Source organism: Cavia porcellus, unplaced genomic scaffold (genome assembly GCF_034190915.1).
Source record: "Cavia porcellus strain 051 isolate PalLab524CR breed Dunkin Hartley unplaced genomic scaffold, mCavPor4.1 scaffold_10, whole genome shotgun sequence".
Lineage (NCBI taxonomy): Eukaryota > Metazoa > Chordata > Mammalia > Rodentia > Caviidae > Cavia > Cavia porcellus.
Genome location: NW_026947493.1, coordinates 84,092,613 through 84,373,864, shown reverse-complemented (window position 1 = coordinate 84,373,864; position 281,252 = coordinate 84,092,613). Strand labels below are relative to the sequence as shown.

General features: G+C 49.5%; 4 protein-coding genes and 3 long non-coding RNA genes across 30 annotated transcripts in view; 3 read left to right on the top strand and 4 right to left on the bottom strand.

Moving 5' to 3' along the window:
• Positions 1-1,968, top strand: part of Klf10 (KLF transcription factor 10) — a 5,952-nt gene extending 3,984 nt beyond the window's left edge. Inside the window, exon 4 of the mRNA XM_003479839.4 lies at positions 612-1,968. Coding sequence (XP_003479887.2) covers positions 612-871 — 260 coding nt within the window. The 3' untranslated portion in view covers positions 872-1,968. The remainder of the gene's footprint in view (positions 1-611) is intronic.
• A 19,596-nt stretch (positions 1,969-21,564) lies between these two features.
• Positions 21,565-25,860, bottom strand: Odf1 (outer dense fiber of sperm tails 1). 2 transcript variants are annotated; one of them, XM_063256872.1, is made up of 2 exons: positions 25,355-25,860; positions 21,565-22,174 (listed from the first exon to the last, which is right to left on the bottom strand). In XM_063256872.1, exons 1-2 carry the CDS (start codon positions 25,672-25,674, stop codon positions 21,706-21,708), a joined length of 789 nt encoding a protein of 262 aa, XP_063112942.1. In that variant the 5' UTR covers positions 25,675-25,860; the 3' UTR covers positions 21,565-21,705. The 2 variants fall into 2 exon arrangements, with proteins under 2 accessions (XP_063112942.1, XP_003480174.1); XM_003480126.3 differs by having other exon boundaries at positions 21,565-22,183; positions 25,355-25,850.
• A 21,788-nt stretch (positions 25,861-47,648) lies between these two features.
• On the bottom strand, positions 47,649-57,874 carry LOC101788721 (uncharacterized). Of its 6 annotated transcripts, none has more exons than XR_002789250.2 (5): positions 57,230-57,874; positions 54,371-55,375; positions 53,953-54,158; positions 52,921-53,238; positions 47,649-52,378 (listed from the first exon to the last, which is right to left on the bottom strand). It is a non-coding gene; the product is annotated as an uncharacterized LOC101788721 (long non-coding RNA). The 6 variants fall into 6 exon arrangements; XR_010050271.1 differs by having other exon boundaries at positions 54,580-55,375; XR_010050270.1 differs by having other exon boundaries at positions 53,953-55,375; positions 57,230-57,405; positions 57,581-57,874.
• Positions 57,875-58,056: 182 nt separating this feature from the next.
• Ubr5 (ubiquitin protein ligase E3 component n-recognin 5) lies at positions 58,057-183,297 on the top strand. 8 transcript variants are annotated; one of them, XM_063257695.1, is made up of 60 exons: positions 58,057-58,268; positions 101,039-101,083; positions 101,714-101,795; positions 102,277-102,353; positions 103,819-103,938; positions 109,039-109,228; positions 109,708-109,867; positions 110,575-110,724; positions 112,596-112,789; positions 124,071-124,187; positions 124,270-124,380; positions 125,164-125,318; positions 126,178-126,295; positions 128,764-128,948; positions 132,584-132,693; positions 133,406-133,518; positions 134,694-134,837; positions 134,925-135,036; positions 135,222-135,376; positions 135,728-135,925; positions 137,668-137,878; positions 138,934-139,060; positions 143,147-143,298; positions 143,860-143,955; positions 144,267-144,390; positions 144,951-145,048; positions 146,429-146,500; positions 147,782-147,930; positions 148,595-148,686; positions 150,320-150,466; positions 150,549-150,667; positions 150,764-150,890; positions 150,995-151,124; positions 152,058-152,218; positions 152,340-152,579; positions 154,389-154,512; positions 154,928-155,039; positions 155,529-155,660; positions 155,922-156,179; positions 156,471-156,739; positions 156,909-157,120; positions 158,883-159,113; positions 159,557-159,630; positions 161,072-161,244; positions 161,338-161,451; positions 162,563-162,783; positions 163,921-164,041; positions 164,126-164,230; positions 166,342-166,585; positions 168,013-168,124; positions 169,159-169,303; positions 170,145-170,275; positions 172,640-172,700; positions 175,254-175,429; positions 175,568-175,652; positions 176,743-176,898; positions 177,174-177,287; positions 178,506-178,650; positions 180,132-180,217; positions 182,681-183,297. In XM_063257695.1, the coding sequence occupies exons 1-60, from the start codon at positions 58,207-58,209 to the stop codon at positions 182,891-182,893; spliced, it is 8,457 nt and encodes a 2,818-aa protein (XP_063113765.1). In that variant the 5' UTR covers positions 58,057-58,206; the 3' UTR covers positions 182,894-183,297. The 8 variants fall into 8 exon arrangements, with proteins under 8 accessions (XP_063113765.1, XP_063113766.1, XP_063113764.1 ...); XM_063257696.1 differs by having other exon boundaries at positions 112,578-112,789; positions 143,911-143,955; XM_063257694.1 differs by having other exon boundaries at positions 112,578-112,789; positions 164,126-164,224.
• LOC134477946 (uncharacterized) lies at positions 90,585-93,032 on the bottom strand. Its single transcript, XR_010050279.1, has 2 exons — positions 91,303-93,032; positions 90,585-90,691 (listed from the first exon to the last, which is right to left on the bottom strand). It is a non-coding gene; the product is annotated as an uncharacterized LOC134477946 (long non-coding RNA).
• Positions 183,298-186,548: 3,251 nt separating the features above from the next.
• LOC134477945 (uncharacterized) lies at positions 186,549-197,640 on the bottom strand. Of its 6 annotated transcripts, none has more exons than XR_010050278.1 (4): positions 197,067-197,640; positions 193,839-194,702; positions 189,656-190,565; positions 186,549-187,634 (listed from the first exon to the last, which is right to left on the bottom strand). It is a non-coding gene; the product is annotated as an uncharacterized LOC134477945 (long non-coding RNA). The 6 variants fall into 6 exon arrangements; XR_010050274.1 differs by having other exon boundaries at positions 189,656-190,795; positions 194,657-194,702; positions 197,067-197,487; XR_010050276.1 differs by having other exon boundaries at positions 194,657-194,702; positions 197,067-197,478.
• Positions 196,470-221,672, top strand: Rrm2b (ribonucleotide reductase regulatory TP53 inducible subunit M2B). 6 transcript variants are annotated; one of them, XM_063257702.1, is made up of 10 exons: positions 198,089-198,225; positions 201,532-201,632; positions 202,940-203,095; positions 208,168-208,284; positions 209,485-209,618; positions 210,721-210,815; positions 212,281-212,414; positions 215,285-215,389; positions 216,669-216,782; positions 219,123-221,672. In XM_063257702.1, exons 3-10 carry the CDS (start codon positions 203,054-203,056, stop codon positions 219,273-219,275), a joined length of 894 nt encoding a protein of 297 aa, XP_063113772.1. In that variant the 5' UTR covers positions 198,089-198,225; positions 201,532-201,632; positions 202,940-203,053; the 3' UTR covers positions 219,276-221,672. The 6 variants fall into 6 exon arrangements, with proteins under 6 accessions (XP_063113771.1, XP_023417407.1, XP_003480193.1 ...); XM_063257701.1 differs by lacking the exons at positions 198,089-198,225; positions 201,532-201,632 and adding an exon at positions 196,470-196,623; XM_023561639.2 differs by lacking the exons at positions 198,089-198,225; positions 201,532-201,632 and adding an exon at positions 197,661-197,840.
• Positions 221,673-281,252: the final 59,580 nt, after the last annotated feature.

The following is a 281,252-nucleotide window of genomic DNA, read 5'->3' as shown; positions in this document are numbered from 1 at the left end:
CACTGCACCAGGGCAAAGCTTCAAGGCGCAGCCAGCAAAACCAACCAGAGCAAAGAGTGGGGGAAGCACAAGCCTCTTCCCTCCCTTGTATTGCACACAGGCCACCCCATCCAGGGCAGGTGTAGCACTCACAAACTGTCCCTGCCTTCCTCCTGCACAAGTGGAGGTTATTTACAAAGTAAGGCCCCCTGCTGAGTCTCTTGGTTAAACTTCATCAACTTCTCAAGTTAATGTAATGTATCAACTATAACACCCGTCATCCCAGCACTCTGGGTGGCTGAGGCAGGAGGATTGCAAGTTGGAGCCCAGCCTGGCAATTAGTGACTTAATGAGACCCAGTCTCAAAGTTTAAAAATGTGGCCATGCACGTAGCTCAGTATGAAGGCTCTGAGTTCAGTCCTCAGTGCCACCAAAACAAATTTTTCATTTGTGTTGTATAGACAGAGCAGACATTTTAGGAAATGACTTTGGCCGTGAGTACAGGGGCGGAGATGGGCTCCTAGGAGAGGAATGCTGGGCCTGGCAGTGGGAAGGCCCAGTCCCCAGGGTGCCCCTGCAGGGTGGGGTGCAGAGGCCAGGCAAGCTGAGTGACGACCGCCCCTCCCTTGCAGGAGAGAAGCCGTTCAGCTGCAGCTGGAAGGGCTGCGAGCGCAGGTTCGCGCGCTCGGACGAACTCTCGAGGCACCGGCGCACGCACACCGGCGAGAAGAAGTTCGCCTGCCCCATGTGCGAGCGGCGCTTCATGCGCAGCGACCACCTGACCAAGCACGCGCGGCGCCACCTGTCTGCCAAGAAGCTCCCGAACTGGCAGATGGAGGTGAGCAAGCTCAGCGACACCCCGCTGCCCCCGACACCCACGCCCGCACAGTGATGCGCCGAGGCGACCCGAAACTCACGACTCACTTTGACTTTGTCACAGCCAGATCGGGACAGGCGCCAAGTCTGCCCTGGTGGGATCCAGAAGCAGGGACCCATCCTGGATATTGTGGCAGGCAGAGCTGTGGCCGCCTGCAGGCCCCAGTGCAGTTGTCACTGCTGTCACACAAAGCACAGCTCCTCTGAGTGATGGGTCCTGTCCAGGTCTCCGGGGGAGGTCTGTCACTCCCGTGCTTAGAGGTGGCACTTGGGGCCAGCCTCTGGAAGCGATCCTCCTGGGCCCGGGTTCTGGAGCGCAGGCGGAGGTGCGGATGAGCCTGGGGCAGTGGCGCCTGATGGTCCGTCCACCACCGTGGGGTCAGGTGCTGACCACGCTGGCGCCGGCACTCAGGCAGAGAGGGCACGGGGCCCTTGGTAACTTGTTGCTTGGACATGGAGCTACGGTTTCCCCACCACTTACTGTTTTGAGAGTTTAACAGATGACTCTGTGTAGGCACTTTACTACGCTTCCCACTTCAGTTTGCCTGCAGTTTCTTGTGTAGATCTGAAAACTGTGTCCCAATGTGTTTGCGGTAGGCTCAGTTACCCGCACTTTGTTTAGGAAACGAACTCTGAAGATAAACACATAAGGTGAAGAAGGGATGTGGAGAATTTTAGGTGACTCCTTGAGAAGGACGGAGCAGAGTGGATGTCATGAGGAAGTGTGGTCGCTGAATTACAAACTCGGTGGCCGTTACTCCTGGGCAGGCAAAGGTCCTGCTGATTCTAATTTCCTAGGAGTTTTTCAGAGACATGGAAGGAGCGAGGCGGAACATTTTTAGAACGTTTGATTTTGTTAGCAGTATTTCTGTTCTGTTTTGTGGTATAGTGGGTGATACAGCAGAAGATACAAGTAAATTCTTTGAAATACATTGTGAAAAATGTCACTATCTGAACATACAAAATTTTGTCTGTATTTTGGGTGTAGATTTTTGACATCAAAACTTGGACCCTTGGAAGAATTTTCTGTTAAAGAAAAAATCCTCATGAGAATTTGCACAGTATTTCTTTTGTTGTACTTGTTGTTTACAATAAAGAATTTCCTTTGCTATACACAGTGGGCTTGTTGCTTTTTTGTTGTTGGGTTTTTGGCTCTCCCTGTAGCGACTTCGGCCTTGAAGTCGCTGAAGTCCTCCTGCCTCAGCCTCCAGAGAGCTGGGGTTACAGGTGGGTGCCATGGTGCAGAAGCAACGCAGTCCTGTTCCTGTCGAAACGTTCTTGGGTACATTTTGATGACTGGAGACTGGACTGACTGGAGCTCTGACTGTTGGCAAAACCTGGTTCAGTGGTAAAGATGCCACACTGATTAGGTGCCCTCGCCCACGACAGCAGGACCTATGAGGCAGGCAGCCCCTTCCTGGGGAGAGCTGCCACCACAGCTGAACCAGCTCAGTGGGGAAACGAGAGACCACTCCACCTCCCATGGGAAGGGCTGGGGAGCCGGGCACAGGGGTACCCGCGTGTAACCCTGCCTTCTAGAGACTGAGAGGAGACTGGCCTGGTCTTACCTAGTAACTCCTAGGCCGGCCTGAACTACAGAGCGAGACACTGTCTCAAAACACAAAATTCTGTGATTGAAATCCCTTTGTGTTCTGAAAACACCAGCAGTGGTTACACTGCTCTAGGTTGGCTCACCGGTGACACCATGATAAGGGGCAGGCTGGTGCCCACAGCCCCACTGACCCGAGTGTCTGCACCACCCATCCACTGAACTCCACTTCTCTGTAGCGGCTGTCAGGAACCCAGGCCACCCTGATGCCTGAGTCCTCGGGTGGTGGTGCCCAGGTGGAGGGGAGGGACGTGTCTTGGCCAGGCCACAGGGACTCAGGCAGCAGAGGGTGCCACTCGGCCGTGGTCCCCCCTCCCGGCTGACACATCAGTGTCAGAGGGCCTGAGGCAGGCACCACAGGTCTGTTGGTGCCATCTTCAGGTAGGGCCCTCAGCACTGTACTGTTTGCTGTCTGACATTCGATAAAACTGCTGGTATTCAGCTGCCAAAAGTGAATATTTTTTTGGATAATGGAAACTTCCAGAAATTGCAAGAATAAAAGTTCCTAAGTGTGTAGCCTTCATTCTACATTTTTTTCTTTTTTCCAGTAGTATTGAGACTGAGTCTATGTAACCCAGGCAGGCCTTGGACTTGGGGGCTATCCTGCCTCAGCCTCCTGAGTGCCCGATTACACATCTGCTCAGCTGCTGTGTTAATTAGGCAGCTCAGTGAGCAGCAGGGATGCAGTACTATCAGGAGAGCAGGGCTCCCAAATCGCACCAGCTTCCCTGGCCAGGCTGCCAGGTCCACTGGCCCAGGTTCCCAAGGGGCCTGGTCTTGTCCTGGAGACAGGTTTTTCTGTTCTGCTGCAGATGCGCTTTGGCTGTGCCCGACCTGAGTCTCAGCACTAGGGATCCGGGCCGTCAGGATCGAGAGAGCTGCCAGGTGCCAAAGCCCCAGTCCTGTGAAGCTGGCCTCTCATGAGGCCGCAGGTACCCGCATGCTATGGAATTTCCCACTGTGAACTCAGTTTTCTTTATGAATATTGAATATTCAAAGAGCAATTTGAAGACTACGCAAATACCCTGTTTATGCTTAACCCTCCCCTCCTAGGGCAGTTATTTCTGGGACTTGCTAATTCCTTCATTATTTATTCACTGAACCTAGAGTGTTTTGAGAGCAGGTCTCAAGGTCTCCCCATGCAGTCCAGGCTGGCCTTGAACTCATTATGTGGCCCATGCTGAATCCCCTGTGATACTCCTGCCTCAGCCTCCTGAGTCCTGGGGCTACATTCCAGAACCACCACGCCCAGCTTCCATTTACTTAGGATTAAATTTCTGAAATCAGTAAGGACTCTTGGCTCTGTGTGTCATTTCTCCAGGTATAATGAGCCCTGGTTTTTGTTTTGTTTTTGGTTTTCCCATAACAGGGCTCGAACTCACGACCTTGTGTTTGCCAGGCAGGCACTTATGCCACTGAGCTAAACCTCCAGCTCGAGCCCTGGTTTTTGTGCTGGGATTGTTACAGGGAGCTGAGTTAGATAGAAATATTTCAGGCAGTCAAACAGGGCTGGGCCCTGGAGGGAGTCAAAGCAGAGGAGCAGATGCCTTGCAACCTTGGAGACAGACACCTCTGCCTGTAGAGAACCATTGGAGATCGATCACACGTGTGGGGCCAAAGCACGGCCAGGCCAGAAAAAACAGCCCAGAACAAGCCAGGTGAACCAGCTGCTCCAGCTCCAAGAAGGCCAGGGGCCCAGGCCAGCCAGGCAGACAAGGTGCTGGGCAGCGGGGTTGGAACTGAGGGTCTTCTCTGCAGGGGTTAAATAGAGGTGCTGCAGCGGGTGAGCAGCTCCTTTCCTCGCATCAGGAGGACGAGGGCTCCAGCTGACCCCAGCTTTGTCTTTTCTTTATTTTTCTCATCCCCTCACTGGTCCTTAACCCCAAGAACCTCAGGAGCCACATCAGATTGAGGCATATGGTGCCAGGGGGTAAGAGCTGAGGGGTCACTTCTCATGTGCAGGGGACTAGGGGGAGAAGGGCATTGGTACAGGTCAGTAGTCACCACTGGAGGGTACTGATATTGGCTTCATCAGGTGTAGAGAGAGGGGCATTGAAACACCTTTATTCTCTAGGGCCAGTTATTAACAGGCTTGGGAGAAACCCCTTCCCCTGAAAAGAAAAACAAACAAACAAACAAACAAAAAAGTTATATTGATTGTATCAGCTGTCTAACTATGGGACAAACTTACCCAAAAGAATCACAAATGTGAGCCGGGCGTGGTGGCTCACGCCTGTAATCCCAACACTCGGGAGGCTGAGGCAGGAGGATCATTGTGAGTTCGAGACCAGCCTGGGCTAAAAAATGAGCTCAAGTCCAGCCTGAACTGCATAGCGAGACCCTGTCTCAAAAAAGACAAAAAAAAAAAAAAAAAAAAACCATCACAAATGTATAGGAAACTGTTTGTTGTATGCTTGATTCTAGTGTTTACATTCCTTCTGTGGATCTGGATGAGACAGGGTCTTAATAACCTTAAGCTTCTTGAGACAGCCACAATGGACCTGGCTCCAGGACTGTTTCAGAATCAGGTCCGAGCAGGAAAAGGTGGCAGCATGACCCCCGCCCTGATAACCCTAACTGAGCCACTACCTGTCCATCCAGCAAAACCTCCCACTCTCCAAAGTGAAGGGGGTGGCATCACTGGGCCACTGGATGTAACTTCAGGACTTCCCCCGAGCAGGGGGTGACGGCTCCTAATGGTTGGGGGTAACATGGCCCTGATTCCTGTTTGCTGATTCCTGTTTACAAAATGCTTTTACAAAAGACAGTTTCAAATAACCAGTATGACAATAACTAACCTTTAAAACTTCTAAAAATTCATCATTTGGCTTTCACGAGCTGGTAACAGGCTGGCTCCAGCTTATCACTGTCTCACTGTGGCTTTGAGGGCATCTTGGTATCTGGTAAGGTAACTTCTCCACTCCATTGTTTTTCAAAGTTGTTTACTACAAGGGTACTTGTTTCAAATTTGTGACTAATGTAACCATGTTTATTTAGGTCCTTTCCGCTTTAAGTCAGTTTTAGTTTTCAATACACTGACACTACACAGATTGCTAAATTTCTTGAGTTTGTCTCCAGAGGAAGAAACTGTAAATTTACATACTCGGGAGGAAACTGAAAAGCAGTTTAAAAACAAGACTAGGGAAAAACAAACCCAACACAAATCAGCGGGCCTGTACAGATTTTAAAGGGTTATTTAGTAAACCCGCTGCTTCCTGCTACTCTCACCGCTTCTCACAGGCCCCAGGCAGGGAAGGGCACCGAGCCTCCACTGAGCCTGGAGTCTGGCCCAGACAAGGAAGGTAAAGAAACAATGTTGCTGGTTTCAGCTGCAAGGAGAAATCAGGGTTATGGTTCATTCTACTCAAAACAGTTCAAATCTCCCTAGATTATTGTACTGCTCAATTGGTTATTCTTCCCTTGACAGAAATTGGAAAACCTATAAATAAAGGGTACACGATCATTTTGGATCTTCTGATACTTATTAGAGAGAGGTGGGACACGGCTCTGGCCTGCCCAAGCCACCCTGGTTTTTCCATCACCTGTGCACACGCTTTATGCATCAAAAGTTTACCCGCACTGGTGCTCAGACCCCCAGCAACAGCAGGCCTCCCCCCCCAGAGCAGGAGCACCACCTGCATGGCACAGGAGAGCCCGGGGTACCTAAATACAGAATGCAGTTTCCACTTCTCTATACCTTACCACAAAAAGTGTCTGTGATCTTCAGGTCTAAAAGTAAGCGAAATGTGCTCACAATTTAAATTTAAAAAAAAAAAAAAGGGGGAGAGTTCACCTCATAATAGATTTCACTTGACAGTATACACCATTTAAAATATTTAAATTCCATTACTCCACAGCAATCAAATAAAGGCTAAAAAGTCCATTGGAAAGATCTTCATACCAGACAATAAAAACACCCAGCTGTCTTACTATGCAGTGCTAATGTGGGGTCGAGGGTATGCTTGTGTTTTTCCAGGAAAAGCTAAATGACCTATTTCGGTGCCAGTGTGCGCTGTCCAGCTGTATCACGGGCCCAAACCCAGGAAAGGAGTTGATTCCACCTCTCAAGAAGCTGATGCTCAGTCAGTCCTATGACAGTGATGCCTTGGAGACGAGGCCACAGCCCATGGAAAAGGAGGAAGCTACAACCAGCCTTAATTGACTCAAGATGCCCAGGAGATGGTAACCAAAAGTAAAAAAGGTCCAAATAGATGATAGAGTACATGCTAAGTCCTATAACAAAAATATGTTAATCATAGATAAGATTTTGTCTTTTTCAAATTCTTTGATGAAGATCTCTGCTAACTGACCTACAACAAATCTGACTAGCCTATTTAAAATTATAAGATCTACAATTGTAAAAATTTTGTGTAATTTAATTTGGCTAAAATATATTTGAGTGCACTCTGATTGTGAAAGATGTTTGTAAATCTGTCTGTGTAACTGTTTGTCTGTTTGTTCAGTCTGTTAAGCTGTTGCTGGAAGTCACTGAGCTAGTGATCACTCACACGTGTGGAGCCAACAGCACCAATGCCCATACAGGAGTGTCCAAGTGGCACGGGGTGTCTGAGAAACGCCCTGAGGGCATGGGGTGCTGGAGGTGACAGGTGTCCCAACCCCGAGGACACGGGGTGTAAGAAGCAAGCTAGTTCTTGGGAACACTAACAGCTCTGTATCTGTTTCTACATCATGCTTTAATCGGTACAGATCATCTGTCCATGTTTGTCCATTTGTCCGTTTGTGAACAGCTATTCTTTTTATTTTGAGCTCAGCAATTTTTCTTTTTCTTTTGCATTTTTTAAAATTTTGTTTAAGGAGAAAAAAGAAAAAAAAACAGAAAAAGGGTACAAGTTATACATAATTTCAGAAAAAAGCAGTAGGAAATCACTAACTAATAGATTACATATTGTCATCTTAGAAATAGTTGTTCAAGTTACAAAATTAAAGCCTATAGAGTGGACATTCAAACAGTGAGAGTGCAAACAGTTCTGTTCAATGATCCAATAAAACTCAGTAATATGGTTACCTATCTTATACACTTAAATATACATGCAGTTATATCCTTTAAAGCACTTTCTTTTCTCTCTTTTGTACAATGACAATTACACATTTTGGGTTTTGTTACTCCCACAGTTCTTATTACTTTTTCTTTTGCATTTATAGATCATTTAATCAAGATTTATCTGGGTGATACTTACAAAACAGCTTCCATCTGGTCCAAATGATGCAAAGACTGATTATGCAAATGTAATATGTATTGTTATTATTGACTTGAGAGTCTCTCATTGTTTAAAAAAATTAAATGGTTAAATGTTATAATTGGGTTTTTTATAAGTCATCAAAAATTATATTAAGATAATTAAAAGTCCCTTGAGGTTGGGACTATCGGCCAGGGCTTAAATTGATGAATAAGAAAGTGGCCACCTGGTAATGTTTACCAGCTCTTGTTCATTGGTTGGAGGCCCCAGTGATCTCCATAGCCTTAGGGGAGACACGCCAACTAAAGTTATATAAATATCATTGCAATATGTTCACAATGGTCATCATCAAAAGAAATAATACAGTAAGGTTTTGATTTTCAAAATGCCCATACAAAAGTTTCATGTGGTTATGACGAATGTTACATTTATCCTTCCAGATGTACAGGCCTTCAAAAAATGAAAAACAGATTGTTCGTGTGACAAACTTTTGTTTCAGATTCAGAGCTCTGCCTCTAACAAAAGCTTACGAGATGCACATCCCACTAAAGGTCAGCAAGTTAGGTGCAGGCTTTTATGTGTTAGGCAGGAGTGACCGGCCAGGACTGAAGGGGACATATTCTGTTAAAAAATTCGAATTCAAGTTTGTTAAAAAAAAAAAAATGTCATCATGATTGTCATGTTATAACATGAGGTATGGTTTTGATTTCTAATTTTCTGTGTAAAATATGTAACTTTGTTAATATTCTACAAATATTCAAATGTTAAAATATCCATGGTTGGGGCTGGGGATTTAACTCAGCAGTATAAGCGCCTGCCTTGCAAGCACGCAGTTGTGAGTTTGATCCGTGATACTGATAAACAAAAATATCCATGGTTGTTAAAAAATAATGGTTTTATGTTGTAAGATGTTTGATATTTGGATAAGATGATAATGCCTCTACTGCATTGTACTGTTGTCAGTCTTTTCTTCTGGATGTTCAACAACTGAGGTTTGGAGACCCATAATCAGAGACAGATGGGCTAGGCGGACAGCCAGTATTTCGGCCCTGGCCCTCCAAGGTCAGTGAGGACCCAGGACATAAGAGAACCTCTGCTGCGTCATCCTACACTCGGCGAGTCCCTGGTCTCCTGACTAAGAAGACGTGAGATCACTGAGGAACGTGATTACCAGTGTGTGGTGTGCCTAAGTCACCAGGAGCAAAGTCTCCCAAGTTTCACAGAAGGCAACTTGGCCAAGCAATGGCCGTGACTCATCCGAATGGCTGACACTGACAGAAGAACAAAGAGGAGCTATGGCTGGTTCCAAGGTCCCTGAGGAGAACCAACTGACCTTGACAACAAAAACTGACTGTGTTTTAAACAGGTCTCACCTTAACCTGGTCTTGAACATCCTGCAGAAAATGTACAACTACTAGAGTCTATAAAACAATGCTAAAGTTATAAAAGAAACTCAGATCACTAATACCTTTTGGCAATTGCCAGCTGCGCTGGTATCTGAATATTGTCACAGACTAATGGACTGCACGGGGCTTCAGCTGTGGAGTGCAGGGACTTAAAGCCTTTGGACTGCACTTAAAAAGATCTACAGAGCTCTCCAACACAGCTCCCCCAGCTTCAACTGACCTCCGGTCCTGGGCAACAACAAAACAAAAAGGGCTATGTAGGGAGCCCTTGAAGCTGGAGATCGATCACATGTGTGGGGCCAAAGCACGGCCAGCCCAGAAAAAACAGCCCAGAACAAGCCAGGTGAACCAGCCGCTCCAGCTCCTTCAAGAAGGCCAGGAGCCCAGGCCAGCCAGGCAGACAAGGTGCTGGGCAGCGGGGTTGGAACTGAGGGTCTTCTCTGCAGGGGTTAAATAGAGGTGCTGCAGCGGGTGAGCAGCTCCTTTCCTCGCATCAGGAGGACGAGGGCTCCAGCTGACCCCAGCTTTGTCTTTTCTTTATTTTTCTCATCCTTTTCTGGTCCTTAACCCCAAGAACCTCAGGAGCTCATTGGGTCTGGGCATCAGCCTGCAGCCAGATCTCAGGACAAAAGGCAGAACAAATTCAACCACACCCTAAAGATATCAGGGACTGATATTCTGGTAGGTGTGATCACCTCGAGGAAGCCAGGAGTCACCATCTCAACCCTCTACAGGAAGAGTCTGCTCTCTAAGGATGCCGTTTGCTGCCTGATTCGCTGCCCCATTTGTTCCTGGTTTAATCGATTTTACCCCAGCAGTTAATCTTACTGGTTGACCATAGCTCTGCCCCACCTCACGCCCACCTTCGGAGTTCCCGTTTTCCCCCATTTTGGACCGTCTCACTGTGTGGTTTTGCTCTATAAAAGTCCCTAGTAAAGACCGAGTCGTTGGCAACCCGCTTGGGACCCCTTCTGTCTCTCTCAGACAGAAGCTCTCAAGAAATACATTCTGCTCTATTATCTCCATTTTTTCTAAAACTCATTCTCGATTTTTGAGAACCGAACTTGTACTGGACGTGGGAGTTTCGTTCCCCCATATCACAATGAGGACCAGCGAGGGGTGGCTCCTCTGCCACTGCCTCCAGCTTCTGTCCCAGTGTCCCTGACAGCTGTGCCCAGCACATAGCGGGCACCGGGTGACTTCCGCTGAACCCAGACTTGGACAGGAGGCTTCTGTTAAGAGTTTTCTGGCACAAGAGACAAGCAGAAAGTTAAAAAAAGAAAGAATGCCTTTACTGAGGATGTGGAAGAAGCACATAAGCCGTGGAAGCTGGGCCGTCTCCTTGGACGGGATATAGAGGCTGGGGGTACATGTGCCCTCTGACCGGATGTGGTGCTTGAGGGGGTGCTTATGACACTCGAGGAGCTGACTGGAATTTTCTGTGCATGCACGGGAAAGGAAGGAGGAAGTTGTAACGGGAAGAAGGAGGCAGTGGTCTTTGGGGTGAGTGTTTCCGCCTTGGCCTTCCCCATGTTAGGCCACCGCCGTAAAGTCCTGTAATTTATTGTAGGGCACAACTTCCAGCTTCCTCCCTAGAAATCAGGGGAGAAACAAGGTGCTTCCAGGATAAAGAGGAACTAGGGGAATTTGCAACCACCAGTTCAACTTTACAGAGAACACTGCAGGACATTCTAAAAGAGAAAAATACCAAGATTCCAGAAACAGTGGCAGAGAGGCCACAATAAATGGAGCAGAAAGCAAAATGAAGAAGACAAACTGACAACCAATGACAGAAAAAGAGCTCAACAGAAACGAGGCAGAGAAGGTTGGATGGTGTGAACAGCTATTTTGGAGAAAACAAGACATCGATCGTAATAGCTAGTGCTGATTTAATATCATCTTGTTTTAAAGTCCCATCAAGCTTTTGCTCTTCTGTCTCCATCGGTCTTAACATGTTGTATCTTACTGGATTTTATTATATGTGATAATATAAACAAAAACTTTTATAGACTGGGAGATAATACAGAAACCATTGTTCATTTTCTGTTAGTTGGTTCTAAATACTCTGTAATACTGTCATTCTCTTGAATTGGTTTACATTGTCTTGGTATGTTTGATGCTATAGTATACCAAGTTATACTCAAAGATTTCAAGAAAAGAGACACTATGGTAACTACTATTATGTGGGGTTGTCTTGTGGTGAAACACTATGTTGTTTAAATTGTCACATTCTGGGGGCTGGGGATTTAGCTCAGTGGCATAAACACCTGCCTTGTAAGTAGGCTGTCGTGAGTTCAATCCCCAGTACCGATAAAAATGAAAAAGACAAAAAAAAAAATTGTTATGTCTGACCTGTGCTGTTTTGTTGTTATGTCCTCTTTTATCTCAATCTCCTTTTTTTATCATTTACTTTTTTATTTTTATCTTTTTAATTAAGGGAAAAATAAATTTAAAATAGCAGGATATATTAAAGTAACCCACTTTGATTTCCTATGAATTTGATTTGAAACCCTGTATTGTTCTCACCATCTTGTTTTGACTGATTTTCCTCTATTCTGTTTTGTTTGATAGTACCAAGTTTGAGAGTATAGGCAACAACTGTGAAGACAATAAGATTCACTATGATGCCTGTTCTGGTTTGACTATTTGAAAGAATCTTGCCCTGGGCTGGACACTGTAGCTGGAAGGAGGCTGGGGGGCAGAACCAGGGGGCTCTATCTTCCCCGCCCCTAGGAATTTACCTGTGGCATGAAATGAATACCAATGGGCTACCTGGGCATCACTAATGCCCCTCAGGCACGACCCCAAACCTAAGCTACATGTATGGCCCACTCCACAGCCCCCGGAGACAATGCCAGATCCCAGAGGCTCAGGGGGTCTCTCCCCACATTCTTAAAATAAAGGTCATTTATACTTCATACTTATCTTTTCAGCTGTGCCAAAATGTTTTGGTTTTATTGGTTTTGTTCTTTACTGTTTTGTTCAATTTTAGTATAACTGATGATACGGGCAATTCTTTTTGAGATAGCAAGAGGCATTATGGTAACCATTGTTGATCACCTTGTATTGTTTTTACATTATGTACTATGTCCATCCTTTTGATTTGACTGACTGTTTTGTTATGTCACATTTGGTTTTATTCTCTTCAAAAAAAAAAAAGTAATAAGAACTGTGGGAGTAATAAAACCCAAAATGTGTAATTGTCGTTGTAAAAAAGAGAGGAAAAGAAAGTGCTCTAAAAGATATAACTGATGCTCTAAAGTGCTCTAAAGATATAACTGCATGCATATTTATCGTATAAGATAACCGTATTACTGAGTTTTTGTTGGATCATTGAAGAGAACTGTTTGCAGTCTCACTGTTTGAATGTCCACTTTATATGCTTTAATTTTGTAACTTGAACAACTATTTCTAAGATGACAATGTGTAATCAATTAGTGATTTATTTTTTTTTGAAATTCTGTATAACTTGTACCCTTTTTCTGTTTTTTTTTTTTTCCTTTTTCTCCTTAAATAAAATTTAAAAAAGAAAAACATAGCTGAAACAGAAAACGTGAAAAAAAAAAAAACAACTCCCAGCCTCCTGTGTGGTTAGGGGAGCTGTTCTGTGGTTCCTGGGGACAGAGGCCAGGCGACGTCCCAGGCTGCTGCTTCTGTCCCCATCTTTGCACTGGAGAAGGACCCTGCGCCCCACCGTCCAACCCTTTGTTTTCCAGTACCAGGGATTGAACCCAGGGCCTTCACACTGAGCAACATCCACAGCCGTTTTTTTTTTTTTTTTTTTTTTTTTTGAGACAGGGTCTTATTACGTTGCCCTAGCTGTGCTCAAACTTGCAACCTTCCTGCCTCAGTTTCCCAGAGTGCTAGGACTGCAGGTGTGCAGCGCCACACTCAGCGTCTACCTTCCAAATTCCAGGAGTGGCTGCAGGGTGGGTACTCGGGAGTGGAGCCCGCTGGCATCGGAGGCCTTCGATGGGCCTTCTGGAGGTGTCTGGCAGCGTGCAGATTCTCTGGCCTGCATCTCTGGCCAGGCCAGGAGGAAGCTGGACTGGGAGGGGTGCGTGCCAGGCACCCCTGGGCTCTGTGCTGTTGATCCATTGCAGACTGGGCTGGTGAGAAGTGTCACCTCCGCCTTCCTCCCTGCAGGACACTCCACAGTAGGACTGATGTCCCAGCAGTCTTGGAGTTGAGCGGGGTCTCTGGGAGATGACTCGGGAGCCCCTGGGGAGCCCTGCTGCTGGAGCTATCCCCATTTTCTGTTCAGGCAGTGAGGATGAGGCCTGGTGTGTCCTCCCTTCTCTGGGAGAAGAAGCGAGCTGTGCAGGGAACAGCCAAGGTCCTTGCGCCATGGCTGGCGGGAGGAGGGCGATCTTCCCGCTCTAATAGGCCCTAATTGCTGGCTCAGGTCTAAGTAAATAAAAGTGAGGTGAGCTTGATGCCCAGACGCTCTGTCCACCAGCAGCAAGTGCCCCGGCCCTTTCTAAAGTACCTCCCTGTCTTTTTGTCTTTCATCCTTGTCCCCGCCCCCACCCCCGCTGGGCTAAACTCGAAGGCTGGTTTCCTGCAAAAAACACGGCACTGACCTGCCCAGCAGGTGCCACTGCAGACTTTGGCTCCTAACCTCCTAACCGAGTTGACTCGTGGCCACGCCTGGCTGGGCTGTTTTGGTTTAGCTCTATCTAGCATGGCTTCTCAAAGCCTCGTGGGTTCAGAAGTGGGGTTTTCAGAAGGTGATTGGATCACGGGGTGCTGTTCATCCATGGGCCCGTCCACGATGAGGACCCTGCTAAAAGTGTTATTAGGGGGAGGGGTCTGCATCGGGTGCTGGGGTTTGACCGGAAGGTGTGTCTCCCTCTCTGGCTCTTACCTTCTCTCTGCTTCCTGGCTGCCACCATGGGATCCGCTGGGCCCTTCCTCCCCGTCTTGGAGCCAGCTGACCGTACACTGAACCCCCTAACCTGTGAGCCCCCGAACTGCTCCTCCTTTAGCCTGCCCCTGTAGGGAAAGCTGACCCACACACCAGTGCACCCCACACCAGCTTATTGCTTGGGAAAATGACTTCATTATCGTTAGTCTCAGGGTCCTCCTTTAAAAATGGGGCTCAACACAACACACCGGCCTGTGGGCTCACAGAGCCACTGCGAGCCCAAGCAAGGTTATTCACCCCAAGCCTTGGGCAGCAGGAGGCAGCCTGTGTGTGTGAGTGCTGTCCTGGCACCTGGCGGGGAGCCCACGGATGGGGCTGAGCCTGACGGATGCCCACGCAGGTGGCTGCCTGGCAGTGGATGATTAGGGAACTTTGATATCCAGAGTTTCTGTGCTTGTAATTTTTGGGTGACCCGAATATTATAGATTTCACGGCATCAAGGCCAGGGAGGGAAGGAATCACTCAAAGCACAGAGCCAGGGTTATCTGCTAAGCTGTGCCCAACAGGGACTCATCTGACTGAGTCGCCTTGCAGCAGCGCGCTCCAGGCCTGAGTTTGCGGAGCCCCTCTGAGCCCTGCTGAAGTGGACGCTCCGTGTGAGCTCAGCTGGGTCCTGCTTAACTGCCTGACCTTGGCTAAAAATGGTCAGAAGCTACACCCAGAGCTCCAGGAACCCAAATCCCAGGGGAAGAGTGCTGTGGGAGGGACAAGCCTCTTCCCCAGGAAAGCCGAGGGCCAGCCAGGGTGAGGTCCACCATGCCCCCTGACTTCCAGGCCGCACACGCTGAATTCAGGGATGCTCACTGCGCTCCTCTGTGTCCAGTGGGAAGAGCAAGACAGCTGGGTCCCGGCTGCAGCTTCCCACCGAGCTCGGGAAATCCTGGACTGTCTGAGCACAGGGTAGAGAGCCACCGGGACCCCAAGTGGCCAAGCCGGCAGCAGGACTCCCAAATACTTCAACACCCATGCCTCTGGGGTTCCCACCTTCTGGGAAAAACTTAATTTTAACTCCAAGCAGAGTCACTTTTCAGGGGAAGCAAAGGCTGAGTTTGGGGTGGGGTGGGGGATCCCTGTGGAATTCTTTGAGGAAACTGCAAAGTTAAGAAACAATCTGCAGTGAGGGAAGAGACTCTGGTGAGTCTGCGGTTTCTCCGATCAGATTATCGGGCCTGAATACCGACTTGGAAAAGGCAGCCTAGACTCCACAGCCCGCCCCTGAGCATGCAGTGTTCGCTGCCTGGAGTCAGTTACACAGCAGTGGTGGGACCCAGACCTTCCCCTGGGTCCCGGTGTTAGCTCTGCAGTGACTGTGAGCATTTAACTGTGTCACAGCCTCACGCACTGTGTGTAAGATGGGGACTAGAGCCCTCATTCTGAGACAGAACTTAGGGGAAGGCGATGGGCTCGAGGAGGACACCCCGGTACAGCGGTGGGTGTTGTGCAGTCAGATCTCAGATCAGTGATATGGACAGAAAGCGGCCCCAGCCAGGGTGGCAGTCTAATGTCACGCCAGGCATGGCGGCCCATGCCTATCTTCCCAGCACTCAGGAGTCTGAGGCAGGAAGATCACCACGAGTTCCAGAGCAGCACGGGCTGTGTGGCTGGTTCAAGGCCAGCCTGGGCTACCCAGTGAGTCCTCGCCTCAAAAAACCAAACCAAGACCGAAGTAGAAGCTTTTCGGATGGAGCTTTCCGTTCCCCGTGGCCTGTGCGCCCCCTGGTGGCCAGAGGGGGTCTGGCTGAGGCGGCTGCTGCAGGCTGACGGCTGTGGAGCCCAGCAGGGGCTCAGCACCAGCCTGAGTGACGGGGAGACCTCTGCAGTCGCAGACCTGGCACCTGCAGGGTTCTGCGTCTCGGCAGAGAACTGTGACGTCTGAGATGGGTCCTGACGGTGCCTTGTTTACCTTTTCTGGTACTAGGGATCGAACCCAGGGCTTCGGCACAGAGCTGCATCCCCAGCTCCTGCTTTAAATGTCTTATTTACAGGGTCTCAGAAAGTCAGTCAAGTGCCCAGCCTATGCTCATGCTTAGGATCCTCCTGCCTCAGCCTCCAAGTGCTGGGATCACGGGAGCACACACGGCACCTGCTCTGGCTGTGCTGAAGGCAGCGGAGAACGGTGGGCAGGGACCCTGCGGTTCCTATGTGGCCACACGTGCTAAGAGTAGGAAGGAGAGACCACGGGGCCGGTGTTGCTGCTCCCGCCTGGCTCCGGGCATCGGTTACAAGCACGAGCTCTCAGCCGGCACTTAGTGGGCTGAGGCAGGAGGATCACTCCAAGTTGGAGACCAGCCTATGGAACCCCGGCCCAAAGACCAAAACAAAAAGGTTGCCCTGTGGACAGAAGGAGGGTCCAGCACTTTACGGTGGGGGTTTCGGTCAGGGTGGCCCACCTGGAAAACCCTGCTCGGCCAGCCCTGCCCTCCCAGAGACACAGGGCCACAGGTCCCAGGGCCAGCAGTGCCACCCGAGGGGGTGCAGAGGCCCCCAGAGTCTGGTCTGAAACAGCAATGGCTCCTCGAGTCTCCGCTGGGGGCGCCAAAGTCCAAGCCCAGGGCAGTGGCAGGTGGCTTCCCACAGTCGGACTTTGTCTTGGCCCAGTGACTTGGGCAGTCCTTGGCACTCCTTGGCATCTGGCTCCTCTTTTGCTGTCTTTTTCTTTCTTTTCCTTTTCCTTTTTTTTTTTTTTAAGTTTAAAATAGAGTTTCACTGTGGAGCCCAAGCTGGCTTTGAACTTGGGACGGTCCTCCTGCCTCAGCCTCCCGAGTGCTAGGATGACAGGTGTGCTCCACCATACCTGGCTGCTGTGCCTCCTGAAGATACCTGTTTTGAGATTTGTAGCTGGAATTTTGTGTTCCCCAATGGGACCTTTCTCAACTGCTTTGCAGTCTGCACACTGGACCACCTGACTTTATATATTGCCATATAAGATGCCTTTTAAAAAATATGCACCTATTTTTTGTTTGTTTCTTTGAGACCGGGTCTCCTTATGTAGCCCACACTGGCCTTGAACTCATGACGATCCTCCTGCCTCAGCCTCCCAAGTGCTGGGGTTACAGATGCGCCGGTTTATTTTATTTCATTGTATCTTTATGGTGCTGGGGATGGAACCCAGGATGGAAACATGCTAAACAGGTGCTCTACCACTGAGTCCCACTCTCAGGCTTGCAGATGATTTTCCTGGGGTTCTGGGCTGGGCGCCAGGCAGAGAGATGATTAGATTAAGAGACTAGTGCTGGGATCACAGGCTATGCAGGTTTCACAGTAGTTCAGGCAGCCTCGGAGGGCAGCGGGCTTGGTGGGCCTTTCTCCTCATCTGCTGGCCTCCGTGCAGGCCCCACGCCAGGCTCTGCTGAAGGGGGACCGTGAGGACCAAGTCCTGGAGCAGGGGCACCGTCGCCTCTTGCTCTGCCCTCCTGCTGCTGCGTTTGCCTCTGGGCCCCCTGGACACATTGGGCCTGCGTCACTGGGCCGGGCCAGACCTGGCTCTCAGCCCAGTGGGTGGCACTGGGCTCTGTGACTGGGGGCTTGGTTCCGTTTGTTTCCATGCTGCAAAGGCAGGCCGGGAGGGCCCCCCGCTGTGGCCCCAGGATCTCTGGGGACACGCACGCCAGTGCGTCCCTGCTGCTGTCTCCAGAGGGTGCTCCTCTGCCGGTGAGCTTTGTTTCTTTATGTGCTGGGGCTGGGGCTTGAACCCTCAGCCTCGTGCTGACCTCCGTCCGCAGCCCTTCCCTGTTTCTCACAGGGAGACAAGGTCTTGGTAAGTGGCTGTGAGGTCCAGGCTGGAGCTGGGTTTGCAGTGTTCTCGCCTCAGCCTCCCAGAGCTCCAGAAGGACAGGTGTGCACCCCCAGCCCCAGCTGAGTTCGGTGAACTTCGGCAGCCCTTTGGGCTCGGGACGTGAGTGCGTGCTGAGTGGACCCCTGGCCGGCCCGAGGTAACTCCTGCTACCGCCCCTCCCCATCCTCTCCTGGCCCTGGGTCCTCCCAGTGCTGGACACTTAGGACTCAGCTAGACTGAGGAAAGCGTCGCCTGGATGTGGGCGCACACCTGGCCCGCTGGCCTGACAGCCACTGTGGCCATCCTCCTGCCTCAGCCTCCGGGGTGCTGGGATGGTGATCGTATGCCACCATGCCTGGCACAATCTAATTTGAAAGGAATGTGTCGGGGTGGAGCCAGAGGGCACATGGCCCATGTGATCTTGTTAGCTTGATTCCCACGGGTTCATGCAAGGGAGGGGAAGGTCCTGGAGAGAGGCTCAGCCTGGCCTGGGGACACTTGGGGAAGAGTCACCTCCTGGAGCCTATGAGTCCCTCATGGTGGACAGCAGAGCATGCATGTGCATGTGTTGGGGTGGAGCGGTGTGAACTGCAAGGACACATAACCGGTGACCCTGAGAAAGGAGCGGACCTGCGGGTCCTCAGGAGAGAGGCGCTGTGGAGTTTGTGTTTTGGGGTACAAACATCTAAGAAGGGAGGGGCCAGAGGAAAAAGCAAGGCCTGGCCCCCCGCAGGCAGGGAGGTGAAAGCAGGATCAGAGACAGGCACCTCCCAGAGGCCACTGCAGGGATCTGGTGCTCATGGGAAGGAGCAGCAGTGGGCCAGGAGGAAAAGGCGGCTGCGGCAGGCAGCGGGAGAAGCCAGGGCTCAGCCCCAGCCTGGGAAGGGAAGCAGGGAGGCGCGGCTGAAAGCGCCTGCACGGTCTCTGCCCTGCCCCGCCTGCCCTGCCTGCCTGGACCCAGCACTCGGAGGCTGAAGCAGGAAGGCCACTACCACCAGTTCAACGCCAGCCTGGGCTACGTGGTGAGACCCCGTCTCAAGAAATGATAATAACTCAAGGAGCACACATCTATGTTTTGTTTGCTTTTTGAAGTTTTTCCTGGTACTGGGGTCATACCTGATGCCTGCCCACTGAGCTCCCCCTAGGCCCATTTATTTCTAGACAAGTCCTAACATGCCCAGTGGGACTTGAAGTTGCCTCCTCCTGCCTCTGCCTCCTGCAGTGCTGGGGTTACAGTCGAGGGCCACCACCTCTGGCTTCTGTTTGCTTTGTGTCTTATTCACCTGATCTTTGATGATCAGCACCCACTGTGGGGAGAGGGGGAGGAAATTTATCTAAACACTACCAAGGCAGGGAAATAGCTGAGCAGTCCCTGCGGGGCTCTGCCGAGGGGCTCCAGGGCCTTAGTGGAGAGCTCGGGCTCTGTGCAGGTGGTGAGACCTCTGTCCCAGGGAACCCAAGGCCCCCTCTGCAGTGTCCACGCAGGGTCACATGCCCAAGCTGGGTACCAGGTCAACAGAGCTCGGTCCTAGGGTCCCCCAGTCTGGTGCCAGGTTAGCAGAACTTGGGGAGACGCAGGCATCAGGGTCTTCCTTGTGGAGCAGAGCCCACAGGAAGGCAGAGGCGGCCCGGGGCTTTAGCTCAGCAGCCTGAGTACCTGCCTGGCAAGCGTGAGGGCCTGAGTTAGATCCCTGGTACCAAAAAAAGAATCAGCTGCCCAGACTGGAGCCCTTAGGTCTGTCTCTACCTGCTTGGCACTGGGTTCCGTGGAGGAGCAGGGGTGTGTCCCCTGAGACCTCAAGGCCCAGAGGCCTGCTGTCCTGCCAAGACCCCAAGCGCATCCCTGTAACAGGCATCACCCCAGGGTGCCAGTCCAGGGTCTTCGTGCTGTGGCAGGACACGGCCAGCGTGCTGACCTCTGCACGAGCACTCGTCACAGAGATTGGCATCACCTCGGGGTAGGGGACTCAAATGTCATGCTGTGTGCATCCACCCGGGGCCGCTGCCCAGGGTTGGGTGCATTTGGGCTTTGTGTGCTCTCTTTGGGGACAAGGACTTTTCTTTTTGGTACTGGGAGTCGCACTCAGGACCTTGTGCTTGCTGGGCTGGAGCTGTGCCACTGAGCCGTGGCTCTGGCCCGTGACTCTTCCTAGCTGGGAACGTCGCTTCCAGGTTAGCGTCCAGCAGCCGCTGCCTCCGGGTCACTTCCTAGAGGGACCCCGAGGTCTTGCTGGGAACTGCGCCTGCCGAAAGCCCTCTAGGCTCCCTGGGCTCACGGGGCCCAGTGTCCCCTGGTTCAGGATCGAGCTTGCTGCAGCCTCCAGCGTGATGCCCTGAGCCATTCGGGCAAATAGTGCTTGGCCCTGGGGACATCGGGAGTTTCCATGTAGGGATGGAAAGGGTTTTCACTTCCCCTGGGGGTGGGGATGTGTGTCCAGGGACTGACCAGTGCCTTCCCAAGGCTGGGCACACACGAGTGCCTGACTGCAGAACCAGACCCGGCCCTGGAAGGTGAGAGTTTTCTGGGGGTTTTTTGGTACCAGGGATCGAACTCACGACCTCGAGCTTGCCTGGCAGATGCTTATGCCGCTGAGTGAAATCCCTGATCCTTCTGTTTTTATGTTTTTTTGTTGTCTTTTGTTTAGACAGTCTCCATATGTAGCCCACGCTGGCCTTAACTCGCTGTGATCCTCCTGCCTCGGCCTCCTGAGTGCTGGTATCACAGGTATGCTCTACCACTCCTGGCTGAGATAGTTTAGACACTTTTACTTTGTCCCCCACTGGTTCTGGGGACATGAACTATTCACTAAATAAAACTCTGTGTGTGTGTGTGTGTGTGTGTGTGTGTGTGTAATAGGGTCTCACTGTGTAGTTCAGACTGGCCTCCAACTTTCTTTGTAGCTCAGTCTGGCCTCAAACTCATGGTGATCCTGCTGTCTCAGCCTTCCCAGTGCTGAGATTACAGGTGTGCGCCACAACACCCCACCTCCTGAATAATGTTTTATCGAGACTGAAGAATCAACCCATTGATACTACCACTTTGTAAAATAGCTCAGGACACAAGCTTTGAGAGCCAAGAAGTGGATGGCAGCAGCTGGGGACAGACGTCCCCTTGGCCTGCACTGGAGCAGCCGAGTCCTCAATCCAGTTACTCAGGCTGGGAATGTGGGGCTTTTCCACTCCCAGACTTTGGACTCAACTTTGTTCCTGAAGCCTGGTCAGACTTGAGACCCGGGCAGTTGTCAAAAAAGCCTTGCTGGTGATCCAGAGCCACCGAACGCCACACCCGAGAAATGTCTGGCAAGGTGAGCCGTGTGGACGCCTGGCCATGGGTCAGTGTGTGCCCCCACCCCCAACCCCACCTGTAGCACTCTTTTTAATATGTAGGTATTTTGGGGGGTTCTGGAGATTGAACTCAGTACTTTATGCTTGCCAGGCGGGCACTTGTGCCGCTGAGCTGTACCCCCGGCCCCCATAGTACTCTGTGTCATGTTTCCTTTGGTTGTTTTTGAGATGGAGTCTCACCGTGTAGCCCAGGTGGCCTCAAATGTGCTGAGATCCTCCTGCCTCAGCCTCACGAGTGCTGGGATAATGGGCACCACACTGGTCCATTGGCCCAGGAAAATCCCAGCCCCGCCATGCTAAGGAGGCACAGCCCATCCATCCCCCGCTATGGTGGCCTTGGAAAGCACTCTGACCCTGCCGGCTCCAGCCAGGCCACCCCTGAGCCCCCGAGTGTGACGGACTCTGGGTGTCGCCACCCCCCACAGGTACCCACAAAGGCCAGGCAGACACAAGTTGCAAGCGTGTATTCACTGTCCTGCTGTCCTACTGTCCTGCTGTTCTACTGTCCTGCTGTCCTACTGTCCTACTGTCCTACTGTCCTACTGTCCTACTGTCCCACGTTCTGGGTGCCCAGGAAAGTGCTGTGGGGCCTACAGGATCATCTTCCTACAGGAGAAGCGGCTGCCGCAGGGGCCGCAGGGGCTGCAGGGGTCACATGGGCTGCAGGGGCTGCAGGGGCCGCAGGGACCGCAGGGGCCACAGGGGCCGCAGGGGCCGCAGGGACCGCAGGGGCCGCAAGGGCCGCAGGGGCCGCAGGGGCCGCAGGGGGACGTGCAGGGGAAGCAGGGCGACTCGATCTTGACGCAGCTGCCCAGCCCGTAGGAGTAGGTGACGTCCTTCTCGTCCACGCAGGGCGGCAGGCTGAACTCCTTGCAGATGTTCATGTAGCTGTACTTCTTGGAGCCCAGGCAGTCGTACCGGTTCTCCCGCTCGGCTGACACGCACACCTTGCCGTCCTTTACGCGCACCTTCACCTGGTCTGGCTCAAAGCCGCACACGTTCACGGAGCCCAGGATGTTGCTGCTGCAGCAGGAGGAGGCTAGCAGCCTGTTGGTCGTCCTGCGGAGCCTGCACAGGAGAGAGGGCAGGCACAGGACTCAGGGGTGGTTTTCGGTTTCTTTCTGAGCAGGGCCTTACCTGTAGCCCAGCAGGGCCTCAAACTATCAGAGTTCCTCCTGCCTCAGCCTCCCTGGGGCGTGTGCACCGTGCCTGGTTTTAATCTCTCTCTCTCTCAATAGAAAAGTGACCACTAGTTACAGCAGAAATCTAAACTTGAAGTCCTGCCGTGGAAGGGTGTGTGTCCGGCCCGCCCCAGCAGCCACACTGCCGGACAGGTCCGCTTCTGCCCCCAACAGAAATGTGATCTGATCTAGGTGTGAGGCGCAGGTCACAGCCATCGCTGGCCACTGAGCAAGGCCTCATTCCAAACTCACAGAGAGGGCTGGAGCTGGGGCTCCGGGATCCCTGGGTTCAATGCCCCGTACCACAGTAAACCACTGGGAAAACATTGCTTAAACCCAGGCATGGTGGTGTCCGCTCACAATCCAGGAAGCTGAGGCAGGAGGATTGCTGCAGATTCAAGGCCAGTCCGGGCTACGTCATGAGACCTTCTCAAACAAAATGCCTGCCCTGAGTGGCAGTGGAAACCTGGGCAAAGCACGCAGGAAACGCTGCAAAGGGCACCCCCCCGGGCCTGGCACAGCCACTGCTGCTGCTAAATGCCCGGAGGTCTCGCAGGGCTCAGCAGAGGCGCCAGTGAGGAGCTGGGGTCCCCAGGCCCAGGTCTGGGTGGGGGCTGAGGCCATGAGCTTCTATCTCGTCCCACAGGGCCGAGAGCGCATGTCCTCTTCGTGGGCTTTCCACGGAGCCCTGCCCAACATCGAAGTCCCAAGTGACCAGGCCTGAGGCCTGGAGCAGTGAGCTAAGGTCTGCAGGGAGGGTCGCTCGGGAGGCTGAGGCAGGAGGATCACTGTGAGTTTGAGGCCAGCCTGGGTCCCAAAGCGAGCTCTAGGCTGGCCTGGACTGCACAGGGATTCCTGTGCTTTGTCTTGAAAAACAAAGCAAACAGTCTGACAGACAGTGGTGCAGACAGAGACGGGAGCTTTAGCTGTGCTCGGTAAATCCAGCCCGGAGCAGCTGTGGACCAGGAAGCACCCAGGAAGCACCAGGAAGAGCGCGGCCCTGTGCAGCCGCGGCTGGGGTGGCTGACAATTTGCCCCATCCAGGAAGATGGAAAGTTGGGGTTCACGGGCGTCAGCCGGCCTTCCGGAGGGCAACTCAGGAATGGTCCGCAGCCTCAGGTGGGGTGTGTCCTTGGAGCCCGGGAGTCAGCATCGGATGTCAGCGGTGCCACGGGCCGGAGAGCGGCACACCCACCTGTCACCCAGCCACCCGTCACCTCCCCATCATCCTCCCACCGAGCATCTCACCTGGGCCATCTTTTAAACAATACTGTATTAAGCGCAGGTTTTCTGCACCTGACCTCTCTCACTTACATCACTACACAAAACGCCTCACCAAAGCACCTGCGGGTTACACCCATGCGGTTTGTCTCCCCAGGCACAGTGCTTTCCACTACTTTTCACCAGAAGCACTAAATGGCCTGTGTCGGAAAGTCCCAGCTTCAGGAGGCTGAGGCAGGAGGATCAGGAGTCCAAGGACAGCCTGAGCCACAGAGTAGAACGCTGTCTTCAAAAGAAACAAACCCAGCAGAATGTTGACCACCCAGTTCAATGAAGACCCTTCCGGTTTATCTGCCTGGCCCCGCTGGCATGGACAGACAGACACTGAATCCCAGCTTGGTCTTTATCCGGGGTGGGCGTCCACCCCCATACCTGGGGATGCGGTTCCCATGGCTCCTCCTGCAGACACCTCAGGGAATCCGGTTCACTCAGCTGCGCTCCCCACAACCAGAAGGCGCGGCGGAGATGCTTCTTGATGACAGCTTTTCTTTTCTTTTACCTTTCCTTGCCTCTCCCCTCCCCTCCCCTCCCCTCCCTTCCTCTTCTCCCCTCTCCTCTCCTCTCCTCTCCTCTCCTCTCCTCCTCCTCTCCTCCCCTCCCCTCCCCTCCCTTACCCTCCCCTCTTCTCCCCTCTCCTCTCCTCTCCTCTCCTCTCCTCTCCTCTCCTCTCCTCCTCCTCTCCTCCCCTCCCCTCCCCTCCCCTCCCCTCCCTTCCTCTTCTCCCCTCTCCTCTCCTCTCCTCCTCCTCTCCTCTCCTCTCCTCTCCTCCCCTCTCCTCTTCTCTCCTCTTTTCTCCTCTCCTCCCCTCCCCTCCCCTCCCTTACCCTCCCCTCTTCTCTCCTCTCCTCTCCTCTCCTCTTCTCTCCTCTCCTCTCCTCTTTCCCTTCCCTTTCTGTCTGTCTGCCTGTCTCTCTCTCTCTCTCTCTCTCTTTCTGGTTTTCTGAGACAGCATCTCACTATGGACCCAGGCTGGGCTTGAGCTCAGCAATCCTCCAGCCTCTGCCTCCAGAGTACTGGGCTTACAGGAATGTGCCATCACGGCCAGCTCTTTCTACTTTTGATGTTTTTTGGTTTTTTTTTTTTAATTGCTTTGTTTCTTGAGACAGGGTCTTGCTGTATATTTCAGGCTGGCCTCGAACTCATGGTGATCATCCTGCCTCAGCCTCCTGAGTGTTTAGTTACAGATGAGCCCACCACACCAGATCAACACCCCAGCTCCGTCTCTCGTCTCTCGTGAAAGCCTCCTATTTATCCCTGCTGTGAACCAGCACCAGCCCTGCCCACCTGAGGCACTGCCTTGTCTTTGGAGGATCTGGGAGAAAAGGCCCTAGGCCCTTCTCTCTTTCCCTCTTTTCCTCAGACCCCAGAGACAGTATGTTGGACATTTCTCACTTGTTTTTCATCCTTTAGAGACAGGGTCTTACTATTCGTTTCAGGATGGCCTTGAACTCACTTTGTAACCCCAGCTGGCCTCAGATTCGAAGTGATCCTCCTGCCTCAGCCTCCCAAGTATTGGGATTACAGGCTCAAGCCACCATGCTTGGCCTGGTTTTGGTTTTGTAAGACAGTGCCTTGCCATGTAGTTCAGGCTGGCCTTGAACTCACTATGTAGCCCAGGGTGGCCTTGAACTCACAGAGATCCTCCTGCCTCAGCCTCCCCAGCGCTGGGATGGAAAGCGCTTTCCACCCATCAAGGTCCTCCCTCTGCCTCCCCCCTTCCAGGGCCCGGGCTCCCACACCTGCCCGGGCACCGAGGCCCGGTCCGGCCCGGTCCTACCTGGCGATCTCTCTCTTCTCATCCTCGATGGCCCGGATGGCCTTGCGCTCCAGGCTGCGCAGCGATGGCCGCAGGCAGTAGACCTTGTAGTCGCACAGGCAGCAGGGGTAGAGGTCGCACAGGCCGCAGGAGCGAGAGCGCTTAGAGTAGCACAGGCAGTAGGGATAGGGGTGCAGGTCGCAGCAGCAGTAGGGGTGCATGTACAGGTCGCACAGGCAGCGCGAGCTGAACTCATCAATGCAGCGCAGCTGCCGCAGCTCGCGGTCCACCTTCTTGATGTCCCTCCTCACGCTGTCCAGGAGACAACTCAGTGCAGCCATGGCAGTCACACCTCGTCGTTGGTGAGTACCTCACAGGGGGCACCCAGGGGAAAAAAATTGGTCAAGCTCCTCGCAGAGGTTGCTCTTAAAATAAAGCGCACTGGGGCGGCTGCGGACTTTGGACTTGCAGGCTGGTGCTCTGTGACCTCAGGCCCGTGCGTGTCACAGTCTCCTGTTGCCATGAGGACCGCCAGGTCACAAAGGGGCTTTCAGAACTGTCCCAGGCTGCGCTGTCCCCTCCCTCCCTGGGGGTCCTGCCTGAGTGGCCAGGGCTCCTGGTGCCGGACTGGGTGTGTCCAGGCACACTGCGGAGGCGGGAGTGGCCAGGTCCCTTCTCTCCGCGGCTCTGCCATGTGGCAGGTCCCCTTCCTCCCGTGTCTGTCTGGCCCCGGAAGAGTCCCCTGGCCTTCTTCCTCCTTTGTCCCTGGAGCTTCTCAGTGTGCTTTTGGTTTCTTGAGACAGGGTTTTGACATGTAGTTCATGACAACCCTCCTGCCTCAGCCTCCCGAGTGCTGGGAAGACAGGCGCGTGGCCCTGGGCCCTCTGCTCCTGTCACGGAGTAAGGCACGGGGTGCTTGGGGCAGGCGTGGTCCAGTCTCAGGCGCGTAGAGCACACACAGGGTCTGAACCCCACTGAGCCCTGAAACATAGTCGGTTTCCTTTGTCCTGTTGAAGCTGGAGAGTGGCTCAGCTCTGTCCAAGGCGAGGGGACAGCAGAGGAGCCAGGGCCGCAGGGATGGCAGGGGCGGCCATCTGAGCCAGGATCCTCTGGCCAGCGACATTTGTGTGTCACCCTGGTCCCCTGGTCCCCTGGTCCCCCCCACATTGCTGGCCATCAGCTCCTCTCTCTCTGTGTCCCCTGCAAAGGACCCAGATCCGGCGTGGTGGGGTCCAGTGAGCCCAGTACTCAAGAGGCTGAGGCAGGAGGGCTGTGATCCTTTTCACCAAAACTGAAAGACAGAAACCCCACAGGATTTGGAAGACGGACAGGGCTAGGTGACACCCGCGGTGCGCGTGCGCGCGCACACACACACACACACACACACACACACACACACACACACCCCGAGTCTCTGTTGCCAGCACTCTGCTCCCAGGCCTTGTGACCCCGAACCCTGCATGCCACGTGGATGCCACACTGCCCCATACCTGTCTCCCACACCTCTCCATCCTGTCCTGACTCTGCACAGGTCTCCTCCACGGCCCCAGCTGTGCCAGCCCTGAGGGCAGGGACCACACTGCGTCTCCTGCAGGCATCCCACACCGTGCCAGGGCAGCTGGGAGAACGAGTTACACAGAGGGGTCAGGAGTGACTCCCAGGTGCCACTGAGGCAAGAAACAGGAGAGAGGAAGTGTGCAGCACTCAGGAGGCTGAGGCAGGAGCATCTCTGCCAGTTTGAGGCCATTCTGGGCTATATAGTGAATTCAAGGCCATCCTGTCACATGTGGCAAGACTCTGTCTCAAAAAGACAAGGCCCAGGAGGCCGACCCTGGGCCCCCCGACGAGAATCAAACAAAATAAAATAGCGCTGGGGATGAACTCATCGAGACCGTGGGCCCAGCCCCTGGTACTGTGAAGCAGGATAGACAGACGGACAGACCACAGAACATGCAGGCTCCAGGCCACTCCCTCCCTAACAATGGTGCCTGTGTCCTCTGGGGGCTGCCAGGAGGGGGCCCCTGGGCTTCTGGCTGGGGGGACCACGTAGGGCTTATGAGGCAGGGGAGCCTGTGTGTGTGTGTGTGTGTGTGTGTGTGTGTGTGTGTGTGTTCACTGTGCACACGCCTCACGCATGTGGGATCACATAACCTGGAACCACGACACCCTGTGTCCTGCTGTCCGCTGGGCAGTGTCCGCCCCTAAGCTGTGGCCCACAGTGTGCCCCCCCCCCCCCGGGGCTGGCAGGAAAGGTCCCGCCCTTGCTCAGCCACTAGCTGGCTGCAGCCATCCTCACCTCTGCGGGTCACCGCATCCACCAGGGCCCTGAGGCCTCGGGGGCTGGACAGATGTCCCCACCTCCTGGGTCCTCAGGATGGAGCAGCTGCCAGGCGGGCTCCTCACGCCCTGCCCAGTGGGGCCTTGCTTCTCTGAAGACCCCAGCACCAAGTCTGCCGGGGAAGCCGGGGGCACAGCGCCTCCTTCCCTCGGACTCGTCACCCCATGGCACTAAGCAGTCTCTGGCAGAGTTCACAGGGAGTCCCGGAGTCCTTTCTTTGTTTTTTTCTTATCTTCTTTTTCTTTTTCTTTTTCTTTTTGATGCAGAGTCTCACTACGTAGCCCAGGTCGGTTCCAAACTCCCAGGGTTCCTCCTGCCTCGGCTTCCTAAGTGCTGGGATAGCAGGTGTGTGCTGCCACACTCCAACCCTGAAAAATTTGTTTTGAAAACCCGGGAGCCGGCAGCCCCAGCAATGGAACCCTCCTGGCTCCTTCCACAGCATTGCCTGGAAGCTCTTCCTGGTGCTACACGGGCAAAGTTGGTGGGCCCCAGGAAGCCTTTGGGAGGGAGGGCTGCTTCTGTGTCCCCAGAGTGCGGTTGCCTTGGGAGGACTCGGCAAAGCTCCTGCCAGGTGAGACGGCCCTTCCTTCCTTTCCCTTCCAGAGCGGGGCCTGCACCTGGGCCTTCCCACTGAGCTGTGTTCCGGCTGTTTGTACCCTGAGACAGGGTCCTCACCAAGTCACCAATGGCCATCTTCCTGCCTCAGCCTCCCAGAGTGCTGGATGGCAGGTGTGCGGTGGCAGCAGCAGCAGCAGAGTCAGTGCCCGACCAGCAGGGCCTCGGCCTCGCCCTCGGGGCCTCCCGCCTCTGCTACAGGCATGGGGCCCTCCCCCCACGGTTAATGAAAGGGCTCCTGGCTCCTCATCTCTGATCTGTCACATCCAGGTGACGCCCAGGCCCTCGGGTGACTCAACTGCACTGCTGTCCCTGTGCGACCTCCTGGGAGCATGTTAAGGAGCCACTGGGCACCTGGGCTTCTGTTGCAGGGCAGGAGGTTGCGTCTGTCCAGCTCTCCTGGGAGTCCCTGGACATCCAGTGCCTCCCATGGTGTAATCTCCCCGGGGAACTGTTTGGGGAGAGCAGGAGGAGCTGGCTTCCTCCTCGGCTCCTTTTAAAAACACATTCTGAGGGGCTGGGGATTTAGCTCAGGACAAAAGCACCTGCTTTGCAAGTGTACCATCATGAATTCGATCCCCAGTCCCAATTAAAATAAATAAATAAAAATACATACTGTGAAAAACAAATAAATACAGAATAACCGGGCATGGTGGCACACACCTATGATCCCAGCACTTGGGAGGCTGAGGCAGGAGCATCGCTGAGAGTTCCAGGCCAACCTGGCTGCAGAGTGAGTTCAAGGCCAGTCTGGATTACATGTGGGTGCCCTGCTTCAAAAAAAGGGGGAAAAGGAGAGAGGAAGTGGCATCCTGCATTTGGAAGTGAGGACGGTGGGGGCCACCCCGATGGGACGGTGGCCAGAGAGGCTCTGAGCTCTGGGGCTCCGGCCCAGGCTTTCGTCTTGAGCCTTGTGCAGTAGGAGCTGTGGTCACCACAGCTCTGTGGGCCCGATTTCCCCGCTGAGCACAGCTGGAGAACAGCACTGCCTGGTTCTGAGGCCAGAAAGGCTAGAGAGGCCAGGTTAGGGTTAGGTGTTAGGTACCAGGTGGGGTATGGACAGGGGGCAGAGGAGATCAGTGAGGACGGGGACAGACGCTGGCAGATGTGCCATTCCAGCCGGGGGTGGTACCGCACCAAGATGGCAGCACTGTGGGAGGCTGAGGCAGGAGGATCTCAAGTTTGAACCCAAGCTGGGCAGTTAAGAGATTTGTCAAGAACTTGTTTCAAAATAATAATAATAATAAGAAGAAGAAGAAGAATAAACATTTTTAAGAGCCTGGAAATGTAGCTCAGTTCAAAAGCTCTAGGTTCCATCCCCAGCACAAAAGAAAGCTATTCACTTAGCTAAATCGGGCTTCCAGAATGTTCTTCTGTGGTAAACCTACTCCGGGGGGTGAGTTGAGGTTGTCTTCTCTTTGGGGGGACAGAACCCTATCCAGTGACAGTACACCCCTATAATTCCAGTCACTCTGGAGGCTGAGGCAGGAGTGTCTTATGATGGAGGCAAACTGGGTAACAAAATGAGCCCCTGGCCCACGATGAGAAGGCAAAGTCTTTCACTTCTGCTTTCACAGGAGTCCCTGAATCAGTGTGGGGGGACCCGGGGTGGGGTCTGAGCTGGGAAAGAAGCCTGGCTGTTACCCTCGCCAGGGGCCGGGGTGGGCAGAAGTGGGGCAGAAGCCCCAACCTCCTCGACACCAGGACAGCAAACCCACTTTCTGGATGACAGCTGAGACCACAGTCAGGTCCCTCAGCTTCCTGGCCGTGAGCTGGTCACAGCGACACCTGGGTCACAGGGCTTGGTGTGGGGTCCAGGTGATACTCAGGAGGCTGAGGCAGGAGGATCCTAAGCTGGAGCCCAGCCCGGGGGCTATGCAAGACACTGTCTCAAAATAAAAATCACAGGACTGGGGTGAAGCTGAGCCAGAGGCCCCAGATTCAATCCTCAGTGCTGGAAAAAGGGGGTGGGAGGCAGAGGACACACCTCCGGCGCTGGGCAGCAGTTTGGGTTCTTCCCTGAGGCCGCCGCATCCTGGCCCTGACAGGTGGCGTGGGCTATGTCCCTGCAGTGACCACAGGCGGGGGAGAAGCTTCAGCCTAGAGGTGAGCGGTGACGGACTGGACACTCAGTCCTTGCTGGCACCTTGTGACGTGGGGGCTCCCTCACAGATGTGGAAACTGAGGCACAGAGAAGCCAGGCAGTTTGCCCAGCACCACACAGCCAGGAAAGCACAGGGCTGCAGTTCAGCCCCTCGGAATCTGACTTTGAGCTGTGTAGATTGGCCCGCTTGGTTCTGCCATCCTGGGACGGAACTCATGCCTCTCACCGAGCTATAGCTCCTGCTTTTATTTTATTTTACTTTTTAAATTTTGACACAGGGTCTTGTGAAGTTGCTATGTTGCCCAGCCTGGGCTCCAACCTGTGATCCTCCTGCCTCAGCCTCCCAAGTATCACCCGTACCCTTTTGTTACCCCCTCTTCTCTGATCTACTGCCGGCCTCGGGTCAGCGGCTTCTGGTCACAGCCGCAGGGTGCTCAGGGCTCCCCAGGGTGGGAGTCGGACATGGGCTGAGGTTTGGCCTCGGCTCCACTGTTTGGGCTACAGCGAGGCCCTTGGATTAACCCCGGAGCTCCCCGCTGCAGCTGGAGTAACGCCCATCCTGGCCCGGCCCAGTCCCCAGTGGCTCTGAGGTCTGACCCAGGCCTGACATGTGGCCTGATCTCCAGCCGTGATGCACGTCACAGAAGCATAGGCAGAGCGAGGCCTGGGTTCCAGCGCAGTGGCCACCAGGGAAGGACCAGGAGTCACTGAGCAGAACCCTGGGCTCTGCGCCTCCGCCCTGGGCCGGCTTCTCTCTGTGATGGGGGCTCCCCACGACCCTTTAAGACTGGCTCTCTGCAGACAAGGGACAGTGACCAGTACAGATGAAAGTAAGAGCTGGGCGAGTGTGCCTGTCCTCAAAGCTCTCGGAAGGCTGAGGCAGGAGGCTCTTGGATTCAAGTCCAGTCTGGACAACTTAACAAGACTGTCTCAAATCTTTTTTAAAAAATTGCTTTTGGTTGTTGGGGATTTAGCTCAGTGGCATAAGCACCTGCCTTGCAAGCAGGCAGTCATGAGTTTGATCCCTGGTACCGATAAAAACGAAAAAGACAAAAAAAAAATTGCTTTCAAGAGCTGGGAATATGGCTCAAAGTGAAGGCCCTGGTTCAGTCTAAGTACGGGAAGCAGCAGAATCTAAATGCCCAGAATCAACGACTGTCACCTTTGCCATGTGTTTTCTAGAACCTTCTCTGGTAGGGATGAGGTAGTAAATGTAGCTTTATCGGCCAAGAGGGAGAACAGACATGAGAGCGGCAGGCACTCACTGCCACCAAGCTCACGCACTCACAGGGCCACAGTGTAACCAGACGGCAGCCCAGGGCGCTCAGCGTCACACAGGTCCACGGAGAGGAGGAAGGCGGCCCCATCTGTGGGGAGGCAGCATTCTGCTCAGCAGGCGTCATGGTGCATGCCGGCCAGCCCAGCACTCAGGAGGCTGAGGCAGGAGGATCATCACGACTAGCCTGGGCTCTGTAGTAAGATCCTGTCCCAAAACAAAACAAAAAAAATCTACGGCAAGGGTCATCTGTTGATACTGATCTGCGGTGACATTTCATTCTCTTCCTCTTGCGAAATGTCCCCCACGGCGAAGGGACAGTGTCCATCCCGAGAGTGCCCGGCAGGTTCCCCCCTCCCACAGACACACACACACACACGCACACACACACACACACAGGGGCCCGCCAGGGTCGGCCAGCACAGGACCACAAATACCAGAGGGCTGGCAAGCGGCTGGAGCTGGGTTCAGTCCCAGCACAGGAGGGAAGTTCTTTGGTTCTTTCAAAGACTAAATGTGTCCACGCTGAACACCTGCAGGCTTTTGCTCATCCTTGAGCCTGAAACTGTACAGCACAACAGTGATCTACACAGCCTCAGCTGCATTTGCTAAGCTGTCTACAGCTGATTTAAAGCATACGGAGGGGGTGGGGGGCTGGGGGTTTAGCTCAGCGGCATAAGCCATAAGCCTGCCTTGCCAGTGCACAGTCGTGAGTTCCATCTATGGTACTGATAAAAACAAAAACAAACAAACAAACAAAAAACAACCAGGAAAGCATACGGGAGGGTGTGCAGGTTATACACAAGTACTACACTTTTTTTTCCTTTGCAATATTTAGGACCAAACTGACAAAAAATAAATAAAAAAAAATTAGGACCAAACGCCAGGGCTTCATACTAAACTGTATCCTAAGCCCTTCTTATTTAAAAGAAAAAAAATATTTTATTTTAGAGAGAGTTCCTATGTAGCTCAAATTGGCCTCGAACTCACAGCAATCCTCCTGCTCAGCCTCCATGAGGTGTACAGTTTTAATCAAGGCAACCCATTGTGGGGACAGATCTCTTGGCTTCCACCCTGGCTGCTCTCTGCCCTTTGAAATAAACTGGTGAACTCTGGTAAGTCGCCTCCAGAGACCTCTGAGCCGGCCTGGCTGGGTCACTATCGCGGGACAGAGCAGTTCTGCAGGGGTATCGGTACTGAGCAGGGCCTGTGGGATCAGAAGCGGACAGGGGCCAGGGGGAGACCACACAGGCTGCGCAGGAAGAAAGCATGGACTCGGACGCTGGCAGAGCAGGAGGGTGGAGGGGAGGCCTCTAGGTTACTGGGCGGCTTGGGCGTGAAGTCGGGCAGGCAAACCAGACAGAACTCAGGCGGGGGTCTCCACCCCGTAGTCATACTTAACATTATAGTCTACAAATGCATTTAATTTTTAAAAATCTGCTTCACCAGCCTGGGCATGGCAGTGCCTGCCTGTCATCCCAGGACTTCGGGAGGCTGAGGCAGGAGGATCAAGGTGTGAGCAGAGGCTGGGCCCTGGAGTAACTCAGGGAGACCCTGTCTCGGAAGAACGAACGCGCTGGGGACCCGGTCCGTGCAACTGTGCAGTGTCCACTTCGAGTGTCCACTGCGCAGCGCCAAGAAAGTAAAGGGTAAAACGTAACAATGCAGCTTCGCACGGAGGCCACACACACAGCTGTGACAGCACAGCTGGGTGCGCAGCGCCCCACACCACACCCCGAGTCCGCCTAGCACATGCAGGTCCGAGGGCGGGGCCGGGTTGGATGGGCGGGGCCGGGTGTGGGCGTGGCTTGGCGGTGGGCGGAGCCCTCAGGCAGGCCCAACACCTCTGTGCTTCGTGCCTCACTTTACCCATCTGCAACATGAGACCAGCACCACTGGTGCCCGAGGACGCTGATGGCAACTTCAAAGAGCTAAGTCTAGGAGAGTGTACGTGGTGACAGGCACGTGCGTCTCTGCTCAGGACAGTGCTGGGCACAGTAAGCACCTCAAAATGCTAAGTACTCTCCTCTCAGATGGCACCCTACCCTCACCACCCCTGCCCTGCACCTGGTACAATCCCGCCAGGCTGGGGCTGCTTCGGGTTTCCCCTTCCCACTGATCTGCACCCCCTGCACCCTCTTCCCTTTTAATTTGAAACAGGGTCCGGAAGAGTCCCTAGGGAGCTCCACTTTGTGATACTCCTGCCTCAGCCTCTGGATGCAGCCTGGTCTGAGTGGCGTGTGCAGGGTGCCCCTGAGGATGTGAGGACCCTATGGACCCACTGGTGCTTTCGGGTCAGCTGGGCAGGCTGGAGCTGGGCTCACACTTGTGGCCTGAGCCAAGGCCTGGCCGCAACTCCTGTTTTAAGGGAGACACTTGGCAGATCAGGAAGCATGGGTCTGAGAGCCCTGTCCCTCCCCACCCTGTGGGTGGACTGAGTCCCTGAGACCAGGCAGGGCCCTGGAAAGCTGGTAGACTTTGAAAAGGAAGGGCGATTGCCCTGGAGTCTGGAAAAGAAACCCGGGAACCTGCAGCGCAGGGCTGCCCGCCTTCCACCAAGCTAATGGGCCTGAAAACTCCTGCACCTCCCCTGAAGACTCCTCTCAGCCTCAGTGCGGCTGCTGCTGCTCACAGAGCTCAGCTCCATGCACCGTCCTGCCTGGCCCGGGCCTGTGTGAGGCTGTGCTAGGCGGGTCCTGAGCTGTTTCCTGTCCTCAGTGGGACCTGGGACAGGAGCGCCCATGTGTCCTTATTGTCTGGGTCACTCCTGACCCTTTCTCCCGAAGGCACGGGGAGATCTGCAAGCCGTCCTCCTCCCTGAAATGCCTTTGGGGCCACCATGACAGTGTGGTGGTTTCCTGCATCTCCAGTTCATTCTCTCCCAGCTGCAGGGCCTGAATGCGGAAGGAGGCGTCCCCGAGGCTGCGGCCTCCGGCACCCATGAGAACCTGCCCAGCTGTTAGTCCAAGAGGCCACGTTTCTGCTGAGGCTGCTTGGAGGCCCTGTGCAGTTCAATCAAAGTGCACTCACGCTGGCATTCTGCACAAATAGAACAACCCGCTGACCTGATCTTCAAAAAAATCAAGGCTCAGAGCAGGGCACACCTGTGATCATAGCACTTGGGAGGCTGAGGCAGGAGTCTCTCCACAAGTTCAAGGCCATCCCAGACTACACAGGAGACCCTGTCACAAGCAGCAGAAGGAAAAAATATATCAAGGATTAGAGAAATTACAGCCAGATTCCCCAAACAAGCTGGTGGTTGTGGTTGTGGCATCTGCTATACCATAATCCCCTCCCAGCCAGACTGGTTAATTAGCATGATAATCAACTCCCTTCCTCCCTTCCTCCCAATTCCAGATCAAAAATGAAGCAGGTAAGAACTTAAGTTGGGCCTGGGGCGACGGCACACACCTGTAGTCCTACCACTCTGGAGGCTGGAACAGGAGGATGGCTGGAACCCAGAGTTTGAGGCCGGCCTGGGCAACACAGTGAGATACAAGCTCAAAATCAAAAACAAGCTGGGCATGGTCACGCCTGTAATCTCAGCACTCAGGAGGCTGGGAGGGAGGATCGTTGTGAGTTTGAGACCAGCCTGGGCTACAAAGTGAGCTCAAGGCTAGCCTGAACTGCATAGTGAGACCCCGTCTCAAAAAGACAAAACAAAACAAAGCAACAAGACAAACCGCTCTATGTCGTGATTTTGGCAGACTGGTGACACACACCTGTGATCGCAGCACTCAGGAGGCTGAGGCAGGAGGGTCCCAAGTTCAAGGTCCTGCTTTTGTGAGCTGTTCTTATTTTGTTCTAACCCAGCTCTGATGCACCTTGACCCCTTCTGCCTGCAGCTTCACAGGGCTTGGGCCCCTTCTTGCTCTTACAAGTTCACCATCACCCAATTTAGGGCCTGTAGCAATCTGGGTGATCGCACCCCCAAAGCTATCACCTTCACTGTATCTGCAAAAACCTACTCTCTAAAGACGGACAGAGCCACAGCTGCTATCTCTGAACAGACCGTGCTGTCCCAGCTTCTGGCTTCACTAAGTCAAAGAACGAAGTCTCTGAGGAAAAGGAAAAATTCGGAGTTTTTATTGGATGTTAGAATGGAAGCTCAGTGGGTCCCTTAGCACTAAGCAGAGTGTGGGACTGATCACTGATGGGTTACCTGGCAGTCACCTGTCATAGGTGGCCCTGGGCATGTAAAATGACCCAGTGGAACTCCAACCCTGGTCCTTAGCACACGGAGTTTAAAGGAAACTGAGATTGTAAAGAAAAACCAGTTCTTCTGCAGCTTTAAATCCCTGGAGACTTGGGGCTGGGGATTTAGCTCAGCGCCATAAGTGCCTGCCTTGCAAGCAGGTGGTCGGTTGTGAGTTTGATCCCTGGAGACTCAGGCACAGGCAGGAAGCGGTGGCATCCTTTGCATTGGTTGTGGAAGTCCCTAAATGCAGTTCAGGCTGCCTTGAACTCGCTCTATAGCCCAGACTGGTCTGGATCTTGCAAGGATCCTCCTGCCTCAGCCTCCCAAGTGCTGGGATTACAGGAGCAAGACATAAATCCGACTCTTCCTTCAGTTCTGGTTGGCGTGGCCCATCATTCGGCGCTGTCTTGGCCCTGTGTCCAGGTTCCTGGAGCACTGGATCGACTGTAAGATGTGACAAAAGGATTCCCAAAGCAGGCTTGCGATGGCCTCTGCAGAGCTGGGCAGAGGAGTGACCATGCTGGAGACAGGAACTGGTGTGGTCTGAGGCCAGGCTCTCGCTGTGGAATCCGCACACAGCAGGATCAGGAAGCTGGTCCAAAGGCGACCGTGCAGACCAGAGCACCTGTGAAGAAACAGAGAAGTGTGCAGCCCACACCTGTCCTCCCAGCACTGGGGAGGCTGAGGCAGGAGGAGGACGGCGGGTGGTGGGCCAGCCTGGGCTCTAAGCCAGCCCAAACATAGCAAGACTCTGTCTCGAAAGCAAAAACAAAAACAAACATTTGCTGACCCTAATTTAGAAAGATTAGGTAGGATCTTGTTTTAGGAAATCCTCAAGGGTCAAAATATACTGGAGTCCCAGTGAAGTCCCTGATCCAAGAGCCTGGATTTCCTGTTCCTTACTAATTTTGGTCAGAGTCCCAGAGTGGGAAGGGTAGGATTTGGGGGTGTGGGGGTGGTGGCAGGTGGCTGGTCCAGTGACTCCCAGTGCAGCCCAGAGGACTCTGACCGTGTCCAGCCCACATGCAGGTCCTGCTGTCCTGCGTGGCTCTCCCAGTGCCCTCGACACTGTGTCCCCAACGGGCTGAATCCAAGCCAGAGTGGTGTTTCAAGTCCTTGGCTGTCACCTCCTCCAGAGGTAACCCAGGCTGGTCTTAAACTTGCCACGGTCCTCCTGCCTCAGCCTCCCGAGTGCCAGGATTTCAGGAGTGCACCTCTGTGGAAACTCTGTTCTTTTGAAACTACCTGCTCTGTAACTGCTTCTGGGCTCTGTAATTACTCTCATGACTCTGTAACCACAATCGTGTAACCGAAGGTGCAGGATGCTCGACCGTACCGAGCTGTGTGAACGTGAATGCAGCCCTTGAGCTCATCAGAAACTGCAGGCCGTCCTGTCCCGCCTTGGTGACCCCCAATTGCTGGCTCACAGGCACTCGTTGCCTGGCTTCTGTTGGAAATTGTCCCAGGCAGGACCACCAGGTCGCCGCCTCCTGACTTCCTCTGATGTCTTCCTCTTGCGGTCTCAGTTTTACTGCAACACTGCGACTCGGATGTTGGGGAAGGTTTAATTTTTTTATTTTTTGAAGTGGAGTCTTGCTGTGTAGCCCAGGCTGGCCTCAAATACACAGTGATTCTCCTGCCTCAGCCTCCTGGAGTGCTGGGATTACAGCCATGTACCACCACACCTGGCATAAAATGTTTTTAAAGAAACAAAACATAGTCCTCTTTGGAAACACAGAGTAGGACGCTTGTAAAATGCAGTTGTTGGTTTTGTTCTTTACTGTTTTGTTCAATTTTATTATAACTGATGATATAGGCAACTCTATTAGAGATAGCGGGAGGCATTGTGGTAACCATTGTTGATCACCTTGTATTATGCTTTTACATTATCTATTATGTCCACCCTTTTGATTTGACCGACTCTGTTCTGTTATGTCACATTTGGTTCTTCTCTCTTCCAAAAAAAGTAATAAGAACTGTGGGAGCAATAAAACCCAAAATGTGTAATAGTCATTGTAGAAAAGAGAGGAAAAGAAAGTGCTCTAAACAATATAACTGCATGTATATTTAAATGTATAAGATAGACAATGATATTACTGAGTTCTGTTGGATCAATGAACAGAACTGTTTGGTCTCACTGTTTGAATGTCCACTATATAAGCTTTAATTTTGTAACTTGAACAAATATTTCTAAGATGACAATATGTAATCCATTAACTAGTGATTTCCTACTGTTAATTTTTTTTTCTGAAATTCTGTATAATTTGTACCCTTTTTCTGCTTTTTTTTTTCTTTTTCTCCTTAAATAAAATTTAAAAAAAAAATGCAGTTGTTGGATGAAGTAGAAGCTAATGCAGCACTCTGGAGCTCGGTCGTATTTAGGTAGTGAAGCTGAATGTGTCCCAGCCGGTCTCCGGCTGTTTTTACTTCTGTATAGCGCAGCAGAACGTGAATGCAGGCCGGAAAGGTGCCTGCTCACAGGTGTCCCCGCAGGCCTAACCCCGGAGGCTATGTCCCGCTAAGAAGGAAGCTGACTGTCCCCCGCTGTCCAGGACTGATAACACAAGCACCCACACGCCGATTAGTGCAGCAAGGGCAGAGGGTTTTCAGGGCAGAACTCTGAACAGGAGCGGCCAGACCCCAGCGGGGGCAGCTCAGCGGGAGAGCACTTCACACTCACTCACACTCACTCACACACACGGTAAAACATGACAGACAAATGAACTCAATCTACATGATTCCATATAAAGTTCGAAATGGGTAGCGCAGGCCAGGCACCGCCATGAAGCTGGAGGCTGGAGGCTTGAAAGTTCGAACCCGGCCCGGGGAGTAACGCAAGCCCTGGCAGAGAGACTGTGCCCAGTCAGCGTCCCTGTGGGGGTCGGGGCTTCGGGTCCAGGTCCCACAGCCCCCGCGGCCTCTGATCCAGGCGCAGGGTAGGCTGGCTCCTACGCTGAGCTGCCGAGCACTGGGTGTGTGGAGCTGGGTTAATGTGGGTTAGGAGCAAGGCAGGAAGCCCTGTTTCTCAGGGCTGCTTGTCTCTGCCCAGCAGGGTGAGGCGGAGTCCCCCGGGGACAGTGCCCTGGCTGCAAACCATAGCACACAGGGGACTTTCAGATGTCCCAGCCCGGTGGTAGTGGGACACTTTTTAAAGTCTACCTCCACCCTGGGCTGGTGGGGCACAGGCCTGTAATGCAGCTACTTAGGAGGCTGAGGCAGGAGGATCCCAAGTTCAAGCCTATCTTGAGCAACTGAGCCAGATCCTGGGTCAAAACCAGAAGACAGGAAGGCCTGGGAGAGTGGCTGGGGTGAAGGCCCCTGCTCAACCCCCAGGATGCCGGATGTATCTTCCCGGTGATGAAAGAAAGAAAAACTGGATACCACCAGGGGACACAATAAACATCCCCACCCTGCCTTGGTGTGCATAAACGGTCGGTGAGCAGAGTGCGCACCCTTGCCCTTGAGTATTCCCTGAATTCCCCAGGGCGCATGGGGCCATCCCTCCCCGGAAGGTGAGGTCACCTCCCCCTGCTGTGTGGGGTTTCTCCATTCGGCGGGGACGGGAGGGTGCGGAGAGGACCCTGCCCACGAAGGCACCGGTCAAGGTCAGCAGCGGGATGAGGAGCTGGTGGAGCGCACCTGTGGTCCCCCGCCTGGGCTTGAACTTTTGATCCTCTTGCTTCGGCTTCCCAGAGTGCTGGGATGAGGGCCTGTACCCCCACACCTTGTTCCCCGGGACTCTCAGTGAGAAACAGAGTTGGGCGCGGTGGCGCACGTCCCTGACCTCAGCACTGAGGAGGCTGAGGCAGGAGAATTTCAAGTCTGAGCCCAGCCTGGGCTACACGGTTGTCCACGGATGGGAGTTGTAGATCAGAGTGCGTTTCCCATCGGACTTCTTACTCTCTTCTTTACCAGTTGCTGGCGTAAGTGCTTTCCACTTCTAAAGGCCCTTTGTGTTTCCTTTTCTTCTTCGAACTGCTCACTCAGCCTTTGGAGGGATCCCCCAGTCCTCAGAGGGTCACATCTCGTACAGAACGTTGTTGTGCTGGGCACAGTGGCACACGCCTGTGGTCCCAGCACACAGGGTGATGAGGCAGGAGGGTCCCCAGGAGCGCAGGGCCAGGTCTGAGTGACAACAACAAAGAATGCACGGAATTTGTGCAGAACTTAGCACCTTTCTCCGTGGGTGGTGCTGATCTCTGGTCTGGATCCGAACCAGGCAAGTGCCCTGGCCCTCTTCCCACTTAGGAGCTGTGGTGCTTGGGCCTGGACGCCCCGCTGAGGCTCTGAGGTGACCCCTGGACCCAGCGGCTCTCAGACCACAGGCTTCTCTCCCCCAGGGGTGGGGGGTGGGAGGGGACGACTGTCCCTCCACCCACCACCTCTTCTTCCTCCACCGGAGGGCTAGGGTTTGGGGGCCTGCCTGCCTTTGGTCGGTGAATTTCTACCCCAATCTGACTTTCATTTGCTCATCACTCTATAAATAAGGACAAAGCTACAGAGAAATAAAAACAGGAAAAACTTGTCCACAGGGGCTGGGGGATGTTTGGGGTTTTCGAGACAGCGTCTCTATGTACTCTAGGCTGGCTTTGAACTGGTGGTGATCCTCCTGCCTCACCTCCTGGGTGCTGTTTTTTTTTTTTTTTTTTTTTTTTAAAGACAAGTTTGCCCAAAGAGCTGGCTTCCTTTTGAGAATCAAAGATGACAGAAGCATGTGGTCACTGCTTGTGCTGAGGGGACTTTCACAGAAACGAAATAGCCAGTACCAGGGGCAGGCAGCCTCTCTGGGCTGGATCCTTGTTCCACTGTGGGCGGAGGATCAGCTTCAAGGTAGCTAAGCTCAATACCCAAATAAAGACAAGAGACAGAGACGGTGTGGCCCGGCTCTTCTGAGGAAGCGTGGACCACGGGGCTGGAAGCTACTCAGCTGAAACACGGTTTTCCAGTCTGGTCCAGGCTCGAGTTCCAGAGTGTGTGTTTCTGGAATGTTCGCTTTCCTTGAGGAACCAGTGGGGTGTCTCTCAAAGGAATTCTGCTGGGAGGAAGCTGAGTGGTTCACAGCTGGTGACCGTCCTGCAAAACATGGCCTTTGTCTCTGTGACCTGCTGTATCCTCAGACCTGACACCCAGTCCCCAGTGATCAGGGGAGAGGCTGTGGCATGGTCCGTGACCAGCTCGTGTCTTAAAGCCAGGACTAGAGTGCAGGATATGATGTGAGTTTCAGCTTTTCATCAGGATCCAGTTATACAAGTGCTGCAGAGGTGCCCAGGGACGGGGTGTGCCCATCATCCTAGCATGCAGGAGGCTGAGGCAGGAGGGTGGCTGTGAGTTTGAGGCCAGCCTGGCCTACATAGCAAGGCCCTAGGGACTACTTGGACTGCTAAGGAGCTCCAAAACAGACAAACAGAAAAGAGAAGAATCTCGGAGACCTGGGAGGTAACCACGCCAGCCCTTCCTGTGGGCTGATTCTCCGGAAAGAAGTTGCCAGGACCAGTGATCAGGTACTGGAGGCGGAAATGCTGCCCATCAGACACCTCCACTCCGCCTCAGGGACCTGAAGGACCCTGGAGAAGAGACTGGGTGAGAAGGTCTGTCTCTCGGAGAGCAGGGCTGGATGGGCGCGTGGGGCAGGGGCAACTTCTGCTCGCAAACCTCCTGCCTCCTTCTCCTGCTGTCCCCAACTCCCCAACGGACGAGGTTTTCCATGGACTTTTTGTGTTGTTCGGTTTCATTTTTGTTTGTTCTTGTTTTATTTGAGATGGGCTCACTGTGTAGTTCAGGCTAGTCTTGAACTCCCACACTCTTCCTGCCCCAGCCTCTGGAGTGGTTTGAGGCAGGGTCTTGTTGCTTTCCCAGGCTGGCTTTGAACTCATGATCCTCCTGCCTCAGCCTCCCAGAGTGCAGTGGTCACAGGTGTGTGCCACCACACCCAGCTCATTTTTAACTCTATAAAGAAACTCTTATAAATCAGTAAACGGGCGCTCAGCCAAACGGAAAACCTGAATGAGTAGTTCACAGAAAAACGCAAAAGGCTTTCAAGAGTGAAAAATGCTTCCACGAGGCCGTTGTGAAGGGAGAAGAGCAAGTTGCAGAGGAGACAATGTGAGCCCCAAACAGGGTCAGTCACATGTGGAATGGGGAGGCCAAACATCACTGCTTCCCGAGCTACGTGGGCTTGGGGTACTCCGCTGCCTGGGGATGATGAGCAGCTTGGTGCCAGAGCTTCACCAAGCGCTTGGCTTCTTCAGGAACGGGCACTGCATTTATATGTGGCACACTTTGTAGCACAGGCTGCCCTCCACCTCAGGCAATCCTTCTGCCTCAGCATCCTGAGGCATGCACCGAATCTTACTGGGCGTGCAGTTACTTGCTCATCCTGGCTGCCCTAGGCCCAGCACTAGAGGTGGACGTGGAACATTTGGAAACCAGGACGAAGAGCTCCGGGCAGCAGAGTTTTTCACTGGGCTCCTTAGGGCACCAGCGTCACAGGACCGGCCTGCTCACCAAGGGCCCCGCTGACCTGGGACTCACCCTGTGTGAGGTACTTACTGGGGATTGAACCCAGGACCTTCGCACTGAGCTACATCTCAGGCTTATGTATTTATTGATTTATTGAGACAGGGTCTCACTATGTTGTCCAGGGCGGGCTCCAAACTGTGATCCTCCGGCCTCAGCCTCCCAGACTGCTGGGCTCACAGGCCTGTGCCCCACACTGGACTACACTCCCCTCTTGCTGCTGCCCTCGGTATCTGGCTTCTGGGTCTGCTTGGTGTGGGGGTCACTCTGCCCCTCAGGTGGGGAACTGAGCTAGTCAGATCCACGGAAGCCGAGCCTCTGTGTCTCCACTGCAGACGCCCCGCAGCCTTGTCCTTCAGGGCCGAGTCCTCCTGAACTCGGGAACACCTGCCCCTCTCCACAGAGCTCTACTTACTTTGCTTTTTTAGAGACAGGGTCTCGCTATATGTCCAGACTGGCCTCAAACTCAAAGATATCCTCCTGCCTCAGCCTCCTGCATGCTGGGATTACAGGCGTGCACCAGCAGGCCCAGCTGAAGAGCCTCTTGAAACCCCCCTGGCTGGGTCTAAGGTGAGGGGACAAGTTCCCCTGGCCAGCACTGGGAAAGCCCAGCACGGCGACCCTCTCCGGGTTCAGCTCCAGGGAATCCTCAGCCTTCTCTCTTCCAGACTGCAGGAGGCGGAGGCAGGTAGAGCTGCTCGGCGGGACAGCTCACGTTGGTGAGCCCTGCCAGCGACTGGAATCTCTGAGAGTGCGGGGGGGGGGCTTTGGTTCCCTGGCGCTCCTCGGGGTCTTCAATGGATCCTGATGTCTGTACGTCTGTTTCAGCGCCTGTTTCGTGAAGGAGTTGGATACGCAACCGCACCCTGATGCCAACCAGGGGAGTGCGTGTGTGTGCGTGTGTGTGCATGTGTGATACATTCCCATCCATCCTAAGGGGGAGGCCGAGGAGGGCTCACAGCTGATAACTCAAGCAGCAGCCGTAGCCCGGGCCTGCTGGCACAACCACTCAGGAGGCTGAGACAGGAAGGTCACAGGTTCACAGCCAGCAACAAGACTCTGTCTCAAAGTAAAAAAATAAAAAAACTGGGGCTGGGGATTTAGCTCAGCGGCATAAGTGCCTGCCTTGCAAGCAGACAGTCATGAGTTCGATGCCTGGTACCGATAAAAAGGAAAAAGACCATAAAAAAAAAAACAAACCTGGATGTGCCCAGTGTGCAGGCCCTGGAACCAATGCCACTAACACACAGACACGTATACACATGCACACATGCATGCATTTTCTCACCGGGGCTGTTCCCCATCTGTGTGTCCTCTGTTCTCATTTTCCAAGTGGGCTGCCTGGCTTATCTTGTGCCGAGGTGAGTCTGCAAATTCTCCCTCAAGGCCTGTGGTTGTGGTGTCATCTGCTCAGCCCGAGACGTCCGTCAAGGGGAAATGCTGCGTTTGGAGACAGTCTAACGGATGAACTTTTCCTGTTTCCAGTCCAAGTGGTTTCTGCGTTAGTCTGCAGCCCCCCATCTTCCCTGCAGTCAGCCAGTTCCGCCTGTCACAGCTAGCCCTGACCCACGGGAGTTCCTGTTCTGTAGAGAGCGGGACACTCAGGTCGAGGCTCACTGTCACTTCCTGTAGCATTTAATCACCATTGGTGGAAAGTCTTGTTTTGTATCAAATCCCTCTTGGACAGGGATTTAGCTCAGCAGTATGAGCACCTGCCTGGCAATGCAGGGTTGTGAGGTTGATCCCCTGTACCAAAGTAAACAACAAACAAAAAATAAATCCCTCTCACGTCTGTGTCAGTGTCCGCTTACCTCATGCAAGTGACTCTGCACAGTCCCTGTCGCTGTGGCTGTGTCGTCTTGCAGTCCACTTCACTCTTCAAATTACTCAGCTGTTTTTGTAACTTCTTTATTTTTTTGTGTTTTGTTCTGAGACATCTTGCTCTGTAGTCCAGGTTGGCCCTACTCTTACTATGCAGTCCAGGCTGGCCTCAAACTCAAGATCCTCCTGCCTCAGCCTCCCAAGGGCCAGGATGACAGGTGTGCACCACCACGCCGCCCAGTTCTGTTAAGGACTTCTGTGTCTGTGCTCATGGTGGACACTGACCGTGGATTTTTCTCTTCTTGCCCTGCCGTCGGCTCCGTGCTATTATATAAATGCACTCCAAGAGGCCTCTGCATGTTGGCCCCTGGGCTGTTCCTTTTCGGGCAGATGCTGTTGGCCCAGATGTGGTGCCCACAGCTGTCCTGACACTGCCCCTGCGAGTGTGGGTTCTGCCCTGCATCTCCTGCACGGCCCCAGGGGCAGTGTTTGGTCCTGGGTGCCAGCCAGGCCCCGAGGCTGGTAATAGGTGTACGCTTGCTGGGGATTCCTTTCTTTTCCTGGCTTCTTAGCACCTTTGAGTTTTCAGTTTGTTCCACTCCATACCTGGGGAATAGGAAGCAAAGAGAAAACACGGTAACTTGCTGCTATGTCCCTTGGTCTCAGTGTCCCCAGCTGGTTTCCAATCTGCCTCTGGTTTTTTTGTGTTATTGTTGTTTTGTTTTGGGTACTGAAGATTGAACCCAGAGTCTCTGCACTGAGCCACATCTCTGATCCTTTTTATTTTTTGAGACAGGGTCTTGCTAAGTTTCCTAGGCTGCCCTCAAACTAGCAGTCCTCCTGCCTCAGCCTCCCGAGTAGCTGGCATTACAGCGTCTGCCCCCGTGTCCCGGAGGCTTTTGCGTTGTTGTTCTTTTGCAGGGCTGAGAAGGCTGACTCCTGGCTCAGCCCTGCCTCGATTGTTTCTGGACAACATACTGGGAGCCTCTGACCCGGAGGGAGACCAGGCAAAGGGCATCTGATGTTTCCCAGAGCGTAGTGCGCAGGGGGCCCCTTGCTGTGGGCAGCAGGCAGGAACCATGGTGTCGATGAGGCACCCAGGCTGGCATTGCTTAGAGCCGCTGCACCGGCTGGGTGCCCAGGAAACCTGGGGGTTGGGGAGCTCTGAACACCGACTCAGCTGAGTCGCAGTGATGGCAGGGCCCAGGGCCCAAACAGACAAAGGGCCACACACAAAACAAGTCATGCACAGATCCAGCCTGAGATCTGCCTCTGCAACCTCCCTGCGTCCCTGGGTTTGATGTCTTGGCTGACCCTAGCATCTGTATGCGCAAGCATCTCTGGCAGGGGGACTCATCCTCCTGCTGGAGTTTTTTATATGGAGCTGGCTTTTCATATGGAGTTTTCTTTTCTTTTGAGACAGGATCTTGCTGTGTAGCCTGGGCCGGTCTTGAACTCAAGTGGTCCATGTCTTGGGAACATAGGCCAGCAGCCAGTGCCACCACACTCGGCTCCTTCTGCTACAATTTTAGTTCCTGCTTTTTTTTGGGTATGAGAATGTATCATCAACTTTGTATTCGATGGCATTTTAATTGCCGCGCTGGAGGACGCTGCTGCCAGTGGCAGGGAGGGGTGCAGCTGTGAGGCAGAGGGATGTCCCCAGGCGCCCCCACCAGGCTCCCTCCATCCTGCCTGTGGTGCTCATCTTATGCCTGGCCTTGCCAGCTCCGGTGAGACCCAACCACAAGGGACACGGAAGGTCACAGTGGTCTCTGTCATAAACAACCAGGGTGGCGCCTCTGAACTGGGCTGCTCTGGGTCCCCCAGCTTCTGCTCTGCAGGTTCTTGTCCTGACTTCAAGATGTGGTATACCCCAGTTCCCTGGGAGACACGCCCCTCCCCCGCCAGGCTGTCACAGGGCCACAGCCTGCTGCAGGGAATGCTGGGAAAGATGGTATGGGTCCCAGGAGCCCTGGGCTCTGAAACCGTTAGTTCTGTTGGGGAGAAAAAACGGCTGGTCAGAGGGGTCATATGGAGGCCTGGGGTGGAACCCCAGCAGTGAGACACAGAGAGACAGAGAGAGAGAGACAGACAGACAGATGGAGAAAAAGGAAGGAGAAGCAGGAGGAGGAAGAGGAGGAAAGGGAACGAAGGGAAAGGAAGAAAAAGGTCAAACTGGGTGGTACACACTGGCAATACCAGCACAGGAGGCTGAGGCAGGAGAACTGCTCCAAGTCTGAGGCCAGCCTGAGCTACACAGTGAGTTGCACGTCAGCCTAGAGTACACAGCAAGGCCCTATCTCAAAACAAAACAAAACAAAACAATATTTATTAATAATAAAATCAGGGACGACTATAAGCCTGTAATTTAGTAACTCACCTAAAAACAACAAAACAAAAAGGTGCCATGGCTGTTAGCATATTGTTCTTTATTTACTTAGGGTTTTTTAAAAGACAGGGTCTCATCATGCAGTTCAGGGTGACCTTAAACATTTTGTAGCCTAGACTGGCCCCAAATTCCCAGCAATTCTCCTTCCTCAGCCAACTGAGTGCTGGGATTACAAATCTGTGCCACCACGCCTGGCTGTGGTGCTCGGCGTCAGTCAGCAGGAAATAGGCCCGGTGGGACACACTGCCAGCTGTGAGAAGAGATGCAGGAACAGCTGTGCCGGGTTGGAAAATCCAACCGCAGTTAGACTGCCCTGGAAAACAGGAAAACAGCAAGGTTTTGGCCAGCGAAGTCCCCAGAGACAGCTGGGTGTGGTGGCGCACACCTGTCATCCCAGCCCCAGGGAGGCAGAAGGGTTGCTGTGAGTTGAAGGCATGAGCCACATAGTAAGACCTTGTCTCACACCAAACAAAGAAGACAAGACCAGAAGTGGCATTTATACGCAGTGGAGCACTATTTGGCCAGGAAGGATGCACTTGAGTCATCTGTAGAAAAATGGATGCACCTCAGGACCATAATGTTAAGTGAGATAAAACACACAAAACACACAGAGCTTAGATATCGCATGCCTTCTCTCATATGAGAAAGTCAAACTTCAAAGAGCAAAATAAAAGACAGATAGTAGGAGGTCGGGAGACAGAGGGCCCGAGAGATGGAGGGAGCAAGGATGCGACGGGGTCAAAACAGAGCATTAAGATGCTCTGCACAGGCCAGCTGTGGTGGTGCACACCTGCCATCCCAGCATCCAGGAGGCTGAAGCAGGAGGACTGCGGTTTCAGGCTGACCTAGGCTACACAGTGAGTTCAAGACCAACCCTGTACATAGCAAGACCCTGCCTCCAACCCCCCCCCCCCAAAAAAAACAAAACCAACCAAAAAACAGGGACAAAAAGGAATAAAACGTGTAAAAAAAAGTGTCAGTAGTTTTTGGGGTGCTGGAGTCTCCTTCTGCAGGTGATTTCTAGGTTCTTTCCGTCCTGAGCAAAGAACTGGTCAAGATTAGAGCGAGGAGTAGCAAAATTTTATTAAAGGTAGAAAAGGAAACAGGCTTTGCAGAGTGAGCTTGGGGCGAAGTAAAAGTAGGAAAAGCAGCACACCCTTCGGCGTGAGGGTGACCCTCGTGCGGCAGCGCAGGAGGCTCAGGCCCAGCGTGCACTCTTTCCGGGTCCCCGCTCCGCCGACGTCTTTGGACTCCAGCAGCCTATGCAGAGCCTGCTCAGGTTTTCGCCAGAAATCCTTGGGGGGCGGGGCTTAGGCATCATTCGCGCCTGCGTCCTGGGGTCTGTAAGGAGCTGGCTCTGCCACACCCTAATTTCTGGAGAGGCATGGGAAGTAGCGCGGTGGTGTAGAGTCCCTCCTGCCACCTAAGGCTGTGGTGTCCAGCCCCAGCGTTGCGCACGCACTTGCCATACGTTCACATTTTCCTTGCAAACAGAATCATGCTTAGTAGAATTTACAGGTTTCCCCGGAGGGGGTTCCTGGGGATTGGAACCCAGGCATGCTATGTACATGCTATGTACACGTGCTACCCTGGAGCAGCCACAAGGCAGGTGGGCCTCCCGTCTCCACCCAACCTGTTCATTCAGCTCAACTTTGGAACGGGATTGTTGAGACTGGAGCTGGGTTTCTATCAGCCAGAAGCCAGATGTGTGGTGCACATGTGTAATTCCAACACTTGGGAGGCTGAGGCAGGACTGCTCCAAGTCAGAGGCCAGTCGGTGCTACCTCTTGAGTTCAAGACCAGCCTGAACGACGTGGTAAGATTCTGTCTTCAACCAACCAAGCAAGCACAAAAAGGGATTCTATCAGACACTGAGGCTGGCGGCCGGAACGGAATCTGCTGACTCAGACCCGTGGGGCTCTTAGAACATCCGCTGGGCCTCAGCTGTCAGGCACCTGTGGAGCACAGCCAGGCAGCGCCCTGGCTCAGGACACTGCACAGATGGCTCCCGAGTGGGGCGTGGCCTCCTCTAGGGTAGAGAGCACCCTATCAGGACGGCCGTCTTGGTTTTCCTGTTTGGTTCTTTGTAGCTCAGACAAGCTTTGATCTGGGCAGTCCAGGCCGGCCTTGAACCCTCCACGATCCTTCTGCCTCTTTCTCTTGTCCCTTCTTTCGAGTGCACCTTTCCCTTGAACATTTTCTTCTATTTCCCAATATCTAGTATACATTTTGGTCCTTATTTACATTTTTGGTTTCTCGCACCAGAGACAAGGGGTATTTACATGAGCATGTCCAATTCAGTTTGCTTAACAGTGTGGTCTCAAGGTGCATCCATTTAGATGTGGTGATTTTGGCAGAGCAAAAACCTTTATTTTGACTACTTAATTGTTAAAAGTGTTGGGTATAATCCCACACTTGGGAGGCTGAGGCAGGATTGCCAAGCACTGGAGGCTGGCCTTGCCTACACAGCCAGAACCTTTCACCCCAAAAAAGAAAGAAATCAGGAAATAAATGGACTGGCTAACTGCAACTCATCAGGAGCCAGGGGCCAGAGTGGCGCTGCATTCCTGTAACCCCAGCACTCTGGGATACTGAAGCCAGGGATCCAAATTTAAGCCTAGCTTGGGCAAAGTAGTGACATCTTGTAGAAAAAAACGAAAGTTTAAAAGGCCAGGGATGGACCTCACTGTGAAGGCTCAGAGTTCAGTCCCCAAGCACCACGAAAATAAGATACAACTCATTGGAATCAAAGGCCAGAAAGGGCTCTGCTTATAAATCAAGTCAAGGAAGAAGTCAGCCTGCTTTTCCTGTGTGCCAGAAACCCTGCACGCTGGAAAAAAAACAGGAAGGGAGCCTGCCTTTCCCATGAGTCAGCCAGTAGCAGCTGGGAGACAAGAGCTCCCCCAACTCCCAGGCAAGCGGCTGATCCGAAGGAACACAGGCTGGGATGATGGCAACTGAGGTACAAAAACAACTCAATGCTTGTATCAACTGATTGACTCCGTAGACCTAAAGCCAGTAGTCTGAGCATGTTTAGAGGATAAAAATATACCACACGGCAACTATGGGGGGTTTCCTGCTGTCTTGTTTTTGATTTTCAATACTGTTTTGTTGTGTTCCAAAATTCAATATTGTTCTATTTTGTTCCATTTTATTCCCTTCAAATAAGTAAATAAATACACAAGCAAAGGATAACTAAAAATATCTTAAAGTTAGTTCTCTGGTAACACTGTAATTTGGGAAGTTATCAAGGTTGCTGACACACACAGCACTGAAACAACTTGAGTTTGAAGCTGTCTCATGATGCTACATAATCTGAAGCAGGATGTGGTTAGGTGACCATTTTTCACTAAGAGAACACAGGTGCAGGAAGACCTAGGCGGAAGTTAGTCAATGCAAATCCACTGTAACCTTATGATGTACGGGCTATTCACGTTAGAGACAGAAATGCAGCTATGCAGCCCTGGCACCTGGATGGAAGCAAAGAGGAGGCCAAGCAGAGGATTTGCAACAATGTAAAAGGCACTTAAGCCAGAGTCCTCTGCTCTAAGTACCCAGTTTTGGAGGAACTGTTTTAGGCACTATTCCAGGAGGGAAGCGCGGAAGAGAGGCAGCCAAGTGAAATGCAGGGCCCAGGCTTGGAGGGAGGTGCTGGCCCAGGCTGGTCGGGACTGAAGCAGGTGTGCCGGCGGACGTGGGTGGGGGTGGAAACCCCAGCCTCAGGCAGCTGCTGGGATTTGGGGATGCGGTGGAGGCACTCTCCAAACCTTTTCAGTGATTCTGAATACTGGAATTTTGTTACACTTTTATCAGTACGTGTTTGTGTGTACTGATGATTCTATTCATCATGATCCACATGCATGTAATTCTACAGATGATTTGGTGCATGTCGCACGACAGGTCTGCGACACGTCTTTAGTTTCTCGTCCTTTTCCCTCTCCTCCTTCCCCCTCCCTCTGACTCTTGGTCCCCTTCCCATTCCCCAAAACCCGTATCTGCCAGAGATTTAGCTCAGTGACCAAGTGCCTGCCTGGCAAGCACAAGGTCTTGAGTTAAATCCCTGTTACCAAACAAACAAAACAACAGTAACAAAAACCCAAAACCTTGTCTCCTCCCTACTATTACCTCTCTTTTATTTGGTTCTTCATGGGCCACTCACATCAAAGAAACCATGTGATCCGTAAACTTGTGTGTCTGATTTGCTGCACTCAACATCATGGTCTCTTGAGGTGAACCCATACAAACAACTCAAGTTTGCAGGGTGTGGTGGCACAGGCCTACGATTTCAGCACTCGGGAGGCTGAGGGAGGAGGATTGATGCAAGTTCCAGGCTAGCCTGGGTTACAAAATGAGCTCAAGGCCAGCCCGAACTGCAGAGCGAGACCCTGTCTCACAAGGACAAAAAACAAAGCAAAAGGATCCCCGCCATGACTCAAGTTTCTTAATGGCAGACAGTACTCCACTGCACGGGAATATCACGTTTTCTCAGTTCATCGGTCCAAAGTCATATAGGCTACTTTCAAGACTGAGGTTTTTTTTTAATCCAGTAAACAATTCACTATGTGGCGCCAGGTAATGATGCAAAACCTCACGGTTGTACCGCAGGCACTCAGTGAGGTAAGCACAGCCATCTCTGCGGATCAGAGCAAACAGGTTTGCAGAGGTGCGGCGGCGACTGTTGATCACGTCCTTGAGTAGCAAAACATCTATTAAAAAATAAACAAGCCAAGTGATAAATGGGCCACAGTGACCCAGCAGAGCGCTACTGCTTCATTGTAACTGCATGAGTAAGGTCATCTTTTCTTTATTTTTTTTGAGTCAGGGTTTTACTTTGTAGTTCTGGCTGTGCTTGAACTCACTATGCAGCCCAGGCATCTTGACCTCACAGTTCCTCCTGCTCCAGCCTCCTGAGTGCCAGGATTTCAGGTGTGCCCCATCACATCTGGCTAGGTTTACTTTAAATAAAAAACTTAAAAAAAATTCTAACTGCGTATACTAAGGCTATACCTTACCCTAACTTCCTTTTGCTCCTGGTCTGGTGCTGGGCACGGAACCTGGGCCCTCACACATGCTAAGCATGTCCTACCACGAGCTCGCCCCAGGCTGGCTGCCCACAGGTTACAGCCCCTTTTGGGAAGTGTATTTTTTTTTTTTTTTCTGTTGAAACAGGGTCTCTCTATGGCCAGGTGGCCTCAAACCCAGTGCTGCTCCTGCCTCGGCCTCCTGAGTGCTGGGCTGACAGGCATGCCCACCGCACTGGACTGCACTCGGCTGCTTAGCTTTCCTCACTGCGAGAAGTGAATAAAGACGAGGAAAGAGAAGCGCACGGCTGCTGCTCTGGGTGCTGAAATCTGCGGTGGTGGAAGGACGTGTGCCCTTCTTGGTTGCGTCTGTGGCGGGCGCCTGGGCATCCCCGAGTCTGAAGGTGAATCCCGCACGCAGGCACGCACGCACGGCGACCTCCCCGTGCTCCATGTCACACTGCGGCGTTTCCATCTCTTTTCCAGTCTAAGGCCATGGTCCCCCGAGGTGGCATCAGTGACACAGGCGAGTCTGTGCTTGTGACCTATGGCTTCCCTTCTCTCAAATGCAGGGCTCGTTTCTGGCTAGGCCCAGGCAGGCAGCTCCACCCGCACTGCTGCTTCTGAGCTCCTTGCTGCAGCTCGTGCTGTAACACAGGTTCCTGAGACTTCCACTCACACCAACCAGTCAGTCAATACATACTCTGGAGGCTGATGCAGGAGGGTCACTCTGAGTTCAAAGGCAGCCTGCACTGCGCAGAAAGACCCTGTCTCAAAAAGCAAAGTAAAGTAAAACTAGAGTGGGGAAAGGGAACTGAGCGACTTAGTGCACACAGGTGACTGTGGGTCACAGCCGAGAGCTGCGCCTGCCATTCCACAGGGACTAGGCATCTAGGGGGCATGACTGGTCAGCAGGCAGGGATTTCCAGGCCCCAGGACCCTCGCTGTGCTGGGTGCCAGGCAGACTCAGGCCGACCCCTGGAGGTAAGAGTGCTGGACAGGGCACGCCTAGCTCTAGCACTCAGGAGGCTGAGGCAGGAAGAGTCCAGCTTAACTGTAGCGCAAGACCTTGTCTCAAAACACCGCAGGAGGAAAAGCAGCAGCACTAGCGGTAGCTGCTGGGGACCGGTGGCTCATGCCAGGGCTGGACCAGTTTTCTGGGCGCTGCACCTCGGTTTCCTAACCCCACCTGGGGCATAAAGTGCTTGGAGCCTGTCCCTCCTCTTCCTCCCAGGAGGCCCCTGGGGGCAGCTCGTGTGCAGGGCTTTCCTTTGCTTTATAACTCAAGAGCTTTCAGGGCATCTCTTACCAAGCCATAGGCTCGCTGGGTATAGGGCACACTCCTCTGGTCCCAGCACCCAGGGGGCTGAGGCGGGGGATCGCTGTGAGTTTGAGGCCAGCGTGGACTCTACAGCGAAATCACACCTTAAAATATCAAAAACAAAACTCAGTGAAACCAAGATGTAGGCTTATGGAGAGCGGGGAGGCCGAGGCACAGTGCTCTCTCGATGAGGCAGGTCATCTTGCCTGTGCCATGTCCTTCCCGGGTCCCGATCTCAGAGGTGCTGCTCCAGTGAAACCCTTCAGCCTCATTCTGGGTCCTGCGGGAGCCACTTTTCCTTGTGGCCTGCAGAGGAGGAACAGGGTCTTGTTCTAGCTCCTCCCACTTCAGCCCCACACAGAATTACTGCTTTTGTACCTCAAGCAGGGTCAGATACTATTCTGTGGGTTCAACTTCCTCCTCTCTCCTTCCTTCTTTGGCTTCTGGGGACAGAGTCCATTTTGGTGTTGAACTCACTATGCATCCCCAGCTGGCCTCTAACGTACAGCAATCCTCCTGCCAGAGCCTTCTGAGTGCTAGGATTCCAGGTGTGTTCGCACCATGCTCTTTTCTACTGACTTGGTGCTCAACCTTACTTTGCAGTGCTTTCCGTGGATAGAGCCCCTCACCACCGGCCATACGCTGAGTGGCAGGACCAGTGTTTCTCCTTCTGTACCCTGCTTCCAGTGTGCTTGCTGTGTAGTACATGGCAGGTGTGCACTGTTGCTGACTGAGTAACTGAATGTGTTCCCTGGGCTGGGCATTGCATTTGCTGTGTGTGTGTAGTGGGGTAAGTCTCTCCCTGCTTTCTCACTCTGAAAGTCGCGGGGTTTGCTAGGACTATGCTGCCCCAAAGTCTCGCACAGCGTGTTCCAATACGAGTTCCCAGCCCTGGCATCACCATGGCAGGGAGGGCCCTGAACTGTGTACCCAGTGTCAGTTCCCACAGATTTGGGGCCACCCGACCCCAGGACAGGAGGGCAGGGGACAGGAAATCGTCAAGGTGAGACCCACACGTACCCAGGCCCCCATCATGCTCCTGTTGACCGGACACTGTAACCATGTACTAAGGGGAAGGGACCTAGGGCACCGCTGAATTCGACCCCGGGTGAAGGACATCCTGTGAATCACAGCCAGGTGAAGAAACAAGATCCAGTCAGGTGTGGTTGAGACAGGAGGATCACCACGAGTTCACGGCCAGCCTGGGCTATGTAGTGAGAGCTTGTCTTGGGGTGAGAGTGCGGACAAACAAACAGAAATAACAGAAATCAGACAAGGCCAGCAGTCAGAGGCTCCCTGCTCCCCACTGTTCCTCTGAGAGCCTGCTCTCACTCAGGGACGCCTCGCTGGCTTTTCCTACTCAGACTGTCCCAACATGCTTCCCCCACAAGGACTATTTCACTTGTCTGGTTTGGAGGCTCACATAAATGAAAATTACCATTTCTGGCTTTCACTACGCAGGATCCCACCACATAGCCCAGGGTGGCTTCAAACTCATCATTCTCCTGCCTCGGCCTCCTGAGGGCTGGATTAAACTTGTGTAGTATGTACTACCGTCTGGTTCATTTCTCTTTCTTTTAAAAAGTGCCCTAATTATACTTTCATTCTGGAAACCTTTATGTTGTCATTTTTTTGTTTCAAACGTACAAATTAAGAGTTGTACACGTGATCTTCAGACTCTTGGGGCCTCTCTTTGGCTGTGGGAGTATGATCTGCCCCTAAAAGGGGAGGGTTAGAAGGGGTGGGATTCAACACCCCAGGGAAGCCCCAAGTCCTGAGAGAGGCCTCAGGAATAAACACCCCAGCTTCCTGGCCTCAGCTGGCTTGTTGTGAAGTGCATATGGTCTCTAGAGGGCTGGGGGCCGAGTTCCAGTTGCCCACAATGGTAGAACACTCATCAGACACGGTCTCTGGGGCTCCCCTCCGTCTGTATTTCTTCATTCCCAGGTGGTGCTGCCTGCCATCTCAGTCTTTTTTTTTCCTTCTGTTGTTTGGAGATGGGGTCTCCCTCTGGAGCCCTGGCTAGTCATGAACGTGCAGCAGTCCTCTTGCCACAGCCTCCTGGGCGCTGGGATGATAGTACGTGCCAGCCTGCCCTGCTCCCCACATATCATTTTCTAAACTATTCAGTTACAGGTTTGTCTCAAGGTCCAGCTTTGGGGAAAGCAGACCCAGTGTTAGGCGTGGCCTACTTAGGGGTGTAGCCCTTCAGGGTTCCTACACAAGACAGATTCACAGGGGCTCCCCACTGACTGGGGAGTCCTGGACATTGATCTCTGCTCTCCTAGCTCTGAGGCCCGTGGCAGGAATCACTCAGCCTAGGGCTTCTGAGCGGTTCTGTGGCCCTGGTGCCTGGCCTCGTGACAAAGCTTCACTCCTTAGTCTCAGCCAGCCTGTGGGTTCCACCTGGTGACTTGGTGTCACTTCTTTAGCTCTCCAGGGCCTGTGTGAAAATGGAGAATGTTCTCATCATCCTCAAAGGGAGAATTTATCAGATTACAAAGCAAGTGCCCGAGCTTTCTGTTTAAATACATACTGAATATATATATATATATACACAGACACACATGTGTATACTTGATATACATAAAAATATGTATGCATACACACACACACACGCGCGCACACACACACACACACATTGAACCTAAGGCACATGCACTGAGTCATAAATTCATCCCTTTTTGAGACAAGTTTTTGCTACCGTAATTCACCAAATTACCCAGGCTAGGCTGAAATGTGCAATCTTCCTGCCTCAACTTCCCAGAGTGCTGGGTCTACAGGTGTGTGCCACCATGCCTGGCTTGTATATGTATTTATGCATAGTACTTAACATGTATACATAAATTCAAATTTTTTTCTAGTGCTGAGGATCAAACCCAAGGCCTTGGGCATGATATACAAGTCCTTTTACCACTGAGCTAACCCTGTGCATATTTTTATTAAGAGACTGGTTTTTGCTGTGTACCCCATACTGGCCCCAAACACTCAGTGGTCAAAGTGAGGATGGCAGCAGTGGCCTCTCACCAAGTGATCCTCCTGCCTCAGCCTCTTTAAGTAGCTGAGACTAGGCATGTGCCACCTCACTGCTGGCTCAGCTTCCTTTCCTAGGGTATCACCAACTTGACCTTTCCAAGGAGCAGCTGCCTGAGCCCTGGTTAATTCCCTCCTTGGCTCTATTTCTTCCACAGGAACAAATCGTGGTCCCCAGATACTCCTGAGAGCCTTCCTGGAAGCCTAGCCTGAAGGGCTTCTCTTAAATCTGTTCTGGTCTCTTCTTCCTTTGGCTGGGTGGCACTTCTTGTATTTATCATACTTTATTATTGGTTCTAAATAGTCCACTACTTCTGAATTATTAATTGCAGATGACAGATGTGCTACACAGGAAAGAACAGTGCGATGGCAAACGATCTGGGTTTGTCTCAACTGCAGGGCCTGCCTAAGGAATCTGAGCTTTGGTGTCACCATTCATATAATAGGAATAATAGGACTTACATTACTGCATGGTCTGAGTGTTGTTATTATCATTTTTTTTGTGACTGAGACTTGCTATGTAGCACAGGCTGGCCTTGAACTGACTGAGATCCTCCTGCTTCAGCCTCTGTGCACTACTGCACCTGACCTGAGTACTGTAAGACACAGGCATATAAAGTAGAATAAAGGCTGGAGATTTAGGTCAGCAGTGTAAGAGCCTGCCTGGCAAGTGTGAGGTCATAGTTCAATCCCAGGTATCAAAAAAAAAAAAAAAAAAAAAAAAAAGGGCCAGGGGTTTAGCTCAGTGGCACAAGTGCCTGCCTGCTGGCAAGTGCAAGGTCATGAATTTGATCCCTGGTACTAAAAAAAAAAAAAAAAAAAAAAAAAATCGTAGAGACATTTAAAACTTTTGTTTGCTGAGCTTCCTATGTATGAGAACTATTCTAAGTGCTTGACATGTTATCCTTTTGCTTTACAGTACTTTACTCGATATAACTTACTTTAGACCTCCAGTACATCCATTACTAGGGGATATTAACAAACAAGATGGTTAGGACTGCAAATAGCAGGACCACTGGACTTTAACACAAAGTAAAAAGTCAGTTTTTAGCCTGCATGAATCCCAGGCGATGCGGGAGCCGGCGACCTACTAAAGTGTTCCATTATCTGTCTCGTGGGGAACCCAGTCTGTCCTGATTTACCAATCATTTTTCACGTACGTTGCTCACAAGAACTTGCTAAGCAGAAGTGCGTGGCATCCACAGAGGAAAAGCATTTTCCCTTCCTAAGAAACGTGCTCCAGCCAAACTGAAGGCAGACTTACCTGGAAGGTGAGACGCCCAGGTTTCCAGTCCTGGATTCGGAGGACTTGATTTTTGAAGGGGGCAAAAAAGCCTCCCGAGAAAGATGCTATGCACTGGATCCCCAGAAAATCATCACGCCGATGACTCCATTTAAGAATCTGCCCCTTCCATCCGATCGATCAACTGGAGAACCTCTCTGCAGAACAGGAAAAGAATTTTTCATTTAGGAACCATAAGAAAGTCGCAAGCCCTTCAGAGAGGGAATTTTTACACTTGGTCCTCGCGAGGTCTGCACGGGAGCGGGGTTCCAGTGTTCAGCATGCCGTGCGGCCTGGGCTGGGCCTGTTCGGGCAGAGGGTCGCCGTGGTCACCTCAGTCCCCTGTGTCGCCCGCGGAGAGACCCTTATGTAACGAGCTTTTCTCGTATCTCAGATGATCTAGCTTCCCTTTGAGATGCTGTTACAGAGGGAGGCTGGGAACAACGGCGAGCCCTAGGGGCTCGCACCGCGATGGGACAGCCCCGGGGACATCCGGGCGGAAGCGCCCTCACGGGACCGCGCCACCTCGCGCCCGCCAGCCTTGGCGTCCCAGCGACGCGAGCCGGCAGGGTGCCCAAGCCCCGCCCGCGCGAACACGTGCTCCCCGGAACACTCGTTCGCCACGCTACGCCCACCGTGGGGCGGAGCTCGGACCCGGAAGCACCAATCGGCGCGCGCCTTACAGCGCCGTGGCGCGCCGGCGTCGGGCCGTCCAATCGCAGGCGCTGCACCGCCCGTTCCTCGGAGCCCCGCCCCCAGCCGCGCCCCCGCTAGCCGGGCTCGCCGCCGCCCCTCCCCCGCCCCGGCGCCGCCCGCGAGGCGGAGAAACTGGGGCAGAAGTGAAGATGGCGGCGGCGGTCTCTCGCCCGTGACGCGCGGCCCGCGCCCGCTCCGCCTGCCGCCCGCCGCCCTCCGTCTGGACCCGCGCCGGCGCCCGCTCGCCCCCGCGGCCCGGCGCCATGACGTCCATCCACTTCGTGGTGCACCCGCTGCCGGGCACCGAGGACCAGCTCAATGACAGGTACACGGCCGCTGTGGGGCCGGGCCGGGGCGGCGAGGCCGAGGCCCGCGGCGAGGACGAGGTCCGGGGCGGCAAGGCCGGCCAGGCCCGGAGTCCGCGTTCGTCAAAGTTGGGTCGAGGCGGACAATGCGACGCGGGGGAGGGGCGGAGCCGGGTCCACACGGCCGGCTCCGTGCGGGAGGCCGTCGCGGCGGGCCTGATCCGGGGCCTGTGGGGACCCCGCCGCCGGCCTGGCCGAATCGGGACGCGGGTCGGGCTCCCACTCCTCTCGGCCCCGGCCCGGCCCTGCCCGGCCCGACCAGCCCGGCGCGGCTTTTTTTGTTCCTCTCCATCCTAACGCTCGTCTCCGAGTTGAAGTCTGACAGCTGGGCCCCGCGCGTGGGGCGACAGAGCTCGGGGTGCAGCTCGCGGGGCCCCGGTGTCAGGCACGCTGTACGCCTCGGCCTTGGCTATGCTGGGTGGAGGCGGAACCTGGGCGTTTGTTTGTTTGTGTATGTATTTATTTTTGGTTTCTCTTAAAGCTGTGTTGCTTTGACCTCCTCCCTTCCTTCGCCACCCTCCTCCTCTGCCAGTTTAGGAGATTGGATTGCAGGTCCTTGCGCTCCCGGGCACGGCGATGAAGCAGGAAAAGTTCCTTCACTCTTGCAAAACAGACCGCGAGCTGGGCAAGCAAGGCCTGCGAGGAAGCGGGTCGGAATCGGGACTCGACCTCCCGAGGTGCTGAGTGTTTGCAGGGCGGAGAAAGCAGGCATCCCCTAAGCCTCCCTCGCCCAGGAGTCTTCCTCAGCTCCGTTTCTTCAGAGGATACAAGGCCATCTGGCTCCAAGTTGAGCGCGAGGTGTAATTTCTGCTAAGTGATCCGGTGACTTAGTTGCATGACGCCCTATTTGTCATGCGCTTCCCGGGAAGAGGAAGAGGCCTGGCTGGCTGGGGAGACACAGGGCTCCCTCGGAGCTTGGTGTGGGGACAGCTTTTAAAGTCAGAGCCGGCCCCTGCGGTTGCTCACCCTGGGCTCAGATTTGTCTAATTCTGCTGTAACCACATGGTTAAATACATGTTTATGAAACTTCTGAAATACTTTTTTGAGGTTAATTAATCACTTGGAGTTGTGTCCTAGCTCCTTAAATGATGAAGCAACATTTACGTTATTTTTTGTTTGTGATCCGTAGTGGTATTCTTAACGCTGGAGCCTAAGTGTTTTTGTAAGTTTGGTGAGGAGAGTGCCTGTCATTCACAGAAGCACGCCTGTAATGCTTGTGGGTAACTCGGAGCTTAGTCACAGCAGGGAAGAAGTAGGACATATTTTCTATATTAGTCCCCACTTTATGTGCCAGAAGCCCTGGCCAGCTACTCACTTAGGCATCCTGAACCTGGTTTGCAGTCAGTTCAGTTTTTAATACTCCTTTTACTTCAGCTGTTTGAGAAACTTGAAATAGTTGTGTTTTTTTGTTATTGTCTTGTTTTAATTTTCCTGTGCTAGTAATTGAACCCAGGGACTTCGAACTGAGTTACATCTTCAGTCCTTTTTGAGGCAGGGTCTCCCTGACTTGCTCAGCCTCTTAGAGTACTGTAATTACAGGCACACTCCACCACTCCTGTCTACAAATAATACATTTTGAAAGCTTTTTCCATTCTTGGTATTCTTGCCAATATACAATATTAAGAATTTTTTTCTTTTTTTTTTAAGTGTGTTTTTGAGGCAAGGTCTGTCTATGCAGTTCAGCTGGCCTTGAGCTCACTTTGTAACCCAGGCTGGTCTCGAACTCAGCAATAGTCCTCTTGCCTCAGCCTCCTGAGTGTTGGGATTATAGATGTGTACCATCACACCCAGCTCTTAAGGATGTTTAGATGTTTTAAGTGTCAGTATAAAATATTAAGAACATTTATGAATTCTTTCATAAGGAGGATGACAAGCAGATTTGACAAGACAAGCATGTGTTGCATTAAGGTGATACATAGATGATTTCCTTTACACCAAAATGTGGTAGGGAGACTTTTAGGTGTCTGGTTGTATCTGGAAACTCAGATCTGTTCTGAAAGTGGTCTTGAGACTGTCGGGACGCCGTGAGCCTTGAAGCTGATTTGTGATGGAAACTGTTGGGTCTGTTTTTTGAAAGGAAAGCTCCTTTTTACATACTTATTTGTAAAGTAATTCGGCCAAGCTTGTCTCTTTCTTTTTTTTTTCTTTTTTGGTGGTATTGGGATGGAATGCAGAGCTTTCCAATCAGCTACATCCCTAGCTCATTTTACTTACTTAATTTTGAGACAGTCTTGCTATGTTATAGCTTGAGGAAATTCTGTTTCCAAGAAAGATTGGTTTTGTGTGTGTAACTAGCATAAAGATACTAGAGTTTTCTTACCTTCAGATAGAAATGTTAGCAGCCAGACACGGTGGCACGTGCACTCAGGAGGCTGAGGCAAGAGGATTGTTGGAAGTCGAAACTAGCCTCAGCTGGAAAGTAAGCACAGTGTCAGCCTGAACTGCATAGTGACCCTGTCTTGAAAAGACCAAAAAGAAAAATATTTGTTTTAAACCAAGTTTTAGTAAGTTTCAGAATTAGAAAAGTGTGCTATCATCACTTTAATATGAGAAACGTGATGAGAGTCACAGATGAGTAATAAATGATAATTTTGGAGGAAAACATGTATAAGTCAGTAGACTTTTTTTTTTTTAAATTTCCTTTACACCAAAAGCAGTAGGATTAGACACGCTGCATGGTACTGCACATAAGTTGCTCTGTGACAGTTCCAGGAGCTGGGCGGAGTGGCAGACATCTGTGATCTCAGCATTCTGGGAGACTTGATGCTGGAGGATTGTAAGTTCCTGGCATCTTAGGGAGTCCCAAAAAACGATTTTTTTTTTAAACAGAAATTGGAGATGCAGCTTGGTCAAGAAAAGGTCCTGGGTTAAATCTCTAGTGTAGAAAAACAAAGTGTTTGGTGCTTGCTTGGCATATATGAAACCTTGGGGCTGAATATTGACATTGAAAAAAAAAAAATCCAAACAAGTGAAGGCAAAAGAAAACTTTCGGGATCCAAAATAATCAGTATTTTCTTCTCCAAATAGGTTTTCTTTTGTGCCATTTGGACTGTGTTTCCAGGGAGTGTCTTGAATTGGTGCCATGTTTCTGCTTGTTACTGTCTCAGAATCAGCAAGAGATCTGGGGACAAGGGTCTACGACTCGTCCCCAGGGTCTGGGTCAAGGTGGAGGTTGAGCTGGACCTGCCGCTTGGCAGGTGTGGAGGGGTGGGGACCCCGTGTCCTCTCCCCTTCTGGAGGAACAGCTGGGGACTCAGTATCCATGGTGCCCAGCAAACTGCTGGCCTAGTTCCTGTGACCTGTGTTCAAGAGTATTTCTGAGTCTCAGGCATCCCAGTCTTAGAGCAGCCGGCTGCCTTCAGGCCTTGATTCCTCTTTCCCCTGAGCTCCTCCGAGGCTCTAGATTCACATTTTCTTTAGTGCTGCCAAGACTGTGATCTGCTTCCCCAGGCCTTTTGTATTTTATTTTGAGACACAGCGGACCTTGGACTTGAGATCCTCCTGCATCAGCTTCCTGGGTCAATGGGGTGGCAGGTATGCACCACTACACCAGGACAGACTTTGGCTTCTTGTCAAGAGCCCTTTGTAAGGGGAGGTTAATCTCAGGATGTAGGTTGGTTATAACATAAACCAGTTCTCATTGTTTATTTTATTTAATCATTTAAGTTTTTTAGTTACTTAAGTTTATTGGTACGTTTTAGGTATACATAATGATCCCATTAGTCATAAGGAATTTAGATTTTTTTTTTTGAGACAGGCTCTCACTATGTAGTTTAGACTGGCATTAAAGGCATCATGTAGTATAAAGACTGCCAGGGTGGCAGTGTTCCTGCCTCAGCCTGCCTTGCTGGGGTCTGCTGCAGCACCTGGTTTTGCTGATGATTTCAATGTGGAATGTCCCTACATGATTTGTTGCCTTTTGACATTACAGTGTGACTTGCAGTGGTAAAGCCAGCTTGGTTGAGATTGTCTGATTGTTTACTAGTTTTCTCTTCCATGCTGTTAGGCTGCAAGGCAAAACTTGAAACTCCCTCTCTCTTAGAACCCCTGTGATGACCCCTCCTGTCTCTGCTCAGATGCAGTACCCCTGGGGGTAGGAACAGAGCAGGGTGATTCCTCTGGTATTAGGAGGGAGAAGCCTGAGTTAAGAGACCTTGTGCTGGAACATCCTTAGCCTCCAGGGAAGTCTCCTGAGTGTCCTAAATTTGTCATTCTGAGGGAAAAGCAGCAGTGTCTGGAGACTTGCTTTGGTTTTGTTTTTCAATGCTGAGATTGACTGCCAGGCCTTGGGCCTGCTAAGCTTGGTATGTCACTGAGCAGCCTGGGACCGTGAGATTGGCCAGACCTGGGCATTGGTGGGTGTGGTCCAGTGCTATAGACATGGTACCTCTGGCCTAGAGTATGCCAGCTTGCCGAGGCTGAGAAAGCACTCTGGATTAGCTGCAGTGGGAGCAGATGGAAAATTCATTGCAAATGGCCATTAGGAGGAGCAGTTCAAGAGGTGACTTTTGGGAAAAACAATTCAAGGCATGTTAGGTCCATCAATCTGTCTGCCCATCCATTGGTCCATTCTTCTACTTCCCTCCCTTTCCTTCATCTGTCTCTGTTTCTTCTCCTCCCATTTTTCTCCCTCCCTCCCTATCTCTGTCTCTCTCTGTGGTACAGGGGAACTTAGCAATTTAGGGAACTTGTCTCCAGAACAAGTCTGGGGATGTGCCTCAGGGCATAGGCCCTGGGTTCAACCCTCTGTACTGCAAATATCAAAACACAGTAAAACAACTTTAATGGGGTATTTTATACTATTTTGTTGATACTGTCTGTGCAAGAATTGTAAACTGTTTCAAATGAAAAAATATGGCAGGTCTTTAGATAGCTGTGTATTGTAACATTCCTTTTTTTCAGGATAGAAAGTGAAGTCTTAACATTATTTTTTTATTGTCCACATTTGTAGCACAAAATGATTGCATTGCTCTTGGGGAGTTGGTCTATGCACGTAACACATCTCGATTATTTTTTCATTCCTTTCCCTTCCTTCCCTCTGTCTCTCAAACTTGTAAATACATAATTTATTTGCATAGCAAAAATACAGTATTCAGTTTCTGATGGTAATATTTACCTTTTAAAAAATGTTTGTTTCTTTTTTTCCTCCAAATCTATTTTATTTCAAGGAAAATGTTTGTTTCTACTCATATATGTTTGCAGTACATAAAATATTTTCAAGTGGACTTGGTAGTGCACACCTGTGATCCCAGCACTCCACAAGAGTCTGAGGCAGGAGGATCACAGAGTGACCTTGTGAGACCCTGTCTCAAAATAAAAAGGTGAAAGATATAGCTGAGTGCGGAGGTCCTAGGCTCAATCTCTAGTACTGAAAGGAAAAAAAATTATGTTTTACATGTTGTATTTACTTTTGTTTTCCTCGGTACTGAATTATGCTTGACAGTACAGCTCACTCACTTCAGCTGTATAGTTGTTTGGTTTTAACAGATGGGTACAGTTGTGTGGCTGCAGCCACAGTCAAGATACGAAACGTATTGCCTGGCGCTGCTCAGAGTTTCCAGGCCCTTCTCCCTGCCTTCTGTCCCAGAAACTGCCCTTTCTGTCACCGTGCTCTGCTGGGGAGGGTTTTGTGGATGGCGAGTCGGGAGTGTGGTTCCCTTGGCCTAGCACATCCTTTGGGGTGTGTTGTTTCATGGTGTATAGTAGTTTCCTTTTACTCTTCCTGGGTTCCATTTCACTGTGTGGATATAGTACAATTTTATTTATTTTGTATTTTTTTTTTAAGACTACAATTTAAAAATCTGTTTGCTAGTTGGGTTGTTTTTTAGTTCTGGCTGCCTACTAGTGTTTATTATCTTTCAAAAATTTCTTGTTTTTATTTATACATATGTGTCATCCTTCTAGGAAATGTGGAAAACATTGAATCTCGTAAATTTTTGCCAGATATGGTGGTGCATGCCTGTATTCCCCGCACGCGAGAGAGGCTGAGGCAGGAAGATTGCAGCTAGTAGTTCAAGGCCAACCTGGGCACATAGTGAGACCCTTTCTCAAAAAGCCCCCTCTCCTGTGAAAATTCTGTGGCAGGCGTGGTGGAAGAGGCCTGTGATCCAGCGCTCTGGAAGACAAGCTGGAGGCTGGCAGGGGGACTTACGGAGGGAGATTCCTCAGGGGGACATTCACTGCCTGGTTCCATGGAGCCCAGCAAGCGCAGTAGAATCCGGTCCATTATCACTCCTGATGTTGGGGTAACTTTTCAGCCTTTTTTTCCTTTTTTTGGTGGTGCTTGTGAATAATCTCAGGGCCTCAAATATGCTGTGTTCATTTTTTAATTAATTAATTAATTGATTTTTAAAAATCTTGCGACAAGTCTTGGCTGTGTAGCCCAAGCTGATCTTGAACTTGTGATCTTGCCTCCCCACCTGTCCCCATGTTGCGGTTCCATGTGCATGCCATCATTTTTGGTATTGTCTTTGGCCCCCCCCCCCTTTTTTTGTACCAGGAATCAAACTCACAGCCTCACACTTGCCAGGCAGGCACTTAAGCTGCTGAGCTAAATCCGCCATCCCCTTTTTGGTTTTTCTGAGACAGGGTCTTGCTATGTAATTCTATCTGGCCTTGAAGTCACTATGTAGCTCAGGCTGTCCCTGAGCTCATGGCAATCCTCCTGCCTCAGCCTCCCAAGTGTTGGGATCACAGGTGTGCAGCAGCATGCCTGGCTGTCTTTGTTTTTCTATACATGGATATTTTTTGTTTTTATGTAGTTCATCTTGAGCATAACTTCATATAGTTGAACTTCTGTTTTTTACTTTAATTACAGTGGGCACTTATCATAAAATACTTTTTTATTGATAGTAAATTTTCATGTTCATTAAAAATTGTATATGTGGGCATGGTGGTTCATGCCTAGACTTCCAGCATTTGGGAAGCTGAGACAGGAAGATTCCTGCAAGTTTGATCATCTGGCTCCAAAAAAAAAAAAGGAAACTGTATACATAAAGAGGTTGTATTTTAGGATTTCATTAAGTGTAATGATGGTATTTTTGATTGCTAGTTATAAAAATAATAGTGCCGCATTGCCAAGCACTGCGATGAATGAGTGAATGAACGGCTTTTATTTTCTTTCCTTTAGTTCAGGTCCCATTTTTGTGGTGTAGGAGAGGGGGTTGAGGATCTACTACCTCAAAAACTGGCTCTGTGTTGGCCACAGCCTGTGATTTCAGAATTCAGGTGACATGCCAGGCCAGGTGGCATACACCTTTCTTCCCAGCACTGGGGAGATGAGGCAAGAAGATCACTGTGAATAAGAGGCCAGCTAGGGGTACGTAATGAGTTCAGTGGACTGCACAGCAAGACCCTGTCTCTGAAAGTCAAACCGAAACAAACAGAATTCAGGTTTCTAGGTGATTACCGCAACACCCTGGTGCAGGTCTCCTTCGTGGGCAGGTTGGGCCGCTCAGGGCTGTGTTGCGTGTTGTGGGTGGTGGTCTGTGGGAGCTGCTGGCCCTGGAGTGGGTTCTGTAACCCTCAAGAGGAAACTGGAGTTAAGGGCCTGGCAGTGGCCCTCTTAGGGCTTGGCTTCCTGTGCAGTCCTGAGCAGGACCAAGTTCTGGTGATTTGCTTTCCCATTATTTCCTAGGCACTGGGGAGGGAACCACACTCTCAGCCCTTCATAGTGTTTTTGAAATGAAAAGTTTTCTGGCAAGAATATTGGTATATATTTGATTCTTTTTGAGAGCGAGAGTTGCTTTGTCGGTCAGGCTGGCCTCACATGTGCAACAATCCCTCTGCCTCAGCCTCAGCCTCCAGGGTGCTAGGATCATATTTGCACATGGTGCCCAGCTCTGGCAAGAATATTTTAGGAGAGTAGCATAACCTAACCAAGTTGGAATTAAATCATTGACTGCAGTGGATTTTTCCAGTGAAGAGTTTCTTGGTAGAAGGCAGGGCTCCCAGTGGCTGGGGCGGTGGGGAGCCTCCTCCTGTCTCTTCCTCCTTGTCCTCTCTAGCACTCTCCTCTGTGGCCCCTTTTCCCTCCCCATGCTTCCTGCTTTCCTCTCCCCAGCACTGCAGGGGCTCCCTGGTCTGTTTGAAGAAGGTGGTTTTCTACCTCTTAATGATGATGTGCATGTAAGTGCTTGCAATGGTGAAAACCAGAGTTCAAGGAAATCATTTGCTGTCAACTGTTTTTCATCACTTCCTTGTTAGACTGTGAAGTTGAAAAAGTTCAGATCAAGTTACACAGATGCCAGCCCCTCCAGTGCCCTGGTGCTAAAGGAGCCGGTCACAAGCCAGGCAGTGCTAGAGAGCAGCGGTACAGCAGGAGAGGAAAGCTGTCTCAGCCAGCAGTGCTCCGGGAAGTGCCGCAGACAGGTCCTTGGGGCGCTGGTGTCAGTGTCTGGGGTGCTGGTGCCTGCCAAGCTTGACAGCAGTGCTGGGTGCCTGTGTGTCACCAGCCCAGCCATCCCCAGGCCTTGCCCAGAACTTGGGGTTGACCAGCCCCTGGGGCTTTCTCTGGCCCATGGGGGTGTCGGGGGCAGAGGAAGGGTGGTTAGTGGGCTTGTGGAGTGGTTCTGGGTGGCTGGGTCTTGTTCTCTTAAGTTTAGTTTGAAACAAGTAGAAAGTTGCAGATAGTACAGAAGAGTTCCAGTGCCTGTCACCCAGTTCCCTCAGCTGCTTTTGCATCTGTCAGAGTCCTACAGATAGAAAGGAACAGTTCTCAAGTGCCTTCTTGGGAATTATTTCTCCTGAGACAACATAGGTTAGAGGAAATTTAAGGAAAGCTTGGTCTTTTTAGATGGCAGTTTTAAATCAATAGCGTGCGCTTAGTGATTAAGGGTGTAATCAGGTTGGTTTTGATATGGTAGACAGACTACGAATTGGAGTAGAAAGGATTGGGGATTTTGTTCTGGGTCTGGTACTGATTGGCCATGTGACTGTATGTGCTTGAAATGCCATGTGGCCTTGGATAAATGATAAAACTCATCTGTAAAGAGAATTTGGTTAGATGATTCAGGTGGGTTGGTTTTCTTCCTGGGATTGTGATAGGGATTTATTCATTTTTTTAATAGTTTAGAAGGAGAAAGAACTGTGAGTCTTTGGTTTTTGCATGAAGAAAATGGGAAGTGGGAAGGAAATGTTGCTTACTCAGTTCAGTGATTATCTTGCCAACTAAGTTGGCAAGTGGTAGAGAGCCTGCTGCGACGGGCAGGGCGGGTACTCGCCCTCCTGCTCCACTTCTCTCTCGGGAGCCTCAGGCCTTGAGGTCCTGGGCCCTGGAAGCGCTGTCACTGTCAGCGTGAGGGCGTCCTGGCTGACGGTGTGGTAGTGACAAGCTCAGAGTGAGCGACACTGGCACACAGACTGTGGGGGTTTGTTGGTCTGCAGATGCCGATGTCCAGGATGGGACGGGCTGCAGCCCACCGGTATGGAGGCCACTGCCTCGCTGTGCTCTGCCGCCCCTGCTGGGGGAGTGGGAGGAGGGAGTGCCCTGAAACCTGTGCAGTTTGCCCTCTTTCTTTCTTTCTTTTTTTTTTTTTACCAGCACAGGGGATCAAACTCATGACCATGCACTTGCAAGGCAGGCGCTTATGCCGCTTGTCGATGTCGCTCCCGGCCGGCAGGAAGGACACACGACAAAGTCCGGCAGTGGACAACCTTTTCTTTTATTTTTCTTCTCCGTACAGCCTGCCCTGGGATCGCTCCCAGCCGAAGCCTCCTTTGGTCCGCTCCCCGAGGCTCCTTCTGGGCTTCTACTTCCGGGCTTCTTCTTCCCCCCCAGGGGTGGCACCAGTATATATACGGATACAGTGTCCAATCATGTTAAAGTAAGCAAGGCAAGCTGATTGGCTAACATCATCAGTTGCCAGGCAGACTATATTGTTGAGCGGGTTGCTTACGCGGTAAGCAGGAAACTAACGTGCTCGATGGGAGGGGTAATCTACCTCAGGCTTTACTCTTTACTACAGGCCTCACGTCCGCCAAGTGAGGCGACCGGGCTCGGGGCTGCGGCTCCCAACATCTCCCCCTTTTTTATTTTTTATGAATGTGCGCATCGTAGCCCTTCTTGGACTGGGTGCAGAGGCTTATGCCCTATGCGTAGGCCCACCGTAGGTCCTTGGCTTAGACCCTGGTCGGCCGTCCCATGGTCTGCCAAGGCCCTGAGGCCCTCGTCCTTTTTCTAGGGCCAGGCACAAACTGGACGGAACCTGGATGCACACAAGCTTGCACTCATTTCCTCTCCGTAAAGAAATCCCCTCGGAGAGAAATTTAGACCTGGGCAGCATCTAACAGTCCAGCGGCTTATGTGCAGGATGGGGTAGGGCCTGGCTTAGGTTGAGTCGCACCGGGGGAGTACGCTCTTACCCGTCATTGACTCTCCTACCCAGCTATGTCATAATTTTTTAGAGGAGGAGTGTGGGAAGCTCACCACCTCTAGACTCGGTCGTAGGCTAGGCGAGCGAGCCATGCATATGCCTGAGGATCTTCTTGTCCATTTCGGGCTACCGCTATTTTTATTCATCTTGTTGGTTGGTCTGTGATGGATCTCCGGTAGGGCAGGTCTGATCTTCAGTCGAGGGCTTTGTCGCCCGTGTCAGTCTCTCCGGTACCCACAGTGGTTCTCGTCCCGATTCCTGTGGGAAAACACAAACCGCGCCTCGGTTCCAGCTGACCACTGGATCCGGGCCCATCCATTGTCCTGTCAGGACATCTTTCCACTTCACCCACCCTTTATGGTTGGGGGAAGGGTTGCAGTGCTCCACGGCTGGGGAGCAATTATCATTATTTAAATTTAAAAAATTGTGTGTGAATAGTGCCATGGATAATCGTGCCTTTGGGGCCAGGCCTTGGCCTACTCCCTCTTTTTGTTTTTGTAAAATTTCTTTGAGGCTTCTATGAGCCCTCTCAATGATTCCTTGACCTTGGGGATTGTATGGGATACCATGTTTTAATTGAACCTCCATCATTTTGCAGAACTCATTGAAGGCTTTGCCTATATAGGCTGGTCCATTATCAGTTTTTAATATTTTTGGTTTGCCCCATGTGGCCCAAGCCGCCAGGCAATGATTGATCACATTAGACACTTTTTCACCTGTTTCTGCTGTTGCGAATATGACGTGAGAACAGGTGTCTATGGAAACATGAACATATTTAAGAGTCCCAAACTCCTGTATATGTGTGATGTCCATCTGCCAAACATCACCAGGGATCAAACCTCGAGGGTTTACTCCCATCGGTATGGCAGGTTTGTATGTGGCACAGGAGTCACATAGTCGCACGATATCTCGTGCATCTGCTCTGGAAACATGGAAATGGTTTGCTAGTGTCTTGGCATTGACATGAAACTTATCATGGAAGGCACGGGCTCGCTCGATTGGTGTTAGTAAGGTGAAAATCCATAACGGGCGAGTGGCAGTATCAGCAGCCGCATTCCCCTGTGCCATGGGCCCCGGCAGGGATGTATGTGCTCTTATGTGGGTGGTGAAGACCTTATGGTGTTTGTTCTGAAGCAATGTCTGGATAGACAAGAACAGCCCAGCCACTGTGGAAGTGGATCTAATTAAACCGGCAGTCTCAAGCACTTGCATAGCATTGACCACATACCTAGAATCGGAGACAATATTAATAAAAAACTGAGCTCCTATTCTTTTTTTTTTTTTTTTTTTTTGTCTTTTTCATTTTTACTGGTACTGGGGATCAAACTCACGACTGCCTGCTTACAAGGCAGGCACTTATGCCACTGAGCTAAATCTCCAGCCCCCTTTTATCAAGTGTCATATGGAGTCCCTCGAAGACTTCCCCTGAGGAACCGAAACCTTGACTTTCTCTAATTTTCTGCTTTGAGGGAAATCTCTTGTGGAGACTGGGGAGCAGCAAGAGCTGCGCTATCTTGTCTCCTTTATTGATTACCATAGTACCCACAAGAGATTGAACCATAATTTTAATGTGTCCTGTGTAGTCTGAGTCTATGACCCCCGGGACTACTATGAGACCCCGAAGGGCCGTGGAGGATCTCCCGATCACCAAACCCACGGAATTTTCGGGTAACGGTCCCTTAAAGGTGGTTTCAACCACTCAAACACCCATATCAGGCACTAATATAAGTCTGGAGGCGACACTGAGGTCCACACCTGCTGACCCAGGGGTGGCCCTTGTTGAAGGCTGCCATCCTGAGCTGTCCTGTCTCTGGGGCGGGGGCCCGCCTGTGAAGGGGGCCCCCTCTGGCCGTTTTTTGGCCCTCTAGCATCTCGTCCACAAATACGGTTGCCCTGAGCATCAAAGACCGACCTACACTCCTCAGCTTTGTGTGATCCCCTCTTGCATCGCCCACAAACATATGGTTCTTCATTCCTAGGACGAGGCCTAGCATCTGCATTGTTTGGGCAATGACGTTTAATGTGTCCTGGCTCCCCGCAGGCAAAACACCCTTTAGCCTTACATTCCCCTTCTAACCCTCGAGGTCCCCTCTGCTGTACAGCCGCGGCCAGGAGAGCAGCCACTCCCGAGTTGGAGAGCGGCCCCCCTATCTCTCTACATATCCTAATCCAGGCGTTGAGGTCCTTGTTCTTATGAGGAGCTATCGCTGCCTTGCACTCCTTTGTACATTGCTCAAAAATCAGCTGCCTTACCAGCGGTCGAGCCACTCCCGGATCAGAAAATATCTTATCGGCAGCATCTTGCATTCGGGCCACAAAGTCAACAAATGGCTCTGTGGTACCCTGAATTATTTTTGAAAGACACAAGGAGGCTGTTCCGGCACCACTTACCTGCTTCCAGGCGCGGAGCCCTATGGCGTTGATTTGTTCATAGACAGCGCCAGGGAACTGAGCCTGATCATCAGCGTGCCGACCTTCTCCCATAAGCATTTCCTTGTTCCACCCCCGGTTTCCCCGACTGGCGTTTCTCTCAGCCTGCTCTGCAGAGAACTCTGCGTACCAGGCTTGCCAATCCAGGTAACTACCCGAGGGCAGACACGCCTTTGCCAGCTGAATCCAGTCCGCGGGGGTGAGGGGCCCAGAAGACAGGTTCTCCAGCATGGCAATGGTGTAAGGCGCAGTCGGCCCAAAGGTTGTAACTGCATTTTTAAGTTCTCTAATCTGCTTTATCTCAAAAGGCTCCCATGCATTACGTCCCTGGCCCATAGCTACTTGTACAGGAAATATCCCGTAGGGGCCACTATCTATCCCAGGTGGTGGATGTACCTCATGAGACAAACGTCCCCCCTGCCAAAGCCGCCTGTAAAAATACCGACCCGCCGGCGGCGGAGCATAAGACGGCGGCCATGATTGGGCGGAAAATGGGGGCCCGTGCATCACTTCCTGTTCTGGCGAAGGGGAAGGGAGCTCCCGGGCGGCCGCCTCGCGGCGAGGGATCGCCTCCGGGAACAGCCCCCAAGGTGGGGCGGAAGGCTTCGCCTCCCTCTCGCGCCGGGGAGCGCTCAGGAGCTCCCCACTCCTCCGCAGACCAAGTTGAGCGGAGCGCAATTCACGGCGCAACGCTGGGAAGAAACCCTGCGACTCCTTATCGAGCGACTTAGGCTCCTGACAGCTGGTCTCTTTGGCCTCCTTGCCATTCAACTTTCCCTCGTCCTCGGAGTCAGACGACTCCGAGGCTAGAGCCCCGTCCTTCTCCTTAGCATCTTTGTTCCCCTTGACGGGCCCCTCTCGGGAGCTCCCCGACTGGGCCTGCTCAAATACCCTGCGTACTTTTGTAAGCTCTTGAGAGCTTTCTCCACAACCACCCTCGCTCTTAGTGTTGCTACCTAGCATGTTTCCCATCTTTTAATATGTTACTCACCACGTGAGGCCCAAGGAATCCGCCACTTACGCGTGAGCCTGAGGGGAGTCTAAAAGCCCTGTAGGTGCGCGCCACCCAGAGCCCAGGCTTATCCCCAACTCACCTGTCTCGCAGCTCTGTACTGGAGCGTTGTCCGCTGTCACGTCTCGGGGGTGATCAGTCCCCGTGCGGGCCACCAAATGTCGATGTCGCTCCCGGCCGGCAGGAAGGACACACGACAAAGTCTGGCAGTGGACAACCTTTTCTTTTATTTTTCTTCTCCGTACAGCCTGCCCTGGGATCGCTCCCAGCCGAAGCCTCCTTTGGTCCGCTCCCCGCGGCTCCTTCTGGGCTTCTACTTCCGGGCTTCTTCTTCCCCCCCAGGGGTGGCACCAGTATATATACGGATACAGTGTCCAATCATGTTAAAGTAAGCAAGGCAAGCTGATTGGCTAACATCATCAGTTGCCAGGCAGACTATATTGTTGAGCGGGTTGCTTACGCGGTAAGCAGGAAACTAACGTGCTCGATGGGAGGGGTAATCTACCTCAGGCTTTACTCTTTACTACAGGCCTCACGTCCGCCAAGTGAGGCGACCGGGCTCGGGGCTGCGGCTCCCAACATCCGCTGAGCTAAATCCCCAGCCCCAGTTTGCCGTCTTTCCGTGGCCATGTACCCAGTGGCCTCCCCAAGAGTAGTGACATCACGTCAACACTTAAAATGCAGACATCTGACTCTCTCTATTTCTGTCTCTGTGTCTCTTGTCTTTTTGAGATGGGGTCTCAGTATACAGTTCAGGCTGGCCTTGAGCTCATTTTGTAGCTCACCTGGCCTTGACCCCTTGGTGACCCTCCTGCCTCAGCCTCTTGAGTGCCAGGATTATGGGCATGCACCTTTACACATAGCCTTATTTCTGTATTGCCAATGATTATGTATATTGAAGGAGCATAACCATTTTATCTGTTCTGTATGTTTGTTTGTTGGACTGGAAATGGAACTCAGGACCTTGTGCTTGGCAGGTAGGCAGGCGTAGTGCTGCTGAGCTATATCCCCAGCTCCTGGGGTAACCATTTAAGTGGGTGTAGAATTTCATGCCAGGGTCTGAGTGTTTCCTAAGACTTGGGTGAAATAGAAATATACTTCTGAATTAAGATGTATCTATTTAGTCCCTTAGGTTTGATAATAAATGTTTGTTTTTCCTAGGAAGGTTATTTATTTACTTATTTAGCAGTATTTATACTGTTTATCAAGTGTTAACTGTCCTTACAGTCTGGAGAGATACTGTGTGTCCTGCCAGGAATCCCAGGAGGCTGGGAAAGCCCAAGGCAGGGGTGAAGTTAGGAGGCTGGGGGCTCTGGGGCTCAGCTGCTCTTGTCACAGGCCCAGGTCCCTCCAGTGTAAAATGAGGGTTCGGTGCCTTTCCTCGATGCCACAGTTGGCTCTGGGTAGATACTACTTGGTGAGTCTTGTTTGACAGATGGCGATTGGGTCTGCAGGACTTTGTGCTTGCCAGGCAGGCACTTACACCACTGAGCTAAAGCCCCAGCCTTCTTTAGTTTTGGTCTCTTAGTGATTGGATTCCGAGCCTTCACCTGGAATGATGTGCCACCCCTCTTGTGACGTTTTGAGGCATCTTGTGGAATCACTGAGTCACCCAGACTGGGTTGGGGCCTCCAGAGGTGCTGGGATCCTAGGTATGTGCACCCTGCCTCCTCTGAAGGGAGCTTGTGAAGAGCAGCCTTGAGGCTTCCGTATTGTTTTGTTGTTTTATTTTAAACTGTTTGGCGTGTGCATTTAACTTCACATGAGTACGTTTAGTTGAATTACCCTTTAATTGTGCTTCCCATGTGGGTTGTGTGGGGAAGCAGCAGAAACTCACCTGAAAGGGCGAGTGATAAAGTGGTGACACGTTGGCAGTGTGGTCTGGGGGTGCTTACCCTGTGATTTCCTGTGAGGCGGAAGGGCTCTGTGCTCTTTGAGAAGACTGTGTGGGAGGCCCTAGGACTGCCAAGGAACGTTCCTGGAGTACTGGTACCATTCTGTGCTTTTGTTTTCTGTGGTTTAGGTTGGTTGGGAACTCATGTAGCCCAGGCCAGCCTTGAACTAGTGACGATTCTGCTGCCTCAGTTTCCCAAGAGCTGAGATGACAGGCATGTGCCATCACACTTGGCTGAACATTATTTTCATAGGAAAAGAAGAAATTCTTAGGGAAGAATTTCTGTTTAGTTAGCAGTTCACCAAAAATAAGAATGTGAAAAACTCTGAATCTGGAACAGTCATCCCATCCCCCCCGCCCTGCCGTTCCTTCAGGGGATGAAGCTCAGTGGTACGTGCCTGCCACGTGTGCCCAGGGCCTTGGGTTCCATCCCTAGTACTGGAGAAAGAAGACTGAATGTTTTTCTTCTTACGGGAAGTGTAGGTCTTTACATAAGGCACCTTGGTAGATGATGGTTGGTAGATAAAGATGTTGAGCTTGAATTTCTAGCGTCCCTGGAGGTGCCGGTGAATGCAAACTTAAGAGTCTTTGTGTGCACCCTTGCTCCACAGCAGTGGCCAGGAGGAGAAGCCTTTTGGGTTTGGCCATGCATTTGTTTCCATTTTACATTCAACACTCACTGGAGAAGGCAGCTTGTTAAAAGCACTGTGCTAACTTTAAGTGCCTTTTTTTTTTTTTTTTTTTAATAAATTGACCCAACTTTTCATTGTAATTTAAATACAAGTGTTCCTAGAAAGCTTTTTTTTTTTTGGCATGGGGGATAGAACCTAGGGTTTCACACATGCTCAGCTTCCTGCCTCAGCTTCCTCAGTGCTGGGATTACAGGTGACATTTACTTTATATTGAGACAGAGTCTTGCTAAATTGCCCGTGCTGGACTTGAACATGAGAACTTCTACCTGTTTCCCAAAGAAAAAGCATTTTAAAAATTTGATGTTATTAAGTCAATACTTTTTTTTTTTTTTTTTTTTTTGTCTTTTTCCTTTTTATTGGTACCGGGGATTATGCCGCTGAGCTAAATCCCCAGCCCCTAAGTCAATACATTTATTGCATGTTTGCTTTGAGTAGAAAATTGGGCCACACAGTGGCAAAGGAGAGAGGCAGAAATCTTCATCCCTGTGGAACTGACATTCTGGTGATACGCTTTTTTACACAAAATATTTCGATTAAAATATGTGGTGTGTAGTTTTAAAAATTTATTTGAAATGCATGTGTGTGTGTGTGTAACTGAGTATTGAACCCAGAGTGTACACACTAGGCTACTTCCTTGGGCATTTAAAAAGCTTTTTTAAGTGTATTAATAGTTGTTTCCAGTCCATAATGATCATACTCCTTGTACATGTATAGAAGATATCTTAACTCCTTTTTTTAATTTTTTTTATTTTTTGAGGCAGTCTCTCACTGTGCAGTTCAGACTGGCCCCAAACTTGGGGAGATCCTCCTGCCCCAGCCTCCTGAGTGCTGAGACTATAGCCATATACCACCACGCCAGCCATTTTAACTCTTTTTTTTGTTTTCCTTCCCTAACTCCCTCCCTCTGTCTTCCCTCCATCTCTAGATCTTCTCATTTGCAAAGGATCTGTCTCCTTATTTTGTATTATCTTTTATTATACTTTAGCATTTTTATATTTTAATATTCTTATTTTGAGACACGATCTAACTAAGTCACTAAATTGCACAGGCTGCTCAAACTTGTGATACCCCTGCCTCAGCCTCCCATAGTTCTGGGGTTACAGGCATGTGCCACTAAGCCCAGCTAATCACTAACATTTTGATTTTAAAAGAAGTAGAAGCTGGTGATAGTAGTGCATGCCTGTAATCCCAAGACTTGGTCACTCAAGAGGCTGAGTCAGGAGGATTGCTGAGACTTCTAGGCCTGGAATAGTTGAGACCTAGTCTCAAAAAAGAAAAAAGATGTGGAAGGGATCAGCCAGGTGGTACCCTTGGTAAACTTGCAAGGATGTTTGGAAACTGTTTTCTGTGGAGATGAATGAATTTTTTTGAATGAATGAATGACTGAATGTTGATGATGCTTCCTTCTGTGTCTCCTGACAGGTGGGCAGGTGAGGTGACAGAAACCTGTGCTCTCGGTCAGTTCCTGGTGTGACTGGTGAGCTCACCATCAGTGTTAAGTCGTTACTTGTACAGCTGGGCTTTCTTCTTGACGTTGGGTAGGGATTGGCCTTTTTACTTTTTTTTTTTTTTGAGACAGTTTCTTGCTGTGTATCTCAGGCTGGCCTTGAACTTGGAGCAATTCTCCTCGCTCAGACTTCTTAGTGCTGGGACCACACCAAGCTTGCGCCCCTGCATCCAGCCCAGATGGAGCACAGATGCACTGTTACGAGCCTCTGGGTGGACAGATTCATAGATGAGAGTTCTGAGACTCCTCACACACAGCCCCACCCTTGGCAGCCCAGAAGAGAAAGGTGGAAAGGAAGGCGTTCCGGAAATACAGCAGAGTAGAGGCCGGCCTGTGGCGCTCTAGCCTCTGTCCTTATTGCTGTGGCCTGCTGCGGGATAGCAGTCTAGTCTGCACCACGACTCCAGGCCCAGCGTTCCCCCAGGGCTTGGAGGGCAGGTGCGATCAGTGGTGGCTGCAGTAGCCGGAAGTATCCCTTCTGGAGCCAGCACAGCTGGCCCTCGGGTGCCGCAGGTCTCTGGGGTCTCCGGAGGAGAGCCAGGCCTTGTTCTCAGCGCCATTTCAGATCTGGGCCGTGGCTGCACGGAGCTATTCATGGAAAGAGTGGTAAAGTATTTGCACTTTGCTTACTTGAAGCTACCAGGGAGAAACATGCTAAGGCAGTAATGGGGAAGGCTTCTCAGGAAGAGGCTTTGGGACCCATAGGTGTGTTGGAAAGGAAAGGTCAGGAAAGATGCATTTTGGGTCAGGGTAGGTACTAATGAGGCGGGTGTTTCCAGTCCAGACATTGGACTTAATGGTTCAGCAGTTTCACACCCGAACCCCAAGAACATGGTACAGTGCAGATAGTTTCTCTCCAGTGCGGTGTGTGTCCGAGGGGCGCTGACTGGAGCCTGGACCGTGATGCTCTCTGTACCCAGAAATGTGTGGCTTCGGCAGTCACTTGTTCATCAGCCCTAGGACTGTTTTCTATTTTCAAACGTAGGTCTGTCTTGAAGCAACTTGGTTTTCCTGCTACTGTGCATAGTTACTACTGAATCATTTGTGTGCCCACCATGTATTAGTCTGCTTTCTGTTGCTGTTGACAGAATACCTGATGCAGCGGCTTAAGAGCAGGGGTTTGTCTTGGCTTCCAGGTCCGGATGTTTCAGATCTCATAGGCGGATCCATGGTCTCCTGCCTGTGCATGGCTATGGCGGGCAGCTGCTCACCTGGCAGAGAGCAGGGGCCAGGCACCATGCCTGACCAGTGCCCCAGCCCATTCTGACAGCTAGCTGGCCCTGGGCACAGGGGATGGACCCGTCCTTGGCCAAGGTCAGGTTAAGCCCAGGCCTGGCCCTGAGTATTCCTCATGGGAGCAAAGGGAGCCTTGCAGGAGTTCCTGGGCTCACCCAGCGTTTCAACGTGGTGGTCATGGAGTGGCACTCGTGAGAAACCTCCTGCTGTCTGGAAGGAGAGACCTGCAGTGTCTGGGACAGAGGTATTCACTGTGGAGATAAGTGCGTAGCACGGCGTGTGACTGATGTGAAGAAGACATCTGTGGCGTGTGAAGTGGATTAAAGGCAGGCTGAGGTAGCTCTTCGGGAGAACAGTTGCCTAGAACGCGTGAGGCCCTAGGTTTCATCACTAGCAGCACACGCGGAAAAATGTTTATTAGAAAGGGGCTTTACTATTTCACAGCCTTGCATAAGGGGTATTTACACATTATTCACATTCAGTTTTAAAAGGGATATTAGACATATGCAGTTTTTCTTGGTGTTTTGCAGGGTTTTGGTTTTTGGTTTTTGGAGACAGGATCATGAAGACCCTCCTGCTTCAGCCTGTGGGATTACAGGTGTATGTTATGCCTAGCCTGCACCTCTTTATTTAATGAATATGCAGTGAAAATTGGAAGAGCTTCTGTATGAATGTGAAATGACAGGGTATTTATTTTGTATACACAGTGCCTGTTAGCCATATCTCAACCTTCCTGTTGTAGTGGGACCATGAGGGTGCAGAACCGGGTGGCTTCTGAGGCCTACCCAGGGCCACCATTCCAGGAGAGGATGTGAGTCGGGAAGGTGGCAGGAAGTGTCCAGAAAGTGTTAACAGCAGTAGAATCAGTTTTTAGACTTTCTAAGAAGTCACGATTCATGATGCCAAAGTTACCGTGCTTACCTTGTTACTTCACAGGTACTCGTTTTCTCTTTTTCTTAAACATGGCCTTAGACATTTTTAGACAATCTTTTTTATATTAGAGATACTAAGACCCAGCGGAATTGGATATGGTGGTGCATGCCTGTAATCCCAGCTCTTTAGGAGTCTGAGGCAGGAGCCTCAGAAAGCAGAGGTTAGCCTGGGCAATTTAATGAGATTTGTCTCAGAACACAAACATCAGAATGGCTGGGAAGTAGCTCAGCAGTGAGGCGCATGCCTCGAAGGTGAGAGCCCTTGGCTCAGTGCCAGAGCCACAGAGCAGAACCAGAGACAAAAAGCCTGTGCTCAGTGACTTTTATCATAAGTGCAAAGGTTTCTCTGTGTGACCATTGATCCTCAGTAAAATCCGCAATAGTGGAAAGCCATCATTGGGCAGGACCCTCACTGGGGACTGAATGTGTCCCATAGGCCAGACTTGTGTGCTGTGAGGCTGCCGTCTTGAGGGTCAGTTGTGCAGGCACTGTGTCCATGGTACCCAGCCAAGCTCAGCCAGCCTCCCACCAGGCTGCAAGGCCTGGCCGTGTTGGGGGAGGGGATGGGAGGGAAGGGAAGGTTCTGAGCCGCAGTCCTTGTGTGTGGTCGGCTGACCAGAAGCCAGGGCTGCTGTTGGTGTGCTCACTTGGTCCCGGGCTCCTCCATCCTGATGAGTCGGACTGGGGCTCAACCCGATGGCTTCAGCCAGGGCCAGTCCTCCAGAGCTCACTGCGCAGTTGGGAACACAGGGTTAGTGTGGAAGACACTGGTTCAGGGCAGTGGATCGTTTGCTGCCGAGTTGGACAGAACTGTGGAGAAATTGGGCAGAACAGAGGAGCTGTGGTCTGTAGATTTTGTCAGGAGGGAGGGAGGGAGGGAGAGGGAACTCTGCATATGGCTGAGGTTGGCACGGTTGGGTTTCATGTTATTTTTACGTGATTATTAACTGGAGCATGGCTTCTAAAGCCTCCGTCTGACTGCCTGTGTTGCGTGTTGGTAGGAGATGCAGTCCCAGCACATGTGGCTTATTTCTCAGTGTACTGTAGAGACGGGCACTTGGGGGCTCCCTTTCCCCTCACCAGCCAGAGTAGGACTGCCAGTAGAGTGGCATTCTAGGCCCCCAGGTACCTTTTAAAACCAGCTCTTCCCTTTCCTGTTGAGAAAGGTCTCGCTCTGCAATTTAGGATGGCCTTGAATGCACTGCGTAGTTCAGGCTGGGCTCCAGTTTGCAGTGATCCTCCTGCCTCAGTGTCCTGAGTCCTGGGATTATAGGCGTTACCACCACGCCTGGCTTGATTCAGTTTAATGAATGGTCATGCTTTAAAATCCTGCTTGTTGTGGTTAAAGAGTCTTTCTGACCCATCTACTTTATAGAGTCCAGCCACGCTAATGACTGGAGAACCAAGCACATTTAGAGCAGGTTAAGGCTCTTGAGTTTATTGGTTTAAATAGAATTTGATATATTTGATGCTACAGTATACAAAGTTATACTCAAAGATTTCAAGGAAAGAGACAATATGGTAACTACTTTTATGTCGGGATTATCTTGTGGTGAAACACTATTCTGCTTAAATGGTTATGTTTTGATCTGCGCTGATTTGCTGTTATGCCCTCTTTTATCTCAATCTCCATTTTATTATTTACTTTTTTATTTTTATCCTTTTAATTAAGGGAAAAGTAAATAAAAAAACAGCAGGATATATTATAGTAACCCACTTTGACTTTCCATTATCTTGATTTAAAGCCCTGTATAGCTCTCACCATCTTGTTTTGACTGATGTTCCTCTATTCTGTTTTGCTTGATAGTACCAGGTTCGAAAGTTTAGGCAACAGCTGTGAAGATAGTGGGATTCATTATGACGCCCATTCTGGTTGACTATTATCTACTTTTGAAGACCTATAATGTCTCCAATGTTTTGGTTTTGTTGGTTTCGTTCTTTACTGTTTTGTTCGATTTTATTATATCTGATGATATAGGCAATTCTATTAGAGATAGCGGGAGGCATTATGGTAACCATTGTTGATCACCTTGTATTATGCTTTCACATTATATATTATGTCCACCCTTTTGATTTGACTGACTCTGTTCTGTTATGTCACATTTGGTTCTACTCTCTTCCAAAAAAGTAATAAGAACTGTGGGAGCAACAAAACCCAAAATGTGTAATTGTCATTGTACAAAAGAGAGGAAAAGAAAGTGCTCTAAATAATATAACTGCATGTATATTTAAGTGTATAAGATAGATAATGATATTACTGAGTTTTGTTGGATCATTGAACAGAACTGTTTGCAGTCTCACTGTTGGAATGTCCACTTTACAAGCTTTAATTTTGTAACTTGAACAATTATTTCTAAGATGACAATATGTAATCCATTAACTAGTGATTTCCTACTGTTTATTTTTTTTCTGTAAATCTGTATAACTTGTACCCTTTCTCTGCTTTTTTTTCTTTTTCTCCTTAAATAAAATAAAAATAAATAAATAAATAGAATTTGCAAAGTGTTCCCTTGTGCAGTCTCAGCAGAGCGGACCCCAGAAAGGCCTCCGCCCTTCTGAGTCTTTTTTATTTTGAGACAACCTTGATGAGTTGCCCACGTGGGGGTTGAGTTTGAGATTCTCCTGTTTCAGCTTCCTTCCTTGCTGGGATTGCAAGTGTATGCCCTCTTGCTCAGCCTTCCAGGTTTGTTGTTTAATTGATTGTCTTTTAGTGCCTGTGTTGCTGAAGTGAGTACAGATTTTTTTTTTTTGAGACACGGTTGACCTGCGTAGTTCAGGGCTGACCTTGAACTCTGTGTAGCCCAGGTGACTCTGTAGCCTCAGCCACTTGCATGCTGGGATGACAGGTTGTGCACTGATAGGCCCAAACCTTGGAGCTTTTGAGAGCCTGTGTCCCTCCACCTGAGCCGCACCTTCTCCCGTGCTGAGCTGTCCCGCTGTGCTGTGCTCATCTGTGCTCATCGCACCAGTGCTCTGCTGATAGCCAAGGACCCTGTGCCATCTTGTCTCTATGTTCCTTCACCTGCACGGTTTGGCTTTAGGGGGAGGATGCCTGTCTTGGTTGCAACCAGAAACCCTTTAAAGGCACACAGTGAGCAATGGGGTGGGCCACACAGCAGCATGGGTGCTCCATCGGGACCTGAGGCAGGAGCACCTCTGTCCAGGAGCTGCGCTGGCCAAGGATGGGGTGGCAGTGGGAGCAGGGTGGGGGCCAAGGGAGAAGTAGGTGAAAGGAGCAGGGAAGGGAGGGCAGAGTGCAAGGAAGGGCTTGCTGCACAGGCTCCCAGTGTCCCTAGGGTCCCTGCCCGCAGCCCAGGGGAGCCATGGTGCCTGCCCGGTGCTCTTGGCTCCCGGCTCTCCAAGCTCAGCAGGATGGCGTTTGGTTTCCTGAGGAAGGGAGGGAAGGGAAGTGGCCAGTGCAGCTTCCCTGTTTTAGGCTAAGGGGACTAGGGGATCAGAAGGGCCGCATGGCGCTTACAGTTGGATGGAGGGAAGGGTGACTCAGCTCCTTTGCTTCTAACTGCACCACAGCCACGTTTCATTTTTATTTTCGGCAGTGTGGTAACGCAGATTGGCCCTGGGCCTCCCCAGCCTTCTTGTTTTGTTTGGAGACAGGGTCTCACTGAGTTGCCAGACTGGGCTTCCTCTGGTGGCCTTCGTGTTTCAGCCTCCTAGTATGCCACCATGCCACTCACATATCTGTATCTGTATAAAAATAGCATCTTTTTCTGTCACTTTTCTAGATGAGACCGCAGTGAGTGCCAAGAGTTGGTTGGATCAAGTGATTCTGTGATTTCTCCGGAATTCAGGACTGTTGGTGCTGGGGTTTTTGTTTGCTTTGTTTTAATGTAGTTGTTTTGGTGACTTGAAGGACTCTTGGGTTGAGTCTTGGGTCGAGTCTTGATAGTTTAGACAGTTCTGTTCCACTTTGTCCTGTTTCGGTGCTGAGGCTCCAGCCTGTCCCCTGGAGCTTTCTGTCCTCCCATCTCTCAAGGGCGTCCCCTGCGCTAGCTTTCCGGTGCACTTTGTTGCTTGATCTATGTAAGAGGAGCTGCTTTCTTGGTGGCATGCTACTGTTGTCTAGATAGTCTGGCTTATTTGGAAATATTTTTTCCTCCAACCTTTGAAGACCTCATAGCACTGTCTCTTAGCTTCAGTGCTGCTTTTGGGGGTTCAGTGGCTTTCAGACCCCCTGACCTTCTGCTTGGCGCCCCACAGCTCCCCAGTGCACTGGTGCTTTAAGATCCACCTCTGACTGGTGCCAAGAAGCTTCCCGAAGGCGCCGGGATGTGGGGTCTTTTTCACATACTGTCCATGGGTCCCTTTTTCATAACTGGAGCTCGTGTCATTTATCTCTGGGAAATCTTTTCTTTTTCTTCTGGTGATAGTGGGATTGAACCTAGGGTCTTGCCACTGAGCTACGTCTCAGCACTTTTAAAGCATTTTATAGGCCCTTGCTGAAGTGCTCAAGCTGGGCTTGGGCCTGAGGTCTTCCTGCTTCAGCCTCCTTGAGTGCTGGGTTCTAGGCAAGTGCTACTGTGCCCAGCCTTAGGGCATTTTTCTCAAATGCTTTTCCTTTTTTTGTGGAACTCCTGGTAGTTGGATGTTTGACAGGTCCCTTGCTACTCAGATTTTCTTCCTTTCTTCCATTATTGATGTTCTGTTTTGTGTCCCTTTTACCCAGAGAAGGGTAAAGCTCTTGGGGTCCCCAAGCATCTTTGCTTTCTTTCCCTGCTCTCTCCCCTAATACTGGCTGCTCAATGTCTCCTTCCTTGGTGCTGGACACCATATGCCACCGCAGCCTGGGTAGTGTGGGGAGCCTCTCTCTGGGTCTCAGCCCCTCCTGCTGGGCACCCAGGCTCAGAGGTGTCAGGGTGCGGCCTGTGCCTGCCCCTGGCTGCTGGTGTGCGGCTGTGCTCTTCCCACCTTGGCTTCTTTGGCCGCTTTCGCTCCACTGTTAACCAGGTCTGTCTTTTTGTTGCTGAAACTTTAAAATTAACTTGTTTTTTAGGATCTGTCTGTGGTCACTGTAGTGCGTCTGCAGGAGGTGGTGGAGGGAAGCACACTGTTCACTCCAGGTTATGTCTAGGGACTCCAGCCTGCAGCGCCAGGTCCTCACGATGCCCACGCTGTGGCATTGTGGCCACACACTGGCCCCAGCTCTCGTTTCTGCCCGCTCGCTGTCTGTGTGGCTCTTGACCACTACTGCCTGCACTCATTTAATGTTGTGAAGCCTGTGCTTGGCTTCCTGGGAACCTGTGTGTTCTGGAAATGAGCATCCGGGATGCACACTCTTGAAAACTTCATGATTTAATTTTGGAAGGCCTATGTTGGTCTTTAGGCTTAAAAAAAACTCTTCAGAACTGATTACAGTCAAGGCTTGTGTTGTTTACCATCTTGTTTTGAATGCTTCCTTTATTTTTCTTTTTGGGGGGCGGTTTGAGACAGGGTCTTGTCATGCAGTTCAGGCTGTCCTTGAACTCACCATGTAGCCCAGACTGGCTTTGAACTCTCAGCAGTGCTTCTACCTCAGCCTCCTGTGTTGTGGATTACAGGTGTGTGCCACCAGGGTCCGCCCCTCACTTCCTTCTGTATCCAGTAGGGTTGCAGGAGGGAAGGCTTTGCAGCTTTCTCAGGTGCTGTGGGTCTTGTTTTCTGCAGCGCAGTCCTGGAGTGGGGATGTTACTCTCACCACGGGGTGGACAGGGATGGGTTGCTGGTCTCCGCTTTCTTAGGGGTCTGTGCCAAGCACAGGCTTTTGTCCTATAGCTATCCTTAGTCTTTTATGGTCCCTCACAGTCTTGTCCGAGATAGGGTACATCCTCAGGAGAATCACTTGTCCCAAGAGGGCGGTGGTGGAGGTTAGCTCTCTTAGTTTTTTAAGAGTAGGAAAATTTACTGGGGAATAGGAACGGGGGACAGGGGGGATCTTGAATGTGTTGCCCTGTTTTTTTCTCTCTCTCTTTGTAAAAGTTTTTTTTATTTCAGAGACAAGGTCTCACTATATAGCCCGTGCTGGCCTTAAACTCAAGGCTGTGCTGCCTCGGCTCCCCAGTGCTGGGATCACAGGTGTGCACCACCATGCCTGGCTTATTGTGTGTTCATGCAGTCATATTGTGACCAGCAAGCTGTGGCAGCACAGTCCATTGAGAATACTTACAAGAGAAGTAATTGCCGGTCTTGGAATTGCCTCTTGGTGTCCTCAGGTGTTTATGGAGAATTTAACATTGTTGGCTAAAAGCTAGTCGCTTCTTTAACTTGTTGTCAGCAGCAAGGTGACTTACCTCCCTGCCCTGCCCCTCTCCTCTGGTGCTGGGGTCAGCCTGGGGCTGGCTGGGCAGCACCCTGCCCGGAGCCCAGCTGCCCCATATGTGTTTCTCTGTGCTGCTCAGCCCCAGTCTTTTATTTCAATGCAACTGGGGTTGAGTCCAGGGCGGTGCCTTCAGCTGTACCCCCAGCCCTTATCCTTTTTCTCCTGAGAGACCGGGTGGGAGTTGAACTTGTGTTCTTCCCACCTTCTGGAAGTGCTAGGATGGCAGCTGTCCCTGTCTGAATCAAGTCCTTTGGAAGGCCTATTTCAAATCCTGCCTCCTCGGCAGCCCTGGCCCTCATGCCTCTCCTGACCCAAGTGTATCCTGTCTCCTTGTGGTCTTGTGTGGTACTGCTTTGGCACCTGGCACCCTGGCTCCCTGCCCTCACTTCCTGCTCCTGTCCCTCTGCGGTGCCCTGAGACATGTGTGTCCTGCTCCCCAGTTCTGCACCTCCCAACTGGAGGCGGCATTCTGGGGCCTGGAGCGAAAACCTGCACCTCACCACCTGGCCCCTCACCCTATCCGTTTGCTGGGTGACCTGGACTCCACTGGGTACAGGGATGCCTCTATCTCCAGTTACTGAGTATTCCAGGTAACCTCCCTAACTCAGTAACCTCCCTAACTCAGCGGTCCTCTTGTTTTCTCAGTTGGAAAACAGAGACTGTTACATGAAGAAATCAAAGTTAAACTTAACAATTCATTTGTGTTTTGTTTTTCTGAGATGTAAAAGCATTAACACATAAATTGTCTGCTGTTAAGGGTTTTCAGGAATGTTTTCGTAGTTCACCGTTATTGGGAAATACTTTAAATTTTAAATTATGACCTTCCCTGATCTTTTGACTTAAACTCTTTTTAGCAGTATTAGTGGTAGTGGTTGGTTGCTTTCTCTAAACGTTACTGGGCACAATGACAGGTTGTCATCTGTACAAGTGGAAGACAGTTTTACCTGTCTGAGTACAGGATTCAGATATGTGCTTGCAGGAGTGTCTTTGACTCGGCAGTTTATGAGCAGTTTCTTTACTTGGGGGGGGGTGGAGTGTGCTGAGCTCCTGTGCTAGGCTCCAGCTGTGGCGGTTTCACCTGGTCCACCAGGCCCTGACAGCAGCGGCTGAGCTGCCCATTGGAGACGCTCACGCTCCGGGCTGGTTCTTCCTTGGCACACTTTGGAGGCAGTTATGCTAGGGGCATTCACATTCCAGGATGCCGGGTGGCCCTGGTGGATTGGTGTTTATCATTAATGGTGCCGTCTTTTTCTGTGTTCTGATGATCTTTGATTTCTTGTGTGAAGTGAATGCGTTTGTGAATGCATCCCGACATCCTCTGCTGTAGGATGGAGGATGTGTACATGTGCTTTTCTGATAAGAAGTGATGCCCAGGAATTCAAACCTGAAAAAGCAGCAGTTTCTGGGTGGAGGTGCGAAGTGGGCAGCTGTCTCTCATGATTTCTCATGCTGAGCTCACCGTCACATCCCCACCGTGAGGTTTTAGGGCACTGAGGTTTTTCCTTTTTTGCAGTGTCCGGAGACAGTGACTGTGGGAGGTCAAGGGCTGCCTGTAGAGTCCATGATAGCTGAGTAGTCATTGTGTGGTGAAGCACAGAAGCACTTAGTGCAGGATCCTTGAAGGCCGGCATGTGCGCACTGGCCTGCAGCCTTCACTGCTGTGGGAGCTGTGAGAGGGCAAACCTGAGGGGTGTGTTTGCGGGGCGGGGCGGGGCGGGGGTGCTTGCAGCTGTGTGGCTTAGGGTACTTGTCCCCTGCTGTGGTTTCCATGCCTAACTTACTCCTAAAGGAAGACTATGGTGGTAAAGAACTGACAGTGCATATTTCACAGATCCCCTTGACTCACCTTTCACACTGGTCCCGAGGACACAGATGCCCTTGTTTCTGGTTAGCAGTGAACTGTTGGGTGGTTCGCTGGTTTGGCTCCTTTGATTGGTCTGGCATAATGGGAACCAGATGCCCCAGCAAGCTCTGCTTTTACTGGGGAAGGAAAATCATTCTGAAATTCATTGCTGTTTCCTTAAGTAGGGAATTTTCAACTCCTTTATCTTCCCACTTAATGGAATAAAATATTGTTACTGTGTTGTATGGGTTTAAAACATAATCTATAGCTGTTTGTACTTTATAATTTCAGGTAGAGTGAGATTGCTTATGCTGTTTACCTTTTTAATTTGTTCGTCAATCAAACAGTAAGAACTTTGGGTAATTATTTTTGTTTGGAGAGAAAAGACAAGGAAGGCAGCTTTTCACTGTCACACTCCCTTTTAAAGAAGAAGCTTTCTGTATTGTGGTATTGTACTCCAGCTTCTGGTGCAGAGAGAAGAATTTTATCTCAGGGAGCTGAGATCTCAAACCCAGGTCTGATGGTTCTGCAAGATTTTACTAGAAAGCGCTCCATGTGTGGTTTTAGTTTGGGAGACTCAAGATTTAGCAGAGTTCAACAGGTTTTTGCAGGCCGGGGCTGACTGGAAGCTTTAAGGAGGCTGGCGGGTTGTGAATTCTTCAGGGTGTCTGGCAGACGGTCTAAGCTGCAGACAGTGTTGCCCTAAGTGAGTTGCTGATCTTGTGGCTATTCCAGACATCCTCCCGTGTGTTCCTGGTAGGCACAGCAGTGGGTCCTGCATTTGCTGATGCTTAAGATGGCTCAGGATGCTTAGGAACCTTTTTTATTTTTTTATTTTTTTTATTTAAGGAGAAAAGAAAAGAAAAAAAAACAGTGAAGGGGTACAAGTTATACTGATTTACAGAAGAAAAAAATGTGCAGTAGGAGGTCACTAGTTAATGGATTACATATTGCCATCTTAGAAATAATTGTTCAAGTCACAAAATTAAAGCTTGTAGAGTGGACATTCCAACAATGATACTGCAAACAGTTCTGTTCACTGATCCAATAAAACTCTGTGATATCATTTTCTATCTCATACATTTAAATATACATGCAGTTATATAGTTTAGAGCACTTTCTTTTCCTCTCTTTTGTACTGTGACTATTACACATTTTGGGTTTCATTGCTCCCACAGTTCTTATTGCTTTTTTGGAAGAGAGTAAAACCAAATGTGACATAACAGAACCGAATCGGTCAAGTCAAAAGGGTGGATATAATAGATAACATAAAAACATAATACAAGGTGATCAACAATGGTTACCATAATGCCTCCCGCTATTTCTAATAGAATTGTCTATATCATTAGTTGTAATACAATTGAACAAAACAGTATAGAATAAAACCGACAAAACCAAAACATTGGAAATATTGTAGGTCTTCAAAAGTAGATAAATGTCAACGAGAATGGGCGTTATAATGAATCTCATTATCTTCTCAGCTGATGCCTAAACTTTCGAACCTGATACTATCCAGCAAAACAGAATAGAGGAACCTGAGTCAAAAACAAGATGGTGAGAGTAATACAGGGCTTCAAATCGAGATAATAGAAAGTCATAGTGGGTTACTATATTATATCCTGCTATTTTTTCCCTTTAATTAAACGGATAAAAATAAAAAAGTATATAATGGAGTGGAGATTGAGAAAAAAAAAGAGGGCATAACAGCGAAACAGGGCAGATCAAAACATAACCATTTAAGCAGAATAGTGTTTCACCACCAGATATTTCCTACCCAAAAGTAGTTACCATATTGACTCTTTCCTTGAAGTCCTTGAGTACAACTTCGTATACTGTAGCATTAAGTATATCAAAACAATGTAAAACCATTTAAGAGAATGACAGCATTATAGAGTATTTAGAATCGACTAACAGAAAATGAACAATGGTTTCTGTATAGTCTCCTTGTCTTTGCAAGGTTTTTGCTTATACTATCGTACATAATAAAATCCAATAAGATACAACCTGTTTAGACCATTGGAGACAGAAGAACAAAAGCTAGATGAGGCTTCAAAACAAGATGGTACTAAATCGGTATTACCTATTAAGATGTCATTTTCTCCAAAATAGCTGTTCCTATCATCCAATCGTCTCTGTCTCATTTCTGTTGAGCTCTGTTTCTGTCAGTAGCTGTCAGTTTGTCTTCTTCATTTTGTTCTCTGCTCCATTCGTTGTAGCCTCCCCGCCACTATTTCTGGGTTCTTTGTATTTTTCTTTTTTTAGAATATCCTGCAATACTTTCTGTAGGGTTGAATTGGTGGTTGCAAATTCCCCCAGTTCCTCTTTATCCTGGAAGCACCTCGTTTTTCCATCAATTTCCAGGGACAGTTGTGCAGGATATCTCAATCTTGGCTGGAGATTATTATCTTTCAAAGCTTGAATTATTTCCCCCCACGCTCTTCGTGATTTGATGGTTTGTGAAGAGAAATCTGCTGTAATTCTGATGGGTGTTCCCTTGTAAGTAGTCTGTTTCTTGTCTCTTACAGCTTTTAATATTCTGTTCTTGTATTGAATTTCTGGAATTTTTATTATTATATGCCTGGGTGTTTCTCTGTTAGGGTTGTAGGTAGCTGGGGTCCTGTATGCCTCATACATCTGAGTATCTTTACCTTTTGCTAAATTAGGAAAATTCTCCTGGATTATTTCTGTGAGTAGCTTTTGTAGTTCACTTGTTTGTGTCCCTACTTCTTCTTTTATGTTCTTAATCCTTAAGTTATGGCTCCTCTTATCATCTTCTTGTCTTTGTATTATTGCTGTTTGTTTCTTTGTCATTTTTAAGAAGTTTTTCATTTCATTCTCCCATATTACAAGTCTGCCCTCCAGTTCAGATAGTCTGTCCTTAGTTTCTTTCAAGCTGTTATGCCAGTCTTCGATAGACTTCTTAATTTCTTGATAGTCCCTTTGAACCTGCTTCACATACTCAGTGCTTTCTCTGTTTTCTCCATCAAACAATTCTCCCCTCTTTTTCTGTTCTTCCATTCCACCATCTGTTTTTTCCTGGGTGGTGCTTAGCATTTCTTTAACTATTCTGCATACTTCTAGCTTCAGGTCGTTGATAACTTCATTCCTGAATTGGTCTATTGTCGATGTCCGCTCCCGGCCGGCAGGAAAGACACACGACAAGGTCTGGCGGTGGTCAGGCTTTTCTTTATTCTCTCCTTATACAGTCTGCCCTGAAGCCTCTACCGGTCCGCTCTCCGCGGCTCCTTCCGTGCTTCAGTCTGCCCCGAAGCCTCTACCGGTCCGCTCTCCGCGGCTCCTTCCGTGCTTCAGTCTCTCTCTCTCTCGGGGGTGGAGGCACTGGCTATATATAGGATTAATAGCTAGGCAGACTACCCTGTGAGGCGGGAACTTAGTGGGGTGATAAGAAACAGGTGCCACACAGGCGGGCTCGATGAGAGGGGTAATCTAGCCCAGGCTTTTGTACTTTCCCACAGGCCTCGCAATCACCGCGTCTGATGACTTGACAGTGCCATGGCTCCCAACATCTCCCCCTATTTTATTTTAAATGATGGCTACGCGCATCGCAGCCCGTCCTGGATAGAGTGCAGAGGCCTATGCCCCGAACTGAGGCCCACCGTAGGCCCTTAGCGTAGACCCTGGTCGGCCGTCCCAGGGTCCACCAAGGCCCTGAGGCCCTCGTCCTTTTTTCTAGGGCCAGGAATGAACCGGACGGAACCTGGTTGCACATAGGCATGCACTCATTTCTCTCCACGAATCCCCTCGGAGAGAAATTTATCTAACAATCCAGCGGCTTTCGAGCGGAACGGGGTAGGGCCTGGCTTAGGTTGAGTCGTGCTGGGGAGGCACGCTCTTACCCGTCATTGACTCACCCACCCTGCTACATGTTGTTGTCTAGGGAGGAGAATGTGGGAAGCCTGTCACTTTTAAACGCGGTCGTAGGCCATGCGAGCGAGCCATGCGTATACAAGGGTAGCACATAGGGGAGCAAGCCGTTCCAGGCCCCCAAAAAGGGATTGTCCTGCAGTTCTTTTAGGGCTCATCTTGTTGTTGGGTCTGCGGTTGGCCTCTGGTGGAACAGGCCTGATCTTCAGTCGAGGGACTTGTCGCGTCAACCTCTCTGGGACCCACATTGGCTCTCGTCCCGATTCCTGCGGAAAGACACAAACCGCGCCTCGGCTTCCTCTTTTGTATCTCTGCCCTCCTTGACGGACCCTTCTCGGGAGCTTCCTCACTGTGCCTGTTCAAACACCTCGCGTACTTCTACAAGTTCTTGAGAGCTCCCCCCGTAACTACCCTCACTCTTTAGGCACGTGTGTATCATTTCCCACAATGGACGAGCAGAGACTGAAGCTCTACCCTCCCGCTCTGCTAGGGAAAGGTCTCTGCCCAACTTTTCCCAGGAGGGCAGGTTTACATGCCCTGTAGGCAGAAACCAGGGAGCAAAGCTGTCAATCTCTGCAAGGAAATTTTCTAAAGTCTTACGCCCCACCTTGAGGTCCTTGGACTTTAGGAGTCTCCGAAGGACCAACACCAAGGCTGTGTATCTTTACTTGGCATGTTTCCCATTTTTAATATATCTTCTGTTATTTTTACTTCTATGTTTATGTTTTACACTCTTTTATTACCTTAAGTTCTGGTGTTATGTTTCATACTCACCGCGTGAGGCCCAAGAAACCCGCCACTTACGCGTGAGGTTGAGAGGAGTCTACAAACCCTGTAGGTGCGCGCCACCCAGGGCCCAGGCTTATCCTCTACTCACCTGTCCTGCAGCTGCAGCACTGTGTAGGAGAATGCAGTCCACCGCCGCGTCTCGGGGTTGATCAATCCCCGTACGGGCCACCAAATGTCGATGTCCGCTCCCGGCCGGCAGGAAAGACACACGACAAGGTCTGGCGGTGGTCAGGCTTTTCTTTATTCTCTCCTTATACAGTCTGCCCTGAAGCCTCTACCGGTCCGCTCTCCGCGGCTCCTTCCGTGCTTCAGTCTGCCCCGAAGCCTCTACCGGTCCGCTCTCTGCGGCTCCTTCCGTGCTTCAGTCTCTCTCTCTCTCGGGGGTGGAGGCACTGGCTATATATAGGATTAATAGCTAGGCAGACTACCCTGTGAGGCGGGAACTTAGTGGGGTGATAAGAAACAGGTGCCACACAGGCGGGCTCGATGAGAGGGGTAATCTAGCCCAGGCTTTTGTACTTTCCCACAGGCCTCGCAATCACCGCGTCTGATGACTTGACAGTGCCACGGCTCCCAACAGTCTATGAGGCTCTCTAGATGGCGCTTAATGTATATTGGTGCAGTGTCCACTATTGCCTGTTTCTCAGGATTGGGGGCCGAGGAGCCTTTTTTGTTGCTTCCCTTCCCCATATTTTCTCTTCCTTATAAAATGCAAGCTTACAAAGGAAGCCAGGCTTCCCTGCCTGTCAGCCACAGCCTGATCAAATTGCGCTGGCTAGTTGTTCCCGCCCACCGCTGCGCCCCAGGGAGTTGCGGAGGAGGCAGCCTACGCGGGAGTCGGTCGCTCCTCCGGGCCACCGTCAGGCTCTGGGATCTGGGTTAGGCCAGCCTAGGGAGTCCGCCCGCAGCGTCACGCAGGCCAGGCACTTTTCACCAATCCCGTCCGAGAGGGGAATGTGTGGCTGGAGTTGCCACGGCGCCCTGCTGCCGCAGGACTGCCCGAGCCCAGAAAAACCTCCGCTGGAGTCAAACTGTGGTAGGGGCTCAGTTTTCTCGCTCACCTTGCCACCAGTCAGTTTTCGTGTACGCCTTCTTGTCCGTCCTGTTTTCGACTCCGTTCGCAGACTCCCGTTCCCAGAGCTTCTGCGCGTCTCTCCTTGCCGAGCCGCTTGTGGAGGCAGCCAGCCGCCGGGCGGCGGGAAATCCAAACTGCGGCAGGATACCCAAATCGCGGTTTCCAATGGCACGTAGTCGAGCCTCCACACCGAGCCTTTTCTGTTCCTATTTTAGCGCCAGGACTATATTTTAAGTTGGTTTCTCTCAGCCCAGTTCGTTCCTGAGTCAGCAGAGCATATCTCTACCGGTTCGTGTCTCCTTAGTCCGCATCATTCCTGGCCTCTGAGCCGAGCCTTTCAGAGAGCCTCCGGTAGTTGCTGTTGTCTGTCCGCCATGTTCTCCTCCTCCAGGAACCATTTTTAGAAGTTTGCATTGGTACCGTGTTCATGTGGTGTAAAATTTGTAGTTTCAGGCAGTGTGCAGGGCAAATGCTGTCTCCTGGGCTACTTCCCTTCCTTACGGGTACTGAAGTCACTCCTTCCAGTGACCTGTCATTCTTGTACCAGAGTGCATCTAGCTGTAGCAGATTGTGGAGGTCCACCTTTGTTTTGGATTTCTGATTTAGCAGGTGGGCGTTGGGCCTGGGAATACCTATTTTTAAATGCTCCCCAGGAATTTTTGATGACTGGCCAAGTGCACTCAGTAAGGTCACAGAGGGCAGACCTGGGACGTGACCGCCGAGGCTTTCTTTGGTGTCAGTAGGACCGGTCAGCACTAAGTTTTCTTTTGCATGAGAGTTGTGATGCTGATGATCAGTCAAGCCGAGTCAGCTGAGTTTAATATGTGTATTTTTTTTTTTTTTTTGTCTTTTTCCTTTTTATCGGTACTGGGGATTGAACTCACGACTGCCTGCTTGCAGGGCAGGTGCTTACGCTGCTGAGCTAAATCTCCAGCCCCTAATATGTGTATTGTTATCTGACTGTTTTCATTTTGGGTCACTATCAGATACCAGAACACTTGCTTACCTTATTTGTCAACAGAAGACTTGTGACTGGACGCAGTGCTGTTTGCATGCTGAGGCAGGTGACCAGTGCGGCTCAGCAGCTGCATAGGGCCAAGCAGGGCAGCTGGCACCCACAGTGCCCTTCCCACACTTCCGCCTTCTTCTTGGTCCCCTAGGCACGTTTCCCTAGCACCCAGGCAGATGAAGGCAGTTGGGGAGAGGCTGGATTGCCTCAAAGGGCTGTGAGGTGCGGAGCAGATTTCCTGGTCTGGTGACAGGGTTCTTCTCACGGTTGCAGTTCTGCTGGAATTCGTGTCTTGGTGGAGGCTAACGAAGGATTGTTTTGCAGAATAACTTTCCTTTGGTGTGATTGTGTATTTTTATTTATTTACTTTTTGTTTTTGTTTTTCTGAGACTGGGTCTTGCTTTGTGTAGTGCACACTGACCTCCAGTTCACTTTGTACCCAGGCTGGCCCCGAACACATGGCAGTCCTGCCTCAGCCTCCCAAGCATTGGGGTGACAGAGGTGCATTACCGTGCCCAGCTTCCAGTGTGAAGTCTATTCTCTGTAAAAGGAGTTTCAGTTACAGCTTGTATTTCTGTTAAACTAAAGGAGAAAATTCAGATTAGAAAGAAACCCAGGAAAAAACTAAGAGACAATCACATGTCTACAAACAATGTCTTTTTCTATCCTGGACTGTATTATGGTAGAAATTCCTACACAGATATTCCTCACTTAATAACCTACCTGTATAAAGGGCTGTTTGGACGCAGGGGGTGTCTTTTTGGTGTAGTTCTGTCTGCTTTGTTGGCAAAGCCCTGCTGGCTTTGTACACGGCTCACCTCTTTGGCCCGTGATTTTTACTAATGGCGCTGCATAGTATGGTGCTGTTGTCTGTGATGTTCCCCATTATAGTATTGCATAGAAGAGTTACGCAAACAAAAGCAAGAGTCATTGAGATGGAGTTTCCTTTGACCATTTCTTCATTCTGAATGCTGTGCTGTTGTGGTAGTCAGGAGTTGTACACAGAGAACAACTAGGATTAGGACATGGAGTTTATAATATTTTTATAATGGTTACTGGAAGTTAACACAGGAGAATGCAAAGGAAATCTATCTACAACACCAAACACATAGATTATTTAGTCAAGAGCCTAAACCCCACGGCAGTGTCCCACATGAGTGCAGATAAAAACCCAGAGCTCAGGACAACGCCTCCCACGAGTCCAAGTAGAGGTCCAGAGCCCACAAGAAGGACTCACGCCAGTCTCTTTTACGGATCTGTGCCGGGAAGACCCAAGGGTCAGCGGTGGAAGCCAGAAAGTCTATGCCAGCAGGATGAAGGTGTTGTGCTAGTGGGATGAGGGTTCTATGCTGGAGATGAGAAGTCACACTCACAACAAAGACCAGGGCTATCCCGAAAGGCACCACAGCTGTCCTCAGCGACACAGAGGTCCCGAGCTCCTCCGACGACAAGCACAGTCTGGTACGTGTCAGGAAGCAGCGTGACGAGTATCATCCTGGAGACCAGGCAGCACATGTCTTCCCTTCTGAAGCCAGGAAGCAAAGCTCGATGTGAGGACCAAGGCTTCTCCAGGAGAACCAGCAGCTCAGACAGCAACACGTAGGAGAACCCACAATGTCTCCTTAATGCCTCAACCCTCTACACCTCCCTTCTTCTCCACCTATTTATCCTGGCAACTTTCCTCAGGTGGAGCGTCTTCGCTCAATGCCATGCTGATGTAATCCAGCTGGCGTTAAGTTGACCACCAGTTCTCAGTCTAACAGCTGTGCATGCTATGCACCGTTCCTCATTTTTCGACCAGTTCATTTAACAACCTAGTTGCAGGTTCAGAACTGGGTTGTTAAATGAGGGGCACTTATATAGCTGTCACAAATAACGTTTTTCATAATAAAGTGAAAAGGAGATCAAAATCCACACTACCGTGCCATTTGAAAGATAAACACATCTGAGAAAGGAAATGCCAAACACATGCATGCACACGCATCAGTTTCCTTTAAAGTAAGTAAAATGGACAACAGGAAGTTTAGTAGCAAAAGGTAAGAGCCCCTAAGTATGGTGACGACGCACACCTGTAATGCCAGCATTCTGGAAGGCTGAGGCAAGACAATGGCAAGTTCAAACCCAACCTGAGAAGGCAGCACCTTGGTGTGAAACCATGTCTCAAAAAAGGGCTCTGGGTGAAGGTGGATGAAGGCCTTAATTTTTGCCCTAGTACTGTATGAGGCGGGGTTGGAGTGGGAGAACATTAAAGATGGGCTGCTACACATCAGTCTTTTTTTGAGACTGGATCTTGCTGTGTAGTTCAGGATGGTTTTGAACTCACTTTGTTGCTTAGGCTGGCCGGGAACTGACAGCCATCCTCCTGTCTCAGCCTTCCAAGTGCTGGGATTACAGATGCGCACTGTCATGCTCTGCCAGTCTTTCTTAATAACCTCCTAAGTTCCTGTTTCATCTCATTTCATTTTTTAACTGCAAAAGTGTACATAAATATTAAGAATGTAACTGTGCTAACAGAAAAGCTCCAGCTAAAAATGTAGGAACCCAGGCAAATGCTCAAGACCGAACACTTGGCTTTCTTTCCCCAGACCATCTCTGCATTTAGAATCTGAAACTCCTTGCTTCACAGTAGCTGCCAAATGCAGCTGATATATACAAATTATTCTCTTTGGAGAGAAGAAGAGAGGACTGGTGAGCTTGATGGTGGAAGTCCTTCGGCCTCAGGGGGAACGTGAGACTCCCCTAAGGGGCCTGGAGTCTGCTGGGGGGAGGTCCATGTCAGCTCCAAGCCTCATCGCCTTTAGGGTCCCAAGAGCTGATTGACCATGGGCTATTGAGTGGCTCACGCAGCCCTTTTATTAACATCTAAAATAAAAGAGCAGGCTGTGACTGGGCGGCTACGCTTGACCCAGGAACTGTGCCTGTGCTGTGGTGCCACCTGCCACCAGGCCCGGTGGCCTTGGAGTGCCCTGAGCAGTGTGGCCACACTCAGTCTGCATGTGGTGTTGCTTGCACAAGTCCTGGGGCCTGCTCTGTGATGAGCCTTGGAGCGAGCTGGCCACTGTCAGTGACACTGAGCTCCATGCAGCCTCATATTCCCTAAATTGCTGCCAGCCTGCACAGGCCCTGTCAGAACCCTGAAGTCGGGCAGAAATCCGAGGGTCCAGAGGATGACTCCTAAGCCTGAGGATTCTGAGACACAGAAGCCTGCAGATGTACTGTGAACCCTTTGTTCTTTCCCCTTTCGTTTTTGTTGGTACATGGTAGATGTACATAAGGAAGACATTCATCATAGAGAGTTGTACCTGTACATGTACATGATGCATCTTGGGTCTTTTTCCCCATTCCTCTCCCCTTCCTTCAGCCCCTCTTTATGCACAAAGTCTAGTTTTCATTTTTCCCTTCTATTTTGTTTTTTCCTGTCCCTCCTTCCCCACACCAGTTGTTCTCTCATGCGAATGTTTTCTTCCCATTTCCTAGTGACTGTTGTTGTGCATGGGTTTTATCAGAAAGAGAGCTTGCTCTGTGGGAGATGTCTTCTCTCCGAGTCCCTGCTGTCTCTGATCACATCTCCCCGCAGTGAGCAGCTTGTTCCCGCACCTTTCGTGCAGCAACAGCCCCTGCACCCTACAACTTGGCAACTGTGTGCGGGCTTCCAGGAGACCTTAACTCCTCCAGACACCAGACTGCACACGCACTTCCGAGCCCCCACACACCTCTCCCACTGTCCCTGCTCGCTCTTTTTCCTTACCCAGCAGACTTTCTGTGGGCAGGAACTGTGTTTCAGTTCCTGTGTTTCCGGGAGTTTTTAAACTCCCAGCTCCCGACCTGTACACGCACGCTCACTGCACCCCAGTGCATGGACAAGCAACACACAGATTGCCTTGGTTCTAGGCCTGCCTTGCTTCAAAGTGGTAGAGATGAGGCCTCTTGCCATTTTCCTTTGCTTTTTGAGTCAAGGTCTTGCTGTGTAGTGCAGGCTGGCCTTGAACTCAGTTGCCCTGGGTGTACTCAGACTCACAGTAATCCTCCTGCCTCAGCTTCTTAGCTTTGGGAGTCATTTTTCAAAAGACATGCAGCTACATAACCAGTATCAAGTGATGAGGTTTTAAAACCACCCCAAGCATGATGGGGTGACAGTCACCTGTAATCTCAGCACTGGGGAGGCTGAGGCAGAAGGATCTACATAAGTTCAAGGCCACCCTAGGTTACATAGTGAGATTGAAGCCAACCTGAGCTGTGTAGTGAGGCCCTGTCTCAAGAATAAACAACAGCAAAAAAGAACCAGTATGTCAGTGTCTCCTCCTGTGAGCAGTGACCCAGGAGGCTGCCAACAGTCTTTTTCTCCACAAAGGCTAGTGCGTGTGGGTCTTGGGGTGGGAGTCTGCCATCTCTGGATAGACAGGAAGCCGCCAGGAGAGTTAGGCTGCTGGTTTAGAGGCTATCTGCCACCTCTTGATGGGTGCCACGTTACAGGTGAGCACCGCATGCTGGCCATGTGTGTTTGTGTGTGTCTGAGGATTAAACCCAGGACTTCGCACTAGTTGCACCCTCAGCCCTTTCTTTTCTGTGTTTCTTTTTCTCATTGATTCAAGTCCTGAGCTGCCCAGGTGGGCTGGGTCCTCATCCTCCTGCCTTAGCCTCTCCGAGGGCTGGGATTGCAGGCTGCGGCTCGTGCCCTGCTTCATGTGGACACTGCTGCTGTGGTCCAGACACAGTAGTGGGTAAAGTGCTGGCTTTCAAGCTCAAGTGAAAGCGGTGACATGGCTGCAGGAGGTGCCACTGACTGCCTCACCCAGGCTTCACCGGAGCACCCCTGGTGATGCAGGAGAGCCGCCTTCTGGCCTCCCCCTGATTGTGGGTCCTTGGGCGGCGGCGTGTGTACTGTGGCGAGGGAGGGGGGGGGCTCCTGGCGGCAGCTTGGGCTTTCCTGGAGCGGGGGACAGTTTGCGTCACAGTGAGGTCACCTACACTGTGCTTGTCCACCCTGGGTGTGCAACAGGCTTCTCACCTGTGTGTTGTTATTGATGTCTTTCCATTGTGTATGTGCGCGCATGTCTCTGACACAGCTCGGTCCTGTCTCTGTCCTCTTGCCGCCCCCTCCTGCCTTCCACCAGTCCCCCTTCTCATTGCTGTTAAGCGCAGTTTGCACTGGTGGCATGTGTTGCCCATATCATTGAGGTTACCAGGCCCTGTAGCAGTGTCTTTCCATTTCCTGTCAAGTGAAGTGTGACTATTTCCTTACTGAAAGTTTTCCTAGGTATGTTTGCTCTTTTAAGCAAATGTCAGAGTTTTCTGCAAGGTGGGATTTTGAAGCCCTGTGAGTCAGTCTGCCCGAGTTTCCAGTAACCTCATGTGCCATCCAGCTTGAGTTGTGTGTGGCGGCCGGCCAGGCTCATTTGTGGCTGTGGGTGCTGGGTTGCTGCGGGCCTTGAGAAGCTGCAGTTTGTCATGTTGAGGGTAATATTGGAGAAGAAAGTGTCCAGTTCTGTGGGAAGCACTTTAAACCTTTCCAGCCAGCCCGGCACAGTGGTGTGAGACTGGCATTCCAGCTACAGGGGAGGCTGAGGCAGGAAAAGCACCTGAGTTCAGGATTCTAGATCCTTTCTGGACATAATGGGGCCCTGTCTGAAAAAATAAAATACAGCACTCCTTCTCTTTCCAGCACCTTCCTGTGGAGGGCCAGCTCTTCTCCCTATATTCACGCCGCCATTCTTGGTGCCGGGATGGGCCCAGAGCTCTGTTGCCTCCCAGCCTCTGCCGGTACGGAGGGAGCGGCCCGCTCTGTTGCGTCAGTTCGGGCAGTGCTGCTGACCGAGGTTTGCAGAAACAGTGCCTGGGCGCACAGGAGTATGTCTTAGAGGAGTGTTGTTTATGCTTGTGCGTAAGGAGCTTGTTTTCTTTATATGTTAAAGGACAGGGGATTCAACCCAGTGGCACAGCGCCTGTCTAGTAAGGGTTAGGTCCTGAATTCAATTCCCAGTACAAAAAAGAAAAAGAAAAAAAAAAAAAAAAAAAGAAAATACATACTAAAGAAATTCTTTGGTTTTTAACTTCCATGTCAGAAAGATGTGACTCACATAACAGCAGCTTTCGGAAGGCCCTCTGGGTTTCAGAGTTCAGAGTTGGGCTGGGAGAGAGACTTGGAGGGGCCAGCCCCCACTGGGAAGGGGAGAGGTGAGGAACAGGAGCTGGCCAGGCTGGGTGTATGTGCGTCCTTGCGGGGGTGCTTCTGAACTCCAGAGTCTCCTTCCTGTTTTGTGTGCCTGATTCTTGGCTGGCCAGTGCCGGCATGTTGCACTTGGGCTCCTTAATGAACATGCGACGTTTTCTTTCGTTTGGGGTAACGGAAGAACTAAGGAAAGTGGAATTTCCACCTGACTTGATGCTCTGATCTTTCCGCACTGTTTTCTGAATTTCTCAATTTACAGGAATCCTGCAACAGTTTTAAAAGATCAAGCAGTGGTTTGGGTTTCATAACACAATAGACGAACTCTCTACTTTCAAGGGTGTCTTCTGTTGTCAATTGGCTGTAGATTGGTCTGATTTGCTGTGTGCTGGAACCTTTGCATGAATCACGCTGTTTCCTGGAGGCTTGAGCAGGCAGCCCTGAGGAGTTTTCTAGGTGTGGGAAAGATGTGTTTTGGAAATGTGGCAGGCTCATAGGCTTCTTGCTCTATAGACAAGGACGTTGACGTGGTTATAGGTACAGATTCACATCCTAAGTTCCTTCAAGAAATCTGAACTGTGCCATTAGTCAGGCAGTGAGGCTTTTGGGTTTTTTATACCCCTTTATTTTAAATTCTTAACAGAGCTGTGCTTTCACACTTTTCTTTCTTTCTTTCTTTCTTTCTTTCTTTCTTTCTTTCTTTCTCCCTCCCTCCCTCCCTGAGAGGTTCCTGTCATGTAGTCCAGGCTGGCCTTGAACTTGTAATCCTCCTCCTGCCTCAGCCTCCTGAGTGCTGGAATAACAGATGTGCACCAGGCCAGGCTTCTAAAATATTTTCATTTCACCATGTCCCATGTACTTTTTTTTTTTTTTTTTTTTGGTCTTTTTCGTTTTTATCGGTACCAGGGATCGAACTCACGACTGACTGCTTGCAAGCAGGCACTTATGCCGCTGAGCTAAATCCCCAGCCCCGTCCCATGTACATTTAAGTATGTCTAGGCCTGGATAGCAGTTTTTAAATTCCTTTTCTTTGTGGTACCTGGAATTTAGCCCAGGACCTTGTGCTTGCTGGGCAGGTGCTTATGCTGCTGAGCTAACTGGCTCAGGACAGCAGTTTTTTATTTATCTATTTATTTTTGCCTTTTTCCTTTTTATCGGTACCAGGGATCAAACTCACAGCTGCCTGCTTGCAAGGCAGGCGCTTATGCCGCTGAGCTAAATCCCCAGCCCCCAGGACAGCAGTTTTTAAAAATTAGTTTGCATTGGGCATTTGCCTCAAACGGCAGCTCTCCTACCAGTTGTTAGTGAAGTGTTAGGGGGCCCGGTTTGCTTGTCTGAAAGTGAAGTTACTGTTTGGGGTCAGTGTTACTGATGGGGTCGAGTAAGTTGCAGAGCGTGCCCGTGACAGTTTGAAACAGAAGTAAATACTGCACAGAACGTCCGTGCCTTCGCTGTTGGTCAGAGTACCACTTTTGAAAGTCACCAAATAGTGGTACAAGTATCTGTTGGAAGTATTTTACTTACAAAGCACCTTCTATTTAATAGTTGATTAATTTTTTTGTTTGTTTTTTAAGGTTACGAGAAGTTTCAGAGAAACTGAACAAATATAATTTAAATAGGTAAGAATTTCAAGTTATTTTAAATTTAGACATTTTCCATTTCTTTGCAGTGCTGGTGATTGAACTCAGGGCTTCTTACATACTGTGCAACCAAGATACATCCTTAGCCCAAGATATTTTATCTTCTGATAAGGAATAATTTTTCTTTTGGAAAAGGAGTTCATGTTTAGGTGGTAGCTTAGTATAATTAAGATTAACATGATGTGATCAGGTTAAGAATATTTTAAACTGCCAACTCTATGAGTTGGCTTCATTTGAATTATAGTTTAAATTTATACTGATTTTAAATAATTTAGCATACTGAAGACCCGTCGTGGTTATGGGGATAGCGTAGTTACTCTGTGTGTTATATTGGTGTTTTGGAGACAGGGTCACCATGTAGTCCTGGCTGATCTTGAGCTCACTGTGTAGCCCAGGCTGGCCTCCAACTTGTGGCAGTTTTCCTGCTTCAGCCTCAAAAGTGCTGTATTGCAGGATTACTGGATTACACCTCACTCAGCTAGATACTCAGCTTTTAAAAATCGGTTTTGCCAACTAGCTTTTTTGTTAATGGGATTTTTTTCAAATCCTAAGATGTATTTACTATTGGAAAAATAATTTTGCTTACATACATGTTTCTTTTGTTCCTAGTCACCCCCCTTTGAATGTACTGGAGCAGGCTACTATTAAACAGTGTGTGGTGGGACCAAATCACGCCGCCTTTCTTCTCGAGGTAATGTTGACCTTCTACACCCTGGGACACAGCGCCTGGGAAGAGTTGCTTTGAGGCCCACCTGAGCACTTTCTTTCATGGGCCAGTCCTCTGGCTCATAGAAGACCGGAATTGCTCCCCAGGGGTTGGGAGGCTCCCTAGAGCCAGTGCTTCCACTGTGCTTTGTGGATGGCATTATGTGTTGGACTGTCCACTTGGGTGCAGTCATGCCGGGAGGGAGCTCTGTTGCTGTGTTCTGTGTTAACAGTGACCGTAAATGCATGATTTATTTACTTATTTTGGTCTTTTTGAGACAGGGTCTCGCTGTGCAGTTCAGCCTGGCCTTGAGCTCACTTTGTAGCTCAGGCTGGTCTGGAACTTGCAAGAATCCTCCTGCCTCAGCCTCCCGAGTGCTGGGATTACAGACGTGCACTACCACGCCTGGCTCATAAATGCACGTTTTAATGCATATTTTTACTTGGAGAATTTCTTTGTTTTATAGGACGGAAGAGTTTGCAGGATTGGTTTTTCAGTACAGCCAGACAGATTGGAATTGGGTAAACCTGATAATAATGATGGGTAAGGCATCATGTTCTTTGTGTGTGTGTGTGTGTGTGTACATGCATGTGGTTTTGTGGTGCTGGGGGTTGAATTTGTGCCCATGTCACCCAGCCACATCCCAGCCTGCTGTTTGTATTTAATACAGGATGCACTTAGCTTTTAGAAGCTATTAATTGTATTAAACATGCTTTGACACTGGTAATCCTCAAATTTCAAAAAAGAAAGCACTGAGAGAAATCAGGTGTTGCTGGGGATATAGCTCAGTGGCATAAGTGGCAGCCTGGCAAGCACAAGGTCCTGAGTTCAGTTCCAGGTACAAAAACAAACAAACAAACAAAAAGGAGTAAGGAAATCAGGTGCCTAAAATACAGTGAAATAGTTTGCAGTTCGGTTTTAATTTTTAAACAGCTAAACCACTAAGATTGAAAGCAGCAGAGCAGTTAGTTCTTAATAGGAATTAATTTCCAGAAAATACTACATTATTTTGTGAGTCCCAACTCAGATCTCCTCTTGTACTGAAATGATTTTATTTATTTATTTTTTGTTATTTTTGAGCCACCATCTTACTATGTAGTCCAGGCTTGCCTTCAACTCAAAGCAGTCCTCTTGCCTCAGCCTCCGGAGTGCTGGGATAACAGGTGTGCACCACCTCATCTGGCCCTGAAGTGATTTTATGTGTCATGATTTTGTTTTTAATATTTTCAAATCAGCTAACTCAGTTTGAAAACAAAAGAGGTCTTTAACATTTTGGTTTTTCAAAGTTATAGGACATAAAAAGGCTGCTAGATATGTAAGCATAGACAACTGTGATTAATTAAAGAGATCTAAACAGTATGCACGTTAGTATTCAGTTACATTCAAATTGTGCTGGGCATGATGGTGCACACCTATAGACAGAGGCAGGAGGACTGTCACAGCCTGAACTACATAGCAAGACTCTATCTCAAAAAGAAATAAAAAAGGAAGGTTGACACTACACATGGTGGCACATGCCTGTAATCCCGGAATCCTAGCACTCAGGAGGCTGAGGCAGGAGATTTGCCGTGAGTTCAAAGCCAACCTATGCTACATAACAAGACCCTGTTTCTTAAAAAAAAAAAAAAAATGGTGGGTCATTGCAAGGCCATAGGTTAAGATTGTTTTTTTCTTCTTTTCCCCAATACAGAGATGGAACCCAGGGCCTTTTCACTGAGCTGCATCCCTAGCCCTTTAACCTTTGAAATAGGGCCTCACTAAGTCCCTCGATTGTCCAGGCTGGACTCAAGTTGCAACCTCCTGTCTCTGCCTCACAAAGTACAGTATTGGGCTGCCACGCTCAGCTGTTAGGCTTGCTGTTTGTTGTGAAGTACACATTTAAGAGGTGTCATCAGAATTTCAGGCCTTTCCTTGCAGGAATTTCCAGGACACCGAGGCCTAGAATTCCAGTTGTGCCTCTCAGCAGGTGGGATCTACTCAGTGATTCTCCTCTCTTGTTTTTCCCAAGATCAAAGTTGAACAGCAACTCTGGAGCGGGGAGGACCTCGAGGCCAGGCAGGACGAGTGACTCCCCGTGGTTTCTCTCAGGCTCTGAGACTTTGGGCCGGCTGGCAGGCAACACCCTGGGGTGAGTCTTGGGACCAGTGCTCTGGGAGTGAGCCTGCCCACTGTGACTGTCACCTGTGCGAGGAGCTCCTGGCTGCTCGTGGTGAGCCTCGGGGTGAAATCACCCACACTGCAGGCCGCTCACCCAGGCTCCAGGCCCGTTGCAAAGCATCATGGGCTTACAGTGGTCCTTGTCCCACTCGGGCCGTTCACAGTGGTTAAAGATTGTATCTTTGGGTGTCTCTTGTGTCTTATTATTGTCTTTTAAAGAAGAAAATCTTAAGACTTTGCTTTTCCAGTATCCAAGTCTGGTAGTTTTTTCTAGTTTTAAGCTAGACACTGAAGTCTGTGGTTATTTTAGAGTTTACATACTATCAAAGTAAAGAAACTGCATGCAGATTCCAGCCCAGGGCTTTCCTTCTCAGTGTACCTTTATTTCTTTTTTTTTGTTGTTGTTGTTTTTCTTGAGGCATACACATACAAGCTACCTTTGAACTCACTGTGTAGCCCAGGCTGGCCTCAAACTCTCATCAGTCCTCCTCCCTCAGTAGCCTCTTGAGTCCTGGGATTACAGGTGTGCCCCACCACACCTGGCAGTGTACCTGGATTCAGAAATAGTACATTTCCTGAGAATAATGTACCTGGCTTAAGATGATGTGCATGGTGTCAGCTCAATCAAACCCAGCCTTCTCCTTCCCCTTCCCTTCCATTTTGTATTTCATGTCTTTTTCTATTCAATTATATACACCATTGTGGGCTCATGGAGCCAGTGTGTTTTATTCTGTGGATTGTGATCGGTCCTGTTTGTATGTCGCTTCCTTGCTGTCTGGGTTTAAACCCTCCTCTCAGTGGGTGAAGACTGAAGAAGACCAGAGGCTGTGCAGGGGCCGGTGAGTTTGAGCCAGTCTGGAGGTCGCGCTGACTCTAAGACCCACAGGTGCAGGGAGAGTCACCAGCATTTTCAGCCCTGCCCCCAGGCCGGTGGTGCGCTTGCTCCCACCAGATGAGGCTCAGAGCTGTGTGCCCACTGATTCTGTGGGTTTCCAGCTTTTAATCAAATTTAAGTACAAATTCTTTGACTGCTGATGGTGAGACCATGATCAAGTCATTTTGTAAATTGAGAAATGATATAGTCAGAAATATGTTGGGTCTTAAGATAGTTGTGTTTCCTTGATTTGTTCAGTTTTTTCTCTCCTGTTTTTGTATTGATTGCAATAAACTCGAAGGAAGTCTGCAGTTTATCACTTAGATTAGGGAATCTGGGGCAGTTAGAAGCCTTGTCACATCACATACACATAACACACATACATGTAACACACAATGTGCACATAACACATAATAATATATGCATAACATACATAATATACATATAACATGCTCATAACGCATAACATACCTATAACACATAATATATGCATAACATACACATGCACATACATATATAGACACATAACTTGAGAAGATTTTTTCTCTTTCTTCCTTCCTTCCTTTCTTTTCTTTCTTTTCTTCCTTCCTTCCTTCCTTCCTTCCTTCCTTCCTTCCTTCCTTCCTTTTTCTTTCTTTCTTTCTTTCTTTCTTTCTTTCTTTCTTTCTTTCTTTCTTCCTTCCTTCCTTCCTTTCTTCCTTTCTTCCTTTCTTCCTTTTCTCTCTCTCTCTCTCTCTCTCTCTCTCTCTCTCTCTCTCTCTCTCTCTTTTTCTTGTACTGAGGATCAAACTTACAACCTCGTGCTTACCAGGCAGGTGCTTATGCCATTTCCATTGCACTTCTTACACAATTTCTTTTTGTCTTTTTTCCTTTTTACCGGTACCAGGGATCGAACTCATGACTGCCTGCCTGCAAGGCAGGCACTTACGCCACTGAGCTAAATCCCCAGCCCCCACAATTTCATTTTAAAATGTTATTTTTAAATTTAAAGTTATATTTAATTTTGGCTGAAAGGTATTGAATAAAATTCACTCTCCTCACCATTTATACAGCTTAGTAGTGTTGGTGCTGACTTGTTATGAAACGGGCCTTTCCATCTTTTTCATCTTGCAGACAGGAAAGTCATTCAGCAGCTCTGTGTCCTGCTGCCCAGTCTCAGGCCTGATCACATCACATACATGTAACACGCATAACATACATATAACACCCTGGGGAGCTGTACAGCACTTGTCTCTTGTCGCTCACTGCAGTTAGCATGGTGCCCTGAGTCTCTGTGCCGCAACAGGCAGAGGGCTCCCTTCCTTCCTCTCGCCAGGCGGGGGCTGTGCAGACCTCTGGGGACCTGCGCTCTCTAGCCCCTGCCTGATTCTTTCGAGTGTAAACCTGGAAGTGTGATTGCAGGCTCTTGTGGTAGTTCTGTTTCCTGTTTATTTGCTTACTTTTGGTTGTATGGGGGATTGAACACAAGGCCTTCATACTGAGCTGCATCACAAGCCCTTTTTACTTCTAGTTTTAATTTTGAGACAGAGTCTTGCTAAGTACCCTGTACTGTACTTGAACTTCTGGTCCTCCCCCTCAGCCTCTGAAAGTGTTGGGATTCCAGGCATGTATTGTCATTCCTGGTTGAGTTGAAGTTCTTTATATATTGTGCCTGCAAATCTTGAATTACAACCAGCCTTGTATATGAACAGTGGTTCTTAAACTGGGTATTAACTGTTACTGAAGTCATGATCTACCAATCCTTTCCCCCGTTCCCTGGGCAGCTTTGCACTTCGTTGATTGTGTAGTGTCCTATAGAAAAGTTTGAAGGTGAGTGTGACTATGCTTTGAAGGTGTCATGTCCTAGAAGTCACTGCCTGGTCCGGTGTCACTATGCTGTCCTTGGTTTCTCCTAGGAGCTTTATAGTTAACAGCTGTTGTGTTGGAGAGTCTGTGATTGCTTTTGAGTTCTGTATTTCTTACTTATTTGGGGCACTGGAGACTGACCCTAGAGCCTTGTACGTGCCAGCAAAGTGTTCTTTTACCGGTAAAAAACACTGTAGTCCTGGAGTTCGTTTTTGACCCAGGCATGAGGCAGGGGCTGACTTGAGTTGTTTAGGTGTGTGTATCCAGGGTTCTCATTGTCCCTTTTTCTGAAGAGCCTGCAGTTGTGTGGTTTCAGCACCTTGTTATCATTTGTCTCCTTCTGGGCCCCTCTTCTCTGGGTCTGTTTGTCATTATGCTAGCACTGTGTTGCTTTGAGTTTTTCTTTTTGAGACAGTCTTTGCCATGCAGTTCAGGCTGGCCTTAAGCTCACTTTGTAGCTCAAGCTGGTTTTGAATTTGCAAGGATCCTCCTGCCTCAGCCTCCCAAGTGCTGGGATTTCTGGTGTGTGCCACCACGCCTGGCTTGGTTAGATTATTGATGCCATGGTACTGCTTTGAGATCAAAGCAGGAATCTTCCATTTTTGTCCTTTTTTTAAAGATTAGTTTTGGCTTTTTGCAGTTTTGCATGTGGATTTTCAGGGTGAATTTTTCTATTTTTTAAAAATGGTACTGCTCAAATTTTGATAGGGATTATGTTGACTACATTGCTTTGGGTAGCATGGAGCTCCTAATTAGTGGTGTTCCCTCTTTCCGTCCATGAACTTGCAGAGCATCTTTTCTGTCTCCTTGATCTCTTGTATCAGTGCCTTTGTGCTTTACCAGGTGAGTCTTGATTTTGTTAGGTTTATTCCTAAGTATTTTTGATACCACTATAAAAGGAATTGTGTTAATTTTGTTTCTTAAATGTAAGGTGGTTTTAATGAAGTCCCTCTATCTTCCATCTGGCCTCTGGATGGTTATTAAAATGACTGAAACAAGGCCATTTCCCACTGCTGCGCTGGAGATGCGGCCTTAGGGCCATGGATGAAGGCTTCTGCAGTCAGGAGCCGAAAGCGGAGTGCAGCATAGAAGCCTGGGGGGCGGGGAGGTGCTGACTTTTGCTGGGGGATGCTTCCTCCTCCTCCTCCTCCTCCTCCTCTTCCTTTTCCTCTTTATGTGTTTTCCTCTTCCTTTCCTCTTTATCCTCCTTCCTCTTCCTCTGCTTCCACTTCTTCTTCCTCCTCCTTTTCTAGCTAAGTAAAGGCAAACCAGAGAGTTGGATGCGTTCTGATTTGAGAGTCACTGTTTAGTATATTCTAAGTTTTTTAAAGGAGGAAAAGGAAGCTTGGAGAATTTAATTAAAACTGTGGGGTGGGCCATGGAAAGCTTCAGCTGTGGTTGAGGCTGTAGGAGTTGGGGATAAAATGCTCCACGAGTGACACATCCATGGCTCCCTTTAAGGAGAGCCATGTTATCCTGACCTCACTGTGAGCATGGGCTTTGTGGTCGTGTGGATGGCATGCCAGGAAGCTTCTTCATTCGCATCTGGGGTCGTAAGGGAGGCTGTAGCTGTTCTGCCTTTTTTAAGTTCTTTTCACTATACTTGGAAAAAAAATTAATGAATGTATTTTAAATAGTAAATTCCTATTAAAGTGATAATGCTAAAAAAATGAGACACTGTCTTCATAAATATGTGTTTCATGTTAAACAAACTACCTTGAGCTCTACTGTGAGTTTTACTTTCGTGTAGCATAGTTCATACTTCAGTCTTCCTGGGATTTTTTCATATGAAGGTGAGTTACGTTCATTTTAGGGTATGGAAGAAATGAGTATGTGTAGCTTTTAAAAATAATTTTACTTTATTTTATTTTTTTGGTACCCGGGATCGAACTTACAACCTCACGCTTGCCAGGCAGGTGCTTACACCACTGAGCTAAATCCTCTGGCCCTAAAAACCATTTTAAAAGATGTTTGGTACCATCTTTCTAAGAAGTGAATTTATATTTCAGCCTTAAAACTTGGGACTGCTTTTGGCTTTGTGAAACAGGGGCTTGCTGTATAGCCCTGGCTGGCCCCAGAACTCACAGTGCTGCCCCCGCCCAGCCACCTGTACAGCCACTCCAGCGCTGGGGCGGAGATGTGTGTGTGCCACCACAGCCAGGCGAGTGTTTACTTTAAGGCTCAGTCCAATTACATTTTGCTTTTGTCAGAGCATTCCTGTAGAGGAAGGTCAAGGAGAAAAATAAATTTAGCTGAATGAATGAAAACGAGACCCAGAGCAGCCTTTTGGGAATGAAGTGTTCAAATCCAGAGAATTTGTCTCTCTGATTGTCTAAACTCTCTGGTCCGCAGAAGCCGATGGAGCTCCGGAGTGGGTGGAAGTGGAGGAGGGTCCTCTGGCCGGTCATCAGCAGGCACCCGGGACTCCAGGAGACAGACCCGCGTCATCCGGACAGGCCGTGACCGAGGCTCAGGACTCCTGGGCAGCCAGCCGCAGCCGGTCATCCCAGCGTCTGTCATTCCGGAGGAGCTCATATCTCAGGTATGGCTTCAGGCTGTTTTGGTGGAGCTCTGTGGGTACAGGCGTGGCTCAGTATGAATTGCAAGATGGGTTTTTCTGTACTGATTCTATAGAGCTGATTTTTCTCCTGCCCCACCCCTCTGGTATTGGGGATTGAACCAGGGAATGTTGAGTTACAGCCCTTTTTAAAATTCTATTTTGATGAGCCAGGGATATAGCTCAGTGGCCTAAGCATCTGCCTGGAAGTGCAAGGTCATGAGTTTGATTCCCTGTATACTCCCCTAATAATAAATAAAATTTCAGTTTGAGACTAGATCTTGCTATGTTGGGCCTGCTGGCCTCAAATTTGAGATACTCCTGCCTCACCTTCCTGGGTAACTGGTTTTACAGATGTACCTGGATACGCTTATAGCTTATAGCTAGAGAGCTAGCTGTGTTTGATAAATAATTTAATGAGAAAAGTAGCATAGCACTTACTTATTTACTCATTCTTATTTTAGGCCCAGGTTGTTTTACAAGGCAAATCTAGAAGTGTCATTATTCGAGAGCTTCAGCGAACAAATCTTGATGTAAACCTTGCTGTAAATAACTTACTTAGCCGGGATGATGAAGATGGAGACGACGGAGATGACACGGCCAGCGAGTCGTATTTGCCTGGAGGTGAGTGGGTCATGCTACTGCTTTCTCCTGTCTGCTTTGCTATTCCACCAAGGAATGGAACTGTAAAATCCTGCTGTTTTGGGGCTGGGGATTTAGCTCAGCGGCATAAGCGCCTGCCTTGCAAGCAGGCAGTCGTGAGTTCGATCCCTGGTACCGATAAAAACGAAAAAGACAAAAAAAAAAAAAAAAAAAAAAAAAAAAATCCTGCTGTTTTATAACTTTGAAAAGCGGCAGCTGTTTCTCATGGAAGAGCTACTTGATGTGAGTGTAAAGTGCCCATGAGAGGAAACAGGAAGTGTGGTTGTCGTGTGGGTTCACACTCATCCTTCGTGCACGTGCAGCTGTCTGTGCAGAGCTTTTTTTTTGACTGACCAGTGAGAACAGAATTGAGTTTTTAACTTACTACTGAAAGTATATAATACTGAACTGCATTTGAATCTTGATGGTATTACCTCTGATGTGTTCTAGCTTAAGAGTGATCTTTTTTCTTATAATAATTTAGTAAGGACATACAACAATCGTGCATCTCATGTGCCTTAAAATCTATATTAATAACATTAATCTTATTTCCAAGATAGTCCTGGCTGTTTACCTTCAGGTAATACTGGTCACTGAGTTAGATACAATTTAATTTTTGGAGTTCTCTGAGGGATTGATGGTGTACTGTCTGTAGCTGCTCCATTTGTGCTGTCTGTCTCTGTTTGTAGAGGATCTCATGTCCCTTCTTGATGCCGACATTCATTCTGCCCACCCCAGTGTCATTATTGACGCGGACGCCATGTTTTCAGAGGACATTAGCTATTTCGGTTATCCTTCTTTTCGCCGCTCGTCACTTTCCAGGCTAGGCTCTTCTCGAGGTAATTTTGCATTTATTTCTTTTAAAAGGTAGTGCTAGATTCACTGGATTTTAACTTGGAGAGTTAAAGTAAACGAAATCACCACCTGTTGTGTTTTTGTGTAGCCTCACCAATAAACTTGTCATTCTTTATGTTGAAGAACCACGGTAGTATTTCAGAGGTGATCTTGTTTATGTTATATAATATGTACCATAGCTTATGACTTACAAACTGTAATTAGAATATCAGTTTTTGAGCTAAACGCCTTATTGTGACATGCAGCTTTCAGAAATAAAGTCTCACGTTCATTTGATTAAAATATAACAATTCTGCTTCTTTAAGTGTCAGAAGTATGGGAAACTTACTGCATAGGATGAGCGTGGTCAGTGTTAAGTGTATAGAAATGATTACCACCTTATGCTTTTAAAAGCTTGAAATCCTTAAAAAACATAGTACAGAGTGGAAAGTAGGAGATTTTGAAACCATGAAACTAGCTTCCCTGTGGGTTTTTTTGGGGGAGATTGGTATCGGGGATCAAACTCATGATGTTGCGCTTGCCAGGCAGGCACTTATGTAACTGAGCAAAATCCCTGGCTCTTCTTGTGTAATTTTGAATAAGCTTTAGGTTGAATTATAACTTTGCTTTTTTACTTTCTATAATTTCAAACCACTTGATTGAAACAATAGAGAAAAATAACCTGTAGTTAATGATCATTAATGAATTGGGAAAGATGCTGTGTTTTATTAAGGCATTGGTCCAAACATCTGATTCTTATAAACAGACTTAAAAACTAACAGATCTATGGGTGATCTTTTAATATACTGAACGTATGATGTAGTAGCTTCAAAATTGTTTAAGCAAATGCATACTTCACTGACTCGAGTGTAGTAAGTACATTCAGTATCTGAGACAAGTCCTTTTTCCCCTTTTCTTTTCCTAAGTTCAGTACATACAGGCCTAACCTTTAGTTAGAACCATCTGAAATAACTGATACTTGACCAGCACTGACCTCTATGTATGGCAATTTTATGATTCAGTTATAATGCTGTCTCTAATTCTTATTCTACAGATCTTGGAAAATGTATTTTGATTATTGTGGGGTTTTTTTTGCTTTTTGTCTTTTTGAGACAAGGTTTCGATGTATACAGTTGACGATGGCTTTGAGCATATTTTGTAGCCCAGGTTGGTCTCGAACTTGCAATGATCCTCCTGCATTAGCCTTCCAAGTGCTGGGATTACAGGAGTGCACCACCACATCTGGCTATTTTGGTTATCTTATTTTAAAAAGTAATATATCAGCAAGCTGAAAAAAGCGTGGCTTTAGATAATGGTAGGCCAGTTGCAGGGAAGACATTTTGGCTAAACTTAGAAATTAAGACTTTCTCCTCAAAAAGCAAATTCCCCTCCAGTCTTATTCCTCAGATTTTTAAATGAGTTATCCATAAAAATATTGCCTATAAAGTTACTTTACTAAAATCTTTATAATTGTTTACATTAATGTATTTGTAGTTTAATTATGAAATTTCCCCACATGTCTGGATTTTTTAAAAAAACTGGAAAAAATACCTCTTTTGGTTGGCCTGTATGTATCTAACATGTGGAAATCCTAGTTATATGCGTTTTCTAATTTACAAATAAAAATGTTCATAGTATGCATTTGCCTCTGCATAGTTTTAAAAAAATAACCAGTTTATAATTTGTATCCACTCACTGGAAAAAGGTTACTATCTAGAGTGTTGCGGGCCAGCTCTGTTAGGTACACGCTGACATAAGGTTTTGTGAGTAGATGAACTGCTGTTAGTTGCATCCTGAAGGGTCTTTACTAGAGAGTGGCTTACTTTTATCCCACTGGTGTGACCCAATTGCATACCAGTTCTCCTTCTTCCCTTAGAGAGAGACTCTGAGCTGTTGCGTGAACGTGAATCCGTTTTACGTTTACGTGAGAGAAGGTGGCTTGATGGAGCCTCATTTGATAATGAAAGGGGCTCTACCAGCAAAGAAGGAGAGCCCAGCTTGGACAAGAAGAACACCCCCGTGCAGAGCCCAGTGTCACTAGGTGAAGATCTTCAGTGGTGGCCTGACAAGGTAATGGGGAAAATATCTCACACCCTTTTCATTTAAATGAATTCCTGGCAAGGTCCTTTTCCTCCTCCTGGAAAGTTTTAATTTATTCATATTTTTGTACTGCTGTTTAAAAAAAGCTCAAACATAAAATGGTATTTTAATCTCATTTTACAGTAAGATAAGTAGACTACCTTGATTTGACATTGCTTGAGTTACCTGGGTAAGATGAGTGCATTTTTGAGGGAGTCCTGAGCAGCGGGGTGGATTACCAGCAGCACTCAACATTCTGCTCTGGGGGCTTTCCTGGGAGTAGTTACTCCCCGGCTGTGGCAGAGATGGCTTGGCCCAGTCTAGTGTCGGCCCCCGGTTCTTGTGGGACCAGTCTGGGGCAGCACAGGAAGCCGGATCTGCATTCCTCAGATCAGTTAGTTGGCTGTCCCAGACTGACAGTGACTTCTGCTGACCCTTCACTGAGGCTGCAGAGGGAGACAAAGCCTGCATCCTGAGGACCAGTGTGCCCAATGCATCCCAGGCCCGGTGCGCCCAGTGCACCCCAGGGAGCACCTGGGGTTCGCTGGGTTCAGTCCATCTGTCAGCCCCTATGGTATGTGATGCAGAGCTGTGCCCACTGTGGGTTGAGTGGTTGCTGACTCACCTTCTGAGTGTGCTGTGGGAAGTGTGTGTGTGTGTGTGTGTGTCCTGGTTTTTTTTTAAACTGTGCCTGTTTTTCTTTCCAGATAGTTGGGTGGGAAATTTTCTTAAGCAGAAATAGCCTAGAAGATGGGAACTCAGAGGCCAGTCACCAGCGATAAGGAGAGTCTGTCATGGAATTGTTTTCTCTCCAAGTTTGAACTTGAATTGGAGAAGATATTACTGAATTTTCAAGTTTCTGTCTCCATGGTTATTGCAAGTCTTAGTGCAGGGCATTTGTTTTCATTGCATTCAGGTCCTGTGGAAAACTTGAATGCAAGAGAGAGCATGAATTTTAATCACTGTCTTTGGAGGCAAGGGGTTATTCTGTTTCCTTTGGCAACTGCCAGACTTTCCTCAAACTGCATTCTCTTATTTCCATGAAACTGGAAATGTCCCAAGTTCTGCTTTGTGCTTTTTCTTCATATGATAGAGGGTGATTGTCTCTGTGTGTGTGTGTGTGTGTGTGTTAGTTAACTATTTGTTATTTTCCTTGCCTGGATTGTGTTAGAGGTGTGTCTGTTTCCTACTGGCATAGGGTAGCAGCAGCAGACTCATGAACCCTTTTCTAGTGCCAACCCTTACTACTTATTTGGGCTTTTTAACCATGTGTCAGTTTTGTTAATGAAAGTATTGTCGTGTCATGGTGTGTGTGCGTGTGTGCATGTGCACACGTGTGTGTGTGTGTGTGTGTGTGTGTGTGTGGTGCTCGGGATTGAACGCAGGGCCTCCGGCATGCTAGGCCGGTGCTCTGCCCCTGTGCCACAATCCCTAACCCAGCGAAGGTATTTCTGAACAGAACAAAGATAGCAGTCCTCTCTCCTGCTGCTGTGCATTCTGTCATTTTTAACCGCTCTCTGTTGGCCTTTCCTGAATGGCATGTGTCTTAAGGTACAGCTTGTTTTCAGAGATAGCTTCAGATGCTTTATGAAGTCTTTTTTTTTTTTTTTGTCCTTTTGAGGCAGAGTCTCACTATGCAGTTAAGGCTGGCCTTGAGCTCTCTTTGTAGACCAAGCTGGTCTCAAACTTGCAAGGATCCTCCTGCCTTAACCTCCCAAGTGCTGAGATTATAGGTGTGCATCACCACACCCCACTTTTCTTTATGAAGTCTTAATTTCAGATGGAATTTGATCACTAGATACTGAATGAATGGAAGACAAGCAGTATGTGAAATAATTTTCCTCTGTCTGTGGCCTTTTATCTTTGAAATGAATCATTTAAAATAACATCATGGGCACAGTGTCTAAACAGCTATAAGCCCAGCACTTGGGAGGCTGAGCCAGGAGGATCACTGTGAGTTCATAGCCAGCCTGAACTACATACAGTACAGAGACCCTGTCTCAAAAAAACAAAAACAATTACAACAAACAAAGATACAATCAAGGTACAATCAAGATACCATCACTCTCTGCTCTGGGAAACCGCTTTCGCTTAAAGTGTTGTATACCCTCTCAGTCCCCAGCACATCTGTTAGACACTGTCAGTGGGGCCTGGCCCACTCTCCTCACAATCAGGATGTGAAGACCAGCTCAGGGAGGGGGCTGCTTTCAGGCCCTAGAGAGGAACCCCACCACCATGGCAGCATTCGGGACCATATTGCCATGGCTGGGAGTGGTCACCACTGATGAGTGCTGGTTTGGGACAGGGGAGAGTGACAGGTGGGGGAGGGTGGAATGTGGAGCCAGGGAACAGGACCCCAGAATGCAACACACACAGCACCGCTGTGGCCTGGTCTGTAAGAGCGTTTGAAGGTCAAGAGAGTTTCCAAGCAGCACAGGCTGAGTGCTGCAGCTTATGCTGCTGTGGTGTTGTGTTGTTTTGAGACAGGGTCTCTATCTAGTGCAGCCTGGCTTTGAACTCATTAGGTAGCCCACACTGGCCGCCATCTTGTGGCGGCCATCCTTCTAAGGGCCTGTGCTACCACAGCTGGCAAGTTCCACATTTAAGGGGCCTTTTGGAAAGCAGAGCCACAGAAGAGCACTCAGGACATGTTTGCTGCAGGCTAGTGAGCTGTTGGTCACCAAGAGCGGCCTTAGTTATGACTTGAATGGGTTTCTCCTGGGGACCTGGCGCCTAGAGCAGGAGACAGATGACATGTGACTGACTTGAATGTGACTGACCAGTACTTACGCTTAAAATATGTGATTCTCCGTAATCTAGGTTGGGCTCGTCAAACAATCTTGGTAGCTGTTGCATTATTTTCAGAAGATAGTATAAATCTTCCCCTTGGCGGATCAGGGTGCTGAAAGGTAGTCTTCCTTGCGTGTGTAGTGGTGCCCTGGAGAAGGTCTGGTGGGCCTTTCTGAGCCTTCGTTCCTGTGGATGGAGTGCTGCTGTGCCCATCCGCACGCATGCAGCTTGCCAGGCGGATTCGGCAGTGGAGCTGGAGAGCTTGCTCAGTGTTCACTTCCTGCTGGGGCCTATTTCCTCCTAAACACAAGGAAATAGAATCATTCTTCTTCGGGTCAAAATATACACTCCAGCTTCACATAATTTAATTTTTTATTTTAAAGAGAATAAAACAGCAATAAAGTGAAACAAAACAATATAATGAGCAAAACCTTGGATTCTAAAAATAAGACAGTAGAAAATCAACAGTACTTAGTAAACTGCACCTTACTGTACCTTAGTATACTGCACTGTACTCCAATAGTTGTTCAGACTGCTAGATACAGGCATGCAAAGTTAATCAAAAGTATAATCCCTAAATCGTTTCTTTACTTCAGTTGCTATCATTTCAGAAATTTTAGTTGTGTGGCTTCTAATTTCTTCTGTGTATGTGACTTGTTTTGGGTGTGAAATATAAAAAACACTGTAAATACTAAGTTGTTCTTTTACTTCAGTTGCTATCAGCAGCTTAATTTTAGAAATGGGTTAAAGAAACATTCTTAAATGTGAAGTGAGGGTAGTATCCATAGTGTTTTTCGTTTCACCTTATATTAGAACACAAGGGGCGTTCTGTTTTTTGTTTTTTGTTTTTTGTCTTTTTCCTTTTTATCGGTACAGGGGATCGAACTCATGACTGCCTGCTTGCAAGGTAGGCACTTATGCCGCTGAGCTAAACCTCCAGCCCCTGCGTTCTGTTTTTTTTTTTTTTTTTTTTGTCTTTTTCATTTTTATCGGTACTGGGGATCGAACTCACGACTGCCTGCTTGCAAGGCAGGTGCTTATGCCGCTGAGCTAAACCTCCAGCCCCTGCGTTCTGTTTTTTTTTTTTTTTTTTTTTTTGTCTTTTTCATTTTTATCGGTACTGGGGATCGAACTCACGACTGCCTGCTTGCAAGGCAGGCGCTTATGCCGCTGAGCTAAACCTCCAGCCCCTGCGTTCTGTTTTTTTTTTTTTTTTTTTTTTTTGTCTTTTTCATTTTTATCGGTACTGGGGATCGAACTCACGACTGCCTGCTTGCAAGGCAGGTGCTTATGCCGCTGAGCTAAATCTCCAGCCCCCTGCGTTCTGTTTTTTAAATTAAGTGAATTAAAATAGGTTCCTCCCCTCACTTCCAACACACTTACTCCATTGTCCTCACTGCTGTCTGAAGTAGTTCTGAAAGTCTTTTCAGTGAATGTCTGTAGTGGCACTATGGTGGCTGCCTCAGAGTCGGTTGAAAGTATTAGCCTTTTGAGGCCATTTTGATTCTGGGGAGAAGTCGGACGTGGTACAGACCAGGTGCATTGAATAAGGGTGGTGCAGCATCATGTTTTTACAAACCTGCCTGTTTTTGAGTGGCACTTGGCGGCAGCACCCACCAGGTTTTAAATCACACCTCTTAGAGACACTCAGGAAAGAAGGCCAGAACTGCTTCAGCAAGTGGTGAGAGCAGCGGAACATGTTTGAAGGGTGAGGGGGCATTGTATCTTTTACTATAGCAGCTTTTGAAAATTTAAGCATTTACTATATATTTGTATCACCCCTCTTTCCAAAATTACTCTTTTGAGTTAAATATTAAGGTCAGTATAAATATTTCATTGGAAATGACTGTGGGAATATTTAAAGGTTTTTTTTTTGAATATTTAAAGTTTTATGAAGATAGTGACAAACATCAATCAGTACTGATTTAGTAACTTTGACTAAATACTGTGAGCATTAGGTCTGCTAGGTGTTTGTAGTGTTTGCAGGGAGTGGAGGAACAGGGGTCCCCTGCAAAGGCAGCCTCACAGATTGGGCCCAGAGGCACTGGGGAGCGGGTAGAGCCTGCAGACGGACTGGATTAGCAACAGTGGTGCCAGACCGTGGGATCTCATACTGTCGCCATGCCACTTGCTCTGTGACCATAACCGAATGCTTTTCTGTGTGAGGGAGGGCCCAGGCCTGAGAGAGAGAGAGAGAGAGAGAGAGAGAGAGAGAGACACAGACAGACAGAGACCATGTGACAGAGACAGACAGACCATGTAACAGAGAGACAGAAAGAGACAGAGACAGAGAGACACCATGTGACATCCTTAGAAAGAAGGGCTTGGCGAGGTCAGCATGTTTGCTTGATTAAAAACTCTTCTAAGGTTGAGATGTAGAAGGAAAGCCCATCAGCCAAAAAGGGCAGTTAGGAGCAGCCATAGCTGAGATCGTAATCCACGAGCAGCAGCTGGAAGCTTTGCCGCTGCAGTCTGGGGCCCGCTTTCGATACTTGTGCAGTGGTCATACTTGAAGCACCAGCAAGTGTGTCCAGAGAAGAAGAAATAAAGGAAGAAGAAAACTACTTTCCTGTTTTGTAGGCCAAAAGGAGAAAGTAGAATTACTCTATTTGTGATGACATGGTACTGTCTGTAGAAAATCTGAAAGATTCCACAAAAACCTGTTAGAACTAAATAAGTAAAGCTGCAGGGTAAAAAAATCATTATTTAAAAAATTGTTGCATTTATTAATACATGTAATGGCCTGACTGAACAGAAATCAAGGGAATAATCCCATTTTGAAAAACCACCCTCCCAGTCTTAACCAGTAAAGTGAAAAGTTCCTACGCTGGAAGCTATGAAAAAAACGATGAAAGAAATTGAATACAACAGAAAGAAGTAAACAGTATCCTGTGTTCGTGAATTAGAAGTGCTGATGTTGAGCTGAGCATTGTGGTGCATGTTTTTAACCACAGCCCTGGGGAGGCAGAGGCAGGAGGATCAACACAAATTTGAGGTCAGATGAGGCCATATAGTGAATTCAAGGCCAGCCTAAACTACAGACTGTCTCAGAAAATCAAGCAAAAGAAGTGTTGACATTGTTAAAACTCTTCTATTACCTAGAACACTGTATGCAACCTCATCAAATGTCGTTTGTATTTTTCACAAAAATGGAACCACAAAAGCTATGCTGAGAAGGAAAAAAAAGTTGGAGGTATCACAACTACTGACACAAAATTCTATCATAAAGCTGTAGTACTCAGAACCGGAGTTGGCATAAAACAGAAACAGACTAGTGGGCCAGAAGAGAGTGCAGATGTAAACTCAGTGTGTAGGACTGCAGGACCAAGAGAACTCGGGAGAGAGTGGACCACCACTGTAGTCAGGGGTGCTGGGGAAATGGATTTCCACATGCAGAAGAAGAAAATTGGATTTAAATTTTACAGTATGAATAAAAATCAGCTCAGAGTGGATCCCAGATGGCCAGCTATGGTGGTGTACTTGTGAAATCCTATTACTATGGGGTTGCTGAGACAGGAGGACAGCAAGTTTGAACCCAGCCTGGGAAACTTAGCAAGACTCTGTCTCAAAAATAAAAAGGGGTGGAAATGTTCAGTGCAAAGGCCTTGGGCTCAGTCTCCAGCACTGAGAAGAAAAAAAATTATCCAGATGTATGTTCTGAACTTGTAAAAGTAGGTGAGGCTGTAGGAGAAAAGCTGATGACAGCTAGACACTAACGTGGCAACAGCTTTTGGATCTCACATTGAAAGGCTGTAGAAGTGAACATAAGTAAGTGGCACTAATACATCCCTTCTGCACAGCAAAGAAAACATCAAAATGAAAAGGCAGCCTAAAGATTGGGAAAAAATATTTGTGCGCCATATAGCTAATAGGGATTAGTATCCAGAATTAATAAGGACCTCTTACAAGTCTGTGTCGGAAATACAAAACAAGTTCTTTAAAAAAAATGCATGAAAGACGTGAATTACTTACGAGACTTCAAAGGCCGTAAAGTTAGCCCCAGATAGATGAAAAGGTACACAGTGTCACTGATGTGAGGGAAACGTGAACTAATAGCACCATGAGATGAGACGTCATCTCCTGGCTTTCAGCACGGCTGCTGTAAACACAGGAGGTGTGTGACGACTGGGGACGGAGGATGGGGACCTCGGCACCCTGCCCTGGAAGCGAGGCTCAGGAGAGCCGTTGCCGCAGTGTGGGATCCTCAGAGAATGAGAGGAGCATTTCTTCTTCCAAGTGTCTTCCCAAGGGGATGGAGTCCCTGGCACAGCCACCTTGTGCCGAGATGTGCAGACAGCCTCAGTGTCTGTTGATGGATGAATAAAGTGAGTGTGACACATGGAATGTTACTTAGCAGGCGGTCATGCTGTCCACCACCTCGTGATGGACCTGTGCTGAGGGAGATAAGGAAACTGTTACGTGATCTCACTTGTGTGTGGAATCTTTCTTAAAAAATTGAAAGTTAAAACTATAGAGAAAGGTCAGGCATGGTGGCATACACATCTGTCATCCCTGCGCTCCGGAGGCCGAATCAGAAGGGTAGCTGTGGGTTCGATGCCCGTCGGGGCTACGAAGTGAGTTTAGGGTCAGCCTAAACTGCCTAGTGAGGTCCAGGCTCAAACACACTAGAAACAAAAAGTACGGTGAGTGAAACTGGTTACTGGAGATGGGAGAAGAAATTGGTAGACAGAGCCAGAGCAGCATGTATCCTCGTGTAGGGTCAGCATGTCTAAAATAAGACACACAGGAGAGGACTGGCGTTAGTATCCTTGTTTTGGCACTGTGTTTCATGCAGAAGTAACTGTGTGATGCTAGATGCCATTGTGCCACATGTGTGCGTGTGTGCACCCATCATCAGAACGTTTCGTGTGTGGTTTTGTGTACTAGGGCTGAAGCCCACATTGTAGGCAGCCGTGCTACCACTGAGCTACCTCCCCAGCTCTAAGATCTCCTTTGGAGGCAGGGTCTCACGAAGTTACCCTGCCTGGGTTGGAACTTGCCAGGTCATGCTTGCCTTCCCTGGGAAGGTGGGGTGTAGGTGTCACCATCTGTCCGGCCCCCACCTCCCATGTGAGCCTCACACCCGGAAATGCATATATTTTGTGCACTGCCTGCCTGTGCTCCCCACTCTCTCAGAAGGTTGGAAGAGGGAGTGCTGGTTGTTGTGAAGGAGTAACCGAGGTGGAGAACCCGAGGTAATCACAGGCAGGTGCTGTGAAGTGCGCAGGTCCGCATGCCTGTGCAGGGCCTTCACGGAAGGGGTGCTTCATTCCCCTGGCAGGCGGCTTGGTCTGGCGCTGGCTCTATATCGCAGCAGTGCGTGGAGTAGCCCCCAGTGGGGAAGGACATCGTCTCTGCTGGCCCTCCTCCTACTGTGCCTGGCTTGTGGTTTCCATGCTGACAGAGCAGACGGAGGGCTTGGGTGACCTTGGGAGGGACCTTTGGGAGCCCCCAGTCAGCCAGGTGTGTCACAGGTACAGCTGCTTCGTTAGAATGTGATCTCTGTAAGGTGGAAGGAGAGGTGCGGTGTGAGCAGACCCCTGCCGACCCCACCAGCCCTCGCATGAATGTGCAGGGTTGCGCTGAGCCACAAGCGCTTGCAGATAGGAAATGAAGCTTTCATGAAAAAGGACAAGGTTTTACTAGAGAAAGTTTTGGAAAAGAAAGATGGGCATTTTCAAAATACGGATCTCTCGATGGTGGTGTGCTCTGGTACCACTTGCACCTCACCACAGGGCGATTCCTGGCCTTTCAGCCTCTCTGCCCCAAATGCAGTGTTTTCCAGTTTCCAACTGGGCAACTCGCATGTTTTACAGACAGCTCCAAACTTACAGATTAGATTCAGCTTCTCAGGGATTTTGCTTAAAAAAATGGAGCTGCAAAGTATGCATCAGTGCTCACTCCCTTCTTTGTGGTTCCAGTGGGCCCCAGTTTGCTCAGCAGCGCCGGTTCTGTGTCCCGACGGTGAGCAGGCACTGAGCCTCCTGCCGCTGGGGGCCCCACCGCCCATCCTGTCACCTTTGGCTGCCTTTGGCTCCCTTGGGTTTGCCCTTGCTGCAGGATGCTGTTAGCCAGTGCGGGGCTGTACTTGTGCCCCACTCCTGCGCCGCACTATGCCTGGTGTTGGAGTTGAGATCCATGTGTTCCCGTTCCTCGCCATGTGCCAGCAGGACTGGAGGCAGCGTGTCCCACGTCACCAGTGCTCAGCTGAAGTTATGGGAGGCAGCATGCAAAGGTCACAGAGGGAAAGGCTGATCCCGCCTGGCACACTTGGCAGGGGCTTCGTAGCCAGACCCTGAGCTGCTCGGAGGTGATGGTGGTGTTGCCTACGCAGTCGAGGCATCCAGGCAGCAGGTGGTGGATATACTGCGAGTGAGCCGCTTCAGTGTGTCTGGAGGGGGCTCTAGACACCTCGCTGAGGAGGCCGCACCACGCTGCTCAGCAAGAGAGACAGGAACTGCAGAGCTCGGCGCAGCTTTGCCCTGTCAGTCTGACTCCACTGAAGTGAGCAGCTGGCGTTGCCAGGAACAGATGTGAGGCTGTTTCCTCTTGTCCTGTGTACTGTTTCCCCTTTGGAACACCATGTGCTAAATTAACAGTGTGGTGTAAGGAAGCCGAGAGGAGCTAGATCGAGGCCACTGTCCCTGTCTTCCTCCCGACAAGTGGAGTTGAAGGGTAGCCGTGCTGTTGGAGAAGGGCATTACGTGGATCTGAGCCTAGTGGGTCAGTGGAGACAGAAGGCAAGCCTCCCATGGGAGTCCTAGTTAGTGGGTGGTGAGAGGGGAGGAGGGCCTGGGCCTCCTGGGTGTCCAGAATGTCGCCTGTCACACAGTGTGTGGTGGTGTCATGTGGGGTGTGACTGTAGGAGGCAGTGAGCTTACTTTGGAGAAGGTACGTGCTTCCTGAGGCGTCCAGGTGGAGCACTGTGGAGGCCCCATGGGGGACACAGGCTGCATGCTTAGTAGCATAGCACTGCAGAGGGCACATCTCTGAGGCTGAGTGCAGGGTACGAGGGTGGGTGTCGTGAGGGAGGTGGAGAAAGTACTCATGAGGGCAGGAGGAAAACAGGGCGAGGTGACCCGAGGCCAGGCGGTGGGGGACAGAAGATGAGTTGTGAAGCACCCAGCAGTGCGACTGTCCTGGCTGGAGAGGCTGGTGTAGTGCTTCCTGGCACAGTCCTGGGAGAAGGCTGAAGCAGGGCTTGCTCGGGTGGCTGATGGGCCCGAGATGGTACATGCGTGCAGCGGCACTGTCTTTAAATGAGGGAGGTGGCAGGCCATAATGAGGTAGAAGGTGAAAATCTCCTTTGATTGACGGAGGCTTCCTGGGCACTGGGCTCTGTGCTGTGTGCTGGATCTGTTAATTCACTTCTCGTATATTATGGTTCTCCTTCCTGATGGGGTCAGTGGGTGCAGAGAAATTATGTGATTTGCAGTACTTCTGCATATGTGTTGGGCCCAGGTTTTGGGGTCCCATTATCTGATCTCATTACCTTTCATTTGAGCCAAGAAATGGAGAAGAGAGAATAAAGTAGAAAGGGGAATTGGATGCAGAATTCCAGATGTGATCCCACACCCAAATGACTTGAAAATAAGGCTGAATGGCACTGGTAAAGTGAACATCAAATCAAGTATTTTTTTCTGGAAAAGTCCAAGGGATAGTCTGTTGTTGCCATATTACAGATCTTGGTAGGCTTTACAAAGGCTTTACTTGAGCATCGGGCTCTATCTGACCAAATATTAATAGAATTGCATGAAGGGCAGAAAAACGCCATTATTTCCGTGTGTGGCATTCCAGAAGGGAGAGAAGTAGTGCACAGGCCTGAAGGAAACTGGGCAGCCTCAGGTCTGTTACTGGCAGGTTATACTGTGAGATTTTTGAGGTACTTTATGACTCTCATGATTGGGCTTATTTTTTAAAAAGTTACGATTTGTAATAAATCCTTACATTTTTGGCCTAAGATTTTGTAACTTAATTGCACCCTAACTGTTGTATGCATTTCACCGTAAAAGTTAATGAGCTTTTAGCTGTAGATAGCTATTTCATTGGCTTGGAATCAAATCTGATACTTTGAAGGGGTCTTCTTTCCTGCCTGCGCTGCCCTGCTTTGACTGCCACTCCTCATCCCTCCTGGCCCGCCGTCCGCTGGGTACAGAGTTGTGAGGATATGTTACCAGGGAGCCGGTGTGCTGCATGGGGTGCTTTCGTGAACAGTGCGGCTAGAGCAGGTCCCCTTTGGTGTTAGAGGGAATGAGTGAGCAAAGGAAAAATGACACTCGTGGAGAGCACTGCAAGGACAGTGCTGTAGGGCAAGGTCCTGGGGAAGAAGGCTGTGGGAGGGGAGATGGCCTGGGAGGAGGAGCCAGGCTGGAGACTAGGGGCAGCTGTGGCTCCTGTGTCCACCCACTGAACCTGATGTGATGCAGAAAGCCCGTGGGTGGGTCATTCTGCATTCCCAGTATTGTGTTGCTCTGACTTTCAGGACGGAACAAAATTCGTTTGCATTGGGGCCCTGTATTCCGAGCTGCTGGCTGTGAGCAGCAAAGGGGAGCTTTACCAGTGGAAGTGGAGCGAGCTGGAGCCCTACAGGAATGCCCAGGTATGGCCATGTGTGGGGTTTGCCTTGACTGGCGCTGCACACCAGCATACAAATAGTAATCAGTTTTCTTATGCTTTCAAAGAACCCTTCATTACATCATCCAAGAGCAACATTTTTGGGGTTAACCAATGAAAAGATAGTCCTCCTGTCTGCAAATAGCATAAGAGCAACTGTAGCTACAGAAAATAACAAGGTAGGAGTCACTTTACATTATAAACATTTTCATGCTTAAATTCTTGGTCTCCTTTCTCCTCTTGCCCTTTTCATCTTTCCATTTTCTGTCCTTCTGTATAATTAGATCCATAAGTATTAAGCTTGAGGAGAATAATCCAATGTTTTATTTTTATGTTGGCTAGTTTATCACTATTCTAATAACCAGCTTTAAAAGTAGAGTTTTCTTGTAAGGAAAGCGGAAGATATTTACAAAATTGAAAGGGGAAAGGAGGGAATTTTAAGAAAAGGTGGATTGTAACCATATGATGTTCTGCCTCAGGTGGTCAGTTTGGCTTTAAAGTCACTAAATTCTATTACACATTGTTGGAACAGGTGTTTAAGATTAATCCCTTAAAGGATGGCCTTAGACAATGATTTCAGTAGCTGTGTTGATTTACATGCAAAGGACGTATTTGATTTTTTTAGTCTTACTAAGAAGACATTTTAGAATTCCAGTGTGCACACTTGACCTAGGTTTTGTTTGCTTTTTTTGAGGGCGTGGTGATAAAGGAGGTACTGGGTGGGGTTTGAACCTTGGGCAGATCTATCACTGAGTTCAGACCCCTCAGCCCTCTAGATTTGAGACAGGCATCCCTGCTTTCCCTGAGTGGCCTCGAACTGTGATCTTCCTGCCTCAGCCTCCAAGGTGTTTGAGGTTAGAGGGGTATCACACTAGTGGCCCTGGCTTTAATAATTTCCACTGCATCCCTTTTGAAAAAGCTGCTTGCTTTTGTTTAAAACCTCTTAATATGTTATTCTTTAGGTTGCTACATGGGTGGATGAAACTTTAAGTTCTGTGGCTTCTAAACTAGAGCATACTGCACAGACTTACTCTGAACTCCAAGGAGAGCGGATAGTTTCTTTGCATTGCTGTGCCCTTTACACTTGCGCCCAGCTGGAGAACAGTTTATACTGGTGGTAAGTCTACAGCGAGGAGGGAATCTGGGGGAAAGGGCATCAGGAGATTGCGCTGTGAGTGGCGGGGTGGTGGTGGTGGTGGTGCTGGTGGTGCTGTGTGTTGTTTCCGGGGCAGCCAGGTTACACTTACCAGAGGAAAACCTTATGGAGATGAGTTTATAAAAGTAATGTGTCATATTAAATTTTACCAAAGTAGAAAATCACCTACAACCCAAAGAAACCGACTGTTAACATTCAGGATGGTTGTAGACTTTTCTTCCTTCCTATAAACACATACATACATACATATGTACGTACATTAATATGTATCTTGCTTTGCATAATTAGAAGTACAGAGCATGGCCTATAAGTTGTCTCTTTCTTTTTGTGGGGCAGAGATGATACTGGGGCTTGAACCTAGGGCCTCAAGTATGCTAGCCATGTGCTCTGCCACTGAGGTATGTCTCCAGCCTTTTTAGAATGTTTTGTTTGTTTGTTTTTATTTAATTGTGTATTTTCTTATTTAAATACAGCTTTAATGTTAGAAGTAGTAGTTATTGTTTATAGTATTTTAAGGAAGTACAGTAAATTTATATTGGCAAAAATATATATGGGGCATCTCCAATAATATGTAATTATCTGGAAAAAAGTATCAATTGATAAATTTTTTACAAAACTTAATCCTAAAAGTTTAATAAATGCAAATCTAGCTATTAAATGGGTGAACAAATTGTAGTTACAAGTTTATAGACACGTTAATAGTATTCTGAACAAAAGTATCAGAAGGACTGCTTAGCTCTAATATGGAAGTTTCACATTTATATAATGGTTGGTTTTTTTCCCCCCTCTTATTTGGCCAATTTATGATTTTCTTTTTCAGGGGTGTAGTCCCTTTTAGTCAAAGGAAAAAAATGTTAGAGAAAGCGAGAGCTAAAAATAAAAAGCCCAAGTCCAGTGCTGGTATTTCCTCCATGCCAAACATCACGGTTGGTACCCAGGTGAGTGGACAAGCACACTGTCCCCAGGCCCCGGCTTCCTCCCGAGCCCCGCCTCCCGGCACGCGGCCTGTGTCTCTCGTCATTTCTGCCTTACGCAGTGGCCAAGTAACATGTCATGCACTGTGTTTCAGTGTCATTAGTCTCCTGTGGCTGCTTCTGTATTTAGCTGTATTTAAAAACTCCTGTATTTATGTACGCCCTGTAAAATTTCCTGTATTTAAAAACTCACTTGGCACTTTCAAACTGTAAAGCCTGGAGCCACTCCTGTGGGAAAAGGGTTCAGTTCTGGTGGCGGGGTCAGCGTCATTGTGCCAGACAGACAGGTGGCTGCCTGTCCGTGCCCCTCTGTGGGGATGCCATTACTGGGGGCAGTGTTGTTTCCACAAGTGTGGCCTGGAAGGTGATTTTCTCAGCCCAGGGGTTCTTGAGGTGTTGCTCCATCCCTTGCTGGGTCTGTGGACCTCAGGAGAAGCACAGGGCTGTCTGCTTTCTGCCCGACCCAAGGCTGGGTGTGCCACATTACAGCAAGTGGGTGGAGAAACCCACTGGTTTAAGTCTGACGAGAGTGTATAAAAGTGTAATAAATTCCTTTTTTTAAAAATTGGTACCAGGGATTGAACTCAAGACCATGCACTTGCAAAGTGGGCGCTTATGCTGCTGAGCTAAATCCCCAGCCCCTATAAGTGTAATAAATAACACCACTTTCTCACTAACATTTTTGAAAATCTCTTTTTCTTAAGAATTGTTTATATTACTATGGGGTTTCATTACTATAATAATTTTTAAATTCTCAGTTTTAGTTAGTATACATTTAATTTACTACTTAAACTAGATGTAACCCACATAAACAAAAGATATTTTTAATACTCTAATATTTAATAGTGAAAAAGGTCCTGGGAATCAGAAGAATTTCATAACTGTTATACTTTTAATTTTTAGAGTCTGAAGAAGGTTTATCAAGGTAAAAACCTAATGTTTATATTCATTATTGCAAATGCTCTGATGAGTGTTTAGAAACTTTTATAATTCATAAAATTAAGACAAATGGTGTTGTTTTTAAACTACCAAAACATAATAACCTCTATATTCTTTATCTTGTGTTTTAAAAAGCACATAGTTTCAGCTGGATGTTGTGGTAAATATCTGTAATTCCAGCACTTGAGAGGCTGAGGCAGGAGGATTGCTGTGAGTTTGAGGACAGCCTGGCCTATATAGTGTAGGTCAAGGCCAGCCTGAGCTACACTGAGATCCTGTTTCCAAAAAAATAAAGAACAAAAATAAACCCAGAAGTGTCTGGGATGTACCTGAGTGTGAAGGCCGTGGGTTCAGCCCGCGGCACACATCCGGCCGTAAGTGACGTCTGTTATAACATGCCAAGTTTTTCCTTCATTAAACCTTTCTTACTGAGCCTCTTTTAGGCTTTCATCCGTCACCAATCTGCTCTAACACTTTGCTGGTGAGACTTGCTGCCAAATCGTAGCTGAGCAGAGGTGAGATCTTCCCCTCGAAGCTGGGAACTAAATGTTTGTTCATTCCCTGGAATTTCAGTGGCACACAACCGTTCCTTGGTAGAACTGCGACCCTAAACCATTTGCTCCACAGTCCTCTAACTAAAGCCCCCCAGAACAGTGTCTTCATATGTGTCAGTGGTGAAGTAGAGCATGGTGTTTGTTACTGGGTGACTGAACGGAATGTCATTCAGGCTGGCCTGCTGGAGACAGCAGATGAGATCTGCAGAGATGCAGCGTGTGCTGCGGATGGAGCTATCAGGGTATATTTTATGGTCACTGGCTTTCAGAGTATAACCTGACAGGAAGAATCATATAGATTATCGTCTTCTGACACTGGGGTGTAACTAGTATTTTTTAATTTAAAGGAAAAATGACAGTCTACTGAAACTTGTAGCTAGTATTACAAACTCCAGTCTTAGGGGCCAGGGATTTAGCTTAGCGGCATAAGCATCTGCTTGGCAAATGCAAGGTTGTGAGTTCCATCCTCAGTACCAAAAAAAAAAAAAAAAAGAAAAAAAAACTCCAGTCTTCTAGGGCGAATGAACAACCACAGAGATAAAGTGTATGTAGCATTGTGAATTAATGAAGAAAGTAATTTCAAATTAAAGGAAACAGACAAGTACAATTTTTTTCCTCTTCACATCTTTTTTAATAAAAGCCTTTTAAGTTTCTGTTTATTCTTTTTGACAGGATAATTATTTTCTGCATGAATTTTAAAAATCAGTGCTAAGTACTTAGCAGACATGCTGAAATTACTCTTGCTCTGTAGTCTTAGGAATAAATTTTCTTGATGAAGACCTTTAGGTTGACACATTACTGGTGTTACTAATTGTGTAAGGTTGTAATAACAAACCAGGGAAGTGGACCTTCATGTATTGCATTTTCACATATTTGAAATAATTGTTCTACTTTGTTTTAAAATTAGATCTCCTGATAGTGGTTTCTTTTGTTTGCTAGGTGTGCTTAAGAAATAACCCGCTTTACCATGCGGGCGCAGTGGCGTTTTCGGTCAATGCTGGCATCCCAAAAGTGGGCGTCCTGATGGAGTCCGTGTGGAATATGAATGACAGCTGCAGGTTCCAGCTCAGATCTCCTGAGAGCCTGAAGAGCATGGAGAAAGCTGGCAAGACGGCCGAAGCCAAGTGAGTGCTGCCACGCTTGCTGTGTGTGCGTGCGTGCGTGCGTGCGAGGGCGTGTCTGTGGTGCCCTGGACACGCGTGGACACGGAAAGCAAGAAGCGCTTTTCCTGCTGCTTTATCACGTGGTTCACGTTTGCATGGTTCAGGCCGCTGATTGTTCTCGTGGGTTTTTGGCTATAGTGGGCATTGACTCCAGGACCTTGCCCATGCTGGGCTAGTGCTCTACTCCTAAGCTTCACTACCACTTCCCATTCCTGTTCCTCTCCTGTCTCGTCTCGTCTCGTCTCGTCTCGTCTCGTCTCGTCTCCCCTCGTCTCGTCTCCCCTCCCCTCCCCTTCCCTCCTTCCCCTCCCCTCCCCTCCCCTCCCCTCCCCTCCCCTCCCCTCCCCTCTCCTCTTCTTCTTCTCTCTTCTTCTCTAGTTATTTTGAGGCAGGGTCTCACTGAGTTGTGTAGACTGGCCTTGAATTATTGATCCTCTTGCTGCCTCCTGTCAGGCAGCGTGTAGCTGCTCTTGACGGCTGCCAGTTTGGCAGCGTAGTGTTGGCATCTCCAGTGTCCTTGCTTTGGTCCTCACAGTGTGTTCTTTGCCGATGTTGATTACAGCATCAATGTGTTCCACCCTCTTGTTGCTCTAACTTTGTCCTCCTCTCATTTTTTATAATTAATTTTTTTCTTTATTTCTCTTTTTTCTTTCATCTTTTTGGAGACAGGGTTTCACTATGCAGTTCAGGCTGGCCTTGAACTCACTGTACCCCAGACTGGCCTTGAACTCAGGGTGATCCTGCTGCCTCAGCCTCCCAATGTAATGTAATTTCTTTTTATTTATTTATTTATTTTTTATCAGTACTGGGGATCGAACTCATGACTGCATGCGTGCAAGGCAGGCACTTATGCCGCTGAGCTAAATCCCCAGGCCCCTGTAATGTAATTTCTGTCAAACATTTTGCTGCATTTTTATTGTAGGAAGGGTCTTACAGGTTCATGTGTTGGAAGCGAAGTGTTTTTTTTTTTTTTTTTAATGAAAAATAAAAGACAGCGAAATAAAAAATGAATAGAAGAAAATAATAAAGATAAAAAACCACAATGCCTTATCAAACTGTCAGCATCATTTTTCATAGGGATTAATATTTTGATTCTTATATTTCTGTAAAAACAAAGAGACTGAGAATAGTCTAAACAACTTTGATAAAGGAACAAAATTAGAGCTCCAGTCCCACAACTTATCACAAAGTTACACCAATCATGACAAAACGGCACTGATGTCAAGATAGACAAACCACCAAACTACCAATATAAAATCCCAACATAAGATAACCACACAACAGATAATTGATTTCTGGCAAATATGAAAAGCAACTAGGTTTAGAAAGGATTGTACCCTCAATAAATATACTGGAACAACTGGATTTTCACATGCAAAAACCCAAACCTTATAATTGCATCAAAAAGTTCTTAAAAGTCACTTCAAAATGGCTCACAGTGGGTTAAAGTGAAGGCAGGTGTGCCCTGAGTCATTGCTTGGCTGGTCACTCTGTCTGGGACAAAAAACATGTTTTTTCCTTATCATACTAATGAAACAGAGAGTTGATTATGCATGTGTGATATGTTTATTTCACTAATAAGTATGTTCTCTACACATGTCCATTTACGTATGTGTCCAGTTTATCATTCTTTATGGCTGAATAGTATTCCATTTTGTAGAAATACTATATCTTTTTTATCCATTCCTCAGTTGATGGGCATTTAGGTTGTTTCCAAGATCCAGCTATTATAAACTGTACTGCTATAAACACGGGTGCACATATATCACTGTGGTGTGATGTTTTTAGTTCTTGGGATTTGGGAAGATATCCAGAAAAGGAATAGCTGGATCAAATGGGAACTGCAATCCTAGTTTTTTGAGGAATCTCCACACTGATTTCCACAGTAGTTGCACCATTCAGCAGTCCCACCACCAATGGAGAAGGGTTTCTTTTGCCCCACCTTCCCTCCAGCATTTGTTATTGGCTGATTTCTTAGTACTAGCCATTCTTTCTGGGATGAGGTGAAATCTCGGTGTTACTTTAATTTGCATTTTTTGAATGGCCAGTGATGTTTGAATATTTTTTTCACATAATAATTTGCTGTTTGTACTTATTCATCTGATAAGTATGTGTTCATCTCAGATGCTTATTTTTGGATTGAGTCTTTGAATCTGGGAGGAGTGATTTTTTTGAGTTCTTTCTATGTTCTCAATAGTAATGCTTCATTTGGAAAACAACTGGCAAGCATGTCCTCCCACAGAATGGGTTGTCTCTTCACTTGGTGGTTTCTCTTGCTGTGCGACAAAGTTTTACAATTAATTAATTTTTATGATACTGGCAGTTGAACTGAGGGTCCTCACACTGAGCTACCTTCCTGACCTCCCTTCTCTTTAGTTTTAAATTAAAGACAGGCTCTCGCCAAGTTGCTTAGTTTGGGCACAAACTCAGCCTCACAGAGAGTCGTGATTATAGATATTCGCTACCACATCAACTTAGAAAAAGTCTACAGAGGATTTGTAAACATTTTTGGAGTTGGAGAGATATGTGAACAGGAACACCCTAAATTTTATATTGTCCCACACTTTGGGGCTGGCCTAATGTTTGGAGTTAGGTACGAAGATCATAACTCTATATGCATGTTTAAAAAATTACTAATCTCTTAAAACATGTGTATTGTAATTTGATGGTTTTGTACATGAACTAAATACTTAAATTTTAAAATAGTAAGTATATATGACCAGTGTAACTTAGAAGTGTAGTTATATTACATTCTAAAAATAGCACTTTAAACGTTTTGGTTTGGGATCATGCCAACTCAGAAATACAGAAAAGGGCTGGAATGTTAAAGACACAGTCGTTTCATGCTAGTTCTGAAAGCACCTGGGAGGTGCTGTCATTGCGTGGCCGTCTTGCCGGTGCCAGGCTTGTGGAGTGGCCAGCAGCGTGCTGTGAGAGTTGGCCTGCTTTCAGGTTGCTCCCTTCAGGCAGGGGATTTTGGTGAAAAGAGCAGGCGAGAGTGTCAAGGGGACCACAGTATCTCTGTGATGAACAGTGGTGTTATCTGTAGAGACTGGCTCATTGCTGTAGCTAAGTCAAGCACTGATGAACTAGCGTGCTGAGGGGGAGCAGCTTATTAACACTGCCCCCGGTGTTAGGACTGCATTGGTGCAAGCCCCCTGGAGAGGCTGTCCTCCACACTGGGAGATCGGCGGTGGGGCAGGGGCGTATTGGGCCCACTGGCTGCTGTGCGCTGTGGCATCCAAGGGGTGGCGTGGAACCACTTGCTTGAGAGGCTTAGGGTGAGTTACATGCAGCCCTTGTTCTTTCTCCAGCAGGTGTGTTTGAGTCATTCTCCCCAGTTACTTGCCCCTGTGCAGCGGTTCCAAGTCCACTCGCAGAGTTGTTGGAAGTCCTGCCCCGGGTGCAGTCTGTGGCCCCTCGGGGCAAGTGCACAGTGCCCCTGTGTCTTTCCCTGCATGTGGCCTCAGGTCACATTGGTTCCTGGAAGTTGTTTGTGTTTGATTGCTTTGTAAGAATAAATTGAATGCGTTACTCGACAAGTTCCTGCTACTGAGTTTTCCCAGTTCTGAGGAAAATCTTGTTTCTTCCCATAGGCCTGAGAGCAAGCAGGAGCCTGTGAAGACGGAGATGGGCCCCCCTCCGTCCCCGGCATCTACCTGCAGCGACGCGTCGTCGATTGCCAGCAGCGCATCCGTGCCCTACAGTGAGTTTCCTGTGGGCTGGTGTTTGGGCTGGCTCAGTGCCTATCATTATGTAAATGTGATTTTTCATAAAAGTTGTGTGTTCACTATTTTATTTTAGGAAAGCTTTAAGTGAAAGATAGTGTTGACCATTTGTTTTGTTTTGAGCATGACAGTTTTCAAAGATACATGAAGTTTCCTGTAGTACTAGAAGCAGGTAGCTACTACTTAGTAGCAGAAATACATGCCCTCCTCTGTTGAAACACTTACTGTTGTATGAATTTTTTATGGAGTGGTCATACTATTTTCTAGAATTTGTAGAATTCAAATATTTTCACTTAATACTGCATGGTGAATTTGAAGAATTTTTAAGAGCCTTTTGACTGTCATAGATACTTGATGACTTTGAAGATAGCGCAGTGGACCTTGTTTTTTCAATCTTGATAAGGAACTCTCATTTTGAAAGTCCAAAGTACAGTTTTTGGATTCTTACACTGTTTGTAGTAGTGCCAGTACAGTTAGACGTTGATAGGTACAGTTCTTCACTGTGTATTTGTTTTTAAATAGAAGTTGGTTGTTAAGCTCCCACTTGGGAAGGAGTGCCCTTAGAAGTCTTCGTTTGGAAACCTCCACTGGTACCCTGTGAGAAGTGCTCACTCTTCATAGGGTTAGATGCGGTCTGCAAAGCCTCTTCTACATTTGCTTTTGGTGCTTACTGTTTTGTGGTTGTCTCAGAACGCCGTCGGTCCACCCCTGCCCCCAAGGAAGAGGAGAAGGTGAATGAGGAGCAGTGGTCCCTCCGCGAAGTGGTGTTCGTGGAAGATGTTAAGAACGTGCCTGTGGGCAAGGTGCGTGGCAACCAGGCGCGGTTCCCGGGGGCGCTGGGTGGGTGTCTGGGAGCTCTCCTGGTGGGCAGCTCCTCCCGCAGCATCCTGTCTGTGGCCCAGCACTCAGACAGGTGCCACTTTCCTCTATTTTGGGGCCGATTTTAGATTACAGAGAAGTTGCACAGATACATGACTTGTTTGATGCAGTTCATTCTTTCAAGCCACTAGACAGTGAGAATGGAAATGGTTGGTGACACCAAAAAATTCTTCCTCAACGGAAGAATCCTTCTCTCCCTGAAGTGCCTTCTACTTTCTCTTCTCCTACCAAGAGGGTTTGCTTTTGAAGAAATTAGGATGGTGCCCTCTCCCAACAGCTGCAGCACGGTGTGAGTGTCTGGCTGCTGTCTGTGCGGTCGCCTTCCTGAGAGCCACACTCTGTGCCCGCATTCCCCGGGCCTCTGTGTGGCCCCTTGTCCAGATGCCGGCAATTTCTTCAGAGGCACTTGTTCACTCTGGCTTGACCACAGAAGCTTTGAGAGTGCTGGGCACCATGTGGGCCTAAGTCCTAGGGCCATCTTGTCTTCACTGTCTACTCGGTCCCTGGGCTCATCACCCCAGAAACTAATTGTGGGCATCTGTTCACACTTATTTTAAGTTAAATAACATTACAGGTGAGCTCGATCACATTAATTCTACTTCAGGTACACAGTAGCTGTATAGGCTTGCTGATGGTGCCAAGGAGAAGACTGCCATCTTCAAGAAAGTTCTGCCAGGCCGTACTACTTTATAGTAAAGAGAATGGCCAGGTGTGGTAGTGCATGCCTGTCATCCCAGCCATCTGTCGAGAGGCAGAGGCAGGAGGATCACCTTGAGTTTGAGACTAGCCTTAGCTGCGTAGACTCTGTTTCAAAGCACCAAACCAAAAAGCACAGACTGAGAATATGAGACCGTTTCAAGGATCGTACTTCCTTCAGTTAATTGCCATACAGCCACAGGTTGCCTTCACTGTCCGTGTGGGTCCGTTTCTTGAGTCTTGGGTATAGGTATTAACAGCACAGCTTCACACTTCTGTTCAAGTTAGTGTTACCAGCTGGTGAGCATTGAAGAAATGTATTTAGGAGGAGTCCATACTGTACTGGCTATGAATGCCTCTCCCTGAACTCTGTAGACACTCGGTGTTCCTGCTTGTGCTTCAGGTGCTCAAAGTGGACGGGGCCTATGTCGCGGTCAAGTTCCCAGGGACATCCAGCAACAGCAGCTGTCAGAGCAGCTCCGGCCCTGACGCAGACCCGTCCTCCCTGCTGCAGGACTGCAGGCTGCTGAGGATCGATGAGCTACAGGTGAGCAGAGGTGCCCGCGGCAAGACACTGGGCAGCTCCTTGGGTGTTGGCAGGGTTTGAGCACAGAATTCTCCTTGTGTTGTACAGGTTGTCAAAACTGGTGGAACTCCGAAAGTTCCAGACTGTTTTCAGAGGACACCTAAAAAGCTTTGTATCCCTGAGAAAACAGAAATATTAGCAGTGAACGTAGATTCTAAAGGTAAAGATCGGCTGAGTGTTCAAGTCAGCATACCTTGTGTTGTATGGTTACATGTGTGGTTTGGGGCTTGGAGAGTTTGTGTCAGCTGCATGGACTGAGTCTCAGGTGTGGCCAGAAAGGTCCCACGTGGCCGTGCTGTTTATAGATCCTCTAACAGCATCTCTTTTCATTTGTCTGCTCTGAAGGTGTGCACGCTGTCTTGAAGACCGGAAATTGGGTGCGCTACTGTATTTTTGATCTTGCGACAGGGAAAGCTGAACAGGAAAACAATTTTCCCACCAGCAGCATTGCTTTCCTTGGTCAGGATGAAAGGAACGTGGCCATTTTCACTGCTGGGCAGGTGAGCGGCCCCGTCTTGGCTTCAGGCTTGGCCTGGCAGTACCAGTAATGTGGCAAAGCTTAGGGTTTTTGTCTCTGGTTTGCTTACTACTAGTGAAGCATTGAAGAATTTAGAACTTTCAGCATATCGTGCTGTGGGGTTTTTAATTTGACCATTATTACTAACATCTAGTTACATTTGTGGTTTGTTTCTTTGGTACTGGAAATTGAACTCAGGATTTTGCACTTCCCAGGCAGGTGCTTGTGCTGCTGAGCGATGTCCCTGGCCCGAACATCTAGTTTGAAAATAAATACACCTAGTAAAATCACTTTTGACTGGGAGCCAGAGTTTCTTACTTCCTTTCTCTTCCAGGAATCTCCCATCATTCTCCGAGATGGAAATGGTACCATCTATCCCATGGCCAAGGACTGCATGGGAGGAATAAGGGATCCTGACTGGCTGGATCTCCCACCGATCAGTAGTCTTGGGATGGGTGTGCATTCTTTAGTGAATCTTCCTGCTAACTCAACAATCAAAAAGAAAGCTGCTATTATCATCATGGCGGTGGAGGTAATTTGACTTTGGAAATTGTCTGGCACTTTGATTCAGAAGGCCCTGCCACAGTGAGCACGGCAGAGATGAGGGAGTTGGCGATGGCACCGACCAGTCGGGTTGGGTATGAGAGAGGCACAGTCCTGGGGAGACGTGCCTTCTCAGAAAGGTTAAGTCAGATGAGACTTCTGCAAGGTCTCTTTGAGGCGTGCTTCCTAGGCTCACTTTGGGATTATCAGGTAAGGCTGAGGGCAGGAAGTGTCCCCGAGGCTCCAGTTGAGGTCTTTGGGACCTTCCCTGAGATGTCCCCAGAAGGTAGGGATCATGAAGTCAGCCAGTGGCAACCAGGGAGGCTGGGGAGAGGCACAGAGAGGTTTGCGTACCGGGCTGAGGGGCCGAGGTTCCCTGACTGCTAGGAGGAGGAGGATTTAAAGTAGGTAACTAGTAGCTTGAGTTTTGAAGGAAGATTAGTAGTGAAGGATGGACTCTTGGGAAGGAGTCAGAGTTTAGAGATCACATAAAAGGCTAATTCTAGTAGTTTAGGTTAAAAACTCTTGGACATGGAGGGTGGGTAGTTTGAGAAACCCTAGGGCAGTGGGAACTGAAGCTTTGTGAATGGATCAGCAGTAAGTGAAGACGGTGTTGTACAACCTCAGGTGTGGGTGAGAAGAGAACTGGGTGGGATAAAGGAAGAGGAGGAGCTTGGCTTTGAATGGGGGTGGTTGATCTTAGGTGCATTTGTGGGGGCCGCGGCACTGGAAACTGTTGGTGCCGTCCTTGCCGAGGCTGACCTAGAACAGTGATGGCAGATACGTGGCATGCATTGCCCAGCTGGCTGCTTATCACTGAGAGCTCTGCAAGGCTCCCCACCGCTCAGACTCAGACTTCGAAAGGACCCCATATGTGCTGAGTACTGGGGGACAGGGTCAGATGGGAGGCAGGTTACGAAGCCACTATAGCAAGCCCTGGGGCCGTGGCTCTGGCCCAGAGCATGAGTACACAGTGATGTGATTATAGATACAGTAGGTGTCTGTGTAAGTAAATTGGCGACATTTGCTGATGGCCACACGTAGGGCTTACCGTGGAGGAAGAGAGGGCCAAAGGTTTTGGAAGAGGGAGGCTGCCGGGCCAGAGATTCTGCTCAGCTGCACGGCATCTGCTTGGGAAGTATGAGGTCATGAGTTCAATTCCCAGTACCAAAAACAGAGCCAAACAACAGAAGATGAGGCTGCCACTTACAGAGATGAGCCAGGACATTGCAGAGGGCTCCGGAGCAGGGCAGTGGGGCTGTTGGTTTAGAGGAGAGTTGCTAGCTGGGAAGAGCTGTGAGCAGAGGGCTGCATGGAGGGGAGACGGCCAGAGGAGCCCAGAGGAGCGGTGTGTGCTGCAATTAGTGGGGGCTCTGCAGAGCGAGACTGCCAGGGTTATGGGGATGAGATAGTGTCCCAGGCCATGGTGGTAATCCCTGCATTCAGCGCTGGGGTAGTGAAGGGCATGGAAGCCGGGAGGTGGACGGTGGCCCCATGGGCAGCAGACACCACTGGGGTGCGGCGGGCACTGGCAGAGGCGGGCAGTGAGGGGTGCACAACCTGCCCGGCGCAGGTTGGGGTGGGGAGGAGACGGGCACTGCCCTCTCGGCACCGGCGTGTGGTGGTCGCCACTGCCGTCGCTGGGCTCCGTGTGCAGCTGGCCACCGAGCCTGTGCATCCCCGAAGCCTGTGCCGCCCGGCTCACCGCACTCCCTGCTCATCCTCACGCAGAAGCAGACGCTGATGCAGCACATCCTGCGCTGCGACTACGAGGCCTGCCGCCAGTACCTCGTGAACCTCGAGCAGGCGGTGGTGCTGGAGCAGAACCTGCAGGTGCTGCAGACGTTCCTCAGCCACCGCTGCGACGGGAACCGGAACATCCTGCACGCCTGCGTGTCTGTCTGCTTCCCCACCAGCAACAAGGAGACCAAAGAGGAGGAGGGTGAGGGCAGGAGCCTGCGCAGGCTCTGAGGGCACGTGGCGGGCAGAGGAGGGCGGTCTCGGGGCGGGGAGTAGGAGTGTGTGCGTGTGTGTGTCTGTCTGTGTGTCTGTGTGTGTGTACTTTGGTGTTTGTAAGATTTGGGAAGTTTTGACTTTCTCAGAGATGGTGTGCCTGTGCTCTTGTTGGGGTGGGTGTGTTAATGTGTGTGCGGAAATGTGTTCCTCGGTGTGTCTTTATTGTCTTTAATTCTTTCTCGTGGCAGTAACATAAGCTGGCTGTGCAGTAGTAAACAAACTTCACTGATTTTACAGTGACATAGATAACCTGTATTACCATGGGAATTATTTTACACATTAAGGCAAATTGTACTGAGGTAAATTTTATTCCAGATTAATTTATGGTGTTGTTCGGTATTTTCAGAAAGTTTTTTTTTTTTTTTTTTTTTTGTCATTAAGTTTTTAATTGGAAAAATAAAGAGAAAAATTGGAAACCTGAAGTGTAAATATAAATCACCATGTTTTTCTTTATTTTGAATTGTGCTGATTATATTCTGGTTGCTACATTTTTATTATTATTATTTTTTTTTTTTGTCTTTTTCCTTTTTGTCAGTACCAGGGATCGAACTCATTACTGCCTGCTTGCAAGGCCGGTGCTTATGCCGCTGAGCTAAATCCTCAGCCCTGGTTGCTACATTTTTAAGTAATTGTTGGCAAGTTTCTGACCTTTATATCATTGTCTTGGATTACACTAGAGAATTATATATAGCAGTGCAGTGTAAGCTGAGTGGTAGCTCTTTTTTTCTTTAGTTGTGAAACCTAGACTTCAGTATGTTTACAAATGATCTTTTAGGGGTAGAGAAATAGGCAAAAGAAATATGTTGCATGTTAAAGGTCATTCTTCAGTCCATGGTGTGCTGTTTGTGCTAAAGAAGAAAAAATTAAGCCATCTGTTATCTAATATGTAGATAAACACTGAGATGCATAGTAATTTGTGGTAAGTGACCTGTGTATACTTAATATTAATGGTTAATAACAGTTTTTTCCTTCATGTTTCAGAAGCAGAGCGCTCTGAAAGAAATACATTTGCAGAAAGGCTTTCTGCTGTTGAGGCCATTGCAAATGCAATATCAGTTGTCTCAAGCAACGGCCCGGGTAATCGGGCTGGATCGTCAAGTAGTCGAAGGTAATGTGATTTTTATAAGGAAAGTTTAATTGAATGAAAAAAACTCACAAGGCAGTGTATCTTGTACCTGTCATATGCATGAACTGGTGGGCCCTTTTTGTTGTGGTTTTGATTCCTCCCAGTAACTTCTGGGAAAAATACCTGATAAGTAGATTTTAAGTGTAGAACAGTAGTCTCTGACTGTATTTAAGATGATTTAAACAAATAGTTTGAACTTGATTCTTTTGTTTTCTGAAGTTGCATTCTTCCTAGGAAGTTATTTTCTTTATGTGAACAGGTAATACAATGCAGGAATTGAAAGAGCTTCAATCTTTAATTTTCATACTGCCTGTCTAGGTATGTCTTTCATATGTCTTACCATCAGGAAAGAAGTGAAAATTGATGTGTGTTACAGATGTTCAGATTTTAAGGTTTTCTGAGTTATGGGATGGACAAGTCTATTAAAATGTTAAAGTATGTTAAAATTTGCAATGTGTTGAGGTGATACGGCATGTAAAGGTTTCAGAGTATAGTTTTCTTTTTTAAGAAGGAACACATTTCCTCTAGATTGAGCCAGAATTCTTGGTTATTTATATGTCACTAATGGAAGCACTGCTCAGCCTGCACTAATGTGTAGGTTATAGACAGAGGCTACTTCAAACTGCCTGTTTGTGGTTCCATACTCATTTTCCTCTGGAAAAAAGTGGTGATTAAGTTGGCACCAACAGGGCTACCAAGTTGATAGCTTCCCAGTTCAAAAATGTTCAGAAGTGAAAGTAATCAAAAACTATCTGTGGGTGATCAAATGATAATTTAAAACAGTAGAAAAGCATGGCATAGACTACGTAAAGTGGGAATTACCACCGGGTTATTTATCTAGGACTGCTCTAGGCAGACAGAGTGTTTGGTCTAAAATGGAAAGTAACTTAAATTCTTCATGACGAAATTAGTGTCTGAATTATTTCAGGTATTTCATTTCCTCAGGGAAATTACAGGTGCAAATCCAGTTGGACTCTGATATGCTTGGTCCAATACCATTGCTGCCAGCTTTTTTCATGTAAGGATTATTTTGAAGGCAAAGACTAAAAGGAGCTTCAAGAGTGGGCGATGCGTTGCTCACAGAAATAATTTGCAGAGTAAGCTCCTTTGAGGCATTTGCCGAAGATCTCACTGCAGTGCTCTTAACAGTTCGAGCTCAGGGCTGCCGCTGAGCAGCTGGAAGCGCAGGAAGCGTCTGTCCGCGCCGGGCAGTAGGAAGTCCACAGACTGCTTCGCTGGAGGGAAGCCTGCTCCAGCCCACAATGGATCTCTAGGCGATGCCCCTGGTGGGTGCAGGCTGGGATTCCTGAGCGTACGCTCAGCACTATTGAACGGAGTACTGTTAAATGCCGCGCACGGTGCTTTGACTCACACGTGGTTTGTGACTCACTAGCTCCCGAGTCCAGGGCAGAGGTAGTGGCAAGCATGGTTGGTACATCTGATTGCAGGTGTTTGTGCTCTAGAGATTGTTAATCTGGAAGACACATGACCTTCGCTTTTTTGTCACAGTGTTATGTTTGAACATGACTGGATTCTAAGGCTTCTGTAGCATGGATATAACGTGCTTACAAAGAGGAAATTACATCATCCTTGACTTCTTCCATATTGTCAGCAAACACGATGACTGCAGGCAAGCCATTACGAAGAGAGTCAAAACTCTGAATCTTAGCAGCCAAGGTGGTATCTCCTCAGTATTGCCCTCAGCCACTGGGGACCCAGGTGAATCTTCATGAATTGTGTACAACATCTTGAAGAATAATTTTCTTTTTTTGTTTTTTGTTTTTTATTTTTTAAGACTATATGAGGAGCTGGGCATTGTATTTTAAAATGTTTCCAAGACCTAATGAAGAAAAAGGTTAAGGACGATTTTAAAAATGACAAGGAATAACCCCTCATTTAATATTGAATTGACTACATGACAACAACAGAGTTGGGAGTTTTCGAGTTCAAGAGGAGACTGTGATCTCAGTTATCTGCAGTTACTCTTAAGTTAGGGGCTAGAGACCAGCCCTCTTGTTGTGCTTGGCTTGTGCCGTGTTTCCTCTCTCCTGTAACGCAGATGCCACTCCCTGAGCATTGACCGGAGAAGCTGGTGGCTCTAGTTGGGCCTCCTCCCGTTTCTTAGCTCCGACTGCCCTTGTCTGTCTCTGTTCTGACCCGTGGGCTTCGGGTGTGCCATGGGGAAGCGCTCTTCTCAGGACGCCCGCCGGGCCTTTAGCTATAGTTTCCGCCTGCGCTTGAGTGCAGCTGTGAGGGCCCCATGCTTCCGCGTGGAGCAGTATAGCACAGATGCTCACCAGCTGTGTGCCAACCAACACGGGGCAGGAGCCCACCTTCTCCTCTTGGTGACAGCTTTGGGCAGGGAAGTGACCTTGACCGAATCAGTCACTGGATCCTGCTCCCTCCTGTATTAGAAAAGCTCTCACACTCAGATTTCTAAATTGGGAAGAAGGTAATATGAACACAATAAAAGAATGTTCTATATGGGTTTAGTAGCAAATTTTTAATAGCTAATATATTAAGACATTAAGATTTATTTTACAGGATCTACCAAAGAGTACTTCTTTCAAAAAAGTACATCATAGGCTGGTCCAATGGCAGTGGGTTATCAGAACTTATTAACATTAGTTTCACTAAAGTTGGTATACCACCCCCCCCACTGCTAAATTTGACTGGCTTAAAAAAAAAAAGTACATCATAAATAAGACTTATAAAGTAGATTTGTTTGCTGGGCATAGTGATGCACTCCTATAATCCCAGCATGTGGGAGGCTGAGGCAGGAGGATCACTGCTGGTTTGAGGCCAGCCTGGACTACATAGTGAGTCCAGCCTGAGCTATAGAGCAACCTCTCCACCCCTAAAACTCTAATAAGAGCAACGAAACAAAATAGATGTGTTTTGGAAAGAAACTTCTAAAAGACATTTTTGCAAATGTTTATTTTCAAAAATTTTGTTTCTAAAATTGAAAATGTGTTCATATAGAAAAACACATTTAACTTCAGATCAGCTAATTATTAGGATGAAAGGTTCAAGCATGAGCAAAAAAATTTCAGAATTACTTATTTTAGGCACATTGTGCTTATATAGTGGGGTGCCAAGTCTTTCGCATCAGAAATGTCATGCGCTTGGTTTAAGTCTGCGCAGGGAATTGGGGCATGTTTCTGTTACCTCACCCTTAAAGTTGGGGTTTTGACTCTTTCATCTATTTAGAATAAAATTGTGGCCAAGTGTGGGGATTTGTGCTCTTGATTGCTGTTAGTCTTCTTTGTGTTAATTTTGTAGCCTTTCCACGCTTTTTTTTTTTTTTTTAAACCAGAGGTAAATTCTAGGCTTTACATGGGGAGTCACTAATTCCCTGATGAGGTCTGCGTGTGTCATTGTTTCCTTTTCTTTTTAGTGATGTGCATACTTGTACAGGATTTTTTTGTAACAGGAAAAAAAAATCTAGCCCAGACATTAATCCTACAACATACTCTACAGGCTCTAATTTCATCCCATTAATTTATTTTGGATACAAGTTGTACTATTAAAATTTTTTTGTATTAAAAAAATCTAATTGGTTTTTGTTTTTAAAATACTCATTGTGTGGATATTAGTTTAGGTGCTTTTGAAATAACAGAAAGGGATTTAGTGGGCTGACAGTATTGGTTTTATGATAACCAGTATGTTTGCTGATGCTGATTACTAAACTTAGTTCTTACTGGTCATAAACAGGGGACAGGGCATTTTGGTTTAATGTTTAGCTGCTCGTTTTACCTTATTGTTGAGAGATTATTGCTGATCTCTCAGTGCATCTTGGTTCCCTGCACTTCAGTTTGTTGGGGAGCTTAGGGACAAGTTAGTGTTGGCCTGGGGTGGAGGGCCCCTAGTTTCTGTCCCTCACCAACTGCTCTGTGGTTTCCAGACCTGGCAACTCTCTGCCAGGTGTGTGTACCGTAGAGTGTACTTTAACCTCCGAGGAGGAGGCAGAGGAGGAAGAGGAAGAGGAGGAGGGAGGAGGAAGAGGGCTGTGCGCTGTCTTGCTGTGTGACCCTGTGCGGTGAGTGCTGGTTCTGCCATGTTCTTCAGCTTGCGGTTGCGGGAGATGATGAGGCGTTCGTTGAGAGCGGCTGGCTTGGGAAGACACGAGGCTGGTGCTTCATCCAGTGACCACCAGGACCCGGTCTCACCCCCCATCGCGCCCCCTAGCTGGGTTCCCGACCCTCCTGCAATGGACCCTGGTAAGATCTCAGATTCTGCTTAGTGCCTAACCAAAAGACAAGATCTCGATAGGAAAGAAGTGCAACATTTTGGTGGGACAGTTAGAAATTAGAAATATTTGAAAATACCATGATGGGGCTGGAGATTTAGCTCAGTGTCATAAGCGCCTGCCTTGCAAGCAGGCAGTCGTGAGTTCTATCCCTGGTACCAATAAAAAGGAAAAAGACAAAAAAAAAAAAAAAAGAAAGAAAAAAAATACCATGATGAATATTACTTTAGTTATTTAAAACTTGATTTAGGAGGTCTGTAATTTAAAAATTGAAATCGTAAGAACACTTGTCAGGGACCCCTCTTATAAAGTATTGTTTTCTATACTGGAAGAAGCCAGGTAGTCCTCTCGTTGGTATTTCAAGGTAAATGCATCATTTGCCTGGTGGGTTCCTTCTTTATCACTGGGGGAGTAAGTGTCCACTGGCACCCGTGTCCTGCGGCTCACAGAGGAAGCCCTCAGGCCTGTGAAGGGACCGCGGTAGAGCGTGTGCCTATAATGATGTGCATCCTGCTGTTCTGTTTGCTGAAAGATGGTGACATTGATTTTATCCTGGCCCCTGCTGTGGGATCTCTCACCACAGCAGCAACTGGCAGCGGCCAAGGCCCGAGCACCTCCACGGTTCCAGGTAAGACTGTCTCTTCTCCATCTCGTGGGCGGTGGGAAGGACGCGGACAGACTTTAGATGCAGGGTCCCCAGACTTGCACCTTCATTTCAAGGAACCTTTCCTTGCTTGCAAACCATCTGGTTTCGTCTTCTCCTTGTCACGTGTGTCAGTGAAAACACATGGTACGTTAAAGTAGTTGAGATTTATAAAGTGTACATTAATGAAGTTCCTTTATTTCTATTCCTAGAATGTACTCGGTTGTGTTGGAGCATACTTTTACCCTGGCGTGTTTATTCGTGGTTTGGTGTCAGATGAATCTGCTTCATTACAGGTCCTTCCACAGAGCCTTCGGTAGTAGAGTCCAAGGATCGGAAGGCGAATGCCCATTTTATATTAAAATTGCTATGCGATAGTGTGGTTCTGCAGCCCTATCTACGAGAACTGCTGTCCGCAAAGTAAGAAGCCCTGGTTCACTTTGTCTGTGAAGTTCAGCTTAGCAACTCTGTTTAAGTGGCTCTTCTTACAAAATACGGGTGATTGTCTTATGTGACAGTGAAGTGCCTTTCCGTGACCAGCACTGCATTCCTCTGCTACTGTGCTTTTTCTCTGCCATGTCACATTCCCAAAGGAAGACAAACCAATGGCTATTTTTTGTTTGTTTTTGAGGTGCTGGGTACTGAACTAGGGCCTGCACACTTGGCTCTGTCTCTAGCCCGCTGCCCTTCATTTGTTTGCTTGGAAATAGGGGGGTGTCTCTCTGAATTGCCCAGGCCAGGTTTGAACGTGCAGTCCTGCGTCAGCCTCCCAAAGTGTAGGGTTTACAGGCTTGTGCCAGCATTCAAAACTTAGAAGCTGACCTTAATGTTAGCTTAGTCACAGTGTGTATTCTAGTGTCAAGAAGGTCACAGAAGAGTTTCCAGTACCAAAACGCAATGCTGTTTTTACCAGTTTTTACATTTATCTTAGCAGTCACGAAGGAAAATGGTATTTTTCTGTACACTTTATCTCATTTTAGGGATGCTAGAGGGATGACCCCATTCATGTCAGCTGTGAGTGGCCGAGCTTATCCTGCTGCAATCACCATCTTAGAAACAGCCCAGAAAATTGCAAAAGGTAATTGTTGTTTCTCAGGTCCTGAGTAAGGTGCTTAGCTTTCTGTTTGAATGATTTCCTTCTATTTACGTATTTTAGTTCGAGTTCTGCAAGTCCTATTTTTGTATTTATATATGAAACAATTGAGTGGAAATCATCCAGAAAATGCTTACATGTTTGAAAAGTTTATTATGTGTCTATGCTTTTCTGCAGTACATTATTTTCCCACTTTCCATCAGATAGCAGCTGGTATGAAGTTCTTGACTTTGGAAAACATACTCCATAATGGATAGTTTAGACTCTTTGGAAAAATAAAGATGCATTCCTGATAGAAGGCACCATGCTTAGCTGATCATAGTAGTAAAGATTTATAGAAGTAACAGGCAGATCTCTTATTATGGTTACTTCTGATATGGAATTCTTGCTTAATAGTGTTCCTGCTATATAATATTTAAAAAGAATTTGTTTTTGCTTTCCTTTTTTTTTTTTTAAGTGTTTTGAGATAGGGTCTCACTTTGCAGATTGGCCTTGAAGTCACTTATGTAGCCCAGGCTGGCCTGGACCTCCAAGTGATTCTCTTGCCTCAGCCTTCTAAATGCTAGGATTATAGCCACACCCAGCCTTTGGTTTAGTTATCTCCTTTTTTTTTTTTTTAAATTTTATTTAAGGAGAACAGGGGAAAAAAAGCAGAAAAAGGGTACAAGTTATACAGAATTTCAGAAAAAAATAAACAGGAAATCACTAGTTAATAGATTACATATTAGAAATATTTGTTCAAGTTACAAAATTAAAGCATATAAAGTGGACATTCAAATAGTGAGACTGTAACAGTTCTGTTCAGTGATCAACAACACTCAGTGATATGGTTATCTATCTTATACACTTAAATATACATGCAGTTATACTGTTTAGAGCACTTTCTTTTCCTCTTTCTGTACAAGGACAATTATAAATTTTGGGTTTTATTATTCCCACAGTTCTTACTACTTTTTTTTTTGAAGAGAGTAAAACCAAATGTGACATAACAGAATAGAGTCAGTCAAATCAAAAGAATAGACATAATATATAATGTAAAAACATAATACAAGATGATCAACAATGGTTACCATGATGCCTCTTGCTATCTTTTTTTTTTTTTTTTTTGTCTTTTTCATTTTTATCGGTACCAGGGATCGAACTCATGACTGCCTGCTTGCAAGGCAGGCGCTTATGCCGCTGAGCTAAATCCCCAGCCCCCACTATCTTAAAAAGAATTGCCTATATCATCAGTTATAATAAAATTATACAAAACAATAAAGAACAAAACCCATAAAACCAAAACATTGGAGACATTACAGGTCTTCAAAAGAAGATAATAGTCAACCAGAATGGGCATCATAATGAATCTTATTGTCTTCACAGTTGTTGCCTATACTTTCGAACGTGGTACTATCAAGCAAAACAGAATAGAGGAAAATCAGTCAAAACAAGACGGTGAGAGCAATACAGGGTTTCAAATCAAGTTAATAGGAAACCAAAGTGGGTTACTATAATATATCCTATTTTTTATTTATTTTTCCCTTAGTTAAGAGGATAAAAATAAAAAGTAATAAAATGGAGATTGAGATAAAAGGGCATAACATCAAAACAGCGCAGGTCAAAACATAACCATTTAAGCAAAATAGTGTTTCACTACAAGATAATCCCGACATAAAAGTAGTTACCATTGTATCTTTCTTCCTTGAAATCTCTGTATAACTTCGTATACTGTAGCATCAAACATATCAAAACAATGTAAAACCGTTCAAGGGAATGACAGTATTACAGAGTATTTAGAATCAACTAACAGAAAATGAACAATGGCTTCTGTATAATCTCCTTGTCTATAAAAGTTTTTGTTTATATTATCACATATAATAAAATCCAGTAAGATACAACATGTTAAGACCTATGGAGACAGAAGAACAAAAGCTTGATGGGACTTTAAAACAAGATGATATTAAATCAGCACTAGCATTCTGTTCTGGCTAGTCTGCCCAGTCCCAGAATGTCCCCCGTTGGAGCCTCCTAGTCCATGTCCCTGCTCTTGCCACTCACCGCAGGTCGATGCAGGGTCCCCCGCCAGTCCCGCTCTCAACTCCGTCTGTGGATTCCCGCTCTTAGGGCTTTTGCGCTTCTCTCCCTGCTGTGCTGATTGAGACACAGCAGTGGCAGCAGGAAATTCAAATTGCGGCTTCCAGAGGCATGGATTCCAGCTTCCGCGCTGAGATTTTATCTGTTCCAGTTGTAGCACCGGGATTGCATTTCCCGTTGGTTTCTTTCAGTGTAGTTCGTTCTTGGGTCAGCGGGGTATATTTCCCCTTGCTTAGGACTCCCCACTCCACACCATTCCTGGATCCCAAGCTGATAATCTCAGAGAGCCTCCGTAGCTGCTGCTATCTGTCTGTTATGTTCTCCCGAAGTCTTAGTTATCTTCTTAAAAGACGGGTGTTAATAATTTATTTGATGTTCTCTAACTGTTAACTAGAGCTGAGACTGGAGTCTTCACTGTCTGATAGCACTGAGGACTCCAGTGGCTAAGCCTGTCCTGTCGTCACAGATAGTTGTAATGATCTGGGTTTCCGCGCACGTTGACTGTATATATATTCTTGTACCACTGTCTAGTAGTCTACTGTTTGTACTCTATATATGTTAGAGCTTTTTCCATTTAAAGAAAATAGTTCTGGTTTAAGTCCTGTCCTGGTAGATAAACTCCTACATTCTTAATCTTGTTAGCTGAAGTGTCTTCGAGTGAAAAAGAGGAGGATGTGTTCATGGGAATGGTTTGCCCATCGGGTACCAACCCCGATGACTCGCCTTTGTACGTCTTGTGCTGTAATGACACCTGCAGCTTTACCTGGACTGGGGCAGAGCACATTAACCAGGTGAGTTCTGGCCTGTTTCCTATCTATGTGCTATCTTTAGAGTTCTCTTTTTTCCTCTTGGACCAACACTAGAGTTATAGATTTTATTTTACATTTTACATCTGAGCAGTGCTGGGATTACACCCTTGGAGGCTGAGTTAGAAGGATCACTTGAGAGTTCAAGGCCAGCCTGGGCTACATAGTAAGTTCAAGGCCAGCCTGCACAACATAGTGAGACCCTGCCTCAAAAAACTAACACAAAAAACAGCATTTTGAGTCTGACACTTGATTTTACTCTGAGTTATAAAACTCTCTAAAGAAAACTAATGTTGGCTTAATTCCTAAATAAATGAGTCAAAAGTTGAATACTAAATGAAATGTGACAGTATGAGAAATAGAAGTCTTTGTTAGGTTGTATAACATGATCATATTTTGTTATATAGTTCTATAATTCTGCCTTTTTTGGAAGGATTTTTTTTGTCCTATCGGCAGTATTTGAGCTTCCTTTGCACAGTCCTGCAGGTTGTATATTCACTGGATGCTTTTATAACTCCTTATTTTCCGGAGTGCATTAGTGTCACTTTGCTGCTGTTGTGGTTGAACTGTGATGGGAAGCACCACAGTAATTAGTAAGATGAGGTATGTGTACAACTGTTCCTTTAAGAGCACACTCCTGTCATTCTAGGACATTTTTGAGTGTCGGACTTGTGGTTTGCTGGAGTCACTGTGTTGCTGTACAGAATGTGCAAGGGTTTGCCATAAAGGTCATGACTGCAAGTAAGTATAGCTCTAGTAATGCTTTGTCCTGTAAACTCTGTAGACTGACTACTGCTCATGCCGCAGGACCTGCACTGCCCGCTGGTGGTGGTTGCGTGATCAGAAAGTGTGGCTCTTTTTTAAAGCTCATGTGCGGTTCTTGTTGCTCATCCAGCCTAGGCCACTCGTCACACTGGGTGACGTGTGGTGAGTAGTCCGTTCACCTCAGGAGGAACAGGTCCTTATCAGGGCTCTGGAGCCCAGCCGCAGGCACCTCTGAGGTTGCGCTGGGTTTCCTAGCGGAAACTGCTGTGTGTGTGAAGGTTGGGGGGTATTTGGCCTATGCTTTGCCTTTTAAACTCAATGTAGAAACCTTCTATCCTAGCCGTGGAATCACCCAGCTGGTTTGGTTAGTTTCACAGACTGAAGCAACAAAACGTCTTAGCTCTAACATTTGCAGTATCTCAGCCCTCTCACCCACATACCAGCGACCATGTGTGAGCATACATCAGGGAATCGCAGGTGGTAGAGGATCACGGTATGGAAACCGTCCATTATGCCTTAGTATCAGGGACTATCTTTATACTTAACATACTGATGCTTAGTTACAGTTTTTGTCAAAATGCACACGTGCGCGTGCATGCGTGCGCGCGCGCACACACACACACACTCCCTCTACGTCTTGTTGGGAATTGCACCCATGGGGTTGTTAACCACATCCCTAGCCTTCAATTTTTTTTTTTTTTTTTTTAACTTTTTTCTGGTACCAGGGATTGAACTCACGACCGCCTGCTTGCAAGGCAGATGCTTATGCCGCTGAGCTAAATCCCCAGCCCCTAGCCTTCAATTTTTGATTTTTTTTTTTAAATATTTGAGACAGTGTCTTTTCAGATTGCCCAGGGTGACCTCAAAAGTGGGGTTCTTTTGCCATAACCACCCAGGTACCTGAGATAACAGGGGTGTGATACTGCACCCAACTGTTTGTTGTTGTTTCTGCCTTTTTTTTGTTTTGTTTTGTCTTCCCCTCTCCCCAACACACGGTCTTGCTGTGTAGTTCAGGCTGGCTTTGAACTCACTGTATAGCCCAGGCTGACCTCATCCTTCAGTGGTCCTCCTCTCTCAACCTCCCAAGTGTAGGATTATAGGTGTGCACCACTGTGCCCAGCTACACCCAGCTGTTAAAAGAATTTTTCTCATAATTTTGTCTTCAAGCATCTAAAAGTGATAATGTTCTTATCACTGCTCGTTAAGAGCGCCACTGTCCGGGTGCTAAGGTAGGCTGCCCTGGGTTGTCCCTGTGCTGCCAGTGTTTGCAGTCCCCTTGGGCTAGCACACACGAGAGAGAGGCTCATCTGCCCAGGAGGCTTCAGAGGTCATTAGGGACCCAGGCACTGGGGAGGACATGTTGGGAGCGACTGGCCTGCGCCTGTGTGTTCATGAGGTACCCTTTTCAAGGGCGTCCTGTTGCTTCTCAGACTTCCTGCCCCTGAAGAGTCCTTGTCACGCATGATTTTGCAGTTGACTTTGCATTTAAAAGTTAGCAAGGGCTCTGTGTGGTCTAGTGAGTTTTGCCTTCATATACATGTACTGTGGTGTAGATTATTGTGTATTTAAGAATTTCTGTAATTGTACTTTTGTGTGAATTTTTTTGCAGACTCAAACGGACATCACCAACAGCTTATTGTGATTGTTGGGAGAAATGCAAATGTAAAACTCTGATTGCGGGACAGAAGTCTGCTCGTCTTGACTTACTTTATCGCCTGCTCACTGCTACAAATCTGGTCACTCTGCCAAACAGCAGGCAAGTGGGGTTTCGGGGTGATTGAAAGCAGGAGATGTCTGGGGGACTTCCTGACCCGCGTCCTGCTATTGCTGTCACACAGGGGCGAGCATCTGCTGCTGTTCCTGGTGCAGACCGTGGCTCGGCAGACAGTGGAGCACTGCCAGTACCGCCCGCCGCGCATCCGTGAGGACCGCAACCGAAAGACGGCTGGCCCTGAGGGTGAGCAAGCTGGGGGCCGGAGCACACCCCAGGCCACGGACAGGAACGCGGCCTGCCCCCACTCACCTCCCGTCCTCTCTCCTCCTTCTCCTAAAGACTCGGACATGCCTGACCATGACTTAGAGCCTCCCAGGTTTGCCCAGCTTGCCCTGGAGCGTGTGCTGCAGGACTGGAACGCCCTGAAGTCCATGATCATGTTCGGCTCCCAGGAGAACAAGGATCCGTATGTATTTGCTGAAATGGTTTCAGGTTTCTGTGTTTCACACGAGGGTGTGTATGTTCACAGTGCATCCTGTCTGTCTGTCTGTCTGTCTGCCCGCTTTGCAGGCTGAGCGCCAGCAGCAGGATAGGCCATCTCTTGCCGGAAGAGCAAGTGTACCTCAACCAGCAGAGTGGCACCATCCGGCTGGACTGCTTCACCCACTGCCTTATCGTCAAGTGCACGGCGGATATTTTGGTAAGGTCTCTGAGTGGGCGTCATGCTTGTGGCTGTGATCTGTGGTTTTAAAATTCACAGTCCTCAGTCATGAGCTCTGACTGAGCAGTACATGCCAGGGAATGAAGCCTGGGGGCGGACAGGCTTCCATGTACACCACAAGTACTGTTCTAAGTGAAGATCCCACCGTGTGTAAACGTGTGGAGTAGTGCGCAGGATGATTAGTAACTTAGTGCTGGCTATTTTTCCTTCAAAGATGCCTATCCTGAAATGTAAAGCATAGGACCCAGTGCTGGTGACACCCTGGTGATGCGTGCTCGGGCCTCCCGTGGAGCTGGCGGCTGAGGAGCCCCCTCACCACCAGAGCCTGCCTGCCAGCACCGCCTCACTGCTTGAGAGCACCACAGTCAGGCCTCGGAGCCTGTCCAGTGCTTAATGGGTCCGTCACAGTGGGCACTGATCAGAGTGCAGCCCAGGCGTTTACTGAATGTGAGGGAAGTAGTGATTTAAAAACAAGGGTCATCGTAAGTGGCACTGAAGAATCAGATTTTCTCCGACATGAATGTCTTTGTGATGCACGGTGCCTGGAGGAGAAACCACAGCCTAGCGGCTCACTTGTAATGGAAACCTTTGAATTGGCATTGCTGCTTTAGGAGTGCCTTAGAGGATGACGCACCAGTTTCTGATGTGATGCATTCAGTGTTGCTGTTCTAAATACCCATTGATATAATTAGAACACTGAGACAAAATAAGAAATCCTACATTTGGAGCCCACTGTAAGCTAAGTGCAGTAGTAGGTATGTTGTATAAATTAAGTCATTGGCCTTAAATTTATTTTCAGATTTTTGTCATGAAATGTTAATACTGGAAACCTGTGAGTGCTTTTTATGTCAAGTGTATGTAACATCTTAGAAAGTATCTCAACAGTAATAGAACGATTACAATTTTTTAAAGCTTTTAGATACTCTGCTGGGTACCTTAGTGAAAGAACTCCAAAACAAGTACACACCTGGACGTCGAGAGGAAGCTATCGCTGTGACCATGAGGTTTCTACGCTCAGTGGCAAGAGTCTTTGTCATTCTTAGTGTGGAAATGGCCTCATCCAAAAAGAAGAAGTAAGGCATCCTTTTTTATGTTGGCTTCATATCAAATGTCTGTCACACGTTTCTGTGACAGCGAAAACATGGTGTCTGTGCAGAGGCTCACGAAAGATCTTGGCTTTCCTCTCTGCTCCAGCAACTTCATCCCACAGCCCATCGGCAAGTGTAAGCGTGTGTTCCAGGCGCTGCTGCCCTATGCCGTGGAAGAGCTGTGCAACGTAGCCGAGTCGCTCATTGTCCCTGTCAGGATGGGAATTGCGCGGCCCACGGCGCCCTTCACCCTGGCCAGCACTAGCATCGACGCCATGCAGGGCAGCGAGGAGCTGTTCTCGGTGGAGCCGCTGCCACCACGCCCATCCCCTGACCAGTCCAGCAGGTAACACTCCGCAGCCACAGAGGCTGTGCCTGCTTTGTCTGGGAAGGCAGTGCTTGGCTCACCAGGCCTTTGTGTACACACTTCGGTAGTGTGCCTGATGGGAGAGATTTAATTTGAAACATGAAGATATTTTTAAAATTATAAGTGTGTTTACATCTAAAGTTAGTTAGGTGGGTTGCTGGGGTGGTGTTGGAAAGGCAGTTTTTATTATGCAGGTAAAGCAGTTTGGTAAGAAAGTTTACTTTAGACTTTTTCCCTTTAATGTTTTATTGATTCATTTTTGAGACAAAGTTGTGCTGTGTAGTCCAGGCTGACCCTGAACTCGCCATGTATCGCACGCTGGCCTTGAACGCACAGTGAGTTCTCTTGCCTCAGCCTCCGGATTGCTGGAGTTCTAGCTTGTACCCTCCCCAGGTTTTCCTTCCTTTTAGATACAGTGTGCTATAAAACCATATTGAGAAGTGCTGTAACTTTCTCTGTGTCCCCGCTTAGGGCAGGTGCTACTTGTTGTACAGTATGAGAAATGATCAGAGCGATCCGTTTTTGTTGTTTGGTTTTGTGTTTGGCTGTGGCGGTTGTCCTGTTTCAGTGCAGGGCCTTTTGCATGCTGAGCTACACCCCAGCCTTGGGCCGGCTCCGACATCATCCCAGGAGAGCCATCTGTTTAACCACAGGGTGCAGTGCTTCGCACCACTGTCGCTGCGTGGAGTCCTGTCACACTGAAGCCCTGTTAGCTGAAGGGTCTGGAGGTTAGGTCAGTGGTCACACTTTGGGAGGCTGACACATGAGGATTGCAAGTTCAAACTCAGCCAGACTTTTCTAAAACAAAAGAATTTTTAAAAGTTGGGGAATGTAGTTCAGCATGAAGTCCTGGGGTCAGTCCCCAGTGCCGCCAAGAGTAAAAAAGAGGAAAGAAAGCAGTGTCATCTGCTTGGTGCTAGGCAGTGTCCTTTCCAGTCGGGGCTGCTGCTCAGCCTCTCAGCATCCTTTGCCCCCCACATTGCTTCTCCTGGTTAGAAGCCACAGCCCTAAAGCACATGGAAACCACCTATCCGCTCATGGGAATGGCTCCTGTGGGCAGCTGCTTGCCCCTCGGAAATGAGGTAGGGAGGGGATGCCGAGGGTGACCGCCTCTTTACAACCTTACACTTGGCCTTGTAGCCCTTCTCATCATTTCTGAGTGAAGCGTGCTTTAGATCTCTGGCCTGCGATTAAAGTATGTTCTCTGGTTTTCCTTTCCTTTTTGAGAAAAGCGTCTGTCTTTGGCCATTTCCAAATCAGGTTTTGAGGGAAGTAAAACTTTTGTAGTCCTCCCAACCCCACTTTGGTTATTATCCCATTTTAAAATCATACTTTTGAACTGATAGTTTTTTCCCTGCACTTAACAGCAAGTGATTAGTTCCTAAGTTGATGCAAAGTAGAAATGGTGTTGGGTTTCTTAAAGAATAGATCCATCATAAACACTCTGTGAAGGGACGTGCGTTTCCATCAGAGCCTTCGGAAGCCCAGGGTTTCTGTAGGAGAGGAGGAATCCTCCCCCTGGAATTTTCCCATAGGAGACCCGTGCAAATGTCTGTCAACATACACAGTTGTGGATTTACTGACTTACCGAAAGTAATACGATATAAAAGTTAAGTCTCTGATAGAATCGTGTCTTTTAGTTTGTGTTTTCTGGTGAGCCCTGGATCAGTGCTGGTTTCCCCAAAGTTTGGACGGCCCCCAGCCTGTGCCCCGTGTGATCAGGGGCTGACTGCTGCCTTGGAAGGCACGGGGAGGCGGCCGCGTTCTCAGAGCACCACTTCCTCGCAGCTCCAGCCAGTCCCAGTCATCCTACATCATCCGGAACCCACAGCAGCGGCGCATCAGCCAGTCGCAGCCGGTCCGGGGCAGGGACGAGGAGCAGGATGACATTGTCTCAGCAGACGTGGAAGAGGTGACTGCCACAGCTCCTGATGAGCTGGATGTGAGGGTTCTCCCGGGCCGTGGGGTGGGGGCAGCCCACATCTGGCCGCTGAAGCTCAGTGCCCCATTCTCCGTATGGAATGGGTCCTCCTGCTTGAGGTGCTGGGTTAGGAAAGTGGACCTGTTCACGTGGGAGGGGTAGGACCTCAGGTGTTCTCAGCGTTGAGAAAAGCGGTTGGGTCACTCAGCGTATTCGTGATGCTGACGCATAAGGGGCTGGCCTCTGCTCCGCAGCCAGTGTCCACGCTGCCATCGGGGCTCCGAGGCCCATGCTGCTACTGTGAGGGGCGGGTGCTGTGCACTGTTCCTGGCCGTGGGCACAGCACCTGGGAGATGTGGGCCTGCTGTGCCCATTGCCGGCTGGCCGCAGACCCGACTCGCTGCAGGTGGAGGTGGTGGAGGGCGTGGCCGGAGAGGAGGATCACCACGAGGAGCAGGAGGAGCACGGGGAGGAGAACGCCGAGGCGGAGGGCCAGCACGACGAGCACGACGAGGACGGTAGGTCGCCCAGCAGAGCCCTGGCCTGTGGCCTGGCTCCCCTCCTGCCGGTCTCATGGACTGCAGCGGCTCTGTGCCGACTGTGAAACACCAGGCCTTAGAGGGCCCTGACCCGTGTAGCCCACCCCGACGCCGCGGTGTTCTGCTCTGGTCCTTCCCTGCACACTGCAGGGAGGCGTAAGACGTGTCATTGGTGACTTCGCATGTTTCGACACTAATACAGTCCCATGAAACACAGTGGGCATTTTTGACTTCTGTTCCAGAAGCCTCCCATGCAACCGGGCAGCTGGAGCAGGCAGTGGTGACCTGTGCTTCGCCCATTGGTGGTGTCCTCAGCAGACGCCAGGGCTGTGCAGGAGAAGAAAGCTGCACCTGGCCTCGGCTGCTGAGCCCTTCGGACCTTGGGGCACCTCTCCTCCCTGGGGAGCAGCCCCTGCCTGGAGCCGGTGCACGGTGCCTTTGTGCTCACTGTTCATGTCTGCTCTCTAGGGAGTGACATGGAGCTCGATCTTCTAGCAGCTGCAGAAACGGAGAGCGACAGCGAGAGCAACCATAGCAACCAGGACAACGCGAGTGGGCGCAGGAGTGTGGTCACAGCGGCCACCGCGGGCTCCGAGGCAGGTGTGTGGCTTCACTTGGCTGCTACCAGCTTAGTGTGCCACAGACCGGGCATGGGGGCCTTATGTGCCACATGTCTTTCTGTGTACGGAGAGCGTGTTAGAGCCCAAAGTGCGTCTCCAGGGAAAGTATTGTAGTGGTGCTTTCTTGGACTGCTGTGTACCAACTTAGTGTTGTATTTAAAACGTTTTCCTGAGTGAAGGGGGTGTGTTGTAATTTTGTCAACAGACTCACAAGGTTTTTGATTTTAAAAATGAAAAACAGGAGCCAGCAGTGTTCCTGCGTTCTTTTCGGAAGATGACTCACAGTCCAATGATTCAAGCGATTCGGACAGCAGCAGCAGCCAGAGTGACGACATGGAGCAGGAGACCTTCATGCTGGACGAGCCACTGGAGCGCACCACCAGCAGCTCCCACGCCAGCGGGGCTGCGCAGGCACCGCGCTCCATGCAGTGGGCTGTGCGCCACACACAGCACCAACGGGCAGCCAGCACGGCGCCAGCCAGCACCTCCACGCCCGCAGGCAAGGCTGCGCCCACCACTTGGTCTGCTCCACTCACCCTGGGGGAGGATACCTGCCTCCTGCCTTCCTGGGGCAGAGCCCGAGCAGTGCGCCTCTCCCAGCCAGCGACACGAGACGCGCCCGTCCCCTGCCCGGGCGTTCTGTCCGTTTTCGTCTCCCTTAATGCTTCCCTTTCCAAGTGGGCAGAGTTAAGGAGACGGGCAGCTGCCTACCTAGATTTCACACACAGTTGCAGCGGTGCCCCAAGTAGTAACTTCCATTGGCTCACTGTGGTTTCCCTTCTCCTTACAGCGAGTTCAGCAGGGCTAATCTATATTGACCCTTCCAACTTGCGCCGCAGTGGGACCATCAGTACGAGTGCTGCCGCAGCGGCAGCTGCTTTGGAAGCCAGCAATGCCAGCAGCTACCTGACATCTGCGAGCAGCTTGGCCAGAGCCTACAGCATTGTCATCCGACAGATCTCGGACCTCATGGGCCTTATCCCCAAGTACAATCACCTTGTGTACTCCCAGATTCCAGCCGCCGTAAAGCTGACCTACCAGGATGCAGTCAACCTGCAGGTATGGAGCCATGGAACAGTTACATGTTCACGTCTGGGTTTGGCTGTGAATTGACAATTCCAGTGTAATGGGACGGAGTATCACAAATGTTTAAATGTTGACATGCTACTACTATATCACATCTAGCTCTCCCTGGATAGTTTTAACTATTTTAGTTTGGTCTTCATAGAACTATGTAGAAGAAAAGCTTATTCCCACTTGGAACTGGATGGTCAGTATTATGGATTCTACTGAAGCTCAATTACGTTATGGTTCTGCATTAGCATCTGCTGGTGATCCGGGACACCCAAATCACCCTCTTCACGCTTCTCAGAACTCAGCGCGAAGAGAGAGGATGACCGCACGGGAGGAGGCTAGTTTGCGAACCCTTGAAGGCAGACGGTACGAAAGACTTCCGTGTCCTTCTATGTGTAGACAGAGTCCTGTCTGGCAGAGTCAGAGCTCTTTGATTGCCTGTTGAGGTTGGAAGAAATAAAGGAAGTAAATGCCTTGCATGTGTTTTAAAAAGGCTTGTGCAGCTGAAGCAGTATTTCAGGGATATTTCAGTGCTCAGCTGATTTGAAACACTGAGTTACATCTCCAGCCCTTTTTAAGAAATTTGAGACAGGGTCTCTTGGTTGCCTGAGTGGGGCTCAAAGTGGCATTGTCCCGACTTAGCCTCCCAGCGAGCCGGTGTGACAGGTACCCATCACCACTCCTGGCAGTGTGATGATCATACGGCTCGTCATGATGTCTGGGAAGCACTGGTCTCACTCCTTTGTATTTCTTAATGTCTCAGAGCGTGCTGCATTTGATTTACCAGCATCCACAGTGGGTGTTTGGATCACGCCACCTTCCTGCTGCTGTGTGTGGTGTGTGCTGCACCCAGGTGTGTGGCTTTCCATGTGGGCCTGTGGTTTCAGCACTCCCGGCGTAGAACTGTGATGGTGACAGAGTTGGACGTAGTGAGACTGCTGCCAGACTGTTTCTGGGAAATACTCAGAATAACATGCAGGAGAGCTTTGGTCTCTACGTGCTCACTAGCACCTGCGGCCAAGCTTTCGGCAACTGAGGGAGACTCACTGGTTTCTCCTTGTGGTTTTAGTGTGCATTTCTTCAGTGACCGATGATATAGATCATTGTCTCCTATGCTAATTGACTATTTGAAGAAATGCCTATATTTTTCCCTATTTTATTTTTCGGGTTTGGCTTGGTTTTGTCTTTGCTGCTCTGCAGTCCAGGTTGGCCTTGAACTCACCGAGAAGCCCTGGCTGGACTCAAACACTCAGTGATCCTTCAGCCTCAGCCTCCCACATTCTGGACCATTGCTCCTGTTTTTTTTTCCTCGTTCTTAGTTGACTTGTTGGATAATAAGTTACAAATATTTTAATATTCTGGATACTAGTGTTGTAGCAAATGTATGATTTGTAGAAGTTTTTTCATGTTTTGACTTTATAAATATTCTCTTAAGTACAATAGTTAATTAGGTAAAGTTCAATTTATCTGTTTTCCTTTGCATGTGCTTTTGGTTCATTTTAGGCAGTGGGCCTCAAAGCTTGGTCCCTAAATAGTCACATCAGCTTTCCTAGGAATTTGTTAAAAGTGTAAATTCTAGCCAGGCCTGGCAGTACATATCCATAATTCCAGCTGCTCGAGGGACTGAGTCAGGGGATCACTACTTTGAGGCCAATTTGGGTGATTTAGCAAGATCTGTCTCAAAAAGGGCTCATGTGGCTCTGTGGTAGGCTGTGCATTTCTAGCGTTGTCAAGGCTGGGCTCAGTCCCCAAGTATATGGAGTATATATAAGTATGGGAGGGAAGGAAGAAAGGAAGAAAAGGAAGGAAGGAAGCAATGTTGGTGCTTGTGCCTTATCCCAGATCTGCTCAAACCACGGTGGTAGGGCCAGCTATGGTGGTTTCGATGGACAGAATCGGTGTTTTCAGGCAAAGAGTCCCTCTGCCATTCCAGAGCTTCCTAGACTTCCTTCCCGTCCAGCGCTATGGGGCTGGAAGTCACACGCAGTGATTCTGCTTCTAAGCAGAGCCATAGGCTTGCTGAGTGTGAGTGAGGGTTCTGGGCTCCTCATTTTGCCTGTTTGTGCTATATATCATTTCACATTTGCGCTGTTTGGTAACTGTTTTCCCGTTCCTTTTGCTCTTGCAGACGTGCCACATTGCTAAGTGCCCGTCAGGGAATGATGTCTGCTCGGGGTGATTTCCTAAATTATGCTCTTTCTTTAATGCGGTCTCATAATGATGAGCATTCGGACGTCCTCCCGGTTCTGGATGTCTGCTCACTGAAGCACGTAGCCTATGTTTTCCAAGCCCTTATATACTGGATTAAAGCAATGAACCAGCAGACGACCCTGGACACTCCTCAGCTGGAGCGCAAGAGGTACCCACTCTGGCCATGCGGGGCTTTGAGGAGGGCTCCCCTGGTGTGAACTGCATTAGTAAATTGTCAGCTTGCAGAGTGGAACAGTCTAGGGACATGGACCAGGGCGTCACTGGCTCTGCCTGGCCTTTATCTGTCCCGGCTCCTCCCTTCCCACAGAAACCCAGGGATTCCCTCATGGCTCAGACTTATCAGAGCCCAGCCTAAGCGCTTCGTTTCAGGCACCCACTGCTTTTGTGGTGGTGTTTCTTGCTTCTGCTGAGCCCACTTGTTACTGTAATATCCAAGGTGGATCAGCCCACCGTTCCCCAGAGTCGGAAAGCAGATCGCAGTGTAAGAAACGGCTTGGATCCCTTCTCAGCGTGTCTGCTTTAGCTGCCCCTCCTCCTGCCTTCCCCTGCACAGATGTTTCATTTTAAGATGACTCACTTGTCTTTTTTAAGGACTCGAGAACTTTTGGAACTGGGTATTGATAATGAAGATTCAGAACACGAAAATGATGACGACACCAATCAAAGTTAGTGCCCGGAAAATCTGCTAATCTAGTGCATGAAAAGGCTGCTTCAGTAGTTCCCCTGCATGTTTTTTAGCTTATTTTCTATGTGGGAATTTCTTTTTTCTGTGTCAAAGCTTTTCTGTCCATTTCTTCTTGCACATCCTTAGGGATACATGTACACTTGTCAGTCAATAGTTCTTTCCCAGTTTATATTATCTTTTTTGTGTTTCTTAGTTTTGTGTTTCTCTTTATATAGGTGCCAATAAATAGTGTCTTAGGAAAGCTTTTGTTAATATCAATGCAAATCATGTAGTCAAGAAATTGTAAACAACTCCTGATGGTTGGTCATGATGGTATATGCTTAGAATCCCAGCATGTTGGAGGCTGAGGCAGAAAGATTGCTGCAAGTTTGAGGCCAGACTGGGCTACATAGTGAGTTTAAGATTGTCCTTAAACACACAGTGAGACCCTGTCTCAAAAATTAAACAACAGCAAAATCAAAAATAACTCCTCTCAATATCAAAACTCGTAACAGCAAACTAAAGAATGTTGGTGAGGCTGTAGCTCAGTTACTGCTTGTCTAGTATTTAGCTCAGGGCCCGGAGTTCAGATTCTAGTAATGTAACATCAAAATAAAATGATTCTTTTTCCTTCAAAACTTTTAGCATCATGAAGTTGGTATCTTCTTCTGTTATTTCAGTTGGGAGTTAGAAGACTGAAAGTGTGGTTAAACAGCCCAGTATCTCACTTTTAGTCCTCAACCAGTACTTAATTTAGCCTTGGGAGCGGACATGGTGGCTCACACCTGTATCCCCAGTACTTGAGAAGCGGAGGCAGGCGGATCATTGCATGTTCAAGGCCAATCTGGATTAAATGAGTTTGAAGTCAGCCTGGACTGCATAGTGAGACTCTGTCTCCAAAAACACAAGTGAGCCTAGTGAAAGACTGCTGACTGTTGTTTAGAAAACTCTGCCCCAGTTCAGTGCCGTGCTCACAGCACACTTGGTACCAGGGATGTTTTCTTCGCTGAGGCTGGTGCTTGGTGCTGACTCACTGTGGGTACACATGAGGTGCCCCAGGAGTAAGGCATTCCAGCAGGCTCCCTGCAGTAAGCGCTCATTTACCAACTGGGTGAATGATTCTGAGACAGCAGTACATTGGCCCTTAACTAGACAAGGAAGCTGGATCAGTGGCGGTGAACCTGTGGCCTGGGGGCTGCAGCTGACTGCTTGTATCATTGAAAGCTCTGAAAGGTTGACCTCCGCTGCTTATAAATAGATAAAGATTGGAGAAACTGTCCAGTGCACAATGGAGCAGTGTTTGTTACTGGGGCTTGTAAAGTTTTGGATTGTTTTAAGAGGTGTACACTTTACCATTGTACTCATAGTAAGTTGCCGTCTTGACATTCTTTCATCCTTCCCTTACAGCTATTAAACCCAACGCTTTCTCTTTTTGTGTTTAGGTGCTGCTTTGAATGATAAGGATGATGACTCTCTTCCTGCAGAAACTGGACAAAACCACCCATTTTTCCGGCGTTCAGACTCCATGACATTCCTGGGATGCATCCCCCCAAACCCCTTTGAAGTGCCTCTGGCTGAAGCCATCCCCTTGGCCGATCAGCCCCACCTCCTGCAGGTGAACTAGCATGGCCCTGAGCTTTGGGTGTATTTGTGACTGACTTCTCTTCAGGATCCAGGGTAACTGGGGCTGTTTCTCTTCCACTTCCAGCCAAACGCCAGAAAGGAGGATCTCTTCGGCCGCCCAAGTCAGGGTCTTTACTCTTCATCCAGCAGTAGTGGGAAGTGCTTACTGGATGTAACAATGGACAGAAACTGCCTCGAGGTAAGAGAGTAGGCTATACAGTGTGACCCGTGATGAGAGCTCGTCCAGCGTGGAGATTTTTAGATATGCATTAGTTCATAATATTTTGTTTCCCCAAGTACTAGAAGTATCAGAAACTCCTCTCCTATAATCAGATGAGTTCATCCACCATTTGTCTTTGACATACTGTCAGATCACTTCATTTATAAAATAGCTTCAGTATATGCTTGGTCTGCTTCAGAGTTGGTTGTTGTGTACTGAAATTTTAAATTGTATGTATATAAATACTGGTATAGGTATGAGCATATTTAATTTTAACTTAAAATTATGTTAGACTTGCTGAATTAATTTATATCAAAAAATGGGGCCTGGGGATTTAGCTCAGCAGCATAAGCGCTTGCCTTGCAGGCATGCGGTCGTGAGTTCAATCCCCAGTGCTGAGTAAAAAAAAATTTATGTCAAATTATAGAGAATATGTCATTACAAATCTCACTCTGTGCCAGTTTCAAAAAGTATAGACAAATGAGGTGCTGTTGGTAGTGATGTAAGAAGTGCAGGTGATAAACTAACAGTATGTGGCAGGTCTGTGGGCGCACACCACTGGCTCGCCTTCAGGTACTATCTGATGAGTGCCTGAGTTGTACTGTGCTTCTACTGGAGTAGTAGTAACGTGTTCAGAAAATCAGCTGTAGAAAAAATGTAGCTGAACGATATTTTTAAATTACCTACGTAATAGGGGCTGGGGATTTAGCTCAGTGGCATAAGCGCCTGCCTTGCAAGCAGGCAGTCGTGGATTTGATCCCTGGTACCGATAAAAAGGAAAAAGACAAAAAAAAAAAAAAATTACCTATGTGATAAGGAGAATGCAGTACCAGAAATACTGCAAATACATGGGAGTCCTAGGCATACCGGTGCTACAGAGATTGCCTTTGCCTTCCCATGGTCACTGTGGCACAGGTGCTGGACTTAGTGGCCAGTCAAGAGAGATAAGAACGGACAGCATCTTCCCCAGGGGAAGCTCTTGGGAGGATGAGATAATTAACTGTGTGTGATTTCAGGAATTACTAAACTGCAAACAAAATATAACTGATTTTTTTTTTCTTATGTGTAACTTTTAAACATAAATTCATAGGTTCTTCCAACTAAAATGTCGTATGCTGCCAACCTGAAAAACGTGATGAACATGCAAAATTGGCAGAAAAAAGAAGGGGAAGGAGAACACGTGCTGGCTGAGGAGGTCGAGAGCTCGAAACCTGGGCCATCGGCCCATGACCTGGCCGCGCAGCTGAAGAGCAGCCTCCTGGCGGAGATTGGGCTCACAGAGAGTGAGGGGCCCCCGCTCACGGCCTTCAGGTAGCTAGGGGTGCAGGGGCCTCTCCGATTCTGCAAAGACCTTTATTTAGAAATTTTACGTTTGGCAAATACATATGTACATAAACAATTAGATGTCACTGCTGTCATTTCCTCATCAGACACATAAAGCTGAACTTGTTGGATGGGGACATTTGTGACTGTTTTTGTTGTTGCTCGGCAGTTTTTCATTATTGGAGGAACTCTGAGGCTTTATGTTTCAGAGTTAGAGACTGAGTTAGGATGCGCACCCTTGTCAACCTACCAGTTACAGAGCTGTTACCGCAGGGCAGAGGGCAGCCGTGAGTGGGAAGCGAGGTCTCTGGATCCATCTTCTGGCTGATGTGGACCCTCTCCCTCAGCTCTGACTTTGCACAGACTCTGCTGCGCCCTGGTGTGGCTCCTGGCCGGGGCTGTTGATGGCCCTCTGAAGCCTCTGCACCTCTGTGGCACTCACAGGCGCTAGCAAGCTGGGCAGCGGACCGAGGGCCCACGCACAGCTGGGCAGCCCAGTCGTCCAGAGGCATGGTTGTGGCCGAGGTGGTCAGAGCCACAGAGGTGGCTGGAGGAGAGAGTTCAAGGTGGGCAGCGAGTTTTTAAAAGCAGTGCTGTGTGCCTGCCAGCCAGCTGAGAGGAGGGTCTCATGTACGGCATCAGCTGTGGGGGTGGACAGGGGGTCCTGTGCAGGAGAGACTCTCAGGCCGGGCCTTGTCACTCTGGAGCAGCCAGGAGGAGAAGTGGGCTTCCATTCTGCGCGGCAGGCAAGTGGGTGCTTCCGATGTGAGCAACAGCGGGTGTTGGCCGCGTTGGTCTGTTTGACACCGGGATTCTGGGTCAGTGTGGCAATTGTACTGCAGATGGATCCAACCCTCAGTGCAGGTTAAGGACTTCAAGGAGAGACAGTAAAATGAAAAGGGAAACTAGGAGGCTTGTGGGATATGTGTGTGTGTGTGTGTGTGTGTGTGTGTGTGTGTGTGTGTGTGTAAAGTATTCATACCTAGCAAACGGAAGGAAAAAGTAGCTGTGGAAATACCCGCTAACTAGAGAGAGTAGTTTGAGTACTTAAGATGTCAGGATGGAGAAAGAGGGCCAGTGCTTTTGAGGACTGGCTGAGTTCTCCCCGACTTCCATGTTCCCCAGGCCACAGTGCAGCTTCATGGGCATGGTGATCTCCCATGACATGCTGCTGGGACGCTGGCGCCTCTCGCTGGAACTCTTTGGCAGAGTGTTCATGGAAGACGTCGGGGCAGAGCCTGGATCAGTATGTATTTTGTGCCCTTTGAATTCTGTTTTACCTGATAAGAACAGATTTCACAGAATAATTCTGTCATGCATTTTTTTAAAGATCCTAACCGAATTGGGTGGTTTTGAGGTAAAAGAATCAAAATTCCGTAGAGAAATGGAAAAACTGAGAAACCAGCAGTCAAGAGATTTATCACTAGAGGTAAAGGTATTTAGATTTTCTTATATTATACCTATAATATACGATATATGTAAATTTTAAAACTTGCAGAATAACAGTAGATCTTGCAGGATTAGGTGCTTATAATTAAAATTTTAGAGAAACGATAATCACCAAATTCAAAATAGTAATTTTCTTGGCAGTTGACTCCCACTATAATCTTTTTGTACATTTTTTTTGTCTTTTTGCTTTTTATCGGTACTGGGGATCGAACTCACGACTGCCTGCTTGCAAGGCAGGCGCTTATGCCGCTGAGCTAAATCCCTAGCCCCGACTCCCACTATAATCTAGAGATGACGCAAGCATTTTGAGTGTTAGGGTTTAAAAAGTTTCATCATTCTCCCCTAGGTTTAAACAGTTTCAATGTCTTTGTCTCTCGGATCAAGATGACTCTCAGTGATACTCAGACGGCCCCTTCTTTTGGCTGCTTTGAATCATTTTCGCCACATCCCGGTAGTTGTTTTCCTCACCATCCCGGCTGTCCCCAATGCATTTCCTGTCACAGGTCTCTGATCAACCATTGTCTGAAGAGACTCTATGTGCTTTTTGTAGGAAGTTAGATTTTGAGCTTGCAATCTAGGTTCTAGGGTTTCACATTGCTACTGGGCGATTGTGGTCCCTTTAGTGAATAGTAAGCAGGTGTGCCCAACTTACCCCATGCTCCCTCCTTTTTAAAAGAAAAAAGAAAAAGGAAGGGAAATGATCCCAGTTCTATAGAACTCCAGGTTGATTGGATTGTGATTTTCACCTCTGAGATCTTCAAAGGTGTATCTCTTCCAAACTGAATATCTAATTTCTCAACCACACTGATAAAATTACTTACTTACTTGCTGTTATTCCACAGCATACACCCAGCAGTCTTAAAATTATAGCATCAACAAATGGTTATAAAAGTAGATTAACATTAATTTGCATTTTTAATCTCCAGCTAGAGTTGCTAGCAAATTGATTTTAAGGTCACTTGAGATAATGTCTCCTTGTGTTGTGGCTACCGCTCCCAGCTCTGCCTCCAGCATTGAGCGCAGGGCCTTTGCGCTGAGCTGCATCCCCAACCTTTTCCATTCTTTGAGAGAGGTTGTGACGTTGCCTACATGGGACGTGAGCTTGCTGTCCTATTGCCTCAGCCTCCCACAGTGCCAGGACTACAGGTGTGCGCCACCACGCCTGGCTCCTAGCTTTATATGCAGAGATATTCCCTGTTTACTGCTACCTAGTGTACTGTATTTTAGGGTTGTTATCCACTGGTATTTATTTATGTATTTATTTTAGCAAATCCCTTATAGGTTTGTATCATTCTTTTGGTATTAGGAGTGTGATAAATAGCTCTGTTTCTCTTTTTGCTAATGTGACTTGAAGGTACAGTCAGACATGAAATTATATGTAATTTCCCTAGATTCTGGCAAATACTTCTCCATTTGGCTGTATATTTGTGTGTTTTTACCATCAGTAAGAGAATGCCGGGTCACTGTAGCCTGGCCAGCAGTTTGTTGTCAGATTTTACATTTGGCTGGTCTGATCAGTAAGAAATGCCAGCTTAGAATACTTTTCATTTAAATTTCTCTTGTTTGAACAAAGTTCCGTATATTTAGGATCAGTTACATTTTTCTGTGAATTCTTGGTCTTAAGTGTGACATGTTGTTTTAGTTTTTCTCCCTACGATTTTAGTTCTTTCTGTGTCTGTAGGGTATTCACACTCTTTCAGGAATATGCATCACTGGGATGGAAGGTGCAGCTAGTTCCCTGCCCTTGCTTGTGTTTCCTGGCATCATGGAATTCATCTGTGTTATATAAAGTGTGGATCTGTGCTCCATTTGGAATTCATTCTGGTGTATCCCAAAATAGAATGGTCATTGTTTTCCAGTAGAGCTTTGAAAGAAGATGTTTTAACTGAATTTTATTCCATTGTCCTGATTTTAAGCAGGCACATTCTTATTTATTTTAGAATGTTGTGAATTTAGGATGTATTCATTTCTAAGAATCCAAATTTCTGTGTGGTTTTTACAACTACCAAGGAGAAAGTAAAATTTGGTTTTTAGAGGTTACTTACAAAAAAATGGCTTTCACCTTTGAACTCACTGCTTTCTGATGTGTCGTCATAGGTGGACCGGGACCGGGACCTACTCATTCAGCAGACCATGAGGCAGCTGAACAACCACTTTGGCCGGCGGTGTGCCACCACGCCAATGGCTGTCCATAGAGTGAAGGTCACGTTTAAGGATGAGCCGGGCGAGGGCAGCGGCGTCGCACGCAGTTTCTATACTGCCATTGCGCAAGCATTTCTGTCAAATGAGAAATTGCCAAATCTGGATTGTATCCAGAACGCCAACAAAGGCACCCACACCAGTAAGTGGCTCACAGAGAGCAGCCCTCATGAAAAACGATTATGTGTTTATCAAAACGCAAATCACAATCATTGTATGTTTGCAGTTGAACAATTGTACTACGTGTTTACATTTTGATTTACTTTATTCTAGATGAATGACCTAATCTTAATTAAATTAGTTCCCAGTTTTAAGTTTGCTCTTTTACTGCCTGTTTATTTTGATGAATGCTTATGACCGTCCCGGTTCCTCCTTGTAGTAGTTACTTGTCTGGAGAGCAGGGACTGTAAAATACTTGTGATGCTAAACTCAGTGAGCAAGCTGCAGTGTTTGCTCCTCTCCTGTGTTAACACAGATTTGAGTAGAAAATGCCTTTTCTCCAAAGGTTACACAGAATGTGATTCACAAACTGGGTGCTGGTCTCCCTTGAGAGGAGATCACAACCAAATGTGAACCCAGCTGCATCAGTAAATAAGCTCACTCTGTTAACTTAGCAAGTAGTTTTTGTTTTACTTTTTTAAAAGCAGAATTTTGTATATATTAGCATCCCAGAGAGTATAGCCTTACTACCTCACTGAGAATCAGCACTTCGGGATTAGGGCTCTTACCTAATGTTCAGGATTATAGTCGGCAAACTTAAAAATTGTGAAAATTACAGAGCTTTAGATGCTAATTGTGAGTTATGTCTAGTAGGGACAGAATACTAACTGTGGACCATCAGAGTGGACAGGTGCAGGTACAGGGGAAGAAAGCCCTCAGGTCCACATGGGCTGAGTCCTGTCTCCTGCGCACACTGCAGGAAGGAGAGGGCATGAGGTGCGAGGTGCCCCTGCCCTTCCCTCACTGTTACCTGTGGCTCCCTGTAAACGTCCAGTAATCGAAGGGGTAGCAGATTTTACTGGGAAAACCTCGGCACTCGTAGTGTTTCAGAAGCATCTTGTTTGCCTGGCTGGAGAGGCTGTGCTCTGGGCTGCAGAGCTAACAATAAGAGGGCCACTGTGCTGGTGGCCTGTGCAGCTTAATACCCCTAAGCCACGAGCAGAGCATGGGTGGAGTGGTGAAATCATCCGAGAAACGGCGGCTTTATTTATGTGCAGTGAAATTCACGTAGCCATGCTTACATGCACAGGGCTTCCCAAAATATGGTAATGGTTAAACAAAAATTTTGACAGTGAAGAACATGTTGCCACTCATCTCCCTCTGTGTACCTCCTGGCTGTGCACATGGTCAGTCCATCATTCTTGGCAATGTGTCCTACTGTAAGAAGTTGTTTTTTAACTTAGACATTCACTGTATTTTTAGATCGCCCCTTGTGTCTCACAGCCTTGCTGGCAAGGGGAAAAAACATTCTGCGAGCCCCGTGGGGTGACGGGCATGCCTGCGCGCAGTCTTGATGTTATAGACAGGCTTGCTGGTATTCATCTAAACTCTGTCTCATCTTCTCTTTAGGTTTGATGCAGAGATTAAGGAACAGAGGAGAGAGAGATCGGGAAAGGGAGAGAGAAAGGGAGATGAGAAGGAGCAGTGGCTTGCGAGCAGGTTCTCGGAGAGACCGCGATAGGTGTGTAATAATTTTGTCTTACTGAATACCAACTACTGTTCTAAAAAAATTGGACATAGGTTTGTAGAGAAAAAAATCTTAATTACAGACCATGTTTTAGAAAATGAACATTTCAGCCGGGCGTGTGGCTCACACCTGTAATCCCAGCACTTGGGAGGCTGAGGTGGGAGGATCATTGCGAGTTCGAGACCAGCCTGGGCTACAAAGTGAGCTCAAGGCCAGCCTGAACTGCATAGTGAGACCCTGTCTCAAAAAAGAAAAAGACAAAAAAAATGAACACTTCATCCTGGTGAGGGCGTGTAGGCTATGACACCTGCACTCAGGAGGCCGACTCAGGCTGCATAGGGAGATCTTGTGTCTCTCCCCGCATTCCCCCCAAAGTTCTGAGATTTGGGCTAAGTAACAAATTCTGTTCTGAAGTCCCAGAGGGGCAGTTAAAATTATATTGCCTGTCCCTGTTATAAAAAATGAAAAATATATTGCCTTTTTATTTATCTACTCAAATCCCTAATTGACCTCTTTATTACCTTTTATCATTGTTCCCTTAGTTTGTCTTAAATTCTAAATCATGGCAAGCTATGTTATTTACATCTTTTGATTTTTCTCTTACTGTAATGGGTTGCATTTTACTTGCACTTAAAATTTCCAGGAACTAAAAAAAAAAAAAAAAAATATTCCAGGAACTGTGAGTGGACTCTAGTGTCTGATACTTTTAAGGTCCTGTTCCCTCAGAATCAGATTACGGGGGCTGGAGATTTAGCTCAGCAGCATAAGTGCCTGCCTTGCAAGCAGGCAGTCGTGAGTTCAATCCCTGGTACCGAAAAAAAGGAAAAAGACAAAAAAAAAAAAAAAAAAAAAAAAAATTCCACAGAGTCAGATTACGTAGCATCAGTGTAGTTATCCGGGTAACAGAATCTAGCAGGTCATGATGTGCTCCCTTGCGCCACCTGGGCCGCCCCTGCTGTCTCCCTGTGCCACCTGTGCGCCTCGCAGGTAAAGGGAGCGAAGCCATCAGCACTTTCTCTCTCTTGCAGAGACTTCCGAAGACAACTTTCCATTGACACTAGGCCCTTCAGACCCGCCTCCGAGGGGAACCCCAGCGACGACCCCGACCCGCTCCCGGCGCATCGGCAGGCGCTTGGAGAGAGGCTGTACCCGCGCGTGCAAGCTATGCAGCCCGTATGTGCAGTGCACAGAGCCACTTACCAGCTAGCTCTGGCTTTTTTTCCTCCACTTTTGAATGAAAATAACCATTTCAGAATCATCAGGGACTGATCAGCCCCAGCTTGGGAGTCTGTTTTGCTGGGTAACAAGCGCGTAGGAAGGGGTGAAGCTGTATTTCTTGGCGCTTCCCTGAGCACTGCCCACCATCTCCGTTCTGCGTAGCAGGCTCCTTGGGTGCTGAGGGGTAGCTGGGTAAGGTAGTTTTCTGCGTCACTGTTGGCACATGCCACCGTTCCTTTCTGAAGCCTGCCTTGTCCTTAGCAAGTGTTAGCTGAGACACCGCCGGAGTTTACTGCTGCTACAGGCTCGGGAGTTTTTATTTTGAACCACCAGTTCCATTTTTTTTATATAGAAGACCTATAAACTAGATTTTTAAATTTATGCATAGCAGAAAGAATAAAACAGAAAGCCAACTATGTTTTGTGCAGTAAATTCTTAGTTTTAAGCATTTTTCACCCTTTTTGTCAATTCTTTTCTCCCTTTTTCCCACTTCTTTTCTCCCTTTTTCCTACACTAAACGAGAAGTTTATAATTCTCCATTGCAGGGAAAGAAAATGGGAGTACATGTGTTTACATAGGGACTCAGAAACCTTGAGAAGGCTTGTCAGAGCAAAGGGCAGGCCCACATTCCCTGCTGGGCACTGGAAGCCACACTCACTGCTAAACTTACTAGTTTACAAGGTTTTGCACTTGGTTTTTTGCTTTGCTCTGCCCGCGCGCCCCCCCCCCCCCATTGTGGATTTTGACAGTTTCAGAGAGAGGGGGCAAGCAAGTAACATTTGTTCATCATTTTCAGGCATTTGCAAGTAAAATCACGGGCATGCTGTTGGAATTGTCCCCTGCCCAGCTGCTGCTCCTGCTTGCCAGTGAAGATTCTCTGAGAGCAAGAGTGGACGAGGCGATGGAGCTCATCATTGCACATGGACGGTAACGTGCACACTCTTGGGGGCATTTCCTGTACATCAGCTGCTTTACATTCAGCAGTGTGCCACCATCCGCTAAAAATTCTACCATGGCATACAGTACTTCAAGTGTTACTTTAATGTAGGAGCTTGAGCCAGGTGTGATGGTGCACACCTGTAATCCCAGCACCAAGAATTCGAGGTCACCCTGAACTAGATGGTGAGACCCTGTCTCAAAAAAAAAAAGATGGCTTGAAGTTAACGAGTGAAACAACTGAATTTCTCATGTTACTAGGGTAGTAGTTTTCCTGTCTCTTAGGTTCTCAAAGATCTTCTGTGTGTATGCTTGATGTTTAGAAATGGTTTCAAAGGCCCCAGTGTGGTGGACAGACCTGTAATCCTAATACTCGTCACCAGTTCAAACCTAGCCTGGGTAACTTAGTACGACCCTATCTAAAATAAAAAGTAGTTCAGTGTGACGGCCTTAGATTCAGCCGTGGCAGGTGCTGGGGACAGGTGCTGGGGCTGGGGCTTCAAAGAAGAGCGTCTCAGATTCTCTGCTAGAATTCCCTTAGTGGCCAAAGACCTGACTATTATACTCAAAACCCATGAGATGTAGCCCTAACTTCTTGCCCTGAATATCAGGTTTTTAAAGGCATCTTAATGCACCTTAAAGATGCCTGCAAGCTTTGGTTTTCTACTCTGGAATGAATTTGTTTAATATAAATTTAAATATCTATCAGTTAAATGATTTATGCCCCTTTTCCCAAGGTGCCAAGTAAAAGTGACATTAAGAAGATGGTCCTTGCTTATTCTGTGGCTTTTATCCTAGTCAAAGCTGTGATGCACCAGTGATTGTAGATGAAAATTTCTGCAGTTCTAGAGGGTAAACCCCGGGCTTTCCCTCTGCCTTAGCTCTGCCACTGAGCTGCGTCCTTAGCCTTTAGATGAGACCATCTGTTCTTTTCTTCTTAACCATGGTGTTTGATGGAGGAAGTAGGTTTGATACAGTCTGCAAGGTGGGGAGAAGCAGGCAAGCTGAGCCACAGAACAGCACTGCCAGAGCATTTGCACAAGCTAGGTCAAAGATGATGGAAGTTGGTGTTTCACTGTTACTACTGCTTTTTCTCTGGCCTTGTATGAATCGTTTCTTTATTCATCTCTCTTGTGACTGGAGCTATCCAGTGTAGCACATGGTTGTAGCTTAGCCCATTATAGACAAAGTTAAGAGGGTGCATGAAGATTTTTGTGAATATGTGGGGTGATCCAAGTATATGATGATTGTTAATGTCTTTATAAAGTATTACAGCAGGCGCTGGGGATTTAGCTCAGCGGCATAAGCGCCAGCCTTGCAAGCAGGCAGTCGTGAGTTTGATCCCTGGTACCAATAAAAAGGAAAAAGACAAAAAAAAAAAAAAAAAAAAAAAGTATTACAGCAGCACAGGTGCCTGCCTGGCGAGTGCAAAGTCCTGAATTTGATTCCCAGTGTGCGCCCCCTCCCCATTATTACAGTAAAAGACACATTGCCATTAATCGCTCGCCAAATGCTCCCTTCACTTCGAGCCCTTCTCCCATCGCTCTTGCTGCTCTCCGCCACAGCTCTGGGTTCTCTTTCCTGAGCGTCTTCAGCTGTGCGCCTCTGCCCACCTTGGTGTCCTAAAATCACTCAAAGTGTGAGTTTTTGTGGTCTTCTTGACTTTGAGAAGAGCTAGAAGCTGGGCATGCTGGGTGTGGCGAAAGAGGAGGGTGAGGACCCACTGTGATGTTTTTACAAGCCTGTACTCTGCAGCAGCATCACTTTCCATCAAAACATAGTGGACTTCAGAACCATTTCTGAATGTGGCCACAGAGGTGGGATAAGTGTGTCTGGAGAGGGGCAGGGGCTTGAATCACAAGTTTTAAAATGGAGGAATTCGCCCTGTGTTTTGATCATACCACAGTAAGTGTTGCAATTCAGTAGTTTTCCAGTTGAAGGCAAATAATGTACACTGTTGACTGTGCACTTGACTTTGGAGAGTGAACTTAGTATTCTAGAATTATTAAACATGCTACAGAATTTGATTCCTGTTATGATCGCTTCCTGAACATCTTTGTGCTTTTTGCACAGTACCAGCTCTGAGCCTAACTTCCATCACCCCAGTGAAGGCTGCACTTGTTTTGTCTTAGATTTTGACTCATAGGCAGCAGCTAGTGGGTTTTAGAATGTATACTATTGACCCCCCTGTTCCCCAGAACTCTAGTAAGACCAGTAAGTGCCCTGAAATTTGTTGACTTCAAAATGCTCGTGCATTTATAAATTCTTATAAATGTAAACTAATAAACGTTCTGGTTACTAAGTTGTAAATGTTACATTTACCTGAAATGCGAACACTTTTTCATTTGTTTTTAGGGAAAATGGAGCAGATAGTATCCTGGATCTTGGATTATTAGACTCTTCAGAAAAGGTGCAGGTAAGGAACGTTTTGTTTTTGTGCTAATAAACACTTAGATTTAAATTTAAACAAATTCAAATAAGTGGGAGGAAAATAGGACTCAGGAAGGAGCTATGTTTCACAAGTAAAATAGAAAATTACATAGAAGCAAAGGCGAGATACGGAATCAGGTCATAAGATTGGTAGAGCTTGGGCTCCATGTGACCCTACTGACTGCTCCTGCCTTTTGAGCACAGACTGAATCAAGCTGGTTTGGAGATGCAAGGCCAGGGATATAGCAGCACAGCGCGTGCCTGGCAAGCATGAGGTCATGAGTTTGATCCCTGGTACCCCCCCCCCCAAAAAAAAAAAAAAAAAAAAAATCTTACCATCCAGTTCGGAGACGTACTGAACTTAGGACACACAAAGCAATTGATGGTAATAGTACCCAAAACAAACAGCGAAGCACTGTAGTCTAACGGTAAGAGAAACCTTAGGACATCATGTATTACTTCATGATACGCATGTCACCCTTCAGCTGCTGGAGAGCTTCCGCTGCAAAGCCACTTTCACCTTAGCTTTTTTTGGCTATGCTCGGGATTGAACTCAGGGACTTGTTCATTCTAGGCAAGCACCCCGCCACTCACCTACATCACTACTCTTGCAAACCTTACCTCTTTAACTGATAGAAGCTCTATAAAAAAGAAACTCCCTGAAAAGTTTGAAAAGTAAGCAGTCCCATACCTGTTGGAGGGAAAGTTTGGAACTTGAAAACTGCCTGATATGGTGTCTTTTCAGGCAGGCAGTAAAGCAGATCCTTGTTACTCTGTCTTCCCTGGAAGACAGTTAAAGCTGTGGGAAGTGAACTGCAGTGTAAACTGTTACCCAGGTCTCACACTGTCCCCCGTGGTTCATCCCAACAGAATAGCAAAGGCCTTGCAAAGTTTTTTTTTAACAGTACCAGGGATTGAACTCACGACTGCCTGCTTGCAAGGCAGGCGCTTATGCCGCTGAGCTAAATCCCCAGCCCCAGGCCTTGCCAACTTACATAGCATTGAAAGTCCTGTGCTGCTACCATCTCCCCCACCCCAACACAATAAAAGTTTTCATATCATTTGAGTGCCATCCAGATTCACAAAGTGGTACTCAAGTGCCTGAGGTACAGCTATTCAAAGCCCCCAGAATTAGTCATCAGAGAAAAAGCTGGGAAAGCCTGGCCAGTTCTGAAAAGAAAAACAAAAGATGGTAACACTGACATGACCCAGTTATGGAACTTCTAAAGAGTGACTCATGCTACATGGGAGAGTGAATGGAAGGACCAGGATTCTCAAGAGAAATGGGAAGTTTAAAAGGCAGAATCAAACTGGAATTTCAGATTTCACAGTACAGTGTATGGAAGAGTAAAGTTCACTGGATAGATCAGGAGCAGAACCAAGATACCAGGAGAGTGGAAATTATCTCTTTGGAACAACATGAAAGATTTTTTTTAAAAATGCAAACAATTTCAGGGCTTGTTTCAGGACAAAGTAAAAAAGCTAATTTATGTCTTTGGCATGCTCAGAGGAAGAGGAGAAAGCGCTGCTATAGGAAAAATATTTTAAGTAGTAAAGACTGAAAAATAAACTTGGTGAAAGACAGTACAGATTCAAGATCAAGGAGCTCCAAACTAAGTAAAACTAAGTAAAAACTAAGTAAACTAATTAAAAGAAAACTAAGTAAAAACTAATTGGTTTTGTCACAACTAAAGGAGCCAAATACCATTTTCTTATGATGGAAATAATAGTTTTAAAATTAAGTTTATTAGCACATGTGTACAGTATATAATGGTTACATGGACACAGTATTTTAAAAGACAGAAAATTTCTTACTAAAAACTGGAGGTGAAGCTGGGGATTTATCTCAGCAGCATAAGCCGTCTGCCTTGCAAGCACGCAATTGTGAGTTCAATCCCCGGTACTGATAAAAAAAAAAAAAAAAAACTGCAGAGGCCAGAAGACTGAAGAGAAGACTCATCAGGGTAGTGAAAGAGTTGTCTGAAGAATTTTATATGCAATAAAAATTTTTTCAGGCATTAAGGTGACAGAAGCTGACTTAATTTCGTTGTTTGTGCACATGTTTTATGTGCAAAAGTTCTTGTATTTTCCACACCAGCTAAGCTCTTTGATGTAGTCTTTTTTTTTTTTTTTAATTGGTACCAGGGATCGAACTCACCACGACCATGTGCTTGAAAGGCAGGCACTTATGCCGCTGAGCTAAATCCCCAGCCCTGTGCAAAAGTTCTAAAGAAATGCATTAGAAGTTTGTCTTTAAGCAGGGTGTGGTGGCAAACCAGTGATCTCAGCACCCAGGAGGGTGAGGCAGGGAGAATCATCACTGTGAGCTCCAGGCCAGCCTGGCCTCTACCTTGTAACTCGGCCAGTCTGGACTGTGACAGGGACCCTCCCTGCCTCGGGCACTGGTGTCTAATGTTACACAATGCAGATGCAAATGTTGCTCTGTCTCCCAGCTTTGAATGATCTCAGAGAGTAAGTTCATACATTTCATGCTTTAAAAAAATGCTCCGGGGCCTCCTGTCTGATAATCTGTTACTAGGAGAACCGAAAGCGGCACGGCTCCAGTCGGAGTGTAGTGGATATGGACTTAGATGACACAGATGACGGTGATGACAATGCACCCTTGTTTTACCAACCTGGAAAAAGGGGATTTTATACTCCAAGGCCTGGCAAAAACACAGAAGCGAGGCTGAACTGTTTCAGGAATATCGGCAGGTAAATCCCCAGCGCCTTCCGGGAGGGGCGCCTGGACCTTAGCTCTGGCCGCCCTGGCTGCCACCATATCGGGCCCGTGGGGACGCGGGGGTGTGTGTGTTGCTTCGGTTTAAATCCATTTGTCTATTTTGTGTCTAGGATTCTGGGACTGTGTCTGTTGCAGAATGAACTTTGTCCTATCACACTGAATAGACATGTCATTAAAGTGTTGCTTGGTAGAAAAGTAAGTATTTGTGGGGCTGGGGATTTAGCTCAGCGGCGTAAGTGCCTGCCTTGCAAGCAGGCAGTCGTGAGTTCGATCCCCGGTACCGATAAAAAGGAAAAAGACAAAAAAAAAGAAAAGTAAGTATTTGTGATGAACCTGACAGATGTTACGGTTCCAAAAATTTTCTTTCATGCAGTACAGCAATGCTAAGCACACAGTATTCACAGGGCTCACTGACAGTTACACTGGGAAGCATTACAGTCATTATCATTTTCAGACACTTAGGTGGGCCTTCAGCCAGCAGCCCGGACCCCACAGCGCCTGAGGCTTCCCACCCCCAGGCTGCTGCTTTATAAGTCCACGCAGTTGGTTGCAGCAGGGGCGCGGGAGTGCGAGTAGTCCTGAAAAGAACCTTCCCACTCCAAAGCACGCCTCCAGGTCCCCGGAGATGGCACCTAAGGGGGCGTGAAAAACGTGGCACACAGTGCTTGGTGTTTATTGTTTGGTGGTGGAATTCACCGAATTTTGTTGTGTTTTGGTAGCCTGGCAGCTTGCACATTCCTTTATGATGAGAGAGGGGAGAAATTAAATTAAATTATAGTTATACATAATATAATAATCACATAACATATATAAAATATATAATTATATATAATAAATTTAATTTATAGAAATTAATATATAATGCTAATTATGCAGTTTTTGATTTTAAGAACTTCCTAAAGAAGTTACTTGACACAAAATAGTGACATATTAGTCTAAGAATGTATATCACATAGCTGATGTAAATTAGCACTGTTAAAACCATGGTCTTCTAATAATTATCTTTAATTGAACCCACTGATATGTACTGATTTGATTAATATTAGGAGATACCGGGGCTGGAGGTTTAGCTCAGCGGCATAAGCGCCTGCCTTGCAAGCGCATGGTCTTGAGTTTGATCTCTGGTACCAATTAAAAAAAAAATCAAGTGATTGCTTTAAAGCAGTTTCACATATTCAGTGGGAAATTTTCTATTGTTGTACCTTCACATTAAATGTTACATACTTTAATGTACCAATGGGTTTTGTGAAGTTTTTCTTGATTGAGTCTCATGTTCTGTTCTTAGGTCAACTGGCACGATTTTGCTTTTTTCGACCCTGTAATGTATGAGAGCTTGAGACAGCTAATCCTTGCTTCCCAGAGTTCAGATGCAGAGGCTGTGTTTTCAGCGATGGATTTAGCGTTTGCAATTGACCTGTGTAAAGAAGAAGGTGGAGGACAGGTAGAATAGTGATCCCAGCAGGAGATTTGGACCCCTCTCGTGGCTGCTCGTGGTTCTGTAGAAACAGGACGAAGAGAAGGGCAGCTGTGCATGCCCGAGGAAGAAGTGCACGTGGTGGGCGGAGGGGAGGGGGACTGCTGTACTTAGCCTTAAAATGTCTGTGACTCTGAAGACCCTTAGCAGATAGATTGTAAAATTCTAGAAGCAGTTTTATGTGCCCTTAACTTACCGGGTTGTACAGAATCACCACTATGTCCCTGGCAACTCTCTCCCAGGTGGAGCTCATTCCTAATGGCGTCAACATCCCCGTCACACCCCAGAACGTGTATGAGTACGTGCGAAAGTACGCGGAGCATCGGATGCTGGTGGTCGCAGAGCAACCGTTGCACGTGAGTGCCTCCTGCGTGGCGTCATCGTTGTCTTTGCATTTGGTAGCCTAGCTCACCCTCCCCACCTGATCTGTAGACCCAGAGTTTCCAGGCAAGCACATCATAAGCCAGGCAAATTATGCCTTGAGGCATCAGACCAGTGTCCACTTTCTTTTGGTTAGAACTGCTTGGAAGAGCCGTGTCTCCACTGGACGGTGGCTGTGAACAGTTCGGAAGGGAGGTCTGTGGAGGGCCTACACCTTGGGTGACCCGCTGGGTGTTAGTATTTCCACCCGTGTGCTGGACAGGCTGCAGGCCTGAGCCGCGCGCTGAGTCCCAGCCTGGGCCTGCCTCCCTCTACCGGCTGTGGTGACAGCAGAAGCTGGGAGCTGTCTGCCCTGGCTCCTTCCTCTACAGCATTCGGAGTGAATGACAGCTGCATGTGAGCTACTGTCACTGGCGGGCTGTCACAGGCCTGGAACTGGGCCCCAGTCTGCCCACCCGCCATCAGGAGTACAACAGAAACCTAGAAACATGGAAAAGGGAGTTTGTTTGCACTTTGGCCGTCTTGGGGAGGGGAGCCAGCCTACTACCCTTCCAGCACAAAGGAGTGCTCCAGGTCATAGCCAGGGAAGAGCTACATGGAGACAACATGGTTGGCCTAGAAGGTCAGAAGGCTCTGTCCTCCTAGGCAGCAGGCCAGGGGTTAGGGGGTTACATTTGAGAAAGCTAGAGAACCAGAATGTAGCTGTGAAGAAAAAAATCCTAATTTAAAGAACCTGTTGTTAGATGTCCATTACATCACTTGGAACAACTCTTGCAAATGGTAGCTTTTCAGTAAGCGTCTAGATTGATTTGGGTCTGGGAGGTTTGTTGGTGTGATTACTGTGCCTTTCCCGGAGGCGGGTGGGATGACACTCGGGGGGGACACTTCTCAGTGACTCGGAGCTGCTGCAGCCTTCGCCTTCTGCTTGTCAATCTGTTAAGCAATTCAAAACACAGACCTTTAGGTTTGTTAGAGGTTTTTTTGTATTGGGGATTGAACTCGGGACTGTGTGCTTGCAAGGCAGACGCCCCTTCTTTCTGTTTTTGAGGTGGGAACTAACATTCTTGGAGAAGCCTGTTAAAATTAGATGTTGAAAAAAAATTAGATGTCGAGTTTTAACAGTACAAATAAATACTGCATGGAAATAAAGTACTGGATTGTGATAAAAAGTTTTTTTTTTTTTTATTCCTTAGGCAATGAGGAAAGGTCTGCTAGATGTGCTTCCAAAAAATTCGTTGGAAGATTTAACAGCGGAAGATTTTAGGCTTTTGGTTAATGGCTGTGGTGAGGTTAATGTGCAAATGCTGATTAGCTTCACGTCCTTCAATGATGAGTCAGGTAGGACACTCACTTACATGTCTGAGGGATAAAGCACACTTTCCTCAGCACGTTCCCAGTTTCTCCTTCCTACATTTGCTCATAGGCCCAGAAAGTACTTGGGCATTCAAATGTTTTTATACTATTATTATTATTTTTAAAGGTATGAGTAAACAAAATACTTCGAAGGCCCATTAGCTTACTTTTTGTAGGTTTTAAAGAATACATGGTTTGGGGGCTGGGGATTTAGCTCAGTGGCATAAGCACCTGCCTTGCAAGCAGGCGGTCGTGAGTTCGATCCCTGGTACCGATAAAAACAAAAAAAACGAATACATGGTTTGGAAAAATACAGATAAAAATTAAAAATTATTTGTGAAAAGCCAGGCTTGGTGACATAAGCCTATAATCCCAGGACTCGGGAGGCAGAGGCAGGTGCCTCACTGAAAGTTCAAGGCCAGCCTGGGCTATATAGGAGGACCCCCCTTCTTAAAAAACAAACGAAAGACTTACTGTTGAGCAAGAGATTTGTATATACTGAGTAAGAAAAAATAATCCGTGGGACAATTCTACTGGTTCTCTCTGATTTGTGTTCATTACCCTCTAATAACGAATTTGATTGCTTGATGCTTGTTTTGTAGAGGTGCAACGGTGGCACGCTTAAAAAGATACGTATATACAGTATATACAGAATCGAGAGGGGTCAGGGAAATTCTCCCAGGACAGCTGCATCTCCAATGTTTGATTTGCTCTGCAATTCCTTTTTTAAAGTCCTTGGGAGTAGAAATGGATTTTAGCTCTGCCTCCACTGTAAAACATTGGAAGATCTAAAAGTTCACCATGAAAGAATTGTACTTATAGTCCAAGGTGATTAAATACATAAAGGTGTCAATTTTTTCCTTTTGTAATTTGTTTTAAATACAGACAGAACATTTAATCTGGGTAAAATTACAGAAAATTTAATACTGGCAAATTTTCTTTATTTTTTTCTTTGTTCTTGGGGTTAAATACATGTAATAGTTTTGTGCTACTTTTTAATGTAGTTTTCTTGTTTTTCTGATTTTTGAGACAAGGTCTTGCTATACAGTTCAGGCTGGTTTTCCAACTCAGTGTAGCCCAAGCTGGCCTTGAACTTGGGGCAGTCCTTCTGCCTCAGGCTCTGCAATGCTGGGATTACAGTTGTGCGTAGCTAGGTTTCCTCACTTAAAAGAATTTATCTCATTTTAAATTCAGAAATCTAGGAGGGAAAACAAGCCTTCTAAAGAAACTGCCTCCAGCTAGATGAGCAGCATAGGTATCATTGGGAAGGTTCTAACATCATCTCTGGGGTCCCCTCCTCACCCTCACGTTCAGTAAACAGGTGGGGTTGCATTTGAAGAGATCCCACGGGACTTGGTGCGAGGAGATTGCAGCTCCTGCTGCACGCACAGCTGCACAAACCGCTCTCCATCTGCTTCACGAGGCGCTCAGCAGCGTCCTGACCCAGATTGCTGTGTGATTTTCAGGAGAGAACGCGGAGAAGCTCTTGCAGTTCAAGCGCTGGTTCTGGTCCATTGTAGAGAAGATGAGCATGACGGAGCGGCAGGACCTGGTGAGTCCCCGGCCACTGCCTTGCAGAAGCAGGTGGAGGGCTTCTTGGTGGTGGTGGCAGTGCTTTCCGGTTTTGTTTTGTAAGGACTGAGCCAAGCTTGTGGAGCTCTGCTCCCAGCCCTCCCCGACCTTCCCGTGTAAAAAGCTGGATGCTGTTGGCGAGGGTCTGTCATCCAGGTGGGGCAGGGAGCCAGCGGGGCCTACAGACAAGCAGATGCCCAGAGTGCCCCTGACTCTGGAGCAGCCTTAGTCTCTCAGGGTGGTGGGTGCCAGCTCACCTCACAGCAGATCTGCTGCAGGATGGGACAAGACAGGGCGGGTGGGAGCCTCGGGAGGCGGGGTGCACTGCTGACACCTGTCCTAGGAAGCCGGGGCGCAGGCTCCCAGCACTGCTGAGGCTCCCTGCGTGGACCCTCCAGGGGGCCAAGTGCGCTGCTGGCCGGCTGCTGCCGAGCTCCGCTCCGGATGTAGCTGTCCTGGGGACTGGTGTGAGCTGTCTTTGTTTCCACTCGTGCCAATGCTGTTTATTCAGGGTCACTTGGATAGTTGTTTTGGATTCTGTCACTCGTCAGTCTTTCACTTTGGGACACCCTGACTGTGGAAACCCAGATCATCTTCGCATGATCGATCCTGGCTGTTCTCCCCAGGTGCATTTGTTCATAGTTTTGTTCCAGTTCCTCTTCCGTTCAATCAATTAAATCTTACTTAGTTTCTTCCTTATTCTGGAATAAAGATCTGCTAACTATTCACTGGTAGACTAAAAAGAACATTTCCTTCAATAAGTGCCTCAAGATTTCCTATCGATAGCTTTAATTTGTGAGCATCATTCTTTAAATGTCTGATGAAAATCCACTTTTAGGATTTAAGCATCATCCATCCTTCTATTTTTATTTTGACTTTTTTTTTTTTTTTTTGGAAGACTAGATCTCACTCTGTAGTTCCAGCTGGCCTGTAAAACTCACTGGATACTCCAGGGTGGCCTTGAACTCACAGCCATCCTCCTGCCTCAGCCTCCTGAGTGGCAGGATTGCAGGCGTGTGCCACATGCCGGATGCGCTCTCACCCCAGTGTGCTGGAGGCGGGGAGTATGATGCACACAGGAGGTAGCAGGGCTTTCCGAAACATCAGGTCTCCTCTGAACCAGTGCTGCTGCAGGATTACAGGGCTTCCAGGGTTAGTGGGTCAGAACTACAGTGCGCTCCCCTGAACAGCACCATTGAAGGTTAAATAAGGTACTCACCTACCTTGATCACATTCATTCTTAGAGCTTCTTTTTCGTCTGTAAAATAAGTAGACTGGACCAACTTTTTTTCTAGTTGTTTGTAGTTCTTTAAAGGTTAAAAAATAACAACAACAACAACAACAGGGTCTTGCTGTGTAGTTCAGGTTGGCTTTGAACTCACTAGTAGCCCATGGTGGCCTCAAACTCACAGCAGTCCTCCTGCCTCAGCCTCCCAAGTGCTGGAATTACAGCTGTGCACCATCATGCCCAGCTTCTTTGAAGAGTGTATAGGCACTAATTCTTAGGATAGCTTCCCCTCTTCTTCCCATTCCCTCTGTAGAATTCTGTATGAGGCTTCTTTTACAACAGTGTTTCAGGAAATAACGCAGAAAGGTTTATCCTTGGCCCTTATATTTAAGTTTTTTTAAACAACAGAATTTAATATTTATTGACCATTTACTCAGTATTACACAAAACAATAAAAATTAATGTTAATATGATGTGTGAATTTAGATACAGATATTCTCCAAGACGTTTAACTTATGAAATTGTTTTGTTTTACAGTGTAGCTTTGATATACTGGGTTTTTCCCCCCAGCAGATAAGAGGTAGGATAGCTCTCTCAGATGAGCTGTGTGGCTGCTGAGCCTGGACCCCTGCATCTTCTGTTTTGGAAATGTGTGTCATTTCCCACTGATAGTTCTCGACGGGATTTAGCCACAGAGGAGGACTCAGAAGCCAGCCGTGCTAACAGTCGCAGATATTTAGGAGGCTTAGGCAAGAGGACTACAAGTTTGAGGGTATCCCAGTCACTTCGTATATGACCCTGTACTCAAAATTATCTTTGAAAAGGGCCCAGGGTATAGCTCAGGGGTGGGGTGCTTTCCCTCAGAGAACATTTGGTTAAATAATTTTACTGAAAGAGGAGAAAACTGAACTCCTGAGACAAAGTTACTTTTTTCACTTAATGCGACATTGGCTAACCCTGTATATACTGCCCCCCACTTTGTTGAGGTAAGGCTTTTCGTTAGTACAAAAAAATAAATGTAAAACCCAGTTCAAAATAATGTATCTATGCCGGGATTTAGCTCAGGAGTGTAAACACCTGCCTGGCAAGTGCAAAATCGTGAGTTCCATCGCCTGGTACAAAAAAAAAAAATGTAGCTGTAGTTTTTGATGGAAGAGTGTAAGGGTTTGGAGTTAACCAATAAAGGCCGAACTCGTGCTTCCTGTTCCCGCTTAGGTTTACTTCTGGACCTCGAGCCCCTCGTTGCCGGCGAGTGAAGAAGGATTCCAGCCCATGCCCTCAATCACCATCAGGCCCCCGGACGACCAGCACCTGCCCACCGCCAACACCTGCATCTCCAGGCTCTATGTTCCACTCTATTCCTCTAAACAGATTCTCAAGCAGAAGTTGCTACTTGCCATTAAGACCAAGAATTTTGGTTTTGTGTAGAGTATAAAGTGTGTAATGCTGTGTAATATTACTAGCTAATTTTGTAGATTTTTTTCCATTTGTCTATAAAACTTTACAGAAGTTAATGCTGTCACCCCGGTGATACCTTACAGAGATGAGATGCGAACATTCCTTGCCAAGTTTGTAGTGCACAGGCCTGAGGAGCACTGGCGACATTTGTTACACAGTTTGCTAGCCACCAACTTCTGGGTCCAGCCCCAGCCAAAGAGGACAGCAGAGCGACATGATTTACACTGTGATTTATCTTTATGCTGAGGGGAAAATGTAAAGTGTTCTGAAATTCACTGCTGCCTTTGCAGAAAGCGTTTCAGCAGAGGCTCTTGTATAGAGGGTTAGGGGATTTCCAAATAAAAGATGACGTATGTTCTGTGTTTTCATTTTAACTTCTTTATGTGTTTAATTTGTGATTGGCCGCAGTTGTGTATCACAGATGTGGAACTCGTCACAAGCGCTTGCCTCGTTCTGAGGGATGGAATCTCTTTCCCTCTACCCCCCACTCCTCGGGGCGGTCCTCGCCGCTGCACTGCGCTGTGCTCCAGGGCGCATCTAATTAAATTAAATGGTGTCACCCTGTTTCCCGTGTGACCTGTTCGCCCGGGCAGGGGCACTCTGTTCACACAGCAGGGTGACGCCCAGCCTCTCAGCACCACCCCCGGGCTGTGTCCCTGTTGCAGGCAGGTGGGCAGGCAGGCGGCTGCCGCCCTCAGTCCAACACATTTGTACCCAGGGACCCTTGCAGTTTAATGTAAACAGCCTGGGCACTTTCTGATAACTGTAAAATGTTTTATAAGATCATGATTATTGAAAATACATTTTGGACAACTTTAAATGTTCAAGAGCAGCTTAACTACTTTTGTATCTAGCCTTTTTAAAGTATCTTGTTACATTTACTTTTTTAAATAAATTACATAAGAAATGTCAAGTAACATGGAAGAAACAATAGTTTTTATTTATATAGTTGTACATTTTTAAACTAAGGGCAATACACTGACATGTGTTATGGATCAAAATTTTGATTTTAAGAGCTGAAAGTTTATACGCATGTGGACTATAGGAAATCAGTCCACATTTTACAGTTAGCAGAGAATCCTAAATGGCAGTGGTCTGACCACCTTTTCTTGTAACAGACGGGGAAAGTCTGACTTGTACCTAAATGACAGGTTTCCTTTTGGTGACCCATGAATTGTGTCGCCTATGACCAGACTCCCTGAATTCTTGTGGCTTTCGTAGCTCTGTTCAGTGGCATAATGTGAAACACTGTTCTTCACTAAGATTAAATTACACATTAAAAACAAAGAGAGACACTCTCTGTCCTACCTATGCACATCCTGCGTAGGTCTTCTGCCCTCCACCGTTCCCATGTTCGAGGGCACCCTGGTTTTATGACGTCACTTCCTTTCCAGGACTGAACCCATGACGCACTCAGCATTCACAATGGGATGAGAAGAGCAAACCCACTGCATTCCACGCTGTTAGGTACGTGCAAACTAGCCTGAGTGAGATGTTGGTTTTCATGTCTAATGCTATTTCTGAATAAATGAAATAGAGTAATTAGGTTAAGAGCTGATTAGCATCAGTGTGTTTGAAAGGCAAAATTTATATCACCTTAACCTCTGTGCACACAATGGGATTGATGAAATACTACATGAGAAACATATTAGGACATTTGAAATCCTAATTGTGAATTTATTTTTAATAGTTACTGAAAGAATGAAAATATTTAACGCACAATGTCTTAAGTCTTCCTAACTCAAGATTTTGGTTAAAATGCTTTTAGTAGTATTAAAAGCAGTCTCTTTTTTAAAAAATAAATTTTAAAATGGTTCAACATGTAAAATAAAGTTATGTAAAAACAAAGTTCTCTTTTGGTCTTGTTTAGTGATTAAATATAGATTTGGAAAAATTTAGGACGAGAAGACCAAGAATGAGCTTTACTACTGCAGGAATTAAAAAAAAAAAAAAAGATTACCCAGTAGAGGGACTTACTGGGAAGACCTGAGTGTTTTTAATCAAAAGAATGCTGTTACTCATGAGGACCTTTCTCTAACAGCATTACTCTCATAAAGATGTCATCATTTTTATGCATTTAAAAGTATGAGAGGTTGCTGGGGATACAGCTCAGTGGCACAGTGCCTGCTTGGCAAGCACAAGGTCCTGAGCTCAATTCTCAAAGTGGGAGGCTAAAGCAGATGAATTGCAAGTTCAAGGTCATCGTAGAAATTTAGTGAGATTGTCTTAAAAAAGGAAAGGTTTAGGCCCTAGGTTAAGTCCTCAACAGTACAAAATAAAAATGATTTTAAACTTGACCTCGGTGAGGCCGAGGTCTCTGCACACTTGGTGGAGCACCTGCCTGGCAGACACCGGGCCTTGAGTGATCCTCAGTGTCCCAGAAAGTGACAGGTTCTGATCTGCTCTGGCCGATTCTTAAGCATTGTTCTCCTTGCTCCCTTTCACAAAGGTAAACTGAGTTTCACTTGGTAAGTTTTGGTGGAAGCGGGAAGTCTGCATTCTAAACACATCAGCCAGGTGGTTCCAGAGTGCAGCCCAGGGAGCATCCATGCTAGGAACACCCCGCTGGGAAATGCCTCCGAGCTGGACCCGGGGGAAAGGCCACCCGTCTTCACCGTCTTCACCCCCTGCTCACGAGGGTCTTCCTCTGCATAGGGATGACTCTACCTTGAACAGACTGCGTGGGCAGTGACTGAAAATTATCCCAGCATTGCACCAACCTAAGTAGGCATGGACACAGGAGTGAATTCTTCACACAGTGCTGGATTAACGTAGAAATGATTTAAAATGGAACCTGTTTGGCGGCAGGTATGGTGCATACCTGTAACTCTAACACTTAGGAGACTGAGGCAGAAGGTGGTGTAAGACCAGCCTGGGCTGCTTAGTTACCCTATCTCAGGAGAAAAAAGTGGTTCATGTCAAGAATACCTCTGGAGGCTGAGGCAGGAGTATCACAAGTTGAAAGCCACACAGGCAAGTTAGTGAGACTGTCTCAAAGTGAGAAGGGCTAAGACATAGCTGGGTGGGGCAGTGCTTGCTTAGCATGCCTGAAGCCCTGGAGACCCTGGACCAGTTCCACTGGCAAACTTTTATTACCAGGCGTAGGGTTCAGAGACTGCTGATCACATGCAGTTTCTCTCACGTCCTGCATGCTCGCGGTACCAGGGACTGTCACATGCTGTGCCTCTCTCTGTGACCACCCCCAGACAGGAAACGGCATGGTGCGCGTGCTAAAGCTTCAGCCATGTCTTGAGTCTGTGATGCGTACCCCAAACCTGGGGCTGAAGGGTGCTGCTTTGCAGCAGGTGCAGTGACTGCAGCCAAGAGAGTTCTCAGCGGAAACACTGATTGTTCGGAAAGGCAGTGACACACGTTTGTCCTTGAGTAATATTTGCTAAGATAATAATTATAATTGAAGATGTGGGAATGTCTTGGGGGGGGGGTACCAGGGATCAAACTCAAGACCTTGAGCTTACCAGACAAGCACTTGAGCCGCTGAGCCAAGTCCCCAGATGTGAGATTCTTCTAAAGGCAGGTGTGGTATGTAAGTCCAAATGTCTTAACATGAGAAGCTCACATGGTGGGTGACCGGCGCAGCTCCAATGAAACAGGAGACAGGAGACGCTTTTGTGGGCGACAGTTAACTGCTAGTTTATTTAGGCGGGCTCTGGTTTATATATTCGGCTGTGACCAATCACAGGCTGCCACAAGGAAGCAGGGCGGGAATGGGATGTAGGCTCCGGCTACTATATCCAGCTGTGGCCAATCAGGAGTTGCCACAGAGTATGGAGTGAGCACGAAGTGCACACAGGTTGGCTAATTTAAGGAGGGACGTAGCGCATTGCGGAAGCTGGCGTGGTCCTTAGTCCCGGGTGGGGTATGGTATGTTGAGCGCCTGCGCCCAACATCTCCCCCTTTCTTTATAACTGACGCAGGGTCTCCAGAGGTCGGTGCCCCTCGTGAGGTGTCACGCTGCAGTCATGACAGTGCCTCACTACTCGTTGGTGCTCTTTTGGAGGGGGCGGGAAATCTGTTTTATGAGCCCAACCCGCGTGCTCGCCAACATGGGGACCGGGGTGTCTCCTGGCCAAGGACGACACCCCCTGCGATGCTTTGCTCCACACCTACGTCACAGCATGGCGAGCCATGCTGCCGGGCTTTGACCAGATTCCATGATCAGCAATGCTTGTTTGATACTTTGTCCCTATTCCTTTGTCTGCGAATCCGACAGAGCAGAAGTAGACTGCCGAATGCGGCAAGTGTAGTTATGGTAGCCAGAGCCCCTGTTCCTGCCCATTCCTTTATGAAAGCCAATTGGAGAGTTGGCCCGAGCTGGATCACAGGAAACTCGTCTGAGTCCGCCATAACTGGAACCGGTGCGAACTGGAGTACCTGCATAACAACAGCTGAAAGTGTACTGTTATCCCAACATTATAACATATAACAGGTTGCGGTGGAGCAATTTAGAAAAGTCATTGGCTGCAAGGACCGTACGAGATGCAAGAAGGAGGGGAAAAGGAGGCTACTAACCAGGGGAGTTGGCCAAGGTGCCATGGTTAATGGGAGTTGTGGGTATACTTGCTTGGTCTGGCTTGTGAGGCTCCTGTTGGTTCCCCTGTTCTGTGGTTGACGTTTCCTCTGGGTCGGGGTCTGGTGGTTTGCAGGGACGTATCAGGCGTTCCAGGACCCAGACAGGTTCGCTGCCTTCTTCCTGCGGGAAGACACAGACCGCCCCTCTCGCCCAACTAAGTACTGGGCTGGGGCCTCTCCACACCCCATGCAGGAGGTCTTTCCAGCGTACCCAACCATGTTTGGGTGCGACAGGGTTGGCATGTAGCTGTGCTGGCGTGGATCCTTGTGGGTTGAAGTTTACAAAATTGTAAGTGAAGAGGGCGAGATTTAGTCTGGCCCTAGGTGTCATGCCCTGGGCAATACCCTCCTTTTGTTTAAACAGAATAGACTTGAGGGTTTGATATGGCCTAACTTTAATTGCTCTTGAATAAGTTTGGATGCGGCTTTTGTTTTGTCTCGTGGTAGGGCCATCAACAATGGCAAGCCCCAACTCCTGCCAAGTTAACGAACTACACCTGGTGCTGACCCAGAGCAGCTGTGAGCTGCTTAATGAGCGGCATGGCTGTCTCTGCGTCTCCAAAAACTCTCCCTGCTGCCTCCATCATGCGGGCCACAAAATCTGAAAAAGGCTCGCTCGGGCCCTGCAAAATTTTTGTCAAGTGGCCTGAGACTTCTCCCCTAGCTGAGACTCGTTTCCATGCTTGTATGGCTATTCTATTTATCTGTGCATACACCTCTTGTGGAAATATCAGCTGGTTATTGAGATACTGCCCTTGTCCTAATAACATATCCGCGTTCCAGGCGGCCTGATTGTTCTGGGCATTAGCTTGGGCCTGTTCTGTGGCAAGTTCAACATTCCAACCTTTCCAATCAAGATATTGGCCTGGGCTGAGCACTGCTTTGCACAAACTGGCCCAATCAGCAGGTGTCATGGCATTTCCTGCCATGGCTTCTACTAGGGACAGGGTATACGCCCCATTAACACCGTACATGGTGCTGGCCTCCTTAAGATGCTTTATCGCCTTCATATCTATAGGCAGGTGGGCTCTGTTTCCCTGAGCATCTACAGCAACCGGAAAAGCCTGGAGAAAACGGCCCAGGCCTCCTGGGTCCTCTCTTTTGACTTGATGCCAAAGGTCTTCCTGGAATGTCCCAAGGGACGTCTGGACCCGTTGCGGACAGCTACATAGCTGATGGCAGGGTCTCTGGTGGGCATGATAATCTGGCGGGTCGGGAGGTAGAGCCGTAGGTCTTATACGGGGCGGCCCTGGGATCCCGTACTCGCTTTCATTGACCCATTTACTCTGAGAAATCCTGGTTGCAGCTCATTTATGGCCTCAGAGTAAGGCCCTCTCGACTGCGTGTGTGTGACTTCCCCTCTTTTGGTGGTGTCTGCATCCACCATTTTGTATACTTCTTCCTCCCCCTCATTATCTGACGAGTCCTTTGTTTCTGAGTTGGGTGGGGTCACCTCGCCTGCAGCACTGGACTCATGAGATTGCTCGCGGGAGGATTCTGCCTGATGGTAATCAAGCGCCATGGCGCCAGCCCTTATATGGTCACGACAAGAGGTGTCTGCAAGGCAGCTTCTCACCACTGCCCAAAGGGGTCTGACTCCTGGCTCCAAGAGGCCATTTTCTGCTGCAAAGTCAAGATCTCTCCCTAATTTATCCCAGCTGGGGATGGTAATGGACCCCGTGGGACCAAACCAAGGTGCTACCTTATCGACCTGATCGAGGAAGTTTTGAATTTGTTCTTGTTTCATTTGTAATCCCTTTTCTCTCAGTAAGTCGCTTAAGGCGACTGACAGTGGCTGAGTAGCCGTGTTACCCATGTTAACCGGAATTTCAAGAGTTTCTTTTTATTTTTATTTTATTTTTTTCTTTTTCCTTTTTTTTTTTTTTTTTTTTATACAGGGACAGCTTAGTCCCCGCGCCCCTTTACGGCGCCCCCAAAACCGGCCTCTTTACGGCCCCCGGAACTCTTTACGAGTTCCTGACCCTTGCGACACGTCCGCCCAAGGTTGCCCGATAGCCCCCGCTATCCGGCCCTGCAGCCCCCGCTGCCTGTTGCGTAGCCCCCGCTACCAACGTTGAGCAGTTTAACCTGTCAGCCCCCGCCCGCCAAGTAGCCCCCGCTATTGGCGCTTGACGGTTTTACCTGTTAGTCTCTGTTCCATCGGAGAGAGGGTCTCAGCGCTCCTCGTACTGTCGGAGAGAGGGTCTCAGCGCTCCGGGCTCCCCGTACGGGCCACCAGTTGACCGGCGCAGCTCCAATGAAACAGGAGACAGGAGACGCTTTTGTGGACGACAGTTAACTGCTAGTTTATTTAGGCGGGCTCTGGTTTATATATTTGGCCGTGACCAATCACAGGCTGCTACAAGGAAGCAGGGCGGGAATGGGATGCAGGCTCTGGCTACCATATCCAGCTGTGGCCAATCAGAAGTTGCCACAGAGTATGGAGTGAGCACGAAGTGCACACGGGTTGGCCAATTTAAAGAGGGACGTAGCGCATTGCGGAAGCTGGCGTGGTCCTTAGTCCCGGGTGGGGTATGGTATGTTGAGCGCCTGCGCCCAACAGGTGGGGGGTGGGGGTGCGATGATGACAGGGATTGGAACCCAGGGCCTTCATACTTAGCTGTAGCCCCGGCCACTCACTTTTTCGTTTGAGACAACTTGGGGTCTCCCCAAAGACTCATCTCACAATTAAAAATGCATTTAGCCCACCTTGAAGAATCCCTGAAGTCTTAGCAGTTCTGGCATCTCGAAAGTCCAAGTGTGCAGTCCTCTGAGACTCAAGGAACACCAGCCCCGAGCCTCTACAAAACCAAACAAGTAGGTACAGCAGTACATGTCCAGCACCTGGGAGGCTGAGTCAGGACGGTCTCCGCGAATTCAGGGCCAGCCTGAACTACCTAAGTGTGAGAACTACATGCACTTGCCCAAACCCAAGGAATGGACCTAGAGACTGAAGGACAGGAAACACTAGACTTTAATGTTGGTCTTGCGAGACTGGGTGTCTGGTACTGCCGCTCCCCAAGTGGCCTTTGAGATTCTTGGGGTGAAGGACCTAGAGAGGAGGAGAAAAGAAACAAGCTGGGGTCCGGTGGAGCCCTTCCCTCCTGATGGGAGGAAAGGTGCAACCCCTCACTGCAGGGGCCCTTCTACCTTTCAGTAACTCAATGTCACATCACTGTTGTCCTAGCAGCCCACTGCTCCGAGGTCTAGGTGTTCCCTGGGCTGAAGCAGCTTCTTCATATGGCTTGCCCCGGGTGCTCTTTGTTCTTGCGGTGGTCAAGCCTGGCACATGTGGTCAGTTGTACTTCAGCAGCTCCCAACTGTAGTGGGGCGTAGCCGGCCCATACAGCACACACTCTGCTCTGTGGTGTGCAGACCGCCCCCCACCCTAAGCACTGTGGGGTACACTTCCCGGAAGCCACCTGGGTCCATTATTTCTCTCCACTCCTCAATAAGGATGCCCCTCCACGTTCATCTCTCCCTGGTACCCTCTCTGCCTAGGGATCTTCCAGGCGCATGCCCAGGCCGCTAGGCAAGTTTAACTGCTGGTAATTTCCCACTCAGAGTTAGCTACTCCGTCTTAAATGCAGGCCACTGTAGGTTTCTGTTTCTTACAAGGGCAAGACCTTGTCTGGAAAAATCAAAGCCAAAACGAAGTTACACATTTACAACATGAAGTGGTGAATCAGGAAACATTACCATGCCAAGAAGAGACAGAAAAATAGCAGACGAACCAGATCAGAACGAGGCCAGAAACCACGGACAGAGACAGACGTTACGCCCTGCAGGCCCGCAGTGGTCCAGGCACCCTCTGGCAGAGGCCCCGCTGGCCCTGCAGTCTGCTGGCGGCACCCCAGGGCACTGCTCCCAGCCCAATCTCCTGGGGTCTCTGCTGTACCTCTGGCCTCGCTCCCAAAAGTCACCACCCCCAACCCAGCCCCTCTGCCCCAGCTCCCTGCTTTCCTCGGCCTTCTGCACGTTCACAGGTCCACAGGGACAAGGCGAGGAGGCCACCTGCTCATACAGCAGCAGGGCCATATGGGTCACAGATGTGGCAGCCTCTGGAGGCCTGGAAGGCTGAACACACAACACAAAACCCAGAGAAACAGTTCCTTGGTGTCCCCTGGGCGCCTTGGTAGTCTCTGACATGAGTTTGTGTTTGTGCACTGCTGAGTGCACAAACTCAGGGCTGGGGCTTGGCCTTCCTGAGCCGCCCTAGGGGAGAGCGCGCTTCTGGAAGACGAAGCCCAGCTACTTAACCAGCACGGGCGCTGCTCCAGGCCGGGCTCCTGCTTTACAGCCTCGCCTTCCTGTACACTGGGAGAACTGCAGGCTGACATCTGTCACTTTGCCCATGGACACGTACTGTCCCCTCACCTTACTGCCCTTGGTGGCCGCCTTATCCTGGGATAATTAATATTCACACTGTAGAACCAGGCTAGCCATCTCCCCAGGAGGGGCTCCAACGCTGGCACTGTGCACATCTGGAATCCTAGCACCAATCTGAGGTCAGCCTGGGCTCCTAGTGAGACTGTGTGCGCATGTGTGCGTGCACACAGTCCTCCTGCTCTGCTGTCAAGCTTCCAGCTTGGCAAAACTGTTTAGACCCTGTCCCCTTTGCACATCCCCCCGGAGTGTATCTGCTTGGCTCCCCCAGTCTATAAACTCCTCACCACTGAGAACTCGCCTACCTTCACCTCTCAGCACCCGCTAGTGTGAGCGTCTATGAATGGACTTAGTGACCGTTCGGTTTAGTCCTCCCCTTCGCTCTGCTTCCTGGCACCACGAGGTGGGACGCTTCACCCCACCAACTCCGCAGTGATATTCTCCCTCACTACTGCCCCAAAAGAACGGAGTCCAAAACCCTGACCCAAAGTAAATCTTCCTTCTTTTAAATTGTTTAATCCTATGTATTTTGTTACAACACAAAGCAAACATAGAAAAGTAGGGGCGGGATAGTTTTATCGGTGAATCTCATAGGTAAGATAAGTATAAACAGTAAATGATTTATTGATTTTGGGCTTTTTTTTTTTTTTTTTTTTGGTCTTTTTGAGACAGAGTCTCTCTACGCAATTCAGTCAGGCCTTGAGCTCACTTTGTAGCCCAGGCTGGTCTTGAACTTACATCGATCCTCCTGCCTCAGCCTCCGCATGAGTCACCATGTCCAGCTGATTTCTGGCCGATTTTTATAGTTCCTCTAATGCATTTGGGACTATTATAACCCTAAATGTTGTGTGCAGTCATCCAAGTATGGTAATCCCTTTTCTACTCTTCCTCACCATGCAAAAAGTGGTATTTGTAATCCCATTGAGACGTTCGTGGAATCTTGGCAAGTTAACTCCAATGTACCACCTCCAGGGCAACCCACACCAACATATTCCAGGTTATGGGCAGACAGGGGTCCTAAATCCAATCACCCTGATGATGTGTGGGCAAAGGCCCAGATCCTAGGCCTCTCCCGGAATTTATTATCTTGTGAAGAAGGGAGCAGTTCAAGGATGAGCGACAGGATGGCAGGAATTACTTAGTAGTTTGAGTCGGCCAGGTGGGGGAGGAGAAAAGCATCTTTGCAAAAATGCAGAGATAAGGATATGCAGGAGGATCAATTTGCATAATTCATTACGGTAGCAACTGAATTGTTTTTGGAGACTGTTGCTTCAGTTTCTGATAGGTAAATTTCTGTGCCCTGCAGAGTCATAGCCTCTACCTTGAGGCTACCCAGCTGACTTTCCTGGAGCTGACTGGCTCTAACCATCCCGCTGTGCTTATATTATTTTAGAGAGGAAACAGGAGACTGCCTGACTGCTTTAGAGATTACATACCAGTGCCTCCGCTGGCCTTATTTGCAATGCTTAGAGCCAACTGAAAGAGAAGGAAATACCATAGCCAGCTCTGTACACATTATTGTAAGGAAATCAGCCTCCATATAAGCAGAGCTGCCACAATTGCCCTGCATTCAAGGGGAGGTGCTTGAGTTGTCTCCCACATGGAGACAGTGACCTGCAGCTTTCCTGACAACTCCTCGCTCCGAGCCCTTTTCTGTTTTTTAAAAAAACCTTTGGCTGCTGTATCTACCCCTGCCACCACCAGATCCGCTGCCAGAGCTTCTTGCACCACAACTGCCTCTCTTCCAGGGTCCGTAATCTGACTGCTGTTGTCCACTGTGATTTCTGAAATCATTATAGTGCCTGCCACCACCGAAGTTTCCCCCTTTGTTGTAACCATCATATCCCCCTCCACCATCACCTTGGTTTCCATCACCAAACCTTCCTCTACTACTGCAACCAGGCCCACCACCGTAGATTCCTCCACCCCAATCCATCACCTCCACCACCACCACCGTCTCCACCACCGCAAGCCTCCTCTTCCGCAGAAGTTTCCACACGGCAACATTTCCTCCACCGCCTCCAGTTTCCTCCACGAGCCATAAAGTTGCCAGATCCACCTCCACAACCGCTTTGTCCTCAACCAGACGGCATCTCTTGTTTAGAAATGGGCTTTTCCACTTCACAATTATGCCCATTCATGCTCTGGTATTTTTAAACAGTTTTATCAACTGTATCGTGATTGCCAAGTTACAAAAGCAAAGCTTGTTTTTCTCACTCTGCTTGTCTTCCATCACTTCTATGATTTCAATGTTGCTGTCCTTTTCAAAGTGGTCTCGCTAATTATATTCTTCTGTATCTTCTTTAATATCACCAACAAAACAGGGCTAGGGATTTAGTTCAGTGGCATAAGAGCCTGCCTTGCAAGTGTGCAGTTATGGTACCAATAAAAATGAAAAAGACAAAAAAAAATAGTATCACCAACGAAAAATTTTCTTCGCTGTTAGCTGGGCACCAGGCTTTCCTGAATCCTCTCAAGGGACAGCTCCATTTGGCCCCTCTCCAGCCCACGGACTTCGAGTGGCGGAGCACACAGTGCCACCTCCACCTCGTCTGCACAGGAGCAAGTCACAGAACCCACGCCCCGGCGCATTTTGTTGGGGGACTCTCTACCGCACGACCTGTGAGTGAACCCTTTTCTCACACGGCTCCCTTAACCTATCATCCGTAGTGGCAAAGCTCAGACCACCAATAAACAGCTTCCCTGGCTGCTCTGGCTCCTTCGGATCGCGCCCCCCCATTCTGGGGCCGGACTCACCTCTTGCAGCTCGAGGTCAACACGGGGCTGAGAGCTGTGAGGTACGCTGAGGACAGAACAGATGGAACACGTCTGGGTGGAGCACAGATCATACAGGCCCACCTCAGAGTGCCGTTACTCAGATGTGGTGGCACATGCCTGTATTCCCAGCACTCAGAAGCTGACGCAGGAAGATCACTGCAGATCTGAGGCCCCTCTGAGACACATGGTGAGTTCAAGACCAGCCCCAACTACATAGTGAGACCCTCTCTTGATTGAAAAAAAGAGAACGCTGCCGTTTAAAGGTAGAAAGGGAGGCTACTGCAGCTTTCCTTTTATTTTCAATTTTTCCTCTTGTTCAGCCCAAATTCCCGCTTAGGGTCAGTTTCTCCCTTACCCTCCACCCACCATTAACCAACAATCACGACATAAAGACAGAGGCGGAAAGAAGGTCCACATAAATCTGATGCATCCAGAAGGCAGGGACCAGCCATACTATCCCTAAATCAAACGCGCATTGGGAAGCTCTGGTCTCACAGCTGAAACACGGCTGAAAGCCCTAGGTGCTCAGCAGGCAGACTACGCTAAGCTGTGGCCGTGGGCAGGCCTGCCCGCTCCTCTAGAAGAGCAAGTGTGTGTTGGCCACATCTCCTGTCTGCTAGGCTCAGCGCTGCTGTTAGGGCTTCCACTGAACATCCCCCCGAGCTTTTTGCATTCACAGGTGGGGCTCTGGGGAGGCAGCTGGATCCTGGGTGTGTGATGCTGGGATTAAGGGTACATGGCACTGGATTAGCCCAGTGTTTCAGTGCAGTTCTGGCTGAATGGGTTTAGTGAAGGCAGAAGCTCCACCCTAACCAAGGGAGGGGCCTACAGCCTATGATGCTGCTTCCTGTCTGCTATACCTCAGGCTGCCTCTCCCCTGCCAGCCCCGTTCCCAGGTCACACTGCTCTGGAACCTGCCAACTACAGACCAAAATCTTTACACAATGAGCCAAAACGAACCTTTCTTTCTTTTTTTCTTTTTGTCTTTTTCCTTTTTATCGGTACCGGGGATTGAACTCACAACTGCCTGCTTGCAAGGCAGGTGCCTATGCCGCTGAAAGCGAACCTTTCTTTTTTTTCTGATCTTTTTGAGACAGGGGGTCTCTGTGCAGTTCAGGCTGGCCTTGAGCTCACTTTGTAGCCCAGGCTGGTCTCCAACTCTCAATGATCCTCCTGCCTCAGCCTCCCAAGCGCTGGGAATGCAGGCGTGAGCCACCATGCACGGCTCGAACTTTTCCTCCTCTAACTTGTGGGCATTAAATATTTTGTCTCAGCAATGAGAAATGTCGCTAAGACATCTGATCTCCATACACTACCAGTGATGGATGCTGATTTAGCAATGACAAGACAGCAGTAGTGGCATGAAGATCGGGGCATTATGATCTTTCTGTTCTGTGCTCACTCCTATTGTATCTATCCCCTCTCTTTCTCTTTGCTACGTTTTAAATTGATTTTAATAAGTTGCTGTTGTGTGCTCATTCACTACAGACCTGGTACTTTAGTAAAACGGCAGCTGAGGAGATTTTGGTACTTGCCATGGCTGAGGAAAGTTCAAAGGAAGTGGTTGCTGGGAACAGTGATAGTAACTTGAAGGCGGCAGGGTGGGGCGGTTCTATGATGCAGTTTAAGATTAAGAAGCACACACAATTTGGTAAATGAATGAAGCCTACTGTGAATGTCAGGGTTTGTCAATGAGGCAGGTTAGATAAACGGGCAGCCAATCAGTGAAGCAGACACACGGGCACAGCTGGCTGTAAGCCTTCAGGTGCAACTGATGTGTTCCAGCTGCAGCCAGAAAGCATCTACTGAAAAGGGAGCCTGCGGCTTTATTTCAGGACGGTATTCCCAGACTGAGAAGACAGTGTCAGTGAGAAGACTACAACTGGGTTCCCCTGCTTCCTTCTATGATTTCATTGTCTCTTCCCCCAATGTTTATTGTACATAAGGTAAGTGATGTGTGCACATAAGCATACTACCTTATTTGTTTAACTAAATGGATGGGATGGGGTTAAACATTGCTTCTGTGAAACTATAACTTATTGGTGAGCATCATGCTCATTGAGCTCTTATCTTTATATTCTGGTGTTTTTACAAGAACTTGTAAAATTCCTGAATACTTTGTCTTTTTGAGACAGGGTCTCATTGTGTGGTTCAGGCTAGCCTTGAGTTCGCCCTGTAGCCTGGGCTGGTCTAGAATTTGCAGGATCCTCCCGCCTCAGCCTCCTGAGTGCTGGGATTACAGGCGTGCGCCACCTCCTCCGGCTACGTTTTTTTACTTTGTAATTACAACTTTTTTGTCTCCTTTGCGCTGCTTCTACCCTGAATTTAGGATTCTAGCCTGAATTTACGATTCCGCCGCCGGCTCAGCAGGATGATCCTGGTTACTGACCTGTGGCTCTGCTCCACAGAGCTCAGAGGCTCGCGAACACCCCGCAGGCGTCCACGCGGGCGGCGGGTGGCGCCACCCACCCCTTCCAGGGGCCGCCGAAACGGCCCGGGCTACACCGCACCTCCCGGTCTGCTCCTGCCCCGCGCTCCCGGAGCCCCGACACGCGTCTCCTCTCACTTCCGCAGCGCCGCTCCCGCGTTGAAGCCGGCCTGTGGCGCCCCAGGCCCCACGCGCCGGGAGCCCGCCTCCCACACAGAGCGCTGCAGCCTCACAGCGGGCCGCACTCTCGGGGACCCGCGCGGCCCGAGCCTCCCCAGGGCCAGCGGGCAGGCGGGCGAGAGGGCTCTTTAGGTCGGGCAGACCTGGGCGGGGCGAGCGTGGAGGCGGGGTCTGAGGAGCGCCCGACGTGCTCGGGGCGGGGCGAGCGTGGAGGCGGGGCTTGAGGAGCGCCCGACGTGCTCGGGGCGGGGCGAGCGTGGAGGCGGGGCCTGTGGAACGCCGAGCTCACTGGAGACTGTATGCAGCCTGGGGCAGCCGGGGGTGGGGCATGTTGGGGGCGGAGCCTGCAAAGCCAGTGAGCGGCGCGAGGCGTTGAGGTTGGGCGGGGTCGTCGGTGGACTGTCCTCCGTGGGCTGGCAGAGGCAGAGCCTGCCAAAAACCTGTGTGAAAGAGAAGCCCTCCAAACCGAGCGTGGTGGCTCACTCCTGCTATCTCAGCAATCGGGAAGCTGAGGCGGGACGATCGTTGCAAGTTCAAGACGAACATCGCTACAAAGTGAGCTCAAGGCCAGCCTGAACTGCATAGCCAGACCCTGTCTCAAAAAGACCAAAAAAACAAGCCCTCCCACTACGGAGGGTTAGGCCGATTCAGCGGAGAGGGCGTCCTAGGAAGGCGGTGCTTGAGGCGGGCCGGCTCTGTGGACCGGGGTGCGGCCTGGAGGTGGGCGTGGCCGGGCCGCCTGTGCGTCTCCGCAGAGCAGGCGCGGAAGAGGGTCTTGGAGCGCGCGCGGCGGCGGGACCGGAGGACCCTTGGGCTCCCCGGCTTCCGTCCTAGTCGGGCGGGGCCCGCGGCGCTCGGTTCCCGGCTCCCCGCGCTGCGCGGAGTCTGCGCGATGGGCGACCTGGCGCAGCCGGAAGCGGGCCAGCCCGGGCAAGTCGAGGTGAGCGTGGCTGTCGCCGTGTCCTGCGTCCGGCGGTGACGTCCGTCTCGGGTCGCGGTGCGGCAGGCACCTGCTCTTCAGAGCTCGGCTCGGCAGGAGTGGAGACGCGAGCTCGTGGGGGAGAGGAGGGCCGCAGGGGATCCCCGCGGGAGCGGGAAGCAGGTGTCCACTCTGCTCCCGCGCCCTCGTCTGCGCTGTCCGGCTCCTCGCTCTTGTTCCTCTGGCTGGGGAGGGTGAGGCAGGGAAGCCTGGGTGGCTCTGCTGCAGAGACGTCAGCAGGGGTACGGGGTAGACGCACATCAGCGACAGCGTTAGGTTAGGAGGGCAGTTTGGCGAAGACCGAGGTCGGTTTCCTCATTTAAACCGTGAAAGTGATACTTCCCTCGCGGAGAATGAAGGTGCTTTTATGCAAAGTGCCGTGAAAGTTGTACGGGCTTCACAGACCGAGCTTGTCTTCCGCTCTGCTTCTGGGGTAGAAGTACGCAGGAACAATAAACAAACCGGGACCTGCTGGATTGTAGGATTGCATGGAAGTTTAAATTGTTGCTGTGTTAGTTTTCATGCCCTGTCATTTTGCAGATATGTCTTAAATTCTTTGGAATAAGCGAAATAACTTTTTGTACTTGAACCCATTTCTGTGTGTGGTGTCTTGGCTTTGGGTGCATAAAAGTCAGCTTCTTGGTGTTCGTGCTTAGCTCTTCGTTTCTTTAGAAGGCTGTAGATCCGAGGTTTGAGATTTTTATGTCCTTTTTTGTTAGAAACTTTTTTTTCCAGACAGTGTCTGTCTCGCTATGTAGTGTGGCTGCCCTTGAACTTGTTCATGTAGCCCAGGCTGGCCTCGAACTCAGTGCTTCTCCTGCCTCAGCCTCCAAATGCTGAGATTACAGATATGAGCCACCACCTGGCTCATTTTTAAAAATTCTAATTAGTGACTAATTAACAAACGTGTAAATGTCTTTCAAGCTTTTTCCTCCTTTTTTTTTTTTGAAGACCGTCTCCATCTGCAGTACAGACTGGCCTCAACCTGGAGGGGTCCTCCCTGTTTCAGCCTCCCAAACGCTGGGATTACAGGCTTGAGCCATCAAGATGGGCAGCTTTTTCCTCCCCTTGAAACAAATACATTTAGTACCCATTTTTCCACCCAAGTAACTTCTGTTTCGCTAATGATTTCATGCTTAGCTCCAAAAGTTGACCTTTTGGTTACAGCTATCTCAATGTTCTGTACACAAAGACATGCAGAATTTTCAGATCTAGAAAGAATTTTAGCAAGCATTTGATGCAGACAGTTTAAACATGAGATCCAAGGCTAAGACTCTTTAGGTATAACCGTGCATCATGGCACCTGCGTCACCATCACCTCGAGTAGTCTGTAAAAACTAAATTCCCAGGCCCATCTAGCCATAGTGAATCAGAGGCTTTGGGGGTGGATCTGCATCTGCAGGTACAACAGACACTTGAGCCTACTATACTTACATTAGGATTTGTGGCTGTGTTTGAAAGGAGTTTGAGTTTCCTAAAGTTCTTTGCGGATTTTATGTATTCAGATTTTAATTCCCACAAAAAGATGGCCAACCCCTCCCTCAGACTGCTCTTTTGTACACCCACAGTGTTATTTTATTTTGCAAAAGGGCTATCCCTGTAAAAGCCAAACTGCTCTGGAGCTAAAGATCTTCCTGATTCAGCCTCTTGAGTTACCTGGACACTTCTGTTTTCCTTGGTTGTGTTAAGACCCCAGAACCAGGGGCTGGGGATTTAGCTCAGCGGTATAAGCACCTACTTTGCAAGCAGGCAGTCGTGAGTTCGATCCCTGGTACCTATAAAAAAGACAAAAAAAAAAAAAAAAGACCCCAGAACCAATTTTCTTTAATTTCAATCATGTGAATGCTAATTGTATTGAAATTTAGCTAAATACTTTATAAATATGAATATGAAAAGAAAGCTATTTCTATGAAAGCTTTAAAAACCTCCAAAACCTTAACAAAAGTAAGTTGTTAAAAACCAGTTCTCAAATGAGTTCTTAGCACAAGTCCACAGAGGGAAACCTGGAGGGCCCTGTGTAAACTTCCTAACATTACAGTAAAATATGCACAGTGAAATCAGTGCTGTGCCTCCGGGAGCCCAGTTCAGTGGAGTACACCAAGTGAACACCTTTCTTCACACCCTGCTAATCCAGGAGCCTCCTGTGTCAGCCTCCCAGAGTCCTGAGATTACAGATGTGTGCCACCTCGCCAGCCAGCTGCTGCTTTCAGCACACGTTTTATCAGGTGAAACAGGAAAATACCCATGCAGATGGCACTTTCTTTTTGGATGGTAGGGTGGATTTGAGACAGTCCTACTGTGTTGCCTAGGCTGGCCTTGAATTCATGGCAGTCCTCCTGAGAACTGGGACAGCCGGTGTCCACCACCACACGCCCCACCACGTCTGGCTGTAGGTGTCCCTTCCTGCTGATGTAAGGAGCCCAGCCTTCAGCAGTTTCCTAGGCCTCACCCTGATTGGCTTTGGTCAGTGGGGAACACTCCAGTCAGGACGAGGGTGCTGAGCCTGAGAGTCAGGGCTGTGCTCTCCTGCAGGAGTAACGCTGGGGTGTCTGGTCCGAGACACATGCCCGTGCCTTATGCTAAAATGCGTAACAGAAAGCACCAAAGTGCTTTCATGTGATGATAAAGCTTAATCTAGGGAAAATGGGAGGAGGAGCAGCCAGGCGTGGTGTGGTATACCTGTAGTTTCAGCGCTCAGGAGGCCGAGGCAGGAGGATCCCTGTGAATTTGAGGCCAGTCTAGACTGTAGAGCGAGACCTTGTCTCAAAAAAAAAAACAACAACAACAACAACAACAACAAAGCAATCTAAGTTAAGACAGGTGAGAAATCTGTGGGCTGTGACTCTGCCTTCACCAGGCCGCAGCTCCAGCCTCCATTGTGTTTAATGCTTCACCTGTTAAGCTCCTGCAGCTGTGCATAATTATTCCAGGAGTGGAGGGGATTCTGGCAGATGGTTAGAAATGGTGTTGATTGAATAACTGCTGTATTAATTCTTTGGACATAGGAACATCCTTTAAAAGGCCAACCAAGAACATTGTAGGACTCGATAATTTATCATTATTTTTAAAATGTGCGTACATTTTTTGAGACCCTGTTGCCCAAAACAAAACAAAATTTAAAAATGTGCAAAGTACTCATTTGTATGAGTTCCTCTGATTTTTTTGCTGACTCTTTGAAATAAGCATGGCAAGTATTGTCTTTCATTTACATGTAACAAGATTCAGAATCTTAAAAGAATCTTAGTGAATCCTCGTGCGCTCTTACAGGTGAAAACAGTTCCACACCCTGCAGTGCAGTCTGCAGATGTGCACAGGAAGGACGGATTGGTGCCTGGAAGGTGAAGACCATCGAGGGCAGATGACCTGTTGTAAGGAGTTATACGGAACTGGTGGCTTAATTTAACTGGAAGTTTAAAATAAAACGTAGTTTATGCCAGTGATCCATCCCTGTCAGCATTCTGTAGCAGAGTGGTATGGAAGGGACATTTCGTCCCCAGACGTAGACACATACCCATGTGACATTTGGGGGTCCGGAACTTATCCCCCGAGTAGCAAAAGCTCTCGCACCAGACTCTGTGGTCATCATGAGAAGAAGGCGGGTAGGTGGCGGTGGTCGTCGTGGTGGTCTTTCAGTTTTTAAGCCGGCTTGCTGTGTAGCCCAGGCTGGCCTTGAGCTTCCTGCACGCCTTCTGCCTCGGCCTCGCCAGTGTAGATGGGTGTTATTCTACAGCTGCCCAGAGAAGTTGAATGTTATCAGTTAAAAAATTGGTGATCAACTTAACACCAGGTGAACTGGATCATCAAGGTGCTGCGCACGGAAGGCCCCCTGAGGACTGCGTCAGCATGAAAGGAGACCTGGAGGAACACCAGTGCTGGGGGCTCTCCCCAGTGTGGGTCCTCCTGGAGGAGCTTGTCATGCTGGCTCCCCTGATAGGAGCTCAGCTGGTATCAGAGGAGCTCGGGACCTTGTTGCCGAGAGTGGCTGTGGTTCATACTTTGGGGAAGAGTGGGCTCTGGTCCTCCTGGCTCCAGAGGGGAGCTGTGTGCTGTTAGATCTCCAGGAATTTGTCACCTTGGCTTCCTGATACGAAGTCAGCTGTATTGAAGTCATTTTTAGGGGAGCTCAGGACCTCACTGTTGCTGAGATGGCTGTGGTGCTTTTCAGGGCAGCCCTGGTCCTTATTTTGAGTGTGGCTTTTTGGCTGCAGTGTAGAACCCTCAACCTGCTGGTCCTTCACTCTGCTGGCGCAGACTTTCTAGCTTCCACTGCGGAACTTTGGACCTTCCCAGCACAGATCCGTGAAGCAGACTTCCATGCGTCATTGTCATGGGCCCGAGGTCTTCAGCTACAGAACATTGCTGTGGGATTTAGACCCTTGGCTGGTCTTTAATGTTGTGGCAGATTCCTGCACTTTCCTGTGTTTAACTCTGGGTGACCATTATAAAATAGTATTATAAATCTGTGTCCTGTACGTAACTGTTCTCCTTGCCACTCCTGACTACAACATTAAGCACTGCTAAGCAGCTTCCCGCAGTCATGCGATGATCAGGCCCTCCTGGCCAGTGGGAGATGCGGCCCCAAGGCAGGGCCCTGGTGTCCCCTGCTGCAGGGGTCGGGAAAGGAGGCGTGAAGGAAGAGGTGGCCCGTCAGTAGACTGTCTGCTTTGCTTTTCAGAGACTTTCTCCAGATGCCTCCGAGAATGCGACGGATGCTACGGAAGAGCCACTGCTCAGAAAGAGCTCCCGCCGCTTCGTCATCTTCCCCATCCAGTACCCCGATATCTGGAAGATGTACAAGCAGGCGCAGGCGTCCTTCTGGACGGCAGAGGAGGTAGGTGGCAGGTTCTCCAGCACGGCGTGCACGTGCTGTGCCGGGAGGAGCTGGGAAGCTGTAGGGAGGACTCACTGGGTAAGATCAGTTCGAGGGGCCGGGTACAGCTCGGTGGCTGGGAAGGGTGAGGGCCTGAGTTTGAGTCCTGATGCCAAACAAAACAAAAGAAAACATCAGTTAGAAAACAGGGCTTGGAGTTACCAAGATGAAGTACAGTGTTCTCCAATCTCGTATATTGGACTGCTCTCTAGAAACCAGGTTTATACTGCAAAAAAGCACCTCACTCTGCCAGACTTTTACGGTTTATTTTTTGTTAATATACCCAGAGCATGGACACTGAACTACATCGCGGCCTTCTTCTTTTTTTTTTTGTTTAAGACAAGGTCTCTATGTAGTTCAGGCTGCCCTTGAAGTCACTATGTAGCCCAGCCTGGCCTTGAACTCGTGGTGATCCTCCTGCCTCAGCCTCCCAAGCTCTGGGATTATAGACATGTGCCACCTTGCTCACCACTTGGGAGGCTGAGACAGGAGGATTATTCTGAATCCCAGGCCAGCCTTTTTTTTGAGGTAGGATATCACTAAGTCAATAAATTGTCCAGGGTGAGCTTGGAACTCTCAGTGTTCCTGCCTCTGCCTCCCAGAATGCTGAGATCAAAGGCATGTGCCACTGAACCTAGCTGTGATTCAGATTTTTCCAGCTGGGTGGGGGTTGACATTGGGGACTGAACCTAGGGCCACTTGTGTTGAGCTATGTCCCCAGCTCTGTTCATACTTTATTCTGAGACAGAGTCTCAAAAAAAATCACTAAATTTCCCAAGCCAGGTTTGAATTTGTAACCCTCCTGCCTCAGCCTCCTAGAGTGCTGGGATGAGAGGTGTGGACCACCACGCCTGCCTGATTTTCCTGTTTTTAAGCGGAGTGTTGGGTGCCGTGGCTGAGGAAGACCGGATTCTACCTCAGGTCAGCAGAGCGAGCAAAGCCGTGGCTACACATAGCTGAGTCACAGGCGGGAGGCTGCAGGAGCCCTGCTGTCCTGCTGTGGCGGTGGCAGGCTCTGGGGGACATGGTGGCACCCTGCAGTGTGGCTGCAGGTTCCGGGTTGGGCACAGCCTGGTACCCCACACCCCCAGGCTGTGACGGTGAACCTTCTGCAGCTCTCAGTAGCTCGAGTTGCCCGTCCCAGCATGTGCGTCCTAGGTTCACCGACAGCAGATCCCTTTCTCCTGGGGGACATTTACCTCCCACTTACGAAATGAGTGGACTTCTGACCGCTGCCCCCTGACTAGGGACCTGGGTCACACCACAGTCATCCAGGGGCTCGTGGGCTTTTGTGGCACACAGAAGGTTCCGTCTGGCGTGCAGAGCAGTGCTCAGGATATGTGTGTACCCCGGACCCCGTGTGTGTGTGTGTGTGTGTGTGTGTATGTGCGTGCGCGTGCGCATGTGCAGCATCCTGTGGGTGTGAACACACCTGCTCCATGGTGCCTTGGCTCAGCCAGATGGCAGCCTCGGCCTCTCTGTGTCCTCCTTGGTCAGGTGGGCTTAGAATACCAGGCTGGTTGGGTCGTTAGGAGTGTTGAGATTTTTTGCTTCTTTGTTATTTGGTTTTCTGAGGGAGGGTCTTGCTCTGTAGTCCAGGCTGGCCTTGAGCTCTGTGTAGCCAGGCTAGCCTCCAGCTCGTGGCAGTCCTCCTGCCTCAGCCCCCTGAGTGCTGGGATGACAGGCCTGCGCCACCACATGGCTCAACAGAGATGTTTCGAAAGGTAATTGGCACTGAATAAAAGTAAACTACTGTATTATTCACACAAGGAGCGGGGCGGGCAGATTTAACCTGGAAGTCATTCGGGCACCAAGCTTATTGCTGAGGTCACCTTGTCAGACTGGTGATCTTTGCTGTGTTGTCGTTGAAACACTGTTAAAAAAAAACAAACCAAAGCAGACTCTCCCTGCCCCACCACACCTGCGTGTCCCCAGCTGCCTGTGGTTTTCAGTGTTTCGTAAGACATGGTCCAGGGGATGCACAGGTGGCTTCTTATTTGTCCTGTGGAAAGGTCTTTGAGACTTGGGATACTTGGGTCTCTTGGAATTCATTTGGAAATGCCATTTACTTTCCACAGTTGTCATAAATGTCCTGTTACAACTAAGAAACACTGATTTTACAAACTGAAATGCATAGGTTGGCACATACTTTGTAGGAAGATTGAATTATACGTTTTAAAGGGAAGTCAAATACTTTCTAGCTCACTGGTTTTACAGTCAGACAAATTATGTAAATTACCACGTTATCAGCTTTAGCCTTCTGTTTCCTGGTGCTGGAGATTGAAGCCAGGCATCTGAACACCTCGGTCCCCAGCCCTGTTTTTATTGGGGTCTCGCTAAGTTGCCCAGGGAGGGCTCAAACTTCTTGTCCTCCCGCCTCAGTGTTCTAGGTAGCCGAGGCAGGTGCCACCACACCCAGCCAGGGCTCCTTTGTGTAGTCGGCTGAACGTGAACCCGATGCAGAAGGCAAAGGCTGGGGCGGGGAGTGTTTTTAAAGCCACCTGGGCCGTTTTGATGATCCTCTAGTGTGTTAGGTTTCCAGTGCTGTGACAGAGTATCAGAGAAAAACAGCGTACAGAAGAGGGAGGGGCGGGACTGGCCCAGTATCCACCTCCTCGGGGCTCCCCTCCAAGGCCACACCGCCTCTGCACCTCTGAATAAGCTAGGTGCAGTGGGGCCAGCGCCGGGAGGCTGAGGCAGGAGGGTCACCTCAAGTTCAAGGGCAGCCTGGAATACACAGCGAAGACCCTGTCTCAAAAAAACAAAAAGTAATTTTAAGAGAAGATCCGAGTGAAGGCAGTTGGTTTGGAGTTGGTTTCCATGTCTGAATTCGGAATGTGCTCATTCGAGGTGAAGCCAGGGAGGGAAATTGCTGTCTCTGGAAGGCAGTAGGACAAATGCAGGGTAAATAAAATAGTGGCGGTATTTTGAAGCTGAGTGTTGAGAGAGAGGAGGTCAGAGTCACTGTCGGTGGTGTGTGCGGAAACCTCCTTCCACTCTGCCAGCCCTGAGCTTCCTGAGCTCCGCCTGCAGCGCCTGCTCACAGCCCCCTCCCTACCCGACCCAGCTCCAGCAAGCCCTCAGGCGACAGGGTGACACAGTGAGAGGAGGTGTGGAGGAGGGCAGGGACAGGGAGTGCGGGCCTTGGGGGGCCATGAAACCACCTTGTTGGAGGCTCTGTGAGGTCCCATCCCCGCCCCCTGCCAGTGCCACAGAACCCTGCCTGCTGGTGGGGCAGGGCCTGGGGCGAGGAGAGGGAGGACCCTGAATCCAGCCCCTCCCCACCGAACTGCTGTGCCCTGTGCAGGGGGACCCCTGCCCCCAGGACAGCACCCAGGCTGGTGCATCTAACCACCGGGTTACAGCCGTCAACTTGGCCAGATCCTAGAGTGCTTTGCTGCTGCCTCCAGGGACTAGTTCTGATAAGCATCTCCGGAGATAGCATCGGGGAAGCCCTACCTGCAGACCCTTTGGAACCGGCTGGGTGCCTGCCCGTGGTGGCTTTGGGGAGAGTAGATCAGTAAAGTGGCAGTCGCGCTAGGTTGAAGGCGCAGAGCTCTGTGGCTTGTGAGAAACAGAGCTGGCTCAGATACCCTGGCGGCGGCGGTGGCTGCAGCACTGCGTGGTTTATTTACCCTTGTGGAGCAGTGTGGGTTCTCTTCCTCCTCTGTCCCTCTCTTCCTTTGCTTCAGTGGCAATAGCTAATTTAATTGTATGTGCCAAGTCTGTGCTGGCCAGCCTCTCCGTTAGCCAGGCAGTCGGATTCTTTGTTTTTATTTTTGTCTTTTGAGACAGGGTCTCTCTAGCAGTTGAGGCTGGCCTTGAGCTCACTTGGTAGCCCAGGCTAGTCTCGAACTTGCAGTGATCCTCCTGCCTCAGCCTCCAAGTGCTGAGATTACAGGCATGAGCCACCACGCCTGGCTAGGCAGTCAGACTCTTTCAGGGTTCAATTTCCTTTCATACAAGCGTTACTGGGTGTGTTAAGGTCTGCAGCGTGGTGTGCAGTATTCACGTACAGTCAAGCACGGTGGCACATGCCTGTAACCCCAGCTGCCTGGGAGGTTGAGGCAGGAAGATCACAAATTCAAGGCCAGTTGGGGCAGCTTAGTGATTACCCTGCCTCAAACTAAAATGGAAAGAATAGTTCCACAGGGCTGGGGATTTAGCTCAGCGGCATAAGCGCCTGCCTTGCAAGTAGGCGGTCCTGAGTTCGATCCCTGGTACGATAAAAAGGAAAAAGAAAAAAAAAAAAAAAAAAAGAATAGTTGCACAGCTTGGTGGTACGGTGCTCGCAGAGTTGTGGCTTGCTGTCGTGCACGGCCCTATGCATCTTAGGTGGGCTCTCCAGAGGTGGCTGGTCCGGGTGTGGTGCCGGGGCTGACTGAAGGCAGTGCTGGCATTCAGGGCTGATGGGAAGGCAGGGCAGGTGCAGGCGGCAGGCGGGGTTATTTGCTTGCCTTCTGCTTGCCCTGCTCTGCCGTGAACTGAGGCAGGGGATCCCACCCTTCCCTGGAGCGGGCCAGACAGCAAGAGAGAGAGCAGGTGCACACCAGTGGGGTGTTTCCGTGCGTAAAATGTAAGTGTCCCGTCACATGCGACGAGCGTAACGAGTGAGTATGCCTGCCCCTCACAGCGGTAACCATTTCCTCTCCTGTGCTCAGCGTAGCTGTGTTCTCAGCTAACAAGCGCCCCACACACAATGCACTGTTTTTATATAATGTTTTGTTCCATTTTGCCTCTTTTCTACATGTTGAGGTTTTGGGGGGTAGGTTGTCTGGAGACAGGTTCTCACTATGGCTCAGGCTGGCCTCCAGCCTTCTTGTCTGGACAACCTTGACTTGGGATCCCCCCACCTCAGCCTCAGAGGGTTGAGTGCTGGGATTATGGGCATCCCTGTGCCACTAGCTGGCTGTTTGCTGTTTTTGTGATGTTAATATTTTTTTCCTGATGGAATATCGCTCCTTAACTTCTGGGTGTTTAGTTTTCCAGACACCGGCTCTTGGTTAATGTTTTGAAAAATCTCTTTGTCCCAGGTTGACCTGTCAAAGGACCTGCCCCACTGGAACAAGCTCAAACCAGAGGAGAAGTATTTTATTTCCCACATCTTAGCCTTTTTCGCAGCCAGTGATGGAATTGTAAATGAAAACTTGGTAAGATTTTTGTTATGTTGTACTGGTGTTCCATTCAGCAGCTTATTTATAATAATGTCGGTAAGCTCATTGGCCTAAGCCCGAGAAAAGAAGCCTAAATAATAGACAGAGTGAAGCAGCTCCTTCTGGAAAAGGTTTTTCTGCTGAAGCACCAGAGGAAAGGATAGATTTATGTCTTTGGACAAACAAAATATCGTACACTCAGGAGTGGATTGTATCAGTCAAACCAACATGTGACCTTTACACTTCTCACTGTGTGTGTGTATTTGGAGGCAGGCTCTCACGGTGTACCGCAAGTTGGCCTTGAACTTGTGGCAGTCCTCCTGCCTCAGCCTCCTTCCGAAGTGCAGGGCTTACAGGTGTGCATCCCCATGCCCACCTTTAGGGATTTTTTTATTCTCTGACAGTAAACCTAATAGAAACATGCCCCTTCGTAACCATCCTCAGCTCTGTATAGAGTGCTGGGTTCCGGCTTCCCCTGTAAAACCTGCGTTGAGCCAGGGTTGTAGCTCAGCAGCAGTGCAGTTGAGGCCCTGGGCTTGGTCTCCAGTGCCTGTAACCAATCACTGTGCAGGACTGGGACAGGAGGACCTGACATTAGAGCTTAGTTGGGGCAACTTACCGACTCAGTTCCTGCTGCAAAATTTAAAATTTTTGCAAAGGGCTGGAGATGTCGCTCTGTGTGAAAGCCCAGTGCCACTTAAGTACCAACTCGTGTTCTGGTTGTTCAGGAGGCGAACTTCTGATTAGAGGGAATAAAGATACGAGCTCCGGCATGGAGTAGGAGAAGATTTTCGTAGGTCTGTCTGCTGTCAGAAAGACTCTACGCAGCAGAGTCAGTTTTGGTGGATGTCTAAGATCTGAAGAGGCGGGAGACTCTCTGTGAGTTCAGAGCCAGCCTGGGCTCATAGTGAGACCCTTTCTCAAAAAAGTAAAAAATAAAATTTGGGCTATTTTTTTTTTTAATCGGTACCGGGGATCAAACTCGACTGCCTGCTTGCAAGGCAGGTGCTTATGCCGCTGAGCTAAATCCCCAGCCCCCAAAAATAAAATTTATTTGGCTTTTCGGGCAGCGTCTCCACGGACAGATAATTCACTCAGCAGACGCACTGGGGCTGGACAGCGCTGCCTGAGCCCTGCTTCTGCCGGCCCCCCGGGAGCTGGGAGAGCTGCGCACAGATGGTGTCCCTCTTTCCCCAGGTGGAGCGCTTCAGCCAGGAGGTGCAGGTCCCTGAGGCCCGCTGCTTCTACGGCTTCCAGATCCTCATCGAGAACGTCCACTCCGAGATGTACAGCCTGCTCATCGACACCTATATCAGAGAGCCCGAGCAGAGGTACCGATCCGGCCACACAGCCTCGGCCCGCTAGTCCCCAAACCATAAGTTCAGGAAAGGCGACCCAGACGTAGACGTTTGAGTGTTAGCTTTCTGTTGCTTGGGTGCACTGGGGAGCTGAGCATGGTGGTGCACAACCTCTCATCCCTGTAGCTCTGGAGGCTGAGGCAGGAGGATTGCAAGTTCACGGCCAAGCTGGGCCACTTAGTGAGACCCTGCCTAGGCCTGGGGAGTAGAGAGAGCCTGGGTTCAGTTCCCACCCCATCTCCCAAATAGTAATTGCTGGATGAAAGAAAACTTGCATAAACCAGTTAACCTGTAGCTACTGTGCAGTACATGAAAACCTGTTTATTAACACATTGCTTAAAACTTGAGTATCTGCCTTTAGTTGATTATGGGTCAAGTCCTGTATCCAGACCATTAATCTGAGTTGCTGTTTGCTTGTTTTTGAGATAGTGTCTCCATGCAGTTCAAGCTGACTTTGAACTCACTGTGTAACCCAGACTGGCTTCGGACTTGTGTCTATCCTCCTGCCTCATCCAAGTGCTGGGATTACAGGCGTATGCCACAACATCCAGCACAATTATGGTCTTTGATTAAACTATTAAAATGTTTTCCATTAAAAAAAGCAAATGACTTGAACAACTATTTGTAAAAGGACAGTATGTAAACATTAACTAGTGATTTCTTACTGTTTTTTTTTCTCTGAACGTACGTATTATTTCTAGCAATTTTCTGTTTTGTTTAGTCTTTCTTTAAATAAAATTAAAAAAAAAAAAAAGAAAAGAAAAGCAAATGAGGGCTGGGGATGTAGCTCAGTGGCGTAAGTGCCTGCCTGGCAAGTATGAGGTTGTGAGTTTGATTGCCCGTGCCACCAAAAAAAAAAAAAAAGAAAAGCAAATGAGCTGGGAAGGTGATGCAGGCCTGTAATCCAGGACCTGGAGGCTGAGGTGGAAGGATCACCACAAATTTGAGGCCAGCCTGGGCTACAGTGAGTTCAGGAACCAGCTGAACTATATGGTAAGACTCTGTCTCAAACAAACTGAGGAGAAAAAAACAAAACAAGTGAGTGGCTTTTTCATGAATTCTTGTGTCTTTACAGGGATTTTTTATTTAATGCAATTGAAACAATGCCGTTTGTTAAGAAAAAAGCGGACTGGGCCCTGCGGTGGATAGCGGACAGGAAGTCCACTTTCGGTTTGTCTCCTGCTTTCTGCCTCCTGGGATTTGCCTCGGGCTCGGAAGCTATTTTCTGTGGGGTCACTGTTTGGAAAAGGTTGCCATAGTTCTCTCCTTGGTCCTCTCCTAGAATCCTTTTAAGCTCTGATTAGAGACCAGTGGCAAGAAGGCTGCTTGCTGCCCTGCATTCGGAGGAGTATCTTGCTGTTACGAGACCCGGTCTCACTGGGTAGTCCAGGCGGGCTCGTGCTCCCCGCCTCCTGGGCGCGGGGTTCTGGTCTGTGTTGTGTGTTCTGTTTCGAGTTTGGAAGGTTAAGATGTCAGTGTAGGGGCTGGGGATTTAGCTCAGTGGCTTAAGTGCTTGCCTTGCAAGTGGGTGGTCATGAGTTCGATCCCTGGTACCGATTTAAAAAAAAAAAAAAAAGATGTCAGTGTAGCAGGTGAGTTCATGCCAGTGACAGAGCCGCTGGGAAGAGCATTGGCCTGATCTGCAGTTTGTAGTTGCTTTTAAGAATGTTTACTTTAGACCAGCCAGACCATACCTTTTTTTTTGTTTTTTTAATTTTATTTTGAAAGTAGTAAAAATGCAACAGCACAAGAAGACAGAACAAAGCCAGTCAAGACAATGCAGTGAAATTGGTGCAGGATTCACAGTAGGGTACTGGGATAGTAGTAATAGGTACTATGGTGTATCTCCTTAACTTCACAGTAGCTGTCCAGTCAATTAGGTATAGCAAAACCAAACCAAAATAGAACATTATAAAACCAATTGAGAACGCTGAATAGAGCAAAAGAAACACAACAAAACAGTGAAAACAAACTTTGCCTTCAAACAGAAGATAGAGGGAAATCCCCGTGTTTGCTATACTGCCTATGGTCATCCTCCCAAGAGACCCTGAAACATCTCTCCCCACTAGCTATGGGGGTGGGGCAGGGGACGGTGCTTGGTTTTCAGCCCGTGTGCAGTAGGCTCACAGGTAATGGTTCTCCTCCAGGCCCATGCTGCAGGCGCTTATCAAGAGGGCGGGTGAATAAGCTGCCTGAGTCCCACCATGGCCGGATCTGGGGAGTTCTGGTTCTCCTCCTGGCCCTCGCCACAGGCACTTAGCAAGAGGGCCCAGACCATGCCTCTTATCCCAGCACTGGGAGGCTGAGGCAGGAGGGTCACCTCAAGTTCGGGGCCAGCCTGGGCTACATAGAGTTCAGAGCAGCCAGACTACTACATAGCAAGACTGTCTGATAAAAAACAAAGCAAAATAAAACGAGTGTGGTAGAGGAGTGGAGTCCCTCAAAAGCAAAATAAAACGAGTGTGGTAGAGGAGTGGAGTCCCTCACATCCATCCCGTGAGCACAGAGGGCCGCCCGGGGCAGGCAGAGCTTCGTGGTCTGGGGCCAGAGTCGGAAAATTGGCAGCTGGTGTCTGCAGAGTTGCAGAGGTCGGAGGTCCTGTGCCACTCCGCAGGTGACCCGTTCTGTCTCGCAGGGGAGAGAGTGGTGGCCTTCGCGGCCGTGGAGGGCGTGTTCTTCTCGGGGTCCTTTGCGGCTATCTTCTGGCTGAAGAAGAGAGGCCTCCTGCCCGGCCTCACCTTCTCCAACGAGCTCATCAGCAGGGACGAGGTGAGCGCGGGCCGCCCTGGGCTCCGTGGGGTTGGGGTCAAGTGTGCGTCGCCTTCCTCCCGGGATGGCTGGCGAGGGTGGCATGGTGGCCTGGGACGTGGCGGCTCTCATCTGAGTGCGCAGGGCCTGACCTTGTCTGTGTGCTGGCAGTCTTTAAGTTATTTTGTACTTATTTATAATAAACCTTGATTTGTCTTTTTTCCCTGCCACCCCTCCTGGAAAGCCCTGCCCCGCTCTCTGCAAAGCTCTGTTTCCATTTTATCCTTTGCTCCTTTCCCCTTTTCCTTCCTTCCTTCCCCTCTTCGTTCCCCTTTCCTTTTGAACAGTTTCTTCTGGTTTCAACATATCTCTGGTGCAGTTTGGTTCTTGTTCACACTCAGTTTCTCACACCAGTGAGACAGTGTGGTGTTCACACGGGGGTCCTGGTTTCTTTCCCTTGAGTGTGGTCTCAGGGTCCATCCATTTGGCGGGAAGTGTGTAGGTTCACCCTCTCTGGCTGCGCAGGACTCCATGTATAAAGCTCCCCACATCTTCTTTCTCCATTCCTCGGCTGATGGGTGTTTGCACCGCTTCCAAGATTTCGCCCTCACCGGCTGTGCTGCTGCAGACCTGGTGTCTGCATCGCTGTGGGACGATGCTTTTAATTCTTTGGGGAAGATTCGAAGAAGGGGAACAGCAGGGTCACATGGGGCCTCCAGTCCCAGTCTTGGGGAATCTGCACACTGATTTCCACAGTGTCTGCACCAGTCTACACTACAAAGAATCAACAACTGAGATCTCATCTCATTAAAAAACTTTAGTACGGGAATGAGATCACCAGCAGAGCAAAAAGACGACCCATAGAGTGGGGGAAAGTTTTAACCAGTTGGTCCTCAGAACATATTAAGAACTGAAAAAAGTGAGATGCCCTAAGTTCAAAGACCTATCCAAAAGTGGTCCTTTGAGATGCAGAAGCAGAAATGGCAAATTAATATGTGAAAAAATGTTAAGCATCACTAGCCGTTTGAGAGATGCAAATTAATACAGTGCTGAGGTTCCACTTTCCCCAGAAAGAAATCAGCCAAAACAGACGCCAGACACGCGGCCGAGGCGAGGTCGAGCCTTTCCCTGCTGCAGGTCGGTGGGAGGTTGGTCGGGCATCCTCTGTACTCCGGAGCCGACCACTGCGCAGCCTGTTAGGCTCTGCTTCCCGAAGGCCCCCGGGGCTTATAGCCCCCCTTGGCCCCGTGCTCCTCCTCCCACCTCATGGCCCCAGTGAGGCTTGCGGCATCTGTGGGCAGTGTGGGGGCTGCTCCTGGCCGCCCCTGTCCAGGCCTGGCCACCCCTTCCCAGAAGCACTGAAAGGAACCCAGTGGACCTGCGTCCCACCCCAGGCGGGGCCTGGCAAGTGCCACCTCTGCAGGATGCTGGCACCCGCTGAACCTGCTCCTGCTTGTGTCCTGTGTGTCCTGGCCCTGCCCATCTGGCTCGCCACTACCTCTGGCGGCCTTGCTGAGGGCGCCTAATGGCTGCGTGCCTCGGGTTCTTCAGCGGGAGCCCTTAGCAGCCCCGCGGGAGGTGCGAAGGCAGGGTTGCCCTGCTTATTGGTGTGTTTCCAAGTGCCCTGACGGGTGGGGCTCGGTCAGTGAGTGTTTCCTGAATTTGTTAGGTGTATTTGCTGCACGAATATAACATAAAATAGGAATTTTGTTATTTAAACATTTTTCCAGTTTGTCCTCTGTTTTTCTTTTTTTTTTTGAGACAAGGTCTCGCTGTGTCACTCAGGCTGGCCTTGACTCTCTGGTTAGTCTAGGTTGGCCTTGAATTTGTGGCGATCCTGCCTCAGCCTCCCGAGTGCTGGGATGACAGGCCTGCTGCCACACCTGGCTTGCTTTTTAATTTTGTTAAGACACGACATTCTGTATTTTATGTGATCTACTTCTGTAGAGAAGTTAAATGGTCACACATTTTCTTGTCTTTTTAACATTTAGCTCCCTAAATGCAATTGGAACCTGTTTAGTTTAAGTACAGGATGTAGTGGTATAAAGTTAGAATTTTAACTTGATTTTGTTTATGTATTTTGGCTTTTGAGCCCTATTTTCAAACTTATTTTGAGCCGGTATGGTGATGCGTGCCTGTAATTCCAGCCCTTTGCTGCTGGGCAGGAAGAGCACGGGTTTGAGGTCACCAGGGCTACGTAGTGTGTTCAAAGCCAACGTACTTATGGAGTGAGACCTTTCCTAAAAAAACCAAAAAGACTTATTTTTCAGAAAGAGTCTCACAGTCTTGCCCAGACTGGCCTTGAGATTTTGAGTCTCCTTCCTTAGCCTCCAAGTAGCCTCCTGCCTCAGCCTGCAGAGTAGCTGGGATTGCAGGCGTGGACCCCCGCCCACCTCCAGCTGGTCTTATTTAATATAAATGTTCTTTTTGAAACCTCCAAGTGCGTTTCATCAGTTCTTTAAGTACTGCTCAGTATTTTTTTTTTTTTGTCTTTTTTGTTTTTTTTTGTTTTTTATCGGTACCAGGGATCGAACTCACGACTGCCTGCTTGCAAGGCAGGCGCTTATGCCGCTGAGCTAAATCCCCAGCCCCTGCTCAGTATTTTTTAAACATTCCTTAATTTGTTTGATATTTAAAAGTGAGTGAATTTCACTTTGGCCATTATGGTTTGTTTTCCTTCCCAAACTGCCTTTGGTTCCAGATGTGTGTGTAAATTAATTGTTGATGAGCCGTGTTTTGCTGGCATCAACAGTTTTGAGCCTCGAGCCACTGAGCTGGGGTTCAGTGAGGCCGGAAGGCCGCGCTGCCTCCTGGGCGCCCCCCTGGTCCCCAGCACCTGTGTCTTCAGGGCCGATGGCGAAGGCGTGACCTGGCCTTGTCCTGTGTTGCAGGGACTTCACTGCGACTTTGCCTGCCTGATGTTTCAGTACTTGGTGAATAAGCCTTCTGCAGCCAGGGTCAGGGAGATCATCGTGGACGCGGTCAGAATCGAGCAGGTAAGGAGGGACGCGTGTGGGTGGATACCCACAAGTGTCTCTCTTTCAGGTGATGGTACTGTTGTTAGAGTACTGTGTTTAATCTTTCATGTAGCTTTTTGTTGTTGTGGATTTTGAGATGGGGTCTCACTGTATTGCCCTGGCTGCCCTCAACCAGGCCCAACAGACCCACCCACCGCTGCTTCCCAAGTCTCTGGGCTGTGCCCTGTTTGTAGCTTTTGTTTTTACATTGGGGGGTTATTTTGAGATGTGGTTTCACTGTGTGGCCCAGGCTGGTCTCAAAGTCATGGTGACCCTCCTGCTTCGGCTCCCTTAGGGTTAGGACTGCAGGTGTGCACTGCCGTGCACAGCTGTATAGCAGTAGTATATTTGACTTATGAAATTGTCATTTTGCAAATCAAAACAAGTATCAGCAAGTTTGTGTAGTCAGATTGGCAGTGCTGACTCTTGATGTATTGCAATTTTTATATCATTTGTAGTTTGGTTTATAAGTCAGTCTTGGTTGTAAAGTTTTCTTTTGACTTTTTTTTTTTTTTTTTTTTTTTTTTTGCGGTACTGGGGATCGAACTCACCACCTTGCGCTTGCCAGGCAGGCGTTCACACCATTGAGCTAAATCCCCGGCCCCTATAAAGTTTTCTGTGTAGGTAAAATCTGTGACTTTTCAGTCCATTTTGACTTTTTCTGTCAGGTTTTGGGCCCTGACAGGCTGTGTTGATTATTATAGCTTCAGATTTCCAGATGATTAGCGGGGTCCCTGGTGGTTCCTCTCTTGCGCTCCCCGGCCCTGGCAGCCGCTGGGTGGGTGCTGTGGAGTTGGATGTGACAGCGGTCAGGGAGGAGTCGCTTCCCTTGGGCACAGAAAGGACCCCCAGTGCCTCGCTCGGGCTCTGCTTTATCTTGCAGGACAAGTTTGTTTTAAAATCTGCTTCACTGTGACCCTGTGGAGCCTGGCTTTCCTGCTGGAGGGAAAGGCTGTGTGTGTGTTTTCCCTGTTAATACCTGAGCGGGGTTCTGGTTGTGGCTGGAGTTTGCCTTCGTCCCAAGGCCTCACCCCAGTCCTTGTGAATCTGTCCCTCCTGTCCACGTGCTGCCACCGCGACACGGTCCTGGGGCCCTGCCTCTCCGTGTTCCGGCAGGAGGCCTGCCTCTGCCCTCCCGAGGGCTTCGTGTGGGGTCCATGTTAATTTTGCTCTCGGAGGGGTGCAGTAGTAAACGCCGCGCCCTCTGCGGCTGCCCAGCCCTGCCCGGCCTCTGCTTCACCCGCTTCTGTCCACCCAGGAGTTCCTCACTGAAGCCCTGCCCGTGGGCCTCATCGGGATGAACTGCGAGCTGATGAAGCAGTACATCGAGTTTGTGGCAGACCGGTTGCTTGTGGAGCTGGGCTTCTCCAAGGTAAGGGTGCAGTCAGAGGGTCCCTGGGACGTTGACTGAAGTCATGTGTAGTCCACAGTTCTCTACTTTTAAAATATCCACTATGGAGACTTGATTTGTATGAAAAACTTATTTTCGTAAAATCCTTTGAAACTTAAAACTTAGAAGTAAGAGGCACTGATTAATGTTAGAACTCATAAGCTCAATTAGTAATAATTACAGGTATATATTTAATAGTGTATTTTCAAATAATTGGATTTCAGATACACACGTCTACCTTCCTATAAATTCCCACGTACTTCTAATGTAACTTGGGGGGTGAGCACTTTTAAACAGGGCATATTTGTTAGAAAGACGTTAACAGCCAGTGTGGTAGCCCCTGTGAGCCCAGCGCTCGGTAAGCTGAGGCAGGAGGTCACTGTGAGTTCAAGGCCAGGTCAAGGGCCTGAGCTACGTAGACAGCGAAGCCCCATTTCAAAGACCAAACAAGCCAAACGAAATGCGAGGAAGACGTGAGCGGTCCTGGTTTGAGCCTTTTTCTGCCTGCCTGCCACAGTGCTGGCCTCAGCGCGGGGCATCAGGGAGCCTCCCGGCTGCTTGCCCTGGGCTGCGTCCCGACCCTCATTCAGCCATCTGGACTGAGTTGTCCTTTTCTGTGCTACTCTGCTCTGGGTCAGGGCCAGCCGGTTCCAAGCCGGGAGCACTTGGCAAGGGCTCAGCCACCACCTAGCGAGTGGCCAGAGGGCATCCAGGGATTTGCGACCTGGACCCTGGGCACTCCTAACCTGCAGCGAATGCCCATCGGCAGTCCCTGCAGGCTCGGAGACCTGCACCAGTCGTGGGCTCCCCTCTGCTCTGCTCCACTGTGGGGTGCAGGAGTTGCCGGATGAGGAGGCACAGGCCTGTGACCCCAGTCCGCAGGAGGCTGAAGCAGCAGGATCCCAAAAGACAGATGTAAAGAACACGGCACCCAGTTCACCCAGTTAAGGTCTTGGGGTACTCAGAGAATTGCGCAGCATCCTGTGTTAGAACATCTCTGTCGCCCAGCAGAAATTCTGTCCTGCCAGCCATCACCTGTGTCCCTGTTCCCCCTCGCCCTCCCCACCCCAAGTTAGGCCGCCTTTCCTGTCTGTCTGTCTAGCTCTGCCTGTTCTGTGTATTTTGGGTTTGAGGTTTGGAAACAAGGCTGGCCTTGAGTGCTCGGCCTGCCTGCCTCAGCCTCCCCATGGTAGGACTCTGGGTGATTGTGCTTGTGCGCACATCGGGCTGGCGTGGGGTGGCTCAGTGCCTGGCGGTGCTCGGCTCCGTGCTCCTCCTGGGGAGCTGTGTGTGAGTGCTCCCCATCCTCAGGGCCAATGAGGGCTCCATCCTGGGTAGTGGGTTTCACGCGCTGGCTGATCAGGTCACAAGCAGGCAAATGGTGTCTGCCTGGGGGCCGGGTGAGCAGTGCTGCGGCACCCATGTCCTGCGTCACTGTGCTGGGTGCGGACCAGGGTAGGGGGCAGCCTCTCGGCACCTGTGTGGGCTCCTTGCCCACTGCAGAGGGACCATGGCCTTCCCTCCTGGACAGGCGTCGTGGCCTGTGGCGTTGCAGTGTCCTGGGAGGGTGGTGGCGGTCGAGGTGACAGTCCCCAGCAGTGCGTGGGCCTCTCTCCCTGGGTCGTTGCCTTTGAGCGTCTTCCCCAAGGAACTCTGGGTGTCTACTCGGCTGCTCCCCTCTCCCGCAGCAAGCCGAGGAGTGAATCCTGGCGTCGTGAATCAGTCTGTGGGCTCCTCACGTGTGCAGTGGCCTCCGCCACACCGCGGACCATATGGACACTGCCTCTGCCACTGCCCCCAGCCCTGCTGCTTGAGTTCAGGTCCCTCCTGCTGGTGGTGACATCCAGGACTAGGGTGGCATTTGTCCTTCTGCCTGAGCAAAGTGTCTTGCAGCCAGTAGCTGATCATTCCCTTGTGACTGAGACACCTCCTCAGGGCCGAGGTGTCGCCAGCCGTTTGCCATCTGCCCATGGCACCTGGGGGCAGAGCCCCGAGAGGCACCACAGCTCTTCAGGCCTGAGCCCCTGGCTGTGGACTTCCTGTCTGGGTATTCGAGATTCTGTTTCCTGAAAGGCTCTTTGATCTGCAGCCTTCCCTAGCGTAGCAGGGCTGGCCGTGGGGCTTCTCCGGGTGGGCAGGCGACCTCAGCCCTCTGAGCTCTGACGGGGTCGCCTCAGGACTCGGGTGACGTGGCTGTGTGTGCCCGGGCTGGCGGCAGGAGACCGGGGCGGGCGGGTGGTTCAGCATCCTCTTTTTTGCCCTTCTTAGGAGATACAATTTGACTTCTTCAGAATATCTTACAACATTTCTTTTCATTCTCAGGTTTTTGAAGCGGAAAATCCCTTTGATTTTATGGAAAACATTTCTTTAGAAGGGAAAACAAATTTCTTTGAGAAGCGAGTTTCCGAGTATCAGCGTTTCGCGGTGATGGCAGAGACCACGGACAACATCTTCACTTTGGACGCAGACTTCTGAGGCTTGGCCTTTGGAAACGCGGAGCCCTCTCACTGGCAAACGACAGTCTGCTTTTCTCTGCTTAAAAAAACTTGAAAGTATTTCCCTCCAGGAGATGGATGATTGATTGAGAGGAAATCTACAATCAGGTTCCAACCAGATGGCTTGACACAGACACACGGTCCTCCGTACAAGGGTGTGTCCTCCCGCTGTGCAGCTCACCTTTCCCCCTGGCCCTGGGACATAGGGTGGCCCTGGTTGAGACCGTGTGGCGGAAGGTCAGCTAGGAGTGAGGTTCCAGCCGTCCACCTAGTGTGACCCGGCAAGCCCGCTCCTCGTCCTGTCACCTGCTTACTGCGGGGAGGTCGGCAGTGGCCCGCGTCCGCGTGGCGAGGGGCATCCAGACGAGCCCTCTGCTGGTTCCCCGCCAGCTCGGTTGGTGGCCGTGGTGTTGACAGAAGGACCCCTCGTCTCACCTGAGGCCTGGGGGAAGAGCTCAAGGAGCGGAATCTCAGCCCTCCTGCATGGCCCCGAGCAGGAGGAGGGAAGGGCAGCTCTCCTGGGTGTAGCCTGGCAGGAACTGGCTGCCTTGGCTTCGCCCATGGATGTGCTTAGAGCTGTGCAGCCCTGAGGATTTCGGTGACAGAGCTGACACACAGGGTTGTGCTGGCTCGGGGAGCTGGGCACTCGGAGAGGACAGCGGTGCTGTGGAGCCCCAGCCGCAGGGCGGGAGTGCCGCCTCCCCGGGCTCCCACAGTGCTGATTGGCACCCAGCCCCGCTCTCCCCAGAAAGCGCCCCTGTGACACCGGGATGCAGACGGCGGGGTGTCTGTGACTCCAGGATTGCCCCGCCCCCTTCACCTGGGGTGTCTGTGGATCCCCGTGTAAGCGCCCGCTCACCCTGTGGCCGCCTGGTCCACCTGGACGGGCCACTGGCCAGTGCAGAAGGAGCGGCTCACCCAAGGTGACAGCCAGTCTGGATGCCGCCCCTGCGGTGTACTGGGGCTTCTCTTGAGTCTGTCACGTGTGTTAAATTTAGGTTTTGCCCGTGTCCTTTGTTAACCCGCGTTACCACACAATGAACGCGTACGGCACTCTGAGGATGCCTCTGGCCCGTGGGCGGCGGTGTGTACAGAGGCCTTTCCCCGCTGCCGCCACCTGGAGCCCTGGCACTGCCCGCTGCATCCCCTCCATGTCCCCTCCGTGTCCCCTTGTCCTGGGGGTGACTGATGGCTTCACTCATTGCCTGCTCCCAGACGCCCCGACACGCAGGCTGCGTCCCGAGGCTCCGGGTTTTAATGCACGGCTTTTACTCAGTGATCTGTGCCTCCGTGTTGCACTTTTATTTTTCTTTTGGTCCTTTGGGTTTTAGATCTTAAAGAATCAAGAAATTGCAAAGTTTAATGTCTTACAGGTAAAGAAAACGAAGCGCCATTTGCTGCTTCCCCCTGCTCATACCGCCCGAGTCTTCAGCGCTGGCTGTTTCGGGTGTGGGACCCGGCAGCTCTGAGCAGGCGTGTGTGTTCAGAATGCTTCCTTGTGCCATGCAGAGCCATGGCCCGGTGGGCTGCCACTGCCCGCTGTCGGGGAGATGGCGCTAGCCTCTCTCCGCGTAGGGTGAGCCAGCCGTGTCTTGTGTGTGAAAGGCTTTTCAGCGGTCTCATCTTGGAATATCTAGATTGCAGTGTTTGCATTTGTGTGATCACTAAAAAATGCAGTGGTTTGCGTATTTAAAAAGCAATTTAACTCAGAGTTTTTCCTGTTCTGTTCCTACCATGAATGGTGTGAACATCTCGAGGGCCACCCCGGCTCCCTGAGTGATTCTGGGGCCAGCAGTGGCCTCTCCTGTAACCCTCTGCCCCTTGGCAGGGGTGAGCGGTGTTCCTGAGGCCTCCCAGAAAGAGTTAACCCTTTCAGTCTGGGGCCTCGTTCTCCTAGGTTTCTGACAGGGCCTGTAATGGTAGCCACTCGGAAGGCTGAGGCGAGAGGCTTGCCAGTTTGGGGTAATCTTGGGCAGTTCAGACCCTGCCTCAAAAGATAAAAGGGGCTGGTGGCGGAGCCAGGAATGAGGGTTAGCTTAACATACAGGCCCTGGGTTCGATTCTCGGTACAGGAAAATAAAAGTATGTAAAACTGGAAGGCTAGAATGATTCTTTTGTACAGTTAAGTAAATTCACAATATTCTTATATATTTAATTGTTTTACAGAATTGTTCTGATTTTTCCACGTCTGGTTGGTAAGATTGTTTAATGCCTACTGTGTATATAGAAAGCTTTATTAGATGTGGTCTACCTAAATTATTTTGCTAGAATGTGTGAGCCAGCTCCTCATGTACTGATCCTTGTTTTGCTGGGAGAGCCGTTATGAGTTACATGTTGGATGTGAGAGTTGAAATAAACGGTCCTGACAGTCACGCCACTTCACGTGTGTCATTGCTGGGGGGCCTCTGCCTGCCGCCTCCCTCTTCCGCCTCCTCCGTCTCGGGTGCTTGCTGTTCTTGGACTTGGGGACTCAGGCCATGTGCCTGCCTCGGCCTCCCAGGCAGTGAGGCTCGGGCACAGAGGTTGCCCTGGTGGCTTCCCTGGGCAGCCCACGGGACCTGGGAGAATGTGGCGTGGCGGGGAGGCGGCCGGCCTGTCACCTGCCGTGTAGTTGCCCCATCTTTGGGCAGCGTCCTGGACAGAGCGCTCCCCTGCGGGCTCCATGGGGCAGAGGGCAGCATCCTGAGCCTGGTCCTCCTCAGAGTCCACCGTCCTGTCCACAGAGAGTGCTGCTGAGGCAGGAGTGGGCACAGCCCGGCCCTCCCATGGCCCCAGGACGCGCAAGCCGAGGCCGAGTCCCTGGAGCAGCACCCAGCGTGTGTCAGGGGCCCCGAGGGTCCAGGTGGGGAGGCCCATCAGGGCATCATGGGGATGGGGGCGATGGTGAAGGGGCATGCAGGTGATCGGCACAAACGGGATGAAGCAGGTGGGGGACGGAGGAGCCCTCGTGCTGCTGTGAAACGGTGTCCTGGTGTCCCCTGACTTGGCCAGTGTGCTTGTGTAGGGCAGTTGAGTACTTGTGCATTGGGGCTGCTCACACCGGCTCTCACAACCACATCTGTCCTCCAGGTCTGTATTTACCCAGCCGACACCCGGGGGCAGGATGCCCACGGTGGCCTACTCAGTTGCCCTTGCTCCCACATTCCAGCCGTCGCGTCCAGGCTCTGTGCCTGGAGGGCTGAACTGCCGGTGAAGGGGGCCGTGTTAGTGTAAACGTGGAGTGGGCAGGTGATTTCACACCGGGCTGCGGCAGCACCTTATCGCCCACTGCCTTGGCGAGGAGTCCTCAGTGTCTTACAGGCGAGGGCCTGGGATCGCAAGCCAGGCCTTGCCCAGGGCACTGGCGGGCGTGGGGGCAGGAGCCCATCGAGGCACCCTGATCTGAATCCCATCATCTTTCTGTTTTTCTTTGCTGGCAGTGGTGCTCAGGGTTTGGGGGACCCCGACCTCCTTTGACCCCCCCCCCCCAGGATGACACAACCACGTGTAGTCCACTAGTGTCAGAGTGCTGCTCCACGGCATGCTGGGACGGGCTGGGGCGTCCCGTCCTGGGTGGGGGTGGGAGTGCGGGTGACCTGTGGGGGCCTGGCTGACTGAGCACATCGGAACTTGCTGGGCATTTTGGGGACTAAATCTTTGAAAAGTAAAGCGTGATTCAGTGTCAGAGAGTAAAGTGCAGCCTGGACAAATGGGCTGGGAAAGGCTGAGGGACAGAATGTAAAGGTGCTGACAGAAATCAGGGTGATGACAAAATTCCAGGCCGCAGGGCCAGGCCCCCTGCCCAGCACCTGGGTCTCTAGATGTGGAGCCGAAGACACCCAAGGACACTCACTGTCCTCCTGTCCTATGGGGGACCAGCCAGCCTCAGGTGACCTCTAAGGGCGTCAGCCTTTTCGTCTCTGAGTGAACAGACCAGGAGAAACCAACCGAAACATCTACGAACAGGAAAATTCATCAGCTGCTCATCCTGAGGACCCAGGCTCCTGTCTGCCACATCTTGGTGTCCCGCTGTCCCCTGTCCAGCTCTCAGCCGCTGCTCACTGTCCCCCTGCTGGCTCCTGTGGCCATCTTGGCACACGGTGGCTGAAGCTGTGATTGAGCACTGTACATTTGCACGGCCCCGTCCCATGTGGCAGGTGACCTGAAGAGTGAGCGGGCGACAGTCATGAGTTGCAGTGTGATGCCTGCAGTTGTGTCACCAGAGTGACCTAGTAGTGGCTCGAGTGATCCATGGAAACCCCCAGCAGGAAGGAACCAATTTTCTTCCATCTACAGGCATTTGCTCCTAACAGTGAGGCGCGATGCCAGTGCCGGAGGTGAACCACAAGTCCATCCTTGTGGTGAGGCGGACGCACAGCTGTCCATCCAGCCAGCTTTGTTTGCAGGCTGCGTTTCAGTCTGCTCAGCCAAGTTCCTGCTCTGATTCCTGCTGGCTCTTGCTGCAGGTCCTCTGCACAACCCTGGGGGTGGCCTGCATGGAGCCCAGGAGCCGAGGCCCCTGCCCTCACCCCCACCCTGTCTTCCTCGGTGAGGGCTCCCTCACTGCTGGCCTCATGGGGGAGCCCTGGAGCCGCTGGCTGGCTTCTCAGCTTCGCACCCGTGCTTTCCTCGGGAGAAGACAGGGAGGTCTTGAAGGAAGATCCTGCTCCCAACAGACAAATGCGGGAGACCCGACGGGCCCTGGCCTTGAGGGCGGCGAATTCCAGCAGGAGCCGTCGGGGTTGGTGCAGGGTCGACGGGGGAGCTGCACCAGGGTGTTTTCTTAGGAAAGGGGAAGAGTGTCTTTCTGCAAGCAGATCCTAGCGGTCCTGGACTCCTGATAGCACCTGCTTCTCTGGGACACAGGAGCTCAGAACTAGTCAGGGGTCATGGTGACCTTGGCATTTGCTTATCTGGCAGCTGAGTAGAGAGGAGAGGTCAGAAGAGGCACAAAGCACGCTAGCACCTTTTAGGGGCTTGGGGGTTCCCTGGGCCTTGTCTGTCATACCAGACAGGTCCAGTGAGGTCGTATGGCCCTGGGCACCTGAAGGTCACCACTGCAGACAGCTGAGACAGGAGCAGGCCCTTCCCCAGTCAGGTCTGGGGAGCAGTTCCAGGAGCTGGGGTCACGTACCCATGCCTGGCTGTGACACGTGGATGAGCCCCTGCACCTGGTGACTCTGAAAGTGCCTGGGCACAGAGAGGGAGAGTCACCCTGAAATGAACCGGAACTCTGTTGCTGGTGGCCCCGGACCTGGCAGGGACCTGCCTGCTTCCTGCCTGGAGTTCACTGCCTGTAGCCTGGGAAGAATAGCTCCAGATTCAGCCTGGCTCTGCATCCTGGTGAGGGGACAGGGTGGCCTCGTGTGCGTGGCTGTGCAGTCAGAGAAGTTCCAGGGTGCTGCCGCTGTCGGGCTGCCCTGCCTGCCATTACTGGAGGACCACCCTGGGCCTCCTTGCCGGGGAGGGGTCACTGGGGGTGGGACCTGCGTCCCACTTGCCTGTTAAGCAAGGCCGAGTCAGGAAGGTTAACGTTCACACGGGACCACGCCAGGCTGCTTGCCCTGGATGCAGGGAGTCCAAGGGGAGCGGAGCCGCTTTCCCTCCCGCCTCTGGTCTGCGTGGACCTGGACCAAGGTGACTGAGCTCCTCTGGAGACACAGCTGATGGCCACATTTCCTGCGGTTGGAAGTAAGCACAGCACCCCCACCCTGCCCCGCACCATTGAGGAAGCTTAACAGCCAGCCCAGGGGAAGCTGTGGTCTGTGCCCCTGTGGAGGCTGAGCAAAGGCTTGGGTGAGCAGCTCCAATTGCCCTGTGCCTCAGTTTCCCTGCTGTACAACAGGGTGCATGCAGCATGGAAGGGAGCCTGGGGCTGCGTTGGTAAGTGAAGCGAATCAGACACGGGGTTTAGGGAGCTCTCGGAGAATCGCAAAGTGTAACTAAGTTAAAGAGCAAATTAAAAGGGAGATGTATGTTCTGTAAATGGGCAGGGACGTGAGCAGGATGAAAGTGTGGGGTGCGATCGCTGCGTCCTAAAACACATGCTAATAAAAATAAAGCTTTAGATAGGGGGAGAGAGGGGGCAGGCAGTTTCTCTAATGCTATTTGATATCGTGCTGGAAATTCTAGCCAGAGCAGTTCGGCATGAAAGAGAACTACCAGGCGTCCAGGTTGGAAAGGAAGGAAAACTGCCCTGTGATGGCTGTAGTCTCCACGTGACCTGAAACTCGTCCAGGGCGACGTGTGCATGACTGCTAAGCCAGACGGGCGTTAGTTTCTCCCAGGTGTTTTTGCTTCCAAATCATTACCATGAATTCTCCAAGTGAAACTGATTCTGTCAATTGGCTGAGACAAACTTTCTTTTCCTTTCCTGTTTTTTTTTTTTTTTGGTCTTTTTGAGACAGGGTCTCGCTATGCAGTTCAGGCTGGCCTTGAGCTCACTTTGTAGCCCAGGCTGGTCTCGAACTCACAACGATCCTCCCATCTCAGCCTCCTGAGTGCTAGGATTACAGGCATGAGCCACCACACCTGGCTCTTTCTTTTCCTTTTTTAAAGTTAATTTTGCTGGGCCTGGTGGTGCATGCCTGTAATCCCAACACTCAGGAGGCTGAGACAGGACAATCACTGCAACTTCCAGACCAGCTGGGGCTAAAAAATGAACTGCATAGCGAGTCCTTGTCACAAAAAGACCAAAAAGAAAAAAAAAAAAAAAAAAAAAAAAACTTAGGTGTGTGTGGCCCTGACTGGATAGGACCTGTGCGCCACACCTGCCAGAGGGAGGGGGAACACTAGCTAAACATATCAGGGAGCCAGTCGGCAACGGACCAAACTGCTTAGCGAGCCACTGGCTCCTCGAGGGCTTCCACTTCTCCTGCAGCACCCTGCCCTCCCTGGTCCTTCCTGTCGTCTTTCCCAGGCGGAGTTGGGGACCAGGCAGCCCTGCTGCCCGTCACCCCCAGATCACCCTCTGCCTGGCTTTCTAGGCTCGGGGAGCTGCTCTGTGGCCTCTGATAAGCACATGAGACTCACTCCTGGAGATTCCCTTGGCAGGATGGTTCCTGTACGTGCCCCACTTTGGGCAACTGGGCCACAGCAACTGTTCTGACCCAGCCGGGTTGTGGAGGTGGAGAGGACCTGAGTGGGGCCCGGGAGGCCAGGGATGGAGCTGCTGGGGGTGAAGCAGGAGCCCACTGTGAGCCTCACTCCCCAGGGGGAGATAGTGACCAGTCTACCCGAGCTCCCCACAGAGAAAAGCTCTGTGTGGATCCAGCACACACTGAGTCGTAACCAAAGTCGTAAACAAACCGTACCCATGTCCTAGTGGGACTAAGCCAGACTGCAGGGCCCAGGGGCCAGTGAGAAAACCAGTTACTACCCAAGAGGGCTGGCACCCCGCAGGGTGCACAGCAGACCCCAGAGAGCACAGGTATGTGTCGAGGGCTTGCAGCTGGCCTGACTGGCCCACGGGGATGCTCCCTCATCTTCCGGGGAGCCTGTGAAAGACAGGCTCTTTCTTTCTCGTACATATCTGCCAGGCCGGAGAGCACCAACATAGCTAAATACACACGGGCCTGGCAGTTTCCTCCCTGTCTGACCCAGGCGGCTGGGCAGGGAGTGGGGTGCGAGAGCAGAAGCAAGTCTCGCTTTGGAAAACAGCTTCTCTGTGAAAATCAGAAAAACAACTGAGTGTGAGGTTGTCCAGCGTCCACTTGCACAACCATACAGGATGGCCCAAGTCAAAGTCAGGTGTGTCACTTTTGCCACTGTAAGGAAATAGGTTTGGATGGGTGTAGGGTGGTGTGATTTGGCTGACTGAGCGTTAAGTCAAGTTTGAGGTGCTGGTGAAGTCCTGGGCTGAGTCTGACTCTGACGTTGATCTGTGTTCATGATTCCTAGGCTTCAAGCATGTGTGTCACCCAAGGAGGACTGATGTGGTCACGGAACAGCACTGTTCATGTGCACCCAGGGTGGGGGAGTCACATTCAGAGTCCGGGGTGGCAAAATAAAGTCATGCTTTGGTTACCACTCGGTGTGTGCTGGATCCACACAGACAGGGGCCAGAGACGCGCCCTAGAAGCTGCCCTTGGGCTGGCTGCAGACGTCATGGGGCTGAGCAATGCAGAAGGAGAATCTGAAACTCCCCGGGGCTTGCTTGAGGGTCACTTTTATCTGAATTGATTAACTAAGAGCTTATGGCTGGAAGAAATCAACAGCGCTGGTTCATGTCCTGTCCTGGACCCCTTTGGCTAAAAAGTGGTGGGGGCCGAGGGCGTCCGTGGGAAGGGAGGAGGGACAGTCCGTGTGAACTCTGGAGAGCCCCGCTGGTCCTCTCGGGGGAGAAGGAAGGTGGAGTGGCCACTGGGTGACACTGAGAAACGCTCGTGTTCCTCACTGTGACAGCAGCGGGGTTTGGGGGCCCCAGCGCGTCCCTAGTGGGGATGCGTCACTTCCCTGAGCCCCATGGGTCTCAGGAGCGGGGACCCTCTGGTCGTGGCCCCGTGGTGTCTTCGGTGGCCTGGCCACGTCTGTGTGCTGGCACCAGGCTCCTTTTCTCGGGAAACAGTGACACTTGTGTGGAGAAAGAAACAGGAACGAGAAGCTGTCGTTTCCTTTTAAAAGGAAAGTGGTGTTTACAAGGAGGGAGACACCCCTGTTTGTAGACGGCTTTCTTCTCCATTTGCCACTGAGAAAGCAAAAGGCTCGCTGCCGCCGTGTTTTGGGCGAAGCTGATGTTTGCTAACACATTAGATTGGGACAAGCTCGCCATCGAGGGCCAGGTTTTCCCATGGGCTGGATGCCACTGTGTTTTGTGACAGGAGCCCGTTTTGACACAGGTGGCGAGGACGCTTACAGCGCCCGGTCCCCTGCTGACCCAGGACCAGGCTCCAGATTAGCAGAAGGCGGTTCACAGCTGACGGGGCTCACGAACTGTGTGTTAATCAATCCAGGTAAAACTGAACTTGGAGTAAGCCTCAGATTTAAATTCTGTGCCTGCCGAAAGCACGCTGCTTGCTCCAGGACGTTCTCATTCCGGGTGTGAAACCCTGAGTCCTGGTTTGTATCGTGGCTGAAATAAAACAAAGCAGCAGACAGAGCTGTTTTAGATGTACACACTTGGGACCCTGGCCCTTTCATCGTGGGCACGAGGACATGTCCTGAGGCGTGGCGTTGTTAGGGAGACTGTCCCTTCTGCCACCAAACAGCCTCTTTATTTACTGCTTCCTTTTGTAAACTTTCTCTCCCGGCTGTTCAGGACCAGGGCGGGTAGAGAGCCCGATAGGAGTTATGTTTGCAGGGCGGAAGGAAGCACAGAGGCATTTGGGTCAAACGCTGGGCTCTGGCCCGCACTGTCACTTACTGTGTGGCTCTGGGAAGGGGTGCAGCCTCTGTGCCTCGGTTTGTTCATTTGTTCAGTGGGATAAAACACTGCCCTGTGGGGCTGCCGGGAGACCACAGTAAGAGGCCAGAAGAGTACACACAGCGAGGGGACCAGAAGCAGAGATCCGTGGGCATTAGCTGTCTCACCTGCACTTGCCTGGCTTCCCGGCTTGTGGATGGTGTAAGGCCTTGGATGTGACGAAAAGCCTCTTGGTGTCGCCTGGTCTGTGTTCTCCACATCCCCGGTGGAACCCCGTCCTCCTCCGCAGCGCCCCACACTCAGCATGACTTCATTCCCGTGCGCCGTGGCATCTGCTGCCACGTGCGGGACTCCCAGGTCCTCGTCCCCTCCCGAATTCCAGCCCACATTTCTGCGGATCACTGGACGCCCAGCAGGCACAGATGTGATCCGGTCAGACTCACTGCCTTCCCTTTCACTGGCAATGCCATGAGCACAGCTTCCTGATTAAGCCTGAGGATATTCTTCGAGGGCAAATGTTTATTTATGAACTCTCAGTGTTTAGGACAAATTTTGTTTAGCTGAGAAAGTCTTTATTTCACTCCCATTTTGAATAGTTTTGCTGGGTATAGAAACCCTGTGATGGCCTCTCTCCCCAGCAGCCTGTTCTCAAGATTCTTCCACACCGTGATATGAATCGGTACTTAAGTCCTTTCAGGGACGGATGTAGCCCATTGCATTGACATATGATTTGTTTATCTGTCCATCGACTGATGAACTTGGGGGTCTTCGAACTCTCTGGCTCCCATGAACGGTGCTGCTATGAGCATCTCTGTAGGTTCTTGTGTCGCTGTTTATCTCCATCCGTTTGGGGTTGTACCCAGACATGCTGAGGACCCGCTCACTGCCCTCTGAGCCCTCCCTTAGCTGCCTTCTTTGCCTTCCCACCTGCAAAGCTGGGGGGCAAATTTCTTCATCCTCCACCAACACTTGTTACTCGTCTTCATTTTAAAGCTGTGCCCCCCAGGGGTGGTGTTATAGTCAGGGTTTGTACACGGAACAATTAGGTTCAGAACATGGAGTTTATAATATTATTTATAATGGTCACCGGGAGTTAACACAGGAAAATGTAGGAAATCTATCCGCAACACCAAAGACATAGATTATTTAGTCAAGAGTCTAAACCCCACGGCAGTGTCCCACATGAGTCCAGATGAAAACCCAGAGCTCATGACAACGCCTCCCACGAGTCCAACTAGAGGTCCAGAGCCCACAAGAAGGACTCACGCCAGTCTCTTTTACGGATCTGTGCCGGGAAGACCCAAGGGTCAGCGGTGGAAGCCAGAAAGTCTATGCCAGCAGGATGAAGGTGTTGTGCTAGTGGGATGAGGGTTCTACGCTGGAGCCGAGAAGTCACACTCACAACAAAGACCAGGGCTATCCCGAAAGGCACCACAGCTGTCCTCAGCGACACAGAGGCCCCAAGCTCCTCCGACGACAAGCACAGTCTGGTACGTGTCAGGAAGCAGCGTGACGAGTTCATCCTGGAGACCAGGCAGCACACGTCTTCCTCTCTGAAGCCAGGAAGCAAAGCTCGATGTGAGGACCAAGGCTTCTCCAGGAGAACCAGCAGCTCAGACAGCAACACGTAGGAGAACCCACAATGTCTCCTTAATGCCTCAACCCTCTACACCTCCCTTCTTCTCCACCTATTTATCCTGGCAACTTTCCTCAGGTGGAGCGTCTTTGCTCAATGCATGCTGATGTAACCCAGCTGGCATTAAGTTGACCACCAGTTCTTAATCCATAACAAGTGGTTTGTATTGGTTTACAGTTTTACTCCTGGTGGTAAGGGAATCTATTTCTCAACTTCCTGGCCAAGGTGGGTAATTTGTTTTAAAAAGGATAAATTTGCAAGTAAGCAAAATCATAATTTCTAAAATTTACTTTTCTCCAGACATGTCCTCAGATTTTTGTTTTCTAGCTACAGTTGCTCTCTCCTGGGAGGTCCACCCATGGGCAGTGTCCAGTTCATCTTGTCAGCCCACCTGGATGGAGACCGCTACTGAGGCGGCCGAGTCACGGTGGCGCTGTCCTCCTCTGTGGACTGACCCTCCGATGTGCTTTTGGGAAGCAGGGCTCAGCTGGGGTGGGTCAGGGGGGACGCTCATCCTCTGCTCTCTGCTCCCTGCTCCTGCCCACCATGAAGTGAGGGCATGCTCTCTCTGCCTTGGACCAGCTGACCACGGGCAGGCTCCTCTGAAACCATGAGCTGAGTGAATTCTCTCCTCCTTTAAGTTGCGGATGTCAGGTTACTTTGCCCCAGGAGTGGGGAAGCTGGTACCACAGGGCTCTGCTCTCCGGGGGTGTTATGGTGAGGGGAGCCAAGGAAGGAAAAATTTCCCATTTTCATCTTTTCAGGCAAGAAAATAGATCTTCATTAACCCTAACTCCAAGTGCAGTGGCCATGCAGAGAACTGACCCAGGCTGGCATTTGATGGCATCACGAGGCAAGCCTAGAATGCTTGCCACTCCTGGACCACACCCCATCATGCAGCCCATGCCTACCCGGAACCCAAGAAAAACCCATCCCAGGGAGGGAAGCCTTCATAGTTCGGTGAGCGAACGTTATCTACAAGAAGCCTCTTATTTCATGGGCATTTTCTATACTGTTGGATAAATAATCTCTATAATTCATTCTCCCCCACTGAGCCTTTCTGTAAAACACCACAGCACAGATTGTGCTCCACCCGCTAAGTCTGAAGATGCAAATAAAAATAATTTGGTAGCAATTAAGTTTGGAAGGCAACATTTTTTGATGGATTTAAATTTGTCTTTTCCCTTGAGGGAACTCTATAAATTTACTCAGGGAAGAAAAACGAAATGATTTCCATGGCAGCCTCCCTGCAGCATTGTGATTAGGGTGCAGACGCGTTCTCTTTCTGAACAAGGATAGAGAATCATTTCGGTTAATAAAACCACAGATTTCAGACCCTGTGCAAGGAGAAGGAAAGAATTTGATGTGAAGACACTCATTGTTTGTGGTGCTGTGGGTGCTACTGAGTTTAATGGGGAAATCAGGGTCATTAGCCCGGTTTCCTCTTTAAATAAAGCATTAAATCCCTAGTCTGTTAATTAATGAACTTGGTCTCATTGTTTTTGAACTGCGAAATCCAGGGTGTGTAATCATGATGGATGTGTTTGTGGAAAACAGACATTATCTCTCCCAGCCTGTAGAGTGCTTCGTGGCCAGCAACCTTCGTCTTCCCCCGTTCCTGGTACAGACTGACCCATTAAGATGGCTGTGAAAGCCAGGCATGGTGGCGCATACTGTCAGCATGAGGGAGGCTGAGGCAGGAGAACTGCCTTGAGCTCAAGGTCAGCATGGAATGCAGAGTCAAACCCTGTCACACGCACACACAAAAAGTGGCGATGATAAAGATGAAGACGATCATGTTCCCGATGGGGGCCGAAGCCGGGATCCAGCAAATGCTCACCACTGGAGACTCTCTCTTTACGCCAGGCGCGCTGGTGCTGTTGGACCCTTCAGGTGGCTTTCTGTGACTGCTCCTGTCATGCGGAGGGCTGACAGGCGGGCATGCAGGGACCTGGGAGGAGAGAAGCCAGTTTGCCCTTCGCATGAGCCGGTGGATGCGTGGGCTGAGCGTCAAGCCCCCCGCCCCCTGTAAGCAACCAGCTGGTTCGGGGGACAGGTTGAGTTGCTGACAACTGAGGTACAAAACCAATGAAATGCCTGTGTTTCTTGATTCACTTTGCAGGTCTAAGGCCGGTAAGTCTGGGCATCTATTAGGAGGACAGCAGTGTGCAATGTGGCAAGTTTGGGGGAGTCTCCTTCTGTCTTGTTTTTTTAGGGGGATTGAATTCATGATCTTGAGGCTGTCAGGCAGGCACTAATGCTACTGAGCTAAATTTTTGAACTCCAACATTTTCTCACTGTTTTGTTTTGTTCTGATTTATTGTTTTATATGTTCTGTTCTGATTGGTTTCATTCTGTTTTATTTTATTTGATTTTGTTGTGGTATAGACAACTATTGTGAAGCTAACAAGAGATATTATGGTAGCCACTGTTGATTTCCTATTATCTTGTTTTGAAGTTCTGTACCTCTTTCACGGTTTTGTTTTGATTTGCTATGTTCTGTTTTATTTTGTTAGATTTTATTCTATTTAAAATAAGAAAAGATAAGAAGACAAACTGAGCTATTTCCCCTAGAACTGCATTCCTCTGGACAGTCGGAAGCACCAGCACTTTTGCATGGAGTTCGTTGTAGTCAGGAGTTGGGAGGAGAGCAATTAGAATCAGGGTATTGTGTAGAATTATGGTATTGTTTTATGATGGTCACCCAGAGTTAACACAAGAAACTTCAGGAAACCTATCCACAACACTAAAGACATAGAATATTCAGCCAAGGGCCTGGATTCCCCAGCAATGTCCTGCATGAGTCCAGATGAAGACCCAGAGCCCATGACAATGTCTCCCATGAGTCCAACGGGAGGTCCAGAGCCCACAAGAAGGACTCACGCCAGTCTCTTTTATGGATCCGTGCTGGGAAGACCCAAGGGTCAGCGGTGGAAGCCAGAAAGTTTATGCCAGTGGGGTGAAGGAGCTGTGCTGGTGGGATGAGAGTTCTATGCTGGAGCTGAGAAGTCACACTCATAAGACCCGGGCTGTCCTGAAAGGCACCACAACCTCCTCAGCACGGAGGCCCCGATCTCCTCCGTCGACAAGTATAGTCGGGTACATGCCAGGAAGCCAATGTGATGGGTTCATCCTGGAGACCAAGTGGCACACGTCTTCCGCTCTGGACCCAGGAAGCAATGCTCGATGAGAGGACCAGAGCTTCTCCAGGAGAACCAACAGCTCAGACAGCAACTCATAGGAGAACCCACAATGCCTCAATGTCTCAAAGCCTAGCTTCTCCCTCTACGTCTCTATTTACGCTGGCATCTTTCCTCAGGTAGAACATCTGTGCTCAGCAGCATGGTGATTCAATTTCGCTGGCGTTGAGTTGACCACCAGTTTTTAATCCGTAACAGTGGTGGTGGCTCTGCAGATGAACCTGGCACTGGGCACCACCATGGTGTCCCGGCAGGACCCTCCCGTGTAAGACCTGGTGTCGAGCTCCCGAGTCGCCTCTTTCCCTCCCTCCCTCTGTCCCTTTCTCTCTCTGTCACATTACAGAGATATTGAGAGAAATGCCCGCTGTTTCTCTCGGGGATTCCCTTGCGCTTCACATTTTGACCTTCTCGTTTCCTGTGACTACACATAGTTCCGTGTTTATGGGGGTTTCTGTGGGCCCTTCGGACCCTTTCTTGGCTGCCTGGAGACACTTGGGGTGTTTAACAAGGCCGGGAATGGCGGCGAGGTTAGGTGTAAGCCTCCAGTCGCTGAGCAGCATTCCTTTTAAAATACAACAAAGTTGCCTAAAATAAGCATGAAAATCCAATTGCACTGAGTACTAACCTAATATTAAAGTAGTTTCTTATCTTTTCTCCCATTGTGTTCACTTGTTAGAATGAATGGATTTTAAATCTTTTAGGGGTTTGCTGGAAACATTCTGAGACAGTGAGTTGTGTGCAGTGGGGTATTTTGGGGGGGTAGTGATGCTCTCGGGGTGCACACCGGGAAAGCAGGGCTGTGAGAGTGTGGAGTTACAGACCTCGAGGAGGATCCTGGGAGGGAAGGCGCCTCCTGCGTGGTCCCAGTGGTTCCTTCCCAGCCCTGTCCTGGCCGGCGCTGGTGCCCTGGAGCAGGGTGTCATGTGGGTGGCTGTGGGCACCGTGGTGTCCCTGTGAGTGGTTACTGGCGGCCGCTGTGCTCAGCAGTGAGCAATGCATGCGTGGACTCAGGAGACCGATGGCACCCCTCTCCTGGCAGCTGTGAGTGACATGTGGGCATTTCTCCTTATTCCGAGTCACTTTCCGTAAGCTCTCCTGCAGGTTCCTTTCCCTGGTGCTGGGCAGTGGCCTGAGGGCCTTCTGCCACGGACCCTGAGCTGTGTGAAGAAGCCTGTCGGTTCCGTGTGCCAGCAAGACATGGTGCAGACTTGCTCCTGCAGTGTCTGACACTCAGCAGTGTCCCCTGTCATATCTCTATTGTGGGCACCTTTCCAGGTATTTTAGGCTGAATTTGCTTACCTTTTGGTAGCTTCTTTAGGAGTCAGCTAAAGAGTTCTTAACCTGCAGACCCAGCCGAGGTCTTGGTGAAGTGGATGAGGTCCATTTGCCAGCCAGCCTGGGGCTTGGGTGAGGCCAGTAGTGACTCCGCCCCTTAAAATGTCTCGAGGTGGAGATCAGAGTCCTGGGCTGCGGAAGCCGCTGGAATTGCCAGAGTTGGGGACCATAAAGGGGGTTCCACGCTCCAAGGGTCCTGGAAGGATGTGCAGGGCTTCACTGGGCCTCCCTAGGCGTGTGGTGCTGCTGGACACATGGGAGCCTTCCTGAAGTCTTGTCCAGTACCAGATTCTTGCTGAGTGCAACTCTCCTATCTGTCAATCAGCCGGAGCTCCCTGGGTGCAGCTGCGATAAGGGGTGCACAAGCTCTTGGAAGGTAGAACATTGCACCCCCAGCAGAAGCCCGGCCTTCGAGGGTCCCAGCTCACCCGCACCAGGCCACGCCCCCGCCTCTATCCTGCACCCTTGGGATGTGGGCCTGGCTTCCCTGAGTGACCCAGGCTGAGCGCGCAGGGGAACTGTCACCAGCCCAACCCACCGATGAGTCCTCTCCATTCCTCCCTTTTAGAGGCTTCTCTGAGCTACAGTTGCTCTTTGTAGCCCTTCTGTAGGGGTCCCAGGGCCCCAAAAGCGGAACTGCCCAAGGAGCTGACGCAGTGTAACAGACCCTGGGCTTGCACCTCTGTGCAAAACAAAAACCCTGCTGGGTGTGGTGGCCCACACCTGCAATCCCAGCACTCGGGAGGCTGAGGCAGGAGGATCACTATGAGTTTGAAGGCCAGCCTGGGCTACTAAGTGAGCTCAAGCTCAGTTTGAACTGCATAGTGAGACCCTATCTCAAAAAGACGAAGCCAAAAACAAAAACAAAAACCCCACAAAACTACCCTTGTGCCAGCTAGGCTTCACTGTCTGGAGAACCCCGGATGAGAAGGTAGCGCCCAGAGTTCCTCTCCCCGCCAGTGCTGTCTGGGGCGGGCAGCTATCATTCAGCAGAACAAACAGAACCGTCGTCACCCAGCTGCGACCACCCAAGACCCCTTCCCCCTGCGTATCCTACCCTGTCTCTTCTCAGCGTCCTCCCCCAGCTCCCCAAATCTGTGCGAATGGCAGCTAAAACTGTGAAAAGCTCAAAGAGCCAGTAGGAGCGGAATTCGGCTGAAGACGGACTTCACAGTTTGGTCCGAGACTTCATAATGACCGGACAGGGGAGCAAAATGCTTTTGAGAAAGTGGTCAGCTCTCCTGCTTGCCACGAGAAATTCTGCTTTGTGGGAGGAAAAGCTGTCACTGCGCCCCTGACGCTGTTTTCTGTTTTCAGTGCAGAGCGCTGGGCCTTGAGCCGTGGGCTGGACAGGAGGGCACCCTACACCGAGCTCAGTCCGCCTCACTGGACCACTGCCCCGGCAGAACCCGGCTCTGGCCCTGACCTCTCTACAGGAGCTTCGGGCGCCGTGAGCTCTTTCTGGCTCTTTCCAGCCTGGTCTGTTGGTGGCACTGAGGGCTCCCCACCTCCTCCTCCTCCCCGGACCTCTCTCCTCTCAGCATCTGTGGTTCTGGCCTCCTCCGGGCCTCAGCTGTGTCTGTTCTTAGCTTCTCTTTTCTTTGGCGAGTGTTACCCCAGACTCTAGCCTGGCTCCCCCGTTTGCACTGGATACGTTTTCACCTGGGAATTTCCTGCAGGATCAGACCTGCTGCTGACCCACTGGCCCCCACTGGACCTGAAACTCCACCTCGTCCTCCTCCTCTAGAGTTCCTGACAGCCGTACTTGCTGAATCGAGTGCTCATTATCTGTTGGGCACTGTGCAGGGTTCCCAGGCTGCATTTATCTTCCAGGTGAACATGGCTTGTGTGGCTCCTTCCCACAATGCCCTGGGGTGGGTCCGTGGCATCAGCAGAAGTGAAAGTGTGCCACATCAGAGGCGGGTGGTGAGAGACCGTGGCTTCCGCCCCTGTCACCTGCCCTCAGCTCACTTGCACTTGAGGAAAGGCATGCATCCAGTGGCCCTGTGGAGAGTGCATGTGGTCTGAGCTGCCTGGACAGGAAGGCCCTGCAGCCCACAGTCCTGGGCCACCTTGGTTCTCCTCGGGAAGGCCCAGAGCCAAGACAGCCATGGGAGCCGCGCTCAGGCTCCTGGCCTGCAGGATCTGTGTGAGAAATCGAAAGTTTGGTGCTACGAACCACTAAGTTTGGGCTTCATTTGTCACACAGCAGAGGCCGACTAGCCCAGGCCTGGAGGGTGCTCCCAGGCCAGTCAGGAAGGGAGGAGATTAAGCCAAGGATAGAGGTGGGACTCGGGGACAGTGGGGAAGGACCTGGGACAGGCTCTGGGCAGGGGGTGGAGGCCTTCAGAGAGGGTGACTTGAGGGGTAAAGGACGGGAACTTGCCATGTGCCACCGTGCCTCGCCAATTTAACTTTTATAAACGTGGGATGGCAGTGACTTTGGAGAGGCCCAGAGAAGGGGCCATCTGTAGACCCAGGAGAGGCATCGCGGAAGAAATCAACCTGCTGACCCAGAACCGAGTCCTGGCCTGATGTTTGCTTTGACTATTTTAAATTCCATTTTAGTATGCCTTGTCACTTCTGTTGAAAACAGATAGGATTACTGGGTCATAGGCTCTCTGGAAATTAATTTTTTGTTTGGTTTTTGAGACAAGGTCTTGCTTTGTGACCCAGGCTGGCCTCAAACTCACAACGATCCTCCTGCCTCAGCCTCCCGAGTGCTGGGATTACAGGCGTGAGCCACCACACCCGCCCCCGTGTGTTTTTAATTGGTGTGTTTGAGCCGCCTGCGTTGAACCTAATTACTGGATGGCTGGTTTATTTCTGCCATCTGTCAATTGTTTTGTGTCTTCCTTCTCCCTTCTTGCCTTCCGAGTTTTTGAAACTTTGTGGTATTCCATTTAAATGTATCCATTGGGTTTTTGACTAAATCTTTTTTTTTTAAAGAAACCCATTCTAGGGTTATAATATTAATTTATAATCTTCTGTGGCCTAATAACAGCTAATATTTTATCACCTCACTGAGCTATAGAGACCTTCGTAAGGTGCAGGCCCCTGTCCCCACCTTTGTAGTATCATTTTACGCACCTGAATCTTCATCCACTAGGGCCAGGATTTAGCTCAGCGGCACAAGTGCCTGCCTGGCATGTGCAAGGTCATGAGTTCGATCCCTGGTACCAGAAAAAAAACCTTCATACACTGAAACCTCTTCCCATACAATGCTGTGGATTTTGCTTTCAATGGTCACGCACTTTTTAAAAGCTTGCGAGAAAAACTATCTAGGATGTCTGCTCATGGCAGTGGACTCTGACTTAAATCAGACTTCTTTTGATGGCAATATGACGATACTGTCTCATTTAAGTGTGCAGACTCCTGTAGCGTCATGGCCTCTCTGAATTTATTCTCTGTGAGGTCACAGTCTGGGTGCTTAGGTCCTCTGAGCATCAGTGTGTTAGCATTGGAATTCCTGCAGCGAGGCCGTGGAAAGTGACCAGTCATGAGCACTGAGCCCTGGTGACCGGTATCAGCGTCTGCTTCTGAGAGGCTCTGGGAGGCCACAGCGGGAGGAGCTGTCTACACACCGGGAAACCATCCCTGCTGGACACTGAGCCTGCCCGCGCTTTCATACCAGGCTGATCTCTCGATCTCCACAGGAATGAGAGACATGTTTTGATGTTTACAAGGTGCCCAGACTGTGGTTTTGGTGACAGCCAAGTGAATAGACTAAGTATGGCACTATCCTAGGTCAGCCCAAGGGTGGCCATACACAAATGTTCGGCAACAGCAGAGGGCTGAGCCTGTCGTCTGGACTGGTTACACGGCCGCACTCCGCTCACACGGTGAGCTCCACGGCCGTCAGTGTCAAACACCTGTGACTGTGTGCACTCATCTGGAGCGGATTACTTAGGGGAACACGGTCGGGACTACGGGTGTGAGGCCGGAGCTCTGGGCCGTGTGTGCACTGGTGCCGAGAGTGTTTCTGATGTTTATAAGGCACTGGGGTCTGCATCTGAAGGGGCACTGAGAATTGGGGCACAGTTGTGTGCGGTCTGAGGAGGACTTGCTTTTCAACACAGCCCTGGAATGCTGAAATTACTTCACCATTTGAAGTATTTTTCAGCTTAAGATGATAAACAAGATTCCGTGCCCCTTCCGGCCATGGTCAGGGGGCAGAGACTGGACTTATCCTCCTGGCTCAGTCACCCAAACAAGTAAAATGATACAGTTTTTCAGGCAGGGGCCATGGGGGCACGGGAGGGGGACTCTAGAGAGAAGGGGTAGCTCCTGGGGTTCTGCTGTGTGCTCAAGACCAAAGTTCTGGACCACAGTTCAAGGGTGAGGACACTTCAGGAACTCAGTGGTTTCTCTGAGTTGGGCATTTGGTTGGGGATGGGGCAATGGGATAAAGGTGGCAAGAAGTGTGATTCTTTTTACTTAGTTACATTTTGGTTTTTTGGGGACAGAGTCTCACCTGTAGTTCAGACTGGCCTTGAACTCACATCGATCCTCCTGCCTCAGCCTCTTGAGTGCTAGTATTGCAAGCATACCCACTACACTAGCTAAAAGGTGATCAGAATTTTAAAGGCAGTGTACCCGAGAAGAAAGAGCCCCACTGAAGGAGAGCTCGAGATTTGCAGAGCTCCTCCTGAGAGCTCAGTTGAGTTTTGCTGAAGCATTCATGTGAGGAAGCTGGGAAGGAATGCCCAGCAAAGACAGGCAGAGCGGTCTCAGGGCAGTCCCAGGGCAGAGGTGCGAAAGGCTCCGTTGTCCAGCCCAGCGTGGACATCCACAGCTCCTGGGCAGAAGGGCCAATGGTGTTCGCTTTCGCAGTGGAATAAAGGCTGCCCTTGCCCTGCCAAACAAGCTCAAAAGCCAAACTGTCATGTAGTTACTTTCCCACACCTCAAATAAATCTCTAGAATATTAAATGCAAAGACTTCTAGTCCCCTAAATTGTAAAATTCACAATGTCTAGCATCTAAGAAAGATGAGCAGGCACCGCTCACTGGGGCGCACAGTGAGCACAGAAATCAATCCCCATTACTAGACCCGGCCATGATGCAGAGGACGGGTGAGCAGCCGAGATCACGGAGGTGGTCCCCCAGCCATACCCCACTGAGGTCCAGAGTGCGGAGGAGAGAGTCTTCGTGCCACAGGGAGGCAGGGATCACATGCACAGACCCCAAGTAAACTCTGGAGATGAAAGCTACCCTGGCTTGGGTTGGTGATAAATGGGCACAAAAGAAGAACAAGGTATTGAACTTGAAGGCACAGCAATAGTATCCAAGATAAAACAGAAAAAACTGAAGACAATGAACAGAATACCACTGTCCGTGGGAACACTTCACATAAGGAATGTAGGGAGTTTTGAATACATGTAGGAAGACAGTTTAAAGAAACAGTGGGCACCTCTGGGAGCCAGCGCCACGTGAGGGCCGCTGGCCTGGACCGGACAGAGCCGCCACTGCTGGCCAGGGGGCTGGCAAGCAAGAAGAACCAGCCCTTCCATCCCCGCCTCCTGCAACAGGCTGCCACCTGATCCGGAGGAGCACAGGCTGTGGTGACAGCCGTGGAGCTGAAATGCAGTTGGGTGCCTGCGGTGCTGTGGTGTTTCCCTAACACTGCGGGCCTGGGGCAGCGGTCTGATCATGGATTCAGAGGACGGCGGTACGCAGTGTGACATCCAGGGGGCGTCTCCTTCTGGGGGGTTTAGTCATTGTTGATTCCCTATGGTCCTGTTTTGGGGTCCTGTATCCTTTCCATTGTTTTGTTCGGTTGGATTTTATTCTCTTTTGTTTTGTTTTGATTGTGTCAAATCCAATGGCAGGAGCAGCTATTTCAAGGATAGCAAGCTATGTTATGGAGCCATTTTAGATTTGTTATAGGCTTGTTTTGAAGTCCTTTATTGCATTCATTGTTTTGTTTTTATTGTTTCTATTCTGCTCTGTTCTGTTTGATTTTTACTATATCTGAAGTTATCTGCAGCTATTTTGAAGACATCAAAAGGCATCAAAAGGTAACCGTTGTTGATTTTGTAATGTTTTGAATCTTTTACACTGGTTTGTTTTGATTGATTTTATTCTGTTTTAGCCTTTTTAAAATAAAAAAAAAGAAATGGTGGGTAAACTTTTCTAAACTTGATGACACTGCCCCTGCCCCAATTTACCAATCCAAGAAATCAAAGAAACTTCAAGCACAAGAAACAAAGACGTGAGTTCGATCCCCGGTTTTAAAAATAAATAAATAAATCAGAAAATTCTTATAAGAAAAAGAAACAAAGCAAAATACATGATGGTTTACCTTAAATTGCTTGCAATCAGAGATAAAGAGAAATACTTTAAAATGGGGGGAGGAATTAAAAGCAAGTGGATAGAAGAACAAGATAAGAATGGGAAGGAAGACTCTTGATTGAAAATAGCAGAAGACTGTGCAAGTTTTCAAAGTAGAAAAACCGTCAACCTAGAGATTCTCACACACACACACACACACACACACACACACACACTGCAAAATAAAGGTGAAAGAAAGACATTTTCAGATGTAAGAACTGAGCTCACAAGTAATAAACAGTAGCAAAATGGCAGGTTTATACCCCACACAGCTGAAAACTCATTAAATGTAAATGATCAAACATTTAATCAAAAGGTAGAGATTATAAGAAACCAGCCTGAAACATCAAGACGCAAATATGTTAAATTAAAAATGAAAAAAAGTACATTATACTAATACAAATCAAAGGAAGCCGGAGTGACATTAATATCAGACAAAGACTATTATCAAGGATAACGAGGATCATTTCATCACGATAAACTGGTTAATTAATTGAAGGATATAAACACCCTACATGCTTATGTACCTCATAACAGAGCTTCAAAATACATATAGCAAAAAATGGATAGAAGTCTAAAGTAAGTAAAAAGTCCATAATTACTCAGCTCCCTCTCTCAAAATATTTCTGATTTCTGGGGAAACTTTCTGCTACTGATTTCTAGTTTAATTCTGTTGTGCTCAGAAACCACGCTTTGCACAATTTCATTTTCTTTTTTTTTTTTTTTTAAAGCCAGTCAAATTTAGCAGTGGGTCGATTTCATTTTTTTAAAGTTGCTGGAGTTTGCTTCATGACCAAGAGCACGGCTGACGTTCATGTTAGGTGGGTCACATGCACTTGAGTGTGTGCTGTGACTGGTGGCTGCCCTTGTAATGTCTGCCAGGGTCACTGTTGGGGCTACCACGCCTGGAATACTTTTTATGCATTTGCTTGCTCTATTACTGACCGAGGTCTGTTGAAGTCTCCAGGACTAGAGACAGTAGTTTAATAAATGGTACAGTTCACCTCCTACCCAACCACCACCTATAACTACACATGTGTGAATTCCCACACACGTGTAAACTCCCACACAACAGTACAAACATGTTCATACTTCCACTTAATGAGCAGCAACGCATTTTTATATGACCAAAACCACCCTTCACTCTCTTCCCAAAATGAAGAGACAATCCTGGCGTGATGGCACACATTTGTACTCCCAGCATTCAGGAGGCTGAGGCAGGAGGATTGCTACAAGTCCGAAGCCAGCCTGGGCTATATAGTGAATTCAAAGATAGTCTGGACCATCAGCCTGGAGTTCAAGGCGAGACCCCCCATCAAAACCATCTCCCCAATTAAAAAAAATTAAAAAAAGATAAAGAGACAGAAAATCCAAAAAAAGTCTTGAAGCCATCTCCATGAGAAACTTACGCAGCCAGCCAGCTTTGGACTGTGTTCCTACTTCCTAATTCCCGTTGCATTGCCATTTGAGTGTGCACCATCAGGGTGCACCATAAAGCTATGTACCTCTACCCATCCTTAGGTACAATACGGCAAGGCAGAGGAGCACTGGGGATTATAAATACACGTGGCGATTTTGCATGAGTAAACATACACGTCAGCTTCTGTAGTGTCTATTAGTGTACACACATCCACATGTGTACATCCGTGTACACACGAAATGCACACGACAACAGGGAATGAAGCAGGCATAGCTTTTGTCTACACCCAGCCACCAGGAGGAGGCTGAACTTGCTTCTTCCCCTGAAATCCCAAGTTATCTCTGCTCTTGGCCAGAGTTACTGCCCGGATGGGGACACTCAGCCTCTGTCCCCCGGGGAGCTGCATGCCTAGTTTGGCTGGTTTGTTGTCTGTGGTGCGATGCTGAATTCCGACTTTTGCTCCTGAAGCTGGGAGTGTCAGGACCTCCCCCCGCCGAGTCCTTGGGGATGGCGGAACCCACCTCATCCCTGTGGGTAGCAGCGCCCCTGTGCCCCGGCCGAGGGTCAGCAGTGCGGCCAGGAGAGGGGCCCCATTCTGGACAGTTGGTTCGGGGGCCCGAGGAACTCAGAACGGCGGGGACAGCCTTTCTCCCTCAGTACCAGGCCTCTGCCGACGCTGCAGGGACGGGCGGCACAGCCGCGCAGGTGGGCTCCGGGGACACTGGTGACCGAAGTGCCTCCTGTAACAGCCTCTCCACTTGTCCTGGACCTGTGCACTCTGCTCACGTCACTTGCCCGGCCCGAGATGACAAAGCCCAGTTACGCCCCGCCCTGTCCGCCACTGCCCAACAGCCCAGCTAGAGTTGGTGCCACTCAGGCTGGTCAGTCAGGGCACCCCCTCCAGTTTATCTGGACATGCTGACCTCTTTTAATGGAAAACTAAAAAGAGGTATAGAGACCCTAAAATTCAAACACCCAATCCAAAAATGGGCATCTGAGATGAATACATACTTTTCAGATGAAGAAATACAAATGGCAAATAAATACATGAAAAAATGTTCATCATCATTAGTCATTAGAGAAATGCAAATTAAAATCACACTGAGATTCTATCTCACTCCAGAAAGAATGGCCAGGATTAAGAAAACTACCAACAACAAATTTTGGAGAGGCTGTGGGGAAAAAGGAACTCTCCTGCACTGTTAGTGGGAGTGTAGACTGGTGCAACCATTGTGGAGGTCAGTCTGGAGATTTCTCAAAAAGCTGGGACTGGAAGTCCCATTTGTTCCAGCTATCCACTTCTAGGCATATTCCCAGAAGAACTGAAAGCATCATACCACAGTGATATATGTGCACCCATGTTTATAGCAGCACAATTTGTAATTGCCAGATCTTGGAAACAACCTAAGTGTCCATCAACTGAGGAATGGATAAAAAAAAGTTATAGTATTTTTATACAATGGAGTACTACTCAGTTATAAAGAATGGTCACATTGAGATATTTATAAATAGATGGACACAGCTTGAGATCATACTCATAAGTGAAATAAATCAAACTCACATGTATAAATACTGAATAGTTTCCCTAGTGTAAGAAATGGTAAGAATACATAAAAAGTATGTGGTAATCATGATTCCCCATTATATTGCTTTCAAGCAATAGTTGGAATGGTTTTATTCTGGGGTGTTTGATTTTATTGTCTGTGATGGTATGAACAGCTATTTTGAAGAAAACAAGACATCATAATAGCTAGTAATGATTTAATATCATCTCATTTTGAAGTCCCACCAAGCTTTTGATCTTCTGTCTCCATCGGCTTTATCATGTTATATCTTGTTGGATTTTATTATATGTGATAGTATAAACAAAATTTTTTATAGACAAGGAGATAATACAGACCTCATTGTTCGTTTTCTTTTAGTTGGTTCTGAATCCCTGTAATATTTTCATTCTCTTAAATGGTTTTACACTGTCCTGTTATGTTTGATACTATAGTGTATGAAAGCATACTCAAATATTTCAAGGAAAGAGACACTGTGGTAGCTACTGTTATGTCGGATTGTCTTGTGGTGAAACACTATGTTGCTCAAATTGTTCTGTTCTGACCTGTGTTGTTATGTCCTCTTTTATCTTAATCTTTAAAAAAAAAAGACTTATAGAGAAAACCATAATTTTTTTGCAATTTACTTATCAACTTAAAAAGTCATCTACAATGTTACTCAAAGTAGGAAACTAAAATGACTTGATAGAGAAAAATTGAGATAATTGTTGCCTAGATTTATTGTATTAAACATATAGTTTAATATAATTATCCTGCAAACTTGCCACAGCATCTTTCAGCTAGAAAAATCTGTTTATGGGGCCCAGAACCAGTGCACAAGCGCCGTGTCTACTCCAGGCCGACTCATCGGTCAGTGCCGTGTGGACGGCAGCAGCGTCTCTGTCACGTGATTTTTTTTTTTTTTTTTTATTTAAGGAGAAAAGAAAAGAAAAAAAAAAACAGTGAAGGGGTACAAGTTATACAGATTTACAGAAGAAAAAAATGCGCAGTAGGAAATCACTAGTTAATGGATTACATATTGCCATCTTAGAAATAATTGTTCAAGTCACAAAATTAAAGCTTGTAGAGTGGACATTCCAACAATGTTACTGCAAACAGTTCTGTTCAATGATCCAATAAAACTCTGTGATATCATTTTCTATCTTATACATTTAAATATACATGCAGTTATATAGTTTAGAGCACTTTCTTTTCCTCTCTTTTGTACAGTGACTATTACACATTTTGGGTTTCATTGCTCCCACGGTTCTTATTGCTTTTTTGGAAGAGAGTAAAACCAAATGTGACATAACAGAACAGAATCGGTCAAGTCAAAAGGGTGGATATAATAGATAATATAAAAACATAATACAAGGTGATCAACAATGGTTACCATAATGCCTCCCGCTATTTCTAATAGAATTGCCTATATCAATAGTTGTAATACAATTGAACAAAACTGTAAAGAATAAAACCGACAAAACCAAAACATTGGAGATATTGTAGGTCTTCAAAAGTAGATAAAAGTCAATGAGAATGGGCATTATAATGAATCTCATTATCTTCTCAGCTGATGCCTAAACTTTCGAACCTGATACTATCCAGCAAAACAGAATAGAGGAACCTCAGTCAAAAACAAGATGGTGAGAGTAATACAGGGCTTCAAATCGAGATAATAGAAAGTCAAAGTGGGTTACTATATTATATCCTGCTATATTTTCCCTTTAATTAAATGGATAAAAATAAAAAAGTAAATAATGGAGTGGAGATTGAGAAAAAAGAGGGCATAACAGCGAAACAGGGCAGATCAAAACATAACCATTTAAGCAGAATAGTGTTTCACCACCAGATAATCCTGACCCAAAAATAGTTACCATATTGACTCCCTCCCTGAAGTCCTTGAGTACAACTTCATATACTGTAGCATTAAGCATATCAAAACAATGTAAAACCATTTAAGAGAATGACAGCATTATAGAGTATTTAGAATCGACTAACAGAAAATGAACAATGGCCTCTGTATAATCTCCTTGTCTTTAAAAGGTTTTTGCTTATACTATCGTACATAACAAAATCCAATAAGATACAACCTGTTTAGACCATTGGAGACAGAAGAACAAAAGCTAGATGAGACTTCAAAACAAGATGGTACTAAATCAGCATTACCTATTAAGATGTCATTTTCTCCAAAAAAAGCTGTTCCTATCATCCAATCTTCTCTGTCTCATTTCTGTTGAGCTCTTTTTCTGTCAGTAGCTGTCAGTTTGTCTTCTTCATTTTGTTCTCTGCTCCATTCGTTGTGGCCTCCCCGCCACTATTTCTGGGTTCTTTGTATTTTTCTTTTTTTAGAATATCCTGCAATACTTTCTGTAGGGTTGAATTGGTGGTTGCAAATTCCCCCAGTTCCTCTTTATCCTGGAAGCACCTCGTTTTTCCATCAATTTCCAGGGACAGTTGTGCAGGATATCTCAATCTTGGCTGGAGATTATTATCTTTCAAAGCTTGAATTATTTCTCCCCATGCTCTTCGTGATTTGATGGTTTGTGAAGAGAAATCTGCTGTAATTCTGATGGGTCTTCCCTTGTAAGTGATCTGTTTCTTGTCTCTTACAGCTTTTAATATTCTGTTCTTGTATTGAATTTCTGGAATTTTTATTATTATATGCCTGGGTGTTTCTCTGTTAGGGTTGTAGGTAGCTGGGGTCCTGTATGCCTCATACATCTGAGTATCTTTACCTTTTGCTAAATTGGGAAAATTCTCCTGGATTATTTCTGTGAGTAGCTTTTGTAGTTCACTTGTTTGTGTCTCTACTTCTTCTTTTATGTTCTTAATCCTTAAGTTATGGCTCCTCTTATCATCTTCTTGTCTTTGTATTATTGCTGTTTGTTTCTTTGTTATTTTTAAGAAGTTTTTCATTTCATTCTCCCATGTTTCAAGTCTGCCCTCCAGTTCAGATAGTCTGTCCTTAGTTTCTTTCAAGCTGTTATGCCAGTCTTGGATAGACTTCTTAATTTCTTGATAGTCCCTTTGAACCTGCTTCACATACTCAATGCTTTCTCTGTTTTCTCCATCAAGCAATTCTCCCCTCTTTTTCTGTTCTTCCATTCCACCATCTGCTTTTTCCTGGGTGGTGCTTAGCATTTCTCTAACTATTCTGCATACTTCTAGCTTCAGGTCATTGATAACTTCATTCCTGAATTGGTCTATGAGGCTCTCTATATGGCGCTGAATGTATATTGGTGCGGTGTCCACTATTGCCTGATTCTCAGGATTGGGGGCCGAGGAGCCTTTTTTGTTGCTTCCCTTCCCCATATTTTCTGTTCCGTATAAAATGCAATCTTACAAAGGAGGCCCGGCTTCCCTGCCTGTCAGCCACAGCCTGATCAAATTGCGCTGGCTAGTTGTTCCCGCCCACCGCTGCGCCCCAGGGAGTTGCGGAGGAGGCAGCCTACGCGGGAGTCGGTCGCTCCTCCGGGCCACCTTCAGGCTCTGGGATCTGGGTTAGGCCAGCCTAGGGAGTCTGCCCGCAGCGTCACGCAGGCCAGGCACTTTTCACCAATCCCGTCCGAGAGGGGAATGTGTGGCTGGAGTTGCCACCGCGCCCTGCTCTTACAGGACTGCCTGAGCCCAGAAAAACCTCCGCTGGAGTCAAACTGTGGTAGGGGGTCAGTTTCTCACTCACCTCGCCACCAGTCAGTTTTCGTGTACGCCTCTTTGTCCGTCCTGTTTCCGACTCCGTTCGCAGACTCCCGTTCCCAGAGCTTCTGCGCGTCTCTCCTTGCCGAGCCGCTGTGGAGGCAGCCAGCCGCCGGGCGGCGGGAAACCCAAATCTCGGTTTCCAATGGCGCGGGGTCCAGCCTCCACACCGAGTCTTTTCTGTTCCTATTTTAGCGCCAGGACTGTATTCTAAGTTGGTTTCTCTCAGCCCAGTTCGTTCCTGAGTCAGCAGAGCATATCTCTACTGGTTCGTATCTCCTTAGTCCGCATCATTCCTGGCCTCTGAGCCGAGCCTTTCAGAGAGCCTTCAGTAGTTGCTGTTGTCTGTCCGCCATGTTCTCCCGCTTCCTGCAGCAGCTCTGGTGTCCTCTTCCCTGAGGGGCTTCATGAGCTGTCACGTGATTCTTGCACACGAACTGCACCGGGTGCCGCAGTGGTGGGGACCCGCGTGGAGCAGTATGATTCGTGTGGGTGCAGCCAGGGGCTGTGTTCAGATGCACACAGGAAACCTCAGCTTCACATCAGGCACAGTGAAAAGAGCCATAAATTACTGCCATACTGGAGCATACGAAATTACGATGAGTTAACTGAAGTGGGTAATGAAAATACTAATAATCATATTAGTGATAATTTTTTTAAACAGAGTCTCACTATGCAGTTCAGGCTGGCCTTCGACTCACTATGTATGCCATTCTGGCCTCAAAGTCACAGTGATCCTCCTGCCTCGGCCTCCTGAGTACTAGGGTTGCAGTAATAATACTTTAAAAGGAATTATTTACAATATGTTACAGATATTGCCAAGAGTAGATTCAGTAAAAAATGAGATAATATTTGAAGGGTAATAAACTGCATATGTAACATTCCTATTTGGATGTACTTGAGTCTCTGCTGTGTTACAATGGAGTAAATTGTTACAATATAATTTTCCTCTGGCCAATGTTGTTGTTCCAAAAATGTGCCTATCAGAGGCAGATTGTGCCCCGCCCCAGCTCTGCCGCTGTCACTGTGGGTTCCAGTTGTCACTCTGACTGACTCCTGCAGACCTACAGCCAGCTGCTCTGGGTGACAGTAGCAGGTCTCATGGGCCTGGGTCCATCGCCCCACCAGTTCTGGTCACCAGAACCGAAAATGAAGGGGTTCTGGGGAGGCAGCGCCCACCGCAGGTCCTTCCGTGTGAACAGGGACACAGAAACCTGGAAACGTCGTTACCTTGAGTGTCTCTGGACGCTCTCTTGACGTTCGTGCTTTCCGCTAAGGCAGAAGAGATGTTGGCCCAAATCCTCTGTAACTGAACTCCAAATGATTGGGTGTGCATAAGCTTCTGGATGAATGGAATTCACTACCTACAGCTTTATTACTTGGACTTTGGTGGAGCAGGAATCCAGCCTCTAAAGTCCCGTGAGGATTAACCAGCAGCCCGGCGGAGTCCTTGGAGATCAAAAGTCCTTAAAGCCAATAAAGATTAAAGAGATGTTCCTTGATCAGGGCAGGACAGATGAGGACTTAGGCAGAGTGTCTTTTACACAGAAATAAAAGCTGGGATCTGTGAAGAAATTCGTATTTAAATCACAGGTTGAGAAAGAGGGTAGAGGGTCTCCTTTTGATTTGAAAGAAATTATTGGCAAGATCAATCTGTCAGACACAGACTGCAACGTAAAAAATCCAGGACAATAAGGATGCTTTGAATTTTAGTAATTACCTTCCTGAATTCACTTTGGAATATTTTCTAGCTACTTCATTTATTTAGATTAATTCTTAAACTGTAGCATACTGCCCCAGAATCCACAAGGCAAATTTTCTACTTATTTTTAGATATATTTTTCTTTGTTTCCATTTTCATTAAACAGGACCATGAAATAGTCTTACCTTTAAAACATTATCATAAACATATTTTGCAAATCTGTTTTGTGTGACTCATGGAGTTTGCAGGGAAGAAAAATAAAATCTAGATTTCAAAGATATTCTTAAAATAAATATTGGCTCTGGAAAATACATATATGGTATAGTTGATAAATCTCAGGGTGGCAGCGAGAAAAACTTACTTAAAATAAGGGGAAAAGAATGAAAAGTATACTTCTCATGAAGGTTGAAAATGAAAACCAGAGTAACAGAGGGGGTGGCTGCCCCCGGAGAGAGAGGGACCCGGAAAGGGGCGCGGTGCCGTCTGCAACTGAAGGCTGGGGGCCGGTGCGGTGTGCGAGGGAGTCTGAGCCCCGCACGCACACATGTGCCACCTGGTGGCAGGAGATGGCAGCAAGTCGGAGATGAAAAGCTGTCACCTGCCTCGAAGGACTCAGACCGGTGAGGGACACATGGGGTGCCGGGGTGGGGGGGTGCATTGCAGCGGACGCAGAGAGGCCAGGGTTGGGGATATAGCCCAGGGGCACAAGCCTGGAGGGCACAAGGTCCTGACTGCCATTCTCAGTACCTAAAAAACTGTGTCTCCTCTGAGACACTGCGCACCTGTCATCTTAATTCGGGACTCGTGAACTTGCCCCTGAACTCACAGGAAAGCATCCAGCTTCTTTTAGCATCTCCCCTCACCTCCAGGCAGAGGTGATCACGACTTCATGCCCTGCCTCTGATCGTGCTTTTGCCTCCTGTGTGTGATTTGAATAAGTGCAGGAAATTCGATCCGGGCTGAGGGCGATCCAGGCTGGGGGGGATCTGGGCTGGGGGAGAACAGGGCTGGGAAGTGTTCCCCAACTCGCATTCTGATTAGGGGTTAATACCCAAACTACTCCATAGCAAGAAAACAAAAACCCTGATTCAGACTAGAAAGGGACCCTGAGCAGAAGACTCACAGGTGGGCAGCACGTGCGTGGAGAAATGCCCACCATCGCCGGTCATCAGGGAAGCAGGAATCAGAGCCGCGGTGAGATGCTACCTTGTGCCTGTCAGGGAGGCCTCGATCCATCGATCCATTGATCTTAAGGAACTACAGCGCCTGCCGATGGGGGAGAGGGGGAGAGTCGGAGGGGGGCAAGAAGAGAGAGTGAATCCGCGTTACACATGGGCACCGACTCCCCGCGCTAAGTGTAAGCTCTGGGTGCTGCAAATGCGTGTTGAGAAAAACAAAAAGATGCAAGATACACATTGCTGGTGAGGAAGTGGAGGAAAGGGGTCCTGGTCCGCTGCCGCCCGGATGTGAATTCACACAGCTATTACGGGAAACAGCATGGAGCGGCCTCCAAAATCAAAATCTGGGAGACACAGCAGGACCTTGTCTCAGCAATAAACACAGTAAAGCAAATAAAATAGGTGAAAGACAAAGGGCCGAGGTGCGGGTCAGCGGTGGGGTGCGAGACCAGAAGACAGCGCGCAGCACACAGGGCCCTGGGCAGCTGCTTGGCCCTGCTGCTGACCGTGTGGCCAGGGCTCCGGGCTGCGCTGGCTTCTGCTCCTGCCCCTCCTGGGCTCCTGCGGGGCTGTGTCTGTGGTCACTCACGGAGCCAGGTGGCCGGGACGCAGTCACCGCCCCACACAAGGAGCTCCTGGGGCTGCTGCTGTGCCCTGCGGCTCGGTGCCAACCTGGAGCGCTGAGTGCCCGCCTGCCCGCAGCCTTCCTTTGGGGACTGCGTCCTCTGACCTCTTTTATTTTTTATTTTGAACACGGTCTTGCTTAATGGCCAGGCTGGCCTCAGACTTGCAGAGTTTGCCCAGCCCCCTGGAGCGCTGGGGTGACAGGTGCGCATCGCCACGCCCGCCGCCCGTCAGAGGTTTGGAGCCACCGAGCTTCACCGTGCTTCTCTGAAGAGGGAACCAGCACCCTTGGATCCTTTCTCCCTCGTCACCTGCGGTGCCCTGAGCCTGGTACCTGGAGTCCCTGCTTCTCGTCCGTGACGCCCTCCTTCCCTGGCTCGCGCCCCACTCCACTCAGCCCTGTGGCTCTGCTGTTTCACTGCCCTGCACAGAGCCGGTGCCCACCTTGAGCCCAGGCCCTGCTTTCTGGGGAGTTCAGCTGAAGGCGCTGCTCGGGGCAGCCTCGCTGGACTGCTGTGTTCCCAGAGAAGCCGCACACCTGCTCCCCACGTAGAGCCTGAGCGTTAGATTCTCTCCTGCTCGCTGCTTTTGGGTTCTCTGTCCTTTTGAGCTACGTGAATTGCTGATTTTCGCACTCATCTGTTCTTCACTCTCTCTGTTCCGTTTTCTCTTGTTACACTCGGAGCCTGGGAGGAGGAGCATTTCTGAGCCAGGAGCAGCTCCCAGCAGAGGAGGCCCTCAGGAAATGCTTTGCAGCGAGTGGAGAGTGGGGGTGGGGGGCACCGTCCCAGCAAAGGGAACCCCTGGGAGTGGGACGCTCTGGCTGTGCCACACAAGGCCAGCTGTCCCCATATCGCCAGCTTCAAACACCACACAGTTAAAGGTCATCACAGAAGGGGAACCCGGCAGTCAGAGCAGTATTCCTGCCTTCACACTAGGTTAAAACCTTTGCCAAGGTTTTAATGATACCCAAGGGGCCAGCAGCAGATGGAAATGCAGATAATGTACTCTTCAACAAAATTAAGAACTTGTGCTTCAAAGGAAAATGAAAAAGCCTGGTGTAGTGGTGCATGCCTGTAATCACAGCACTCAGGAGGCTGAGGCAGGAGGATCACTGTGAGTTAGAGTCCAGTGTGGGCTACAAAGTGAGTTCAGGGCCAGTCTGAGCTGTACAGTGAAATCCTGTCCACAGGACAAAAACAAAAAAAAATATAAAGACAGCCCACAGGAATAGAGACTCCACATGTTCAGCCTAAGTGTCTCCTTTATTGCTACTCTGGTTTAGGGGGACTTTCGTGCAGAATAACTTCCTGGGACACAAGTACTGTGACAGCACCACAGTTACCCCGGTAACCGAGAAAGCTAGCGAGTGGGTAGCGTATACTGCGTGGATACACAGGACCAAGGATGGCTGTGGCCTGGGTGAGACAGCAGCAGAGTGGGGGATTTTGTCACATGATTCAGGAGGTTTAAAGCCCAGGAACTGCTTATTTCTAGAACTTTCCACATACTGTTTTCTGACTGGGTTGACTTTGAGGAAGTGACAGTGTAGAGAACAAAGCCTCAGTTCTTTAAAAGTAGAAACCATTAAAGCAAAATTACAGAGAAGATAAAGTGGGTTTTATGTCACTTCTGTCCATGGTCTCCTTCCTGCTACCCTAACCCCTCCTAGATGTTCCAGATCTCAGGTGAGTGACTGACCACCAGGGGACACTTTGTGGCCTACAAACCTTTCATTCTTCGCTTGGAATGCATGTGAAATATTTTAAAAAATTAGTATTTTGAAATGAGAAGAGTTCACATTAAATTGTGGGTTTCTGGCTGCTCTAGACAAAAGCTTCAAGCCCAAGTAAAATGTAAAAACTTAAATTTAATGGCCACAGCAGATCCATATTTTCCACACGGAAAAATGAATCTGCCCTCTTTGGGCCAACGTGCCTGTCTCAGTTTGTTTTCAGTTGCTATAACAGCATGTCTGAGGCTGACTCATTTATAAAGGAAAGAGGTTTATTTTGGCTCCCAGCTCTGGAGGCTGGCAGGGCTGAGATCTGGCAGCTGCATCTGCCAAGGGCCATGTGCTGACTCAATGGACAGTGGGAGAAACAGCTGGCCTAGCAGTGCTGGGGGAAAGAGCCCCCTGGGGGAAAGAGCCCCTGCTTTATCAACCAAGCTGTGATCACAGGCGTGCACCCCCATGTATGGCAGTCACCTCTCTTATTCCCAAGGACACTTGGATTTGCAACTTCTGCTAAGAGTTTTCCCTGCTTCCAAAGGCCCTGGATTTGGCTCTGTGCCTCAGGCTTCCACTGAAGATCGGCTAACCTCACGGTCCATGTGGCCTCCAGTTCTTCTGCCCTTAGAAGAGGGTCACCTGCCTCCAGTGGCCCAGGTAAACGGTATCAGTGGAAAGCTGCAGAGAGCAGAGAGGACCCCAGCTCCCCAGGCGAGCCTCCCTCCCCGGTGTGCTGGCAGCCAGCCCTGGACTAAGAAACCACCACTCTGATTCATGCGGGGCTATTGGGGTCTGGTCATGGCTTCATGGCCTTTTAGAGAGCCGGTCTGTAATCCAGGCCGTCAGCAGGACGAGAGGACAAGGTCTGGGTTAGGAGAAACTCACTCGATGCTCAAATGATCAGGACTGCTGTCTGGCCCTGAAGGTAACTGTTGTGTTTGTTCCCAGTCATATCAGAAGGTCACAATCGCTCTACCCAGTGTGGCCAAGTCAGGGTGCCATGGCAGTGACATTATCTTTAACCAGCAAGGTTTTCACTTGAGGAAGATGAGCTGCTCTGGAGACCTCCCTGGGCTCTGAAATGTCGCAGGGGTTCGCAGGGACAAGAGTCAGAGCAGCCCCTCCGGAGGTCAGAGGTCAGGAGAGGCACTCAGGAAGGAGGGACAGACATTGGCTTCTCCTCACCCTCAGCCAGCATCGCAAGTCTGGCACATTCTGCAGTGCACAGTGGGGAAAAGGGGTCCCCCAGATGCCACCCTGCTTTATTTTTAAAAGCCATCCCTAGGGATTCCTCAGAGGCTGTGTGTAGAGGAGCTAGGGCAGCACAGGTGGAGCGTCCCTTCTGAGCTCTCCTGTGCCTGGCAGGGACCCCAGGGACCCCACAACACAGCCCGGAAAGAGCAGCTCTAGGTTGACAGAGGCCACCCCACTAGGGGGCACGCAAAGTGGGGACGCCTTGGCACGCACCCTGTCGGCAGACTAGAAGCACTGGGATGGGTGAGGTGGGGGACAATGACCTGCCGGTGTCGGCCAGCGAGATGGGGGAGGGCGGACCAGACGGAGGCTCAGCGATGGTGGGGGGCGGGGGGGGGCAGCGACGTGGGGGAGGGGCGTGGCGGGGGGGGCGGGTGGACCAGGGTGGACCGCGGGCGGGCCGGAGGGGGCGCACTCTGACCGCCGTCGCCGCCCCTGCATCGCGTCCTCGACCGGCCGCGCGTGGCGTGGCTCCCCGGAAGCGGCGGGCGGGAGGGCGCGCTGTCCCGGAGGACGGCGGCAGGGACGCGGGAGCTCGCTGGCTCGCGGTGAGTCGGGCGGTGGCGCGCCGGGGCGCCCCTTCCCCTGCCTCCGCAGCCCCCGGGGGCAGGTCGCCTCAGCCGGCCGGCGCTGCCCAGCCCTGCCCGGGAGCGGGAGCCGGGGCTGCGCCGCCGAGGGGGTCGCGGGGGTCGCGGGGCTCCCCGGGCGGGCGAGGCGGGGCGGGCGGTCCCGGGCGGAGCACGCGGGGTCCCAGGTGTCCGGGTGGGCGGGGCGGGGCGGGCCGCGTGGTCGGGGCGGGGCCGCGGGTGTGGCTGCAGCGGCGGCAACTTGGTGCGCAGGAGGAGGGCGCCCGGCACCTCGCCCGGTGGAGCAGTGGGGCCCGCGCGTCCTGCTCCGCGCTGGCCCAGCGCCACCACCCCGGGCTGTCCCCGTGCGCCCGTGGCACGATGCCGGGCGACAGGGGCTCGGGAGCCACGCGCAGACGTGGGGAGACGCCTCGGGGGACGAGGCTGGAGGGGTGGGGTCCAAGGTCCCCGTGTGCACCCAGAAAGTGGCCCTGCAGCCGCCCGAGGTCCTTGTGTACACGCGCGGTGGGGGCAGGCGGGGCGGACAGTCCAGCCGGACCCTGCAGCCTGACCCTGGCGCCTCCCTGACCTCTTCAGTTTCCTGCCGGTGCCCGAGGTCGCCAGGTCACCGAGGTCGCCAGGTCACCGAGGCCATCGCAGCGCTGCGCTGCGGGCGGAGGAGCCCTGACCTGTGCGCTGGTGCCCCTGAGCTCGCCATGCTGTCAGTGACTTGGCTCACAGCCCGGGCGCTTCTGCCCATGCTGTTGTGGGCTTTCAAGCTGGGCTTTCCCCAGCGCATTATCCACACTGTGGACAGGGCGACACTGAGCCAGCCCGTGTGCTGGTCACGCCCTGGACAGGTCCTCTGTGGATTCGAGGGTGGGGTCCAGATGTCAGGGCCCCCCACCTCCGCAACTTGCTGATCAGCTCCCCGGCTCAGCCTCTGGTCTGGCACTGAGCTGTGCCACCTGGGAAGCCAAGAGGGAGGAGGGCAGCACAGGACGGGAACCTGGGCAAAAAATGGGGCATCGAGACTGTCTCAGAGGCGTTCTTTGAATTGTGAGGGACAGAGTCCCAGTGGAGAAATGCGGTGGTCCGAACCTCCTGTTTCCTTCCTGGCTGTCTCACAGCCAGGCGGTGGGGAGAGGGGATCATGCAGGGGTCTGGTTTTGCGGGTGGCAGGGAAGGTGGCTCGGCCTTGTGTGTCTCCCGGGAGGGGGGTGCCAGCTGTCTGGGACTGGCCCGACGGGCACGGGAATCAAGGCTTCCATTGCTTCCCATGCAGTGTCCAGCGACCATGTCTGTCAGGGCAGGGGATTAGGAGGAGGTGGCAAGGGGGTTGCAGGCGCTTTTTCACCAGATGCTTATTTTTGTTATTTTGGATTTGGGTCAGTCACTTTCCGTTGCTGTGACCAGATATTTGATAACGGCGACTTCAAGGGGGACAGGTTTATTTTGGCTCCTGGTTTGGGGGTTTAGTCCATCTCACTGGGTGGCGCAGTGGGCAGAAGCATGATGGACTAGGTGGACAGCCACTCCCTCCTGCAGAGTCAGGGGACTCATTCTCTTGTGCCTGGAACCTCTAAACAGAGACTATTTTGTCAACAAAAAAGAATGAAATTTTTGTTTTGTAGACTTTTCAGGAAGACACTTTCCGGGGTGGCTTGATCCGGGGCTCGAGCACTGTGACAGGGTGTGATTTCTCGCTGTGCCTTTCTTGGTTTGCTCCCTGATTGGCTCTGTTTTTAGGCCCTTCACACACAGACCTTACAGGGTGCGGGCCCAGAGAGAGGGAGCCCCTGGCCTAGCCTTGCTTCAAAGGACTGGCGGGGCCAGGTCCCCGATCTTCTTGTCGGGGTGCCCTGTCCCATATCCCACCCCTGAGCCACAGCCGCAGGAAGCACGACAGGGTGCTTCTACGGCGGGAAGTCGTGACATAGTCGCCAGGAGGTGGCCCCTGGATACTGGATTGTGGAACACAGCGTGTCCACCCTAGGTCCACGAGCTTCCCCTTCCCAGGTGGACAGGTGGTGGGGACAGGGTTAGCAGCGCACTGTCGTCTGTTCCAGGTGGCACCTGCTGGGAAGCCTTCGAGTTCTGACTGGGAACCCGCCGTGTGTGCGCCCAGGAGGATCCCTGAGAATTACCCGTGTGTCTGGTCTCTCTGCTCCTGGAAGCAGCCAGATGCTGGAGGAATTTAGATGACTGATGGACATGAGAGCCAGGAGGACACTGCCTCCTCCTGCAGGGCTTCTGTTGGGTTATTCACTGCAGCTTTCTGTGAGCAGTGTCTGCTTGTGTTAGGACGCAGTCACCTGTCCCTGGGGAACTGAGGAGGGTGCAGAGGAGGCAGGAACCCTCCCCATGGGGACGGTGGCCTTCTATTCTGTTCCCTGACCCGGCCTCGCAGGCAAGGAATAAATATTCCTTGAATGCATTTAAAAATGTAGTTAAATATGTGTGACCTTAACCATTCGAACCACTTTAAGAGCAGAGCCCCGAAGCTCCGAGTGCATCCCATTCTCGTGCAGCCATAGCCCCCATGCAGCTCCAGAACCTCCTCCTCCTCCCTGCTGAAATTATACCATTAACCAGTCCTGCCCCACCCTGCCCTGGTCCCTGCCAGCCACCTTTCCACCCTGTCTCTGCCTGTGTCTGCTCCTGCGACCTCAGAGAACTGCAGCCTTGCAGGCTCCGTCGTTGTGTGACCGGCTTATTTCCCTTGACACAGTGTCCTTAAGGTTTATCCACGTTGTGGCACATACCAGAATTTCCTCCCTTTTCAAGGCCGAGTAATATTCCCTAGTGGGTACCTGCCACATTTTGTCTTGTCACTGGTCGGTGGACGCTGGGTTATTCCCATCTTCTGGCTGTTGTGGACAGTGCTGCTGGGAACATGGGTGTACGGATACGTGCTGATCTCTGTTTCAGCTTTCGATTATTTCGGGTTTGCACTCTGAAGTGGAGTTGCTGATGCCAGGGTAACTCTAGGTTTCCCTTTCTGGGTGGCTGCCAGATGACTGGAGGAATTTAAATGACCGCTGGGCACGAGAGCCAGGAGGACACTGCGTCCTCCTGCGGGGCTTCTATTCGGTTATTCGTTGCGTTTTTTTTGAGCAGTGTCTGCATGTCGACCTTGTGTTAGGACGCAGTCTCCTGTCCCCTACTCCTTTGCCGTTTACACAGCCACCAGCACCATGTGGGGCTTCCCGTCTCTCCACCTCCGGGTAACCTTTGCTACTTTCTTTTTCTTGTTAGCGAGCAGGAAGTCGAGTCTGTCTGTGAAGGTGAGCTGGATCCAAGCGGGCATGGCCAGGACAGTGAGAGCCCCGAGGTCTCCAGGCTCGGCTTCCTCACACGGTCGCACATCGTCACCCAGGATGTGAGGATGGCAGGTGCCTGCTGTGTTCTGGGCACTGAGGAGCTCCTCAGAGGCCGAGGATGGCAGAGTCCTCCGGAAAGGGAGGCAGAGGCAGGCGAGGCTCCGGTTTCCAGGTTTAGGCTGCGAGACTTCCTGAAGGTCGGAAGCAGGCTGACTGCGGAGCTGGGGTTGAAGGCTGGTGCATCCCAGAACAGGGGGGTCCCCTGTGGCCGTCTGGGGATCTAGGGGCCTGTGTCTCATGCTCTGCGTTCTGTTTGCAAATGATGTGGCCTCCGGGGAGACCTTTACTCATGGGAGTCCAAGCTGGGGGTGGTGCATGTGGGGGCTCAGGCAGTGGGGGGCAGGAGCTCTTTCAGCTTTCTGACCAAGCTGCAAAGTGGGGCACAGAGAGAGAGTCTGGTCCAGGACTATGGGTCATTCTGTTGAGTGGTCACATTGGGCACAGCCCCTTGGGAAGAGCCCTGGCCTTGAGCTTATTGATGCAAATGCAGTCATAATTAAGATATGCTTTCCACGAGGGGGTGGCCTACTTCACAGTTTAGCTTCAAAAGGAGAAAGAAAATAAGGCAGAAGGCCGCTCTTGGTGGCCTTGCATCCTCTGCTGTGTCTTTGTCTCTCAGGTCCGTAGTAATTTTGGATCCTCTGCCCTTGAAGGCTGTATCTGCTGTTTAGCATCACCAGCGCAAGGGAATTCTTCTCCTTGCCGTGGCATTTATGGGACTCAGAGCAGAACGAGGGCATGAGCCTCCTGTGAGAAACCCTAACGTCTCAGGACGCCACGCTGCCCTCCACGTGCTGCCGGAGTGGGGATGTGTGGCACCTGTGGGTGTGCTGCGGTGACAGCTTTCTGCCCAGGTGCCACCCCCTTTTGCCACCTTCATCTTCTCATCTCCCAAAGAGTAACCAGGCTGATTTCACTGCTGCAGGGGAGGCTCTGTGCCCCAGGGCTGTCTCTGGAGCTGTGGTGTCTTTGTCTTCTGATTTCAGGGACTTGGTCCCCAGGAGTCCAGCAGGAGACAGAGTGGGGCTAAAGGGCGGAAGGAGAGTAGGGAGGAGGGCGTCTGTCTGTCTGTCCAGCCCCTTCTGGCTACGCGCCATGGGCCTCTGCCTGTGTGCCCAGGGCCACGGCTCCTGCCCACTGCGCTGTCCCCGGGCCTGCCCCTCTGAGTCTGGGCCTAGGACGCCGTGCTGACTCCACAGCCTTCTCTGGCCCTTCCTTTCTTCCTTCATAGTCGATTCGCAGCTGGAGGAACAGCCTCTGCAGTGTCCTGTGTGGGCTCCAAGTGGCCCGGCAGGTCCATGCCAGGCTCCAACCATACCTCGGTCTGCTGCAGGGCACAAAGGGCAGTGCGGACAGTGACCAGTGGCCCTGCTCCAGCGGTTTGTACAGCGAGGACAGTCAGGTTGCGTTTGTCAGTCAGCTGTGTGGGCTGCAGTGAAGCGCCTGGAACAGGGTCAGCTTAGTGCGGGGAAAGGCTCATGGTTCTGGGTGTCAGGCTGCGGTCAGCCGGCTGTGTGGCTCTGGGGTCCGAGCTGAGGCCGTGCTCCTGCAGGGCGTGTGGACGGGAAGCTGCTTCCTTGGGGAACCCGGGGAGCATGCCCAGAGAAGGTGGGGACCCCAGGTCTCCTCCAGAGACACCCCCATACACTGCAGGCTGGCACAGGCCCTTCCTCCCAGATCCGGGCACTGGCCGAGTTCTCTGCACCCCGAACAACCGGGATGGGGCTGGCAGGACAGGCATCGGACCGTGAAATGGCCGAGTCCTCTCTGTGGAACAGCAGCGAGTGTGACCCTCGGGCTGTTTGGTGACCGCGGTCATTAGTGCTTTGGAGTGATGCCCGTGAGGGGGATGCTCTGACGCTCAGTGGCTCTGTGGCTGGTGTCAGCCGAGGAACCTGCCTCCTTGTATGTTTACTTGGGACATTTCTGTCTCCTCGCTGCACTGTCCTGGGACTGTACCCCCACCTGTGTGCCCGGGCTTGAATCACCTCCTGGTGTCGATGTCCGCTCCCGGCCGGCAGGAAGGACACACGACAAAGTCTGGTAGTGGACAACCTTTTCTTTTTATTTTCCTTCTCCGTACAGCCTGCCCTGGGATCGCTCCCAGCTGAAGCCTCCTCTGGTCCGCTCCCCGCGGCTCCTTTTGTGCTTCAGTCTGCCCCAAAGCCTCTACCGGTCCGCTCTCCGCGGCTCCTTTTGGGCTTTTACTTCTGGGCTTCTACCTGGCTTCTTCTTCCGCCCAGGGGTGGCACCGGTATATATACGGGTACAGTGTCCAATCATGTTAAAGTAAGCAAGGCAAGCTGATTGGCTAACATCATCAGTTGCCAGGCAGACTATATTGTTGAGCGGGTTGCTTACGCGGTAAGCAGGAAACTAACATATTCGATGGGAGGGGTAATCTACCTCAGGCTTTGCTCTTTCCTACAGGCCTCACGTCCGCCAAGTGAGGCGACCGGGCTCGGGGCTGCGGCTCCCAACATCTCCCCCTTTTTTATTTTTTATGAATGTGCGCATCGTAGCCCTTCCTGGACTGGGTGCAGAGGCTTATGCCCTATGTGTAGGTCCACCGTAGGTCCTTGGCTTAGACCCTGGTTGGCCATGCCATGGTCTGCCAAGGCCCTGAGGCCCTCGTCCTTTTTCTAGGGCCAGGCACAAACTGGACGGAACCTGGATGCACACAAGCTTGCACTCATTTCCTCTCCGTAAAGAAATCCCCTCGGAGAGAAATTTAGACCTGGGCAGCATCTAACAGTCCAGCGGCTTACGTGCAGGATGGGGTAGGGCCTGGCTTAGGTCGAGTCGTGCTGGGGAGGCACGCTCTTACCCGTCATTGACTCACCTACCCTGCTGTGTATTGTCACCTTATGGAGGAGAATGAGGGATGCCCGCCATATCTAGACTCGGTCGTGGGCCAATTGAGCAAGCCATGCATATGCCTGAGGATCTTCTTGTCCATTTCGGGCTACCGCTATTTCTATTCATCTTATTGGTTGGTCTGTGATGGATCTCCAGTAGGGCAGGTCTGATCTTCAGTCGAGGGCTTTGTTGCCCGTGTCAGTCTCTCCGGTATCCACAGTGGTTCTCGTCCCGGTTCCTGTGGGAAAACACAAACCGCGCCTCGGTTCCAGCTGACCACTGGATCCGGGCCCATCCATTGTCCTGTCAGGACATCTTTCCACTTCACCCACCCTTTATGGTTGGGGGAAGGGTTGCAGTGCTCCACGGCTGGGGAGCAATTATCATTATTTAAATTTAAAAAATTGTGTGTGAATAGTGCCATGGATAATCGTGCCTTTGGGGCCAGGCCTTGGCCTACTCCCCCTTTTTGTTTTTGTAAAATTTCTTTGAGGCTTCTATGAGCCCTCTCAATGATTCCTTGACCTTGGGGATTGTATGGGATACCATGTTTTAATTGAACCTCCATCATTTTGCAGAACTCATTGAAGGCTTTGCCTATATAGGCTGGTCCATTATCAGTTTTTAATATTTTTGGTTTGCCCCATGCGGCCCAAGCTGCCAGGCAATGATTGATCACATTAGACACTTTTTCACCTGTTTCTGCTGTTGCGAATATGACGTGAGAACAGGTGTCTGTGGAAACATGAACATATTTAAGAGTCCCAAACTCCTGTATATGTGTGATGTCCATCTGCCAAACATCACCAGGGATCAAACCTCGAGGGTTTACTCCCATCGGTATGGCAGGTTTGTATGTGGCACAGGAGTCACATAGTCGCACGATATCTCGTGCATCTGCTCTAGAAACATGGAAATGGTTTGCTAGTGTCCTGGCATTAACATGAAATTTATCATGGAAGGCACGGGCTCGCTCGATTGGTGTTAGTAAGGTAAAAATCCATAACGGGCGAGTGGCAGTATCAGCAGCCGCATTCCCCTGTGCCATAGGCCCTGGCAGGGATGTATGTGCTCTTATGTGGGTGGTGAAGACCTTATGGTGTCTGTTCTGAAGCAATGTCTGGATAGACAGGAACAGTCCAGCCACTGTGGAAGTGGATCTAATTAAACTGGCAGTCTCAAGCACTTGCATAGCATTGACCACATACCTAGAATCGGAGACAATGTTAATGGCTTCTGAGAACCGTTCAAGAATCATTTTAACGATCTGCAGTTCTACCACCTGAGGCTGATCTGGTTTAAATTGTATGGTAACCGGGGGCTTGCCTAGGATCACATAGGCGCCTATCCCCGTCTTGGAGCCATCTGTGTATATTGTAGTTGCTGGGACTAATGGCTCAGAGGCAGTAACCTTTGGAAAAATTATAGGGTGCTGAGTAACAAATGACAAGATAGGGTCTTTAGGGTATTGATTGTTTATATCCCCATGGAAAACACATCTCAGAATGGCCCACGTATCTATGCAGGCAGCCAGGGTCTTGATCTGGCTGGCGGTATAGGGTACTCGGATGGCTTGTGGTCCTGAGCCAAAATGTTGGACAGCTCTATCATGCGCTTCAAGGGCCAATGAAGCGACTGCCTCCGGGTAATGCTCTATGACTTTTGCAGGTGAGACCTTAGGGTGTATCCACAGTAATGGTCCTTTCTGCCAAATCACCGCTGTAGGCTGTAGACTAGTCTGTAGCAAACAGACATCAAAGGGTCGCCCTGGTTCAATTCTGTGTAAGGTAGCCCCACCTAAGGCTTTTTCCACTCTCTGTAAGGCAGCTCTTGCCTCAGGAGTGAGCCTCCTGTGGGAGGCTATATCTGGGTCTCCCTTCAGAAGGTCGAACAGGGGTTTGAGATCTGAATTTGGTATATGTAAATATGGCCTAATCCAATTAATGTCTCCCAATAGTTTTTGCATGTCATTTAGGGTCCTAACGCCATCCGTCCTAATGGTGACCTTCTGTATAAGTCTGGAGGCGACACTGAGGTCCACACCTGCTGACCCAGGGGTGGCCCTTGTTGAAGGCTGCCATCCTGAGCTGTCCTGTCTCTGGGGCGGGGGCCCGCCTGTGAAGGGGGCCCCCTCTGGCCGTTTTTTGGCCCTCTAACATCTCGTCCACAAATACGGTTGCCCTGAGCATCAAAGACCGACCTACACTCCTCAGCTTTGTGTGATCCCCTCTTGCATCGCCCACAAACATATGGTTCTTCATTCCTAGGGCGAGGCCTAGCATCTGTATTGTTTGGGCAATGACGTTTAATGTGTCCTGGCTCCCCGCAGGCAAAACACCCTTTAGCCTTACATTCCCCTTCTAACCCGCGAGGTCCCCTCTGCTGTACAGCCGCGGCCAGGAGAGCAGCCACTCCCGAGTTGGAGAGCGGCCCCCCTATCTCTCTGCATATCCTAATCCAGGCGTTGAGGTCCTTGTTCTTATGAGGAGCTATCGCTGCCTTGCACTCCTTTGTACATTGCTCAAAAATCAGCTGTCTTACCAGCGGTTGAGCCACTCCCGGATCAGGAAATATCTTATCGGCAGCATCTTGCATTCGGGCCACAAAGTCAACAAATGGCTCTGTGGTACCCTGAATTATTTTTGAAAGACACAAGGAGGCAGTTCCGGCACCACTTACCTGTTTCCAGGCGCGGAGCCCTATGGCATTGATTTGTTCATAGACAGCGCCGGGGAACTGGGTCTGGTCATCAGCGTGCCGACCTTCTCCCATAAGCATTTCCTTGTTCCACCCCCGGTTTCCCCGATTGGCGTTTCTCTCAGCCTGCTCTGCAGAGAACTCTGCGTACCAGGCTCGCCAATCCAGGTAACTGCCCGAGGGCAGACACGCCTTTGCCAGCTGAATCCAGTCCGCGGGGGTGAGGGGCCCAGAAGACAGATTCTCCAGCATGGCAATGGTGTAAGGCGCAGTCGGCCCAAAGGTTGTAACTGCATTTTTAAGTTCTCTAATCTGCTTTATCTCAAAAGGCTCCCATGCATTGCGTCCCTGGCCCATAGCTACTTGTACAGGAAATATCCCGTAGGGGCCACTATCTATCCCAGGTGGATGTACCTCATGAGACAAGCGTCCCCCCTGCCAAAGCCGCCTGTAAAAATACCGACCCGCCGGCGGCGGAGCATAAGACAGCGGCCGTGATTGGGCGGAAAATGGGGGCCCGTGCATCACTTCCTGTTCTGGCGAAAGGGGAGAGAGCTCCCAGGCGGCCGCCTCGTGGCGAGGAATCGCCTCCGGAAACGGCCCCCAAGGTGGGGCGGAAGGCTTCGCCTCCCTCTCGCGCCGGGGAGCGCTCAGGAGCTCTCTACTCCTCCGCAGACCAGGTTGAGCAGAGCGCAATTCGCGGGGCAACGCTGGAAAAGAACCCTGCGACTCCTTATTGAGCGATTTAGGCTCCTGACAGCTGGTCTCTTTGGCCTCCTTGCCATTCAACTTTCCCTCGTCCTCGGAGTCAGACGACTCCGAGGCTAGAGCCCCGTCCTTCTCCTTAGCATCCTTGTTCCCCTTGACGGACCCCTCTCGGGAGCTCCCTGACTGGGCCTGCTCAAATACCCTGCGTACTTTTGTAAGCTCTTGAGAGCTTTCTCCACAACCACCCTCGCTCTTAGTGTTGCTACCTAGCATGTTTCCCATCTTTTAATATGTTACTCACCGCGTGAGGCCCAAGGAATCCGCCACTTACGCGTGAGCCTGAGGGGAGTCTAAAAGCCCTGTAGGTGCGCGCCACCCAGAGCCCAGGCTTATCCCCAACTCACCTGTCTCGCAGCTCTGTACTGGAGCGTTGTCCACTTCCACGTCTCGGGGGTGATCAGTCCCCGGGCGGGCCTCCAAATGTCGATGTCCGCTCCCGGCCGGCAGGAAGGACACACGACAAAGTCTGGTAGTGGACAACCTTTTCTTTTTATTTTCCTTCTCCGTACAGCCTGCCCTGGGATCGCTCCCAGCTGAAGCCTCCTCTGGTCCGCTCCCCGCGGCTCCTTTTGTGCTTCAGTCTGCCCCAAAGCCTCTACCGGTCCGCTCTCCGCGGCTCCTTTTGGGCTTTTACTTCTGGGCTTCTACCTGGCTTCTTCTTCCGCCCAGGGGTGGCACCGGTATATATACGGGTACAGTGTCCAATCATGTTAAAGTAAGCAAGGCAAGCTGATTGGCTAACATCATCAGTTGCCAGGCAGACTATATTGTTGAGCGGGTTGCTTACGCGGTAAGCAGGAAACTAACATATTCGATGGGAGGGGTAATCTACCTCAGGCTTTGCTCTTTCCTACAGGCCTCACGTCCGCCAAGTGAGGCGACCGGGCTCGGGGCTGCGGCTCCCAACATCCTGGGAGCCGGTATGGCAGATAGTCTTTGCAAACACAAGGGACTGTGTCGTCCACCGGTCCCACGGGGCACTTTGCAGAGCCAGAGTGCTGGGCTCCCCGAGAATTACACCCAGATCAAGGCACAGGCGGGCTATCCCGGGCAGTGCAGACAGACAGGGACAAGGAGTCACCTCCTCCAGTGGCACTTCAGGTATTATTATTATTGGTTTTGTTTTTGAGACGGTCTTGCTGTGTCTTTCGGGCTGGCCTTGCACTCATTGTAGCCCAGGCTGGCCTCTGGCTCTCCGCGATCCTCCTGCCTCAGCTTCCCGAGTGCTAGAATTACAGGTGTGCGCCACCACACTTGGTCCAAATGTTTTAAAAACTTGCCAGGCTGCCATTTTGTTGTTGTTGTTGCTGTATTAATTGCCTTTGGCTTGTAAGATAGAAACACAAGATTTGAAAAATACAGAGAACAAGCCTTTGGCGTTCCCGCGTGGCTGTCGGCCTGAGTTTGGTTTGAGGCCGGGGGTCGGGGCCTCTTCCACCTGCCGCCCCCCAGGGTGCATTCAGCACCTGCTCCCCATCAGCAGAGTGCATCAGAGAAGCAGGTTTATCCAGAGCCAAGCTGAGCGGGCACTCTGGCTCTGAGACCAGGCACGCGGCGTGGGTACAGTGCGGGCGAGGCGGTCTCTTTAGGGTCGTGGGGAAGGGGGCTTGGAGGGAGGGGCTGCGGCTCCCCCCAGGAATGGGGCTTGAGACGGTGCAGCAGACCAGCCCTGACATTTGTCCCCTGGTGCAGTTGTGCTGGGAGGGGCCTTTCCAGGGGCCTGGGACCAGGACGAGGTTATTAACCCAAGTTTCTTTTGCTGCTATCTGTCTTTCCTAATATAGTCTCCTAATTAAGGTTTTTCTTTTAGGATGATCATAGCAAAAACAGATTTATACACATCTATTTCCCCAAATGTCTTTGTCTTTGTGTTCTGGTTGCCTGGGTAACATTTCCAAGGGAATCCGTGCTAATGGTTGTTAAAGCAGAGATAAACTGGAAACTATTTTTAGGCTCCCTATACCTTTCCTCTGCTCCTCCCCACCAGACTGTTGAATTGGTTTATTTTTTCTGCTCCCGTTGTCTGAAGGCCATGTGTAGTTTCCTTCCTGTGCTTCTAATCTGGGGCCTGGTTCGCTGTTTGAATACCGAGAGAAACAGTCAGCACCTTCTTCCTCTAGAGCAGCGGATTGTGTGTGGATGATCTTTTCATTGCTGAGAGGGTGACAGTTACTCTTTCAGGAGTTGTCCCAACCAAGTTGAGGCAGGGTGGATTCCCGGCGTTGGCAGGGAGGAATGTGCCGGCGACCTGCGGTTCTGTCGTGGGAAGACCATGCGTGCTTGGGGCCAGGTTAACCTGGTTTCAGTCTTGGTTCTGCGGCTCAGCAGCTGGGACTCGCTGGAGCTGTGGTCTGCAGTCATCACCACAGCGTCGTCCCGGACACCACACTGCAGGGCAGGTGTGCCCCACCTTTCAGGAGGGGATCTGATACAGACGCTTGGCTTTACCAAAGAGATAAATTGGAAGGACGCTTTTCTTTACTAAAGTACCCTGTTAGAAACAGTGTGGAGACTCTTTTTCAGGGTGTATTTTAGCAGTGGGAATTAAAATCTCTATTTACTCCCTTTTATACTTTGAGAAACATGATTGTGCAGTTATCACGCATAAGTCAAACATCAGGGCAGCCAGAGTGAATATTTGGGATATTTGCTTCTGTTATTTTACATAAAGATTGTGTAAAAGGTGTGTGTTTATGTAATATGTGCACATCTGTAGAGTTGCATGAAGGTTTGGAAACTTCATCAGGCCGTTGTGTGCTCCTGACGTAGCCAGTTCAGTCTTAGGAACCGGCCAGGGACACTGAGGAGGGGTCTGACCGATGAATCTGGGTTCCGTGGCAAGTTTGGGAGGACAGATGGATGGCAGTGGGTGTTGCTCGCAGTTGTTTGATATTAGGGTGTGGACCTGGCTGGGTCCCGTTTAGGGACAGATTGCTGGGTCTTCGCCTCTTGAGTTTGTCTTGCTGTCCTTGAGGAAGAAGAAGACACACACACACATACACACACATACACACACGCACACACGTGTGCACACACACACACATACACACATGTACACACACACACACACACACACACACACACACACACACAGCAGTGTCTCTTCAGACCCAGGAGCTCAACGTTCTCAACGGGTGGACTGAGGAAGCGCTCTCCCTGGAGGTGGCTGCTGGGGTCAGGAAGCCTGCGGTACTGAGCTCTACCACCCCGCCCTTTGGAGGACATTGAGACCAGTCCACACTGGCCTAGGGGACCAGAGCAAGACCTGAAGTTGGTGCTGAGCTCCTCAGAGTGTGCTCCCCAGCATCTTCAGGGCACTGTTCCTCTGTACTGTTGCATTCACAGTTAGAGTTGTTATCATAAGATTAAGTCAGCACAATAGAGAAAATTAGAAAGAAGGGAAAGTTACCCATAATTCAAGTATTCAGAGGCAATCAGGAATGCCTCATTTTTTAATAGGGACTTTATGGTTACGTGGTCATGTTTATAAACATTTTAAAATCATTTTCCATGTAACTGTGTTCCACGATCTTTACTGACTAGATAACATTCCATTAAATCAGTATATATCAGCTTTCTACTCTTTCTTTTTTTGGTCTTTTTTGAGACAAGGTTTCAATCTGTGGTTCCTGCCGGCCTTGAACTCACTTTGTGGCCAGGCTGACCTTGAACTCACAGTGATTCTGCCTCAGCCTCCCCAGTGCTGGGATTACGGGCAGGTACCACCACGCTCACCTTCTATTTTTTATCATTTCAATTTTATCAAAATTTTAAAAATTGCGTTATCAATTGTTTACAAGAACTTTTTCGTCATTTAAGAATATATTTTCAATGGGTTTGATAGGTTGAGAGTTTAAACATTAAAAAGAAATGCTAACACATTTTGCTAATTTGCTTTCCAAGTGGGTTAGAACAGTTTATGTTGTGCTGATTTCATTTTCTTTTCTTTTGCTTTAATTATCCTCACTTTGAAATACTTTTACCACTTTGGTAACCAGAAATACTTTCTTTTCATTTGTGTTTCTTTGACTGCTAATAAGGCTGAATTTTTCTTTTTCACACTGTGTGCTACGCGAGTCGCCCGACTTCTTTCCTGTCAGTTCGTGTCCATCTTGTGTAGATGTCTTTCACACTACTTAAAATTAAACATTCCTTTCCCAAATTACAGAAGAACTGTGTGCCTGTGATAATATCGAGTGGAGCAGTTCAAGACACACACACAGAGGACAGCTGTCCTCCCAGAGAGCCAGCAGTAAAGAAGCCACGTGTGTATCTCTGTATTTGTGTGTAAAACATGATCAGCTCTCTCTGTGTGTGGGTTAGCACCCATGGACTCAACCGAACTTGGGCCAAAAATCTTTAAAAAATAAAATTGCAGTGGTACTGGACATGCATATTTTTCTTGTTATTATTCTTTAAACAGTGCACTAAAACGATCTACATGGCATGTGCTTTACATTGCACTGTGTATTAAAATAATCTAGAGGTGATTTAGGGTATATCAGATGTGTGTGTGGTATATGCCAATACTGCACCATTTCATACAAGGCACTTGGGCATCCCTGGGCTCTGGGGGCTTGTAAGAGTCCTGGAACCACATTCTGAGGATGACTGTGGTTTTAAAAGATATGAAGGGTTTTATTACCAAGCCAGAGCCATAGGACATACATATATTATTCTGTAACTTGCCTTTTTTTTTTTTTTGCATGAAATCTATGTCACAGAAATAAAACCATGTCTTCATTACTTTCTTTTGTTGTTGAGGCAAAATACCTGACACTCAAAGTTAAAAGGGAAAGGGTTTACTTTGCTCACAGTTTGTAGGGGTTTCAGTGTGTCATGGCTTGGCTGCAGGACAGGGCCGTGTGTCAGGGTAGCATCACAGAGGAGAAACAGTTCATGGTGGGCAGAAGACAGCAGAGCAAGCAAAGGGCCTTAGCAGCTTCTTTCTGCCCCCTTTACATTGTGTCCAGGCTGCTGGGATTAGGCGGCACTAACCCAGTCAGGGTCACATCCCTTAATCCCAGCACTACACACTCTGGATCCAGCCACGTCTGAAAAAGCCCCGTCCGTGATTGCGTGCGGCTTTGGGGAACAGCTAGACAATAATCGTAACAGACTTTAATAACGTGGTAAAATGTTCCTGGCAGATGTGCTACAAAGGTTTCCCCAGCAAGCATCTCCCCTTGGACGCAGCCTGGTCCTATCACATGGACAGTGTCCCCTGTCGTGTCTTACCCTGCTCGGCCTACTTGGCCCTTCACAGCTTGATAGATACGCAGCTCTGTTGTCTGTGTGTTTAAAAAAGTCTTAATTTAAAATTGCTATTTAATACAACTGTAATTTATTTTGCATGAGGAGGAGACGAGAATCCCAACCAACCCTTGTTCTTTAACTCACTAAGCAGCTGTTCCTCAGCTTTTATTGAATGGTGCTGCAAAGGGAAAATCTCTCCAGTTCTGTAAAGCCAGTGGTGTCTTTTTCCTGCACGTTTACTTTCAACCGTAAACGAGAAGTTCTGTGACCGGAGGGGCTTTTCCTAAGGGAAGGAAGACTTGGCACTGAGAACTGAGTGCTTACTCTGGGAATAACCCTGGCTCCTTGGCTGGGGTCTTCGCCTGTCGCCTGACCCCACTGGCTGGGGGCTGCAGGGCCCCGGGGCACAGGGCTCTCTGACCTTTGCTTCGGCTCTGCGGTCACCTCCCTACACGGTGGAGAGCGTCTCAGTGGTTCACACAGGGTTCTCCCCTGTGGATTCATGCTGTAATCACATGGTTAGTATTGTAGCATATCATGTGATTCGTGGCACTTTACATTGTCCTGGTCCCCTGATCTCCTTCCTTGGTGATAACGTGGTCTGTGAAACTTCAGTTCTGGTTGGTTGCTTTGCGGATAATCTTAGGAACTGACCCGAGAGTGGAAGGTTTTCCCTCATCATTATTGTTACTATTAAGCAGATATATATTGTGTGCTGGGTGTTGTGGGAAGTACCAGGTGAATGCAGCTCATTCCTTCTTCAGAGGCCTGAGCTGCTGACCTGTCTGGAGGGCAGGCTTTTCCTGAGGGGGGGTCACTCCCTCTGACCCTGACCAATCAGATCGCAGGGACTGTGGGAACTTTGAAAGCTTTATCCTGTTTGAGGAGCTGCTCCCAGGTAAGGGAACGCCCCGACCCCGACTGGCTGATGCATACTTTATGAGCTCGCGTGGGCTCGGCGATCTTGGATATCTCTGTCATTTGTTGCTAACTATAGACTCCTCAGCCCCAACTTCTCTTCCTTTGGACATTTAGGTTTCTCATTTGGTCAACTCACGTCTAAAAATAAATCCAGAGACTCTGAGAGTGTTTTCCCCTCTTGGCTGATGGATGTGTGTTTTTGTGTATCCCAAAGGGCGGCCCTGGGTAACTGTTTACTTCTGCATTATGTATAGCACTTAGCAACCACAGTGGAAACGAAAGCTGAGAGCACAGGATGTCCCGGCCTCAGCAGGTCCCCTCCCTCCCCATCCTGTGGCCCAGGCCCTGGGGACCAGCCTGCTGGCCTCCAGTTCCTGCCCCCTGCCTTCTCCGCTGGTGATCATGTGGGGACCAGGAAGAGGCATGGGACGGACCCTGGCTGCCCCTCCCCTGGTCAGCCAAGCTGTCCTCTTGCAGGTCAGTGTGGGTGGGGTGGGTGGCAGAGGCCAGGCCTTGGCCACCACTGCTGTCTGGGGCTGGTGACAGTCCTGTTGAGTCAGAGGTGATGCGATGCTCTGTCTTCTTTGGAGTTCTAACTGAATTTCCATAAAGAAAGGTAGTAAGCCCTGGCCGGCTTGTTCAGGACCCTTGGGATGTGGTGGGAACAGCCCCGCCTGGTCCCAGTCAGGGGGCGCAGTCAGCATAGGCCTGTGAGACAGAGCAGAAGTGGGAGCCTGCGTTCCCAGTTCTCGGCTCCAGGCTGCGGAGCGTTTAGGGCTTGTTCGGTTTGTAAATAAGTTGTTTGGCTCTGAGGTTAGAACTGGACCTTCTTTTTCCTGGGAGCATCCCCGTCCCTGTCCCTGGGCTGCTGCTGATGTGCCCAGCCCTTCTTGCCCAGGCCCCTCTGCAGCTTGAAGGATTTTAAGAGCAGTAATTGTATACAAAAGTCACCTGCAGAGAAGGGAGAGTGGATTTCATTCCTTGATTATTGGCTGTCAGCGAAGAGCGCAAAGCCACACAGATCATTCCCTCGTGGAGGCCCCTCCCTTTTTTCTTTATAAATAATCAAATTTCTGTTCTTTTCCGAGACCACTGTATGTTGCCCCCTGCTCTTTTGTTTTTGCAGTGCTGGGATGGAAGCTAGGTCTTCTGCAGGTGAGGTAAGCACTTCCCCACTGAGCTACACCCCAGCTTTTGCCTGCAAATCTTAATGCATGTCAGGGAACAGATTTGGAGAATGTTTCTGTGATTTTTTATTTTATTTTCTTTGTTTTTGTTTTTTTGGGTTTTTTTGCTATGACAATAGAAAACTCTTAAAAGGTTTCTTTGTATATTGATTCATATCATCTTTCTTCGGTAAATGTTTATTATTTTAAGGGCCTGAAGGCACAGCTCAGCCATTCAGAATGATTAAACCATGCTTGTTTGGAAAGGGACGAAGTCTGTACATCTGCTTGGGTAGTTTTCACAGGAGGGGACAGAACAGTGACAGAGAGACCTTCTGCTTCTTGGTGAATGTTTTTCCAGCCTCGGGAGGGGTGGGGCCCCTGAAACAGGATGTCATCGGCACACAGTGGTTAGAAGGATGAAAGAAGGTTCTGGGTTTGCCTGGCCTGTTTCTTCAGCCCAAAGGACCAGGCGGACTATGGAAACTGCCGGTTCCAGGGCGTCTGCGCCTTGCGCAGTGTGTGTGTGTGTGTGACTCGTGGGGCGCCTCCTGACAAGAACAGGCTGTGGCCACTGCCTGGACACTAGTGTCAGCCCTGGATATGGGGTCACTGGTCCTGAGGGCCAGGATGCAGGTGAGCACACGGGGACACTGTGTGAGCCACCACAGCCGAGGCTTCTCTTGCTAAGGTGGGTTTTGCACTGTAGCTGTGTCCATCCATAAGCAGCTTTAGACATGTCAGGTAAAATACAGTCACGGTGACAGCTCAGGCCCTCTGGGAGGTCGGAGATTACGATGGTACTCTCTAATGGGCTGGAGGGAAAGGCGCATGGCGGCAGGGGCTGCTGTGGTCGGCAGTGCCTTTGTCACTGTGAGCCAGGTGCTGCTGGGGGGGTGTGAGCTTGGGAAGGTCCGCTGCCCCCATTACGTCACCATCCCCGTTTCTTAAAGGATGTGCCCTCAGGCATGGAGTGTGGGTGGAATCAGAGCTCACAGCCGGCCCTGGGCAGCTGTGGTCTCTAACCTCTCTGTGCTCTGTCCTGTGCAGCTGGGACTCGGGTGCTGGGAGCAGAATCAGTTTCTTTCTCCAGATCCTTTGGTCTCCACTTCTTTCACAGCTCTCTTCCTCTCCTGCTTTTTTCTTCTCTTTATCTTACATTTGGACCTGGAGGGTCACCCAGAACCCATCAGGCTGCAGTTTGAGACTTCAGCCTCCCGCAGTATCTCCTGGCCGAAGCCCATCCGCAGTGGAGTCCTGCTTGTCTCTTTCATTGACCAGGCCATCCACACTGCTGCAGTCTGGCCAGCAAAGTGATAACTGGTTTTCAGATGGTCCTTGGGACGGCTGTTCATTCTAGGTCCATTGGGTGACCATTCATTCTAGGCCTATTGGATAGCCATTGGCTGTTCATTCTAGGCCCACTGGACGCCGTGTGTTCTAGGCCCACAGACTTCCCCAGCAGAGCGGTAGTGGGTAGTGGGAGATGGCTCATGGCAGAAAGTTAACATCTCTGGAATGAACTCATTTTACACTTCAATAAACACCCTTTGTTATCTTTATAGGATCTCAAGTGTCTATAGCTGTAATGTATATAATCTATTTCTCATTCCAAACCTAATGTAAGGGGCTTGAAAAAAGCCACACTGGTCCATGTGACTGTGAAGGCAAAGGCTTGCCGGATGCGGGTCTCAGATACCAGCAGCAGTTTACGTCTCTTGGCTCCGTGTGTCATCACCAGGCAGGTCCAAGCTGCTTGCTATCACAATGCCACGGAAGATCCGGCCTCTGTTAGCTCAGCCACCCCAGCAGGGAGCTTCTCTTTCCCTATAGTTCTGGCAAAAATTCTCATTGCTCTGAATGGGTTAAATGCCTGTGTCTCAACCAAACACGGTGGCCAAGCTAAATGGTCAGCCTGGGTCATCGCCTGTCCTTGGACAGGGCTTCTGCCCGCACTGCACAGGGATGGAAATGGGGACATGCAGGTTCCAGTGACAGTGGGATGTTAACCCCAGACAAAACGGAAACGGATGCTGCCCAGGAAAAAGCGTCTGTGTCACTATTCAACACTTTAAGGTTTATGTCAAGTAGCTGTGCTTCATCAGATTTTGCGCCCGGGGGAAGCAGGGTGATCATTTAATTTGTAGGCAGCACTTCAAAAGGAACTCCCAGCGCTGAGAATTTTAAATCACAACCGCTAAGGATGATGCTAATACGTGAAATGAAGTTGTTAACAAGCTTTGTGTTGAGATGGCCTTCACAGGGGCGGCTTTATTTTTAATTTTGATCAAGTGGGAGGATAAGACTTGAAGGGCCCTGCTGAGTGACCTCTGTGTGAAGTATGAATTGTCCTGGCCTTGAAATGACTCTGAGGACCTACACGCAGGCTCTGTGTGAAGCCTCAGCAGTGGGAGGACTGAAGACCCAGTTTATCCAGGTAATGATTAAAATGCCCTGTCCGTGTGCAATGATCTTAGCAATGATTTAACACAGCCTGGAAAATAATTGCTTTCCCCTGCCCTGGAGATGAATCTAGGAAGCACTAAGCTACATTCCCAGTGCTTTGTATTTTTTATTTTGAGGCAAGGTCTTGCTAAATTGCCCAGGCTGAGCTGACATTTGTGATCTCCCTGCCTCAGCCTCCAGAGTGTGGGTTCGTGTGTGGCCACCACGCCTGTGCATAAATCAGGAGTTTGAGTCCTGAGGAAGTCAAACAGATACTGGTTGTGCAGATACAGGTTGATTCCCTGCAACCCTAGGAATGGAGTAGCCGTGCATGTGGATTAAGAAGTGTCCCCTTGCCAGGGCCCAGGCCGACTAATAACCAGAAAGAGAGCTGTAAGGAACCCCGAGAAGCTGCCTTAGTCTCCTTCCTCCCTGAGGGACCCAGTGAGGGGAGCACTCAGAGCACGGAACACAAGGAGGTGTTTATTTCAGCTCACATTCGTAATCCATGGTTGATCAGCTCAAGGAGGAAGGTGTTGTGGGAGGGCCTGGGTGGAGGGGAGCTGCTTGCAGCACGGTGGACAGGAAGTGGAGAAGGGAGGAGCAGGGAAGGAGATGCACCCTTCCAGGCTATCCCCCAGTAACTGCCTCTGCCGCCCCGACCCCGTTCCTAACAGCAAGTCAGCTATGAGCCCCGTAAACCGGTCAGAGACTTCCGGGGTCATTTTAGGTCTAAGCCATAGCAAGAGTTCATGGAACTTCCGGACACACCAGAGTCATGTGGGAGGCCACGCAGCCAGCCACAAGCCACACACTGTGCCACCGGTGGCCCCATGAGACCCGAGTGGCTCCACTCAGGGCAGACCCTGTGCTCATAGTGCCTGGCATTCTCCCCTGGGACACTGATGCTGTGGCCTCTGAAAGCCGGGCGTCTCTGCCTGTTCCCCAGCACCTGCCACAGTGAGCGCCACACCTCTCCCTCTCCACTTCCTCTGTCCTGAACAATGATTCTGTGTGCCTGTCCCCAGGGTGCGAGGGAGCAAACTCCTGACCTCTGCACTGGGGAGCAGTGATCTCGCAAGGCAGGAGATTCCTCACACGTGGGAGAGAGCTTAAAAAAATGCCAGATCTCTGCACATAGCCTTGGATCTCCTCTGGATAACTTGTGCTTCTAAAACATCAGCTACCATTGTCGCAGTCTGTTTTGTGTCTCTGTAACAGAACACCAGATGCTGAGTACATTATGAAGAAAAGAGGTATGTCAGCTCAAAGTTCAGAAGGCTGGAGGTCCAAGATCATCAGGCAGTAACACATGTTTGGCCTCTGGGTGTGATGCCATGTGGCAGAGAGACAGAAGGAAAGATGCCCTACCTTACTGCTGGCCTTGGCTGCCTCGCCAGCCCCCGTGAAATCACCCTTGGTCCTCCGCACAAAGGCTAAGGGCAGGTTTAACAAGCGAGGGCCACGTATGCTCAGAGAGGCTGACCAGCCTCTGCAAGTCACACAGCCTGGAATGACAGGAACCTGGCCTGTCTCCAAAGCCTTTCCCAGCTGCAGCACTGCCTTGGGAGCCGGGCCTGCACTCCGGTTTCAGGGCTTTCCTCATTGGGAGTGTATGGGACGGGGTGGCGGGTTTCTGTGGAGCCCCTTGCACTGTCTCCCTGTCCTGTTCAGGATGAATTGGGTGGCATAGGTTGGGAGTGGTATTTATCTTGTTTTTGCCACAGCCATGCCTCTGGCTTTTGCTCCGAGGTGATAGTTTATTTGACCAGAGTATGGATTGGTAGCTTTGAGCTATACTCTTAAGGAGACATGGTTGGCTTCGCAGTAGAGTTCATTATTAGGGGGCTTCACCTTGGAGCTGGACTGGGGGAACAGCCATGTGTGCTGGCAAAGCTGGGGGTGGTGGGGGTGGTTAAAGCTGAGGACACCTCCAGCCGGGGTGGGAGTCCCTGAAGGCAGCCCCAGGGAAGAACTTGGGGTGGGCGGAGGGGGAGCCTGAGGCGTTGGTGGTTAAGGGCTGGGGCTTTGCAGTCTGCTCCCCTGGGCGGGAGACCTGGTGGCTCAGCTTGCTAGCTGTGTGACCGTGGCAGGTTAACCCTTCGGCGGCTTCATACCTTAGAACTACTACTCTGTGTTGGAGGGATGAATTATACGAGACCAAAGGTACACAACATGAAACTTTACAATTTTCAGCCTACATTTTATGCCTTTAAGTACGTTCACGTTACTATGCAAACCTCACCATCAGCAGCTTCCGGAACTTTCCATCTTGCCAAGTGGAAATGCTGTATCCATGAAACAACAGCTTCCCTTTCCTGCTCCTCCCTCGGGCCCTGGTAGCCTCCTGAACCTCTGCCTCTGTGAATCTGACCCCTGCAGCCCTCACAGGAGTGACACCCTGAGGAGTTGGCGCCGTTGTGGTTCCTCTCAGCGTCCCGTCTGCAGGGTTTGTCCCTGCCGTGGCACATGCTGGAGTCACCTCCCTTTTCAAGGCTGACGACTTGTCCTTTGTACGTATGTATCACACTCCCTTAGCCACTCACCTGCCAGCGGACACCTGAGTTGCTCTCTCCTCTCGGCTCTTCTGAATAATGAACCGGTGTCCAGATACCTGAGTGGCTAAGGATTTGTATCTTTGGACAATTTTCTCAACAGTCCGTTTTGTGACCCAGCCGATCTTTAAATTAGTCATGGAGACTTCCACTCAGGATTTTGCTGCACGTTTGGTGGTTGCTCTGAATTACCAAAGACATTGTTTCTGGCCATATGCAGGAATTCCCTTCTCTGTGACAAGTCTACTTCTCAAGTTGTTAGCACAGCATGGATTTAGCAAAGGAGATTGTCACTGTTAGGAGTGTTTTGTTTACGAGTAACTGGTAACCAACTCAACCTTATAAACCAGAGTACCTTACATAGTTGCAAACTCCACGAGTGGAATTCCGGTCCACTGGGATCAAGGTGTCCAGAGAACTTCAGGAGCTTGTCTTATGCTTTCTGTGTCTCCTCCCAGCTTTCAGCTGTGCTGACCTAATTACCAGGCTGCCCTCTCCACGCAGAGGCCACCAGCAGCCTGGACATTGTCCTCACTTAGCAAGAGCAGATCCAAGAATAACTTCTTCCACAGTGTGTCGACAAAATGTCAAGAAAAGGCAGTGCTGGTCACATGGTCACCCAGGAGCCACTCACTGAAGCAGGACTGGGTCACGGCCACCCAGGAAAGGCTGGGGCATGGTTGTTAAATCTGTGCAGGGAGGGTTCCCCACGGGAAGGGCAGGGCCTGGTGTCAGAAGGGAAAGGATGCCACTGCTGAGGGCGGGACTCAGGCTATGCCGTGGGTCTTCGTTTCCTTTAAAGTGGGTGGCACCGTATGGATGCTGGGGAAGTGGACGTAGAGGGGCTGAACGGAGAAGGGTAAGGAGCCCTCTCTCTGGCTCCAGCAAGGGTGAGGGATACCAAGGATGGTGCAAGGCGCCTCCAGGGCAGCAGCTGCAGGACGCTGCTGGAGTCCCCCGGCCTGAGGGCAGCAGGAGAATGTTCTGGAACCCTAGGGAGGCACGGCCATCGGAGAGCGAGGCCTGGCAGGGCCAGGCCTAGGGCGGACAGGGCGCTCCCGTCAGCCTGAGGCCAGGGGGGACATGCTGAGGCGGGCAGTGGCCCCGGCGATCTCTGCCCCCCTCCAGCCCTTGGTCTTGCTCTGTGGAGCCCAGCAGAAGCCTTCTGTTCTGGCAGCAGGTGCCCTTTGTCTCCAGGGCCCTGGGGAGACACATGGAGGCACTCCACGTCTTCTGCAGACCAAAGCCGAGGTGGCGCTTCTGAACTGTGCTCATCCCAGGCTGGTGGTGCACATCTCGCTGTGTGGACCATGCGCATGTTTCCCACCCGGAACTGGGCTCCCTGGCTGTCTGCTTGGTGTGCAGAGGTGGGGGGGGGCGTCCCCAGACCACCCTGCGCAGTGCAGAGCTAGACACAGTGAACACACTCGTGCTTGCCTTCCCTCCTCCCCGAAGTGTGCCTTATTTTCAAACCTATCTGTTTTGAAATGTGTACCACAGAGCCGGCGTGGTGGTGCACACCTCTAATTCCCCAACTCGAGAGGCTGAGGCAGGAGGATCGCTGTGAGTTTGAGGCCAGCCTGGGCTACTGCATCGTGAGACCCTTTCTCAAGAATCAAAGCCCTGAAAATCTGCAACAGTGGGACTTCAGTGAGCTAAGATCAGGGCTTGTAGTAAAGTGTCGGGGGCTGCCAGATCTTTCAGGTCTCCACAGGGTGACTTCTGGCTGTGTGCACACAGATAGAGCTGTGACTGTGTTTCTCGGAAGTCACTGCGGAGCTAAGCCGTGGTGTCCAGTGTGTCCTTTCCTCAGACCTCCCTGGGGAAAGACGGACCTCTGTCTTGGGCCTGTGACTGATTTGCCTCAACAAAAACAGCAGACATTTGGGAGGTGAGGGCCTGGCCTCCAGGATTGCGGAAGGGCAAAAGACAGCGTGTGGCTGGGATGAGTGTACAGGTAAAGGGGGTTCAGAGCAGGGTTCCGGTTAGAGCAGGAGGAAGGGGCGCCATACGCCGCCTCCAGTGAGAGAGTAGGGTGACTGCAAGCTGTCCGGGGACGTTCCTTGGGGAAATGTGGTTTAACCCCAATTCATCCAACAGGGAGCAAAGGACGGACACAGCGAGAGAAGCAGTGTTTCTGGCAGAACAGCCAGTGCCGACGCCCAGAGGGGAAATGAACTTGACGTGGGAGGGAGAGCAGAAGGCCGGCGTGTGTGTTCTAGAGGGGACGGGTTTTCTTTCTGCCGGAACTGGGGATTGAACCGACGGCCTTCACAGTGAGCTGCCACCCCGGCCTTTCATTTCTCATTTTGGGTTTTGTCTCTGGTACTTCGGTATTGCACCCAAAGTAAGCAAATATGTGCTTCAGAACGCTGGGAGGACCGCAGTGGGAGCGTGAAGTCGCCAAGTGGATATATGGGCCAGGATATAACGGAGATAGACGGAGAGAAGATCTAGAAGGTTCGGGCAGAGCGGTGGCAGCCCAGGCTGTGGGCTGGATGAGATGTGTGAGATGGAGCCGGGCCAGGCCTGAGCCTGGGAGCCTTGCTGTCCCCCAGCCCTTGGACCAGTGTTTGCCTGTCTGATCCTTCTCTGACTGCGTGTTTGATCTTGGGCTCAGGCTCCTGCCCTGAGTCTTGGCGTGTGTGATCTTCCTCTCATTTTAGGGCCTGGGTGTTGAATAGGTGCTTTGCCCACGCTGGGCAGGGTCTGGGATCTGGACCTTCCGTGCTAACGCCAGGATGTTCTATTGCAGCCTGAGAAGAGCCCGTCATCCCAATGAGGACGAAGCTCAGCCGGGGTTTATTAATGCAACCTCTTGTCTTCATTGAAAGGTCTAAGAAAACGTCACAAGTATTGCAGTCATTTTCTTTGTGATACTTAAATGTGTATTTTCTTAAACTGCCTGGAAATGGTTGTTTCAAGCTAAGCCACATGATGGAAAAGCAAGAAGCGGCTTTCTTGGCTTTGTTTTAGCGCGAGTATGCTCTTGGCCGCTCTTTGCGTTATTCATGATTTCATATATTTCAGCGTGTCCATTCTGTGTAGTTATCTGCCCAGGGCTTCTGAGCATTGGCTTCAGTTCATTGAACCCATTACGGAACCTACTAACAACACCCTTGGTACTGTGTAAATTCCAAATTGGAATCCTTCCGTATTCAGTGGATGTTAGCTGGCCCAAACCCAAGAGGTACTCAGAATCTAATCCGAGGACTAGGTTTATTTACTTTTCATGGGCCCCCCTCTGGGCAAGTGAAAAAAAAAGAGCCTTTGGTTCTTCTTGTCTAGTATAATTTGGGCTCCGGTGCCGGTCCAGCTCCCTGCTTCAGGCCGAGCTGGCCCCATTGTGGTTCTTCTGTCTTTCTCTCTCTCTCTCCTCCCCAGTGTCCTCCCAGCCCCGTTGACCCAGTATCACACGTGTGACCTCCGTATCACACGTCTTGGGAATAACTTTGTACGCAAATGTGTTACTTCTAGGATGAACCGGCCTGAAGTCCAGACTGACTTCTGTGTTGGTTTCCCAGGGCTGCTTAACCAGCTGACCACAAACAGAGAGGCTGACCCAGCAGGACTGTATTCACGCAAACACGTGGGGGTCAGAAATCTGGAACTGGAGGGTTGGCAGCGTCTTGTGCCCCAAAACACCAGGGAGAGCCCTTCGTTGTTTCTTGCCAATTTCTGGTGGTTGCCAGGAAGCCAGTGCTTTCCTCAGCTATGGACGCATCGCCTGGTCTCTGTCTCTGTGTTTGTAGGACACTGTCCTCTCTGTGTTGCGTCTCTGTGTGCAGATTTCCCTGCGGTAACAGCACTGGTCCTTGAATTAGTGGCCTCTCTAATATTGAGGCCAAGCCACGAGGTGAGGCGTGTTCGAGGTGGACAGAAGTCTAATCAATCAATAGCCTCTTAGCTCCTATTGGTCCAGTGGGAAGCCACAAGGTGGGTGTGAGGTGGGACAAGACGACGGTGAACCAATAAGATTGTAGCAAGTGCAGGTGCTTGGGTAAAGCTGGTTAAATGCAGGTCAGGTGGGGAAGGGAGTCCTGTAACAGGCGCATGTGGGACGGACAGGGACTTTCCTGAAAGGCGTGGGCTAAGGCTTTGCCCCACTGAAGGTGACCGATGTCTGTTGGGAACTGCTGTCCGTCACTTCCTAGGGAAAGTACCTGGGTGAGCCGTTCTTCTCTGTCTTCAGCTGGACCTTCAGTGAACGCGCCTCCAGCCACAGCTGTGACTGTGACAGCCTGCGCTGTTTCTCCCTAACTTAGCTGTCTATACTGCTGTGACCTGACCCAAACCAATTAAATCTGCAGAGACCCTCTTTCAAAACGTCCTTGGTGCTGTGCGTTAGGGCT

What these genes read in the sequence shown, in the direction of transcription:
- Ubr5 (XM_063257693.1), top strand. Translation starts at nt 58,207, where the DNA reads ATGACGTCCATCCACTTCGTGGTGCACCCGCTGCCGGGCACCGAGGAC. An exon ending in TAGCTACAGAAAATAACAAG is followed by an intron (nt 124,381 to 125,163) that starts GTAGGAGTCACT and finishes GTTATTCTTTAG; the next exon opens with GTTGCTACATGGGTGGATGA. An exon ending in TGAGGATCGATGAGCTACAG is followed by an intron (nt 134,838 to 134,924) that starts GTGAGCAGAGGT and finishes TGTGTTGTACAG; the next exon opens with GTTGTCAAAACTGGTGGAAC.
- Rrm2b (XM_003480145.5), top strand. Translation starts at nt 198,178, where the DNA reads ATGGGCGACCTGGCGCAGCCGGAAGCGGGCCAGCCCGGGCAAGTCGAG. An exon ending in GAATTGTAAATGAAAACTTG is followed by an intron (nt 208,285 to 209,484) that starts GTAAGATTTTTG and finishes CTCTTTCCCCAG; the next exon opens with GTGGAGCGCTTCAGCCAGGA. An exon ending in TGGAGCTGGGCTTCTCCAAG is followed by an intron (nt 216,783 to 219,122) that starts GTAAGGGTGCAG and finishes TTTCATTCTCAG; the next exon opens with GTTTTTGAAGCGGAAAATCC.
- Odf1 (XM_003480126.3), bottom strand. Translation starts at nt 25,674, where the DNA reads ATGGCTGCACTGAGTTGTCTCCTGGACAGCGTGAGGAGGGACATCAAG. An exon ending in GAGAAGAGAGAGATCGCCAG is followed by an intron (nt 22,184 to 25,354) that starts GTAGGACCGGGC and finishes TCTCCTGTGCAG; the next exon opens with GCTCCGCAGGACGACCAACA.